The 288,358-nt window shown below is 39.6% G+C and overlaps 8 protein-coding genes and 1 pseudogene across 18 annotated transcripts; 6 read left to right on the forward strand and 3 right to left on the reverse strand.

The window, feature by feature from the left end:
• The first annotated feature begins 23,385 nt into the window (after positions 1 to 23,385).
• Positions 23,386 to 29,400, forward strand: LOC134332585 (myb/SANT-like DNA-binding domain-containing protein 2). Of its 2 annotated transcripts, XM_063014296.1 has the most exons (5): positions 23,386 to 23,844; positions 24,849 to 25,104; positions 25,203 to 25,266; positions 25,950 to 26,665; positions 29,187 to 29,400. In XM_063014296.1, exons 1-5 carry the CDS (start codon positions 23,386 to 23,388, stop codon positions 29,354 to 29,356), a joined length of 1,665 nt encoding a protein of 554 aa, XP_062870366.1. In that variant the 3' UTR covers positions 29,357 to 29,400. The 2 variants fall into 2 exon arrangements, with proteins under 2 accessions (XP_062870366.1, XP_062870367.1); XM_063014297.1 differs by lacking the exon at positions 29,187 to 29,400 and having other exon boundaries at positions 25,950 to 27,404.
• Positions 29,401 to 33,002: 3,602 nt separating this feature from the next.
• Positions 33,003 to 65,817, forward strand: esama (endothelial cell adhesion molecule a). The gene is made up of 7 exons (XM_063014071.1): positions 33,003 to 33,443; positions 61,428 to 61,570; positions 62,223 to 62,418; positions 62,684 to 62,839; positions 63,392 to 63,514; positions 64,475 to 64,604; positions 64,824 to 65,817. Exons 1-7 carry the CDS (start codon positions 33,383 to 33,385, stop codon positions 65,290 to 65,292), a joined length of 1,278 nt encoding a protein of 425 aa, XP_062870141.1. The 5' UTR covers positions 33,003 to 33,382; the 3' UTR covers positions 65,293 to 65,817.
• A 2,860-nt stretch (positions 65,818 to 68,677) lies between these two features.
• Positions 68,678 to 86,332, reverse strand: fez1 (fasciculation and elongation protein zeta 1 (zygin I)). Of its 3 annotated transcripts, XM_063014043.1 has the most exons (11): positions 81,238 to 81,502; positions 80,878 to 80,926; positions 78,894 to 79,258; positions 76,510 to 76,609; positions 75,211 to 75,297; positions 72,585 to 72,750; positions 71,972 to 72,246; positions 70,321 to 70,401; positions 69,873 to 69,948; positions 69,663 to 69,728; positions 68,678 to 69,535 (listed from the first exon to the last, which is right to left on the reverse strand). In XM_063014043.1, the coding sequence occupies exons 3-11, from the start codon at positions 79,208 to 79,210 to the stop codon at positions 69,519 to 69,521; spliced, it is 1,185 nt and encodes a 394-aa protein (XP_062870113.1). In that variant the 5' UTR covers positions 79,211 to 79,258; positions 80,878 to 80,926; positions 81,238 to 81,502; the 3' UTR covers positions 68,678 to 69,518. The 3 variants fall into 3 exon arrangements, with proteins under 3 accessions (XP_062870113.1, XP_062870112.1, XP_062870111.1); XM_063014042.1 differs by lacking the exons at positions 80,878 to 80,926; positions 81,238 to 81,502 and adding an exon at positions 86,264 to 86,332 and having other exon boundaries at positions 78,894 to 79,261; XM_063014041.1 differs by lacking the exon at positions 80,878 to 80,926.
• A 2,249-nt stretch (positions 86,333 to 88,581) lies between these two features.
• vps26bl (vacuolar protein sorting 26 homolog B, like) lies at positions 88,582 to 94,041 on the reverse strand. The gene is made up of 6 exons (XM_063013826.1): positions 93,599 to 94,041; positions 91,536 to 91,692; positions 91,243 to 91,407; positions 90,683 to 90,858; positions 90,451 to 90,593; positions 88,582 to 89,653 (listed from the first exon to the last, which is right to left on the reverse strand). The coding sequence occupies exons 1-6, from the start codon at positions 93,819 to 93,821 to the stop codon at positions 89,519 to 89,521; spliced, it is 999 nt and encodes a 332-aa protein (XP_062869896.1). The 5' UTR covers positions 93,822 to 94,041; the 3' UTR covers positions 88,582 to 89,518.
• A 1,815-nt stretch (positions 94,042 to 95,856) lies between these two features.
• On the forward strand, positions 95,857 to 102,529 carry ccdc83 (coiled-coil domain containing 83). 2 transcript variants are annotated; one of them, XM_063014073.1, is made up of 10 exons: positions 95,857 to 96,158; positions 97,282 to 97,366; positions 97,819 to 97,987; positions 98,761 to 98,913; positions 99,043 to 99,134; positions 99,580 to 99,648; positions 100,041 to 100,162; positions 100,787 to 100,860; positions 101,410 to 101,579; positions 102,293 to 102,529. In XM_063014073.1, the coding sequence occupies exons 1-10, from the start codon at positions 96,100 to 96,102 to the stop codon at positions 102,461 to 102,463; spliced, it is 1,164 nt and encodes a 387-aa protein (XP_062870143.1). In that variant the 5' UTR covers positions 95,857 to 96,099; the 3' UTR covers positions 102,464 to 102,529. The 2 variants fall into 2 exon arrangements, with proteins under 2 accessions (XP_062870143.1, XP_062870144.1); XM_063014074.1 differs by lacking the exon at positions 97,282 to 97,366 and having other exon boundaries at positions 95,861 to 96,158.
• Positions 102,530 to 104,989: 2,460 nt separating this feature from the next.
• On the reverse strand, positions 104,990 to 142,671 carry picalma (phosphatidylinositol binding clathrin assembly protein a). Of its 7 annotated transcripts, none has more exons than XM_063013638.1 (21): positions 142,464 to 142,671; positions 142,004 to 142,273; positions 127,185 to 127,327; positions 126,588 to 126,663; positions 125,181 to 125,283; positions 124,569 to 124,662; positions 124,361 to 124,472; positions 123,470 to 123,576; positions 123,143 to 123,184; positions 121,808 to 121,893; positions 121,422 to 121,545; positions 121,194 to 121,330; positions 118,607 to 118,704; positions 116,916 to 117,023; positions 114,609 to 114,737; positions 114,483 to 114,513; positions 114,300 to 114,399; positions 112,923 to 112,946; positions 110,319 to 110,378; positions 109,342 to 109,446; positions 104,990 to 105,145 (listed from the first exon to the last, which is right to left on the reverse strand). In XM_063013638.1, exons 2-21 carry the CDS (start codon positions 142,131 to 142,133, stop codon positions 105,131 to 105,133), a joined length of 1,824 nt encoding a protein of 607 aa, XP_062869708.1. In that variant the 5' UTR covers positions 142,134 to 142,273; positions 142,464 to 142,671; the 3' UTR covers positions 104,990 to 105,130. The 7 variants fall into 7 exon arrangements, with proteins under 7 accessions (XP_062869708.1, XP_062869705.1, XP_062869704.1 ...); XM_063013635.1 differs by lacking the exon at positions 104,990 to 105,145 and adding an exon at positions 106,731 to 106,823 and having other exon boundaries at positions 114,609 to 114,725; XM_063013634.1 differs by lacking the exon at positions 104,990 to 105,145 and adding an exon at positions 106,731 to 106,823.
• Positions 142,672 to 150,478: 7,807 nt separating this feature from the next.
• Positions 150,479 to 160,164, forward strand: zpld1a (zona pellucida-like domain containing 1a). The gene is made up of 10 exons (XM_063014418.1): positions 150,479 to 150,584; positions 151,801 to 152,021; positions 152,919 to 153,100; positions 153,205 to 153,277; positions 153,542 to 153,639; positions 156,504 to 156,584; positions 157,075 to 157,246; positions 157,356 to 157,458; positions 159,582 to 159,611; positions 159,877 to 160,164. The coding sequence occupies exons 1-10, from the start codon at positions 150,479 to 150,481 to the stop codon at positions 160,050 to 160,052; spliced, it is 1,242 nt and encodes a 413-aa protein (XP_062870488.1). The 3' UTR covers positions 160,053 to 160,164.
• A 4,832-nt stretch (positions 160,165 to 164,996) lies between these two features.
• Positions 164,997 to 171,092, forward strand: si:ch211-103f14.3 (zona pellucida-like domain-containing protein 1). Its single transcript, XM_063013793.1, has 10 exons — positions 164,997 to 165,108; positions 166,244 to 166,461; positions 167,192 to 167,376; positions 168,147 to 168,219; positions 168,337 to 168,434; positions 168,552 to 168,632; positions 169,574 to 169,742; positions 170,570 to 170,690; positions 170,778 to 170,801; positions 170,941 to 171,092. Exons 1-10 carry the CDS (start codon positions 165,003 to 165,005, stop codon positions 171,090 to 171,092), a joined length of 1,227 nt encoding a protein of 408 aa, XP_062869863.1. The 5' UTR covers positions 164,997 to 165,002.
• A 78,199-nt stretch (positions 171,093 to 249,291) lies between these two features.
• Positions 249,292 to 249,418, forward strand: LOC134332987 (U1 spliceosomal RNA; annotated as a pseudogene).
• The last annotated feature ends 38,940 nt before the right edge of the window (positions 249,419 to 288,358 follow it).

The raw sequence follows: 288,358 nt of genomic DNA on the forward strand, positions 1-288,358 counted from the left end.
TCTGTATAAAGAGCTGCTCCGAGGTGAAAGACAATGGCATTTTCATCAATAATCATCTCCACCCCTCCTTGCCAGCCAGCTATGTTAGCCAGGTTTGGCAGACATGTATAGTATCCAGGTATGGCAGACATGTATAGTAGCCAGGTATGGCAGCCAGGTATAGTAGCCAGGTATGGCAGACAGGTATAGTATCCAGATATAGTATGTATGGTAGTATCCAGGTGTAGTAGGCAGCTTTGTCAGACAGGTATAGTATCCAGGTATGGTAGGCAGGTATGGTCTATAGTAGCATGTTAAAATATACTGTGTTATACTGTGTAAATATATCTGTGTTATGTTGAAATGATTATTAGTGGTAATCACCAGTACAGTACAGAAAACACTGGTGAATTCCTTTAAAGTCTTCCACAACTCAATTTATTAAAGGAAAAGATGATGGATGGCAAGACTGGCATGTTAGCGTACGCACAGGAAGCCAACAAAAACATACACACAGCGCATGCCAGTCTGCCCGCGGTACCATATGCGTGAATGTGTTTGCTTGGTTTGGACTGTGGTAATTGGGACTGAGACTGAAAAGACCTGCAGCTGAGAGGGGACAGATCAGTGCCAGCATGCCAAGCTGTGCAAGGGCCCTCTGCCACAGCTGTGCCAGTGACTCGTGGTACTGTGTTGAGATGCTGCTGCTTGGAGTGTCCCTGTGGAGTCTGGAGATGGGACAGAGTGTCTGTGTGTTTATGCGTGTGTTCATGGACAGCAGCCTGAGACAGGACCGGCAGACTGATGGTCTCAGGGTGCCAGAGTGCAGGTGTGTGTGTGTGTGTTTATGCAGGCCGGCTGTGCAGGTGCAAAGTCATGCACCCACAGCTGGATGTGGAGGCTCCAGTAGGGTAAAGCTCTTCCTGTAATTGGGCTTCTTTTTGGCACCGCCACAAACCGAATGTGACCTTTAGCTGCTAAGCATTTGGTTTCCTTTGTTATTAAGCTTCACTGCCCATATGCCAAGTTGCATCATTTGAGCTTTAAGTCTTGATCAGATCCCTGTACAGATGCCACGGGAACATCTCAGAGCAAAACGTCCACTTTTACTTTACTCTTTCAACTTGGCAGCCTCACGGGGGAACTGCGATGTAAACATCATATCTGACATTCACAATTAGACCCTAAATCTGGTCTACCTACTCTCTAATCCCCTCTTTTGTGAACTAAAAGACAAGGAGGCAAGCCGCACTGACAGGGGCAATATGGTGGGGGAACCAGGGGACTATGAATGCTCTGGAGGCCAGGAATACACTTGAGGCCAAGGGCTAGTTTTAGTCAACATCGCTAACTCTCCACAAAGCCAGAGCAAACACAGTGTAATCGCACAACAAAGCCACAATTAGCCATGACCCCATGCATGTTAACTCACAACACATGCCTATCATTCCTAATTTTTCTTCTCCCTGAAGAAATTAGCATTTTCATGCATTTTTCACCATAATTCAGATTTAAACAAATAGCTAATCTGCAAAAATTTGCAAAGCAATATAATCTAAATATGCACAGAACCCTTTTGAATAAAGCAGGGTTGGGGTCAGGGCATTTGTTAGCCGCTTTGTCTAAGTATGCCAAAATACCATCATGCAAAACAACTTTGGATGACATAAGATCGTGTTTGGCTTATCAGAACAAAAGGAGGCATTTAGCACCATCAAACAAGGTGGGTATGGGGGCATGAGGAAAGCATCATTTCTGGGATTAGTTAACTAAAAAGTATAAACAAAAGCAATAAATGAACACTAAGACCACCAAAAACTGTCCCGTTGCTCCAAATGAAAGTATTTTTTAAAGAAGGACAGTGGTGTTAAAACAAGTAAACAATTGGAAATAGGAAAGACATTTCCAATGAATGCAGGGTAACTGGTTTTATATATAAACATGAATATGAATATATAAATAATAAGCTATGTTATAAAGGAACACATAATTCTAGATAAGTCTACACAAAATATATAGACAAGAGTACCACATATTAAGACTAATGAAACCAGAAAACCCAGGCAACAAAGGGTTTATAAATTATTTTATAACTAAACGTGTTCATCTAATCAAGCATCATAGTATAAGGTCTCACTCACAAGCATGTAAATGTCTTCAGTTCTCTTACCCACCAAATGCTTTTGAGGCTGTAAGGAAGAAGTATAAATCAACACTAAGCCTTGTTCTTAAGGGTAGTGTCTCACTCACTTCCCTATCTCACCTCAGAGTGTCTGAACCTGACTACAGCACGGTTCATCTTAATCAACATTACAGAAATACAGGGCACTGAAAGACTGAGCTGCATTGATTGCTAAGGAAAGGTGAATTATTTCTTGGCTCTGCCATTTGAGAAAGTAAGAAGAAGAGTGAAACGATCAGCTTTGCTCAGGCAAACGTGACATTCAGCAACTTTCAGAAACACAGACGTCGTCTGCAGGTCATTTAACCTTGGTAAAAATCAATGCAAGTCTGAGAAAGTCCTTCAAATAAAAATCTCAGTCCATTCTCCAGACTGATCTGACACCCGTCTGGGTTACAGAATAGGGTGACACCACTTAAAAAGCAATTTTCTCTGTATGAAACGTCGCATCGACTGTTTCAATTCCGTAGATCTTTAGACTCTGATCTATTGTTCTTGTCATATTGACAGCCTACAATATAGTGTGGAGATGAACCTCTGACAACTATGAGGTGCTTGAAAATCAAATTACTTTTTCATGAATTTCAGAATTTGTATAAATCAGAAGAGTAAATCTTATTATAACACTCATTTTGTAAGTACAAGTATAGCTATAAACTGTATTAAGTATTGAATAGTAATAAAAAGTAATGAAACTAATGCAAAGCATTATAATTCATAGTTAAGTTACACATACAGTTTATGGCCAAAAACCATAATCTTGGTGTTTATTGCTCTAAAACCTTTTTAATTAAAACAGAGTTGAATACAGTAGAGTAAAATGATGCTGAAACAAAAAAACCTCCCCCATACATGGAGATTTATCAGATTGGTGAGTAGAGTGTACATTTAAACATAGGTGTTTTACCGTAATAAGTACTGTATTTTAAGTTTCCTGTACTTAAATCCCATTCAGAAATCTTGTAGTTCGAGCGCCCAGGTGGCGCAGCGGGATATTCCACTAGCACACCAGCGCCGAGATTCTGAACTCCTCGGTTCGAACTCAGCATTGCCACCGGTCGGCTGGGCGCCATCTAGTGGGCATAATTGGCAGTGCCTGCAGCAGACATGTCTCTGCTAGGGACATCTGTGTTGTCAAACGCTGTGTAAGGACCCTGATTAGCAGATAGAGAGGCGCCTGTGCAGAATGCATGGGTGAAAAAGGGTTCCGCTAAGGGCTGCGTGCAGGTCGGATGAGGCATAAAGCAGCAATATACCCACCTTGACAGCAATCAGGGATCCCCCAGCAGCGGAAGAAAAATTGACTACACTAAATTGAGAGAAAATGCATAAATAAATTAGGAAAAAAAGAAATCTTGTAGTTCATTAACCATGTCAAAACTGGCGCCCAGGTGGCACAGCTTGATATTCCGCTAACTCCTTGGTTTGAAACTCAAAACTTGGTGTTGCCACCGGTCAGCTGGGCGCCATGCAGTGCCTGCAGGGAGGGATGACCGGAATGTGTGGGTGGGGTCTTCAAAGGATGTGTAAGGACCCTGATTGGCAGACAGAGGTGCCTGCAGATTGCATGGGTAGAAAAGGGTTCCGTTAAGGGCTGCGCATGATCCCTCTATCATCTTAAAAATATACCCAGATCCCACTGTTTAATCTCCCAGAAACACCTAGTCAAACTCGTCCATGCATTTATTTACAGTAGGCTAGAATTCTGTTATGTTCTTTCCAAGAACACCATTTAACATTATCATCTGGTGCAAGTGTTTTAACCAAAACAGAGCATATTACCCCAGTTCTAAAATCTCTACCCTGGCTTCCAGTTAGCTACAAAGCAGATTTAAGAATGCTTGAACTTTTGATGTGCTTCAATACTATGAACAGTAAATCTTTAAATCCATGGGTACAGGTCAGCTAGTAGAGCCTAGAATCCAAACCAAACACAGCAAAGCAGGATTCAGCTTTTCTGTGACACACAACTGAGACCAACCGACAGAAGATCTTAATCAAATGTTGGCATTTTTTAATCCAGGTTTAAAACATTAATTCAAGACTATACTATGCCGACTTTCCCTTCATCAGATAAGGCCAACTGTGTCTGTCAACCACCCAGCCAGGCTGGTAAGTCCACCTTAAGAGTTTGAGACTGTGGCACCACCCCAGCACCATAAATACTATTAAAAGCACTAATAAATATATAAATGTCATGATCATGATCATTTATTTTGCATTGTGCCTGTTTAAGTACTTTACACTTGATAGCATTCTTTCTTAATGTCACGAACTTTCCAGATATCCCACCTATTCTGGTATTCTGGCAAACAATGGCATTACAGAGCACAGTATTCTAGTGTGAATACAAAGACATCAAACCGCCCACAGAGTCAGTTAAGACAACAGTGTAGACAAATCGGATACAGGCACCATGCATCACCAGCCAGGCTTGGCCAGGACCATAACATGGCAGCTGAGCCTCTCCTCAGGGCTGATGACTTGGCCAAGCAACAAGTAGCATCCCCAGGTGCTAGAGCCTTATTGGGGGTGGCTAACCCATTGCATTCAGCGCTAGCAAAGCTGCGCTTAATTAGCCAAAAGGGAGCTCCTATTGGTCTGTAATGGGCGAGTTTGTGATGCCGAAATGGGTTAAGCAAGAGAAGGAGGGAGTGAGGAGGGGGATTTCGCTTATCCCTGCTCTGCATTATGGATTTCCCCATCTGGCTGTGTGATGGGCGTCCCGTTGACAGCAGACTTAAACAAAGATGGACGGAGAAGGGGGGCGTTTCCGAGATCACAGGGTGAATTACGGGAGCCGCCAATCAGGCATTGTGTGGCTGATAGGCCAGGCATTCACAGCTGGGGCAACCCAAATTGTTCTTTTATTCTCTTTTATACCTCTTTTATTGAAGCCAGAGGGGCAGGGCGATGATTAACAGACTGCACAATGAGCTGAACTCATTGTCTGCTTCTCCTACTCAATTTAGTTTGTTAATTTTTTTTCCTAGCACCTCCCCAGTGCCAGTGCCGAATAGAGACTCGCTTGGTTAACCACGGAGTTCAGGCGCTGGAAAATTAGAAATCACAGACGATGAAGAGCCCTCCAGTGATTTTAACAAATTATACGTGTTTTAACCCATATGCTTTTCATTCATTGTGGCGAGAAGTTTCATTAAACAACAATAAAGGAAGCTAAACTGATTTTCAAGCATTTCCAAGTGTATCCTTGGATTAACTTTTGTTAAAAACATTGAAACATAAAATAATAAACCAAAGAAAATACATATAAAGTTACACGCCTTAAACACACAAGTTAAAAGTTTTGATTACACACAGCACAATAAAAGTTCAATTTTCAGAGGTGGGATGAAACTGAAAACGACAGGCCATTTTACTGCCACCTCAATGCCTCCTTAGAGAAATAGACAACAGAGTCTGTGTACGAGCTCCCCGCCAACACCCCTGTCATACTCCATAATTCCTCATCCTCAGGGCTAGGTGGCCATTAGGGGCGAGTCCCTGGTCTCTTTTATTAGTTAAATAAATGAAGAGGACAGAAGCATTTTGTTCTCTGGGTCCTGCTGTGCATCCTCGGGGTAGAACACCTTTCTTTTAGATTTTTCCACAGTAAAGCCATTAAGACCCTGAGCTGGAGATGATCTAATGGTGCGCAAAGGATGTGGGAGCATCGCAGAATTACAACAGCTCACACGATTTTAGAAAATGACTGGTTTACTGACACACAAATCACTTCCAAAGCAGGGTCAGAAAAATTATAATACTTGTAGTGCTTGATGTAGTTGTTTTTAATAAAAAGAAAATTCACTTAACTTAAATTTTCGCACAACATTTGTCACAAATTAAGCAATTTTTATTAATAATTGGGTTGATCAATATGATGAGACACATTCAGGCTTGATTACTGCTCTGCTGAATCCAAATATCACTCAACTCCTTTTCAGCAATTTGAATTAGACTAAAAGTCTCTACAAGCAATCACGCACTTGGTATAAAGCAGTCAAACCAATTGACATGACAGAGGCAGATCTTTTACAAAATATAAACAAGAAAATTTAGGGTTACAAAGTCATTTCTAATGGTCTGGGACTCCACTGAATCACAGTGAAAGCCATAAACTTTAAATTGGAAACAATGGTAAGAGTAGTGATTGTTCCCTGAAGTAGCCACCCAAGCAAAAGTATTCCAAGAATACATCAAAAACTTATCTAGAAAATCACAAACGAACATCTAAGATCCTTGATAAACATCTATGAAACCACAGACTGTTATGATTCCATTATTAGACAGAGACTGGACCAAAATGTTACACAAAACGAGTCGAAAAGCAAAAATCACTGCTAACCAGGAGAACATAAAACCTGGTCCTACATTTGCCAAAAAAAAAAAAACATCTTAGTGATCCACAAGCCTTTTGTAATAATGTCCTGTAGTACTGAATTAAAAGTGTATTTTTTGAAAGACACGAGTTCTGTTACATCTGATGTTAACATGCTGCAATAAGATGGTGGTGTTACAGTGATGGTGTGAAGATGCCTTTCTTTTTAGGGCCAGTCCAGAATGGACTGGAGCCTATTCAGGGTGTATCATCCACCTTATGCCCAGTGTTTCCGACACCAGACCTACTGCATCCTTGATTAAATGAAGTAATCCTCCTCTCAAACCATTATATACTATTATTTTTAGTATTTTTTTTATTTATTTTGACTAACTGGTGTCTCACATTTATTAGGACATTTTAATCATTTAAAAAAAGAAACATCTCTATTAGATAAAAGTTGCTGGATAACAGATCTATAAAATAAATAAAAAAATATTAACCATACACATTAGGCACAAGTTTAACAAAGCAGAAATATTAATAAGTCTTAAAACTTATTTAAAACTCAGTAGTTCTTAATAACAACCACAAAAAACAAAACGGTATACACAGAACACAAATCACTGTTAAATAGGCAAATGATGATAGATGGCACAAGATGGTCCTGTAATATCAGGCAAGGCAGCATATTGTCCATTGCAAACACATGCCCTGCTCCCTCGATTACTCTCTCTCTCTGCTGACAAGCTGATTATTGTATAAAGAGATGGTGAGGCTGTGTCCTGCTCCCCTGAGGGCTTCCCTCTTATCCCAAACACAATGCCAACTCACCAGCATTTCCAATCACACAATGGGCAGCACTTGTAATTAGTATCAGATCTTTTCATTAGCGTAATTATCACAATCTCATGATCATTTAATGCTCTGTGGAACTTATGGAATCTAAAGTTGTTTGATAGAATTATTTTCATGAGTACGCCCCCCCCCCCCTATTTTCTTTCTATATTTTAGTCACACTGTTCCTCACTTTGTACGTCCTTTATTTAAATCAATTTGCTTTGACTTGAGGAGGAATCAGATGAATACCAAACAGACGTGCTGCCTTATTCAGTGTTACATCAATTTAGTTTCTAATATGATTTTTGATTAAAGTGCTGCCCTTTATTTGCACTGCATAAAACACATACTGTATTTAATTTTCAACCCTAGTTCAATCCTCAAAAGGACAAATTTAAAACAGCCTCTAAGTAAAGAAGGCATATGCAATATAATAAAAAGGGCATAAGACAACCCTGTCATGCATAGGCATACTGAAAAACTAATTAAAACTGTTTACAAGCAAGAAACATCTTGTTTTCAATGTCACTTAATTCCACAATTACAAGGGTTCTTCAAAAAGTTTCTGTACTTTTTAAACTCAATTTAAAAAACAAATGACATCACTTTCCTACAGTCACCTTCCGATGCATTTTTCCCAGCATCGTACCAACTTTTTAATGCCATTAGCAAAAAATGTTTTTGGTTGGGTGCGTAGCCTTTGATGCAGCGCTGCTTCCACATCATCATCACATGAAAATCTTTTTCCTTTTAAAGCATCTTTGAGCGTCCAAAAAGGTAAAAATCAGATGACGCGAAATTCGGACTATAAGCGTCTCTCAGTCTCTCAAACGCGACCAATTACTACTTCTCCCACCCTCACTGTTTCCAACCAAAATATAAAAAATGCGGAAACTTTTTGAAGATCTCTCGTACAAACCATAAACCTCTGTCATGCAAATGCATTATTACAGAATAATAAAACCCCTGAAAATGCTGAAAGTTCTTACCTAAAACAAGCTTAGGGTAAATTCCCAGACTGACTGGTAGCTGTCACTTACAAAATCCCAGTTTTGAACTCTCTTCACGTGTCCAGGTTACATTAAATATAATTCAGTACCTAGTGACCTGTTTTCCCATTTATAAATGCAGGGAAAGATGGAGAAAAAGTTCCTTTATACTCCAGATCTGGTTAATTAGCCGATTTATATCCATTCACCCAGTTAGCAAACACTGTGTTAAGTCATAATTTGTTATGTTTGTCTGCTACCAACGAACTAAAGGCTAATGCTTAGATTCAGTAGAGCACTAATTTGGCATACTATCTGATACAGTTTTATTACAGTTTCATGTGGTTTGGAACACAGCCATAATACAGTTTCATGTGGAACTGGTGGACCTGGTGGTTTGAAACTGGTGTTTTCTTTATGAAGCAAAGAGGCATTCATTATTATTACTTAGTAGTCATCAGTCTTTATAAATTATACGAATTAATTTAAATGACCAGTTCAGAGATCTATTGTGTTGTATGGTCAGGCTGACTCACCACATGGTCCTTATTGAGTTTAGAATGCAAAATAATATTGCATTTTATTGATTTTATTTAGATGTTTGACAATGTGTTTACATGAATGTATTGTAGGATAATGTGTCACATATGCGTTTATTAATTTAGTAATAATAATGCAGTAATTACATTTAGTTCTGGCATAAAACACAAATTAATGAAATATCGAAAGTGTTTTGTCCTGAGGACACAAATTCTTATTTAGTTTGTCATTCTTCATGATTGTGTCTATTGTGAAATGAGTGATTGTTGTTCATATACAGCATGAGGCCTTTAATTATCCTTTGTTTCCCCTGGGACGTATCACTGAGGAGGAATCTGCGGTCTCTTTATTAGCACATTAATATGACCGGGTTGGGGCGCATGCCACTGACCGTCTTTCCGGAGCCACATTTGTCCTGTTTTAGGGGGCTTGTGGGGTGCTGCCTGGTTGAATATGCATGGGCTGGTGTGGCCTGGTCCCCAAGTGCATCGTGCCATGACAGCGTGATGGACGAGCAGGCCTGGCATTATTTGGGGGAGGTTTTGGGGAACAAAGAGGAACCTCTGCTGGTACTCTGGACTTTAACAGAGCTAATGAAGGGCCTATGATAATGAGGGACATACCAGCAGTGGAAAGGGAGTTCCACCAGCTAAAGATGGAATCCTCTGAGCCTTTTAGAAGAAAGTTTCACAGAAGCTAGGTTAATACTGCATTAACTGTGGTTAACAAGAGTTCAGAGCAAGTTTGAGTCAGTAGGACAAAAGGTCAAGCGCTGCAGGAGTGTAACTTGGCGAGTGCTGTACAGTAACCATCGACTCTTTCCCCCATGTGACACAGTTCCTTGAGTCCCTTGGAACTGACATTGTCTATCAATCACAACAATATATAACATGTAAAATGTGGCATTAACACAATCATAATACTACAAGCAAACTTTTGCATTATAAAAAGTAAATAAACATTGTATACCAGCAAAAATGTCAATTAACCACCAAACTTCTTAATGCAAGACAAGCTGAGGTCTATATAAACTGGCAAAAAAGCCTTTTCCTCTACCAGCCCAAAAAATTCTGTTCTTACAATGGCAGAAATGTAGAAATTTCTGAATTTTGTATTTAAAATTAAATCAATTAAAGTTTTTATACTGTTTGAAATAACATAAACATCAGTCTCACTTTAATCTAGCCATTAAAAACTCAAAGAAGGCATCAAGGTTCTTCTCTGTACTAACACCAATGAACTGTCCTTGTCAGCTTATAGTGGCGTCTATAAGAAGTCTTCAGAAGAAGGTTAAAGACCCACCTCTTCTCTAAGTACTGAAAGGAAATGTTCCATGCACTTACTGATGTCTTTATCTTTTGCTAAATTCTGTTCATGTATATAAATGAGGTTTAAACAAAAGTATTGTTTGAGACTATTTGTTTTGAGATCGTAAATTTGATAGCATCATTTCCATTTAAGTGATGCTATTTCTTTATCCGGGTAGCAGAACAGTGTGAATAAATGCTACATCATTTCATTTTCTTAACACCAACACACACACACATTTAATTTGTCATATTTTTCTGGTCTTAAAGACTTTAAGTCGCTAAACAGTGCACAGTGTTTAGTGATTTATAAAGTAAGTTTAGTCAAGTTCATTCTAAGTATTTAAAACGGGTGTCACAGTGGCTTAGTGGGTAGCACTGTCGCCTCACAGCAAGAAGGTCCTGGGTTTGATCCCCAGGTGGGGCGGTCCAGGTCCTTTCTGTGTGGAGTTTGCATGTTCTCCCCGTGTCTGCGTGGGTTTCCTCCGGGAGCTTTGGTTTCCTCCCACAGTCCAAAGACGTGCAAGTGAGGTGAACTGGAGATACAAAATTGTCCATGAATGTGTTTGACATTAAAACTTGTGAACTGATGAATCTCATGTAATGAGTAACTATCGTTCCTGTCATGAATGTAACCAAAAGTGTAAAACATGACGTTAAAATCCCAATAAACAAACAAACAAACAAGTATTTAAAACAGTACAGTTTACTGCCTTACTTCTTGATTCAGGGACATTGAAGAACATCCCACTGTTATAATAAACCATAAACAAACAGGTTCGAAGAGCACAAAAGATAAACACTCAAAAGATAGACATTTAACGACTATTCCACCATAATAACATATTTCCGCACAATCATTCCAGGATAAAATACACATTATATATACAAATACAGTACATCCTTTTACATTCTTCTTCTATCTTTAACTTTTTCCAATTAACATTACAGCTGTAAGTGCTAATGAAACCAGAATTACACTCAGTCACCAGTCACTCACATATCACCACAAACAACACAATACAACACTGTACCGTACACTGTGTCATTTCGTTAGTAAAGCTGAGACAAAAACACTAGACCGTCAACAAAAGATGTTACATGATTATTCTTTTCAAAATCTGAATAGAAGGATTAGTGTGAATGTATAGTTAGAGTCACACAGGCCTTCTGCTGAATAGGAATGAGTCCTTCAAATCCTGAGAGAGGCTGGTAAGCCACTTTACAGCCTGCTTACATTACAATGGTATTACATGTAATTACAATCTAATTACAGGCTAGATTTTTGTGGCTTTAGCTGTACATGGACAAATTAATATTGGTAAATAACGGCCCTCACACCAACATAAACATTTTTTATAATAACATTAAATCCTATAATCATTTTTTGTTATTGCATTGTCTTAATCCAATCATGTTCCACTCTGTTTTAAGTAGAATTCGCCTCGACCCTAAATACTCAAGGTAATGTCTTATGTTTAATTTCTTAAGTGCATATTTGGTCAGTATTTTGTGTTGTCTTATGTTTTGCAGATATTTTCAAAATCCACCAAAATTGATAGGTAATATAAAGTTCTCTCATGGTTTCGTCCTTACTGCAATTACACTGTTATTGTTAGTGGAGACCTGCCTATGACATACAGCATACATTTTGGGTGCAAAACTTTAAATGGAATTTAAATTCAAAAAGTATCATTTAAAAAGTAAAACAGTTATTCAACACACTACTTTTCAGTTTTAAAGTGTGTAGCCTTTTGCAAAGTTTTGGAAAATTTAAAGACCTTTTTATCAGATCTTGACAAATATTGTGATTTATAAATAAATAACACAAGAGAACACAGGAAAAGGAGATGCTATCATAGTTTATGACGTTCCACATGAACTGAAAACAGAGGAGAACGATAAATCCTGCCGAGTTCCCCAGAAGCCCCTCTGTTCGAAACCCCTTTTAATTAGCTTCACAGCAGGGAAACCTCCTACACACACGTGCCTCCGTGTCTCTTTATCATTTGCCCCTCTCCATCACTTTCTCTACCGGTCCATTACCTATTCATTCACTGTTCACAATCAGTAAGCCTAAATGACTCATAGCTGTTACACCTGACGAGGTCAACCATAACTATAGTAAACGACCTGAGAGTCCAGTGAATGCCTCAGTTTCAATTTTAGCTTAAACTCCTTTAAATTTACTCTCCAGACTTTGCTAACACTTTTGGATTTGGTCCAAAGTGACAAGTTAAAAATATAAAACACCTTTTATAAACAACACAGATAATCTGCAGCTCACTGATTTACTGTTATCAGTCTGTCGCTCTGAATTTAGTGCAATAGCTCATTTCGGACTCCTGGCTCAGAGGAGCTGCTGGCCATCTGCCCGCTTCCTAGCGCACTGACATTTGGCTGGAGACCTTTAACCCTGCAGGAAAAATGTCCTACTACAGAATTTCTGCCCAGGACAAAGATCCCTAAACATCAACACACACCCAGCTCAGAGCTGACATGCTGATCCGCCTGCAACTAAAGATTATTTATTAGTGACAGATTTTAATAAGCCGTTGCTCAGATGCAGGGGTGAAGACACCTTTATTAAAAGATGCACAGTGGAGCATATGGGATTGATAGAATTGTATGAACTCCTAATAATTTCCTAACAGATCTAAGTAATTATCTTGGTTGACTGAAGTTTTTTTTTGCCTTATAAAACTTTATTTTAGGTCAAGGAAGTGATGTGACCATTTTCATTTCCAATTTCCTTTGGGATCAATAACGTATCTATCTATCATGACCATGACAAAAGCTTAATAATTATTTAAATGCTGTTGATGTATAAAATTCTTAACAAAAAATATTTAATTAACAGTACATTGTGCTTTGTTGGGTCCATGATTCTATGTATCCTTTTCAAAATGATTTTTAGCATCTTTGGAGGAAAATCAACATTAAAACTTGCAAGATCCTTAAACAGATCAGTTCTGCATAACCAACTGCAAAGTTAGTGGAGTGTTTCATATTTTAATTGGATGCTATATTTATTTATTTATTTTTTAGGATTTTAACGTCATGTTTTACACACTTTGGTTACATTCATGACAGTACAGGTAGTTATTCGATACACAAGATTCATCATTTCACAAATTCAATATCAAACACAGTCATGGACAATTTTGTATCTCCAATTCACCTCACTTGCACTTTGGTCTGTGGGAGGAAACCGGAGCTCCAGGAGGAAACCCACGCAGACACAGGGAGAACATACAAACTCCACACAGAAAGCACACAGACCACCCCACCTAGGAATGAAACCCAGGACCTTCTTGCTGTGAGGCGACAGTGCTACCCAGTGAGCCACCGTGCCGCCCGATTGGATGCTATAAGCTTTTATCAGTTAGCCATAGACTAATAATGGTCTGCAAACAGGGAAAAGGCCTGACTTTGTGCTACAACCATGATTCTGTGAGAAATCAGCGACTGTAAAATAGTTTTACATCTTTAAAAGATGTCATTTCTTTTCTAAAAGACACATTGCTTTATTTATTAGTACTTATAAAAAGTACAGATTAAACTGATTAGAGTTGTAGTTTATCTAATTTTGCATCATAACACTTAACACCGTGTCACGTTTCAATAAACCTCAGCCCGATATTTTTATCTCTTATTTGGCAGCATCACATATACATCTGTATACACAACAAGACCATCAGCAGGAACCTATAAACCACACAGATACAAGCTCACCATGGAGCAGTTGCAGCTTTTTATTGTGGTTATCAATCAACTGTGTTCGAAGTGAGGAGACAGCTAGTGGGCTAATTTCCACACAGCGATCATGCTTATTACAGGGAAGTTGAAAGGTGTCGAATAAATGACTCACTACATTGAGAAATAGAAAGCTAGCATTTAATAAGGCATTGTGTGAGATGTTTTCTACACTTTCATTACACAACAGGATTTGCTTTGTATTTCTTTCGTTCATATTTACATATTGAAAATGACTATTTATCTGCAATTATATTATTACCAATGTATTAATTCATTAAGACTTTTCAGTCCAGTCTCGATATTGCAAATAAGAATACATCAAAATAAATGTGTATAAGCAAAGAAGCCAGTTAAGATAAAAGTAAGGGTTGTTTATATTCCAAAAAATAATGAACACGTAGAACATGTGAGGTAGGAGGTAGAACGTGCGGTCTGTTGTTTTTATTGAGAGCAATTCAGCAGTCATTTATTTTAAGGGTCACAACGCAGGCAGACATCACAGAATAATCCATAATCGTTAAACAAGAAAATAGAAAGACGATCGATAACCAGGCGAACGGGGTTAGACTTGAATAACAAAACCAGACACACACAAAAGCCCTGCTTTAATAGGAACACAGATGAAGAGTACTTGGTGGGTTGTTGCAGGTAATTATCAAACTATAACTGCACAAATGACACCAAATTACAGCGTTTTCACTATGATATTAAATACACTGATCATCTATAACATTAAAACCACCTCCTTGTTTCTACACTCACTGTCCATTTTATCAGCTCCACTTACTATATAGAAGTACTTTGTAGTTCTACAATTACTGACTGTAGACCATCTGTTTCTCTGCATGCTTTGTTAGCCCCCTTTCATGCTGTTCTTCAATGGTCAGGACCCCCACAGGACCACTACAGAGCAGGTATTATTTAGGTGGTGAATCATTCTCAGCACTGCAGTGACACTGACATGGTGCTGGTGTGTTAGTGTGTGTTGCGCTGGTATGAGTGGATCAGACACAGCAGTGCTGATGGAGTTTTTAAACACCTCACTGTCACTGCTGGATCGGGAATAGTCCACCAACCAAAAATATCCAGCCAACAGCTCCCCGTGGGCAGCGTCCTGTGACCACTGATGAAGGTCTAGAAGATGACCGACTCAAACAGCAGCAATAGATGAGCGATCGTCTCTGACTTTACATCTACAAGGTGGACCAACGAGGTAGGAGTGTCTAATAGAGTGGACAGTGAGTGGACATGGTATTTAAAAACTCCAGCAGCGCTGCTGTGTCTGATCCACTCATACCAGCACAACACACACTAACACACCACCACCATGTCAGTGTCACTGCAGTGCTGAAAATGATCCACCACCCAAATAATACCTACTCTGTAGTGGTCCTGACCATTGAAGAACAGGGTAAAAGGGGGCTAACAAAGCATGCAGAGAAACAGATGGACTACAGTAAACTACTGCTTCTAAGTGCTTCTATATGGTAAGTGGAGCTGATAAAATGGACAGTGAGTGTAGTAACAAGGAGGTGGTTTTAATGTTATGGCTGATTGGTGTATATGTCCTGGAAAATGCATATTTTTGACTGATTCATTGTGTAACGTAAATAATCTATTTTTTTTTACTCTTATTTTGCCCAGTTACAACTGTGAGTGTTGCAGGTGTCAAATTCTACATTTGTTTATATTAATAAAATACAACCAAGTTGGTGATCCAAAACATTAACAGTTAAATAAAACTTCCAGCTGATTAACAAATCACAGATTCTTGTTTTTATTGAAATACATGGGGTTTGTATGTATTAATTCATGGCATTAACTGCTTGCGTCACCATTTTTATTAACTTCTGTTTATGCAGCTGATCCTGCCGTCCTGTAATTGGAAGCTTCACTTTTGTTCCATGAAACCCTGATTTGTAACAGAGTGGGCCCTGGCCCGAGGTTATTTCTAACTGCCAAACACTTTAATTAGGTTCATCAAAAGACACTTCATTATGATGTTAATTACAACAATTCACCCAGCCAGGAGTCGCCTCGTGTGAATGCGATGTAAAGTTTATTATCCTGTAAATATACATATGGCTGATATTGGAATATCAGAAATCTTTATTTCCTCTTGTTTCTTTAAGACTTGGTTCTTTTATACATGTAATCAAGAGCCGTTGTTTTGTGTCTTAAGGCTATTTGTGACAATATGGTATTTAGCATAAATTATAAAAAATTTAATTCCTCTTTAGGAGCACTACAGTGGCCCAAACCACACAGACAACTGGCATAACTTTTAATAAAGAGGAATTAGCCTGGACACTCAAACTGGGCACAACTGGGTTGCAGCTATTATTTGTTTCTTTGTTTGTTTGTTTGTTTATTTATTAGGATTTTAACATCATGTTTTTACACTTTGGTTACATTCATAACAGAAACGGTAGTCACTAGTTACACACTTCACCTCACTTGCACATCTTTGGACTGTGGGAGGAAACCGGAGCTCCCGGAGGAAACCCACGTAGACACGGGGAGAACATGCAAACCCCACACAGAAAGAGGCCACCCCACCTGGGGATCGAACCCAGGACCTTTTTGCTGTAAGGCGACAGTGCTACTCACTGAGCAGCCTGATTTAGTGCTGCTACAACCAAAAAAATGTTTAAACAGTGCTGCAAAACATGCTGCCCCCGATACATCCATACCAGAACAACACACAGTACCAAGATATCATGTTAGTGTTATTTCAGTGCTGAGAATGGTGACCACCCCAACATCATCTGGTCAGTGGGAGTCCTATGGGGTTCCCTCTTTGGGAACAGGAAAGTAACAAATTGTAGGAAGCAATTTTTAAGGTGGTCTGGTAAGGGAATCCAAGTTCAAGACCCCATCAGGACTAGGTTAGTATTTACAGTCAGGAATCATAGTTACATCAGCTCCCAGTACAGCAATTTTCTCGTCCACATCATTCCTGACTGCTGACACTAACCTAGTCCTGATGGGGCCTTGAACTTGGATTCCCTCACTACCCCCCTCCCGTGACCTTCCTTTACATCCTTACAGAGGCATAACATGGCTTTGGCCCTGACCCTGGTACCTATCTGCCCTAAGAGACCAGACGTACCACTTTGTTACAGCCTCTCTCATTAACCGCAGTCGCATCCGTATCACCCTAATGAGAACAGGCTCTAATGTAAATGTGCTGGAGCCTACTGATGAGGGGACGCGTGTGGTTCAGGAGCCTCGGCCGAATTAACCTGACATCCAACGCGATACAGACACCTGGGCCTCGCTGCTGGAGGGGTTAACCGGCGAGAGCCGTGCTCCTCTGAGACCTGGTCTCAGCTGTTCGAAAGCTCCAAGGTAAATTCACTCGGGGATACTGGGTGGCTGTGATGGGCCGCCCCTCTCGAGCTCTGATGAGGAAGAGTGGCCATTGTTTGAAGACATGCAGGAGAATTCAGGAGGACAGGACGGCAGTTAATGAGATAAAGGATGCCGCCCGTATGAATTTGTCTGGCGTGTGGTGCCATTTTAATTTGTCTGCTGAAATTTTAATTTGGCTCTTTTATGCTGAAAACGCTTTAGCAGCTAATGTGATGAATAATGAGAAATAAATATGGTTTATGCTTCAGAGATACAAACAATACAAATTTCAGATAAAAGGGTCAGTTTTTAAGTTATATACTAATAAGATAGAACTAGATTACTGTGTATATTTACTTCGGATTGAACAATTTACATTTTTAGCATTTAGCAGACGCCTTTATCATCCTGGACAGGTAGCCTAGTGGGTAAAGCTTTGGGCTATCAACTAAAGGGTAGAGAGTTCGAATCCCAGCTCTGCCATGCAGCCACTGTTGGGCACTTGAGCAAGGCCCTTAACCCTGTCTGCTCCAGGGGCGCTGTACGATGGCTGACCCTGTGCTCTGACCCCAGCTTCCAAACAATACACGATACACGAAGAAAGAACTTCGTTGTATTGTACATCTGTAAATGTACAGTATATATGACAAGCAATTAACGGCCTTGCTCAAGGGCCCAACAGTGGCAAGCTGGCAGATGTGGGGCTTGTACCAGTGACCTTCTGATTACTAGTCCTGTAACTGCTGAACCACCCGGGTTCTGGACAACAAAATTCAAAGTTGCTTTAAAATGGTAAAATAAACTACATAACACTGCAGCTTGTCAGGCACCAACAATCGTACCACGGTCATATTCACTCAGATCACATGACCTAAACATTACCTAAAGCTCTTGCCCCCTGTCTATATTATTTTAACGCACCGCACTGCTGGCACATGACTGGTTCATTGAATACATCTATGAATGAGCAAGTGAATGTGTTTCCAATCAAGTAATCACTGAGTGTACAGTATATTGAAACTTACATGTCAAAAAACATTCAACCATTCAAAAAGAATCAGTTTTATTCATGATATGCAGGCGCTAAAGCTGTGAACGTCAGACTGCAGGTGCTGCAATCAGCCCCGCCACCGAGTCAGAGCAGCGAATCAACCTGGTGTCATTAGAACCTGATCTGCAATCAGACTCGCCACTGAGTGAGTGTAATGATGATTTACGCTGCCGTGATAATGAGCTGATTTTGAGTCAGTCGAGGATGAAACCAAACCTAAAACCATGTGTAAAAAGAGCCCAACATGGCGACTCATTTAAAAAACAGCACAGCGACACTTACATACTGCCTCATACAGTATGTCTCATATCTCATGGGTCAAATGGGGCGGCACGGTGGCTAAGTGGGTAGCACTGTCGCCTCACAGCAAGAAGGTCCTGGGTTCGACCCCTTCTGGGTCTTTTCTGTGTGGAGTTTGCATGTTCTCCCCGTGCCTGCGTGGGTGTACTACAGGTGCTCCTGTTTCCTCCCACAGTCCAAATACATGCAAGTGAGGTGAACTGGAGACACAAAATTGTCCATGACTGTGTTCGATATAACCTTGAGAAGTGATGAACCTCGTGTAATGAGTAACTACCGTTCCTGTCATGAATGTAACCAAAAGAGTAAAACATGACTTTAAAATCCTAATAAACAAACAAACAAACATGGGTCAAATTACAGATTAAGCTGTTTCCAGTTCAAATTGATAACAATTTTAAAATCTGTTTCACTTCTAAACACACTACGTGAAAATGTGTGAACTCTAGGATTTAGTGGTCAGTCTTTGGTCTTCACTTGCTGCCAACTTTAAATGAGGCAGCACATCTGTGACCCTGTGGAAAGTCAGTCAGTCTGGGTGCTTCAGTTTATGCCTTTATGCTTTCTGGTACACAAAGGATTTAAGTTTTTTTCTTTCTTCAAACACATACAGTATCTTTAATGATTGTGTTTGCTGGTGCATTTACAAGTCTAAAACAAACTTCCATATCTGTGCCCATTATAATGCAGTATAATTCTTATGGGCTCATTTATTTTCACTATTTGTGTTGTCCCAGTCAGGGATGCAAGTAGGTCCAGTGCCACCCAGAAGAACCCAATCCATCACACACTCTCACTCACTTACACCTTTGAACCAACCAACCAAGTTACCTCTTTTTAGAGGTTTCTCAGCAAACTCACACCAACATGGGGAGAATTTATTACAGTGATTAGAGGCAAGGATCAAACCCAGTTCCTTACAGACCCATGCTGCTGTGTGACACTCACTCTACCAGCAGTGCCACCGTGACGCTTGATACCAAAATAAATTTAGACTGCCAACTATCTTTTAGGCACCAATTTACCTTAATGGCTAAGGGCAAAGCAGAAATAAATCCTAGACAGGGCACCAGTCCGTCCATATATAGTCAACTAGTAATATACTAGCAATATACAGTACTGACATGTTTGGGGAGATCAAATTAAATTTAAGTACACAGATACAACTCAAACATGACAAACATGAAAAGAACATGCTAAAGTTTCAAGCGGACAGCTTTACCATGTTCTTTAGGAATGTAAAACTTAAAAATAAACATGACAATGAGTAAATTAAGTATGTACCATGTCTGCATGGACCTCACTTTGTGCACAAGGACACAGTCATGCTGAATCAGGAAAGAACCTTCATTAAACTGAAGGCACAAAGTTTGAAGCATTTTCTTTATATCTATGACTTTCTATAACTGTTAGACATGGGTGTGGCTGAAACACCCAAATTCTAGAATTAGGAGTGTCTAAATACATTTGTTATACGATCTGTGTTACAAATGTGAGTAAACATTAACCTTAACTGTTTAATTGCTTCCCGTATTCACGGTTCTTTGAGTTCTTTAAGAATAAGAACCATGACATGGTCTCACTCTGAAGGGAATTGTTTGATCTTGGCTGTCTATGTGATCAGACTAAGAATAACCGCAGTAAAACAACACCAGAGAAGAGAAAAGAGCTCCAGTGTTGGGATAATACCGCTTTAGTCTTGAGCATGAGCAAGCATCAACCTCAGCTCATTAACGTGCACGTGTGGTGGTGCATATCCGACGAGTAAAATATGCACGAGAGATTCACAGTTTACATTTGCATGTACACATCTTATACCCACTGCTTGATCACAGAGAGAACTTCAAAAGTCTCATTATTGATATTCTGGAAATGAATCACTCAGTTTTCAGTATGCAAACAGAATATGATTGCTAGTCTGATAACTGCTTGTTGTTTTCTACAGGCTTTTAAATGCAGCACAGGCAAGCACGGCTTTAAAATACTAAAGCGATGCAGCTTATGTCCTCTTTGCATAGTTGTTTCAGTTCCTGAATGCACATCAATAAACTGCAAAACGGCATCTGCACTGAAACCCTTAAGACCTACTTTTTGCCTGCTTAGGAAAGATCTTTCATTTTTAAAGGTTACGTTGTCTTTTTAAGCTTCATATCTAACCTTTAGGAGACACAAAACACATGGTGGTTGTCAAAACACACACTTACCATCCTGTTCAGGCAGGTCACACCCTCTGACCTTACGCGAGGTAACTGCTCCATGCCTCTGTGGCAGACAGCTGGCGAGGCCGCTGCTGAATTGAGCCGTAGTCCCTGTAGGATGACAAATGACAGCTCTTCATCACTAAAAATCAACCCAGAAGCAGCGTTTCACTTCTCAATGACCACTTGAGGGAAATGAATGCACTGGCAGATCACTAGAGCACTTCATTATTCTTTAGGATGAAAACAAGGTTATGTACCTTGTACCTTGAAATGACCTAGCTTAATCAATTACTTATTAAAAAATATAATCTAATCTTTATCCAATTCAAAAAAGTCAAAAAACATAATGTGCAATGCTGACAAAAATCAAAACAAACCAAAAGATTAGAAATTAAAAAACGAAAAGCTCAGACCATTTCAGGAAAATGTCATTTGGACACAAAACAGTCACAGTCTTAAATAGTTTTTAAAGAAGGATGCCAAACAGACATTTCAGATAGCATACCTGCGAGACCTTCATGCCTTCCGATGACATTGCATAAGAAACACTAATGTAATAAATATAGCCACATGCTCTCGGGAGCTACGTACTTTGTAAAACCGTTGTTACTTAACACAATCAGATGCTGCTTCAAGTAATGCAGTCTAAAACTCTATTACACAAGGAAACATCATTCATAAATTCTTTGCAGAATCACCGGTGAGTTCTCTGAGCCCAGGCTCAAATCAAATGGACCAAAAGACTGTGGTGGAAACGTGTGCTGTGGTCAGATGAGGCCACATTTGGTTCTCTGTGCCAAATTCAAAAATGACCATCCAGACAGTTATCAGTGATATCTAAAATGTGTGCCAAAAGTATGTAAATGTAAAATGTAATACGGACCAATACATGGGGTGCTAAAGTTAGCAAGTGAGCAACAATTAGCCCAAAAAATCGCACCCCTCGATCCTTAAATTCGCTCCCGCTACTGAATTTTTAAACAATCCGTATTTGGTGGTAAAAAGGCGAATCTGGCAACCCTGACTGCCACGGCTGCAGCTGGCAAATAAGATTGTCGGCACCGCCTAGTGGACAAAAAGTAAAATCACAACCGAGTCAAACAATTCTTTTAAAGATTCGGATCATTTACTTCAGTTTCTTAACTACACGAGAATGATTCGATTCCATAACTCACATGTTTATTCAATTAAGTGTAGGAATCATTTAAAGAGTCGAATCACCAACGTTTATGTGATTTTTTTAAACATGTCTTTATTCACAGAGAAATGTGCTGCGGTAAAGTTGGTTTTATATTCGCATATTCGGATTTCTTTCTTCAATAGCTTTTAAAAGATGCGTCCAAAAAGGCTAATCTGTGTAACTGCTCATTGTTGGCAATCAAGACAATCAACTACATCTCAGTTTACTACTGTAATAGTTGCTTTTCAAAATGTAAACAATACATTGCTTTTAATGTGAGAGCTCAGGGAGCGTCTAAAAACTCACATAACACAGAAATAGCAGCAAACAGCGATCATAGGGGTCCAAGCACCAAAACCATGTTTTTAGTTTTAGGAAATACTTTTAAAAGCTTTTTAACAGCTCATCGCTTTGAATTATGATAGAATAAATAGACAGGCTTTACACAATATTTACACCTCTCAGACTACATGTTATTAGTTTATTGTTGTAAGGTTTTTTAAAATGAAATAGTTTCAGTGGCTTTCGAACAAAGGTTCTAAAAAATAAGTTGTTAATCGAGTGGAACCAACATGACATACATCACCTCTTAAATTGGCAATTTAATATCTGCCTTATTAAGCTGACAAAATTTAATTTAAAAAACCCTTTTAAACAGTTCTTTAAAATGCTCAACAACAAGTTGTACTTCATCAAACGTAAGCCAGAAGACAAACTACACCTGCCCTTTATTACATAGTAAAAACAGATTTTTATTAATAACTTCAATAGCTTTTAAAGTATTCCTCATATTGCTCTAAAACAAGTTGTATTTTATTAAGTGTAACACACATTACATACTACAACTCTTAAACTGACACTGTCACCCTTTATTACATAAAAAAACAGATTTTTATTTAATAACTTCAATAGCTTTTAAAGTATTCGTCATATTCGTTGTATTTTATCAAGTGTAACCCACATTACATACTACAACTCTTATACTGACACTGTCACCTTTTATTACATAATAAAAACAAAATTTTATTAATAACTTCAATAGCTTTTAAAGTATTCATCATATTGCTCTAAAACAAGTTGTGTTTTATCAAGTGTAACCCACATTTATCCAGTTTAAATTGCATTTTAACAAGTCTTCTGCATTCTGCATTGCATTAGACGAAATTATAATAATCTTTAATAAAGCCAATCAGTCTTAATTCCAATCTTACTGCAAATGCTTCAGAATTTAACTATTTGACGTGTCATCACAGCTTTTTACTAAGAGTCGTTTGCAAGAGTTCACCTTAAGGAGCCGACTCAAAGAACCGATTCTTTCGCAAACGTCAAATCACTCCTGTCAACCCCCTCCCCTTAGCAACAGAGCAGCAGCAGCAGCAAACATGGCTGCGTCCAGTAACGCCGATGGCTCTCCTGAGAGGTCGGTACCGCTCAAGACGCTGAAGACCGAGCTCCCTTCTCCCGACTCAGACGAACTGAGCGACGGGATCCAATTCCATTCTGACTTATCCGCGCCCAACAGGTTTTGCCCTCTGAATATTTCCATCTCGACACTGGCGGCCCAGGGCGGTCCGGCCTCCGGTTCCAACACCACCTCCAGCAGCTGCAGCGCCGGATTCACGGTGTGCCGGGGCATGTCCTGGACCCCCGCCGAGACTAACGCACTGATCGCGGTGTGGGGGAATGAGAGACTGGCCGAGGCCCGCTTGCAGCAGCTGGAGGTAGCGGGGACGGTGTTCAGCGGTAAAGCTCCAGGACCGGCCATGTACGAGCGGGTCTCCAGAGCATTAGCAGAGCTCGGTTATGACCGAACACCGTCTCAGTGCCGGGAGAGGATGAAGGTATGAAGAACCAGCAGCAGATGTTACATTTACATATGCGGCATTTAGCAGACGCCTTTATCCAGTTACAGTACCGTGACACTATACTGTCTAAGCAATTAAAGGTTAAGAGTGGTCGGTACCAACAGTGGCAACCTGTCAGTGGTGGGGCTTGAACCAGCAACCTTTTGATTGCTAGTCCAGTACCCTAACCGCTAGGTTACAACTGCCCTAAAGTGACTTACAGTTGTGACAGTATACAGTCTAAGCAATTGAGTGGCAACCTGTCAGTGGTGGGGCTTGAACCAGCAACCTTTTGATTGCCAGTCCAGTACCTTAACCGCTAGGCTACAACTGCCCTAAAGTGACTTACAGTTGTGGCAGTATACAGTCTAAGCAAGTAAGGGTTGAGGGTCTTGCTCAGGGGCCCAATAGTGGCAACCTGTCAGTGGTGGGGCTTGAACCAGCGACCTTTCGATTGCTAGTCCAGTACCCTAACCGCTAGGTTACAACTGCCCTAAAGTGACTTACAGTTGTGACAGTGTACAATCTAAGCAATTGAGTGGCAACCTGGCAGTGGTGGGGCTTGAACCGGCAACCTTCTGATAGCTGGACCACTACCTTAACCCTAGTGGCTTTCTTTATGCTTTTCTTTATGCTTTACCCTGGTTAAGGTCGCTGTCTGGGCTTAAGGCAGAGCTACACCCAGTAAAGCGGGTCAATCCATGACAGAGCAACATGCATTTACTTACACATGTACATCTAGGGACAATAAGCCATTGTGTCCTTCTTTCATTTTGGAAAGAAAACCCAAAATGCACATAGAAAGCTTCTCACAAACAATTAACAGAGACAAGAGTTTGAATCCAGGCTTCACAAGCGGCACGGTGGCTCGGTGGATAGCACTGTTCCCTCACAGCAACAAGGTCCTGGTGGAGCCCCAGGTGGAGCAGTGTGGAGTTTCTGTGTGGAGTTTTCATGTTCTTCCTACACTTATTAAACAGTGTTGTCCTGGTCTCCCACAGACCCTACGGCGATGCTACAGCCGAGTGAAGGAGCACGGCATCGGGAAAAGAAAGAGCAGCTACTCTATAGAGCAGCTGGAGAAAGTGTTCGGTCAGGGTGGCTGGGACTCCCAGACCTGCCAGCCGGTACTGATAAACAGCAGCGGCCTTTATCAGGAGATGGAGTCAGACAGCAGCACGATGGAGGACTACCCTCAGGAGGACTGGTGCAGTCAGGATCTGTCTGCTGCCTTCCAGGAGGGGCAGATAAAAGCTGGTAAGTAAACAAATATTGTTTAAACATCATTCTGGTCTTATGAAAACCATATATGTTTATTTGTGATAGATTTTTGTTAATATGTTTATCTTTTACAGAGGAGATCCAACTTCCAAAGAACCAAGTTCTACAGTTAAGCCCAGAAGACTCTGCACATGCCCAGTAAGTGTTTATGTTCCTACTGCCATACTTCAGATAGTGGTTTCCCAGTGGAGCAGTATGTCTGAGAAGTCAGAGGACCAGAGATATGGCTTTTGTAAACAATGTGTAGCACTGTCGCCTCACAGCAAGAAGGTTCTGGGTTCAATTCCTAGTTGGAGCAGTCCAGGTCCTTTCTATGTGGAGTTTGCGTGACCTTCCCGTGTCTGCGTGGGTTTCCTCTGGGTGCTCCAGTTTCCTACCACAGTCCAAAAGCATGCAAGTGAGGTGAATTGGAGATACGCAATTGTCCGTGACTGTGTTTGACATCAAAAGACTTGAACTGATGAATCTTGTGTAAGCAGTAACTACCTGACCTGTAATGAATATAACCAAAGTGTGTAAATTTTCCGTGACAGTATATTTTGTCTAAGCAATTGGAGGTTAAGGGCCGTGCTCAAGGGCCCAACAGTGGCAACCTGTCAGTGGTCGGGCTTGAACCATTACTAGTCCAGTACCTTATCCACTAGGCTACAACTGCTTAAAACATGATGTTAAAATCCTAATAAATAAATGAATAACAGGGCATGTGTAAGCCATTGTAAATAACGGCAAGAAAAGAACGTCACAGTGGTGTCAAAAGTTACTGAATTTTTCCTACATCGTTCCTAAATTATTCTAATTATTCATTTTGTTTTTGTTAACAGGCGACAAGAAGCTATGCAGAACGTGATGCAGATACTGGAGTCAGTAGACGTCAAATGGGAGCACTTCCAGACATGGACAGATTTCTCACGCCTTCACCTCTCCAACAAGCTGGCCATCTTCGGAATCGGTTACAACACAAGATGGCAAGAGAAAATCCGTTACCACTACGCCGAGATCAGCTCACAGGTGCCTCTGGGAAAGCGCCTGCGGGAGTACTTCAACCCAGAGAAGACCGAGGGCAGGGTGATTTTGACCAAAATTCAGAAGATGAATTGGAAAAATGTGTACTATAAATACCTGGACATCACGATAAGTGAAGCTCGGTGTCTGGAGCTTCACATGCAGGTGGCCTGGATTCCAGTCGAACAAACTAGTGGTTCAGGTTACAGCAACGGCTCGCTCTACCTCCTTCCGGGTGGCATTCCGAAAACGTACGGCCTGTACGCCGTCGGATATGAGGAGAAAACAGGGACTAGTACCTTATGCACTGAAAATAGTGATTTCTCCAACGACATGCTGGAAAGAGAGCATGGTGAAAGTGAAAAGAGTAAAAGGACTTCAGCCAAAGTAACATACTGCTACCTCGGCATAGCAGAAGAACAGACCCTTCAGCAGTGCCTGTTCCAGCACTTTCCGTGTTCAGGGAGGCTCTGCGGTCAGCCTGAATCGTCAGCCATTAGCAGATTTTTGCAGGAAAACTGCTCCAAGGATGGAGGTTTGTCTTCCGGAATGAACATTTATATTAAATTTATTGACGTGGAGCTGGACTTCCTCTCAGCCGGATCCTTGGTGGAATGTTTAGAAACGGCAGTCGGGTATTCATTAAAGTTTAACCAGAAGGACGCCTTCTAACTTCATATTCTAATGACTTAAATGGAAGAATACTTGACAAATATTGGTGTTGCATGACTGCACTGAGGGGATCTAAACACACCTCAGCTCACCAGCTCAACTTATTATTGCAGGAATAAGTTTATGAATCATTTGGAATTATATTTAAGATGTGGTCTGATCTCTATCCAGGGAATAAAAGTGGACAAATACATTCTGCAAAAACTAATTACATACAAACACCTGCTCATTTAACCTCATATGGTGCTTCAGATCAATGTTAACATGCAGTAAGGTGCATTTGTGGGCAGTGGTAGCTTTGAGGTTAAGGTGTACTGGACTAGTGATTGGAATGTTGCTGGTTAAAGTTTCACCACAGACTGTTGGCCGCTGATCAAGGCCCCTAACAATGCTTGTATTGTATTTGGCCACAGATAATAAGTCGCTTTGGATAAAAGCGTCAGCTAGATGCAGTAAATGCAAATTAAGGAATTAGTCATGGTTACATTTTTGGTTGAACATTACTCAAGGATAACTCACAGTACTTATGACTATTATGGTTTCCCATCTATTCCTTATTTTATCCATCCGCTTATCATTTACAATTGAAGGCATACGTTTACACACACCTTCGCCACATTTTAGCTTTATTTCTGTGCTTTTGATGTGATCTTTGCAGGACTCTTACAGCAAATAGAGCCTCATAGATTACATAGAGCCTCTGATTTTTTAAAAACTTTATGTAAAAGTTAACAAACATATTTATTTGAGAGCAGACTCAGATTTTGCTGCCTTTGTGTAAGGCAAGGTCACACTCGACTACTTCAATCTCATATTATTATGTGGAATACTTGACCTTTAAAGAAAGTTACATGCTATTTTCCACCGTGGTCTCTAAATGTTTAAGGTTATAAACAATTCTTATACAGAATGGCGCTTTGTTTTTACTTTGATATAGATCAGACCACATTTTATTAGTAATTAATGCACAAATCCAGGTTCACAAACATGTCCATGCAGCTGTATAAAACTGACACAACATGCCCTCAGAATGTCAGCTGAACAGAATGTAGATCATTTCGGTGTGGTTCGGAGACTTCACCCTCACGGTTGACTTATTTCAGGGAACTCTGGGCCTGTTGAGGTGAACACAGTGGCGTCTAGACTCTAGAGGGTTTAAAACTGCCTTTATTTTTATCTATCAGATCAACACAAGTGTATGTGGAGACAAGACTTATTTCCTATCGAACACAGGGGGGGGGAAATCTAAGATTTATTGTTGTAACAGTCTATAAAATATATATATTTATGAATATTGATGTTGTCAAGCATTTCTAAGAAATTGCATTCATGATGTTTTCAGTGTATTTGTATTCGTTTATATTTGGGTTTTTTGTGAAGTCACTCAATGTCTTTAAGTAAAGCTGTTTCCAGGTCGGAGTATTGTTTACATGGTCGAGAGAAAATAAATGGGACATTATTTATTATTATGTCATTTATTGTTGATGATGAGGAAAAAAAAAATCTATAATTTCTTTGCAAAAATGTGTGTAATACAGTATAATTGTTGTTTCCGACCAAGATTTCCTCTTAGCATTTGGGCAATTTCAGTCAGGGTACAAATACTGGGAGGATGAACATCCCTATATATATTGTACTCGAACCAAAAATATAAAACCAGTGTTTTGATCTGAAAGTGTTTGACTAGAAGAAGATCAACACACACTGAGCATGAAAAAAGAAAATAGCTCTAATATTTAACTTCACACCTACAATAAGTACTAACAGGTTTCCTCCAATAGGAATGCTTTTGCTTTTGGAAGTTTCTTAAGCTGAATTAAAACAGGGTTTTTCCTCCATGCATCAGTATGTTGGCGTATTATAGGCAGGCCTTGATGGCTGTTAAAGTACTGCTCTGTTGTTAACTTAAATGTGCCTGTCCTGAAATGACCTATTTCACTAAAAATATTCCCTCGCCCTAGATGTGCTTGTCGTTGCTGGTGAGTTGATATTATCTGTTTGTTTTGTGCTCTTATTATCATAAGGGCAGCTGCAAATACTGTTTTCCAGGGTTAGAGTATGTGAGAGCCAGAAAAACAACCTTTAGTGACTGAAAACCACTGACCCATCTTAGTTTGATGGAAAAATAGGGTATAGGGTATATGGTATATGGTATGGGTATAGTCCTGGACACCCACTGCCCTGTGTGTTTTAGATACCTGTAGAGTAGAAATCTGCAGATCAGTGCATAGATAGACCTTAAGGGCTGGAGTAGTGAAAGCCTTATGTTCTGTGTACTTATTGTAAATCAACGTCTAACCAGCAGATGGCAGTAGAATCCTAAAAGCCACAAATAGTTTCTTCAAGAAAATCGTTTTACATTTCTTTCGTTTGTTCCCCTTTAGGGGTCGCCACAGTGGATCGTTTGTCTCCATCTTGTCCTGTTCTGAACATCCCCCACCGCCAACCCAACTACCTGCACATCCTCCCTCTTAACATCCATAAACCTCCTCTTTGGCTTCCTCTCCTCCTCCTACCTGGTGGCTTCATCCTCAGCATCCTTTTCCTGATATAACTCTTATCCTTGCACTGCACATGCCCAAACCATCCAAATCTCCACTGTCCTTCTAATAAACTTGATCCTAATCCTGTCCATCATTGTCACTACCTTTCAAAAACATGGCTATAGTTTTATCATCTACTGTGGGTAAGGGGTACCCTAAGATGGTTGGTGACCTCCTTTTCCTTGGCATTTTCAGTAACCATCCTTTTCTGCAAAGATGTGCCACACACTATTGGTGTGATAGGAAACAAATTGTCCTAAAGTTTGTCATTATTTTTACATGCAAGATCTATGTTCTGTAAAATGGTTACCAGTTATATACTTGTGCTATATACACTATACAACCAAAAGTATTGGGACACTCAATGTCAGTCAGGTGGGCTCATTTCCAGTTGCTGTGCATTTCAATTCTTAAGTATATATCCTTAAGAATTGTTGGTTCTATATAAGCCTATAAACTCTACCTACTGGCAATTTCTACCGTCATCACACTTTTTAATCACTGCGTTTGCCCGAGCTGTTCTCTGACCTGAGCCGTGAAGCAACACTATCTCACTTTATAATAGCAAACCAGAAAACATCCTTCTCTAATAACCCAGCACCTCACTGCATCAGCCTCAGCCCTGTTTCTATGGCAACTTGCCAGTCTTGTGGAAAAAAAGTGAAATGATGAGTTTACCTAACACCCAGGTCTGTGTGCTACTGTTCATTAGAAGGACAGGTGAAGTGGGAGGTTGGGACAAGGCTTACTGTCAAGCTGTGAAGAATCTGAGAGTTCAGTCTCAGTGTAGAGATTGTTAAAAAGAACAGAACATGTACAGAAATAGAACGAAATCTGAAATAAACTCCCTCATGAAGCTTTAGGTACTGTCTTGTTACAATGTTGGACACATGTTGGATGAACATGGTGTTCAGGCACTCAGTTTGGACAGAAAGACCTACCTCAGATTCACAATTAAAGTTCTAATACATTCAAAGGTCTTCAGTGGGGTAGAGGAACAAAACAAAGTTGGAATTATATAATTCCATATATATATATATATATATATATATATATATATATATATATATATATATATATAACTGCTATAACTATATAAATAAAGATATACTCTGCATGTAGTCACAGTTGGACCCTTGAGCAAGGCTCTTAACCCTCTTAGCCTCCCAACAAGCTGGGACACGCGGCAAATAATTTTGTTGTAGTATACATCTGTATATGTATATGCTACAAATAAAGACGTTCAATTCTATAATGTAATATTACATAATACATAAATATTATTGCATGCTTTATTTACTGTACTGCATACATATATTAGGAGCAGTGTACACATACTTTTGGCAGTTAAAAAGTTAAAAACGTCTCACACATACATGTGTATGTGTGTATATGTGTGTTGGCTACACACTAATAACATATTAATACAAATTTGGAATATGTATGCAGTAATATAAGGATTGACGCTTCTCACTCTTCATAACTGAGCATCCCCTTATATTAACAGATTATGTGTTATGGATACAGTGGAATAGTACAACGTATGTATGACGTATATATAAAACAAACAGACCGTTGACGCAGGGAACACACTGTACATAAAACAAAATGTCCTTGAAACATGTAATACAGTATTATTGCAGCTATGTTGCCCTAATAAGATATAAATTCATAGAATCTAACTAGAAATGTTAGATTTAGCAAACTTTAACTTAAAAGTAAATGTCATTATTAATTAATGTCAACCATATGTTACTAGGCTAGTACACTAATGTGAATTGACTTACCGCTAACTTAACATTGCAAAATGTTATATAAAGATGCTTATAGTTACATATTTCTTTCAGATAGGTGGTCACCTCTGAATCCCTAAACACTTTCAAATTACATATTATTTATTCATTTTTACTGATCGCTTCTTTTTTATTCGGGGTTATGGCACCATCTGGAATCATTGGCACAAGGTAGAAATTTACCTATTACAGGCCAACAAAAATTTAAATTTTTACTCACTCACACCTTGGAAGCAGCCAAATCACCTTCTGCATGTTTTGGACCTATAGTACTCATTTTGCTGTGTAGCACCCACTGAAAAAGCTGTGCCACTGTGCTGCTCAGCTAAGTTAATTCAGCTTTTAAGAAGAACACTTTGTATGCCTATTTTGAACAGCAGAAAAGGCTGTGTTATGGCAGAGCTTTATAAAAGAAAGATAGTATAATTTCTTGTACCCAGTGACTCTGTGTGTCTGATAAGTAGCTAAATTCTTCTCATTCATGATACAATGTGGTAGCATAAACAAGGAGGTACATGATGTACCACTAAAAATGAGACATGTATTTTTCAGCTTGTTACAGGCACAATGACCTTGATCCAGATTCTATAAATGGTTTTAAGAAAACAATATTATTATTATTATTATTGTCGGCAATTATTTAAACCTGCTGAATCGCAGCATCTTCATCTCTCAGTGCCACCGCCTCCAAGCCGTACAACATACCAGACTTCACTACTGTCTTGTAAACTTTTTCTTTTTTATAAATACATCCCTTAATTAACTAATTCATTCATTCATTTAAAACTATAGTCAAAAAGAGATGCAGGTTCTATCACCACCCAAATAACATTTGGGGCTAAGCTGGAATACTCTGGACAAAGTATAAATCCATCACAAGGCAACACACTCACATAGTCACACAGTCACACAATCATGCATACTTTAGCTATAAGAAAATATATAGATGCTTAATTTTTATAGTTTTATATATATATAGTTCTCATGTTACATCTTTATAGCTTTATAATTCACAACCACAGTTGTTTTTAACCCAAAAATGGGTTTAAACATCAGATCAAAGTAATTATAAAGGACTCCTTACAGACAGTTGTTGTTCTTATAATCACTATTACTGTTTTTTTTCTATTTATTTCTGCATTTTTTTCCATTTTTCTCCTGATTTTAGCGCAGCCAATTAGTCTTTTGCTGCTGGGGAGCCCTGGTTGCATTTGAGGAGTGTATATTGCTGCTCACACCGCCTCCGACCCGTGCGCAGTCCTAGCGGACCCCTTCTTTTCGCCCATGCACTCTGCACAGGTGCCTCTATTTGTTAACCAGGGTCCTTACACAGCACTTGAAGACACCACTGACTTAGTCTGGTCTTTTTCCACACAGCAGACACGATGGCCAATTATTGTCTGCTGCAGGGACTGCCAATTGTGCCCGCTAGATGGCGCCCAGCCGACCGGTGGCAGAGCTGAGATTTGAACCGAGGTGTTCAGAATCTCGGCACTGGTGTGATTACTGTTTAAATAATCGTTGTTATTTTTATTATTATTAGTTTTTGTTTTTAATATTATAGTATATTGTATATTGCATTATAATTGAGGTTGTTATGATTGTTATACTTACTGTTGTTATAGCTGATATTATACTATTATCTTTTTTGTGGTACTAATTTTGTTTTGGTTGTTATTATTGTTATTTCTATTATTAGATATACTGTAGTTTTATTATTGGTATAGTTTTATTATTATTACTAAACTCTCAGTCACCTGTGAGAGAGGCGTGGTGTGTGGTGACGTCACACCAGCAGTGGGCGTGGTCAGTGAAGGCAGGTGCAGCGACTTCAGTGGTTAGCGGAGGAACATCCACTGATTCTCTCAGACTGAACCTGTTCCGTTCTGCTCCGTTATAACCTCTCTTACACTCGCAGCTCTGCAGGGCGAAGTACAAACTACATAAAACTATAAAAACACAGAGCTGGTTTGTTGGCGTCAGCTGGAATAACAATAATCCAGTCCGAGTCGCGTCTTGTGTTCGGTTGAGGTGTTAAACATGACAGGTATCTGGTAGGTATCTGGCGCTCGGTGAGAGTCTGACCTCTAAACGAGCCGAATTCTGTTTTATTCGAAGCTTTAACGATCTCTAAACGTTTCACTTCGCTCCATCCAGTCTGTAATTATCGGAAATATTATAAAGAACTGAAAGAGAGCTAAAGATTAGAAAGAAGCGAGCTGGGAGAGAAAGACGAGAGAAAACATGGAGAGCACAAGTTGGCTGAAACTTGGCAATTTACTGTCCGTGCTGTTGCTGTGCCCAGGTAAGTGCCATTCTGTTCCCTTACACTTTATTATTCATCATTTTATTGTTTTATTGTAATGTATAGATTGTGTTTCACAGAAACAAGCAAGTCTTTAGTTGCATGGTTGTACGAAAATGTACAGAATTCCTTGCACAAATCTATAAATATGGCTACTTCATTATAATTTCATGCATTACATCCTTATAAGGCATGTGTATGTGTTATAAAGCATAATTGTATATCTATAACGTTTTTATACACCTTGAGTGTCTGAAAGTTGGGGTGTTTAAATGTTTAAAGTAACTAACTTTAATTAACACAAGAGGGTTGGCTGCTTATATAATCTATCTATCTATCTATCTATCTATCTATCTATCTATCTATCTATCTATCTATCTATCTATCTATCTATCTATCTATCTATCCATCTTTCTAAATGCATATATATGTGTATATATATATATATATATATATATATATATATATGTGTGTATATATATATATATATATACTCAGCATATAGGGCTGTACAATATGACTATAACATTAAAATAATATTTTGTAACAATAGGCTTTTCTCTATATTTGATATAACAATTTCATTAAAATACCACTATGTTAATAACACTATGTATGTGTTATAAAGCATATAAATATATATCTATAACGTTTTTATACACCTTTAGTGTCTGAAAGTTGTGGTGTTTAAATGTTTAAAGTAACTAACTACTCAAAACAAGAGGGGAGGCTGCTCATATAATTACTCTTTTTATATATACTGTGTGTGTGTATATATATATATATATATATATATATATATATATATATATATATATATATGTTCATACATACAGTATATATAAAGAAAGAGTATATATATATATATACAGTGTATCACAAAAGTGAGTACACCCCTCACATTTCTGCAGATATTTAAGTATATCTTTTCATGGGACAACACTGACAAAATGACACTTTGACACAATGAAAAGTAGTCTGTGTGCAGCTTATATAACAGTGTAAATTTATTCCTCCCTCAAAATAACTCAATATACAGCCATTAATGTCTAAACCACCGGCAACAAAAGTGAGTACACCCCTTAGTGAAAGTTCCTGAAGTGTCAATATTTTGTGTGGCCACCATTATTTCCCAGAACTGCCTTAACTCTCCTGGGCATGGAGTTTACCAGAGCTTCACAGGTTGCCACTGGAATGCTTTTCCACTCCTCCATGACGACATCACGGAGCTGGCGGATATTCAAGACTTTGCGCTCCTCCACCTTCCGCTTGAGGATGCCCCAAAGATGTTCTATTGGGTTTAGGTCTGGAGACATGCTTGGCCAGTCCATCACCTTTACCCTCAGCCTCTTCAATAAAGCAGTGGTCGTCTTAGAGGTGTGTTTGGGGTCATTATCATGCTGGAACACTGCCCTGCGACCCAGTTTCCGGAGGGAGGGGATCATGCTCTGCTTCAGTATTTCACAGTACATATTGGAGTTCATGTGTCCCTCAATGAAATGTAACTCCCCAACACCTGCTGCACTCATGCAGCCCCAGACCATGGCATTCCCACCACCATGCTTGACTGTAGGCATGACACACTTATCTTTGTACTCCTCACCTGATTGCTGCCACACATGCTTGAGACCATCTGAACCAAACAAATTAATCTTGGTCTCATCAGACCATAGGACATGGTTCCAGTAATCCATGTCCTTTGTTGACATGTCTTCAGCAAACTGTTTGCGGGCTTTCTTGTGTAGAGACTTCAGAAGAGGCTTCCTTCTGGGGTGACAGCCATGCAGACCGATTTGATGTAGTGTGCGGCGTATGGTCTGAGCACTGACAGGCTGACCCCCCACCTTTTCAATCTCTGCAGCAATGCTGACAGCACTCCTGCGTCTATCTTTCAAAGACAGCAGTTGGCTGTGACGCTGAGCACGTGCACTCAGCTTCTTTGGACGACCAATGCGAGGTCTGTTCTGAGTGGACCCTGCTCTTTTAAAACGCTGGATGATCTTGGCCACTGTGCTGCAGCTCAGTTTCAGGGTGTTGGCAATCTTCTTGTAGCCTTGGCCATCTTCATGTAGCGCAACAATTCGTCTTTTAAGATCCTCAGAGAGTTCTTTGCCATGAGGTGCCATGTTGGAACTTTCAGTGACCAGTATGAGAGAGTGTGAGAGCTGTACTACTAATTTGAACACACCTGCTCCCTATGCACACCTGAGACCTAGTAACACTAACAAATCACATGACATTTTGGAGGGAAAATGACAAGCAGTGCTCAATTTGGACATTTAGGGGTGTAGTCTCTTAGGGGTGTACTCACTTTTGTTGCCGGTGGTTTAGACATTAATGGCTGTATATTGAGTTATTTTGAGGGAAGAATAAATTTACACTGTTATATAAGCTGCACACAGACTACTTTTCATTGTGTCAAAGTGTCATTTTGTCAGTGTTGTCCCATGAAAAGATATACTTAAATATCTGCAGAAATGTGAGGGGTGTACTCACTTTTGTGATACACTGTATATATATAATTATACATACAGTATATATAAAGAGAGTGCATATAGGAGAACACAGCACAGGTCAGGAAATACAGCATACAGGGCTATATAATATGACTATATTATTAAAATAATATTTTGTAACATACATATAGGCTTTTCTCTATATTTGATATCACAACTGTACTACAATAACACTATGTACACTACTACCCACAGTACAAAAGTACCAGATCACATATTATAATGAAAATGTTATAAAAATGTCTTATAAAGGATAAAACAGATGCACAAATGGTTAAATGGTATGGCGTTAGTTATTTGTACTGAAAAAAAATAAATCAGGATGTGTTATCAAATGAAACTATAGGGATTTGTGCTATAAAGGCTGGGATGTAACTAGTAATAGCAGTGTATATTTTTTCGCATTGCATGAGAGAACTGCCACAGTTACTCTACCTGCTCTCCTGCTTTTGATGGCAGTGAGTGCAGTGTTCACCCTCATGGGAAATCTGTTATCAAAACACATTGCTGTCCACATAACCACATCTCAGCGGTTTCATCAAGATTAGGGATGAAATCAGTCAAGCATTTCTTTCCAAAGCCTGGACAAATAATGCAGTGAGGGATTTATGAGCTGGTTTAATAGTTGCTCCATTCTCTTTCAAACTAAATAAATAAAGTTTTATTTATGCACATTAGTTAAGTCTGACCTTGTCTGTTGGTGTGGACAGTTAAACACATGTACACATATACAAATAAACTAACTTGCAGGTGTGTCCTCTTGTACACTGCTGTTTGTAAAAGCGGAAACAGGAGAGAATGGGATTATGTGAAACAGAGGAAGGAATAACAGCGTCACCATAATGACTGCTGGGATGCAGGAAATTGGATAAAAATGTGGTCGGTTATTTTAAAATGGAAGATGAAGTAAGTGCCATTCAGTAACAAAGAGAGGTGTGGAAATCCATTTACTATATACAGTACTGTGTTAGGTGATCTATCTATCCATCCACACATACAGTGTATCACAAAAGTGAGTACACCCCTCACATTTCTGCAGATATTTAAGTATATCTTTTCATGGGACAACACTGACAAAATGACACTTTGACACAATGAAAAGTAGTCTGTGTGCAGCTTATATAACAGTGTAAATTTATTCTTCCCTCAAAATAACTCAATATACAGCCATTAATGTCTAAACCACCGGCAACAAAAGTGAGTACACCCCTAAGAGACTACACCCCTAAATGTCCAAATTGAGCACTGCTTGTCATTTTCCCTCCAAAATGTCATGTGATTTGTTAGTGTTACTAGGTCTCAGGTGTGCATAGGGAGCAGGTGTGTTCAATTTAGTAGTACAGCTCTCACACTCTCTCATACTGGTCACTGAAAGTTCCAACATGGCACCTCATGGCAAAGAACTCTCTGAGGATCTTAAAAGACGAATTGTTGCGCTACATGAAGATGGCCAAGGCTACAAGAAGATTGCCAACACCCTGAAACTGAGCTGCAGCACAGTTGCCAAGATCATCCAGCATTTTAAAAGAGCAGGGTCCACTCAGAACAGACCTCGCGTTGGTCGTCCAAAGAAGCTGCGTGCACGTGCTCAGCGTCACATCCAACTGCTGTCTTTGAAAGATAGGCGCAGGAGTGCTGTCAGCATTGCTGCAGAGATTGAAAAGGTGGGGGGTCAGCCTGTCAGTGCTCAGACCATACGCCGCACACTACATCAAATTGGTCTGCATGGCTATCACCCCAGAAGGAAGCCTCTTCTGAAGTCTCTACACAAGAAAGCCCGCAAACAGTTTGCTGAAGACATGTCAACAAAGGACATGGATTACTGGAACCATGTCCTATGGTCTGATGAGACCAAGATTAATTTGTTTGGTTCAGATGGTCTCAAGCATGTGTGGCGGCAATCAGGTGAGGAGTACAAAGATAAGTGTGTCATGCCTACAGTCAAGCATGGTGGTGGGAATGCCATGGTCTGGGGCTGCATGAGTGCAGCAGGTGTTGGGGAGTTACATTTCATTGAGGGACACATGAACTCCAATATGTACTGTGAAATACTGAAGCAGAGCATGATCCCCTCCCTCCGGAAACTGGGTCGCAGGGCAGTGTTCCAGCATGATAATGACCCCAAACACACCACTAAGACGACCACTGCTTTATTGAAGAGGCTGAGGGTAAAGGTGATGGACTGGCCAAGCATGTCTCCAGACCTAAACCCAATAGAACATCTTTGGGGCATCCTCAAGCGGAAGGTGGAGGAGCGCAAAGTCTCGAATATCCGCCAGCTCCGTGATGTCGTCATGGAGGAGCGGAAAAGCATTCCAGTGGCAACCTGTGAAGCTCTGGTAAACTCCATGCCCAGGAGAGTTAAGGCAGTTCTGGGAAATAATGGTGGCCACACAAAATATTGACACTTCAGGAACTTTCACTAAGGGGTGTACTCACTTTTGTTGCCGGTGGTTTATACATTAATGGCTGTATATTGAGTTATTTTGAGGAAAGAATAAATTTACACTGTTATATAAGCTGCACACAGACTACTTTTCATTGTGTCAAAGTGTCATTTTGTCAGTGTTGTCCCATGAAAAGATATACTTAAATATCTGCAGAAATGTGAGGGGTGTACTCACTTTTGTGATACACTGTACATACATTAACAAATGAAGAATTATTTAAAACCATGGACTATTTGAACACTATGTTGTTGTGGTGTTGATTTTGTGTTGATATAATTGCCATTTTTTTTTATCAATCAATGACACAAATTGGGCATCCAGGCAAAAATAAGAAGGGAGGAATAAACCCAATAGTTCAAAATCCCTGTGCCAAATGGGAGTTCCTGTTGTACAGTATAAACAGTCATCTCAGCCGAAGCCATAGGCATATGACAACAGAACGCAGAACAGAATGCACTGTAGGCACCACAGATCACCTGGCTAATACTCAATCTCTGTAATGAAACTTGGTGGTGGCGGCATCACACATTATGGATGCTTTTCGGGGACAGTAAGACTTGCAGCCAAGTACATGAACATCCTTTCAGAAAGAGTGTACAAAATCCCAGACTGGGGTGACAATTTACATTTCAACTCAGTGACCTGAAGCATACAACCAAAACAACACTGGAGGGTTTCATTCTCTAAATGTCCTTGAATAGCCTCACTGAAGCCTAGAGTTAAACCACATCAAATCTGTGGAAGGAACTTCAGAGTGAAGATGATAGTTCACAGATGCTTGCTTGAAAGGATCAGATATGAACAATAGGATAAACTGCCCAAATCCATGTGTGGATAGCTTGTGGAGCTTATTCAGCTGTAAACAAGCTTCTTCAAAGCATTACATAAAGGTTTTAAACACGTTTTGGAATTTTGTAAAAGGTTGTTTTCATTTTGTCATATTAAGATTTAAGATCATTTTGTATCATTCCAAAAGGTATGTACAAAAACAAAATACCCTTGTAGTAATACAAAATGCACTTTGAATTAAATATATTTAGAATTAATGTTTTACTAATTAAAGGTTTCATTTAATTATTTTGTCCGAGTTTACAAGTGAATTGTGTTTACACTCTGTGAACATCTGATAAGATAGTGTTGTCTGCTGTGTGTTATCTCATGCGCGGTTTACACTCCTGGCCTGGACACATCAAGCTTTAGACTCACATTATTCTCTGACTGTGAACTGACTGATACAAATAGTCACTCCACAATTTATCTGTCAAGGTCACCACATGTTTCAAACAAAGCATTACTAAAAGTGTTCTTTGTTTTCAACAGGACTGAACAGCCAGTCTTTGTGAACGCAGGTTCCTTTTCTACTGTACTTTAGAATACCATGAACATGCCATTTAAACTCATACAATTAATCTGCAGTTGATTCTGGAAGTATTGAGATCCCCTGAGCTTGACGAATGGGATAAACTGCCCAAATCCAGCTGTGTAAATCTTTAGGATTAACCAAGAAAATCAGCTGTAATTACTGCATCAAGGCTTCCATTTCTTAGTGCTTTTATAGACTTTCATAGGTTACCAATGCTTAACTGTACTGATCCAGATGGCAACATTTATTAGAGGAAGGGCGTGTTCTTTGTTTTGTCAGTTAAATCTTAGAAAAAAATTAAAAAACCTGCTAAGGGAGGGTCTGGTATCCACTCCACCACAATTGTCCTTATCTGTGGTTGGGATATTATTTTTCCCAACGTATGTATATGCCAACAGCCCAAGACCAAAGTCGAATGCCAGGAATCTATGTCATGATTTAAGAAAACGGCTGGTGGTCTCTTTGGGACCTGAACAATTGCTAAACTCATACCAGAATCATTCACTGTTTTGGGTTTGTGGCAGGTAGCTTAGATTCTTCAGAATCTTGATTAAAAAGAGCATTGCTGGTTGTTGCAATCTTCTGTGTTGCTGTAATGGTTTGTACAAGATTTAACATGGCTTTAAGCAAAAGCCCTTATCGACATCCTGCTACCTTTGAATAGAAATGTGTACAGTTCAGTGACAAAAATCTCATTGAATGTATATGAAACATTTACAGTGATCTACACAATGGATTCAGTTAAGTGTATCTTGTTTAAATGTAAATGCATAGCATTTTAGAATCTACTAATCAGTGTCACCAGCCAGAAAATATCACATTACCTACACATTAAGAAATACACTTTGGACACCCCTTCTAATTATTTAGTTCAGGCGTTTCAGCCTCACCTATTGCTGACAGGTGTATAAAATCAGTTAAATTAAATTATATGCTTCCAACTTTGTGGCAGCGGTTTGGGAATAGCCCTGTCTTGTTTCAGCGCTAAGTGAGGTCCATATAGAAATGGTTTGACAACACTGGTACAAAGCCTTCCCAGAATAATAGAGACTGTTATATGTGTGCCAGGGGTTTTGGGACCAGGGGCAGTAATAATGCCAATGGTATTAAAATAAATTGAGCAACAAGCTCATGCTCAGGCGTCCAGATACTTTTGGCTTTGAAGCATCCATGATAATCGTCTGTGTCATGTTAAACGAAAAAGAGCTTCCACAATAATCTAGCGAGAGGATGTTTCATGTACGGATGTGAGAGAAGTCGCTCTGCTCTCTGTCCCCAGAGGACCGTGTTCAGTATGGGACAAGGGTCATGAGAAAACCAACGGGCTACATTCCCAACACTTCTGTTCTAAGGACACACATACACACACAATATAGTTCTTCATTTTTAACAGTAATTGTGAGTGGTGACTGGTGCAAGTTCATGGTGTTTATCTGGCTGATTAAGAGCGGCCAGTGAGAATTTTATAATGAGGTCCTTTTCTGCATCTTACTATCCCTGCTGACGGATTTATTTTAGGAAACTATTAATAGCTAATTTATTGTTTGCTAAACAGTTGTTTCTCAAAGGCAGTCCCTTGACATGGCATTGTGCCCTCTTACTGGCAAAACAATCAAATGCCATAAGGAAACTAAAGGCTTTCTATATTCATGATACATGAGACACCATATACACACAAAACTCTACACTCATCAAAAAGTTATGTTTAAGTTTGTTTCCTATCACTCCCTCATCTAATAATTGTACGGGTGTTTGTGTATGTGTGTGTTGGGCAGCTTTATCAGTTTACTGATTCCCCACAAACGTAGACCTCCATATCTCTTACATTTCAGGACGAATATCAAGTTTTCTTTAACACAACCCACTGCCTGAAACAAGATGAGGCATCGTTTATTACAGATAAAGATGTTTCTTCAGACCAGGCTCTTTAAACTGTGTCTTTATGGATCTTGCCTTGTGCACAAGCTGTTTGCTTAACTGTTGCCACAAAGTCAGAAGCAGAAGATGAATTATTTATATCATACAATTGATTTTATACACCTCATGCCAGTAGGTCATTTGACTTTTTGACATTTTCGACATTTAGCAGACGCTTTTATCCAAATACTTATCCAGTACTGTGACAATATATATTGTCTAAGCAATTGAAGGTTAAGGGCCTTGCTCAAGAGCCAAACAGTGGCAACCTGGCAATGGTGGGGCTTGAACCAGCAACCTTTCGGTTACTAGTCCAGTACCTTAACCACTAGGCTACAACTGCCTAAAAAGAGACAGAACTCACGCCCGAACAGAGACTTGAACCCTGGACCTTCAGATTAAAAGTCTAATGCTCTACCGACTGAGCTATACATGCTTCATAATCCTTAATTATTAATAAGTAGGGGTTGAGACCAGACCTTAACTTGATTGACCACATTTGAGGTAAATTGGAACATTAATTGCACACCAAGCCTTCTCATCCGGTGCCTGATCTCACGAATGGTCTTCAGACTGAATCTTGTGGAAAGCCTTCCCTGAAGATTGGAAGAAGATGGTTTTGGAAGAAGAGTGTCGAATGTCCACATTTCACATAGTGTTTGGCCGCCTAGTGTTGAAAGCATTATGCATAGCAGAGTGTTGTTAAAGCCATTTGTTGGTGAAAAAAGTCTATTCGTTTGTCAGCACGCCACTTTTTCAGTAATTAAGAGGCTCTCTGGGGAAGTGGGCAGCCTCCGGGCTTGGTGGACAGAGGTCAAGCCTACCTGTCAGATTGTGTATGTGTATAAAGAGTGTGGAACAGGGCAGAGAGCTTCAGTCACAACGCTAGTTAGCGACACTATCCACAGCTCATTACTAAAAACACCCGCCCCCAGCAGCAGCAGCCGCGGCAGCCATATGTAATTATATACACAAACTAAGTACCGACTGCAATTTGCACTTTATAACAGTAATTATACGACCATTTTCTTTATACATTGTAATTATTGGATCTCATCTACGACACTAATATCACGCCCTGGTGTTTCGGAGACCTTAGACTCAGTCGCTGATAAAAGTTCACTGTTTCACCCCAGTGATGTTAATCCTGTTTTATGCACAGAATAAAATGATATCACGCTCACGTTGGACTCATCCGTCCCAAATGAATTGCTCAACATTAAATAGAAAAGTAATAACAACATGATCTTGTCCCCCAGATTGCAACTTGGGAAATATTTCAAATTAATATAATCAAGAGTCCTTGTAGGTCAAGTTGTTTCCTAAAAAACATGCAGGCTTGTACTTGTAAATGTACAAATGTGATTTTTACTAACGCTGACCAAACACAAAGTGCTTCTCTTTAGCATGGGGGAGAAGAACGGCAGTAAAAAGCATCGATCTTTTAGTTCGCCTCGGGCACCGAACTCGGCTTTTACTCCCTTCAGTTTGCACTTTTACCCTATATTAGGGTAACCATGTTTTAGCCCAGCTGTTTTAACTTTGTATTTTCTAATGGTTACCACATCTTCAGTGGCTAGTTTTCGTTATACAGAATAGATTTTAGGTCAAAGTGGTTAGCACAATGCAAAGATTCATTTTTAAAATCATTTAACACACTCCTGTTTCAATAGCTGGCATCAGTTGTACCAGGAGTGAGAGATTAAGGGCCAATGCGAGGGATTATAAATGAATTGGTACCCTTGTTTTTTGTTAGCAGTGTCTGTTTATTCATCTAGTCATACATGTTTTCCTTGTTACTGCTAGTCCTGAGTACTTAAAAAAGAGTATTTTTTTTAAATCATTTAACACACTCCAGTATCCAGTATCAGAGTTCTGTAGTGGGAAAGACGGTAGTTGGCATGAGTTGTACCACAAGCGAGAGATTGGGGATCAGTGTGAGTGTGAGTGTTTATAAGTAAACTGGTATGTCTGTTTTTTGTTAGCAATGTGTTTTTATTCCTGGCTGTATTTCTTTGTTAGTTTTTCCCTGTGGTGGGTGTCTAGTAACACAGCGTTATGTCTAGACATTGCTAGTCATGAGAATTACAAAAAAAGGAAAATAAATCAAATTGATAAGCATTTAGGCTCGAAATTATCTCAGCAGGTCACATCTGATAGTCACATTATTACTGGATAGAAAGGTTCTCTCAAACAAATTAGCTAGCTTGATGGGTAGATGCTGGCCTGTTAGCTATATGCCAACATTGGCTACATAATCAGAAATTTATTATTCAATATGAAATATTTTAGCTCCTTTTAAACTATTAAGAAATAAAACTCCTAAAATAATCAAATCCATACACATGATGAAATGTCTACACATGACCAATGACAGTGTGTACCATCAGTTAGAACAAGTTAGAACAATTTTGGAACAGGAATTTTCCTTAAAATTCAAAATCACACATGAAATCACTGGAATACAGAACAGTGTGTGGATGTGGTCCAATGTCCTTCAGGTGCAGTACTTGTAAGAGTATTAGTAATCACACAAGGTCTTTTCAGGGAGTGAGGGCATTCGGAGCAGGATCTGTGAGGATTATATTTGGATTTAAAGCAGTGTAGCTCAGAATTATTTTTGGTTAGGAAAAAATGTAAAATACCCCTAGCTGCTTAACCCCATTTAACTTTAAATAGAATGTTTTGTTTAGCATGTGGTCAAAAATGGTCCTTCTTAAAAATTCCAGCGTCTTATTCATTCTTGGCATATTTGAATATCTGAATTGAGTCACATTCAGATGTTTCAGAGTTTATGATCCACTATCCACACTGTAATTTGTATGTAATGTTGTTTCCTTTAGTAAGTGACACTAAATTACTTATTGTTTCCCCTCTCTAAACCTCATTGACGATTTGAGCATGTGCCGCTTAGTTCATTAGTGACTGATCATTACTGGCATTGATTTTCTCACTTTTGTCACCCAGCCATTAAGGTAATACCTCTGTTGACTGAAATGGGTTCATTATTTCTGGTGGTGTCAGTCCATCAGGGTTTTAGTAAAGCAATCCATGTGTAATATTCATATATAAAGACTGTTCAACAAGCTGTTTTGGTCTCTTTTACAATAGAATCTTTCTTTTCATAATGTTGACCACTGTTCCTAGAGTAAAATAACAGAATTATACATGAAGAACTGGTTCAGCTCTGCTAGAGATTCTAAAATTCTTCTGGATCCTCTATTCTGTTTATGGATTGCTCATCTTTTGACACACTCTGTCAAATATGGTCTTTACCAAGGCTGCAATCACACTTCTTTCCAGTATTCAGATATATTTTAAAAATGCACCCCTTTTGATATAGTGATGTAAAAAAAAAAATCCACTCTATCTACCAGTGTTCCCATCAGTTTGGTCTAAACATACCATTTTTCTTGTGTTTTTTGACAAGTTCAGAGATGCTTGTAAATCAGCAATCTCCAGATTTAGCGTTTCATAAAAGCCCACATTAGAGCGAACCTGAGAACTATGCTGCCCAGAAGATTGGAAGTATTCCCTAGCTGTCAGTACCTGTCACTGGCAGGTTATTTCCACGCCCTGATCCAGAATAATCTGCTGGAAGCGGCGCCACAGAGCTCGTCTACCCGTCTTCCATTTAAAAATAGCCCCAGCTGTAAGGCTCGGGCTGCGCTCTCCCCTGACAGTATTGATAATTCAGACCTTAATTACTGTGTTATACATAATTGAGCACTTGATGAAAAGCTGTGAGATGTTCATTTGAACAGTTTCGCCCTTAACCTGTACGAATCTTGACAGCCAAGGTGAGGCGAGGCATCTTAATGAGAGTTGTACTCCCTTTTCAGATGAAAAAACTCCCACAGGAATATCAGCCATTTACATTTATGGCGTTTAGCAGATGTCCAAAGTGACTTATGATTGCAACTGATAAAATTCGAGCAATTAAGGGTTAAGAGCCTTGCTCAAGGGGCCCAGTCGTGGTACCTTGGTGATGTTAGGTCATGAACCAGAGACCTTTTGATAAATAGTCCACTACCTATTGAGCTACGAATGCATTTAATCTGATAGTGGATTGGGGTATGTTTTTTTGTTTTTATACATACATCTACACTACATGGCTAAAATATGGTTGTTTTAGAGAATTCAAGCATGCAGCTCTGCATCTCAACAAAAAATGACAAGAGCTGGTTGGTTCACGATGAGGAGCTCAGTGACTTTCAGTGCTACACTTTCAAATGCCTGCTTTCAATCAGGTCAGATTATCCCAGCCCTTTTAGAGCAGCCCTGGTCCACTGTTAGTGGTCATTTCGAATTTGAAAGACTGCAGTTAGCCAAGAAAACTGTCTAGTTTGTCTTCTGTGTTGTACCCGGTTCCAGGGTTCTGTCCAAAAACCTTTGGGCTTGTCAGGGACAGTTTAATCATTTTCGGTACACTGAGGGAGACGTTAGCTGGCATGCTAGCGAGTTGTGTCGCATCAGCCCATTTGAATGGCCTGAAACTAACTGTGTTAGTTTAGTATGCGACTGCGGTGACATAATTGCCGTTATCTCTGTAACCTGCTTTATGAGTTCAATGTCTTATTAGAATGCTCTCTACTTAGGCAGCTGCCCAGGTAGGCAGTAGGCAGAAAGGCAGCTCACTAGGTTGTCGAACAGACCCCAGGAGCAACAGCATAAACTTCATCCAATACCTGTAGCATGAATTAATATCATGACTCTGAGACAGATCTTATTGCGCAACATTAGTGTCAAATCATGTTCCAAAGTCTAGTGAAAAAAACCTTTCCAGTGGAGCTGAGTCTGGTATAGCAGCAAAAGTGGATTATCTCTGTAATGATCCAACAACTGGTTTTGGATTGAGATGTTCTACAAGGACATGGATTGTAAAGATTGTTGTGTGTGTCCACAAATGTTGAAGACCCTCCTGTCTACTCTGCATTGGCACAGTTTGGATATACTCAACTCCCATGTGCACTCTGGCAACCCCTGCCGATAGAATAGAACTTGTTTCCTATGTAGAAACACGACAGAGCTGTGATTTGGGCGACAGTGAAGACAAAGCCACACAAGCACATTAAATGCATTATAAAGGAAAAGTAGAGTGTAATAGACAGCCGACTCTATATATTTATCCATACGTAGGTATTTCCCGACAGCGTCCACCCACAAGTGACAGCAGTACAAAAGCAGGCAACAAAGTGCTGATGTTGCTCATCATTCGTCTCATATGCTAATCACAAAGAGTTTACTGCTATTTAACGTGCTGTAGAGCTGAAATGCGCTTTTCTTACTTTTCTACCGTTACGCTTCAGCTTTGGCTTCTCAATCATGCTGGTGAGGATTACTTCAGGGATTATGGCGGCATTCCCGAGCCTCAGTAAATTAGCTCATGGCTTTAATCTAACAAGGTCAGAGCAGCGCGTCTCAAGTAGGCGTAGACTATTAAGTGTGTCCATACTTGGGTGGAAATGTGTTTGAAATGTTGTAATATGAGGGGCTTGACAGACTCGTGATCTTCCCTCCCCCCCTGTTCTTGCTCTATCTTTCACTAGAGCGGGTCACTGGAGCATTTCAAGGAAGCAGGTTTTAATCTCATATCTTTCCATTTCTGTTGGATTTGTCAGCACATGCCGTGTGTTTAAGCAGAATGTAAATACATGCGTACAGAAATCCCACACGAGTGCTCTCTAATACACATTAGCTATTCTGTATGAATTTATTTACCGGCCACCTAATATAAGTAGCTTTGTTTTTATCAACCAGTAAGCAGCAGCGCAACACACCAGATCACACAGTGTGTGATTGAGTGACTTTAGCATAGATGTTATGGCAGAAACTGCTGATTCCCTGGGAATTGTATATACAACTTCTGTTTATACTATGAGACACAGGTCTGTGGGTAGAAACTTGCTGGTCATAGAAGAATGGCCAGACTGGTTAAAGCTGACAGTTGTGATAACTTACAATCACTACTTCTGGAAAATGTTGGCACATTTTGTAAAATGCAGTAAAGATGATGTGATTTGTTAATTATTTGTTATTTATCTTAAATCCTTGTTTAACTAGCAAAATTTTGACTCAACATTTTGGCTGACCAACTTCATTGTACTTTGTAAATGTAAACAAATGTTAAATTTGATGTCTGTACCGCACTTAAAGTTGGCAAGGGGCGAAATATGCCTAAAAAATTATCGGGTATAAAGCAGGATCCACCAAAGTCGTTAATGTTTAAGCTTTAAGAACATTGCTTCTTGGTCTTACCTTTATTCATTTATTTTATTTTTTAGTCTTTTCAGCAGCCACCTTGCATTAGTAAATTTGTGGTGTGGAAAGTTCAGAATCGCTTTTTACATGATCATGTATACAAAATAAACCTTTAAAAAATCTTTTTTTTGATTGATTACCATACATGTTTATTTTTCAGGAGGTCATAAACAAGTGCTCATGTTAATGTGTTGCTTCTAATTAAAAACCCCTCATTGCAGTTGTACTACAATACTAATTGAAAAGAAGAAACGCAATTTCAAACTGCTGTCAATTGTAATTATTGGCTTTCGCCTCCTCATGCTAAATTCTAACGTACTAATATTCATCTAGTGTATTGGGAATCATTTAAAGTAATCACCGTGGATCAATACACTTCCATTATGTAAATGTCTTCACTCGTGGAAGTCAAATCCTTCACCGATATGACCTGTTTATTCTGGCGGTTCATGACATGGCTCCACTGTAAACATGATCTCATGTTATCTGATCTGTGTGACCCAAAAGGCATTACGCTGCAAACACGCCGTCGTTCTACCTTAACCTCGTATAGAGACGTCATGCAAACAATCGGTCAGTGACTAACTTTTGAAACTGAATTATTCCTTTGAGCTTCGTATAGTTCAATTATAATAATTTAATTGTGTATTATCATTACAAGAGGTAAGATTTTTTTAATGAGTTTGGACAGAGACGTGAGTACTTAAGTTCATAGCTACAAGTATTCCCAGTTGTGTTGTTCTCAATATTAAACATGTTATGCAAAACACACACCCACACACACACACCCCAAAAACTAATAAGCGCTGGTTTCTGTTTGTCCATGGATATTAAAGTTACTAAGAGGTTTGTAGTGACTTATCACTTTAATATTTCCTTGAATGATGACTGCCTGTATAAATAAATACAAATCAGGTCAAGTCAGGTACTAAACTGATTCGTATTTTGCAATGTTTTCAGTAGTAAGAATAAAAGACTACTAATCAAAATTAAATGGACAAATGGACTTGTCAGCATTTTATTTATGTCAAGGCTTAAAGTGATAAATGTATTGATACTGAAGCATCATAATTGTGTTAAATCCAACATTCCTAAATATCTAAATATGTTTTTGCACTGCGACAAACACAGTATTTAGTCCTGTAATTTATTCCATATTTACCTTATGTTTTGTATTTACAGAGCAAGTAGAAACAAGTATTCAACCACTTTGTTTTTAGGGACTCAATTTCATAATACTCAATTTTCCCAAAATTTTCAAAGGGGTCCAAGTCTGGACATAAGTTATGCCATTCCAAGTACTCTCCAAATTTAGTTTCTTGGCAAGTGATGCCATTAAATGCCATTTTCAAATTCAAATTTCGAATGAATGGAAATAAATAAGTAAACAATAGCAGTATTTAGGGCTGTGCTTTGTTTAGGCTGATTGCAGGTAGTTGTAGTTTACTGAGTGTTGCTGTATGTGTGACTGTGACTTACAGTACTGTGACAGCATATCTTCTAAGCAATTGAGGGATAAGGGCCTTGCTCATGGGCCCAATAATGGCAACCTTGCAGTGATGGGGCTTGAACCAGCGACCTTTTGATTACTAGTCCAGTACCTTAACCACTAAGCTACAACTGAAAGGAGGTGCAAAGTCCACAAGATCATTTTTAATTTTATTTGTAGCATTTATATACACCTTGCACACACAATGTACCTAGTTTATGCAATCCTATGCATTATAAGCGCATTAATGTAGCACATCGTACATGTAAGTTTAGTCGAATTAAAAGCATTATTTTGTAGCTAAATAGCTTTTATACATTTCTTTGCCTACTCTTTTCTTCCTACTCTGTTTGAAGTCACATCTAACCATGAAACATTATTTAACATGTTTTACTTGTTTGTGCAAGTAAAGTAAGAGTATAGCAGTTTGGAGCTTTAGTTTTGTACAAGCGGGTTTCCGAGCAGGTTTTTATATTGTTGTAGGACCAGAAAGAGAAAGGATTTGATTAAAGGTGTTATTCATAAATCTCATTGGTTTGTGCTGAGGATATAAACGTCCATTTATAGACCAGTGGTGTGTTTACTGTTGACAACATTGTATGGGAGGGACATTTTTGACATAGACGTGTGACATTTTTATTTGAACGTTTGTGTAAAAGCAAAAATCACACAATCACTTTACAGCAGCATTTTTTGAAAACGCTTTCTTTGGAATTTCAAAAGGAAATAAATGAGTAATGAACCTCAGCAGTTCTTCGGGACTGAGTATCTGCAGGAAGTGCGTCCGTCTGGGCCTTTCCTCTTCTCTACACTTCCTCTCCCAGCTGCCTGCCACTCCCTGATAAGCGCCAGGATTTATGCGCCCAGCAATTCCACCGCTTTCAGATTAAGATGATAGCACCACAAAATAAATACTTACATTTTTCAGTCCCTGTCTTGCCGCTCAGTCCTGTAATTATTCTGTCAGGAGAATACGTGCAGGCTAACATCTGAGATAGAGGAAGTGTCCACATTTATATGGATTTTGCTCGAGTAAATCAGGCCCCTGCTGCACAAAAACTATTTTAAAAACAGTCTCATGCCCCCCGCCCTGTGCCTCTTTTCAAAAGAATCTTCATCATGTCAAATCCATCACTGCTAAAAATGTACTTAATTACTTATACAACAATGTTGATGTTTGTTGGAATGTGTAATAAACCTTGTAGGATTTAACCATTTATTTCATTCTTTCAGCCTCTAACAATTTCTGACCTGCCAACACAAAAGTGATACAGATACTACATAACATTAATTCCTAAATAAAAAATATTGTATTATTTCCAAGCCTTTTCCACTATAAAAAGCCACGCCTGACTCTTCCCATGTAAACACTTGCTCTTTACAACAATTTGTAAATTGTTTTGGGATCACAGTTGATGTGTGGCCTAATCTACTTGTTATTGAAAGGAAATGTGACTTTGTTGGCCTGGACTCCACCCATCTTTCCTGTTATTGGATCCCAGAATGGGTAAAAAGGAACTTTGTAGGGTCCAGGAGACAGCCACTATTGTCTGTCGTCTCATGGGACCCAGTGTTACAAAGGAGTCATGCTAGCTGGTGAATGCACCCCTGCTTCTGAAATGTTCCATAAAGCTGAAGACTAAATAATAGAATTTATGCTCAGACTAGATCTAAATGTCAGGATTTTGTTTCTACATCCTGTTAGATATAAATTACTTAAACAATACATACACATTTATCAGACTGCTGGCTCACATTAACAGAAAAATCATATTTAGTTTTCTCGATTAATCAGATTTTTTATACCTTTATTCAGAGGACAAACATGGACATGAGCCCTCTCCAGGGTTGCCAGGAGTTTCATGTGTATTGATTTGAAGGTTGCTATTATTATTTATTACAGGTTATGAATTCTCCTGGACCCTCCTGGACCCTACAAAGTCTAAAAACAATACGTGATAGATACTAATGAAGCAGATCATCTAAGGCAGAAAAAAATATGTAAGAAATAAACTAAACTAATAAACTAATGTACATAAAAAAAATAACTTAACACAAATGCACCCTTCTTTACGTCTTGTAAACAACAGTGGGAACAGATTGCCACCATTTCTATGAATTATATTTTGTTTTGTGTATTGATGCATCGTTTGTGTTGCCTGGGTCATAGTAAAAAAAAAAATCACTTGGTCATTATACACCGATCAGCCATAACATTAAAACCACCTCCTTGTTTCTACATTCACTGTCCATTTTATCAGCTCCACTTACCGTATAGAAGCACTTTGCAGTTCTACAATTACTGACTGTAGTCCATCTGTTTCTCTACATACTTTTTTAGCCCCCTTTCACCCTGTACTTTAATGATTAGGACCCCCACAGAGCAGGTATTATTTAGGTGGTGGATCATTCTCAGCACTGCAGTGACACTGACATGGTGGTGGTGTGTTAGTGTGTGTTGTGCTGGTATGAGTGGATCAGACACAGCAGCTCTGCTGGAGTTTTTAAATACCTCACTGTCACTGCTGAACTGAGAATCGTCCACCAACCAAAAATATCCAGCCAACAGAGCCCCGTGGGCAGCGTCCTGTGACCACTGATAAAGGTCTAGAAGATGACCAACTCAAACAGCAACAATAGATGAGCGATTGTCTCTGACTTCTACAAGGGGGACCAACTAGGTAGGAGTGTCTAATAGAGTGGACAGTGAGTGGACACGGTATTTAAAAACTCCAGCAGTGCTGCTGTGTCTGATCCACTCATACCAGCACAACTGCAGTGCTGAGAATGATTCACCACCTAAATAATACCTGCTCTGTGGTGGTCCTGTGGGGGTCCTGACCATTGAAGAACAGGGTGAAAGCAGGTAAAAAAGCATGCAAAGAAACAGATGGACTACAGTTAAACTATTGTATGTTTTAATTCTTGTTTTAGTTGATGTAAGGTGACATTGAGTGTCATGAAAGGCGCCAACAAATAAAATGTATTATTATTATTATTATTATTATTACAGTTAGTAATTGTAGAACTACAAAGTGCTTCTATATGGTAAGTGGAGCTGATGAAATGGACAGTAAGTGTAGAAACGAGGTGGTTTTAATGTAATGGCTGATCTGTATAGGTGATAAGTGTTGATTAAATGGTAATTTAAAGTCAAATCCACAACAAGGGGTCTGAATACTTTTTCTGAATTGGGTCTGGAGCTGTAGTAATGTAAGCAGTATATCAGACTGATCTTAAACCTAGTACATTAGATGGCATTGGATGGGTTTTGGAGTAATTATGGTTTGCATTTGGTCTTGAGTGATGAGTTAGATTTTAGGGGTGGTGAATGATGACAGTCGAAAAAAGGGCAACAATTGGATATTTTAAAGTGTAATTTTACTCTGCAGTTACAGGGTAATAAAACGATAATGGTGACACAGAGGCTACAACTGACGTCTCTAGTGTACAAATGACCCTTGTACAGGAATAGACTAAAAACACATATCCTCTCTCTCTCATATTCACACACACACACACACACACACACACACACACACACACACACACACACACACACACACACACACACCTGGATCCCAGTGATAGTGGGTTAGCATCATTTACTTCTAGACAACCAGTCACCTTCATGATCTTAATCAAAAAAATTCTCATAAATATGTTTTATTCATCAAGCCAGCGTTGTTTGTCTGTTACCCTTTATGCCCAGTATACAAGTACGACAAATCTGGAACCGTGTGAAAGACAATGTCGTGTTCCTCATGATCACATCTCATGGGAACACACTGTTTGTCTGGTCTGATAACATCAGGGTGTGTGTTTCAAACCCACATTTAAAACTTTTCCCTTGTGTGTCTCGCACTATCTTAATAAATTAAAATCTCACATCCTAGCTTACTCAAGAAAATGGCACTTTGTGTCAACTAGGGAGCCATGATGTGACATTTCTAGCGATTAATCCTAGATGTCATCAAAAGAACGCGTATTGGAGAGCTGGATGGTCCACTTCTTTGCGTCATGATTTTTGCTGCAGCTACAAATACAGACACTTTGGATTCTTCCAGCCAAACACAATATCACACAGTTCCTCTCATAGTGGACAAAGTTTTCTTTCCTTCCTTTTACCCTAATTAAGTGTCCACTGTAGATCATTTTTGTAAACATTAGTGGACATCATTTCTTAACCAGATCCTTGTGTGGGACAGGTTTAACGGTGGATAATACTTCGGAATCTGGGCCTGATTTAGGCTAAAGCGTCTCCAAATGGATTTGACAGAGTGGGAAACAAGATCTGGGATTATAAACGCAAACATAATCCGTCTTCTTAATGCCAGGACCCGTTTTTCTAATTTTGTTAGGTATTGAGCCATGTTGGGTTATTTTTGGCCTCAAGTGACATTGGAAGCTGGAAACTGGTCAAATATGGCATTCTTTTTATAGAGTTAGAATCAAGAATTAGGATTATGATTTAAATACCAAGAAGCAGTTAGTCAGGCCTTCACAGATGATTGCATTGTGCAGATCGTTTGATACATGCCATAATCCTGCAGAACTCATCATGTTAATCCAGGATGTCTTGAGTGGATTGCGTTACCTGCCGTCCTCCAGCACCGGCCAGATTATGTCTGTAGTTCTCAGGATATTAAACAGTGGTGCTCATGGACTCAAACATGGATATTTTGGAATATTAACCCTCCAATGGTCTTACTTTCAATCTAAACACAATAAGTCCCAAGAAAATAAGAAATGCATAGAAATAATTTTTAACATTATTTTCTTGGTGAGACCATTAAAGTGTGCAAAAGTACTCAGACACCCCTCCTGATTATTGAGTGTAGGTGTTTCAGTCATGCCCATTATTTAGAGGTGTATACAATTAAGAATATGAACTATATCACATACATATTTCACTACATCTGCACAGATTCCTACAGACCTACTCTTGTGGAAAGCCTTCCCAGGAAAGTAGAAGCTGTTAAAGCTGACAGGGGGGGGTTAATTATATTAATGTCCATAATGTCCCCTGTTTTGGGATGGGATGTCCTCATGATAGGTTTGTTTAGGTATTCCTTAAGTAATGTGTATAGTACAAGTTTGTGTGCATGCTTGTGTGTTACATGCTGATTTCTGAATGCTATTATCTTGAAGTGCAGACCTTTCCTGCCGTGCTTGCATAAATTGTCAAGGAAGCATGGGGAGGGGGGTTCAAAGGCAGGAACGTTGACATACGATCCCATCGCGGCTGCTGTTTACTCCCAGGTGTACGTGTAATCGACAAAACTGTGGTGTCACATCTTTTCTGTCAAGCGACACTTCTCTTAATTTGCCAGTGAAAAGATCACAATACGGTGAAATACGCTGTGCTAATACAAAATTAGATTTGCCTTATTTGAGTCTTCAACAAACAAGTTTATTGTCTGATTTACCTTTAAGAGAAGACGGAAATGTGTCCACATCATAGCTTTTTAACTTGTTCATTAGGGAAGCCCTGTAAAATACACCAAAATGTATATATGTAGACACCCCTGATAATTATGAAGTTCAAGTGTTTGACACCCACAGGAGCCAAGTGTATTCAATCAATTATGCCAAATAAATTACCTGCTTTCATTTTAGGCAAAAGTTTGGGGCAGGATCTTGTCCAGCATGACCGTGCCCCATGAACAATGTGAGGTTCATTGAACCATAGTTTAAACCAGGACAACTAATCTGATTGTTGGTTTTTTACATTGATATTGACATCAGGGGTATACAGAATGACAGAATGTATTACATTAGACTTTCCACAAGAGTTTGGAGTGTGATTTTGGACATATTTGTGCTCATTCAGTCTAAAATAGCATTTGTAAGGTCAGGCACAGTGTTCCTGTGCAGGCCACTGGAGTTTAAACCATGGGTCAATGAACCTCACTTTGTGCACAGGGGCAGAGTCATGCTGGAGAAGATCCTGCCCCAAACTACTGCCAAAATTTACATTTACGACATTTAGCAGATGCTTTTATCCAAAGCGACTTACAGTACTGTGACAGTATACTTTTTCAATAATTGAGGGTTAAGGGCCTTGCTTAAGGGCCCAACAGTGACAACCTGGCAGTGGTGGGGCTTAAACCAGCAACCTTTTAATTACTAGTCCAGTACAACTGCCCTATTAACCCTTTGATGCACAAGCTAAGCAAACCCCTTCTAATGCACAACATGGGTGGAAAATGACCCATATTCATCCATTCAAGAATATTTTCATATGCACATTATTCAGTTATTCATGTATTTACTGTCTTAGCTAATAAAAGCTATCTATACTAAAATATGTAAACAGCTTGCAAGCAAATAGTATTGGACATATTCAAGATTCAAGAGCCTAATCTTTGGTTGTCTTTCAAAAGATCAGTAAATATGTTTTTGACTACAAACACTTACAAATGTCAGTAGTTCCTGTCAAATTCCATAGTAAATACATAAGGGTCATTTTTGACCCATGTTGTGCATTAGAAGGGTAGTGATACAAAAATGATTTTTATTAAAAAAGTAAAAAATATAAAACTGAAATAAGGATTTGTGATGATCAAAAACAAGTTGATAAAAGCATATCATTTATTTAACGTGACGGGTTTAACACACGTTGGCAACTGTAGGTGTGGCTGAAACACTTAGAAGGGGTGTCTAGATATTTTTGGTGTATTATACAGGGCTTCCCTAATTAACGAGTTAAAAAGCTATGATGTGGACACATTTCCGTATTTCCTTAAAGGTAAATGAGACAATAAACTTGTTTGTTAAAGACTCAAATGAAGCTAATCTAATTTTGTATTAGCACAGCCTAATGGACTAACACAAGGCTAAATGGTACTTGGTGCACACTAACGACTATAATTAACCACTAACTACTCGACTCCTCTGAATCTGAGTACTGAGAGACTGAGAGATAATAAATCCGTTCATTACCTCCTCACACCTAGACCTGTGAGCATTCCTCTCCTGAAGTCTCATGCTGCAGTTAAACTAATGCCACATAGACGTATCTCAGATAAACGCTCTCACTGTGATGGTTTAAGTCTGATGTCTGTAATTACAGTCTGTGTGGGTATGTGTGTGGCAAACGGCCCTTTTCTGCTTATCTGATAATTAACATCCTCGCGTTCCGTTCTTTGAGGGGATTCGCCCAAATGAGGCTGCAAAACACTCGCCTGCCTCGACTTGTCAGGGGTAATGGTACAAAAATGTGTTTGCAACACCACCTATTAAGAGAAAATGTACGAGTAAATAAAGCGTTTAAGTAACAATCAACCTAAAATACCAACAGTGCATGTTTATTTTATTCCATTTGAGGGATGAGAAGTTTAAGATTTTACTTTTCCCGGCATTTAGCAGATGTTTTAGTCTAAAGCGACTTACAGTACTGTGACAGTATACATTCTAAGCAATTGAGGGTTAAGGGCCTTGCTCAAGGGTCCAACAGTGGCAACCTAGCAGTGGTAGGGCTTGAACCAGTGACCTTTCAATTACTAGTCCTGTACCTTAACCTCTAGGCTACAACTGCCCTAGTAAAAACTGACTACCAGCTCTTTACTCCAAATACCCCTGACACGGTCATTTCTTGGAATGTGAGAATATTTAGGAAATATTGTTGATTCTGTAAGATGTGCAATCTCTGAGCATTAAGTGAGTGTCGACTAGCAGCTGCTGTTCCTCTTTGTCAGCCATTTATACATTTTAAAAACAAAACTTGCTTTTATACACTGATAGATGAGTTTGGCCATGTTGCCCATTCTTGCTCCCAACACACTTCAGTTCCCTTCACATACTTATTTAAATAATTATCTTGGTTGTAAAAGTGGATGTTAAACTTTGGGAGGTTAACAGGCAGTGTTGGATGTATGATTTCTCCCGGACTGGAGCGACTGTGAGGTTAACACGCCACATGTTTTTAAATTCCATCCTGAATCTCATTCATTCGTGTCAATCCCGGTATCTGTAATACAGATTTGATCCACCTGCTGCTGCGAGTCCAGTAATAATTACATTTCAGCAGCTCTCTGACTCTTGCTCTACCTTATCCTCTCGCTTCTATAGTGTAGCTGGGGGCGAGTCCTCCATTATACAAGAGATTACTGCAAAATGTCCTTCTTTCCACATTAATTACCAGACTCTCATATCTCTCTTACTGTCATCCTCACTCGCTGTACATGTTCATTTATCTTTTAACGTCATCTTAATCTTTCTCTGTCTCCAGCTTCTTCTGGAGCTTCCACTACTCCACACTGTTCCATGTTAATGCTTTAATGTATGCATACACAAAGTTAAAGATCTATATGCAATGCTGCATATCTTAGTTTTAGAATAGACGGGTTAATTTCTGTTACTATAATTGATAAAAGTCACAAACACCGAAAACACAGCCATGCAAATCTATAGACAAACAAAGGCAATAAAATAGATTTTTCCAAAAAGCTAACATCTCTGCCTTCCTAAAGCAGCCCAGGTCATCAGTGTGTTATTTTAATTTCTAGATCTAACACAGTAAAAGAACAACAGGCCACACAAGCTCCAGAGTGCTAAAGTACATAATGATTATGGTAAAAATAGTCTTTCCTTGGTTGCTTGCAACACTTAATTCTTCCAATTAATTCTTCCAATTCTGCCATTGCTTCCAAAGGTGGATGGGTGCTCCATAAAGTGGGATATACTTTATTGTTAAGCAGCTGCATTTAGTACTATGGTCAGTATGATTAATGCCAGGTGGAATAAAGTAGTATGAAGCACATCAGTATTAGACTCTGGAGCAGAGTATGCATTCATTAAGATTTTACTGAAATACATTTGTGTTTGACAGGTGACAAACGTATGCTATCTACCTTTATACTAGGCATTTAATTTTGGTTAAAAAACACACTATTAAATGTATTGTAAGTATCCTGAGTAACCTCCCTGAGTTCAGATGGTTTTGCCACAATCATTGCTAACAAGTGTAGAAGTCAAGTACATAAATTATATGCTTTTAACTTTGTGGCAACAGTTTGGGGTAGGCCTGTTCCCCTTTTCAGCCTGATTGTGCCCCTTTGCACAAAACGAGGCTCATATAGATGTGCTTATAAAGACTTTTTCGTCCCTGCTTAACACCTTTTAGGATAAATTGGAATTTTAAAAAGTGGGAGGATGTTCTTTTTAAAAAAAAGTTTGCATGTTCTCCCCATGTCTACATGGGTTTCCTCCGGGAGCTCCGGCTTCCTCACACAGTCCAAAAACATGCAAGTGAAGTGAATTAGAGATACATGCAAACTCCATATTTATGCCAACAGTCTCAGAATAGGATGTCCAACAAGCTCAGCTGTGCTAAGTTCAATCATCTGGGGCTGTTTTTGATGGTTTGTGCCAGGCCAAATTATTCCGTTGAAGAAAACTTCTATTTGTGCATCATCTAGTTACATTCTAAAAACGTTTAATGATGCATGATTTTAACATCTTGTGTCTAAAATCTTGCCTTGGTAGTCTTCCCACAGAAAAGGAGCCTGTTATAGCAGATAACAACTGAAAAAATTAAACTGTATTAATGCTCATCAGTTTAGATGATGGGGTTTAAAGGTATATTTTTGCACTCTACAGTTCATTTGAAGAGACAATCCACTATTTCTCATCATCCTAATATTGGGATATTTGTAAATGTTGTTTTTGTGCAAGTTGGATTGGTTTTGCGTGTTTGTGCACAAAAATCATCCCTTATGTAAATTGTATTATGAGTGAGAACGAAGCAAACATACGAAAAATCATTTTGTGGATCATTAGAGGAGCTAATGTGATGAAATGGAGTGAATTCGATTAGCACTTCGACTGATGGCAGCTTTCATCTGAGGGCTGAGATAATGGCTGGTCGTTAGTAGCTTTGGGACTTGCTGGCTGCTTTTGGTTTTTCTTCATACAGTCAACATTACAGCGGGTTATGGTTGTTAGATTCTACTGCCACTGATGTAAGTCACTCATCTATAGATCAGAATGGGAAAAACATCTCGAAAAAGTGTTTATCCAGGATTAGTTTGTCATTTTGTTTTACATTTATGATAAGCAGGTCAAACCAAATATTCCTGAGTACCTGGCTGTGTTTGTGTTGTGGCGTTGCGAAACATAATTTTACTGCTTATGTGTTATTTAATATTGTTTACATGACTCGTGGAGGCCAACAATAGTGCTATAGCACAGTTTTCTCCAAAGGTGATGGATGACAAATGGATTTTTTACCTGTTTGTGACCCCATATCATCCTGGTTACAAGCAGTATATAATATTCTTCTTCTATTGTTCTTCTTCTTTATTTTATTGTTATTGTTAAATTGTCTATGCAATATCTATCTATCTATTTCCTCAGCTGCTCCTGTTAGGGGTCGCTGGCAGCTCGCGATCCGCATTATTGATTTGGCACAGTTTTTACGCTGGATCCCCTTCCTGACACAACCCTCCCCACTACAATGCACTGGTTTTTGCATCGTAGCGGCCAGGTATAGGACAATTCAGTGTCTCCAATTAGCCTGGCTGCATGTTTTTGGACTGTGGGAGGAAACCGGAGCACCCGGAGGGAATCCACACAGACACGAGGAGAACATGCAAACTCCACACAGAAAGGACCCGGACCGCCCCACCTGGGGAGCGAAACCAGGGCCTTCTTGCTGTGAGGCGACAGTGCCACCCACTTAGCCACCGTGCCGCCCTGTCTATGCAATAAATAATAATATATAAACATATAAAATATATAGAAACATGCAGAAGGTGGATTGGATGCTCTGAATTGGCCTTGGTCTGTGTGAAGAGGCAACATTCAACGATATCTGGTGAAAAGCACTGTGCAGTGTAAGGTCCTGCAAGCATTTTTTGCCAACAGTGGAGAAAAGTTGGTCTCACAAGCTGCACAATAATGTGTAGTATTACATTTACATTTGCAGCGTTTAGCAGACGCTTTTATCCAAAGCGACTTACAGTTATGACTGAACATGATTTTGAGCAGTTGAGGGTTAAGCAACCTTTTGATTAACTGTCCAGTACCTTAACCACTGAGCTATCACTGCCCTGCCTAATAACACCTCCCAGAGTGTACTGATGCCCCTGGTGTTGACACAAATATAGCAGTACTGTCTAACGCTCTCAGAAAGCTTTGACAACCATCAGGAAATATCGACTATTTGCTGCCCTCGTTAGGTAACTAAAGTGCACTACAACTGCTTCCTGACCAGTGCAGGGTGTAATTATAGCTGCCAACTCTGTTGTCTAAGCATTTTGTTGTAACCTTGTTTTACTAAAATCTAACGGAAGCTGTAGACCAAAGCAAAAACAGAATGTAAGAGGATTATAGAAAGCATTTCCATACATGAATTTATTTGTTAGGATCTTAACGTCATGTTTTACACACTGGTGACATTCATGACTGGGCAGGTTATTACTGCATATACATAATTCATTAGTTCAAGTTTTAACGTCAAACACAGTCACGTACAATTCTGTACCTCCAGTTCACCTCACTTTCACGTTTTTGCACTGTGGGAGGAAACCGAAGCTCCCGGAGGAAACCCACACAGACACGGAGAGAACATTCAAACTCCACCTGGGAATCAAACCCAGGACCTTCTTGCTGTGAGGCGACAGTGCTACCCACCGAGCCACCGTGCCGCCCCATTTGATAGTAATGTGAAATGAAGAGCTTAAGCCAGCGGTATGCGTGTAATTAAACAGCTCTTTTTAAATATAATCTATGTAATTGTGTATATTTTATATTTTGCGTATTTCGATTTTGTTGTTGTTGATATTTTATGTACACCTGGGGTGGTATGATTGTAAAACTCACCTGTAATGAGAACTAAAGCTGTGGATCTGCGCCTCCACGCCTTGTCTTGTATTCTGTTTTCAGTCTGTTCTTTCCTTTCCAAGCAGTCCAGCATCTTGCAGCCTGACAAGGACGCTGTCAACATGTTTTTGAAGCTCCTTGTTCTCTTTTTTATGTCTTTAGGTCTGCTCGCCCAGCTCGAACTGCCCCAGACAAATGTGGAGGTGATCCAGGGGCAGAAAGTGATGCTCCAGGCCTACTTCACAGGCGTTGGTGACATCAGTAAGGCAACAGTCATATGGAACCTGGTTAGCCCAGCAGAAATGGTGGGTGTTGTTTTTTTTAATTTATTTTTTATAAGAGCCTGTAATGAATTGGAGCAATAAATAAATAAATGTAATGAAAATATGGCATTATTTTTAATTGTAACACAAGCATGTTGTAATTTATTGCTCTAGGCTTCTAATTTAAAGCACTACCTGTATTAGGTTTTTTTTTTTTTACTGCATATGTATTATTTAATGTCGTTTACCTGTTGCTCATGGATTCTCCCAAGGTGATGGATGACAAATGGATTTTACCTGTTTGTGACCTCATATTTATACCCCAGGGAAACAGGAAATGATCCAAGGTTCCTGGTTACAAGCAGGTTTTTTAGGGATTTGTTTGTACTTATTTAATAATAAATTTACGGTTGTATGATTGGCTCTATGTTTGGTTTATAAAGGTGAATAAATAAATGAATCTTTCGGTTTCTACAGCTGTATTACATTAAACTATAATTTATTTTACAATTTTACAATTAAAGGTCGAGACTTTTTACACACTCGTAAGAGATGTAAATCATGGCAGTCGTGAGATTTTAATGATTTCTGCTAATTTGGTATTTTGCAGAATGAAAAAAAAGATAATATAAAGTAAAAAAAAAAACATTTTACTCCACTTACACCGTTTCCCTCCAATCTTTCTTGTCTGTAGGTCATTTCCTATGTAAACGGTGGTGTCAGTTATGGCAGTAATTTTAAAAATCGGGTGAGTTTTCTCTCGATGCCCAGCAACGATCTGTCTATTTATATCAATAACACGGTAGAGTCGGATTCGGGGCAGTACACCTGCCAGGTCGTGTCTTCTGAACTTTCCGGAGCCCCCAAGGAGCTGACGCTTACTGTGAAGGGTAAGTACAAACCGATGAAGAGAACTGACCTGTGTTGTGCTCTTTGTATTAAAAGAACTGACCCTTATTCTGCTGATGAATATCATTGACCAGATTGTTAGCCATGTCTGTAAATGCATTGAGAAAATTTATAAAGCCAGAAATTTCACCTGGGGTGTTTTTGCACTCCAGTATTAATAATGTTGTTACCATCACCTTCTGAGTAAATTTGTACTCTGATTATTAGCAAAATAGACTCATCATTTATTTTTTCTTTCCGTTGCAGTCCCTCCTTCTCTTCCAGTGTGTAAACTGCAAGGGAATCCGGTCCTCAAAGGCAACGTCACACTAACCTGCCACTCCAGCGCTGGCAAACCTGTACCCAAATACAAGTGGTACAAAACCAGTCCATCCACAGCATTTTTCTACTCCCCTACTCTCAGTAAATACCCCATGCACATCACACTGGCCTGATTGTTATTATTTGATTATCATAGCATAGCTGTAAGTACATTCTATGGCCAAAAATATGTGGACACTTGACAATATGCTTGTTAGAAAACCATAAGCTCTATTATGAAGTCAGTTTCTTGTCTGTGACAATAACAGCCAACACTTTTTGCACCGTGTGTCTGTGGGAGTGTCTATTCAGCCAGTCAGCATATGCAAGGTCAGATTCCAATTTATCCCAGTGGTGTTCAGCAGGGTTTAGGTCAGGGCTCTGTGCACCGACTGTTATTCCTTCACACTAAACTTATGGCCATGACACAGTCATGGTGGAACAGGAAGGGGCCTTTCCCCAAAGTGTAAAGCATTGAATTCATTTTGAATAATTTATTTTATAATTCTGTTAAGAATGGGTGTGGCTGAAACACCTGAACTCACTAACTACGACAGGTGTCTACATACTTTTGGCCATATTGTGAAAATCTGTGTAATATAAAATATGTATAAAAGATGAAAAACGTAAAAATGCTTGTGTGTTACTTCTCAGATGAGACTGCAGGAACTCTGAAGCTGAATAATCTAAGCAGTAACATGTCAGGGAAGTACGAGTGCACGGCCACGAACTCTGCGGGAGAGGGAAAGTGCTACATCAACTTAGAGGTCGTTACCGGTACGTCCGTTTATCTGTCTACCTTTTATTATCTGCAAAAAACACTTAAATATCAAAGTTACACCTACAAATAGTTGCATAAAACATATTAAAGAAAGAAACAAGTTCAGCTTTTCAAAGTGTGGCACTGTAGATCATCACTGGAACAACTGGGTCCCATTAACTGAAACAATAGGTCAAGCGCCACACAGTAACACCAGGTTCAGGGCAGGAATAGTTCACATACAGGGGGTCAATTCATCAAGATTGGCTACATCAGAGTTGGGGGAAGCCCTACGATGGATTGAGGCTTTGTGCCTAGTGTCTCCAGTGGAACTGGACCTGCCGTGACCCTGACCAGTTAATTAAATAATTTATTTATTTATTAGAATTTTAACGTCATGTTTGATTACATTCATGACAGAAATGGTAGTTATTCGTTACACATGATTCATCAGTTTATGTATCAAACACAGTCATGCACGTCTTTGGACTGTGGGAGGAAACTGGAGCTCCCGGAGGAAACCCACACAGACACACGGACTGCTCCACCTAGGAATCGAACGCAGGACCTTCTCGCTGTGAGGCGACAGTGCTACCCACCGAGCCACTGTGCCGCCCCCCGACTAGTTAAATAAAATGATATAAGGTTATAAACTCCTAGAGGAAACGTTTATGTAAAGGTGGAACTACATTTTACTAAATATTAGGTTTTCTTCTATTTTTACCACCTGGTTTCTGTATATTGGGTCATGTTTTGGATTAAATTACTTTTTTTGCTTGTTTTTTGAGGTTACACGTTTAAAGAAGTTGGTGAGGACTGCATCGGGGGGGGGGGGGGGGGGGGGCTTCGTCTTGTTCCTGAAATTTAACAAATATGTAGATTTTTTACTTATTTTATTTATTTAGCTATATTATCAGTGAAGTCTCTAGCTCAAAGCATTCCTGACTGACTGTCTGACTGTGTTGTCTGCTGCTTAGCGTCTAATGCTGGAGTGATAGCTGGTGCCACAGTGGGCGCGTTGGTGGGTCTCGTTCTTATCATCCTGTTCGTCCTTTTCTTTTGGAAAAGAAGGAAGGACAGCGAGGAAGACCTGGCTAATGACATTAAGTAAGAAAACTGCTTTTTAATGTGACGTGTTATATAATGAAGGATGCTCATTCTTTTGTAGAATATAAAACTGCAGCATCTTTACCCAAAATTGTGTAGTTGTTCAGTCATAATGCAATTTTTATATCGTTCAGCCCCTCAAGCTATTCAGTCTCAGTCTGGAGTCTGTACGGATGTGTTGCAACTCGAATGCTTTATGTAACTTCGTGTCTTTTGCAGGGAGGACGCTCAGGCCCCTAAACGCGTCTCGTGGGCGAAGAGCGGCACAGGCTCTGATGTTGTCTCTAAAAACGGCACGCTGTCGTCTGTCCGCTCCAGCCCTCAACCTCATGACACATCAACTTTCAACCATTACCACCATTATCCAGTCAAGCAGCACACCTCTGACACCGCCTCCATCGTCACCACCACGGGCAGCACGGTCTATCGGCCTCGAGCTGCGGGTCCCTCCAGCCCTCCAGAACATCCTGTCCCGAGCTATAACGCTGATGTCATGGTGCCACGCCCGACTCCAGTTCCTCCAGCCTCCAGCTCCAATGGTGGATCCTTACCCAGAACTGATGCGATCAAGCCCCCGGTTCAACATTATATCCCTTCGTCGAGCGGAGTAAGTGCTGCCAACCTCTCCCGAATGGGAGCCGTGCCCATTATGGTGCCTGCACAGAATCAGGCTGGTTCTCTTGTCTAGGTCTGATGTGTACCCGTTTACAGCGCCCCCTGCTGGAACTCATGCTGGAAAGAACTGATTCATGTTAAGTTTTAGCAGAACAATACAAGATCTCTATCTGTTTTTTTAAAGATTGTCCTGTATAAAGAAAACGTGCTGTATGATGTAACTTTCTTTAATGTCATGATTTTTTAATGATGTTTTGTTATACATATATAAATATGTTGTTTTTATTACATGAAGTGTAATATTTAATACATTTACTATTAAATGTTGATGTTTTATACTTTTACTTATTGCAGAAAAGTTCAAAGAAAATCTGCCTTATCTGTAAACCTGCTGAAATATGAGTTTAAATCAACACTGGTTCATCGTTAGTTGGAAATTATTAGTATTCTTTATTTATACATTAAATATGTACTTTGATAAATAAATAAATAAACTATTAAGCCTAGCAAACATAATTTAAAAACAAGACACATTTTTATATTATCTTTACCTGTCATTTGTACATAAGCAAAAGCGAAGGTAAAAATAAAAGAATTGAACTGGAAAATGCTTTTTTTTCTTGTGAATGCATACATGTGGATTTGTTTATGGCCAAAAACATTTAAGAATTTGTTCAATTTTGTTAACTGGAAATGTTTGTACAATTATTGTACGCATGCAGTTTTTTTTGCTAACAAAAACTATTAACATCCAAAATACTTCCATTTACAGCATTTTATCCAAAGTGACTTACAGTTGTGATGAATACAGTCTAAGCAATTAGACTTAAGGTTAAGAGCTTTGGGGCCTCAGGGGTATCAACAGTGGCAACTTGGCTGACTTGGACCAGTAATATTCCCAAAACTAGTCCAGTATCTTGACCACTGAGCTACCACAACCTCATTACTTTACTATTTCACATCAGCTCACCTGATCTGAAGACCACGGCATAAAAACTAAACAGGAAATTATAAACTATTAAAAAGTATGATGGGACTAACCATGTGCTCTTTCATGAAGAACTTTTAGATCCTAAAGGAGTATATTTAAAATAACCTTGGCACATGTTGTGGAGTCCTGGTTGTTAAGTGATCAGCTCATGGTTGCCATATTAGTTTCAGCCTTCATCAGGTCATCACACAGGGTTTTCTTGGTGTCCTGATGAGATTACTAAAGCCTCAGGTTAAAATGTTGCTTTGTTTCATTGCATAAGTTTGGAACCTCTGGGCAAAACTCCCAATGGTGGAATTTTTAAGGTCTTAGAAATATTTTTACAACCATTGCTTTTGTTGTAATGAAATAATCACCTCACATCACAGCTGAAGAATATTAAGGATCATTACCTAGTTTTGTTTTAACCTAATTATAGGTCATGCAGACTCGCAGAAGTTTTAGGATCAGCGGTGTTATGTAGGGGTCAAATGGTTTCCTGATAATCTAAACCACTACATTATTCATTTTCTTTGTTATTTTGCTGTATCAGTTTTTAATTTTTGACACACTGCAATCATTCAGTCACATAAAAAGAACACTAGCAGAAATCTTTGAAATCTCAAGACTATCATGGCATGTACAGTGTATCACAAAAGTGAGTACACCCCTCACATTTCTGCAAATATTTCATTATATCTTTTCATGGGACAACACTATAGACATGAAACTTGGATATAAGTTAGAGTAGTCAGTGTACAACTTGTATAGCAGTGTAGATTTACTGTCTTCTGAAAATAACTCAACACACAGCCATTAATGTCTAAATGGCTGGCAACATAAGTGAGTACACCCCACAGTGAACATGTCCAAATTGTGCCCAAAGTGTCAATATTTTGTGTGACCACCATTATTATCCAGCACTGCCTTAACCCTCCTGGGCATGGAATTCACCAGAGCTGCACAGGTTGCTACTGGAATCCTCTTCCACTCCTCCATGATGACATCACGGAGCTGGTGGATGTTAGACACCTTGAACTCCTCCACCTTCCACTTGAGGATGCGCCACAGGTGCTCAATTGGGTTTAGTCCATCACCTTTACCTTCAGCTTCCTCAGCAAGGCAGTTGTCATCTTGGAGGTTGTGTTTGGGGTCGTTATCCTGTTGGAAAACTGCCATGAGGCCCAGTTTTCGAAGGGAGGGGATCATGCTCTGTTTCAGAATGTCACAGTACATGTTGGAATTCATGTTTCCCTCAATGAACTGCAGCTCCCCAGTGCCAGCAACACTCATGCAGCCCAAGACCATGATGCTACCACCACCATGCTTGACTGTAGGCAAGATACAGTTGTCTTGGTACTTCTCACCAGGGCGCCGCCACACATGCTGGACACCATCTGAGCCAAACAGTTTATCTTGGTCTCGTCAGACCACAGGGCATTCCAGTAATCCATGTTCTTGGACTGCTTGTCTTCAGCAAACTGTTTGCGGGCTTTCTTGTGCGTCAGCTTCCTTCTGGGATGACGACCATGCAGACCGAGTTGATGCAGTGTACGGCGTATGGTCTGAGCACTGACAGGCTGACCTCCCACGTCTTCAACCTCTGCAGCAATGCTGGCAGCACTCATGTGTCTATTTTTTAAAGCCAACCTCTGGATATGACGCCGAACACGTGGACTCAACTTCTTCGGTCGACCCTGGCGAAGCCTGTTCCGAGTGGAACCTGTCCTGGAAAACCGCTGTATGACCTTGGCCACCATGCTGTAGCTCAGTTTCAGGGTGTTAGCAATCTTCTTATAGCCCAGGCCATCTTTGTGGAGATCAACAATTCTATTTCTCACATCCTCAGAGAGTTCTTTGCCATGAGGTACCATGTTGAATATCCAGTGGCCAGTATGAGAGAATTGAACCCAAAACACCAAATTTAACAGCCCTGCTCCCCATTTACACCTGGGACCTTGACACATGACACCAGGGAGGGACAACGACACATTTGGGCACAATTTGGACATGTTCACTGTGGGGTGTACTCACTTATGTTGCCAGCTATTTAGACATTAATGGCTGTGTGTTGAGTTATTTTCAGAAGACAGTAAATCTACACTGCTATACAAGCTGTACACTGACTACTCTAAGTTATATCCAAGTTTCATGTCTATAGTGTTGTCCCATGAAAAGATATAATGAAATATTTGCAGAAATGTGAGGGGTGTACTCACTTTTGTGATACACTGTATGTTGTTTAAAGTGTTTGTATACACTGACTTCAATTGTTCAACACACCACAAATATTAAACAGAGATAATAATCATTTCATGTTCAGTAACCTGCACTTGTTTTATTGACCACATTATTCATGAATTTGCAAAACAGCTCGGCTAAGAGCTGCTGGACAATTTTGAGTATGCTCCCCTAATTTCCACTCTATTTGTATCAGACCGAGTGCACTTTTAAAGTAGCAAAGTTCAACAGAAACAAGATAAACATCTTTTTTTCCACAGGGTTTGACATTTATTTGAACTTTGACTCAGCCATTTACTTTCGTCCATGCCCCGAAAACAAGAAATATATACATTACAGATATGAGCATAGCATGGCATAAATGACTCTAAATTACTCTAACCCAGTGCAGAAACTACGCCCTGGTAAGAAATGGCATGATAAATCAATGATATATTTATAACAAAAATGTTTAAGGTGAAGGAAATAACAGAATTAAACATCGGCTTCGGATTATCATTGTTCTTTTGTTTTCTCCATAAATAAGCATTTATGTGGACAGTAAGACATGCTATCTGTGAAGATGAAGCCACGATACGGAAAGAGCAAAAAGCAGAAAGTTCTAGAAGGACAAATGAGTCAAAATGTGCTCTAACAATGTGTCTAGACTGAAACATGTCTCAGAATAAAGTCCCTCAATGAACCTGCAGTCAGAACAGACACGAACAAACGAACCGCCCTCGTACGGGCTTATTTTAAAAAAGAGAATAATAGAGAATACCTGATCAGTGATTAAAACGGATTCCTGTTTGTCTGTTGCCCCCCTAACATACTCCATATGGCTTTTGGCCTGTTGTAAAGTATACAGTAGAAAACACATGGAAAGCACCAGGCTGTGCTGTACTGGCCTCGTGGATATGTGTGAGCGCGGGAAGATGTGTCGGATCAGACTAAGTGAAAGGGAAGGTGGTTAGATGTTGAGGGTCCCTTAATAATGAGGGGGTCAGGGAGCTCATGCAGCTAGGAAGCTGGGACTGAAGTACAGAGAAAGAGACAGGGAGACTACCGGCCTTCCTTACAGTCCCGAACACAGGAGAGGACACAGGCGCTTACGTGGGACACAGAACTGTAAAAAAAAAAAAAAAAAACACAGATCAGACCCGGTTAATCAAGAATTACATCAAAGAATAAAGAAGTAAGTCATTATTTTGGTTCTAGGATGCTAGATTGGAAGGTTCTGAATGACTTGATACCTTTTAGTATGTAGTCCGTTAGCAGGGTCGGGACTTTATCACTGTCCTCTTTCATAGCATACAGGACTAGCAGAATGAAAAACGAAAATTAGATACGACAATGAATGACAGACCATGTTACATAGCAAATAACTTTCTGTAAACAATAGACATAAAAAAACAAAAACCCTGTATTAATAAACGTTAACACAATACAAAACTGCCACTTACTTTTTGTGAGCATCTGAAGTTCTTCCACGGACAGAGAAGCTCCCTTTTTCTCATATGGAATCACTGTGTTTAGGTACTGCAAAATAGAAGAAAAAAAAAATACATCTGATCTTTATGCTGGATGCCCTATCTTGTACAAGCCTCCTATTTGTATCTTGGGCTTGGAGCCAGCATTGAGAGCGCACTGACAAAAGCGCCTTCCAGTGGCTAGACTTTTTCAGCCATCCCCCTTTTCCCTGGACATTAGCCATTAGTTATGTCTTTGCAGACACCCGACCGACCGATAGCACTGCTTATCCCTAGATCTCAGCAGTAGTAGGCTAGCATACATATATGATAAATGATCAGCACAGTAACCAAAGTCAAACAGTCTAATAAACTCGAACCCCTTAACTGGAATCTTGGTAAATTCGTTTAGTCTTTTGTTTCATCTGTGATGCTTTCTCACCTGTTTGTCCATCCCTGAGTTGCCGAAAGTCTGTCTGATTCCTGTCTGCAGGATGTTGGACAGGCCTTCCATACTGAAACGCTAAAGAGATTTAAACATAAACAATTTTTAAATAATTAATCATTTGAAAATTCAAATTATTGAACATATCTACTTAGTCATCCCCTCAATTACAATTATCATTAAGTCCACAAAGTAGGAAGTATGTTTTAAACAGTTTAAACATTTAGGGCTAACACTCACCTAAAGGACCAGCCAAAACATTAGAACCATTCATGGCAGTGGCTAATTTGTAAAGGTTGTGCATGTTTTGGTCAGGGATATATTAAATGCTAGGCTGATGGAAGTTCCTCACTCAAAACTCTATCATATCCATTGTGACAGAAATTACAGTGTCAGAAACTGAAAGCTGATAACGTCCTGGCACTACATACCACAAGACTCCTTCAGATGCCTCGTCAGGTTTGAGATGTTATGTCAATCTGAATTGAATGTCATGCCTCTAATGCCTGCTTCAATGCTTTCTCTTTTACATTGGACTCAGGAGGCAATTATTTTCAGAGCACTATAATTTTGAACCCTGTAATAATAAACATCTGTATTCAGAGCAGCTGCAGTCATGGAGCAGATGTGCTGTTGATTTGTGGACATGCAGCCCAGAGTAGAACTATATACTAAAGCTACTGAAAAGAAAACACCAACAGTCTGATGTAAGTGTGGTTCCTTGAATCAATGACAGTGTCTCTGCATTACAACAACACTGCAGACCTCATGAGCCAGACTTGCCCACGATGAAAAGGAATTCTTGACTCGAACGCTTCCTCTGCTCTTCCTGTAAGCGCTAAGTGCAGCTTAAGATAATGGACGTAAGCATGTCCATTAACCAGAGACGTACAATGCTCTCTGTCTGCAGAAAGCACCTCAGATTCTTCCTCTCACTTCTTTTCACTGTTATACTCATGGTGATTTATTCACTCTTTATCCTCTCGTAGCTTTCAGATTCGTTTAATGGGCTTTGTGTGTTTATATTATTTGCAATGATGCTAAGATTATTACAAGGTGGTAACAAAACTGCATGCATCTGCTGAATGGCACCCTAGATCTATGCGGATTTGAAAAAGAAGAAACACAGTCAGTCAAAATATTAGAACCTGCCCCCAAAATGTGCATGGATATGGTCAGGGATATATTAAATATTGGGGTGATGGAAGTTATTTACCCTTGCAAACTCCTGTCCACCCTTAAAAGCATCTAAAAAGGACATGCAGGCACTAGAACTGGACATAGGAGCAATGTAAGAAAGTATTTGACAAATCCTATCGTCTCCAAGAACATGTGAACGTCCGGGCACATGTGCATCCTTTTCCATTAATGCAATATTTATTATAAAATATTAAAGATAAATGAGTAAGAGTGAAATAGTCTATTGATTGTAACTGGTAACTCCACAAGAGCTACAATCAATTGTACACAAATGTTTTGTTTTGGATGCTACTCAGATTTTTGTCTTCAAAGATGTTTTTAATACTTAAAAAAATATGATTTTCTTCAAAGCTCTGGCATTGTAAAATATCTCCCGCTGTTTTATTAGCCAAAAATAACCACTTCCTCTCACACATACACACAGACAACATTTCTCACACGTACACACCTTGACTGGCATGCCACCGTTTTTCTCGGAGCGTCCGGACCCCTGCAGGCTCATGGCCTTGTCCTTGCGACGGCGCTTGCTGAGCTCTCGCTGCTCCTTCTGCCGGTTCTGCACCTCCATTAGGGCTGTGATGAAAGTGTTCTTCACCTCCTTTTCGAACTCCAGCTCGTCCCTTCGTGCTAGCTGTGCCACCAGCTCCTCCGAGTACTCCCTCACCGCCATCTCCACACGACCCAGCAGCTCAGTCAGGGTCGAGCTCGACATCAGACTGAGACCTGACGAGATGTAGGCATGCTTTTCATTACTGATAATTCCAGTGCGAAGTTAATTCTCTAATTCTTTAAACTTTGTGCTAACACTCAATAATCATGGGCTTTTTTCAGCAGACTAACTGAGGATCTGAAGATTATTGTTATTAATGCCAACAAATTCAACAAATAATGCTGATTTGGCAGCCAAGTGTTATAGATTTAACACAGATATATAGAAATAAGCTACTCCACTTGAAATACAAGAAGACATGATGGACCATATATGTTAGGAATGAAGTTCTAACGCATGGAGAAAAGTAAACAGAGAGAATAATAGACCAGAACAGGGGACCCAGTCGTACCTTCATAAGAGCAGTTGTTGTTGGTGGCCTGAGATAGCATGCGGATCTCCTCCAGTAAAGAGGGGTTTGTTTTAGGGGAGGTGATTCCACTTTCTTCGTCCTCCTCTTCTTCAGTCTCACCAGGGTCAGGAGAGTTCTCCATCATCTCCACTATCTCCTCAATCACCTAATGAACGAGCGTCGGACAGAGTAGATTTAAATATTTAAACAGTATTGGTACTACTGTAAATAGACTGACTTTACAGCAGTTTTAACAGTTACACTTTATTGGGAAAATCAGATGGAGAAATCTATGCCACAAAGACTTAGGCAATGCATAGACAGATTTATTTTGAAGTACAAATAAAAATACAATACAGATGCATGAGGATAAAAAAGGGTAAAATGTAATAAACATATCAGCTATTGTGTCGTGGTCTGGTTAACTTCCCTGAACCGGGATAATTATTTGCTGTATTTAAGTCAGTGCGTTTAGGTGGCGCAGGGGTAAAGTAAACTTGTCAGTGCGCCCTCAATGCAGGTCCCAAGCCCAGTTAGATATGTATATGTATGTATTAGGTATGTGGACCAGATCTGCTGTGACGACCCATATAAAGGATATAGGACAGTGGTAGCCTAGTGGGTAGAGATTTGGACTATCAATTGAAAGGTTGAGAGTTCCAATCCCAGCTCTATATATACAGTGTATCACAAAAGTGAGTACACCCCTCACATTTCTGCAAATATTTTATTATATCTTTTCATGGGACAACACTATAGAAATAAAACTTGGATATAACTTAGAGTAGTCAGTGTACAACTTGTATAGCAGTGTAGATTTACTGTCTTCTGAAAATAACTCAACACACAGCCATTAATGTCTAAATGGCTGGCAACATAAGTGAGTACACCCCACAGTGAACATGTCCAAATTGTGCCCAAAGTGTCAATATTTTGTGTGACCACCATTATTATCCAGCACTGCCTTAACCCTCCTGGGCATGGAATTCACCAGAGCTGCACAGGTTGCTACTGGAATCCTCTTCCACTCCTCCATGATGACATCACGGAGCTGGTGGATGTTAGACACCTTGAACTCCTCCACCTTCCACTTGAGGATGCGCCACAGGTGCTCAATTGGGTTTAGTCCATCACCTTTACCTTCAGCTTCCTCAGCAAGGCAGTTGTCATCTTGGAGAATGTGTTTGGGGTCGTTATCCTGTTGGAAAACTGCCATGAGGCCCAGTTTTCAAAGGGAGGGGATCATGCTCTGTTTCAGAATGTCACAGTACATGTTGGAATTCATGTTTCCCTCAATGAACTGCAGCTCCCCAGTGCCAGCAACACTCATGCAGCCCAAGACCATGATGCTACCACCACCATGCTTGACTGTAGGCAAGATACAGTTGTCTTGGTACTTCTCACCAGGGCGCCGCCACACATGCTGGACACCATCTGAGCCAAACAAGTTTATCTTGGTCTCGTCAGACCACAGGGCATTCCAGTAATCCATGTTCTTGGATTGCTTGTCTTCAGCAAACTGTTTGCGGGCTTTCTTGTGCGTCAGCTTCCTTCTGGGATGACGACCATGCAGACCGAGTTGATGCAGTGTGCGGCGTATGGTCTGAGCACTGACAGGCTGACCTCCCACGTCTTCAACCTCTGCAGCAATGCTGGCAGCACTCATGTGTCTATTTTTTAAAGCCAACCACTGGATATGACGCTGAACACGTGGACTCAACTTCTTTGGTCGACCCTGGCGAAGCCTGTTCCGAGTGGAACCTGTCCTGGAAAACCGCTGTATGACCTTGGCCACCATGCTGTAGCTCAGTTTCAGGGTGTTAGCAATCTTCTTATAGCCCAGGCCATCTTTGTGGAGAGCAACAATTCTATTTCTCACATCCTCAGAGAGTTCTTTGCCATGAGGTGCCATGTTGAATATCCAGTGGCCAGTATGAGAGAATTGTACCCAAAACACCAAATTTAACAGCCCTGCTCCCCATTTACACCTGGGACCTTGACACATGACACCAGGAAGGGACAACGACACATTTGGGCACAATTTGGACATGTTCACTGTGGGGTGTACTCACTTATGTTGCCAGCTATTTAGACATTAATGGCTGTGTGTTGAGTTATTTTCAGAAGACAGTAAATCTACACTGCTATACAAGCTGTACACTGACTACTCTAAGTTATATCCAAGTTTCATGTCTATAGTGTTGTCCCATGAAAAGATATAATGAAATATTTGCAGAAATGTGAGGGGTGTACTCACTTTTGTGATACACTGTATATATAGTATATATATAGAGAGTTCCAATCCCAGCTCTATATATATATATATATATATATATATATATATATATGACACATAAAGGTGTCAGCCAAAACAACATATGAGTTTAAAAATCATTCTAGGGCCATCCTACATACTTATTTTCTTTATATCCAGCTAATTAGATAAGTCATGGTGTATACCAGAGCTGAGAACACGGGTGAGATTAAAATGTTTATAAATCCTACATCTATCTATTAGCAATAACATTACAAAAGCACAACCTATTAGAAAATAAATTTATGGTTATTAACTGCTATTATTAAAATAAATATGTGATCAGAAAGTGAGGCTCTTGGAGCGTCTTACCTGGTCAGCGTTTATGAGAGGTTCCTCACTCAGACAGTTGGCGTTTTCATTTTTTTCGTTCATCTCCTCCTCCTCTTTTTCGTGGATCTATAAAAAGTAGGATGTGAACATAGTTGTTATGACAACAGAGCAAATCTGTTAGGATTAACGTCACACTAACACATGACAGATAGCAGAGCGAAGATGTAGATGACTCGACTTTACACCATTATTCTTCTCCATTATGTCATTATTCTGTGAGCTAATGTGTACAGCGCTGTCAGACACAAGGCTTCCTGCCACAGTGTAGAGTGTTTGTATGATGCATAGTTCCTGTTAGCCCATTTAGGACAGCTGTGCTATATAAAAAGTCTTCATGAGTGTCACAAAATGACCTATACGCCATATCATTTATTTATATAGTGACATCTAATCAACTGACCAATACTAATAACTGACCAACATAAAGTGTCTGTCTGTTGCGCTTTAGTGACCCTTGGCATAGACTGTACCGTCTTTCGTCTCACATATTATCTCATTAAATTTTTTGGCGTTGTTCAACTGGATCGAGATCCATTGACTGCAAAGGATGCAGTTAATATAGTTTTCATACCAATTAAAGCATTCACTGACCCTTCATGCCCTGTCAATTATCATCAATGTCATCCTGAAAGAAACTCCTACAGACAGAACATCATTAGTCCATCATAAAGTATTATCTCATTTAGTGTTTTGACGTTGTTCAACTGGGTCAAGATCCGTTGACTGCAAAGGATACGATTAATATACTTTTCATACCAATTGAACCATTCACTGACCCCTCATGCCCAGTTAATTATCAGCAATGTCATCCTAAAAGAAACTCCTGTAGACAGAACATCTTTTGTCCAAAAGATATGATCTCATTTAGTGTTTTGATGTTGATTACCCTGGGTTGAGATCCGTTGACTGCAAAGGATACGATTATTATAAAACCATTCACTGACCCCTCATGCCCTGTCAGTTATCAGCAATGTCATCCTGAAAGAAACTCTTATCAGAATAAAATTTTTTCCTTTATTTTGATGAACTGTATTGATTTGCTGTGACCTTTTACTGTTTTCTGGGTTTTCTGGGAAGTGGGTCAGTGGAACAATGCCACCTGATCCCCTCACTGTAGGAGTTCAGACCTGTACCTCAGACCTTTCTCAATGTAAGTCATCTTGGCTCAAGGGTTTACAAACCTAATTCATAAGTATGTAAATAATATCCAATTAAAGTTATTATAAATGGTAATCCTTTCTTAGAAGAGATGCCTACGTAGGGCAACAGCCAAATTACCTCATCTTCTGTAATGTTGCCATTAAGAATCTCTGAATTGTGGCCATCCCAGCTGGACACAGAGGACGCCATGTAGTTATCGGTCAGAGCATCCCATACACTAGAAACACAAAGCCAAACAGACAGTTTTTACACAATATAGCAACAATACATTCATATATTAAATTGCTGATTTTATTTATTTAACATGTAATCATTTAATGCTAAACTGTCTCACTCTCTGTCCTGTTGATATGACTATCTACACCTCCCAATGCCACTGGTCCGTCAATCAGAAAACAAGCCCTTATTCACAAATGCTCCATAACAAAAGACTTGCAGGCCACCACAACAGGAACAAACTGGTACTGATTGGAAGAGGACTGTAGCTCCCCACCAACCAAGGTAGAACAAACACAAGGTGCAATAGTGAAAAAAGGAAATGGCCAAAATAACAGAACCAAAGTAATAAAAGAAAAAAACAAAACATCCACAACCTGAACTGGTAAAAGTGGATAGAAAAGGGAAAGAGTGAGAAAGGAAACTAGATGTCAGAATAATGTTCAGCCCACAAGCCTGCAGCAACCAAGTACTCAGAAATAAAAAGTAAAAAGTGGGATAAAACAAGCAGGACAGCCGCTCCACAGGCTGGAGTTGATTCATTATACTCATGCAACTTCATTCAACAGAATTTATTGTACATAAATAAGCTCTATGTATAGCCACATTATACGATATATTTACTTTCCTGTTATCTTCATCTTACCTTAAAGCTTTATCGTTTGTTGGTGTAAACATGTAGCTTTAATACAGTGCCTTTAACTGCTGGAGCAGCTTACTTGTTTACCTCTATCTTTTTTTTTATTGTGAAATTTCCCTGCATCTTATTGATTTAGTAACTAGACTAACACATTTTGAAAAGCTAAGATCCTCAGTTATTACTGGAATTTATTGTTCATTAATTATTTAGAATCCTAAAAGTCAGCTGACGTTTTAAAAATAATATTTTTACAATAATATGAAAATTTTAAAGAAATATCATGTTTATAAAATTTCAGTTTTCTAGTAACTCTGTGGATATAAAGAGTGAATAAACTGAACAAAAGATATTATGAATTATTACAATAAAAATACTGACATGATCAGAATTGTCCATCACAACTTTAATGTTTTGCATAATTTGCTTGCAGTCAGACTGGGTAACATAAGGATGTATTGGTATGAGCTGAACAAAGATTAGTATATAAATAAAATAGATAAGGACAGCCCTATTTCTGGTAAGGATCACTGAATAATAGCAAACATCTAATCATGGTTTGTAATTACCCCTATAAATGTAAAATTTATATCTGTGCATATTAAAATTTATGAGCTTACATTACCAGTCAGAGAAAACATTTATCTAATCACAATGGATTGGTCTGAACTCTATAGCAGACAGATTTGTGTGTTAATAATTTATGTAAACTGAAGCCACAGGAAAGAACAACAGATCCCAGCTTGATTCTTCGAATTAAACTGCATCATGCTGACCAAAAACTGACTTAGAGCTCAATAAACCTTCAGACATCCTTCTGTTCTGCTCGTGAACTGCAATTCCGAGTGAAAGGAACATATGCTCGGAGCTCTGAGAAGCCTGAAAACTAGCAGAACTGACTGTGAGATTACTGGGAGCTAAAATTCACTCTAGTGATAAACTAGACATTAATCATTGGGTTAAGTAGATTGCTGTGTGCTGAGCATCAGTGCTGATACGGTGCTTTGAAAGCAGGTTGTACTTCGAAGACATGAAGAGAATCTATCATTCGATTGATTTTTCTTTTCTGTTTTCGCTGACGGGGCATAATAGAGAGAAGTCTTCTCAGCTGTTGCTGATGTTGTTATAATGTGTTTTATTGGTACATGTTTGACCCAAAAGCACCGATGTGCTATATTTATATTGATCCAAAATCCTGAGAGCTGAACTAAGACCACATGACTTGCAACACAGTGACAGTTAATTAACAGAGACAGGGGCAGTGGGTAGTGCCTCACAGCAAGAATGTTCTGGGTGGATTCCCAGGTGAAGCAGTCTAGGTCCTTTCTGTGTGAAGTTTTCGTGTCTGTGTGGGTTTCCTCCAGGAGCTTCGGTTTCCTCCCACAGTCCAAAGACATGCAGTCAAGTTAACTGGAGATCCGAAATTGTCCATGACTGTGTTTGACATGAATCTTGTCTAACCAGTAACTACCTGTCCTGTCATGAATGCAACCAGTGTAAACCATGACGCTAAAAATAAATAAATTAGCAGAGACAGAGAATTACCACATGAAATCCCTACATTTTCCAAACACACCTTTCATGAAAAAAATCTAGCTTTATATGTATACAAAAGAACACTTTATAAAACTTTTAAAAAATCACTCACTCTTCATCCTGAAGCCGCTCCTCATCCTCCTCTGCATGTGACTGATCACGCACTGGAGCCAGGCCCTCTGTCTTGGTGTTGTAGTTGTGAAAGCACACGTTCAGCTTCTCATCAAACTCATTTACCAGATCTTCCATGGACTTGAAACTCATCATCTCTGAGAAGTTCTCCAGCTCCGAAAAGTCCTCCCGGCACAGCGGAGCAAGAGGGATAGTAGAGTAAACTCGACGCGGAGATGAGTCCACTTCCAGCTCATCTATCTTACACGGCCTAAGGTCCTCAAATTCCTCATCGAGACAGACGAGCGGCGCCTCCATCCTGCTGCACTTACTTACGCTGCCACTTAAATCAGCTTGATCTCAACCCTGCTTAACACAGAGAACACACAATTATACCGTCAATGAATATGTTTTCAATGTAATGTTCAATTGTTAAGACAATCAAAGTTCCCAAGGCAGTAAAAATACATGACTGAAAGAAACAAAAAATTTAAAGTTGCATTCTAGATGGGTTCAAGTGAGCTTCAGGGTAAATGTCCAGTGCTTTTCAAATGGTTTTGTTTCCTTCCTCACAGCTGAATTAAGTTGATTAAAATGAATAATAATAATAATAATAATGATAATACGTCTGCACATACACACAGTTATATAAAAAAACAATGAAGTACAACCAGAGGCGAGGACATAAATGTGCCCTTTCCTTCACCATGCATTACTCAGCAAACTGCCAGGACATCCTGTTTTACTGTACATTTTTATATATAAGCCAGATCTTTAACCTTCATTTATACCATGTTACCATGCCTAAAGCGATAATCAGCCAAAAATAACAACAAACTATGTAACACTAAAACCTAAGTCAATAATCAGGAGTCCAAACAGAGGTCATTCACTGTTGGGGTCTGGTGATGAGTAACTGTCCTGATTTCCTCTCTCATAGATGAGCAAAGCAGCATTGTGAATAACTGTAAATCGAAAGTCAATGACACATCATAGACAGAGAAAAATGAGAAACAAATGTACTAACCCTAAAGCATAATAAGCTTAAAAGATCCAATTCCATGCTTAACCAGTTGACAAGGTGTTATTTTTTTATTTACAAACCAAATAATGTAATGTTTACTTCTTTGGTCCACAGCACTTGTGTTCATAAATGTACTGGTTTCTCTAGATGTTGTTTCACATACTTTTGATGCTAACGTTTTAATAAGGTTTCCATGTTGATCATGTTTGAGCAAATCAGTGCTGCACAGTAAAACTGTTCCTGCAGGTTCTTTGTTGACATACAAGAGCTTTGCTTTACCCTTCAGGCCAGCATGGGAGCATTTCTTCATCTATCAGAGTATGCCTTGGCTTCTAGAGCTCCTCTGTACTATGACAGTAAAACAATGCATGAATGCGCCAGTAAGCTTTATTTCTAGATCATTCGTCAGCTGCTTAGTGGAGATGGTAGTTTTTAAATCATTTATAATGCTCTGAAAGTAAAGTCAAGTAAAACCTATTAAGTAAATTAAGTTCTGGATATCAAAACATGCACATTTTATGGTAAGTATTGCTAATCATTTAAATTGCTTCTCTATCTAATCTAATCTAATATTTACAGTGCTACAGTAAACAATCTTGAAAACTGTATTTTTATATTTGCTGTAGGATCAATGATATTCTGTATTCTTTACAGTAATAGTTAAAGTAAAAACAAAAAACACATCATTTTAGACTACAGCACACTGTAAAATCAGTGTCAGTGCTTACCTGCTTTAGGCAGTCGGTTAATATTTAATGTAAACTGGCAATATGAACCAAATCTGTTAAATGTATTTATGAACATGCTTCTATTTTATCATTTATGTATCAATTCTTTATAAATTCAAATAAGTACCTAAAACAGATATGAAGGTGCATTTACTTTATGAAAAAACATGTTACTTCATGTATATGACTATGTTATTACATGGTGTAATGAGATTCTGGGTTCTTCTATATACCTGAGTGATGCCGCACTAGCAGGACAGAAAACAGGTCAGGAGAACCGAGCTGGAAAAATGGCGGTATAAGACAAATGAAGAAAACATGACTGTGTGGGATCAAACCACCATTTATCAATCATTCCACCACCAGCATTAAAGAGCCTCATCCTACACTGAACTACAATGTGCGTACATCATAATTACAACATCATAAGTACATTATAATGACAGCAGGATGCTCGACAAAATCTGAGTGTAGAAAAAATAAAAAACCAATAAATGTAGATTAAGGATGAATGTAGATCAAGGTTACAAATTCTCTAGAGAGCGAGAGAGATTAGAAAACAATAGAGAATGGAAAAAAGAGAGAGTATGTACCTTCAGGAAAATCTTTTTTTGTGTCTGTAGAAGGCAAGAGAAAGCCCCTCCTAGTCCAAGCAGGTCACAAACACACAAGCATCAGCAAATCCCATACATAATGAACAGTGGTGTACACGTTCATTTCTCTCTGAGAGAGAGAGGGGGGGAAGCTCTCACAATGGCCGTCCTGTCTCTTTCTCCCTCCACTCGCCGTGTGCCCTGTACAGCTCGCAGAAACACAGGCGCTCGTCTCCTGATCAGTAAGCAGCAGCAGAAGCCTCCGTCTCCTTACAGAGCCTGCACATTGCTACGGCAACTGCCATCCCATCATACCCCCCTCCTCCTTCCCATCGTTCCACTCGCTCTCCTCATCTACATCATTCGCTCCCTTTACTCCCCCCTCCCTCCTTCCCGTCCCTCTCTTGCTTTCTCCCATCCTCCCTCCTGGCTGTAAGGCCTCCATGTTTGTGATGAAGCCATGTGTGAAGGGAGGGAGGGAGGGAGGGATGGTAGCAGGTTTCATTCACACCTTGCTTGCTTTTGTCACTGACAATGGTGATGCCAGTGTGACGACAGAAGCAATAATTCTGTTCTCAGCACCATTCACTGGCATAGATTTACAGTACGGGAATGTAAATCTGTCCCAATGACTGGTCCCATAACCTAGGGTGACCATATTTTGTTTTTAAAAAAAGAGGACACTTGGGGGGTGGGGAATGGGGGAGGTAGTTGGATTGGCAAAGTAATTTCATGTAATTGGTGGCACCATGGCAATGTGTATAAAGTAGGGCTGTAAATGTTTGATAAATACATTAATAGCCATGCCACTATGCTATTAAATTTTAATAAATAAACAGCTACATTTTAACAAGACAAATAACAAATGCATTTATGGTCAGATGGTCAGATTAATTGCATAGTACTTTCATTTCAGCGTTCAGCCCTAAACAATAATAACAACAAATAAAATAGTTCATCAGCAGAGGTATTTCGCCAGAATGTGGCTCTATCACAGAGTTACAATAACCTCTATCTTATCATGGTCATGTTTATCATTATAATAATTCATGTTTTTCTCCTTTTCCCACCCAACCAATTATTGTCCAATTTCTTGACTATAATTCCTCCGTGGCATGCACCACCCCTACTCTTACAAAGGAGAGCCACAGACAGTCACGCACTCCATCTGACAGGTGTCGCTTTTTTTTACCTTCCAAAGACACACACAAAGCAGTATTGCGTAGGGATGCTTGACCACTATACAGTAATGAGATCTTTATCTGGTTTTAAAATTGAACGTTCAACCAGCTCATGGTCAGGTGTCCACATACCTCTGACCATATACTGCATATAGACCATAGACTGCAGACAGACAGACAGACAGACAGACAGAAAGAAAGACAGACAGATCAGCAGACAGACTGACAGATAGATACACAGATGCTCTGTTTATCCTAAGGGAAATTTGAGAAGGTTTTATTTATCCCAAATCAACTTTAAGGTTTAGGGGACAAAATATGCTTTCTTATTCAATATTCATTCTACCAAAGAAACATCCATGATCCAGCATCTGTAGAACTGAATGCTTCCAATTATCAGACAACGGGATAAGGATGCAAGTCAATGCCCACTGCACATTACATAAAATCATGTTTTAGTTAATGTGGTGTGTGGTTTTTACTTAAAACCCCGGTATCTAGATTGTTTAGCTTAATCTAAAACAATTTAGTTTGCCAAAGTGCAAGAGAGTGAGAAGAAATATAGAGAGAACTACTAGTGAGTGTGGAGGAGCATCCTGCCAAGTTCAAACCTAAAACCACATCATCTTGTCCCACCCAATGATATGATGAATCAGTGGGCGAGGAATACATTATTGAAGTAAAATCAATAAAACACCCAATTGACATAATGCAGGCAATCCTAATCTGATCTGCTTAATAGGAAAAGCATGAACCTTAATGAAACACAATTTCTCCAAAACACAAAATGTGTAAAGCAGTTCCCTTAGATTCTCGTTACTATGTGGGTTTAAATGACAGACTGACAGGCTTCATTCCGTGAACAAATGAGCAGAATACAGCAAAGTATACTCAAGGACAAACTGTGACGACCTGATTTTTCCTCAGTACGAACACCCCCACCAGCATCCTTCAACACACACACACGAACACAGACCCCCTCCACTACACCGTCAGAATGAGTCCAAATGACAAAGAGGTCTCGGTTGCTATAGAAACCTGAAAGCACAGCCGAGGATTGCACTTGAAGCCATTTCTTTGATTGGTGTAGAAAGGCGGCGGCTTAGTCCCTTCCCTTCCCGTCCCTAATAACTTTGTATAATTAGTAACTGACTGTGTGTTTATAAGATTTGGCTGATCCTTGGACTTATACTTCTGAGTAACACACATTAGACAGGGAGTCTAATGTCTTAAAAAGCAGCACAAAGAAGACATTTTATACTTAAACATTTCTGTAAATACATGCAAATTCTTAAATTCCTACCTTATATGCACGTATTCTCATTTGCACACTTATACATATGCCTGTCTATACATAAAAATGAAGCATTGCACCTTGCATACTTTTCTACTGGACTAATACTGCTTTATCCACTGGACTAATTGTATATACTGCTTTATCCACTGGACTAATTGTATATATGCTTATCCTACTTCCTAACTACTTTGTATATGTATATATATTGTATTTCCTAAGTAGAGAACACTGAATCTCGTTGTACCTGTACAATGACAATAAAGGTATTCGTATTCATATTCGTAAATTGTTGCCTGCAACAGCTAAGCACTTTACATAATGAATGGGTATAAAGCATTGAGCATTAACAAAATACATTATGAGTAGAGATGAGTGGAGGTTTACCACTGTGGGAAAACAGTTTAAGAACGTCCCTCAATACATTATTGCAAGTAATGGAAAGGATTTTTAACAAGTGCAAAGTAAAAAAAAAATATAGAGAAATGTATATGCTTAAAGGGCAAGTTTAAAACAATGTTAAATGCCTGTTACAATATGACCGTATTCATTATGAACAGCTTCTGTAATGAATATTATCATATGGACTTGGGAATACTTTGGTAAACCAGTACATATTATTGCTGCATCTACAACTGCAAGCTAGGTCATTTCTAGGTAAAGCAGAAGTCTTATATCAACAACATCCAGAAATGTACTGACGTCTTTTGGCTCAAGCTCTTCTCAAAAAGCAGAAATGTGTGCTGAGGTGTGTTAAGCTCACCCTTTACATTGTTTTTGGAAATAATGGAATGCCAGACTATTAAACAGCTTTTGAGTAATACATCAATCGAACTGGAATGGAAAGAAGCACCTTCTAATAAATTTGACAGAGTGGCTGAAATAGGAGAATCGACTAGTGAGATTTGTGGTCTACATACTGGTTGAAGATTTAAAGATATTTTATTATTCATTGTAATTATAATAAACTGACCTAAAAAAATATGGGAAACATCATCTGTCAGTCTTTTCTGGCGGAAAAACAACTTTAGACAGCATTAATGCACAATCAGCTCAGGCTTCCATTCAGCAACCTCCGACTTTGCTGTGGCCGTGATCAATACTAAAAGCAGCAGCTCTTCTTGCTACCTCGGCCTTCGGTCTGAACACCACAGCAGTCAGCAGCACACTCACGATATGATCGATACTGTTCTACTACTTTAATGCAGACATCAAACATACTTTTAATACTGGATATATTTCTTCATATTTAGTTAAAGCTATGCAGGCATGTTGTCTAATAATCGTATGATTAGCTGACAATATAATTAGTATTAATTAAACCTATTTTGTATTATCAGTTATTAGTGTAATTTACTTACATTTAATTTTACCGTTGGATGTTTTCTTCCAAAAATGCTTAAAATAATTTGTCAATATATTTTTTTTAACTTACAAATACAACAGTGTTAAATAAGGAGAAATACAATAAAATAATCCTAGAATACTTTTAAAAGTAATCCATACTTACAGGTAAGTGTCTTCATTTGGCACTGGACTTACTTTACACCTACATTGGGCTGGTATTGTCTTATTGTTAGTAACTGATGTTTATCTAATACGTTGCATTAAAGGATTAAACCTAAGTAAACACTAAACCCTTTTCTCTAGTTGTACAGTTATACTAGTAGTTCTGCCCTCTAGTGCCTTTCAGAAACACTTACAGTATCATAAACAATGTTTTACAGGATGTCTGCCCACAAGGACGGCTTGCATTTTTGTAATTTAGGTATTATTACAAGCATAGTTGAGACTATACAATAACTTTGCAATATGATGCAAGCTATCAGTCTCAAATAGTCTAATTTTAATTATTTAAACATTTCATAATTACAACAATTTTCAAAAATATCCTGTAGTCATGCTTTTTGGAAACAGAACAGCTAACGTGTGTATTAGGGTTGAGGTCAAGGCTCTGTTTAGACCAACACAAAAATGGTCAAACCCAGTTATCATGGACCTCACTTTGTGCACAGTTGGGTGGCACTGCTGCCTCACAGCAAGAAGAGCCTGGGTTCGATCCCTGGGTGGGGCGGTCCGAGTCCTTTCTGTGTGGAGTTTGCATGTTCTTCCCATGTCTGCGTGGGTTTCCCCCAGGAGCTCCAGTTTCCTCCCACAGTCCAAAGACGTACAAGTGAGGTGAATTGGAGATACAAAATTGTCCATGACTGTGTTTGATATTTGAACTGATGAATCTTGTGTAATAAGTAACTAGTTTCTGTCATGAATGTAACCAAAGTGTAAAACATGACGTTAAAATCCTAATAAATAAATTGTGCAGTTATACTGAAACTTGAGGGAGCCTTCCCCAAATTGTTGGCACAGTTGGAGTTGAAACCCAATCGATTTTTAAACAATGCATTTTATACACCTGTTAGCAATTGGTGTGGCTAAAATACTTGTAGTTAATAATAAACAAGGAAGGGTGTCAAAATACTTGCTTGTAGTTAACACTATAGTGATCTACAGCAGATACTACAGAAAATATTACAACAATAAATATAAAACTTACTTCTGACAGTGCGAGCTGCCATGTGGATATGATGCCATAAGCTAAACTCAGGTTTCGGACTTTCCTAGCAGGAATTTTAGGTTTTGTTTTTGTCAGGAATTAAGTTACAGTTTATATACAGCATCAGCACATGGTTGGCTATTGTTTTTAGCATTAGCAGCTAGTGCATAAGCAGGTAGTTGCTAACCACATTTGCAGTAAGTATTGTTTCAGTGTTTTATTGGAGCAGTTTTGCATTTAGATTGAAAGACAACAGTGGAAATGTCAGAGGGCATGTTTAATCAGGAAAATCCAAGTAAAAACCTTTTCATTTATAGAACATTTAATCATTTATAGAACATGTAAGCAGGAAGAGCAGTGTGTGTGTGTGTGTGTGTGTGTGTGTGTGTGTACTGCACAGTTCATGGCAGATTTTTAAAATGTACTTAATCTAATCAAAGCACCTTGTGAGTACCTTAAAGCTCATTAGCAATTTCTAAAGAGTAATTTCAGAAAACATAAATACTTTGACGTTTGTAAATGAAGTTTATACATTTATAAGTTTAATATATAATTGTAATGCTGCTCACAGCACTATTGTTTTACAGTGATAAACGATTAGGAAGTTAAAAAGGAACTGAAATCTACTGTTAGAAAATAAAGATCCTCCCGCATAATCTTTCAAACAGGTATGTAAAAATGATAACCACAAAGACTAACACAGCAAACAACTGCATCCACAAATGTTATAAACAATTCTATTTTGGTAATGTTATATGACATGTTAGGCCAAATTAGCTCTCCAGGACATTTAACAAAGTACATGAAAAGACAAAAAGACTTTCCTTAAGGCGAGAGCACCTACATTTAAACATAAACACATATCACCAGTTCATCTTGCTGTCTGCATCATTATTAATCATTATTAGTACACACAACCATGGATCTTCTGTCTAACAGGTAAGTGTGCATAAAAAAACTGAATCATTATATACAAAACTATATTTATAAAAGTAAAAAGGGCCTATGAATTTCACTTAATATTTACCAGGTTAGTACGCTTTGAATTAGGTAATTTGGTTACTGCTAGGTAAGTTTACAAATGACCCAAGTGTCCTTTTTCCTACTTTGTAAATAAATCTGAAAATATTAACATGTCAGGGTTCAAAACTAGTGGAAAGCTCATGCTACATTATTTGAAAATGTGACAAGTTATTTTTTTACCCTTTGAATTTAACGGCAGAAAAATTCTCAAGCTGGTGCAGCCTGTTACATTCCAAATTCTTCACAACATCAAAAGACAGTGGCTAACTATACTAACATCAGGTTGGTGGGCAAAATTAAAGGTTTACCTGGTTGTTAGCTAAAGCAACCAACAAACAAATAGTAAAGTGTATACCTAAGGAGAATTTGATTATAATCAGATGCAATTACATGCCAATTTGCTCCTGATCATATAATGAAAAGCATCATAACAAGAAGCAATTCAGTTTCTACATGCCTATTATATTATAAATGGTATTCAACCCAACTTTTAAAACAATTACTCATAATACTAGGGAAGAAAAACCTTGCAGTGTCAATTTAGGGGTTAAAGATTAACACAGTACGTCTACGTATGGATCCCCAGCAGCCTAAGAAATATTCATCAATGAGAGGAAACCATAAAGTTGTTTATTAAACCTTTTTTTTTTCCTCTTGATGTAAAGGGTCATTTAACTGGAGGCTGCTATTGAACCTAATCAATATGCACCAGTATTCAAATACTTTACCTTTCAGAAGTGCCTTTGAATTTTGGTTACTTAACAGATTTTTATACAAATTGTATTAAAGTTTGTGCCTTCAACCCTAGAAATCCATGATGACCATACTTCTAAAATGATGAAAATACTTTCCATATTACTTAATTAAAATGAATATACTGTATATATTAATAAATAAACTGTGGACCTTAAAGTAACAACATTATTATTACTACTGAATTAACATAAACATTTGGGGCAATAAACGGAATTTAGATGATTGGCTATGTCGGGTTTGCCACCCTGTCCAGAAAATTCCTGCCTATCGCCCAGTATTTTCATGTGGAACCGGACGTGCTGGTTGCTACTGAATAATAATTTCAAAGACTGAGGGTTGTCAAGCCTATAATCAGTAGATATGGGAGGGAATATACTGGCACATACTGTTCCAAATCCACACTGATTTTACCACCACACTCTGATTTATGACTAGAAACAATACAAATACAGATTTTATGGATGACTATAGTACTCTATATATACTTTTATACATAGAATCTTTACTGTTGAACAAGGCAAGATAAGAGCAATGATCATGAAAAAGCAATTAAAGGGTAATAATGAAATACAACTTGCTTTGTGGAAATGCTAGCATTGAGTAAAGTGTTATATATAAGCATTATATATTTTTAAACATGTTAATGTTTGTAAGAGTAAGATAATGGTTAGGGCTTCGTTAGAAAAACAGATCTCATTTTCACTACAGCAGAAGGTAAAATTCAGCAATAAAAATTAGGCACAGAAAATAAAGAAGATTACATTAAAGTGTCACAAATTCTAGCATCATATGTACAAAATAATAATAAAAAAAAACTGAATAATGAAACATGTCTCCAAAATCGGCTTTTAGAATATGGCATTAAAAAAAACACCCTTTTATTTTTTATATCATGAGACTGATGTGTTTCAATACTGAACTGCAGCCTCCTGAGAAATGAAAAAAATCCTCACAACTAAATCAAGTTTGGTCCCGCTCACTGCTACATTAAACTTTTAAGCAGCACATCGCTAGTGCTAGACCGTCCATTCAGGATTCATTTCTAAACTAAAAGTGCTTTGACAAGATGCAGAAATAAAAAAAGTAAAAAGACGTACTTGATTGCATATCATTAGTCAATGACAATCACACACATCGAATGCAGTAGAATGTAATTCGAGGACAGTAGCTTAAAATAGAATTAAAAAGTAAAAGAAAAACAAAAAAATACAAAACAATGGAACAGATCGAAATGTGTTATTAAATTTGTCAATTTGGCAAATAAGTCATGTTTGCTGTGAATAGAAAATAAACAAAAGAACCGTTCCCCAGGTACATCCCTTCTTATATAAAAAAAAGAATAAAACGATTAGGAATGGCCATCACGTCACTGTTAAACCTCCATATCCATAAATTCAGAACATGGACTCACTCTCTTACATACACACACTCACAGATACACAGATCTCTGTGTTTTATGGCCTTAAGATGATGCGATTACTCGTTTTCCTCCCTGGCCTGAGCGAGGACCTTCTCCAAAGCGGCAGAGCCTTCGAAGCGCTGGGAGGCAATGGCAGCTTGATGCGACATGCTCTTCCTCACAATATCGCCCTTTCTCCATAAGGTGATCTCCTGCACAACCGACACATATTCATTAAAACATCAATATTAAAACACTGTCAGGGTTCAATAAACCATACTCCACATGCACATGTAAGTGGACACCTGAGCTTTTTAGACATTCTGTTCCAAAATCTGTGGTCGAAAGAGTTTAGATAAAGTCAGGAACTGATGATGTCGCAATTGATATTCTATTTCATCCCATTGGTGTTTAGAGAGGTTGAGGTTAGAGCTTTGTGCAAGGCACTAGCATTGTTCAAGACCAAACTTAAAACTATATATGTATAGTCTTTAGCTAACCCCGTTATATAATCCCAGTAAATGCTTTCCAAACAGTCCTTTGAAATACACTAATTGGCCATTTTATTATGAAGAAGATACAAAATAGGACCCCCCCCAAACTTCCTTTCCCTAAGAGCAACTTCTGGGAAACTGGGAAATAGGAACAGAATGATTAGAGTTCAGTTAATTTGGCTGTTTTTCTTTGTTGTTTTCTGTGTGTAACTGTTGTTTCTGCTGCTTTCAGGTCATCTTGCAGCTTTTTTCCTCTGTTAATCACTACTATAAGAGCACTTGAGTGAAATCTTGTCTGGCGCAACTGTCCAGGGACAATTTTCACATGTGAATTATTATAACTATACTAACAGGAATTGTTTTTTGGCTCTGTGGCTGCTTAATAATAATCCCGAAGTACTTTCAATCTATTCTTTTATCAAAATCAACATGCTCAAGTGAACACACAAGCCCTAAAAATCTTGTTTTAAAACAATACTGGGCTAAAATTATTGAAGATAATACTGGGTACGTACCTGTTGTTTGAAGTATCGTCTCTCCTCTTCATCGATGAGCACCAGATTGAGGTAATAGCGAACAGAAAACTTCTTATTGATGTCTCTCATTGTAGGAGTCATTTCATAACCAGCCAGAAAGAGCCGGATGGGAATGGATTCACCTGCATGCAAATACACACACACCATATTTTAAAACCAATTATAATATTGTTATTATTATTGTTATTTAGCTCTGGTCACTGTTCTCTACCTCTGACTGGTGCTCCATCCATGATTTCATACTTAGCAATGGTGTCGTTTTCATGGTAAACATTTGGTCCGGTTCCCGTCGTCTCTCTCTTAATGATGTCTATCTCCATGTGCTTGATTTTAATACGGACTAGCAGGAAATAGATTTTACCCACTATCACATCCTTCAGATGGTACCTATAAAGAAATACATACAAACAAAATTAACTGAATGTTCTTTATCTGATTTATATAAGTACATACATATGGCTAAAAGTATGTGCACACCACTCCTAATTATTGGACTTAGATGTGACAGCCTTGACAAAATGACAGACATGCATTGCTGACGTACATAAAATCAATGATATGCTTCCGAAATTGAGGCAACAGTCTGAGAAGGAGGTCTTTACTTTTTAGCATGACTTTACCACTCTGCACAAAGTGACATGGCTCGAATTTAAATCTAAAATAAGAACTGGGGGAATAGGAGGATGATGAATGACACTATATGGACAAAAGTATAAAATAAATGCACACAATATTTACTGGAATGTGCAAACACAGCAAGATAAAACTCACTTGGATTTGTTGTACTCAAACTCAATGTGAAGGCAGTCTTCAATTCCAACTTCCATCTTAATGGAGGAGTTCAGCTCGGGGTATGTGCTGAGCGTGTGCACAACAATGTCCATCTCTTTACTGACGTCATTTAGCCTTCTGCTTACTGTTGCTCGTAGAAAATAGCTTGTGCAAAAACAAAGATAAAAAGCTCACATGTAGTATCATGACTGTGGCAGTTGGATACGTATAATAATACCCAAATACATAACTACTACAGCACACTAAATCACTGCATAGTGCCTCATGAATACCGGAGCTTGACGTTCTGGCCCGTGTACGACTCGTACGGTTTCTCCACATGCGTGAACTCAAAGTCAAATGTCTGAGACTGGGTCATCTCTCCCGGCCGAGCCAGGTCCTTCACCAGAGACACAAACTCATGGTGGTTCCCTCGGTCATAATACAGCTCTGAAAATGCAGAACAGAAAGCAAGAGTGCATCACTGAGTGGGTGACCAGTTATTTATAAAACATGATGTGTAGTTCTCTGTTTAAAAGGATATAACAAGATTTTGCCAGTCTATGATGAATGTTATGATGAATGTATATTAAAGCACAAGGATTCATTTGATTCCTGTTTCTTTTTTAATGTGATTTAAATCACCTGTTTAGTAGCTTTCATTGTACAATAACAATCCCAGGACAAAAATTTGAACAATTATCTTTTTCAGTACGACCTAATCAATTCCAAGTGCCTGTACAGCTGTCTGTTTAGTTATATGCACAGTTTAGAGGCAAATGCTGCTAAAAAAATCTGAATCTTTCATGTCACAAAGCACTAGTTAACTCATAAAACCCCTGTACCACGCAAGCTTTGAGCCACAAGTCTCTTGATCAACTTGATCCTCCACCCAGAACACTAGGAAAACAGGTATCAATGCTATTTTCTATACTAGCACCCAAGGGGTGGAATGAACTGCCATCTACCATCTGTCAAAATATGTTCTCCACGGGTCTGCGTGGGTTTCCTCCGGGTGCTCCGGATTCCTCCCACAATCCGAAGACATGCAAGTGAGGTGAATAACACTAAATTGTCCATGACTGTGTTCGATATAACCATGTGAACTGATGAGTCATGTGTAATGAGTAACTACCATTCCTGTCATGAATGCATGAATATATACACCTTTGTTCTAACATTGTTTTATTAGATTTAGTAGATTTGTAAACAGGGCAGGTGTAGCCTAGCAGGTAAGGTAGTGGACTTGCAATCAAAAGGTCGCTGGTTCAAGCATCAAAACTGCCAGGCTGTCACTGTTGGGCCCTCAATTGCTTAGACTGTATACAGTCACAGTACTGTAAGTCACTTTGAATAAAAAGTGTTGGCCAAATGCCGAAAATGTAACTGTAAATGTATCCTTGGACTGCTGTCTGGTTAAACTATGGTTTACTTTAACTCTACTGTAACTAAAGCAGGTTCTACAAACTTGACAATGAGTTCAGGGTGCTTCAATAGTGTCCACAGTCAACAGATATGAATCCAGTACATCTACTTTGGATTGAGCTGTCAACATGGACTAAAATATCAAAGTAACATCTCAAAACAACTTAAGAATCCACGCCTCAAAGATTTAAGGCTGTTTTGAGAGTTTATATTGTGAGTTATATGTTAAGTGGATGATGTTTAAATCAACTAGGGCGTATGACGGCACATTCGTTATACCGTCTTTGATTGCCCATACAGTATGGATTTTTCATATACCACCATACCGTAACATAGTTCACTTTGTTCTAATAGTTTTAGTAGATTTGTATCCTTGGACTGTTGTCTACTTAAACTACACTATAACTAAAGCAGGTTCTACAAACTTGACAATGAGTTCAATGTGCTTCAATAGTGTCTCCAGTCAACAGATACGAATCCAGTACATCTACCTTGGATTGAGCTGTCAACATGGACTAAAATATCAAAGTAACGTCTCATAACAACTTAAGAATCCATGCCTCATAGATGTAAGGCTGCTTGAGAGTAAATGTTGTGACTTTACAGTGTTTAAATCAACACGTTAATCGGAACGTCGCTGTTCAGATGTGGAAGTCAAACATCACGTGATAACCTGCTGCAAGCCAAAGGCCAAGTGATCACATGATACGGGACATCATCACTACCATGGATCTTATATTCACCTAAATAAAAACAATACACTTCTACAATAATTAAAGATGAATTGTACTATAAAGAAAGCAGACGCGATATATTAGAGCTGCCAAGTAATTGCGCAATAAGCGCATTCACCATCAGCATGGTGTCTGAATTCTGGACTGCTGGTTGTTATTAACGCTTATTAATGTTTATTAATGAACATGTTCCTCACCGATCTGTCCAATAAACTCGATCTTTATTCCCTGATGTTCCAGCCTCTTCCCCGGGTTCTTCAGTGTGATGTTCACTTTTCCAGAAACAGTCTCTCCGTCGTAGAATAAAAAATACTTCTCCTTCTTCCCGTCTTCAGTCTTGTGTTCTGCCTTTTTCCTCGTCTCAGCATCGTTCAGGACTATGTCGATTTCAGAAGTCTGACCAAAACCGAAGAAGCTCATCCCTGCAGAATGTAGATGAAACTGCTTTAAGATTCAGCAGCTGATGAGCTCAGCATGTAAACAGATCCGTGCTGCTGCTCCGGCCTCCTAACAGCATCAAGATCTGACATGAACCGATACAAAATATACAAGAATTCACTAAATCCACAAATCCTGCTGGATCAACAACTGGACATTCAATTTTCTGCTTTAAACACTGAGATCCAAACGACTACGTTAGACCACAAACTACACCGGAACTGTTTAAGTCCAAAATAAAAGTCCTTACCTTTCATTTCATTTCATACTCACATATAGTAAAGAGAGAAGTATTGGTGCACCTGAACATGAGCTTGTTGGACACCCCTATTCCAAAACCATGGGACATTTGAACTGACATAAATTGCTTCATCTTTACTTTGCAGCTTTAATATCATTCACCATTCAGTCAATAGAATCTGTAAGGTCAGGCACCGACGTTGGAAGAGAAGAGAAAGCCTGGCTTTCGATCCAAGTTTAATTCACCTCTGTTTAGGCAACTGAGTAGGCTTTGCACACAACTAGTCAAGTCATGTCTTTATACACCTTTCTTTGTGCTTAGAGAAAAGGAAAAGAGAAAGGGGAATTCCCCAAACTGTTGCTACAATGTTAAAAGTCTATCATTTACCTTTTTATATACATCTTAACAAAGGATGTGGCAGGAACTACTAAATTCAGTCATGAAGAGAGGTGTCCAGATACGTTTGCCCATTTATTTATTTATTAGGATTTTAACGTCATGTTTTACACTTTGGTTACATTCATACCAGGAACGGTAGTTACTCATTACACACGATTCATCAGTTCACAAGTTTATATCGAACACAGTGTTGGACAATTTAGTGTCTCCAGTTCACCTCACTTGCATGTCTTTGGATTGTGGTAGGAAACCGGAGCACCCGGAGGACACCCACGCAGACATGGGGAGAACATGCAAACTCCACACAGAAAGGACATGGACCGCCCCACCTGGGGATCGAACCCAGGACCTTCTTGCTGTGAGGCGACAGTGCTACGCACTTAGCCACCGTGCCGCCCTTGTGCCTATTCAGCCGAGAAAGCCTGGCTTGCAATCCAAGTTTAATTCCTTACAAAAGTATTTAGTTGGGTTAAGACCAGGGCTCTATGTAGGCAACTGAGTTGGCTTTGCACACAACTGGTCAAATCAGGTATTTATACACCTTTCTTTGTGCTTAAAGAAAGGGGAAACAAAAAGAGGAATTCCCCAAACTGTTGCTACAATGTTAAAAGCATATAATTTACCTTATATCATTTTTATACACTTGTTAACAAAAGATGTGGCAGGAACGTCTAAATTCATTCATTAGGAGGGGTGTCCACTTTGCACATATTGTGCATGTATGTATTTATTGATTTTAGACACCTTAACTGGCTCTGTTTCAGGTCGCTGCCTTTTACACACACACACCTTAACTGGCTCTGTTTCAGGTCGCTGCCTTTTACACACACACACCTTAACTGGCTCTGTTTCAGGTCGCTGCCTTTTACACACACACACACACACACACACACACACACACACACACACGCACGTCTGTATAAATCCCTGTATACAAAAAGTAATATTAATAATAACATTAGAATAGAATGTCTTTATTTGTCATATATACATATACAGTACAGCTATACAGTACAACAACATTCGTTTGGAAGCTGGGGTCAGAGCTTAGGGTCAGCCATTGTACGGCACCCCTGGAGCTGAGAGGGTTAAGGGCCTTGCTCAAGGGCCCAACAGTGCCCAAAGCCCCACACACTAGTCTACCAATGTCCACATTAACAATGATTTATCCTTTTATTCTTGTACTGATGATTCCCAATAGTATAGATTACCAATAAAGTATATTCCTTTTCTTTTTAACATAATAATAATACTAATACTACTACTACTAATAATAATAATAGATAAAAATGTAGACTGCATGTCGCCCCCTGCAGGCTGGCATTGGAAATTACTCTGCAGTTGTTGCCATGACAGCAAGTCCACGCCATCAGCTGCTACCAACAACACCGAGCAGCGGTCAACAAATCAACAAATTCATTTAAAACACAGTTTACGACCATTATAATCTATATTTTATTATTACTTGCACTGAAGTGTGACATTATAAGCTAAACAACTGGTTGTTTTAGACAGCTAACTTAGAAATAGCTGAGAAAAGTGTACAGTATAGTTATCACTAGTTAAGACTGAGTTGACATGTAGCATTAGCATTAGCCATTCACACCTTATTTAGTTAAAATGGGAAGGAAAAGCTGTGGACAGAAAGCTTCACTGGCTGAGAACTTCATGCAATTCCAGTAAGTTCACTTTAAAATGCAATTTATTCATTTTTCTGGCTGAGAATAAACCACATTCAGCAAAGTAATATAGATGTTATGCACTTCTATTCAAGCATGACTGTATCTGGGCACACAGTAAGGTCCATACAGACATGTTTTGATATATTTGATGAGAAACTCCAGTAGCCTGCACAAAGCCCTGACCTCAATCCCAGTAAACACATTTGGAAAGAACTGAAAAGTGGATTGTGAGCCAGATCTAGAATATCATCAGTGCTTGACCTTACAAATGTTCTTTTGACTGAATGGGCACAAATTCCCACAGACACACTTTTTTTGCATTTTCCCCAATTTTTCTCCCAATCTAGTCATAGCCAATTACTCGATTGCATCACGCATGCTGATCTCCACTCCTGATTGAGGAGAGCGAGACTGACACACGCCTCCTCCGACACGTGTGCAGTAGCCGACTGCATCTTTTCACCTGCACGAGGCGAGTTCATATGTGGATCAGCTTTGTGTACGGAGAGCCACACCCTGATCAACGTATTATTCCTCGACTCTGTGCAGGCCAAGTCAAGTCAAATGTATTTATATAGCGCTTTTTACAGTGGACATTGTCTCAAAGCAACTTTACAGAATTTACAGGCACCATCAAAGAGCCAGCAGAGGTCGTAATTGCATCAGATATGAGGTCCCGGCTCCGGCTCCCACCCTGTAGGAACAACAGCCAATCGTTGTTAATGTAGGCGCCCAGCCCAGATGGATGGCAGAGCTGAGTTTCAAACCGATGAGTTCAAAATGTCAGCTCTGGTGTGCTAGCGTGTTTTACCGCTGTCCCACCTGAGCGACCTAGACACATTTTAAAATATAGTGAAAAAGCCTTCCTAGAAGAGTGAAGGCTGTTACAGCCTGTTATTATTAGCCTGCACATACATTTGGTCATATAGTGTATGTATATAGATTGTAGTTGTATGTGGTGTTTACACAAGTAGTTCCCAGGATGGAGCTGTGCAGCACCAACACTACTCACCGTGCCACTGTGTCAGATTTTATTTATATATATTTTTTAGATAAAACATAAGACATCTCTTTCTGCTTCTACATGATTGGTTTGAAATGTTCTCTGTGTTTCATGCAGAATTCAAGTAAAAAGAAAAGAAATTGAAGAATTAACGGATGAAATAGAACAGCTGGAGACCAAGAACCAAAAACTCATTGACATGGTAAACATCCAGTGGTGATTTTTTTAGAAATCGTCAATGTAATTATTAAGACATGATTAAGATGTTGATCTTCGGCTTTTAATTATCATGTTTGCTTACCAATTACTGGAATACAAAAAAGTGGTTTGTCACTCCATAGAACTCTTTAGGCCTATCCAAATTCTTTTTGACATATTCCAGTCGACCCTTACTGTGCTTCTTGGTCAAGAGTGGAGTGTGTTATGGAGTCTGGCCATAAAATCCTTCATCGGGTCAGCCTGTAAGACTTTTGGTCTTGTTTGGTGTTGTTTTGTTGTCCTGATGAGACTGTCAAAGTCTGGATAAAATATTGGGCTTGGAAATCATCTTATACCCATTGTCCTTGTAGTTTACATTTACAATATTTGTTATAAGACAAATGCTGTTACTCTGACAGTTCTGTTAGTGATGTGGATAGTGCTGATATGTTCCAGAGAGATCAGCTAAGAGAGAAGCGGTTTGGTCACATCCATATGATGCACAGGCAAGTGAAAGATGAGGCGAAGAAGCTGGAGCAGAAAGCGGTTGCGAACAAAGAGCAAGTGAAAGAAGCTCTGCAGCAAAATCTAGACCTTGCACAAACCCAGGAGAAAGAGGTAGCAGGTACACATACACACATCGATCCAGTGTACAACTTACATACCTCGAGAAAATGTATGCAGATGAAATGTACAATGTGCATGCAACACACCCGTAGCACCAGTATCTTTTTGATGTCGTGGTCTATTCTGTGTTCAAGAAAAAGAATCCACTGTTGCACATAGATTCTTTATTGAAATGTAATAATTTATGAAATGATAACAATCATTATTTAAATGTTAAATACAGTTGGCAAATATGGATATTTGTTTTATTGTTGATGTTTTTACATTAGCAGTGGATTAAAGAAGGCACCACCACCGAGATCTCGAGCTCTTAAATTTAAATCTTAGACGTGCTATGGACCTTGCCGGGACCCATACTGACACAATTGCGTGTGTATGAGAGAAAAAATGGTCAAGCGGGTTCCTCATTGCTGATGCGGTTGCGGCCTCTGTTGGCTGGTCGAGGCGCCTGCATAAGAGACTTGGGTTTGACTTTCTGTATAAAATACTGCTCTCTGTGAGACCCCATTATTGGCAGGTGGAGGCCTATCAGACGTGTTGTGACAATCTGTGGCACTTTAGTAGTAGTGTAGTCACTTCTAAATTAAATGAAATTTGAATAAAGAAAACAAAAAAGAAGATTTGTGAGGTCAAAAATGTTGAACAGAGCAGTTCTCGCAGTGCAGAAATTTAAAACATGTACTTGCTGGAATGTTTATCTATGGAGATTATTATTAGTAAAAAAACAATCCTTGTTTTTTTATTTCTAATACTCTTATGTCTGTGGGTCAGAGTTGCGCAGGCAGCTGACTGATGTGCAGATGCAGGTTGCGCAGCTGCAGGCGCAAAGGGAAGCATGCACAGATAATAATGCGCATGAACAGCAGATCCAGAATCTGCAGTCAGAACTTGCCGCTATGGAGAAGGACTTTCAGGATATGACAGGTAAGATGTAGTTATTTTTAGTGAATCATTTCTCATGGGAAATGTACATATAAAATAATAAATATATAAAAGTGCAAGTGATTAAAGAAATCAATTGTGTTTAAGAACCGAACATGTCTTATATTACAGAGCTTTTTAAGCATTCTATGGATGCAGCCTTGAATAAAATCGAGGACAAAACATCCCAGCTGATTGATGAGGAGAAGCAACTTGCTATAGAGGTTTAAACAAAACTCAAGATCAGCTACGCTGTCAAAAGTATATGGACAGCCTTTCTAATTTCAGAGTTCAGCTATTATAGCCACACCTTAAATTCTTAAGTGCTCTTAATATAAAGGAAAAGGTTTACAGAAGGATTTTGACACCTCAACCTCATTCAACAACTTTTGGGATGAGTGCTTAGTCTCACTAATTGACATTGTTAACTTGAAGTAAATACAGGCAGTCATGTTCCAAAATCTAGTGTAAAGCCTTCTAAAAAAATTGGAGGCTGTTATAGCAGCCAAAAGAGAAAACAATCCTATTTTAATATTTTTACAAGCATATTCAGAAATTACTTTTAGGTGTCCATATACTTTTGGATTGATTTGAATATTGGCAATCATGTTATATTCTAGACTAGAGTATAAATCGGCTCGTAACTAATTAGAATCTCGTTCTGTTTAGAGGGTGATTAATCTGATTGACAAACCCACTCACCAGGCGCTCACAGAGAACGAATGGCTTAAGAGAAAGGTAATGACATCTACAGGCATCTCAAGTATGAGGACACCCTTCCTAATTATTGACACCGAGCCCTGATCTTACCCTCACTGAATACCTTAATGATGAGTTGAAATATTGACTGTAAGCCAGACGTTTTTTTGGGCACAGATTCCCACAGACTAACTCAAATTTTGTGGAAAGCCTTGCCAGAAAAGTGGAGGCTGTTAAAGCCAAAAGAGCAGCCCACTCAATGTAAATGCCCAGTTTTGGAATTGAACGTTCTACAAGCTCATGGTTGTGTCCACATACTTTTAGCCAGCATTCTAATAGCGGTTATTTTACTATAAATGTACATAAAAGACCTTGTGTTGTTTGTAAAACAAAAAAAAAGATTGTTTTTGATTCCTTAAATGCTACACCAGCTTTCACTTTATCGGGAGGAGGTTTCAGCACTGGATGCAGCCATAAGTAGTTTAGAGGAGGAAAACCTGGAGCACCTGAGAAAACTGTTCGAGAATCATCTCAATGATCTGCAGATCTCAAGGTATTGCTAACTGTGACCTAACTAAGCATTTAGTGTAACAGGGTGCCGGGAGTAGCCTTGCACCTGAAAGAATTTAAGAATGAACCAAGGTAGAACAATCATGTGGCTAAAGAGCATCAATGAAAAAGGGAATTGAGGAAAGTAGCAGTGGCCAAAATAACGGAAATTGACAAAGGCACCAAAAGCAACACAAACACACCCGCAGATGGTGGACAGAAAAGGGAATCAGAATGAAAGCTAGTTGTCAGTCGGGCCAGCTACTCGGTCCACAGGCGTTTTCAGAAAAAGTATAGAATTAGAAGTAGTGTCTTATTTCTTTTGACATAACTACTAGTACATTACAATGAAATTATTCTTCTGCACATCCCATTTTGTTTGGATGCTACAGAGAGAACCCAGTTAACCCAGCAGGGCAGCCTCTCCACTGGTGTCCACTGGTGCAGCCTTGATATCTTGGACTCAGTGTTATTTGACAGTATACTTGACAGTGTGTGAAGCACTCCAGAAGATGCCTGAGAAACTTCATGCAGCCTATAAAGGCTAAAATTCTGGTGTTAATAGGAAATGCACAAAAATGTTTAGAGTTAAATTGTAATCAAATTGAATTGTACGTATCTATTCCAGGAATGTGTTCCTCACTCAGCCTGCAGGTCTGGTGCAGCAGCCTGTGCAGAATCTCAGCATCACAGATACAGCAGGTGGATGCTTCATATTAACTCTTAACTCCTTAGCAAAGCAATACCAGCAATGTCCTTCACAGACCACACGAGGGTGCACAGAGACCTAAAGCTGAACGTACCTCTAAATTTCAAAGTAAAAGTCATTAACTACTAGAGCTATTTTAGATCTCAAATTTATTTCCAGCTGTAAAAAAGAGGAAAAAGCTGAATTTATACTCTGCATTAGTTTATAAAGATTCCACAACAGTGGTTTGTACTTTTAAGCGGAGAGAAACCCCATTAGAGTGTATAATTATGCTAAAAATCAGCTGCCAAAATAAATTCAGGTTTTTAATATAGTTGTTCTTAAGTGAATTCCCTTTAAGCATTAAAAAAAATTACTACAATTTTTTTTATTTAGCCCTCAGATCAATGATCCTCACATCTTCTCCCTAAAAACCAGCTGCAATGAATGCTGACCTTATTAGGCATAAAGTGGCATTACCCTCACCCTCAGATAAGCATCAATCTTGGCATCAGCTTCCCCTCTCGCCTTCTTTAGCAGTGATCTGTGTGTTTTTTAACTAGATTTTGGGGTCGAGTCGACAGCGGAAGCTGGGAGGGCCCCACAGCAGAAGCAGCAGTCTGGAGTGTTGGAGCAAGATGAAACGGATGCCAGCTGCAGGCCCTCTTCCTTTTCATCTCACGATCTCAGCATGCTCCTATATACCAGCCCAAGTGAAATCAGGGCGAGTTGGGTGAGTTTTTAAGCTTTTTTTAAAAAGCTGTTTGAATTTGTGTTGAGAAGCAGATGTTACTGCAGTTTTTTACTAGGTCCTATTACATAAACCACATTTTACTTAACTCCAGAGATTAAGGGCCAGTGTCATTTATGAGAACATTCTTACAGATTAAACAGATGATAATAGTTTTCTGAGGTCTGCTCAGCATCTGTTCAGTAAAAGGGCGTCGCTCTTCATCTATCAGAACAGAGACTAAGATGTACAGCTATACTGACTAGACCTGAGCCAAACTTAACTGAAGCTATATGTTGCATTAACGTAGTAAACGTCCCTCAGGTGGTATGCAAAATCACATTTACCTGTAGAACTACAGTCCCAATAAACTACATCACTTGTAACCAAGGGAGCTGCAATCTCAGACATCCTAACAGACACCTTTGTGTCACGTAGAACTGAGCAGTTGTCAAATTGGACAGCTTTCATTCAGAATTTTTCTTCCTGGGGTGCTGAAAATGTGCAGTGTGTTTATAGAGCAAATATAAAGCATATGTGACCCACATTATCTCAGGGAAGTGAATATTATCAGCCACCTATTAAACTAAATTCTGTTTATTTGGTTCAACACATTAAACCCGAGTGGTGTAAACACAAAAGTTCCTCCTGCTCGGCATCTCCTCCTTACTGTCGACAGAAAATCAGCTCTTTTGTGTTTGTGTCTGTGTGGGTAGGAACCGCTGCAAACAGGGCCGCTGGCACAGAAGTTGATGATTGTTGTTGGCCAGGCCATGACCTTGTACCCATTGCCCACCGACTCAAAGGATTTGGGTATGCCACTACATCGTGGATTCTTCCAGACACAAAACCAGCCTACGGCAACAGACATCAACAGGTTTCACTAAACACAGAACTAACTTATAGACATTCTAAGTGATTACAATGTTAAAAATAAAAACTTTAAATTTTTATTGGCTAGCATACAAGAAAATTCAGTTACTGAAACTAGTTTATTAGCATAATTAAAGTGTGGAAAACTGTGGCATCATTCGTACAGTTGGAGACAATTTAAGAATAAATCACCTTCCTATATCGACCTAAACGAAGTATTTAGAACAGTAATAATACATTCCAAAATCAAGTAAGGTCATTCTGACAACTGTTCTAAACGGGCACAAATCCCTACAGACACACTTCAAATTTTAGTGATTGTTTGTTTGTTTATTAGGATTTTAACGTCATGTTTTACACTTTTGGGTTCATTCATGACAGAAACGGTAGTTACTCATTACACAGTTTACAGGTTTATCGAACACAGTCATGGACAATTTTGTATCTTCAATTCACCTCACTTGCACATCTTTGGACTGTGGGAGGAAACCGAAGCACCCGGAGTAAACCCACGCACGCACGGGGAGAACATGCAAACTCCACACAGAAAGGACCCGGACCGCCCCACCTGGGGATCGAACCCAGGACCTTCTTGCTGTGAGGCGACAGTGCCACCAATTTAGTCACCATGCCGCCCCCAAATGTTAGTAAAAGTTGATAAAGCTTCAAAAGTGGGGTTCCTATGGAGGTCCCTATAAACAGATAAAAAGTGTACAAAGGAGGAAAGTGTACTCCCTACTGGTCTATTGTATTTTAATTTACTTTTTAGCATAGACAGAGTACAATATTTTAAAAACATTTTTAGACACTTTAAATTATATTTCATAAATTTTTAGTGATAAAATCTGTACATAGAAAAAAAACTTTATTTTCAGTGCACAATGATATTGAGGTTTCTGATGAATATTTAATTTAATTAGGACAGTGGGAGCCCAGTTGGTAGAGCTTTGGGCTATTTATAATGAGCTCAAATCCAGCTCTGCCTTGCAGCCACTGTTGGGCCCTTGAGCCTCCAAACAAGCTGGGATATGCAAAGAAAGAATTTCATTGTACTGTACACCTGTGTGTATATATATGAAAAATTAAGAAATTACATTATTATCATATAATTTGTTTACTATAATGTATGTTATCTAATTTGTATTTAAAAAAGAAAATATACAAAACATTGACTATAACTAATGTGCCCATTTTATAACCCAGCCTGAGAAGTTACTACATAAACGCACCCATATTTCTGTGCACGACTGTGGTGTGTTGTGAAAACAAACGCGTCTTTGTGGAAGTTGCTCTTTTATTTGAAAATCAACCGATTTCTGCTCACATACATTTATAAAGCTATAAACAAAATAGAATCTGCAGGGACAATGCAGCACATATGCTAAATCAATGAAAAGTATTACCTTCATGCTGGAACCATCTTTCACACGCCCTGCTGTCGGACAGGGTTCAGGTTTTTTTTTATTTATTCGTTCTCCCCCAATCCTCAAAGCACCGATCAACAGCGCTTTTCTATCACCCTTCCTGTGCTGCTGAACCTACAATGTACTAAACTCATTTACAAACACAATAACAACCCCACCCTAAGCAGGCAACCTGTGACATACAAACCTGTTACACCCCAGTGCACCTTATTCAGTATAGTGTCTGCAACAAAGATGGCTCGACCATGAAGGTAATTCCACACATTCAAGTTGGAAAGGCAGCTGTATAATAGTCAATGTAAAATAATGACAATGCCAAGCGTAAAGCAACACAGCTCCTCTTCATTGCAACGCTGCAGAATCACAAATGTAGTGATACAAGTCTGATAAATGTTCCCTCGAAGGAAAAAAAAAACAACCCTAGGCACAGAATCAACTTTGTGGCTTGATGAATCAAATCGTGCACTTTCCTTTTACTTCCCCTGCAAAATGCAAGGGCGAGTTTCCAACGACAAGGAACTGCACGAGAGAAGAAACGGGGTTCGACAGATACTTAATGCTTCATGATTCACTTTACACATTGTTTTCATTATATTATATTTTCTCTTCTTAACAGTCACTCTCAAAATCCAATTCTGCAGTCACACCAATGGAAGCATGTTCATACACACCTCAAAGACAGAGTTTTTTTATACAGTCAGTAATTTTTCCTGTCATGTATTCAGTGAGTAAATCATAAATAAATACAAATACACAAGGAATGTCTACTGCAAATGGAAACGAAAAACAAATAAGGTCAGCATTTGTAATTCACGATGGTTAAATCAGGAAAGTCATGATTGCTGATCAGTTAAAGAAAAAAAAAAAAAAACTCCACTCAAAGGCCTGGGCTCTTATCCCAGTTAGAACTGTGTTCCCATTATGGACGTATTTCCTCCTTTTCATACCCAAAAATTACCCCTGTTTGGTATTACAGATGCTAATCTGTCAGGAACAATCCACTGGAGGGAGAAACGCCTGCAGCTTGATTACTGTTAGACAAATTACAAAACACTTGCCAGACAGCCCGGTGTCACCATCCACACCCACCCCCTCACCCACCCCCTTTACCCACCCTCCCTGTGTCCTGTCCGAGTAAGAGTCAGTACTGGGGCTGTGCTCGCAGCTCAAGAGTTGAACAGTGAACTGGGGACAGATTAAAGGTTTTGAGATCGACAGCTGTTTTCTTCGTCCTCAAGAAGCAGACGCTTTCCGGATTCACATGAACTGCATCTGAAACAGGACAGACTTGGGTTACTCACATATTTCAAATCTTTCTAGTGCACCATGGGTAGTAAGTAAATAAACACTGAGAATTCCACCCTTATTAGACACACACAGTCCGAATTGATCTTATAATGAGATGTATTTCTAATGTCAAATGTCTGGTCATGAATAAAGACAAATATTTTTATGTCTTTATGATTAAAGCACTGGTATGTATTCCTTTGCTACGCATAGAGCACTAAAACCTCATTAACGGTCAAGTTAAGTTTCAAAAGCATAATATATGGTAAGCTAGTAGACAGTATGTAAAATCATCGCACCTAATACTATTATTACTATTGTAGTGAACCTATTTAGTAAGTAATATGTGGTCTGGGATATAGCACAAAGTTTTATTTATTCAAAGGATGTATACACCAATCAACCATAACATTAAAACCACCTCCTTGTTTCTACACTCACTGTCCATTTTATCAGCTCCACTTACCATATAGAAGCACTTTGTAGTTCTACAATTACTGACTGTAGTCCATCTGTTTCTCTGCATGCTTTGTTAGCCCCTTTCATGCTGTCATTCAATGGTCAGGACTCTCACAGGACCACCACAGAGCAGGTATTATTTAGGTGGTGGATCATTGGTGGTGTGTTAGTGTGTGTTGTGCTGGTATGAGTGGATCAGACACAGCAGCGCTGCTGGAGTTTATAAATACCGTGTCCACTCTATTAAACACTCCTACCTAGTTGGTCCACCTTGTAGATGTAAAGTCAGAGACGATCGCTCATCTATTGCTGCTGTTTGAGCCGGTCATCTTCTAGACCTTCATCAGTGGTCACATGACGCTGCCCACGGGGTGCTGTTGGCTGGATGTTTTTGGTTGGTGGACTATTCTCAATCCAGCAGTGACAGTGAGGTGTTTAAAAACTCCAGCAGCGCTGCTGTATCTGATCCACTCATACCAGCACAACGCACGCTAGCACACCACCACCATGTCAGTGTCACTGCAGTGCTGAGAATGATCCACCACCCAAATAATACCTGCTCTGTGGTGGTCCTGACCATTGAGGGTGAAAGCAGGCTAAAAAGTTATGTAGAGAAACAGATGGACTACAGTCAGTAATCGTAGAACTACAAAGTGCTTCTATATGGTAAGTGGAGCTGATAAAATGGACAGTGAGTGTAGAAACAAGGAGGTGGTTTTATTGTTATGTCTGATATGCAAAGTCTGTATAGTGGCATGAGGTTTTCTTGCAAACCTGGCAGCTATTTATGGTGTACGCATTTGCCTATCCAGGAAGTATAATTCCAGCCTGCAAAGGGTGCATCACTAAAACCAGTCAAAAACAAGCTGATGGATATGATATGTAGGGTCATTATCATCATCATGTTTGCATTAAATGAGACAAGCAGGTATGAAGAAATGAAAACGTTTGACTTAATTACGAGGTTGTAAATTAAGTGACACAATTATAATGCAAGTGTTGTAAATGAGTTAAAAGTACTGAGAAATGAAGTAAGCAGGTGGCAGACCCAGGGTTATAAACATGCAGCACGATTACATACATGGCGCAGACATGCTGTACCTAAGAGTCTCTAAAGGAAATCCTTGAGAGAAAGCTTTGCGAGGGAGTCCTGTCCTGAAGGCCCGAGAGGACACTGACCGGAAGGACTAGAGGTACTCGAGGGCTAGTTCAGAGAGAACGAGAGAGTCTGAAGGAGGCCACAGAACATACATAAAAACAAAAAGGAGGAACAGCAACACAGGCAGAAAAAGCAAGCCTTTTACAAACAGAGCTGCTCCTTTTTGTATGCATACTAGCAAGTGGTTGAAGCAGGATATTCATTTTTATACAGATTGTAAAGGGACGATATTTCAGTGCTTTCATGCGAGCCTTGTTCAGAAAAGCGGAACATGGAGGAATGGATGAGACGGTTCAAGGGCTTTCTGAACAGACTTTGAAAGTGGTGGTATTTATACCTGATTTTAAATGTACAGCACTTTGGTTGACACACGTTGTCTTTAAATATAAAGGTGACTTGACTTTAAAAGATGCACCAGAAGTCTGATGGTGTCCTGCAGCACTACATAATGACATTCTTTAGGAAAGTATAAGCTGATCAACCTGGATTCATTGGCATGGAAAAGTATGCTTATATACTGTATATACTGCATATATATATATACAGTGTATCACAAAAGTGAGTACACCCCTCACATTTCTGCAAATATTTTATTATATCTTTTCATGGGACAACACTATAGACATGAAACTTGGATATAACTTAGAGTAGTCAGTGTACAACTTGTATAGCAGTGTAGATTTACTGTCTTCTGAAAATAACTCAACACACAGCCATTAATGTCTAAATAGCTGGCAACATAAGTGAGTACACCCCACAGTGAACATGTCCAAATTGTGCCCAAATGTGTCGTTGTCCCTCTCTGCTGTCATGTGTCAAGGTCCCAGGTGTAAATGGGGAGCAGGGCTGTTAAATTTGGTGTTTTGGGTACAATTCTCTCATACTGGCCACTGGATATTCAACATGGCACCTCATGGTAAAGAACTCTCTGAGGATGTGAGAAATAGAATTGTTGCTCTCCACAAAGATGGCCTGGGCTATAAGAAGATTGCTAACACCCTGAAACTGAGCTACAGCATGGTGGCCAAGGTCATACAGCGGTTTTCCAGGACAGGTTCCACTCGGAACAGGCTTCGCCAGGGTCGACCAAAGAAGTTGAGTCCACGTGTTCGGCGTCATATCCAGAGGTTGGCTTTAAAAAATAGACACATGAGTGCTGCCAGCATTGCTGCAGAGGTTGAAGACGTGGGAGGTCAGCCTGTCAGTGCTCAGACCATACGCCGCACACTGCATCAACTCGGTCTGCATGGTCGTCATCCCAGAAGGAAGCTGACGCACAAGAAAGCCCGCAAACAGTTTGCTGAAGACAAGCAGTCCAAGAACATGGATTACTGGAATGCCCTGTGGTCTGACGAGACCAAGATAAACTTGTTTGGCTCAGATGGTGTCCAGCATGTGTGGCGGCGCCCTGGTGAGAAGTACCAAGACAACTGTATCTTGCCTACAGTCAAGCATGGTGGTGGTAGCATCATGGTCTTGGGCTGCATGAGTGTTGCTGGCACTGGGGAGCTGCAGTTCATTGAGGGAAACATGAATTCCAACATGTACTGTGACATTCTGAAACAGAGCATGATCCCCTCCCTTCGAAAACTGGGCCTCATGGCAGTTTTCCAACAGGATAACGACCCCAAACACAACCTCCAAGATGACAACTGCCTTGCTGAGGAAGCTGAAGGTAAAGGTGATGGACTAAACCCAATTGAGCACCTGTGGCGCATCCTCAAGTGGAAGGTGGAGGAGTTCAAGGTGTCTAACATCCACCAGCTCCGTGATGTCATCATGGAGGAGTGGAAGAGGATTCCAGTAGCAACCTGTGCAGCTCTGGTGAATTCCATGCCCAGGAGGGTTAAGGCAGTGCTGGATAATAATGGTGGTCACACAAAATATTGACACTTTGGGCACAATTTGGACATGTTCACTGTGGGGTGTACTCACTTATGTTGCCAGCCATTTAGACATTAATGGCTGTGTGTTGAGTTATTTTCAGAAAACAGTAAATCTACACTGCTATACAAGCTGTACACTGACTACTCTAAGTTATATCCAAGTTTCATGTCTATAGTGTTGTCCCATGAAAAGATATAATGAAATATTTGCAGAAATGTGAGGGGTGTACTCACTTTTGTGATACACTGTATATATATATCATGGCTGAATCATAAGTGCAGACCACTAGATCTGAGGAAAACTAAGTATGCAGATCCTTGTTTTTTGACTTGCTGTGGTTCGCTGGAGTCCCAGACCTTTTCATTCTCTTCTCTGGAATTTCTTTCACAGTACTAACATGTTTCTATTTAAATAAACGTTTAGATTTAACCTGTAATCAAGTCTGTGGTTTCACATGAATGATTTAGGTGATGTGTAATCAATTTCCTTTAATATACAAATACATTTAAAACTATGTTCTGAGCTTCGTCATGTTCTCTTTTTGCTTATAAATCAATGCCTTGTATCGTCAGTGTCAATATTAAGAAACAAATGTCAGAAACCAAACCCAGTTTAGTTAACTACTTTCAATTAAGTGTATGTGATTTGAGGTTGATGTATGAGATTATTCGTATACCTGTGCTCCTGAGAGTGGGCCAAAGGGGTTCGCCGGCCTCATCACAGGCTGTGTGTACATCATGGTGGGTTGTGTCATCATGGTCATTGGAGTCATCTGGGTTGGCTGCACCAATAAACAAGACCACCATTAAAACAGATACAGCGAACACCACTGAATAAAAGGTCTGAAATGCAGTTACGTTTGAGCTTTTTGGTTACATTCATGACAGGAACGGTAGTTACTCATTACACAAAATGCATCAGTTCACATGGTTACATCGAACACAGTCTTGGACAATTTAGTGTCTCCAATTCACCTCACTTGCATGTCTTTGGACTGTGGGAGGAAAACCGGAGCACCCGGAGGAAACCCACGCAGACACTGGGAGAACATGCAAACTTCACACTGAAAGGACACAGACCGCCCCACCTGGGGATCGAACCCAGGACCTTCTTGCTGTGAGGTGACAGTGCTACCCACTTAGCCACCGTGCCGCCCTCTGGAATAGGGTAAAGGACCAAGTACTGAGGGTGAGGGTTAAACAATAGTGCACGTGGACGTTTGTCAGGAGAACTTGATGTTTTTCTAATTAAACATTAAGTTATATAACTTGCGCTAACCGCCTTGGTTAATTGCTTGTATGCATCAATAAATATTAGGGATCAAAGAATCAACCAAAAACAGCTCCAGTTCCTTCCTTCATCTGCCCAAGATGCGACAGAACGTGCGCCTCACGCACCGGCCTCTTCAGTCACCAAAGGGCTTGTAAAAGCTGAAATCATCTTCGTTCTTCCCATGATCCTCGCACGCGAGAAACCAGCCATCATCAATAAATATTCTTCGTCTAAGACTTCTTGGCCTAGATTGTTGCACAAAGCTTAACACAGTGTGCTTGTGCTTGCAACCTTTTTTCCCTTGGTTAGTGTGAACTTTGCATGGACTTTCCAGTACTATAAATCCAAAAGCATTAAAATCATGAGACTGCTGCTACTCACCATTGTGTATCCCATCATGCCTGTGGGTGTTGTGGCAGGAAAAGCCATGACGGACGGCGCCTGGCAGAGACACAGTCGGAGTTAGAAAGGCCAGCAGTACAGAACACGGCAGTGAGAAATCTGACAGAGCGCCATTCAGCCGAACACCTCCGGCGTCCCAACTTGCACTCGAAAGAGCGCGTCCAGACCACAACAAATATTTACTGCCCACCAAAAGTGGACAAACAGGACAGAGCTTTCTTCAAATCAAGTGATAACGATTTGCCATCCAGTGCATTTAAATAGCAATATTTATATAAACAAATGGAAAAGATTCAAATGTACACAACAGGTAAATGTATCATTAAGAGAAAGAGAGACAGATGGATAAAGTCAGCAGGTGTGTGAGCACGTGCTTAAGGAAATGTGTCCGCGGTGCTAGCAGGTGCAAAGCTTGATTGAAAGAGAAGTTCTTTGTGAAGGAGCCATGAGAGGCCGAGCTCATGACAGAAACCCTTTTGTTTCCATTTACGGAGCATTCAAACACGTGAATGGACCTTCTCAGCTCGTCGGTGATAAGGCTATTCATTACACCAAGAGGATGGGATCTGGACGGAAAATGTATAGACAACAAACACATTTTAGATAAACGCTTGTTCCCACTAGGCCGTCATGGTCTAAAATCTAAAGATAAACTATAAGCTAGACTCATTAAATCTACAAGTTGGATTTAGTTCAGTGCACAAGAAATTGTAGTTCATTATTTTGGCTTATTTTTTGCAGAATTTAGCTCTAGGATACAGAAACGTACTGTGAATGTCTTATAAAATTATTTAAATAATTAAACTATAACAAGATTCCTTAAATGTTAAGGATGTTGAGCTCATTCTTTCTGCAGGCTAACAACTCCAACTATTTGTATATATTGTTAATAAGAATATAGAGACTACTACAAAGTATCGGACACACAATTGCACATCTTTTGCATTTTCTTGTATTTTGTATATTGTATACATTCACATTGTACATCTGTATTAAATAAATAAAGTATATATCTGTCTTTCTATTTATCTGTCTATCTGTCTGTCTGTCTGTCTGTCTGTCTGTCTGTCTGTCTGTCTGTCTGTCTATCTATCTATCTATCTATCTATATGTCTGTCTATCTATCTATGTCTGTCTGTCTATCTATCTACCTATGGATATATCTATCTACCTGTCTGTCTGTCTATCTATCTATGGATATGTCTATCTATGTCTGTCTGTCTGTCTGTCTATCTATAGATATATCTATCTACCTGTCTGTCTGTCTATCTACCTGCCTGCCTGTCTGTCTGTCTGTCTGTCTGTCTGTCTGTCTGTCTATCTATCTATCTATCTATCTATCTATCTATCTATCTATCTATCTATCTATCTATCTATCTATCTATCTATCTATCTATCTATCTATCTATCTATCTATCCATCCATCCATCCATCCATCCATCCATCCATCCATCCATCCATCCACCCACCCACCCACCCACCCACCAGTTCAGTGTTAGCTTAGTGGTTAAGGTACTGGACTGGTAACGAGAAGGTTTCTGGTTCAAGCCCCACATCTACCAAGCTGCCACTGTTAGGGACCTAGGCAAGGCCCTGAAACCATAATTCCATTTATAGTATTTGTCACAATTGCAGGTTACTTGGGATAAACTTGTCTGCTGTAAATGACCTTAAAGCACAATCATAAATATATCAATTTTAGCCTACTGTTCTGATTCTAAAAATGATTCTGAAACCCCCACTTGTTTCTCATGGTGGCTGGTCGCTGCGCAGCCAGTCTGCCAACTTGGCAAGTAATGGACAATGGTTACCATTTTGGCGGCATCACATATTGCACACAGTGTTGCACAGTGTGTCAAAACAGCGGGCAAACAAATCAATAGCTCAGACGCTTGAGACAAACATTTCTTCTATGCAGGCGATCAATTTCCTCTCTGTAAATGCCTAGCTGACAGCTTACTTAATGGTCTGCTGATATGACAATTAATGGGGTTTTGTGTCCTTTTGAAAGTAAGATACGAAGGAGAGAAAATGTCAACAGGACAGGGAAGGACCCATGATGGATTGGTGTCCTGTCTGGGGTGTGTTACTGCATTCTTTCAGTGTTTCTGAACACATGCAAATGAAATTAGATCTATACATACAGTTCAAACGACCAGTTCAGATGTACTTTAAAACATTTAACAATTGAATGATTAAACAAAGTAATTACAAGGTAAAACTCAACACCCCCACATTCTCCTCAGCTTCTGAATCAACCTAAAGCATAAGGGACTGAACCTCAGCGTAAGCGCTCAGTCAGATCAGCTGAAGTCATTTAACAGTAGCAGACAGAAGATAACAGTGGTGGCAGTCATGCTGCGGCAGCTCTCGGTTAGATCAGCTGGTCACAATGAGAACAGAGGCTTCAGTGTGACTCTGGTCACTGCACATCGCTATGCAAACACCCACTCGTATAAAGTACACCAGACATGCACTCGCGTGCACTCGCTCCCACGCGCGATGCGCCGTGACCACGGATGAAGCCGTGAGGTTAATAATACACTCATGCGTCTCAGAAAACGGTTCGATTATTTCACTTACGTATTGTAGGAAATGCATGCCATTCTGTTTATTCCCCCAGATGAACAATTTCACAGGGCAACAGATAGTTAAGAGACACACAAATACAAATGACACTGCTCAAATTACGACATTAACAACACACACACACACACACATAAAATGGGAATGAGGGAGGGGGGTTCCTGTACATATCTAAGCTGCTTGGGGGATATTTTAAATGGAAACATGCTTTTTTAAAGCCTCTCTCCATCATCAGGGTAGACACACCACATCCAAACACACACGTATTATGATGGCTGACTTTAGTTACTCATAGTACATGTAGAATGAAGCAGAATTAAATCGTAAATGACATTGATATGGACCAAATCACTGGGGGCTAAAATATCTCTGAAACAGCAAGCTGTTGGGATGTTGGGCGACCAAGCCTCATTGATGCCAGAGGACATGAAGGTTATGGCGTAAGATACAGACCAACGTAAGGGCTACTGTATATTTAAAACCATGAAACGATGAGTCCTGCCGTGGTTTACTGTATGAATGCTCATCGTTTTATAAACACCCCAAATACTAAGAAAGATTGCATTATCTAAAAGGTCAACATATCTATATATTATATAAATTATATTATATTATATATATTATATATCTATATGCATTATAAAAAGAAACTGCTCAAAACTTTTCATACATTTTCTTTGATCATCTCACAAATAAATCTTAGCAGAAAAAATCTGTGTTTATTTGTTATGACCATTTTATACCTCATCTGCAATAATGTCAATTTGTTCTGCATTACCGAAAACAAAGATCCCTAAAAAAATCATATATATTTATTTGTTTTTATAATGCCAAGTTAATGTGATATTCACGGCAGAAATCTGTGTTTTATTGGTCTTGGCGAGGATTAGGGCATATGTAGTCTTTGTCTTTCTCAGTTGTACTTTTGGCATTCGTTCAGGATGTGTTTTATGGTGATTGGTGTCTGACAAAGTGTGCAAAGTGACCGCAAAGTGTGGGCTCTTCTCCTAGTATTAAGTGTTGGTGTGTAAATCTGGAATTGCCTCTAGTGTAGATATCTTGGTCTGTACATTTTCCATTATGTATTTTTGGTTCATCTGTATTTAAATGCTTACGCTTTCAAAATAAATTTAATTATTGACTTGAAAAATAAACTTACTGACTTGATTACTAAGTATTTCGACTGCTTGTTTAGAAACGTAAAATAACAATGTAGGACAGGACAGCGGTTACAACCTATTAAAGCTGAATGGCAATAGTAAGTATTAAATTGATAGTTATAGTTATTAGTAAGAATCTAATCTAAAAAACAGGTTTAAGAAATGCCATCATAATGATTCTATGCAGAATATAGAAATATATGATCCTTCTTACCATTGTAGCAGGATTCCAAGTTGTAGTCGGAGCGTTCTTTGGTTGCCAGTTGTTTCCACCAGTTAGCTTCTTTTCACCTGGTTGACTCCAATGGATGTCGCTTCATTAAAAAAAACACAACATTAACATTAATCTACAAAAAAAAAACTAATAAAGATGTATGTACTTTATATATGGACTTACTTTTTCATTGTGCCATTTCCAATACCCAGATCTGCAATTTAACAGAATATAACGATAAAATTAAAACCCTCTGAAGACCTAAATTACAAAGTATACAAATTTGCTACACAGACTGTGAATACATACTGCCCACAAGGTTGGCCAGAGAGGAGTCAAGGTCATCAGACACCAGTTTATTAGGCTGTTGGATGCTGGGTGGCAGACCTTGGTTAGGTGACGTGACTGTGGGTTTCAGAATACCGCCTAAAACATCACCTAAGAGTAAAGAAAACAAGGTAAAGAACACAAAGACTAGAGAGCACATAGACAGAAGATACAGGATGGTCCATATGTAATGTAGTAACTTAAAAAAAAAAAAAAAAACTGTGCTAATTCAGTTATGTGGACCAGAATATTCTGCTGTGGAGACCCCTAATATGGGTATGGAAGCAGCCGAAAGGGAAAAATATCATTGGCTGAAGCTATTAAAACATCTGTCAATAAAAAAATTCTAATTCTGCCAGATTAGTTGGGGGAAGCAATGGTGAGGTCTCACTACAGACGGCTGCTCTGACTACAACTTCAGTTTCTTTGGGTCATTGTCATTTTAAAAGACAAACTTCCCTCTAAGTTTGATCCTTTTGGCAAATGGAGGCAGGTTTCTTTTCCTGACCTGACTGCCTGTCCCTGCTACTGAGAGGGTCAAGCTCAAAACAGACAGCGTGGCTATAATTAAATACATTTTTTTTTCAGTAAAATGTTAAAAAGTTTTGGCATTTCTGTAGTTATAGGAAGTATAGAAACATATTCTTAACAAATCAGAGGTCTAAATGGATTTAAAGCAATTAAAAAAGAAATATAAATAAATAAAACAATATTGTACTGAACAGTTGCGTCGACTCACCAGACATGCATGCCATGCAAAGCCAAGGCGCAGAATTTACCACACAGCACACACAGAGACAAAAAAAAGAAACATCATCAGTACAGCACAGCAACAAACTCCACAAGATTAAAGTTTGTCTTAGTACGTGTTGTCTATGTGCAAAGAGAAGCTGTGCAACGTTAAAACGTGTTCAACTTTCATACTAAGTGCATTCACATGCACATAATAATCAGATTACTGCAGGACAATAAACAGATTACTGTGTTTACATGCACTTTAGTCCTGTGATTATGGTAAACCTTAATTTCCGTGTGCCGACCTGTAGTGAAGCTGCTTACTAAATTAAAAAAGCAGAAGATCTGCCTTACAAGAAAATATTAATAACTGAGAACTTTAATGTTTTACTGATCAAGAAGTGCTGAGATGGACTGAATTTAAAATATGCAAATATATTTTATATTTAAATAATGTATATTATTGCTCCTGTTGTATATACTTATGCCTATAACCGATATACTGTATTATATATTGTACATTGCATATATTTATCCCCATATCCTTATCTTTTCTTCCTATATTTATACTTATATATCTGTATATATTGTTTAAAATAATAGATACACTATTGCTTCTATTATTATTATGCCAGATGCACAATTTCCACATACGTTTTTGCATACCGTATTTTGTATATATGCACGTTGTACATTTACTTTATTTGTATTAGCTCTTCTTCTCTTTCATGTTCATCCATTCATCCATCCATCAACTTGGTTTTTACGCAGCCATCTTTCAAATGTGTCTGTATGTAGTGGTGTATTGATTGATTTATTTCACTTTTTACATTAAATTAATATGACATAATTAAACTGTTTTAATAACAATAATGAAACCACATCGCTCCATTTTGCCAATAAGAATTATACATATTTTCTATAATCAATCATGTTCAGCTGAAAGCACACTCAGGTTTTTGGAAGGTTGGAAAGGAGCTCCAAAATTTCCCTGCTGTGCAAATGTTTATTTTTTCATCTAAACGCCTGGCAGCATCCTTAATAACAGTAGTACACTGCTGTATATGTACTTTTTGCAGACTTTCTAGTGCCCTACCAAGAACTTCAAAGAACCTGTAAGGAAGCAGCATGATTTCTTTACACACGCAGCTGCAGAAAATTGATAGTAGAAAAATCTGAAGAATCTGTGTAACCTGATTACTAGGCAGGAATCCAGGTATCAGATTGCCTGTAATCCCAATATAACCTTAATCAAGGTAAGCTGTTTACATAATAGTTTAAGAAATCCAATGACTTCCAGAATTGAAGCTTTATCATATTTTTAGTGTGACACACTAATAGTGTGCACAAATTGACGCACATATTCAGCTGAAAGTTTTATCATTTATGATTAGGATCTCTATGTGCATCTGGTAAAACTCAGTGTAAACTCAGAGTATTGAAGCCTAAAACCAGCCTGGAACACATTACCTCCCAGCAAACCTCACTGAGCATGAGGGTGCGGGGGGGCGAGCAGATCATCAGGCAGTAAAAAGAAAGTGATAACGTCCTTACCGGCAGCATCTGTACCGTTAGTGTTGGATTTATTGCCGAACACCGAGTCGAAGTCGACGTTGAGGCCAGAAGAGCTGGCTGGCTGGGGAATAGGCGCTGCTGAAAAACCTGAAGAGGAAATAGGAGAAGGTGAACCGGTTAGCCGTTAAAGCTAGGGGGCAAATCTGCCATCTAATCATGAACTGTATTGTGTACATGGGTGGTTTGTTCTCTTAACATGAACGCATCAATTCACTTCCATTGCTCGCAATTCCTGAGAAAGCCAGATGTTAAATCCAGTGGAGCTGGGGGTATTTTAGCTTCCAGGAACCGCTCGCTGCTACCCAGTAAAGCAACAGTGGACCATTCAAAGTAATTGATAACACTCGCTGTCATTGCTTAAAAATAACTAGTTCAGTGACCAATTCTAAGAATGGTTCAAACTAGACTTCTTGCCCTGAATCCACACAGCTTTGTTTTACCATTTCAAAAGAAATAAATGTGCAAAATAATTTTATTTTACGACTGTATAAATGTTTAAAAAAGCAGCATAAAGACAAGAGTGACTTAAATTATAGCCTAATCTTTATGGTTAAACAACAAGATATAAAAAAAAAAAGCAGACAAAGACCCAAGTTTTGGGAAAGAGGCAGGCAGAAAGCAGCACCTACCTCCAAACAGTCCAGCAACAGTGGAAGGTTCTGAGTGGAAGATTGGGGTGTTAGAGTAAGGGGACGGAGAGCAGAACGAATCTGCCGAAGCCAGAGAAGCATAAGGAAGCAATATTAGCAGTGACGGTCACAGAAAGCAAAAAGTACCAGCTTGCAAAGGATAAAGAGCGGAAATAGGATGAAAATTTTCATAAGACATTTATCACCACAAAGCATCTATTAGAAAAGACATTGATGTGTGTTGCTTGCGACTTCGTTTCTGTGATTATTTAGCATTAAAATTGTCTCAGTCAACACTCAACATTACATACAAATCAATATTAAAGCCACAGAGCCTTAGAAATGGGTAACCCGTTCTCTAATATATTTTAATAGCTATTTTTCTTGATCTTTTATTATTTCTATCACAGCATAGTGTGCTGCTTAACCCTTTAATGATCTGCTGAACCATTCAAAGCTTACTTTGAGTCTAAATACTTGGGTAAAAAGCTGTATTTAAATAATCGTGTTTGGATTGTATCTACTGCTTGGTTGACGTGTGTTAAACTCAAAAATATTAGTAGATGACACTGTGAGTTTAAGAAAACAGCCTTTCTAACCTAGTATGCCAACTGAAAGCTGCAGCTGAAATATCATCCATGAAAGTTACATCATTTTTGTGATCATCTCAACTGTTTGGTAAAGGCTCATTAACAAAACCACCCATAAAAACAATATTAATTGTTTGTTGTTGGTAGGGTCATGAGACCATTAAAGGTTTGCAAAGACTTTTTAGCTGCTTTGCATAGTAAACATTAAACAGGACGTGCACTGATAAACACCGGATGTGTCCAGTCTACTTGTACCCACTTGTCAATTGATTGGTTCATTAAGTACGCTTTTTTTTTTACTTAGAAGTAACAATGACATTCATAATTTTGCCCAAAACATACTAATTAAAAGGCTTAAATCTTATTTATGGACCTTATAACCTCATAACCTACATAAATATATAACCAACTCAATGCACTGAGTGTGAGAATTGCTCATGGCTGTGCTCACCTCCCCATGTGTTGGTTACAGGCAGAGCAGTGGGCAGCTGCAGCGATGGCTGGAATGCTGGCTGCAGGTCCAGCAAATCATTTGGCACCTTTGAAACACTGGAGAAAAAAAAACACACAAACTCCATGAATTTACTTTGACGGTCAAGATGTTTCACACACACACAAAGACAGATTTGACATGTTGACTCAAGATGCTTCGACTACACACCAAAAACTGACAGACAGCCACAAGCACAACCTGTTACTGATATTATTTTCTACTCAGGACCACACCCAATAGAGCACAAAGTGGAAAAACAGTCCTCTCTTAGAACCCTATTGATGCAGTATGAATGGTTTATTTATTTTTTATTTTTTCCCCCTGTCGACTGCTCCCTTGTAACTGGTTTTAAATGAAAAAAAAAAGGGTTTACTGGCCAGTTTTGCTGGAAAAAAAATCTGAATCTGCCATAAAAAGATCAGTGCATGTCTACAGTGTATCACAAAAGTGAGTACACCCCTCACATTTCTGCAAATATTTCATTATATCTTTTCATGGGACAACACTATAGACATGAAACTTGGATATAACTTAGAGTAGTCAGTGTACAGCTTGTATAGCAGTGTAGATTTACTGTCTTCTGAAAATAACTCAACACACAGCCATTAATGTCTAAATAGCTGGCAACATAAGTGAGTACACCCCACAGTGAACATGTCCAAATTGTGCCCAAATGTGTCGTTGTCCCTCCCTGGTGTCATGTGTCAAGGTCCCAGGTGTAAATGGGGAGCAGGGCTGTTAAATTTGGTGTTTTGGGTACAATTCTCTCATACTGGCCACTGGATATTCAACATGGCACCTCATGGCAAAGAACTCTCTGAGGATGTGAGAAATAGAATTGTTGCTCTCCACAAAGATGGCCTGGGCTATAAGAAGATTGCTAACACCCTGAAACTGAGCTACAGCATGGTGGCCAAGGTCATACAGCGGTTTTCCAGGACAGGTTCCACTCGGAACAGGCTTCGCCAGGGTCGACCAAAGAAGTTGAGTCCACGTGTTCGGCGTCATATCCAGAGGTTGGCTTTAAAAAATAGACACATGAGTGCTGCCAGCATTGCTGCAGAGGTTGAAGACGTGGGAGGTCAGCCTGTCAGTGCTCAGACCATACGCCGCACACTGCATCAACTCGGTCTGCATGGTCGTCATCCCAGAAGGAAGCTGACGCACAAGAAAGCCCGCAAACAGTTTGCTGAAGACAAGCAGTCCAAGAACATGGATTACTGGAATGCCCTGTGGTCTGACGAGACCAAGATAAACTTGTTTGGCTCAGATGGTGTCCAGCATGTGTGGCGGCGCCCTGGTGAGAAGTACCAAGACAACTGTATCTTGCCTACAGTCAAGCATGGTGGTGGTAGCATCATGGTCTTGGGCTGCATGAGTGTTGCTGGCACTGGGGAGCTGCAGTTCATTGAGGGAAACATGAATTCCAACATGTACTGTGACATTCTGAAACAGAGCATGATCCCCTCCCTTCGAAAACTGGGCCTCATGGCAGTTTTCAAACAGGATAATGACCCCAAACACAACCTCCAAGATGACAACTGCCTTGCTGAGGAAGCTGAAGGTAAAGGTGATGGACTAAACCCAATTGAGCACCTGTGGCGCATCCTCAAGTGGAAGGTGGAGGAGTTCAAGGTGTCTAACATCCACCAGCTCCGTGATGTCATCATGGAGGAGTGGAAGAGGATTCCAGTAGCAACCTGTGCAGCTCTGGTGAATTCCATGCCCAGGAGGGTTAAGGCAGTGCTGGATAATAATGGTGGTCACACAAAATATTGACACTTTGGGCACAATTTGGACATGTTCACTGTGGGGTGTACTCACTTATGTTGCCAGCCATTTAGACATTAATGGCTGTGTGTTGAGTTATTTTCAGAAGACAGTAAATCTACACTGCTATACAAGCTGTACACTGACTACTCTAAGTTATATCCAAGTTTCATGTCTATAGTGTTGTCCCATGAAAAGATATAATGAAATATTTGCAGAAATGTGAGGGGTGTACTCACTTTTGTGATACACTGTATTAATCTAATCGTGTGGTACTTCTAGACGCCCATGTGCAGGATTTATTTTATTTTACTATTCAGTTTAACAACGCTAGTATTATTTATCAAATAATCAGTAGTAATCAGTAATCAATTACACACTTTGGTTACATTCGTGACAGAAACAGGAGTTACTCATTACACAAGATTCATCAGTTCACAGTCATGGACAATTTTGTATCTACGATTAACCTGACTGCACGTCTTTGGACTGTGGGAGGAAACCGGAGCTCCCGGAGGAAACACATGCAGACACGGGGAGAACATGCAACCTTCACACAGAAAGGACCCGGAACGCCCCACCTGGGGATCGAACCCAGGACCTTCTTGCTGTGAGGCGACAGTGCTACCCACCGAGCCACCCTAGTATGTAATGCATTTATATGATTTGCACCCTTGATTTGATTTTCTTTTATTTAACGCTGACCGTATATTACACACAAGATGAAATTTAACAGCATCTAAAAAAATGATAGATGTGCCAAGTGCAGCCCTACCTGTTGTTGGAGCTCGATGTGGAGAAAAGGTCAATGGCGGGGGCGGTGCTGATGCTGCCAGACGCCGTGGATACTGGAGAGGCGGCCGTGGTCGAGGAAGTGGAAGGCTTTTTAGAGAGCTCCTTGACGCGTTGCTCCTGCAGGGAGAGTAACACACAGAAGCTGAGTGTGAATGAACCGAAAAGAGAAAAGAGAGGAAAAAAGTATCTAGCGTGCTATATAACTCACCTTAAGTGCTTTCAAACGAGACTGTTCCTCCTCCAAGGCTGCCTGCTTTTCCCTTTCGTCCACTTTGGTGAAAGATATGCCCGTGTTCGCCAGGGAGGACACGGCTTTGGACAGCGTACTTGCTCTAGAACAGAGGGAAAGGTCCAAAAATTGGTGTGAAAAGCTATCCTGGAAAAGATGTCATTTTCCTGTTTGCTTTATGCAATCATCCTAGATCAGGCTGATTCAAACTGCTGAGTGTGTGTGTATGTAAAACACAGAATGCCAGACCTAGCTACCCACACATACCACTCCAGACACACACACACTCGCTCTAAATTTGAAACCCGGACACACGTGCTTGGCTGAAAACTCGAAAGCAAAGTTACTTATTTGGGTCATTGTACCTGCTGGCTGCAGTTGAGTCCTTCACCTTTTTCCCCTCTAGTGAAGCCAAGTGCTGCTCCAATGCATCCAGGAGACTGCTCGGGGCCTGGGAGAAAAAAAAAAGGTTTATCATTTAAATGACGCGCACACACACACACACACACACACACACACACACACATATGCAGATCACAGACAAACAACACACCCAGGTAGCATGCATAATACACCAAAAGACAACACCAGACTCAGTAGTAATACAGAAGTATGCTATCGGACAGGGAACTGTTTGGGCCTGTTACGTCATCATTATTTAGCATTATTTAGTCCAAGACTAATGGAGAACACAGGTCAGTGGTGTTGCCTTTTACCTTCACCAACAATCTTCCATCAAATAAAGAAGAGAGAGAGGGGAGTGCAGATACTTACACATACTGTAAACTGAAAACAGGAAGTCAGGAAGATAGGGAAAGAATATAAAGGTGGAGGTTTAAGAGAAGTGGTAAGAATATTTAAGCAAAGAAGAAAGAACTGACAGAATAAAAAAGGTTGAATGATAGTGAGTAGAACATTAATAGAACTGTGCAAAGCTCAAATAATCTCCTGACTGCTCAGTATTTTTCCCTCTTCTATTATAACATGCACACTTCATGATGAATACTTATTAATCATTATGAACAGTAAATAAATATATAAACCCTAATACTTTTGGTTCAGCGGTTTGCCTGAGGATTAACAGACTCTGGGCTTAGACTTCTCTAATGATCTTGGTCATTTTTTACAATCATTTTTCCAAAGCTAGTAAAAACAATGCATTCTGTAATAGCAACCAACTTTATATTAACATTATTGGTTTCAGATGTTTGTCTATTAGGATTTTTTAAGGTCATGTTTTACACTCATTACTCAAGGTTTATCAGTTCACAAGTTTATATTAAACACAGTCTTGGACAATTTTGTATCTCCAAGTCACCTCACTTGCATGTCTTTGGTCTGTGGGAGGAAACCGGAGCTCCCGGCGGACACGGGGAGAACATACAAACTCCACACAGAAAGGACCAGGATCGCCCCACCTGAGCATCGAACCCAGGACCTTCTTGCTGTGAGGCGACACTGCTGCAGATAAGGTGCAAACCAGGATGTCCCAAATGTATGACCGACACTCCCATTGGATACTCGGAGATGTAACCGTAATTTGACTGTACTGTGTTACAGTAGTTGTGTGTAGGCGGGTTAAAGTCTAACTATCAGGTGTGAATGAGCAGAGCAGGACCGTGTGTGGTTTAGACTGTGGGTTAGTGTTCACACAGCAGTCAGGCATTAGTAAGACAGGTATTTAAGAGGGACAATCTTACCTGAGACAGGTCTGGAATGTCTCCTCGGTCGATGCCCACTTGCTGCATTAAGACAAACACAGTAAAGCATGAATAAATAAATACTAATACAAAAACATTCTTCACGTGATGAACACAGAGCCCAATCATGATCTCCTGCTAGCAGATCTAACAAATGTGCCACTTGTGATAGAAAACATACTTACCAGTATGCGGATGTCATACATGTTGGTAGCCATTTCATTTTAATATTTAGCATGTACGTATCACGTTCTTCTATTTAAAACCATCCAGCATTCAGCTGTACATGTAGAGCTCAGAATAAACCACATGGGGAGACGGTCTTACCTCAGCGACCTTGAGGAACTCGGAGATTCTCGTCATGCGGGTGAGGAATTTCTTATAGATGTCGAGCCCCTCTTTACACTGGACCTTCTTCATATCGAAGTACTTCTCTGTTTTACAGACGAGAGGGATTTAATCTTACGTTAATGATGCCATGCTGTACCTTATTGTCTTATATTTACAGATTTTGTTTCTTATCTTGTTTGTTTAATGCCTTGTTTATTTTAATGAGTTACTTTAAAGGCAGGAAAGGTACAGATATGGGATCTCAGACTTTAAATGATTTGAGAGATTCTGCTGTCACTGACCCTTCCAACTTTTAAAAGTCAAGCAACAGTTCAGTGTTTCGTAAACCAGTAAGAATCAGTTTCTCTCCGCCACGTCCGTGCTTCGCTTCAGACTACGTTACATAAATGATTTGTCTCATTGGCAGCTATTTTAAAGTGCAGGGGCAAGCGGTAAACGCCTGGAGGCAAAGCGGCAAATGTGTACAGCACATGGACCACTAATTAATGGCAAACATTGAGCAATTTACTGTTACCTGTGTACAGAACCAACATAAATATTCTCTCATATCTCTGCCAAGCACCAACTGTTGACACTACTGAATTCTTAACATACTTCCTCCTCAAAGAGCTTCCTTGAACTTCTCACATCCTAAACCTGTAGCTGCTTCTCTCAAAATGACTACCTGAACCGGAATTCCCTAAAGCAGCAATGCAGTAAATGCATTCAGATGACTTAAATATCCCAGGGTTATAACTGTTACTATGTGAATGACAGTAGCAGGCTGAACCGTATCGGATCTGCACTGTTTGTCTGTCCTGTTGTCTCTTGTGAAGAAACCTTTGAGCTCAGTCAACAAACGAGCTCCTTAAGGTGAAAGCAGCTCACCGAGCAAGTTGATGATGCCTTCGTTGTAAGCCGCGAACAGCCGGATAGCGTCTTTGAACAAGAGCATGAAGGCGGCATTGATGACTCCATTTGTGAGTTCGTTTGCATTGACCTGTTAGACACATTTTGCAGGATTAAATTAAAGCTCTATTAAAACGATGAAAACAGAAGAATAAAAGAAAAGTTGTATGTGTCGTCCCAAACTTACATTGAAGTCGAGAAGAGAGTCCATCTGATTTTGTACAATTGGAAGAGTCTTCAGGAGCTTCTCTGTGTTCATTACCCTCATCACACCGTCTGCCCTGAGAGGGAATCAATAAAAAACATTTCGTCTCACAACCGTATCCGACTAATGTCTAAAAAATCAGGACACGCTGGGTACAATATTTATATATTAGGATTTGAACGTCATGTTTTACACACTTTGGTTACATTCATGACAGAAATGGTAGTTACTCGATAAACAAGATTCATCAGTTCACAAGTTTAATATCAAACACAGTCATGAACAATTTTGTATCTCCAGTTCACCTCACTTGCATGTCTTTGGACTGTGGGAGGAAACCCACACAAACACGGGGAGAACATGCAAACTCCACACAGAAAGGACCCGGACCGCTCCACCTAGGGATCAAACCCAGGGCCTTCTTGCTCTGAGGCGACAGTGCTACCCACCGAGCCACCGTGCCGCCCCGAGCTTTAACATACGTATGTTGAATCTTTAGGGCTCTTGCCATCTTTAAAAGCAGGTTTTCAATATGTTTATCTCAAGGTTTCTAGATTTGTACTTCAGAGAAGCAGCCTCACAAAGCTTACTTACCCTCTCTTTACTTTGGTGAAGTCGAACGCCACCTGTCTGTAGGATACAGCCTTCTCATTGAGATAGCGGCTGTACCTCCGGATAAAAGTGGACATATCATAGCCTGGAAAATAAAGCATATGACTTAAATATGTACGTCATAAATACACTGATCAGCCATAACATTAAAACCACCTTGTTTCTACACTCACTGTCCATTTTATCAGCTCCACTTACAATATAGAAGCACTTTGTAGTTCTACAATTACTGACTGTAGTCCATCTGTTTCTCTGCATGCTTTGTTAGCCCCCTTTCATGCTGTTCTTCAATGGTCAGGATGCCCACAGGAAAATAATAATAATTATTTTTATGCCAGTGTTAATAATACTCCACTTTTGATATATACAGTATATCAAAAGTGGAGTATTATTAACACTGGCATAATAATAATAATAATAATAATAATAATAAGTTATACTTTTATAGCGCCTTTATCCATGCTCAAGGACGCTTTACAACACTTTACAATACAATCAATAAAAAAAAAACATGCAACCCTCTGCATCTCTCTGAAATGCTTCTGATACTAAAATTCGTGGCTTGTACTTCATGAGCAATTTCTAAAACACACATACACAAGAAGAAGCCAGAAGATCTTAAATGCCAGACATCTTGTTAACATGGGAAATTTCCTAAGAAAATAAATCCACAAGCACTTTATTTAAGCCGAAATTCAGCCGTGGTGCTCAACGTGCCCCTTAAAGGAGTGAGAAAACACAGAGAATAACAGAGAACCAGAGAGCGAGCCAAAGCAGGAAAAATGAACTCCAAAGAGAAATCAAACCAGACCGCAGCACAGGGCGTTATTTTAAGCCAAGGAATGCAGTAGGTCTGCCAAACATGGAAAATAAAACTCACAATTTCACTATTTTTAAATATTTGCCTTGTTATAATAACTGTATTAGTGGGAGTGTTCCATCCAGCTATTTCAAGTCTTTTCTGAATTAATCTATTTACTAAATACTTACACTAGTATTTCAAAAACATGTCTATTAGGACATTTATATCAAACACTCCAGAGTACAAGAGCTCTAATATCAGAAGCAAATCGTACATATAAAAAAACATAAATAGATAAATAATCATCAATGACCAGGACGTGGCAAATACAAACCGTAAATCTTTAAAGATTTATTATACATTTTTGTTGATCAGAATTAAACTGATAGCAGTAAGAAGGTCATTTTTGTAAATACAAAGCAGATTATACAATACAAATGACTACTTTATTTGCATTTTAAATACTGCACTAACTTTTTTTTCACAAGAAGCTACTCATTCCAAAAGTCTTATAAGCCAATAAAATGAAAAATAAACCCATTTAATAAACTGAAACTAAATAATAATAAAATTAAAAAAACACTCACCTTGTAAGCCACTTTTGTCCAAAAAATTACTGAGGTTGAATAATGTGTTTCTGGAAGCCATGTATTGAATAGATCGCTGTGAAGATAAAGACAGGAGGTCACTTGTGTTGTCAACCAGTAATCTAGGGACGTCTAGATTAACCGGTTAACCAATAATTGATGATTCTGTCATTAAAAAGTTATGTCAATACATTTCCATTAGCTGACGCTCTCAATTGAGTGTCATTTAGTCTGTACTGAGTAAAAATGCCAATTTAAAAACACACCCCTGCTCACCTTGAGCGTGAACACACCAGCTCTGCTAATAGAAGCATTTACAGTTTCTAATCTACACTTACATCATTTGAATAGTAAAAAAAATACAACTTTTAGGCAGTAAAGCTGTTTTGTGTCAAGAAACTCTACATCTGTGTGGATCTGTGTGTATTTTTTTTTTCCATTTACAAAAATAAAAATATATTTTACCTTTATACTGAGGCATGGTGCTTAACATCCTTTATAATAACCATACCATACATACGTGGTTCTCTGTATGCATAACATTTTCTGTTACATCTGACCCCCGGGGTTTATTAACGATGCGTGTGTTTGGCTCACCTCATTGCCGTACACCATAAGATGATGGGTAGTGATGAGGGATTTGAACACTACAACCCAGCTGGTGTTGGCGGTGCGTTCGAACAGCGTGTCCGCCAGCTGAGGGATGTTCACATTCATCTCGTTCGTACATTGGATCAGATCTAAAGAGACGGACGCAGACAAGGTGTTAGTAAGAGCATATTTACCGGTCAACAATATTTAACTGGCGGCTCATTGTCATTGTGCGATTAATGCTGTTGGTTAAATATGTCTTTCAAATTTATTTCACAGCTGACGCTTGATTCCAATTTGGCTACAATCTGTAGAAAGTAAAAACACTGATTTAAAACACACGCTCACCCACCCTCAGTTCGCATGCACCATGCCACGCGGTTAGATAAGGAAGCCAATGTGGATTGAAAATAAATACGTCATATTATTCGATCAATACATTTTAATATTATTTTATTATCAGGGTCGCATCGGGACCTGTTCCAGCAAGAAACACTGGACGCAAGGAATTGCCCAATCCATCCCAAGGCTTCGACGATCCCCATCCAAACAGCATTGTTAATATTAGAACCCTGATCTCAGCTGTGGTAAGCTAATGTTATAAACCGCTGTGCCACCGGAGCGCCTTGTGAACAATAAATGACCAACCATGATCGATTTTTGTTATTCATCTAACAAACATTCAATCATGGGGTCAGTAAAAATTCCCTATATCAGACCCATGGTTCAATAACCTGTCCTTTTACAGCGTGTGTGTGTCAGCGAGAGAACGTGAAGCTGTGCTTTTAAAAGCTTTTGGCTTAAGTCCACAGCCATCTGGGCATAGAAAGACTAAGCGAGAGCATGAATGAACAAGTGGAAGCGATAGGAAAAGTAAAGGAGTGTCGGAACTAGAACGACATGAAATGCATTGTATCTTATTAATATATCACTTCTAAGTAGACCGGCGATAGGCTGGCATCCTGTCCACACCGAATGTTTCCAGGCGGTACCGGACCCACCGTGCCCCTCACCGGGTTGAAGCTGTTACACAGTTCTCACAGGGTGTATAAAACTGATTTAGCATCATGCGGCACGTCCCACAGCCATAACTACCCATTTGTACGTGTAATTAAATAAAATAATAACATATTTTATAGGCATGATATGGATTTGCTGACAAGGATTTTTTCTTTGCCAGAGCATGTGAGCTTGCTCGTATTCAGAGTGCACTTAACATCCTTCCTGTCACAAGAGGTCCACTCTGCACTCGGGATTAATCTCTTATTCCTCGTACTAGGGCTGAGCTATGTGTTATTAATTTATTAGGATTTTTACATCATGTCTTTGTACTGATTTTGTTAAAACGTATGTCAATTCATTTACAAATCACTGCTTCACAAATCAAGTTTCTCTGGAACTAAAGTTTGTGATTCCTGGAAGTCCTAACTAATGTCGAGGCTGTTCAGTGGGGTTGTTTTATCTGAGCGGCATTTTATGAACATCAGGGTTCGTTTAGTCTCCCTCCGTCATGCCCAAACAGGAGCAAAATTATAAAAGACAGAAAAAAAAAATCTGACTCACTCAGCACACAGACCTTCACACTTATACAGCTCATGACAGGAAACTGAATCAACACAAATGTATAAAAACAGAGAAAAAAAAAATGACAGAAATATTTTTGTGTTATTCCTGCAGAGACAATAGAAGGATAATAGCACTGAGCCCCCTGTTACTCCTGTCCACCAATGTTACAAAATAGGACCCAAGTCAGACATCACTGCAGAACTCAAAGAGCTGGACAGTCAGAGGACATTGTACCCGAGATTAGCACAGATTTCTAAATTTGGCTTGGCTTGTTATTGAGAGCGAGTACCAAAAAAAAAATAATAAAAAAAAACATTAGAAGCAGAACACATACATGCCTGAGAAGGAACGACTGCTTTAACAAGCCTGAAGTGGTCGACAGCACCATATAAAATCCCTTTCATGCTAAAAACCTGCAGTTATTTATTTATTTATTAACGTCGTGTTTTACACTTTGGTTACATTCATGACAGGAACGGTAGTTACTCATTACACAAGATTCATCAGTCCAAGTTTTTAATATCAAACACAGTAAGGAACAATTTAGTGTCTCCAATTCACCTCACTTGCATGTCTTTGGACTGTGGGAGGAAACCGGAGAGACACGGGGAGAACATGCAAACTTCACACAGAATGGACCCAGACCGCTCCACCTGGGAATTGAACCCAGGACCTTCTTGCTGTGAGGCAACAGTGCTACCCACCGAGCCACTGTGTCGCCCTTTAAAAACCTGTATAAATTCAGGATTACCTTTACCAGTAATGACACCGGTCATTCACACACGTTGGCTTCACACAGCGATGTACTGCAAAGCACCAGTTCACATAAATGAGCAGGTACAGACAATATGACATAAAAAATGATTCAACTTTGATCCCTCCTGCTTAGTATGATAGATTTATTTATTTGTCTATTTATTTGGGTTTTAACGCCATGTTTAACACATATGTATCATTTAATAACAAGACAAGTATTATGTTTATTTTATCTTGTTTTTATATTTTGGGGCCAATTTATATTTTGAGGAAGGGCAGTTGTAGCCTAGAGATTAAGGTACCATACTAGTAATCGAAAGGTTGCTGGTTCAAGTGCCACTGCTGCCAGGTTGCCACTGTTGGGCCCTTGAGCAAGACCCTTAAGCTTTAATTGCTTAGACAGTATAAACTATCGTCTGCTAAATGCAGTAAATGTAAATGTATGGCTCTGACCGAGGGTGAGCAGGTACGACTGCTTTACCAGGCACTGCGACAGGCTGCCACTGTTGGGCCCTTGAGCAAGGCCCTTAACCTTTAATTGCTTAGACAGTATAAACTATTACAGTACTGTAAGTCACTTTGGATAAAAGCATCTGCTAAATGCCAAAAATGTAAATGTAAAAGTTAGTATGGTAGTTAATCTGTGATGATTTGGGTATTTCTTTCTTGAAACCCTGAAAACCTTCAGACACATGACATCAATCACGCTCCCTGAGATCCAAAAGCTAAAACTAAACCATGGTTTAACCTTAAGTAAGAGAACGGAGCCGGAATCAAGCATTTGCCAGGGCAAATGGCCCGTCTTGTGCCCTACTGTCTTTGCAGATTGGCATGTTCTTCCATATTTCAGGTTCGTGTGATTTTCTTTGAGTGCTCAATTTTCCTCCAGCTCCCAAAACATGACAATGGTTGAATGAGCTTCTGTGAATTCCTCAAAACTGTTCGTCAGTGCAAAGAAATGTTTGGGATTAAGTTTTGGAAAGCAAAATGTAAATCAGAAAACTAGCTCAAACTGTACTGTTCCACTTTCCCTGTAAAAAAAATCTGAATGATGTCTGTAAACATTTTGTTTGGGTCTCCTCTGATGTAGAACTCATGTCTGGACAGGTATGAATTAACAGATCAGCTTCTAAGCAAGTGCTACAGGGCCGCACGCTACACACGGTAAACATGTCCGTTCACTAAAAACAATCATCATCTCCCTGGAGGGTTAATATAATAATAATAATAATAATAATAATAATAATAACAGAAGTATTAGGACTAAAGTACAGTACAACCAGTGATTATTAAATTCCTCACTAATATTTTTATCTTGGTGAAGCAGTGTTCCTGTTATCACTTAAAATAATTTGTACAGTAAAATCCGATATGCCACAACAGTAAGAAAAATAATACAGACTCCACGCTTGTGTCTAAAAATAATTAGTACATTTACACATATAGATTATACGCCTCCCAATTTAATAATATTTTTTTATTCTTTATATTTTCTAGCGCGTCCAATTGCCCGATTGCGTCATGCCTCCTCTCCACCAACGCCGATCCTCGCTCTGACTGAGGAGAACGAAGCTAACCCACGCCCCCTCCGACACGTGGGCAGCAGCCGTATGCATCTCGTCACCTACACTTCGACGAGTGCAATGTGGATCAGCACTGTGTACGGAGAGACACACCCTGACAGCACTCTTTTCCCGTCTCTGCGCAGGCGGCATCAATCGGCCAGCAGAGGTCGTAATTGCTATAGTTATGAGAGAGAGACCCCATCCGGCTTAATCCCACCCCTATCTGAACAACAGGCCGAAACGCTGTTCATGTGGCCACGATACGATGTATTCAAGATCCCAGCTCTGGGCGGCCCCCCCAATTTAACAATAATTAACTAAATTTAAACTCTGCCATTTCGTTTACTTCCCATATTGTGTCTTAAATATAAAGAATTAAATAAACAAATAAATGAAAAACCGACAGCTTCCCTCTCTCCTGATTACGACTGGTCATGACGGCACGTCATCCTTCCTCTAAACACGACATCCCTGCAATTAGCTCCTGACATTTTTTCTGATTGAAGTAATAACTTCCTGTTGGTTGTTTAGATTTAGAACAGCTAATAACCTAAAGGAATGCAGGAAGCAGCGCTTTTCTTCCCAGGCCACCGGGTTCACGTCAGACTCCAGACTTGAAGCTGAGTGACTTCAGGAGCTGCCGCTCTTCGTATAATAGGGTCAGACGCTTAGCGTGCACTAAACTTCAGGTCTGCTTTTGTTCACGGTATGAGCTGAATTTCCACTCTTAAGCTATATGTACACACACGGTTTTTGATGTGGTGTAACTTTTGAGACCAGCATAAAGCCCTGAACTTAACCCCACTGATTAACCCCAGTCATTCTTCCAGCCGGCAGAACGTCTACACAGACGGGATAGCTATGTCCATCAAGGAGACGCTCAAATCCGTGTTGAGGGTACTCCTGCTTTCCCAGTAGAACACTGGGTGCCGTGACCCTGACCAGCGGTTGTTAAAAATAAAATGAATGACATAAAAAGGATCAATTTGTGCACATTTGTGCAAGTATTATCAAGTTAAACCTGATGTGGTGTGATTAATATTTACAGAAATATGAAATGAGCCTTTCTCGCGTGTAATATCAAATTCAAAATGTAATGTTTGTGTTTAGCGATTGAACGTTTTTAATTGCCGGAGGAAACCCAGGCAGACACGGGGAGAACATGCAAACTCCACACGGAAAGGACCCGGACCACTTCACCTGGGAATCGGACCCGGGAGCTCCTTGTTGTGAGGCGACAGTGCTACCCACCGAGCCACCGTGCCGCCCCGTAGTTTTAATAAACCATTCATGAATCAATCAACAAGTGCTTAATGTTAGTTAGTGGACATTTTAACGCCAAAGAGGACATATGGGCCACTTTTCTGGCAGGCACAGTTCTGATTGATACAGGCATGGGGGTCAGATATGTGCTTATTATTGTAGTTTTATTATGGATAAAAATTTGAGCGTAAAAAACCTGTACAGCTGGTGCTGTGTGGCGTCTTTCAAGTCTTCTAGTACGCGTTTCAAGTGCCCAACATAATTTCTTCTCAATACAATTCAAGAATTAAAAGCTTAACTGCCTTTTTTTAAATGCATTTTCCTCCCAATTTTGTTTTCCGCTGCTGAGGGATACCAGATTGCATCCGAGGAGATCACGTCGCTGTACACGCCTCTTCCGACACGTGTACAGCCCCCCTCTTCTCGTCCCTGCATTCCGCCAATCGGGGTCCTCACACAGCGTATGAAGATCCCACCCACACATAGTCCGGCCCCCACGGTGACCAATTAGTATCTGCTGCAGGCACTGCCAATTATGCCCGCCAGATGGCGCCCAGCCGACCGGTGTCGACACTGAGTTTCGAACCGAGGAGTTCAAAAGCTTAACTGTCTTAATCCAACATATCTGCTGTGTGTGGCCAAACGTATAAGGGTACCCATCCTAATAAACCAGTCAGCCACACCCAAATGCTAAAATAAATATACTGTGTCATTCAGTTGATAGTTTACGTTTTCGCCACAAGGCAGTGCCCTGTTACATGCCCCAAAAACAAAACCACTTGCTGGTGTTAACCTAAAGTGATGCCGAGCACACGAGGTAAAAAGAATCAGCCACAACCACAGGAAAAGAAGCTGATGTGAGATGATACTGAGCTAGAAGTGGTTAAATTTACCGGTAATGTGTATTTATACTGTACAACATCTCCTCCTGAACTACTTGTATCTGATTATCAGTCCGTAAGCACGGCCTCTGCAAAGCCATAACTAACAGTGCAGCACTTTAAATACCAAAACATGCTGTGAAATGGCTGGTTGGATCATTAATTGTTGAACAGGGCATGCTCTTGCCTGCTTTTAATACCGAGATCCCTCTCCAGCACAGCCGAAAACTTAAACACTCAGGCTCTCACGCGGCGAAGGACATAATCCAAAAATATTATAGCAGAACAAACCGAGAACACAAAACACAAATCATAGGCTTTATAGGATTGATGGAATAAGGACCAGACACAGAGCTGATCCACTCCGCAGGTTCTTTCCCAGGTTTTTTCCCCCAAAAAATATACGTTACGAATCCAGTGCATGCGTGTTTCAACGTGTCCTGGGATCACACGCGATTCATCAGCTCAAGTTCAATGTCAAACACAGCCATGGGCAATTTTGTATCTCCAATTCACCTCACACACATTTACAATTTCAGTACTCAGAAGACGTTTTTATCCAAAGTGACTTACAGTACTGTGACAGTATATTGTCTAAGCAATGGAGGGTTAAGAGCCTTGCTCAAGGGCCCAACAGTGGCAAGCTGGCATTAGTGGGGCATAAACCAGTGACCTTTTGATTACTAGTCCAGTACTTTGACTGATAGGCTACAGCTGCCCACTTAAACGTCTTTGGACTGTAAGAGGAAACGGAAGCTCACGGAAAAAACCTACGCTGACAGGGGGAGAACATGCAAACTCAACACAGAAAGGAGCTTCCGCGAGCTTCCGGACAGCTCCACCTAGGAATCGAACCCAGGAGCTTTCCACTGTAAGGTGACTGTGCTACCCACCGAGCCACCATGCCGCCCCGTGTCAAAGTAAACAAAAACAAGTTGAAGTACATAAGAACGATAAGATGAGAGCGAGAAGAAGGTCTGTTGAAATTAAAGATGGAATTACATGATGCATTGCCATGATGCATTTTTGGCGTTTAGCAGACACTTTTATCCAAGGCGACTTACAGTACTCTGACAGTATACTACCTAAGCAATTGAGAGTTAAGAGCCTTGCTCAAGGGCCCAACAGTGGCAAGCTGGCAGTAGTGGGGGCTTGAATCAGCGATCTTTCGATTACTAGTCCAGTACCTTAACTGCTAGGCTACAACTGCCCACTTAAACGTCACTTAAAAGTCTTTGGACTGTGAAAGGAAGAGGAAGCACCGGGAGGAAACAGATGCTGACAGACTGTGACAGTATACAGTCTAAGCAATTGAGGGTTAAGGGCCTTGCTCAAGGGCCCAAAAGTGGCAAGCTGGCAGAAATGGGGCTTGAACCAGCTAGAACCAGTCTGATTACTAGTCCAGTACCTTAACCACTATGCTACACCTGCCTTTTGAGTCCATTTACAGCACAAACACATTCTGAATTGGCTGGAGTTCCCGAATACTACGACGGGCCAGAGGGTAAGTTATTATTTTCCAGATGTCCGGAGGCGGTTGCTGCATAATTTGCATGCATAAAAAATAGGCATCAAAACCATCGTTTGTGAACAGCATCAGAACATGAAGCAGATATCCTGAGCTGGAATTTTACTAGCACAACCTCAAATTCACCCTAAAGATAAAAAAGTTTCTTTGAGTGAATCAGCTGATCCGAGTCAAAGTCTTCAGGTGAGTCAGCTGACTCAATTAGCTCAATGTCTAAAGATGGACGGAGGGCGTAACGAGTTCATTACAGAGTAATCACCGAGACAAAACTACTATCTGCAGAACCGCGTTGATGGAATCATGCATCACGATACGAGCAGTAACGAACGCTGTTTAGTCAAAATCAAAACTATCGAAAGGCATTTTTAGCAGCCTGGTCGTTTAAGGTATAAGTGCAACCCGAGAGGAATGTTCACTCAACCCCGGAAACCCAACCCAAATCAAAGAGTCAGGGGAGGCAGACTATGCACAATCTAATGTACAGATCGAGCAAACAGGGGGCGAGACGCACTGCTATTTCTGTCCCGGAGGAAGTTCCAGCACTGAGTTATACAGCCTGAAATACCAACAGACCTTTGTAACCTTCACTCAACACCTCCCAGTCATACAAACGAAGAGCAGGTTCTGGTGACTGCCAGGCCTGACTTAAGGATATACTTAATCTTTTAGATAAAACCCCAGGTCCTGCTGGTACAACCACACACACACGCCGTTAACAACTCATTATGGTATAAAGGCTTAAAATAATCACTCTTCAGGAAATCGATGCGACCAGAACCAGAACCCTCTAAAGCAAAAGCCTTGATTAAAAAAATAATCAATGCCTGGCACAGAGGTCTTGATGTGGTTAGGATGTGGTGCCCATCTCAAGGTTTGGGGGTTTACTTGCTTAAGGAACCTGCTAACCTCTTAGGGTCATGATGGTTTCCTGTTCTGAATAATCATGCCACAAAACTTTCCGCACTTAAATGATCACTTTTCTACATCGTCACCTACCGATGCATTTATTCCAATGTCGTACCAACTTTTTAATGCCGTCAGCAAAAAATGTTTTTGATTGAGCCACTGGTGCAGCGCTGCTTTCACATCATCATCACATGAAAATCTTCTTCCCCTTAAAGCTTCTTTGAGGCCCAAAAAGGTGGAAATCAGATGGAGCTACATCCATTCTATAAGCATCTCTCAGTCTCTCAGACACGACCGATTACTCCTCCTCCCACCCTCACCGCTTCCAACCAAACTTTTTGAGGGCTTGAAATTAAGGCAATTCTTTCCTCCAAGACTTAAAACCATCGATCCAGGTGGTGAACAATAAAAACGTGGATTTATAAGTGTGTATTGTGTAGACAAGCTCAAAACAGACAGATCCCCGTCTTTTTTTTTAATGCACCTTCTCCCCATTTTCCTCCCGATTTAGCGCACTCAATTTTGTCCTCCGCTGCTGAGAGATACCAGATTGCATCCAGGGAGAGCACGTCACCGTACCCGCCTCTTCTCACCCCTGCATTCTTCCGTCAATCAGGGTCCTTGAACAGCGTATGAAGGCCCACACACCCACACATAGTCCGGCCCCCCACCCTGCAGATACGGTGGCCAGTTAGTATCTGCTGCAGGCACGGCCAATTATGCCCGCTAGATGGCACCCAGCCGACCGGTGGCAACACCGTGTTTCGAACAGAGGAGTTCAGAAAACCGGTGCTGGTGTGCTAGCTGGGCGCCCGTGAGTTTAGTCTTCTGATCTGGAACAGCAAACTGGTATTGAACTTGATTAAATATACTATCTGGATTTATGCTGCAAAAGTGTGTGGCCTAATCGCTCTTTCACCAACAGAGTCATCCTAACCAGGGTCTCAACCTCATTCCTTCTCTCCTACGAAGGATGTGAAATAGCCAATACACAATGTGCATATTTCTGAAGCTTGGAAGAAACCAGACTACTCGGAGGAAATCCAAGCACACACAGGGAGAACATACCTACACACACACACTGCTTATGGACAGTGACCAGGGCGGGGATTAAACCCAGGCCCTTAGGAATGCTGTTGCTGTGCAGCACTCAAGTGTGAACATGGAACATAAGGTCTGCAATGTTTTATATTCATACTAACACGCAAAAATAGCTCCAGTTAACACGACTGTCCGGCTTTCATGGGAATTTTAGTAGCTAAACGTCTTACGTCTCACTGCTCAATTCAAAACGTCACCTAACTACGTAATAGGATGGCGTACTGTGTTGAGAAAAGCTCATTCAGCTGCTTGTTGCTGTTACTGTCAGGTGCTGGAATATAAAATGAACGGTCACCTGATGATTTGTGCCCGCTGGTGTGAATGCAAGGTATCTTGGCAACAGATGCATGAATCAATCTGGCGAGGTCGTCAGTATCAGGTAAGTATTGGCTGGTATTCTGCTTTCTAAGGTAATAAATAGAAACTGTAAAGGTGAGTAGTGAGCAATTCGATTATGGACGCCCTTATCTCATGTGTTCAATGTTTAATCCTCATGCAATCAGATGTTTAAAGAACCATACACCGATCAGCCATAACATTATAACCACCTCCTTGTTTCTACACTCACTGTCCATTAAATCAGCTCCACTTACCATATAGTTCTACAATTACTGACTGTAGTCCATCTGTTTCTCTGCATGCTTTGTTACCCCCTTTTCATCCTGTTCTTCAATGGTCAGGACCCCCACAGGACCACCACAGAGCAGGTATTATTTAGGTGGTGGATCATTCTCAGCACTGCAGTGACACTGACATGGTGGTGGTGTGTTAGTGTGTGTTGTGCTGGCATGAGTGGATCAGACACAGCAGCGCTGCTGGAGTTTTTAAACACCGTGTCCACTCACTGTCCACTCTATTAGACACTCCTACCTAGTTGGTCCACCTTGTAGATGTAAAGTCAGAGACGATCGCTCATCTATTGCTGCTGTTCGAGTCGGTCATCTTCTAGACCTTCATCAGCGGTCACAGGACGCTGCCCACGGGGCGCTGTTGGATGGATGTTTTTGGTTGTTTAAAAACTCCAGCAGCGCTGCTGTGTCTGATCCATTCATACCAGCACAACACACACTAACACACCACCACCACGTCAGTGTAACTGCAGTGCTGAGAATGATCCACCACCTAAATAATACCTGCTCTGTGGTGGTCCTGACCATTGAAGAACAGGGTGAAAGGGGGCTAAAAAAAGTATGTAGAGAAACAGATGGGCTACAGTCAGTAATTGTAGAACTGCAAAGTGCTTCTATATGGTAAGTGGAGCTGATAACATGGACAGTGAGTGTAGAAACAAGGAGTACAAGTAATACTGATCCAACACAAACATCCTGATAGTAACAAAGCCAAGCTACCCCTGGTCAGATCACTTACTATCCTTACTATACTTACTGTTATACATAAAATTCTGCAAAGAATTATGCAAAGCTACTTTATATTACAATTAATATATTATGTCAGGCCTTAATTGACTCTTTAGGTATAGTTAACAAATGACAATTCCAGATTTGCACTACCAATGAACTATAGGCTTCTCCAGAAGAATCTAAATAAGGTTAACCAATGCCTGCAAAGCTAAAAACGGCTATAAAAAGATGCCAAGCGCTTCCAGCTTGCAAATTCCAAATGTTTAAAATGTCATTAAGAAATGGCACTTAAGGTAAACTGCAAGTTATGCAAGTCTATGCGTTACTAAAGGCCAAGAAAACCTTAATAGAACCTTCATATAGGCAAAGCAAAATTCCTATACGAACAATAATAACCGTGCAGGAAGCATTAAACTGGAAACAGTGGTGATGCACTATTTTAGTGTGCAGCATTTTGCACGTGCAAACTTGATCCGTCACCAGAAGGAAACCTTAACTGCAACCACATCAAAAAAACCCAAAGTCTGAAGTATGCAAAACAACATGTAGGTAAGCCATAGGCGTTTTAGATGAACTGCTAGAGACCGTTAAAGGAAAAACTGAACGCTTTGGACACAGATACAAAACGTACATTTTGCAAGGGGGTGAAAATTTCTACAACGCAAATAGAAACACTCCAAACTTAACCTAATATTTGGCAAAGGTACCAGCCTAGTAGGACATCCAAACTTTTGCACAAGGCACACGTTTTAACTTAATCTAATGTGAAGTAACTGTATTATTTTTTTGCGTTTTTTTTATTAGGATTTTAACGTCATGTTTTACACTTTGGTCACATTCATGACAGGAACGGTAGTTACTCATTACACAAGATTCATCACTTCTCAAGGTTTATATCGAATACAGTCATGGACAATGGAGGAAACCGAACACCCTGAGGAAACACACGCAGAAACTGGGAGAACATGCAAACTCCACACAGAAAGGCCTCTTGCTGTGAGGCGACAGTGCTACCCACCGAGCCACCGTGCTGCCCTGCATTTGCTTTTAACTTCTTGTTTTAATGTGAATTACCTGTAACCAGTCAACACTGATCTAGATTTTAGGCCGGTATCAGACTATTATCAGTATCACACACTCAACACTGAACCGAAACATCCCCTATTCGAATAGATTCCTCCTTAATGTGGTTAGATGACAGAGACGGTCAGGGTACTACAGCGAGTTGAAACTCAAATCAAATCCGTTCCCATGTTCTGAACCTTGGTACATCTGGGTTACACGTCTATTTTAAATCGGTTGACGAACAAACTGATCTTTGAGTCTTTTGTGTGCTTATTAAAGAGCACGTGGACTTCCTTTTAAACGTGGTTAATTATTTGTAGAGATGTTGAATCAGATATGGGTGAAAGGCTGGTGTTCATGTGTTATCAGCAATGCCGAACCCTCTGTTATCTTGGAGTTAACTGTGTTCATTTCAAAAAGCTGTTTTCTATTTGTAAGAACTATTTTCTGGTTTAAAAATGCTTTTCTCTACATGCAGCCCTGTAGAGTCTAAATAAGCAGGGCTGCTTTGTGAAAGTTTACAAAACACATCTACTGGCTAATCTATATTGATATATAAACGGTACAATACCGGTATACACGGTTATATCGTCCAGCACTGCTAAATACGGCATTCAATACGGATTAGCATGGATGTGAAGTAGTGCTGGCGGTATGACGGTACATTTGCTATACCGTCTTTGATGCCTTGTACAGTATGCATTTTTCATATACCGCCATATCGTAACATAGTTAATCATATAATCTTGTTCGCCGCTAAAAGCGCTATGGAGAGCCATGCAGATTAAGTAGGTAGCCATGTAGCGTTAGCATGACAGAGTTAACAGATGAAAGAGGCTTCCTAAATATGGTGGAAAAAATAAACAAAAACAGATGGAGGATGATGAGAGGAAGACCAAATGCGAACCGAAAGAAATGAGGCGTGTCGGCAGTTTAGAACAGACTAAACACTCTATACTGCACGGTCTGTCGAGCCACGGCTGTTAAAACATTTACATTTTCAGCATTTAGCAGGGTTAAGGGCCTTGCTCAGGGGCCCAACAGTAGCAACTTGGCAGTGGTGGGGCTTGAACCGGCACCCTTCTGATTACTAGTCCAGTACCTTAACCACTGAGCTATCACTGCCAACAACATTACATAAAGAACAACATTACAAGCGCAGTAACAATCCACATACGGAAGGACACGATTCCTCTACAGACAGTCGAGAGAGAAGCTTTCAGAGAGATAATTAAAACACTGGATTCCAGGTTTGTCTAACGCGGCGAAAATACTTTAGGTCAGTTGAGATGAGCAGAGATATTTAAAGTCGACCACTTTTCTACAACAGACCTGTGGTCAAGCTGTACAGTGGAGTTTGCAGACGTGGTTTTATTTGTTAAAGGGAGAGATAAGGGCAATTTTACAATACTTGTATTTACTGTAACTGTGTCACGTGTACTGATTCCATCATATATTGGGTCATTTTGTGGGGCCAAGCAAAGCTTATAGTCCTCAAAACCTACTCTGGTGAACTTCTTATATTCTAAGTACTAATGAGAGTAGAATCAGCCACAGGCATATAGAAAGTCCCAGTCTTACAAATAAAACATACCGTGATATACTGTGAAAAATACCGTGATACAAATCTTCGGTCATACCGACAAGCCCTAGCTATAACTGTGTCCATACAGCCAGTGCATACTGGTCTTTATTTTACATTGGACTGGTCAAAAGTGATCCAATCACTGGTTACTATGGTTTAGTGGGGCCAAGCAAAGCGACATTATATACCTGGTGAAATTAAAGCTTTTTATATCCTGTGCACTTATGACAGTAGAATAAGCCACAGACATATAAAAAGCCCCAGTCATACAAAATAACATACCGTAACACCATCAGAATCTTAGAAAATATCGTGATACAAATCTTCGGTCATACCGACAAGCCCTAGCTATGACTATGTCCATACAGCCAGTGCATACTGGTCTTTATTTTACATTTCACTGGTCAGCAGCGATCCAGTCACTGGTTATCATGGTTTAGTGGGGCCAGGCAAAGCTTATAGTACTCAAAACCCTTATTATATACATGGTGAACTTAAAACTTGTTATATTCTGTGCACTTATGATAGTACGTAGAATAAGCCACAGACATATAAATAATTTAAATAAAAAATACCGTGATACAAATTTTCGGTCATACCGACAAGCCCTAGCTATAACTATGTCCATACAGCCAGTGCATACTGGTCTTTATTTTACATTGGACTGGTCAGCAGTGATCCAGTCACTGGTTACCACGGTTTAGTGGGGCCAAGCAAAGCTTATAGTCCTCAAAACCTTCATTATATACGTGTATGAATTCAAGCTTTTTATATTCTATGCACTTATGACAGTAGAATAAGCCACAGACATTAAAAAAGTCCCAGTCTTGCAAAATAAAACATACCGCCCAGCCCTAACTAAAACTATGCCCACACAGCCAGTGCATACTGGTCTTTATTTTACATTTGACTGGTCAGCAGTGATCCAGTCACTGGTTACCACGGTTCAGTGGGGCCAGGCAAAGTCTCATTATATACATGGTGAACTTAAAACTTGTTATATTCTGTGCCCTTATGACAGTAGGATAAGCCACAGACATATAAATGATATGTGAAGAATGTTAGAAAATACCGTGATACAAATTTTCGGTGATACCGACCAGCCCTAACGTGAAGTCGGACAGGCTGAAGTGCCAGCTAGCTCCACACGAGCTGTATCAGGGCCTCTTTACGGACTGTTTAACACTTTCTCCCCCCCACACATCAGCACTCTGTTGGACCTTCAACTCTCCTGCCATTATTACTTACAGTCCAAGTGTTTCTTTTTCGGTCCCATGACTTCATGCGTGGTGGCTTTGCAGACGATTTTGGACACCGCCGAGCCGGTGACACTGTGCTGAGCTGCGGTTATCCTGTCCGTTATGCTCTGGCCAGACATCTTCGCACTTGTGTCAGTTGTGTGTGTGGATTTGTGGGAAATAAAGCAAAAAAAAAAAAAGCAGGCTTGTCTGAGGTAAATCCAGGGGTGGTGATGATGGTGGTGATGTCCCTTGTGCTGCTCTCTGGTCCCTCAAGTTTCTGATAAAGAAACAAGTAAACAGAAATGAGGGGATTTGTAGCTTGCTAACTAGAGTTAGCGTTGTAGTTAGCTAACTAGAGCTAGCTACAGCTTCAAGTAGATGCACACAGTCACTTCAGCTCTGTGGATGAACTCATGTGTGCAATTCTACACAAGCAAAACAAGCAAACAGACACTGAAGCTACATACCAAAGGTTTCCTCTTCTGTTACAAAAGCGTCCTCTTCTATTACACCAGCCCCGTTCATGCACTCTCCTCTCTCTCTCTCTAGCTAGCTCTCTCTCTCTCTCTCCCTCACTCCCTCTCTCACTCACTGTTTTACTTCCCCGTTTCCTTTCCGACCGTCTCCTCTCCCCCTCACAAGCTTTTTTAAAAGGACCGACCAAAACCTCGCAGGAAAATGGCGTCCCTGTTTCCTCTTTACATTCACAGGATCCTCCCAAGGCTTGTGAGAACGCTTGTGTGGTCGAAGCAACCCGCCGCCATCTTGGCTCAAACCTCTTCGAGAGGGGGGAAAAAAATCAACCCTAAGCATAGGCGAGTCGAGCCAACATGGCGCGCGCACTGCTACAGTTTCTGTACGTACATTGGGCGAATACCAATCCGTTACATACCCCCATACATGTACTCTACCTAGTAGTGAAAATTATTCCATCTAAACCTTGTGTGGTGTACTATATTTCTAAAAAAAGTGGTTATTTAGGATTAAGAGAATATTTCAGCCCATGTGACTAATGCAGTTTCTTATAATCTCCACATGCAGGAAAATTTGAACATGATGCATGCAGTTTCATCCTTTTTAAAGTAATCATGGTTCATGATTAACCCATTCTTCTTTTATTCTATCTATCTATCTATCTATCTATCTATCTATCTATCTATCTATCTATCTATCTATCTATCTATCTATCTATCTATCTATCTATCTATCTATCTATCTATCTATCTATCTATCTATCTATCTATCTATCTATTCACTCACTAAGCAGAAAAGTTTCTCCATTACCTGTCACTCTGGTGCCTTTACATTAATATCATTAATGACACTGTTTTTTTTTTTTTTACTTTGCATCAAAACAAGATTCACAACATTTATACATACCAACATCCAAGGACCTTAAAACTGTATACACACACTGTAAAAGGGAACATGTGTAAATTCGCCCTGTTTATCCCAATTGTTCCCCAGGCTGCTCCGGACACACCGCTTTACCGATCAGGTTTAAATGGTAAATTAAAAAAATGAATGGATGAATTTATTATTAATGAATTAACGTAGGAATGACTAACTGCACAAATGGTTGAAAGTCAATTGCTGACATCTTCTGGCTAAGACGTGTAATTACACCATCTTTACAGAAACGCTTCCAGTGGTCCTGTTCAATAAAAATAGTAATAAAATGATGATAATGCCATGTATTGAATTAATGACATATCTGGCGTATATTCCTTGCTTGTGCTGGATGAAGTGGTTAGTCAAAATAACTTCAATGAAAAAAGACTTTTTTTATGCATGTGATCTTGGCATATTCGAATAATCTCATATTGGTAGCAAATGTCTTTCATTTTTATTTTTCTAAAAATAACTCCTCCATAAACACAAATTAACTAGCAAAATATACAGTTGTTTGTAACAATGGTGACTTTTTACAGTGCTATAAAACTATAGCATAAGCAAAAAACACACACATTTGAGCTCTTCCAGGACTGAATGTTAAAATCATAGGGTGTAATACCTAGTGTAATAGTGTGGAAATTCTTTGGTGCATAAGGCCTGGCTAAGTTGCCATAATTGACAGAACCAATAATTCTGCTATCTACCAAAAAATCAATGATTCAAACACATTCTGAGAAAAGGTACGTAAAAATACAGAAAGTAATCATAAGTGAATAATAAGTGAATAATCTTTATTCACAGAAAAAGCAAGACAGTTTAGGTGACAGTACATGATACAATGAAAACAAAACAAAACAAAACATAAATCCATTAGCGTCAGTTGATTTGTTAAATAATTGTTAGGAACCACTGCTGCACACAGCCCAGAAGAGGCTGGCTTACCTGCATACTGACCAGTAATGGTTTTGTTAACGTTTCACAACATCCTGTCAGCAGTGTTGAAACTCAGTGCTTTTGAGGGGGTAAGAACACTGCCTTTGGTCTGTTGAGTAATGTTGCTTGGTGAATGTCTTGCAGTAAATATTACACATTCATAGTGCTATAGGCAAACATGGCAAAATATCCAAACATATTTGTTGTTAAAATTATGTACATAATGTATCTAACTATTGATTTCAATTTTAATGGACTAGTGGTGTTTGTAAAGGGTACTTGTTATTACTGCATTGATTGTAAAGCACTGAGAAAAAAATAATAATAAAAAAATAATATTTTATATTTGCTCAAAACCATTATTATTTCAAACCATTATGCAAGCTCGGCTTGGGGGTAAACATCCACTGGAGACAAACAAGTGAGTTTGCAAGCCATTGCATTAATTAGTTTACATATATACATTACACATGTAGTCTGTGGAACATCTTACTGTCTGCAAGGAACACTACATAACCAGTGATGACTACATGTTCAAAAGCTCTGTTGTATAACGGCTTCCAAAACCTTACTCTCACATATTATTAAGCTAACTAGAATAATGGGAGTGATGTACCAAATCTGAAAAAGAAAAAACAGCCATGGTTAAACAACAACAAAAAAGCATTATGCATCATTATGATAATGATGCTCACAGGAAATGAGATATGCTGTTGAACCACAATGCCAACAATACATACTGATTGCTTTCAGTAACGGGGTAAGCCTGCATTTAGGTGAAATGGTCTGTAAGCATGTCTGTAGGCTGGTGGCTTCTCCACTTGGGGGCAATGTGCTGCCACCACATCTATCATTTCACAGCTCATGGTCGTCTGAGTGCTCGCTTCATTACCAACATATGCAGCCATTATGGAACAGCATAAAAATCACCCACTACTATATTTATGAGCTAAACCTCATGCAAACTGTACAGCTAAGATACTAACAATATAGTAACATGAATGACTGTGTGAAGCAGGTTCAAGTCCCCTTCATTAGGTCCAGTTTTACCTCTACGGTTATTCATTACGATCAATGTTCCTGCATTCTGAGCCAATTATGTTTAAACAAACTTTTACACTTATTAATCAAGAACCTCCTGATAGAATTAGACATTTGCAGAGTGTACATCAGGATTTTGCCACATTAATATAATAAATGTGCTTATGTCTTCTGTTTTTCTTGCCTTCTTTTATACAAGATGCCATTTGGTATTTCAATTTAGAATCAACAGGCTAAATGAAGAAGGGGGGAGGCACTGTCGCCTCACAGCAAGAAGGTCCTGGGTTTGATCCCCATCGGGGCGGTCCGGGTCCCGGTTTGCATGTTCTCCCAGTGTCTGCGTGGGTTTCCTCCGGGAGCTCCGGTTTCCTCCCACAGTCCAAAAACATGCAGTCAGGTTATTTGGAAACTCTGAATTGCTCTATAGGTGAATGGGTGTGTGTATGTGTGTGTGTGTGTCTGCCCTGCGATGGACTGGGGTCCCGTCCAGGGTGTTACTTTGTGCCTTGCACCCATTGAAACAAACAACCCTAATTGGATAAGCGGTTAAGAAAGTGAGTGAGTGAATGAAGAAGTAAGCTAAACAAGAATTGAAATAAATAAGATTTTATTACAAGCTTGTTTTAATATCTTCATCAGAAAAGAACATTTGAAAATACCACATCGGTCAGTGCTGTACTGACTGTCCTAAAAAATAAGTCTGCATTTTATTTTCATTCTACACCCACATGGATCATGGATCTAAAATTGAACCATGCTGTACCCAGACAGTGCCAGAGCAATAACAGTTCCTAAAGTCAGTCAGTTACATTGATTAAACTGTGCTGTTTGTTTAGCAAAAAAGTAAACAAGGGTAAATTACTAATAATCATTTTTGTATTTATATATCATATTTATATTTAATAAATCCAAATGTTCCACCAAGACTTTTGTTACACTAAAGGTCCAAATGTCTGTGAACACCCCTTGAATGATATTGTATGCAAAGCTTTTAATGTTTTACAGGGATTAGTGGATTTTACTTGTGCATTCATGACACCTCTCTCTCTCTCTCTCTCTCTCTCTCTCTCTGTGTGTGTGTGTGTGTGTGTGTGTGTGGGTGTGTGTGTGTGTTACAGATATGGGCAGCCCATAAGAATGTGTGTTCCCGTGCTCTGAATACATGTGGCTTGTGTTTCATATATGAACAATAAGACATCCTCTTGATTTGTGCCACCTGGGAGTCGAGAGCAGCTTCACTGTCGGCTCAGTCTATGAACTCTCTCTCTCACACAGACAACAGTGTTTTCCTCATTTTATTCTGTGCTTTCAGCGTACCCTGACACACATTCACAACCACTGACCTCTCCACGGTAAACATGAAAAATAAAATCATTAAACATCCAAACACTGATCATAAATTCAGCTTGTGATCGGGAATCTGTCAGTCATTTTCAGCGGTGAAGTTAAAACCAGGATCGGACCAAGACTTTTAATGTCTTTTAATGACAAGACTACAATTACAAACCACTTACAATTTATGTTAAATGTTAAAGAATTAGCAAACTAAACCAAACACTCTATTAGTTTGTGCATTTAAATAATTCTCTAAATAAAAACAAATCATGTTTCTGATTAACATAAACTTACAAGTGTCCCAAATATGATGCTCTCATAGTGAAGACTTTGTTGTTTTGGTTTAAAGTAGTATTAAGTGCATGATGTGTGGTTTGGGATGCATTGTTTACTCAAAAAAATGAATAAATAAAAAATAAAATAAAGGGCATAATTATCTGTTATAATCTTTACCTTTAATTTGATATTGTTGATGCCTTGATAAACACAAACCTCATTCCCAGAAAAGTTGGGACATTGTAAAATACAATAAAAACATGAATCTGTGATTTGTTGATTCTCCCAAACCTTTATTTAACTAACAAAATTACAAGCTGGGATTACAAGTTGACTTGGGACAGGGACAAAATACAGCGGTACCTTGAAACTCAACGTCAATTGGTTCTGGGAGTGGCGTTGAGTTTCAAGGTATTTTTTCCCATAAGGATGTTTGGGAAACCTGTTAATGTGTTCCATGGCCCCGTGGAACTGCATATATTTTAGGCTAATTTAAAATAATGGGGTTGTTTTTGACACTTATACACTGAAAATAACACAAATATAATATAAAAACACTGAAAAAATTCTTACAATTTGTTAGAACCTCGAGCAATGTTTTGAGGAAAATCCAGATAAACACAGATACATGTGCAGCTTTCAGACTGGATCTGATGGTTATTCCACACAAATGCAGATTCGTCTCATATTCACACTTTGATGATGTTTTACTGCACCGTTCAAGCCGAGCGCTGAACAAAGTGACAGTTCATTGTTAAATTAAAATGAAATACATTTTAAAAAGCAAATTGAACATGTTGAGTTTAAGGGAAATGTTGAGTTTAAGGGTACAAATTTCTGTAAAATATTCATTACATGTTTTTGAAATATTTCACAGATGAATTGGTAACAAGTGAGGGTGCGATGTACGATTGGGTAAAAAATGATTGAATATAAAAGATCCACCAAACAAATATGTGCCAAACTTCATTAGAAAATTGCCAATTAATTGAAAAAGAACGTTTCTTACAGCAAAACTGCAATTAATTCTGTTCTTTTATTATCTACCGTACATAACACTTAAAATCACTGTAGTCCAATGCCGAATCCACTCTTGGGTGTGCGTGACCTTCAAGCCCTTTAATGGCATTGCATAAGAATCCGTCATGCTACTGTGATAAATATAGCCATGCGTGCATGTGAGCCGTCATTTAACACAGTACGCCACTGCCTCAAGTAAGCAACCTGAAACTCTAGTATACAAAGGGAAATCCATACATCAGTTCTATGCAAAAAAAACATGGCGTTCTCAGGACCTGAGCTCATCCCACATTGTCGTCAGATGAATCTTGTTTTAGCTTGTTTTTGAGAAAAATTTTATGTTATCAAACTGTTATCAGTGGAAGGTGCAAAAGCCCACAACTGTCATGGCATGGGGGCGTATTTGAGAGACATATGCTGCTATGAAGGCAATGTATTTTCCTTAGAAGTACATGGTTATTTCAGCAAAACAATGCCAGGCCTTCTTCTACACACGATAAAACAATGTGTCTTTGCAGAATGCATGTACTTTAACGACTTGCCTGCAGTACAGATCTGTGTTCTATTGAAAATACAGTATATGGCGCATCATGAAGAGAAGAATCAGACAAAGGTGAACACAGACTGTGGAGCTGAACATACTGTTCTTGCATAACATTACAAACTGTGATAAGAGCATTTCTAATCTGCTCAGACAGCTTTCTTATATTTGCCATGGTGAACGAGGAACATAGATTAAAACGGGCCCTTTAAAAGCATTGTAATGTTTATGTAATAATTATTAGTCATGTGAACACTAACAAAATGGGGACAGGTGAGTCTATTTTCTAATTAGTCACAGGTTAGTCTGATTTGATCCTTTCTTTCAAACTAAACCAAGGGTGCAATTAATCATGTTTTGGCATTCTTTTCAATTGAATCCTTTTTCCTGCCAAGTTTGAATTTTATTTTTGTGCATTGTGCTTTTCTGTATCAAACATTTAAGTTTACATTTATCCAGTCACTTAATGTTTTATGTCAGGAGATATTTTACAGGGTGTATTTAATATTTAGTGGTGCCTAAAATGTTGACAACAACTGGACATATGTTTGTATTGCAACTGATGATAAAGTGGATGAGAAATGTAAAAAGCATGTTTAGAATACACCAAAATCCCTGTGCCATTCAGCCTATGTAGCCACACACTATTTAGCCACCTCCATAAACTGTGGCCAAAAGTAAGATTTATATACTTTTGTACACCTTCTAACATTAAGTGCTGATGAAACATCTTAACTCAATAAAATGGGTAGGTGGCCATATAGTGTATTTGTAGACAAACGCAATAATATGCTGTAATATTAGAGGAAGGAAACATGGCAGGAATACAAGCAAACCTTTTTATATCAGGGTCACGCAGTTCATACGAGGGTTAAACGAGGGCTGAATGTAGCTTTTATCTGGTCAGTTTTTCACGGGGTTCCAATATACAGTAACTACATATGTCTGCTGGGCATTTATTCTTCCCCTGCTGGCAGAACTGGGAGCAGGTGAGTAAAGAGAGTGGGTGGGCGTAGGCAGACAGGTGGGATAACGTTTTCGGAAACCATCATGCGAGGCGTCTGACCGAGGCAGAAGTGCTGACTGAGGCAGCCTGAAACAAAGCCACCAAAGTGGGCAGACAATCCCGGGCCAGGGTTGGCTCACGCTGGCACACAGAATGGCCATCTCAGTCAGCGGTCCAGTCAACTGATGAAAAGATAATTCCCCCTGCGCAGACCTCATGCGACGCGGGGGCCCGCTTGCAAGCCCCAACAGATAGAGATCAAGCAGAAAGGATATGAGTGGGAAACTTTAAAACCCGCTCATGTTTCGGAGGCCTTGAAAGGATTTGTATAACACATTCAGTTTTTGATGGACTTTCCCATGTTTTTTTGGACGGCCTTTTTCTGCATCTCTTATGCTTTAATTATAGTTTTTTTTTTTTGAGAAAGCAAAAGCCATGCCCGAGCTTGTTTGGCTAAGGATGCTGGACAAGGTGAGGTCAGTCAGTCTCATGCTGCAGGTGAGAGCACATGGAGTACCGCTGACTCCTCAGCTGCCAGGGAACCGGGTGAGTCCAAGACTCTTAGACGGGGGCGAGGGCAATTACTCATGGATGAGGTCCTGAACTAACATTTTTGACTAGGTAGTGCATATATTCGAATTGGAAATGGAGAAAAATGGCATTTATATGTTACCTTTCAAGATTTATGTTTTTAATTACTGTATTGAGTGTGAAATCTGTGTAGGACACGTTTTACATTTTACAATTTTTTAATGAAAAATTAAACTTTTAACCCATCAATAACTTTCAGAAAACGTATTAAATACAGAAACTGAAGTAAAATAATGACTGTGTGGCATTTTTGTACACCTTCACCTGTAAGATTTTTCTTCTCTTGTACTTTGTTTTCAGGTGAATCAAAAGGAATCACTGACAGGTCTTTCTCAGGTGCTGACATGGAACGTACGTGTTTGATTCTTGGACTGTTATGTAAAGTGTTGTTAGTCAGAGGGCAGTTCAATGGATTTAACTGTGATGCTAACTTTCATAGCCGATTCCCTGGTGAGTATGACAAAGAACATAACACAAGCTAATCAGTAGGTTATAGGTTCACAATTGTGTAGTGTGTAAACTCTTTGTTACTTTTTGTGTCTATAATTAGTTGCAGAGTATAAATATTTTCTCCCTGTACTTGGGGATTTCCTTTAATTATTATTATTATTTTTATTTCTACTTACAATTTTTTATAGCTTTCACCAAGACACATGATCAAGCATCAAATTCGGTTCGGTTCACAAGTTTAGGTTAATAGGTTAATAGTAGAGTAATCATCATCTGAGTTATAAATACAATTATTAATTATTATAAATGAATTGAATTAAAGCTTCAGGTGACTGACTACTTTTCTAACTTCTCTAATTTATTGTTTGCTTACTTTTGCTGACTGCAAGCTGTTCAGGTCTTGTGGCAGCAAATCAGCCCAGCTATCTTATGCTTCCTTCACCATGCTTTACAGTTGGACTAAGATATTCTGCCGCTGGTTAGGTGTTTGGTTGTGGTGCTTGTACAAGTAATAAAGTAACACACAGAGCAAAGCGTGTTGCTCTTTGTTGAGAAACTTTGTCTGTGGTCCTCCTCGGTCTGTGTGGTGCAAACAGCAGAAGAATTGAAAATGACTGAATTTCAGGGAAAGGGAAAGAAAGGATGCAAAAGAACCACATTGTTGCATGATAAGTAGCAATGGCAATTAAAATAATTGGCATTTTTGTTTATTAAGTGCTTTGCATAAAGTGGACATGCAAGTAGAATTAGCAAGTTGTAGAGATTTCTGCTTTTGTCTTTTGCTGTTTCCATTACATACTTTTTCACCGCTCACCTCTCAGAGTTGCCTGTTGTGCTCTTGTGCACCTCAGCTAGGTATCTACATCTAGGGAGAGAAGATACAAAACTATGTACTATGTATTTTACTTTTTTTTTTTTACAATTATTAAAAAAAAAGTACTTTATTGGTGGACAATTTGTCTTTTGGATAGATTAAGAGAAGAGTAGACTTAGACTTTGTATGTCTGGCATATTTGTCCTAGTTTGCACTGTGGATGACCCGACCTATACAAATGCTTGTATGTAATTCTTTTACGCAGAATGTTTGACTATCAGTATGACTTTTTTATGTTCACAAATTTATTCTTGGGGTAGCATTTAAATGTATTAAAATCTCTCACTCACTTCACTCACTTTTATATTACTGCACTGAACCGAACGTCTCTATTTTCTGCAGCTGAGCGGGACATCAGCGTGTACTGTGGAGTACAGACCATCACCCTGAAGATAAACTTCTGTCCAGTGCTTTTCTCTGGCTACACCGACACTGACCTGGCCCTGAATGGGCGACATGGCGATGCCCACTGTCGAGGCTTTATTAACAACAACACCTTCCCTACGGTGGTGCTGTTCAGCATCAGCCTCAGCACGCTGGAGGCTTGCGGCAATTCGCTAGTGGTAGGTTACGGGTCTCCTACTAGCCTGTGGGCACCGAAGCCAGGAGTGTTGTATTGGGGGATTGTACTTATATTCGATTTATATTGTACTATATTGTACTGACACAATTAGATATGCAAACTGCGCCTAAGACAGCCCCTCTTGATTATTAAAAAAAAAAGTTTAAAAAAAGCGCGTAAATGAAAGGTGTAAATAGTGAAGTAATTGTGAAGTAATTATTACACTGCATTATATCTGAAAGGATTTTTAACAAAAGGAGGACAACAGAGTATAGATTTCTTTATGCCACTTTACAATATGTTGCTGTTTAAACTTATTATCATACACAGTACGACATCTAGCCAATGTACCATTGCCGGTTCAAGCCCCACCACTGCCAAATTGCCACTGTTGGCCCTTTAAGCAAGGCTCTTGACACTCAACTGCTCGAATTGCATTTGGTCACAATCGTATAATAATAATTGGATAAAACGTCCACTAAATGCCATAAATGTAAATGTCTTCAGTCTGAGCAAATACTGAACAGATTAGTACCTGCCCTGTCGTATTTATCAGGACACCTGATCACTATTACTGAAACGACTCCATTGCAAATCTGCAAAATTAAAATATGCAATCTTTTATGAATGTTTTGTGCAGGTGTTACCAACATGCAAAAAAACCTCCTGAAATTTAAAGACGCACACTTGTAGTGTCATTATTATACAAATGTTTTGAGCTTAAAGAAGAATTGCTTTGCTTTTGTGTGAAACACTTATTCTTGTGAAAAGATCTAATGAGTGCAGATGTGGTTCATTATCTCCTGTGAATCGGGAGGTGATGTTCTTATGGAGACTGACAGCTGCAAGCATGTACAGCTGTTCATCCGCGTGTGTGTGTGTGTGTGTGTGCGTAAAGGTATCCACGGCCCAGGGGCCTAATGCATATGGAAACCTCTCACTGGTGCAGATTGGGAATATATCGGGGTACATCGACACACCTGATCCCCCCACTGTCATCAGCTACCTGCCTGGTCTGCTTTATAAATTCAGCTGCAGTTATCCACTGGAGTATCTGGTGAACAACACACAGCTCGCATCGTAAGTGCTGCACTTCGGCTCCTACAATATTATTAATATAGAAATGGAGACGTTAATGTTTATTCAATGTTTATTATAAACCTGGTGATGATTTTTTCTTGAAGGTCTGCCGCAGCAATTTCAGTGAAGGAGAGTAACGGTACTTTTGTGAGCACTCTAAACTTAATGCTCTACAATGTAAGTAACTCACACCTTATTTGAGCTTGTTTGAGCTATTTGTGCAAATAACAGCACTGAGAAAAACAGAGATTTACTTAATTGTAATAAAAATTAAGTTTTTGACAGAGTTGTTGATTTTTACTGGAAGTGAGTACCAACGTATGATGTGTACCTGTGTATACACAAGTACAGCAATAACAGTTTTTAAAAACAATAAAATAGCCATGAATGTTTGCAATGGCATTCTTTTAAAGATTTATAAAAGATTTTCTGGCTCTGTAGGACTCCACATACGTCCAGCATCTGGCTATTCCCATGGCAGGCCTTACTCTGAAGACCCGTGTGTATGCTGCTGTAAGGGCTGCAAACCTGGATAGAAGGTGACAAACTAAAACTACCCAGACAGAATTTATTTTATTTTCTCTGTTATTGCCCAACATACAGCCTTAATTTTATTATAGTGGGGTGCAGCAGAAGAAAGGAGTCACAGACTGATTTTAACGTGTTAGGAGGCTTTATTTGGCCGATCAGAGAAACTAACAAACACACAAACACACACACACACACACACACACACACACACCTAATTAAACCGAATGTGAAACAGAAAAACCTGCACTATTCACTATTTACATCAACATGCATCCATAAAATGTCCATCTAAAGACACACCCTTGTGTTGATGTCACAGTGTATGGCTTTAGTTTGCATAGTAGCAGACAATGGCCTGACAATGGTCGATCAGGATTTGATTTTCTAAAGAAGCTTGTCGTTTTAATATACAGTGGTCACAGGCGTTAACCTTTGCTTAATCATTAAAATTCCAATCACTATAAAGTCTGTTCAGACTTGTAACTTTACATTTAATTGTAGTGCAGCAGGTGTAATGCATGGGTTCCCCTAAACCTTTATGTTAGCACAGTTTATAGTAAATCCAATTAGTAACGGTCGACTTGTAAATTATTTCAAACAGACATGACATGATGTTCCAGACTAAATTATCTTGTTTTTCAAAGCTTATAAGCAGGCTTAATAAAAGTTGCATACTATATGCTATATGTACTACTACATTTACATTTTCAGCATTTAGCAGACGCTTTTATCCAAAGCGACTTACACAATGAGCTGAACACAATGAGCAATTGAGGGTTAAGGGCCTTGCTCAGGGACCCAACAGTGGCAACTTGGTGGTGGCGGGGCTTGAACCGGCAACCTTCTGTTTACTAGTCCAGTACCTTAACCACTGAGCTATCACTGGCCCTACTACTAGACAGTATGTTCCAATTTCACATATGATTTACTAAAAATCTAAAATAAACAGTATTTTTTATTGTATTTAGACATACAGGGTGAGTCAAAATGATGTTAACACTTAAATGGCGGAAACCATTTATTCACAAAACATACTTCATATGTGTAAGATGATTTACAGGACAGTCTCTACCTGTTTTCCATCATGTTCAACACACAAAAACCAGTGAGCAACAGTGCCATTTAAAGCCCTGACACACATTTACACACACACAGATTATATAGGCATCCATCAGTCTCAGGAGACTATGGAGTTGTGCACTGTTCAATTTTTGCAACATCGGTTGTGGCTTGTCAGGCCTATACGGGAATGACAGTCTCTTCCACATTTTGCGCAGATGAAGCTTGGTGCTGGTCTCTCAGCTGCACTTAGCGTTTTCCTCTTCTGGCGTTTTACCTCTGTCTGTTGAGCTATTTTCTCTTCAAACTTGGAGAGACCCTTCTGCACTGTATGCTTCCAGGATGATTGCTCGGTGGCCAGGGCTTTCCACGTGTTAATGGTTAATGTCCAAGGCTTTCATGTCTCTTTTACAGACATCCTTAAAGCGTATACACACACACACACACATTAGTGTTAAAATAATGATTCTGTATTTTCCTGTACGGAAACATGAGCAACATCTGAATTATTTTACCCCAGTATCAGTAAACAGTTTACAAACTGCACAGAATATTAAGTGATTTTTTTTCACCCAGTGGAATTACCTGAACTTATTGCACTCTGTACATTATTAAACTGTGTAAACAGAATACATTTATAATTATTTTTGCTGAAATCATCCTGGGCATTTGGGAACTCGATGTGGTTTGAAACTCATCACTAAAGACACCTCAGATCTGCAAACATTGGTGCAAAAAAAGTACACAGACATTTATTTTTATTGATTTAACAGAGCATTTTGTAAATACACTACCTGGCAAGTCACATTAGAAATGTATTTGTGACATTTCAGAAAGTAAGACCGCAGCTCCCTGTGGTTTGGAGTTCTTAATTGTTTTTCTTTCCTTCAATAAATTCATAGTAATGGGACTTGGCAGCTTTCTGCAGATATTAAGGTCATTGTTTTAGCAGTAAATACAGCAGCCAATGCATTGCACACTTATGGTCCAGGAGAGCTGGGACAGTAAAGCGCTCACTAAAGCTCCATCACATCATAATTGGTCCTGCTCTGTGGGTGGGATGAATGTCATTGCTCCCATGTTGATATTATTTAATCATAGAAGCAGGAGTATCAGCCCAAAGAGGGGCAGTGGCTGGACTTACACATGTTGGGGGAAGCATTTTCTGTCCATAACCCTTCTAAATTAATAGCTTTTGTGAGAGGGGGGTATCAGGTAGTAAGTATATATTGCCCATGACTATTAAAACCAGAATAGAAATATAAGAATCAAATGTAATTGTGGCTTTTTATGGTAAAAGTCCAATTTTTCTGCAGAATATAGTTTTTTAAAACAATAACACATCAAACATTAAATGTTTCAAAGCTTTTGCACACACCACATCTTCCTCCACTATAATAAATCCAGCAAATAAACAGTAACTGTGCATTAACATGTGCAGAGGTTTTTCTCTCTCTTGTTTTTGTAGATAATGTGTTAAATGTATCTTCAGTCGGTTATTGTATATAGACAAAGTTTATTTGATATGTTTATGGATGTAGCGTAGAAAATGACTAGATTTTTTATTTGGTGTATATCGTGCTTCATAATGTGCAACACTTTCAATGAAAGACAGGGCTGGACTGCAGACAGGGCAGGTAAGCACCCACACTCTTTTACTACAAAGCCACATTATGTTAAAAGGGGCAGAATGTGGCTTGGCATTGTCTTGCATGAAATAGTGAATCATACTTTTAATTGTTTTATTTATTTATTTTTACAAAACAATGTTTGTGTGGTAATAAAGCTAACACATACTTACTGCCCTCTACAGGTGGAACGTGCTGATGGATTACTGTTACACCACTCCCTCTGGGAATCCTAATGACCAGCTCAGATATGATCTTTTCGTTGGGTATTTGTCTTTTGTTATGTAGTCTAATGAACAGTAGGATATAGGAATTTGAACAAGGTGTGTCATGCCTTGTTGTAAAGGCACTAGATAGAGCCCTACATAGTGCATAATGTTGAGGGGTGAGCACAATATGCAAAATACTTAACCATGACAAGAATACTGTGGCTAAAAAGCCAAAAAAGTAAAAACGTAAGTGACCATGTACAGTATGTATATGTACATTTATTCATTTATTACTGTGGGAGGAAACCAGAGCTCCCGGAGGAAACCCACGCAGACACGGGGAGAACATGCAAACTCCCCACAGAAAGGACCCAGACCTCTCCACCTGGGAATCAAACCCAGGACCTTCTTGGTGTGAGGTCACCGTGCCACCCTATATTTATACATACATATATATCTGTGTGTGTTTCTGTGTGTGTTTGTGTGTGTGCTTGTTTAACTATTTAAGCTTACTCTCACTTGTCCATCTCCTCGTCCCCTGGAGCAGTTGTGACAAGGACCCGCAGACAACAGTGTTTGAGAACGGAAAGAGTCAAATGGGTCGTTTTTCATTTGAAGTGTTCCGCTTCGTCAAGCACAAGAACCAGAAAATGTCCACTGTCTTTTTGCACTGTGTGACCAAGCTGTGCCGTGCTGACGACTGCCCCATGCTCGTCCCGGTAAAGTTAAACGTCTGGAACCTCTGTTTGGACTGATATAAAATATTATATATTACGTCAGATGGGTAAAAACATTCACTGAAACCAAATGAATGTTTTTTTTAAACAGATTTGTGGATTCCGTAAAAAACGGGATGTTTCAGAGAACACAAATTCTAACACAGTATCTGGAAACGCGGTCATAACTGCAGGACCGATCATCACCCGGAGTGGTAAATAATTCTCCTTACTAGTTCTAGTTCACTAATCTGTCATTCAGTTTCAAATTAAATAATTATGCTATTCACATGATTAGGTTTCAAAAAATCTGATTTGTTTTGTTCTATACACAAAAGATGCATTGTTAAACTGGTACATTCAGCTGGTAACCAGCATCAGGCTGGGCAGGCAAATCTTTAATGGTTTAAGATTGGTTCAGGTTGGTCAGGCTGGTTCTAGCTGGTTAGGGTGGTGGCTCAAGACTAGCTTTTCCAGGCTGTGAGACCAGCTAAACCAGGTTCGTAAACATGGTAGTAAAGGACAGGGACATTCGTAGCTTAATGGCTAAGGTAGTGGACTAGTAATCAGAGGGTTAACAGTTCAATTTCAAGTATTGCTAAGTTGCCACCCTCAGTGGCTTAAATAATTAGATTCCTTAAGATTCATTAATTTATTGTGGTGGTTCCGGGGTCACTTAAGAACTGGGAGTAAGATGGGATACAGGGCATTACAAACATTTAGGGTGTTTCACACCTGCACCTTTTTAGTCCGGTTAAATTGGCCTCAGTTATGTTTTCTCCCTTGGTGCAATTTGTTTGAATTGGTGTGAACATAGTAATCACAGTTGGGTGAGGAACAAAACAACCCTCAATATTCTCAATAGTCTCAATATTACTCTCTCTCTCTTTCTCTCTCTCTCTCTCTCTCTCTCTCTCTCTCTCTCTCTCTCTCTCTCTATATATATATATATATATATATATATATATATACACCGATCAGGCATAACATTATGACCACCTTCCTAATAATGTGTTGGTCCCCCCAGCATTAACTTCTTCAGCAATTTGAGCTACAGTAGCTCGTCTGTTGGATTGTACCACACGGACCAGCCTTCGCTTCGATTTACCACTGTTCCTACTTTGGACCACTTTTGATAGATACTGACCACTGCAGACCGGGACACACCCCACAAGAGCTGCAGTTTTGGAGATGCTCTGACCCAGTTGTCTAGCCATCACAATTTGGCCCTCGTCAAACTCACTTTAGTTCTCACGCTTGATCATTTTTCCTGCTTCTAACATCAACTTTGAGGATAAAATGTTCACTTGCTGCCTAATATACACCCCCCCCACTAACAGGTGCCGTGATGAAGAGATAATCAGTGTTATTCACCTCACCTGTCAGTGCTCATAATGTTATGCCTGGTCAGCTTATATATTAATACGTTCTGCTCAGTTGTCTTAAGTCTGAAGCAGTACAGCATTTTCAAGACGTGCCCTCAAAGTGAATCTGACATTCCGCTGACATCGTTTAGCCTGCTATATAACCCAGATAATTACTTCAGCTATAAAGAGATGCAATCTTTGAAACTGCTCCATGTTTAATTGCATAGAAATAGGCACGAGTCCAGAACGCAGAAGCTTTTCCCTGTTTTACATTCTTGCTTCCGCCTCACACATCTGACCATTAAGTGGAGTGAACCGTCTCGTGTGGTTTGTCGTGATGCATTTTGGTGCGCTTGGATTTTTGTCTGTGTGAAAAGAAATCGAACCGAAGGAAAAATGCTTCGAGCTAACAAAGAGGACCAAAGAAAACGACTATAGGTGTGAAAACGCCCTTAGTGACTCCCTTCTTGGTATAATTCAGACAAGATAACACACATACTGCATGTTTAGTGGGGTGAGGATGTTAAAGAAGGAGAAAAACATGAATTATAAGGCTAAAAGTATGCAGACGTCCAACTATAAGCTTTTTGGACATCCAAAACCATGGGTGGGTTTTCTAATCAAGCACAATATGTTGCTGGCAGTGCCATAATATTATGATGGCTGAGCCAAAGACCAGACTTACAGTAAATGATATCAAACATTGGAGAGAAGACCTAAATAAGGCAGTTCACAGATGCTCATTCTATCCTAATGCAGTTTAATCTAACCATAACCGAGTGTGCAAAGCTTGTAGAGATGTATACAAAAAGTATTCAGACCCCTTGACTAATGCAATAAGTCTTTCTGAGTCCACTGTATATCTTAAAGAGCTGAAATATTGGCTGTATTTAATTATCTAGAATATCTGACCAGTTAGATCTGAACTGCTTGAAAAAGTTTCATACAATCATTTCTTTTCTCTCTGACAGATGAAACCCCGACTAATAATTCTCAGCTGGGTAAGTACCTTACTTTACTGTATTACTGCACAATCTCTCAGCTTCACTTCACAGTTCCTAGTTTAGGTTGAGACGAGCTTTGCTTTCTCTCTGTATAATGAGGACTTTTTTTTAGAGAATCTATGAGAAATGTGAAGAGCCTTTAGCGAGAGCAGAATAAAAGGTTAATAGAGGCCACAGCGTGAATGTACATGAAAGGAAGAGTAAAATTGTTCAAGTGAATGTGATTGAATGTATCCGTAATTCAGCCACTTGTGTGTCTCAGCTCTGCTAAACAGGGCTCCGTTCAAGATGAACTCAGTCACAAGCGCTCTGGTGTCGGGCATCATCATCCTCGCCGTGATGAGCATGTGCTTCTTCATCTTCTCTCTGACGCTCCTGAAGGGGAAACGATCTTCACCTACGGTGCTGTCCGGAGTCCGCAACCCCGATTTCAACTGAACTCGGACAAACACGCAGCGCAAGCTTTTATAAACGGCGTACTGGTGCATTATGTAGGATCTGTGTGTTGAAATTTCATACCATTAATGAGTGAAATTAGTTCATGTTATTAAACGAGTCCTAATCTGTGTGTGGTTATAGTTCTTACTGTATGCTAAAAAATCACCGAAGATAGCAGAGTGTGTGTGGGGGGTAGAGCTACACGACGTGGCCAAAAGTATGTGGACACATAAACATAACAGCGTGTCCCTAAATATATGGGACATACATGAAGTTTACTGCTCATTTACTGTTAAAAACATCTACTTTTCATGAAGGCTTTTACTAGATTGTGTGTGTGTGTTTTGTGATGGACTGGCAACCTGTTCTGGGTGTTTCCTGCCTTTTGTTCAATGAATCAGACCCACTGTGACCCTGACCAGGATAAAGTGGTGGTAAAACAGGTAGTGAATGGATAAATTAATGTTTTATAGTGGGTTACTTACATTTACATAGGATTTAACTTCATCCTTTTTAGCTAATTACAGCATTAATTAACTCACCCAAAAGCTTTTAACACTATAGAAACAACAACAATTAAATTAAACATTAAAAGCATTAAAGAAAGAGCATCAAACTCAAATTACACACAGTTATTGTCATTGGAAGTCTTGGGATGTCAATAATTCTAGAAATGTAAGTTTTTATAAATATTTACTTTCTTGTTTTGCTTACATAATACTGCTAGTTTATTGTGCCTATTAAAAAGTGTAAAATCAAAGACAATCATAAAATAATGCTTTAATAATTGGGATTTTTAACAACTAAAATTATTATTCGACTGGTACCATCGTCAAAATATCTGAGCACAAAACTCACTTTACTCAAACTATAAGATCTATTTCAAACCATCAAAAACATCCTCAGACCATTATTCCCCATTCACCAAGCACTACCGTAGCCGACCTCAGTGTTTTACTGTCACCTCCAACCCTTTATTTATCTGACTGAAACAGTAAAAATGCTTTTTAACAAGACTTCAGATTTGACAGTCATAGACTAACCTGGTGTGCTTTACTCTACTCAAGACATCAAAACTCAAAACTAGGTCATAAATTCTCAAGCTTTTTATTAACTGCTGTGTGGTGTATTTGGAAGGTTTGGAACTTAGTAGTAAGTATTGCAGATTGAGCCCACTAATTAAAAATGATGTCTTCATACTTTTGGCCATATTGTGTATAAGAAAAATAATAAAACAAAAGAAACTAAAACTTACATATAAAAAGGTGACTGATTCGGATCTCAAAACCAAAAACTTATTTGTAATTGTGTTGTGAGTTTGCATATCAAGATTAGGTTTAAATAATCAGATTTATTTTGCTTTATACCCTTTAAAGGATGCATTGTTAAAAGCAACACACATAAAAAAAAGAACTGGTTTCAGCTGGTAACCAGCATCAGGCTGGGCAGGCAAATCTTTGATGGTTTAAGATTGGATCAAGTTGCTCAGGCTGGTTCTAGCTGGTTAGGGTGGTGGCTCAAGACCAGCTTTTCCAGACCAGTTTAAGACGAGCTTTTCCAGGCTGTGAGACCAGCTAAACCAGGTTCGTAAACATAAAGTAGTGGATTAATAATCAGAAGGTGGGTGGTTTAAGCTCCACTACTGCCATTAGCCACTTTTGGGCCCCTGAGACCCTTAACATTTAATTACTTGAATTGTTGTCAAATTCCTTAACACAGTCACTGTGTTCAAATGTGTTCCAATCACACAGTTATGAGTTCTTATGTCCCATATAATTCTATAAATGAGTAATCAATATGTTCTATTACATTATAATATATCAAGCATCAGGAATTATGTATATAAAGTTAAATAAATTATTTTTAGCTTACTGGCTTGCCTTTAACCAGCCTTAACCAGGCTCATTCAGTAATAAGGAGAACAAATGAGCTCTATGTTAACCACAGTTGTCTGTAATAAGCAAAATATTTAACTCAATTCAAAACAAAATGTGTTTAAATAACGTTAACACAGCAAACCAGTGCATCATATTTAATCCAGTGCATCATATTTGAAATTTTATTATGTTCGTTATATTTAGTGTTTAGTGTAGGATTAACCTGTAAGTAATCTACATCGTTTTCTACATGTATTTAGGGAGCAGTGAACACGTAGCGGTGAGTGTAAATATTAACATCAATACCTCAGTCTCTCAGCTTTAAACTGCAGGGTGTAGAATCCTACATCTGTATTCCTGTGAACAACACACTCCTGTCTGATAAATATCTTCTGCCACTTTAAATAGGCTGGAAATGGTCAAGTAAGAACGAGAGATAAAAAGGTGGAGGACAAAGAGACGTGATATTTCAGTTTAAAGATGATGAGGTGACCATGTAATAACAAAGCTATGACATGAATTATATACAATTCTAATAAGTTGTACTTTATTTATTAGTCATGTTATGCCTTTTATAATGATCTTAACTCCAGTTCAGATTTCTAGTACATAGATCTAGAGCATTTTGTTATTTGTTATTATTTTATTGTGGAATATTTATATTAGCATCATCTATTCAGCATGAATAAATATGTTCATTAATATGTATTGTTAATATGTACAACATAACAATAAACTGAAATATTGGTTTAAATGTATTTTTTAGGGGTTACTTTATTAACTTAAATGTCATGTGCACCTCTGAATAAACACTTTAAGTATATTAAATGGGGGATAATAATAATCATTAATAATAATAAAAATTATTAGTGCATCTAAATTGCACCATGTTTAGCGTGCATTCCTTTCTTGTGCCCAGTGTTTCTGGTCAGTGCATGACCCAAAATAAATTGAATCGCAATGAAACAGTTAATAAAGATATTAATAATGCTCCATGGACATTTCTGCATTTTTTCCCTAAAATATTAGGATCTCTGAGGTGCCGATAATCAGAAGGTCTCGGGTCAGGCCACACCAGTGGCAGGATGGCATTGCTGAGCTCCTTAGCAAGGCCCATAACCCTTAATTGCCTGAAATGTATCTGGGGGAGGAGGGTCAGTGTGTGTAATATAGACACGGTCGAGCACATCCTCAGTTCTACTTTTCCTTCTCAGCATTGCAAACTGTTGTTTCAGAACCCTGGAGAGCAGCAAACGCTCCTGGAGTTACTGGTGCCCCCTTACCATCAGATTCAAACCATCCAAATCCAGAAGTATCTATTGTTCATGTCCAGTGGTAACTGTAGGACGAGTAAAAGGAGTTTGTTGAAGGTGAGGCTGTGACACGTCTCATATGTGTTTTGTAAAGAAAAAAAGACACACCCATAGGCTTCCCTCTAAAATTACCCAAAACTCAGTCCTCCGACGTCAGTCCCTGCGCACAACGCTTCTAAATAAGAGAAGGAATTCCCTGGAGAGAAGCACCAGTGTTGGTTGAAGATTCTGTGAAATCAGACACACACACACACACACACACAAACATACACACATACACAGTTAGAAGATTTTGTATCTCCAATTAACCTGACTGCATGTCTTTGGACTGTGGGAGGAAACCAGAGTTCCTGAAGGAAACCCACACAGACACGGGGAGAACATGCAAACTCCACAAGAAAGAACTCAGATCGCTCCACCTGGGAATCAAACCCAGGACCTTCTTGCTGTGATGCGACAGTGCTACCAACCAAGCCACCGTGCCGCCCAGTTATACATTGGAGTATATTGGAGTTGGATACATGAGAGTTTTTAAAAAATATATTTTTATCTAAGTGCCCTTAACTGCTGGAGCAGCTTGTTTGTTTACAGTCACCTCTTCTTTTGAATATAGAATCTCTCTGACCCATTATGAATCATGACCAGAATAATGCAGTTAGATAAATGACATCTACTTATTATACTTACACACTTGGGTACACTAGCCCACTACTGATGAGGTCTGTGGACCCAGGGTTTAAATCTCAGTGGTGCTATCGGCCGGTCGGGCATCTGCATGGACATGATTGGCTAACGTCCAGGAGGGATGGCCAGAACAGTCTAGCCACTGGGTGGCACACTTTCAGTGCCATTCCAAGCCCGTATTAAAACACGAGGGCTGCAGTCAGGAAGGTCATCAGGGGTAAAAACTGTGCCAGGTCTGGTATGTGTACCTAAAATACTTGAGCAGCTAAAAGAATAAAAAACGTTTCTCATTGTGAATTGAGAATATTGTACCGATACACGGTGTACTGCTCAGTTGAGGGTCACTTTAAGTGTCTTTTAATAGGTTTGTTTTAACCCATGGGAGCACAAGTGACGCACCTACAGAGTAAAAGAAAAGATGTCACGTTTATCCTTGCCTACAAACTTCAATTAAAATCTTAAAGATAATGTTACTTCTTACTGTGTCTTTTTCTTCCTAAGTGTTCTTTGTAGAAGATCCAGGGATAACTCTGTGTCAACAAAAAAGCCTGTTGTGTTTATTATTTGATGTTACTCTATCCTGAAAAGGTCCAACAGAGCATTGTCTTTCCATACCTGGGGGCTCATCACATACTTCATGAAGTTTCACATTGTTGTTTTCAAGAACTTCGGATTAAGGAGGTAAACAAAGGACAGCGAGCACCGATTGTGGTGTAACTTTGATATGCTCTGGGTGTGTCATTACACTCTCAGGTAAAGGACCAAGGTAAAGGGTTCACATGAAGGGCTGTTCCCATATGCAGGACACAAGGGACACATCAAATTGCAGTGACCTTGTTTTGGGCCAGTTTAAGTGGAGCATCTGCTCTATAAAAGTGCTGCATTGAGCCTCATAAGGAGCCAGAAGACATTCGAACACGGACGAAGAGGAATTCAGATACAAGGTCTTTCTTCAGACTGGTGTATTAATATTGTAGATGTTGTAATGTCACTGATGTTAATTTGGTTTGGTGTTCGATGTTTATTGATTTGGCTGTTGTACGTGTTTTTTATTCACAGGTCTGAGTACAACTAAGATGTTGAAGATGTTTCTCCAGCTTTTGCTCATCTGCATCTTCATGAATCAAGTTAGAAGTCAGTCAACGGCGGCTAACTGTAGCAAAACCGCCATTAGAATACCAGGTTAGTCCCTCTACTGCTTTTTAATCAACTTAAGGCAAACTATAGTAAGTGGAGTAGGAGAAAAATTACTTAAATAAAAGAACAATTATTATTATGATGTAAATAAGTTAAAAAATAGGCTAAAAAGTAAGTACTGCATTATTTAATACACAGGATAAGGATGATAAAAAGTGTTGATAAAAGGAGACAAAAATGATTTAACACTAAACACCTGGTTTTGTCTACAAAAGCAAACACTATGTACCCAAAACCTTTTTAAAAGTGCAACTTTGTCTAAAATGACAATTAAATATGACAAAATTCTGTTAATAATCCTTTTCTGTTTGTGTTCATCTATTTAAAAAAAAAAAGCTGAAAATCAGTCATTGGCATTAAGCATTAGGAGTATACCACAGGGAATTAAATACATGCCTTGTAAAAAATAATTGAGATGCAGAAATGCAAAATGTATATTTAACAAAAATGATAACAGACAGGAGTGCAGGAATTAAGGCACAATGGGACTGGCATAGTGCCATCAACCAATATTCAAATTAGTTTTATACCCCTCAGTTCACAATAGCTTTATGCCGTCCAGTGTCCGCATCTGTAAAACACCCCTGGCTTAAATTTGGCTCAGTAAAAATGACTTTTAGAATCATTTATTGAGGCAGAATTCTGTTGAGACTTTTAGATTATTTAACACATTAGTAATAATCACCACAGCAGTCCAGTGATCCACATTTGGGCTTGTTATTTTTGTTTTTGTGAGAAAACTGAATGTTATTACTGAACTAAATAGACTCTTAAGGCACTAAACACAAGGTTTATTACAGCGTGAGCATTAAAATGACTACTGATTACCAGAGCTGATGACCAGCTGTAAATAAAGGCTTATTAAGATTCTCATCCATTCAAGAAATCAGTGAGATTGTGGTTTATGTGTACTGCATGAATGTTTTAATAATTTTGCAGTGTGCATGAAGTGTGTGTCTGGTCTACAAATAGTTTAGGGTTTTTTATTAACACACCAAATCTTAAAACTCATATAACCATATTAGAATTCACTACTATAAAGAACTTTATCAGATCATTGGAGCAAAATAGCACAATGTAGTTTACTTCCTCACTAAAATTGTTCTTCTTTCTCTTTAAGACTACAACGACATTGCTGTAGAGTGCGGGACAAATTCCATGAGTCTCGCAGTCCAGATCTGCCCAGCAGTCTTTGCCGGCTTCAACGAGTCTCTGCTCTTCGTCAATGGTTTAGTCAATGACCCGAACTGCAAAGGCACCGTGGACAATAGTGTCAACCCACCAGTGCTCCGCTTTACTGTTTCCCTCGGTGCAAACAATTGTGGCAGCACCTTTCTGGTAAGATGTGACTCTCATGCATTACTATACTATTAAATACAAGGGTTGAATAAGATAAAGTACATTTTTATTACTGTTATTTTTAATACTCAAATGTCACAAATGATGACCTGTGTGACACAGATAAGGTTGTTTTAAGACACTTTCTTGGCTTTTTATAGGCCACACGCACATTTGAGTATTTTTAGGATTTCGTATTTTGTACCGTTAATTTAAATGTAACATTATTATTTATAGCTCAAATAACCTAAAAATAAAACCAATCAATGACTCTTTTGCATCTTCACCTAGGGCTGCTTTTATAGCATTTTTGAAGCAGCACCACTCAGTGGCACCAAATAAAAACATGTTTTTAAGCCCCCACTACTTCTGTATCTAAACAATCCAACAATGACACTTTTAAACTAAATCATAGGTGTTAAACATAGTCAAACATCTTGACATAAGGTATATGTGAGCACATATATAATATCAAACATACTACATACAAATTACATGCCGTATGTCAACACAGTTTATTAAAACTACACAAAATAATGTGTTACATTTACATAATTCAGTTGTGTTGACGGAAAATGTTGTTCACAAGTGTCCATAATCAAGAAATCTACATTTCTTTTTAGTAAATTTATGATTAAAAATATATGTGGTTTATATTTTGTATTACAATGCACCGCAATGCATATAACAGCATTATTTATTTACTAATTAAAGCTGCTTTGATTTTCAGACAACAAGCGCTCAAGGGACAGGAGTGTTTTCAGACTTTTCCAGCATTCAGACGCTAAACATCAGCGGCGTGGTGCGATCGTACGACCCCTCAGTGAGCGTAGTGACCTACAACACTGACCTGAAGTACTTCTATTCCTGTGCCTATCCTCTGCAGTACCTGCTCAACAACACACAGCTCGATGTGTAGGTGTTTCCTCATTTTAACAGACATAGTCAGTACATGCTGGCATTGTTTTATCTTTTCATAAACATTTCACACTGATAAATATATTTCATTAAGTTAAATACACTACTGCTGCAGCACCTTCATGGTAGAACATGGCTTACAGTTTCCACTACAGCACTATGTACATGTATAATCAAGTGAATTTAGGTTTTGATGCATAAATAACTTTAATAATTGACCTAAGGATCATAAAAATGACCTACTCATTACATTATTAAGCACTTATAATCACCTAATTGCAGCTTATAGACACCTACATTACTAAAGAACCTGCAAAACCTCTGCCAGCTTTTTACATCTAGCTATAGCACATTATTATAGGACATTAAGAACCCAATTTTAAACAAGATCTAGAAATCCTACACCATCACAATAGTCCATCAGTGCTAAACTGCTTATTGGTAGTGTTTTTCTTCCCTTTAAACCCACACAAAATTATCCAGTGACCTGTTTTGGGCTGTGAATCACTAATAACAAAAAGCAGTTCCACAAATGACTCAAACCCCTTGTGCTACACACTGCAGTGGTGTTCGCTGAGCCCCTTCCTCTCCCCTTATTCAATCTAGTTCATCTCACATCTTATTAATATTATATACTAAGCTGTATGAAATGATTAGTGCACAATTAGGGCTGGAACGAGCGCCATGTTGGCATTAATCTAAAGTGCTCATAAATAATCAATGCCCAGGCTCACACTGCTAATCAAATACTAAACCTCTCTACACAGGTCGACGTCCGCCATCGCCGTGAGGGACAGAAACGGCAGCTTCGTCAGCACTCTGAGCCTCAAGCTCTTCAGTGTAAGGCTTTACCGAAACATCATATCTTAACAATGACTACCATATTTACTGCTAAATATATAGCATATTTTAAATATACTTATAACTAAATACTCACTGTTGTTCTTTTTTGTTTAGGACGCCAACTATACCACACCACTTTCAATTCCAACTCAGGGCATTGAAGTCAAGTCAAATGTGTTTGTTCAGGTCCAGGCCATCAACCTCACATCTCAGTAAGATGTCCAATAATCTGTTTATCTGTCACGTAAATTCATTATTATTAAAATTAAATGTATATATTAATTAACCATGAGGAGCTAATTATTAACGATGGTTTCATTACACTACAGGTACTATGTGCTGCTGGATAGATGCTATGCTTCTGTGTCCCGATACCCAAACAATTCCACCTTCTATAATCTGTTTGTGGGGTAGGTTTTGTTTTGTTTATTTGTTTAGCCACTACAGTGAGTACAAAAGGACTCCTAAATCTAAAGAAGACCTAGTTTATATATTTATAATGTATAAAATACTACTAATGGTCCTACTACCACTACTTGTACTACTACTAATAATAATAATAATTATCACTTACTCACTCACTTTCTTAACCGCTTATCCAGTTAGGGTCGTGGGGGGTGCTGGAGCCTATCCCAGCTTTTCAATGGGCGCAAGGCACAAAGTAACACCCTGGATGGGGTGCCAGTCCATCACAGGGCAGACACACATACACACACCCACACATACACACACCCATTCACCTATAGGGCAATTCAGTGTCTCCAATTAACCTGACTGCATGTTCTTGGACTGTGGGAGGAAACTGGAGCTCCCGGAGGAAACCCACACAGACACGGGGAGAACGTGCAAACTCCACACAGAAAGGACCCAGACCACCCCGCCTGGGGATCGAACACAGGACCTTCTTGCTGTGAGGCAACAGTGCTACCCACCGAGCCACCGTGCTGCACAATAATAATTATAATAATTATTATTATTATTATATAAAATAATTATATTATTGAGCAAAACGTATAATAATTATTGTTATATACTGTTATATAATGCAAAATTGTTCTCAGTAACCAGAGTAATATCAGATCTAAACAAAAGCAGAGCACAACTATCCATTCAAATATATAAAAATAATAGAAAATACAATTTTTATATTTAAATACGTTATTTAAATACCATGTCATATCTATTAGCACATGCAATGTCTGTTTAATGTGTTTGAATAAAAAATATAAAATAAATAATAAATATTGGATATGTAAAAGTGTATTCAAGCCTTAACTCAACACAAAAAAGCTAAAATTAAATCCAACTTACACTGTGTAAAGTATTAAACCCTGGTTTTGACATTAAACAGGTGTAGCAAGGATCAACAGACCAACATCACTGATAACGGAGTGAGCCAGAGCGCTCGCTTCGTCTTCCCGGCCTTCCGGTTTACGGAGCAGAGAAACATGACGAGCTCCAGATATTACCTGCACTGCATCACCCGCCTGTGTGAGAGCTCGGCCTGTAGTCTGTTCAGGGTGAGCACGACTCTCACACGCCCTACAACCAACACACATACACACAAACACAGGACTTATGAGGTAAACACACTACACAGTGGGTCATGGATGTACATATTTGTAACTGTGAAGGAACTGATAACCATGAGTACGTAAATGAGTGAGTAGGTCACAAGACATTTTACATTTACATTTTTGGCATTTAGCTTTTATCCAAAGTGACTTACAGTTTTGACAGTACACAATCTAGGCAATTAAGGGTTAAGGGCTTTGTTCAAGGGCCCAACTGTGACAACCTGGTAGTGGTGGGGCTTCAACCAACAACCTTCTAATTACTGGACCAGTACCTTAACCACTAGGCTAAAGTTGCTTTGCAAATAGATAGATATCAAATGTCTAGTATTGGCTTGAGAAATATAACATAGGTTAGGATAATAAATATACGCTATTTGGTCAAAAGCAAGTTGGCACCTGACTATTAAAATAGCATGAAATTAATATTAAGTGGAGTTCCCCATTCTTCTTGTAGCTTCAACAGTCTCCACTCTTCTGGAAAAGCATTTTATTTAAATTAAAATGTTGTTTGTTTATTAAAATTTGTCAATGAGCATTACTGGCTGTAATCCACATTCCAATTCATTTCAAATCTGTTTGTTGGCTTTAAGATAAAGACTCAGTGCTACTGGAAATCCACCACACCTTGTTTTTTTAATAGATCTTGCTTTGTGCCCTGGTGAACAATCAGGATAGGGAACCTTCTCCACCGCCATCCTGACCAGAATAGAGCTGAAATGAAATGAATTGAAGTAGACATAACACATTTTTTCTGTTTCTGCATTTATTAGACTTGCCCTGCCAGACGAAAGAGAGATGTGGGGTCCACCAGTGATGCTCAGGATGGTGTCACAGAGACCACGACTCTTACCTCTCCTCTGATCATCACCAAATCCGAGAACAGCATGAGCAGTACGAAATAATAACAACTAGCACACAAATATCATTCATACCCAACAGCCATTATTGTTTACTAAGGTCATTTTTGTCTTGTTTCAGGTCCTGGTTCAACAAAAGAGCAAGGTAAACTCCATATATATAAAATACAGATTTGGGATAAAGGTTTACTACTCTTACAAAGGTGGCGTGGTGGCCTGTTCATTACTTTGACTTAAGTGGCTACATTCATGTCAATCACAAACCTGCCGTGTCTCTCTTTCAGCTTTACCGAGCAAAGCTGCTTCAGACCCCTCCGTCGGGCTGGGGGTGGCGGTGGGAGTTCTGGTGTTCGCCTGTGTCGGAATGATTGCCATTTGTGCCGCATTCTACAAGAAGGTCATCGTACCAGGGCCAACTAAAATGCTTCCCAAATAAATCGACCCAAGTGCCTGATGGCTCACAATAGCTTATGGGTATAATGTAAGAATTGCATGGACATCATCATGTTTGGGTTCTACAGAATGACGTGTAACAAGTAGCAATATACATTAGTGAATGGAGAAGGTCAATCACTGTTGAATGTGTAGTATAGCAGAAAAAAATGTTTTAAATCAGGGCTTTTAGAACATTGTTATCTTATATAGAGAGAAAAGTTGTTGTGTTATTGTTTTTTCCCCTTGAATTTAAAAGCAGTAAGTAAGTAATTTATTTTAATAATCATGCAACAAAAATCAACCAATTACTTGAACATTTAATTGTTTGGTTTCTTAAATATAATTTTATTTTTAATGCATTTCAGTTGGAGCTGGTTTTTTGGACATGTATTAAGTCTGACCTTGGATTGAATTGAAAAAATAAATGGTAATTTATTACTAAAAAGTGTACTATTAGTCTGGAAATCCTACTTCTAATTCAGTGCCTTGAATAATAACCACACAGATATGTAAATAACAGATTTTTGCCATAATAGAACATCAATATATCTCGGTTAGATGTTTATATGTCTTGATTATCGCATGCCTGATTTTTTATGTACTTTTGTGATTGATTTATTAATGCATGCTTGTAATAATTAAAGGTAATCTAAAGCAGATCTTTCCTGTGCTGTATTTTGTATGCACTCCATAAAATTGAGTTTCTATCCTTTACTATGCTGTAAAAATATACCTGCTCTTATTTAGGGTCATTAAACAACGCGTAATATTATTACACAAGGAGAACTTATGAAATCTAAAGACACACATGGCTTTGTTTTCTGGAATAAACTGCCGCAGGGTTCAAATTCAGGCCTTTGACTGGACCACTTTTTATTATTATTATTTTACTGCATTCAGAGACTCTAATGTTTCATAAGCTTTAATTTTATTGATACCGGAATCTCTATTTTGTTTGCAAAAAAAAGATACCCACCAAAAAATCTGATCTGAGCCTCAATGAACCTCTAACCACACATAGAGCTCAATTCAACCATTAAACATAAGATTAATCTACAATATACAACACAGATACACGGGGTGTTTAATGAGCCATACAGTTATAAGAAAGTGTGTGTAAACACTTTGGGTTAACTAGGATTTCTGTAGAAATTGACCCTATGCTGCAGGTCTGTAATATACCATTTGTAATGATGTTTATTTCATGAAATATATATATTTCAAAAATATTATTTTAATGTCCTTTTTAAATTCAGTGTTTACAGTTAGAATTACTTTATTTGTCATTTCGCATATCCTAGCTTGTTTGGAATTTGGGGTCATTATACAGCCCCCCTGGAGACGAGAGGGTTACGGGCCTTGCTCAAGGGCCCAACAGTGGCAGCATTTTTGATTGATAGCCCAAAGCTCTACCCTCTAGGCTACCGGTGTTCCTATATTTATCGAATGAATAAGTTTTACTTACTATTACTATGCAAATGTGCTGCCTTGTACTTCAAATAGCATGAATAGGTGGAAATCTTTGTGCTAGTAAACAAATTTAAAGTAACTGATATTGTTCACCATAATTAATCTGAACGACCACTGGTCTAATGTGCAAATGATTACAGGACTGGTCACCACATAAATATTAACATATTAACATAACTGTCCTACAGAAATGTCCTGTACTGCATGAACACAGGAGTCATTCCAGGTAAAGGTTTTATTTTATATTTTCAGTAGCGCCTTCACAAATTAAACACAATCAAATGATTCTTTTACCACAGCTCACTCAGCTGGAGTGCCATGCTATCCAATTCACCTTACGCTTAATTACGTCTCCGCTGTTTTTCTCAGAAAGTGGACCAACTCTGGCCCCAGGCACCTTCTATTCTAACAGCTTACAAATTGCTTTGTAATGTGTCTGGTAAATGCTACCACTGGTGTAGCGTTTATTTCAACTTTGAAATGAGAGATGCTCATATTAAACTGGCTCTTCAAATTGCCTTGTGGCATGAGTAAGTGAGTGAAGGTTTAAGTGTTCGTTGCCAGGTTGTTCCACGCAGACATGAGGAGAACATGCAAACTCCACACAGAAAGGACCCGGACCAGCCCGCCTGGGGGTTGAACCCAGGACCTTCTTGCTGTGAGGTGACAGTGCTACCCACCAAGGTACCGTGCCGCCCACTTGTGATGTTAAACACAAGTACTTTTGACAATAATAATCAAATGTAATAGATTGCATTTTATACTACTGAGGAATACTCAGCTTCGCCCCAGGCAGGGCCAGATTTGGGCAAATGAGAAGAATAGGGCTCCACCCTGAATCACAGTTTACCCTGGTTTTACCACTACAGCATTAGCGCTAGCTGCTGTAGTTCATTACTTGGTTGCCTTGCTTTAGCAGGTCTGCAAGTCAAAATCTGCAGACTTGGTAGTGTATGAAGTTCTATAATGTCATTAAGGTTTTGTTCAGTCATTAAATAAAACAGAGACCACATTGACTTAGCAGACATGCGTTGAGCTACATATTTATTCATACCTAGTACTATTTGGGCCATTTTGTACTGTACATTTGTTTATATGAAGCATATTTAGATTTACAGACCTTCTGTAGTTATTCTTAATTCAACTAGAGGTTATAAATAACACACTTAAACATAAAGAATAATGTTATAAAGCATTATAATATAATAACTATACTGTATTGGAGTCTTTGGGATACTGTATGTGCCTGGGAACTCCACTAGTCAGTAACTTTAGCCCGGCCGCAGTTCATATTTACAGTTCAAAGCCACGTTATGTCGTCTCCATCACTGCACCTTTGTTCCAGCCAGCCATGACAATAGGATGATATTTCCTAGTGTGAGTATCATCAAAAGTTCTTTTATCATTCAGTGGGCCAATAGATCTTAAAGGTACACAAAACATATGAGAGAGAGAGAGAGAGAGAGAGAGAGAGAGAGAGAGAGGGGAATAAAAAAGGTAAAAATAAATGCCTGCTTTATGGATTTGAGAAACCCTATTTCTTGCTTTTACTGGGATGCAGGAACAACCTATGAACACACTGATGTTCACAGGAAACTAGAGCGACATAAATGATATAATAACATATGTAATAACTCAGGGTAACGAGCTTAACATGCAACCACCTTGATAATAAATAATTGACCAGTTGTAAGATGTTCCAGTTTAAAGTGCACTGGAACTTAGAAGGTCGACTGTATTTATCTATGTAGTGTATATACTTATGTATATACGAAGCCTGATTGGTGACATCCTGTACAAATAAAAATAACACATGGCCATGACATAGTAAGGTGTAGGGATGAGATCATTAAGTCGTGCCACAATTAGTAAAGTAGGGCATGGCAACATGATCCTTTTATTTTGGCCACAGCTAACATAACACAACATTATATAACATCAGGCCTGGCTTTACAAATGTGTGTTTTTGCCGGCACAGTGGCTAAGTGGGTAGCACTGTCACCTCACAGCAAGAAGATCCTGGGTTTGATCCCCAGGTGGGGTAATTCGGGTCCTTTCTGTGTGGAGTTGCATGTTCTCCCCGTGTCTGCGTGGGTTTCCTCCGGGTGCTCTGGTTTCCTTCCACAGTCCAAAGACATGCAAGTGAGATGAGTTGGAGATGCAAAATTTTCCATGACGTGTTTGATATAACCTTTAGAAGTGATGAACCTTGTGTACTGAGTAATTACCGTTTCCTGTCATGAATGTAACCAAAGTGTAAAACATGACGTTGATGAGCTGAAACTCCAAGTTTTAAACCCAAACCCTGATATTTCATTTTTAAATATTTGTTTCCACACTTTATTAAGTCATGGTCAGACATTAGGGTCTTGTTTTCACTCATTAATATGGCGTGACCATGCATTATTTTTATTTACACATTATGTCCCCAGCTGGGATCTGTACTTAATTATCATGGAGCAGAAATATTTTTTCATTTAACACATAGACCTACAGAGCAATTCCTACAAAAATAGAAAAGTGTAAAACATCCTCCCGAGGGTGAGGAATTAAATGATTTATCTCTACTAGAATGAAACAATAACCTTCAAAACATGTTAGGTTTGCACACATTCTGTTGGTTCCTAATTTATATTTTAGCTTTACTGTATTGCCAAAAGTATGTGAACAACACTAAAAATGTTTGAGTTCACGTGTTTCAGCCACATCTATTGCTAACAGATGTATAAAATATTTTATACTAGTAATAGTTATAATGTAATAGTTTTCAACTGGGGCAACACGGTGGCTAAGTGGGTAGCACTGTCGCCTCACAGCAAGAAGGTCCTGGGTTTGATCCCCAGGTGGGGCGGTCCGGGTCCTTTCTGTGTGGAGTTTGCATGCTCTCCCCGTGTCTGCGTGGGTTTCCTCTGGGAGCTCTGGTTTCCTCCCACAGTCCAAAAGCACGCAGTCAGGTTTATTGGAAACACTGAATCACCCTATAGGTGAATGGGTGTATGTACGTGTGTGTGTGTATATGTGTGTCTACCCTGTGATGGGTTGGTGCCCCATCCAGGGTGTTACTGTGTGCCTTGCCCCCCAAGGTGATAGTTTGGTGCTTTGGCCATACAATGTATATTCAAAGTAAGAATGTACATTATATACAGAATATACATTAAGAACATAGTTTGAGCAATCAAGGGTTGCTCAGGGTCCCAACAGTGGCAACTTGTGCATACTTTCACTTCAGAAATAAATAAAGTGATTAATTTTTGAGTTTTTCCTGACTGCAAAAGCCCATTAAAAGAAACACCCACGAGGCAACTCCAAGAGCTGTGAACTGCATCATCAAAACGGATGCAAATTCAGTGAATATGAATAAAACCTTCTCAGTGTGTCTGTTAGCATAATTTTTTCCACTTCTTAATATAAGCCCAATTACGGCCCATGTTACAAAGTGCATGAGCAGAGATAAACAGTGAAAGAGAGTATAAAGCATGGTAAAAGCATGAGGGCTAGTTGACCTAAAGTGTCGGAGGATTTTTGCTCAAACCACATCTGTAATAACCCAGCACGACTCTCTCAACCTTTTATTAGAAAAGCTCCACCAGACACCTGCAGTTTACACAGAACCTGGTCATATTATCTGATCTTCAGGGCAGATGTTCACATCAGCCAGATTTTACTGAATCCTCATCTGGATTAAATACTGAATTATATTTTCAGGCTGCAGGCCGTGCTGATTTGGATGTTTAATGCTTTTTGTTGAAAGATAAAAAAGAAAGGCGGGCGGATTTCACACCAGGTGAGATTTCTTCTCTGAAAAGCCTTAACAGTGTGTTCAGTCTATTGTAAAATCAAGAGCTTCATCAATTTGGATCTGAGGAGATTGAAAAAGTGAAATAGGGACAGACAGAGCGAGATCGTACGTGAGAGGAGTTGAGTTTACAGAAAGGTTAAAAGTCAGGGGTATGATAGAAATGATAGAAATTGCTTTGTGATTAGGTGGTTTTTGATTAAGAGAGAGAGAGAGAGATCTATATTATTATTATTAATATTAATATTATTATTAATCTATATTAATATTATTATTAGAATGGTTCTTGTTGTGGTTATTACTATTATTATTATTGTTATTATTATTTATTTATTTATTAGGATTTTAATGTCATGTTTTACACACCTTGGACACATTCATGACAGAAATGGTAGTTACACAAGATTCATCAGTTCACAAGTTTAATTTCGAACACAGTCATGGACAATTTTGTATCTCCACTTCACCTTACTTGCAAGTCTTTGGACTGTGGGAGGAAACAGACATGGGGAGAACAAGCAAACAAGCAAAACACACAGAAAGGACCCGGACTGCTCCATCTAGGAATCGAACCCAGGGTCTTCTTGCTGTGAGGCGTCTATTATTATTAGTGTATCTCTAGTGTATATAAGTGTGGCTGTAGTAGTATATTTTATTACTGTTGTTATTATTATTATCATCATCATCAATCATGATTATTATTATAACTTTGTTATACTGTTATTATTATTGGTGTTATTATTATTGTTATTTATGATGACAGATAATAGGAGTGTTGCTGTTGTAGTGTATTTTATTATTGTTTTAATCATTATTATCATCAGTTATTATTATTACTATTATAACATTGTTGTACTGTTGTTATTATTGCTAATTATAATGACAGATAATAGGATTGTTGCTGTAGTATATATTATTATTGTTATTATTATTGTTATTTATAATGACAGATAATAGGATTGTTGCTGTAGTATATATTATTATTGTTATTATTATTGTTATTTATAATGACAGATAATAGGATTGTTGCTGTAGTATATATTATTATTGTTGTTATTACTGTCATTGTAGCAGAGTTATTATTGTTATTTTGATTTTATTATGGGCAGTGTAGCCCATAGGTACTGGACTAGTAATCAGAAGATCGTTGGTTCAAACCCCACAACTGCTGGGTTGCACTGTTGGGCCCTTAAGCAAGGCCCTTAACCCTCAATTGCTTAGACTGTATACTGTAAGTCGCTTTGAATAAAAGCGTCGGCTAAATGCTTAAAATGTAATTGTACTGTATTTTACCTTCTGTTCAGCATGGTAATTCTCTTTTTTTTATCAAAGCAAAGCAATACAGGGTAAATATTTGTCATGCCAATGAAGCACCACTAAACTGAATTAAATTTAGAGAGAGAGAGAGAGAGAGAGAGAGAGAGAGAGAAAGAGAGAGAGAGATTCCCCTGCATCGTCAGAATGTAAATATTTCATTTCTACCAAAAGTACCACTCTAGTGATGTTCGGTATGTGATGTAATATTGTTAGGAATGCTACTGAATGTTACATGAAGTCCTAAAACTTAATCATGAATAGTTTTTATTTCATTTCATTTTCATGTTTTAGCACCGCTTTATCCTGGTCAGGGTCACAGTGGAATCACTTCCTATCCCCTAGGACAGGATGCCAATCCACTGCGGGGCCTCGACTGCCCCCAGCACAATCCCCCTCCTCTATATATATATATATACACACACACACAAGCACAAAGCCAATTGTGTGTGTATTTAGATGCCCGTCCCGTCGACACCACTGAAGAATCAAACCATGTACACAGCAGTAGTGGGCATCACATCACAATATCACACTGTTTTCATTAGTGTTGTGTTTTCACAATTAAGATGTTGCAACATTATATAGAAGTGACGTGATGTTCTGTAGCATGATGTAAACTTGAGTAAAACCATTAAAATGTTCTTTTATTTAATAAGTCCTACACCCATATAAAACTTTAAAAAGCAAGTGCTTATTCAACAAATTAACTACATTTATTTGTAAAGCCAGTATAGCTGATTTAACACCCGACTTCCTGAACTTTACCATTAAGTAACTTTATTCCAGACTCAAGATCTATATAACTGATTTCTTTAATGTGTTTAAAATGTAACATAATTAAGTTTTGCTTCACGTTATTCTAAGAATACAGATCAAACAGCCTTTCGGGTTAGGCATCAATTGCAATTATGGATTTTTTTTGTTTCTACAGCTAAAAAAATACAAATAAAAATGGTATCAACATTGATAGTGAGTATAACAGATCAATATTTTAGCGTCTGCAAGTTTCAATAACCAAATTGTTCTTTTTTTAAGCATTTTTTCCCTTTTTCTCACGGTTTTTAGCACGTCCAATTTTTACCCAATTGCGTTATGCTTCCTCTCCACTGGAGCTGACCCCCGCCCTGATTGAGGAGAGCGAGACTGTCACATGCCCCCTTCGACACGTGTGCAGTATCTGACTGCATCTTTTCACCCACACGAGGCGAGTTCATATGCGGATCAGCCTAATTCAGCATAATTCCTCAACTCTGTGTAGACGCCATCAAACAGCCAGCAGATGTCGTAATTTATGCTCAGTTATGAGGAATCCTTATCCGGATTATCCTACCCTATGAACGACATGTCAAACCTTGTTCATGTAGCCGCACAGCCCAGCCGGATGGCAGAGCTGAGATTCGATATGACGTATTCGAAATCCCAGCTTTGGTGTGCTAGCATGTTTTACCGCTGCACACTCCGAATTGTTTTAAAATGTGCTGCTAAAATGTTATTTAGGTATTTACATCAGTATAATAAACTGATATCCTCCCCTCTGAAATCTGACACACCGACCTGTTTTATATCTAATCTGCTACTGCAGTGATACAGATTTCCTCATGATGTGTGAAAAACGAGGGATGTTTTATATAAAAAAAATCACACTGTGTGTAAATCTCTCACAACCTGTTGTAAAAAGCATCTGGCTTAACTGTTAGACTAAAATACAAAACAGGCAGTTAGCTCCTGTGACGTGTGAAGCCACTGACCACATCTTTACACTAGCATTATGAATTATGTATGAAGGACCATGAAGCCTATTTACCCTTTTTGCCCTTTCCTCCCTCAAGCACAGTCAATGGTGACCACCAGGATTCTTTCATGTTAGGTGTTGGAGGTTTTTAATTAAAAATACATTGATGCATCACTGAGTTTAATCAAAACCTGAACTTAATCAGAGTCCTGAAAGCCAATTATAAGGTATCATTAATCATTAGTGCTTTCTTTTAGCTAGGCCACACCTTACTTGCAAAATTTACTGACAGAACCTATTTATTATTATTTCTTTATCCTGATTTTCTGAGCGATTGATTAGGCTAAGTGCAAGATTCGACTGAAAGACTGATTACTAATAACATTTCATACATTTCTCCTTAATAAAGTGTTTCCACTTTCAAATCAACTAATTAAAAACAAGAAAAGAACACAATTGTACTTTCAATGCTTTAATTAAAGTCACTGATCAAACATAAGCAGTACAGACTCGAGAACACTTGTAAAGCTCTTAGCTAATTGCTTCTCCCAAAGTCAGTTAATGAGGTAAGATTGGGGTTATGGATTGTAATGATGCTCTGCCCCATGAAATGGCACAAAACTTGCTCCTCTTCTCATTTGTTGATGTAAAACATGTCTACATGAACAGAATAATTACATATAAAGCTAAAGAGAGCTAGAAAAGCATTTCCAAACAACTGTTTTTTTCAGTTTATTTATGCATTTTCTTCCGATTCAGCGTAGCCAATTAGTCTTTCACTTCTGGGGATCCCAACTGCGTTCAAGGAGGGTGTATTTGCCTGCTCCTCGCCCCCTTCGACGCTTGCACAGTCCCTCAACCCCTTCTTTTTCACCCTTGCTTTGGTGGATTCGCACATGAGGCTCATCCACTTCTGCACCTCGTTCAGGTTCCTTTCAGGGTCCTTTCACACACCCACGCAGGCACAGTCTATTGTGCTCGCTAGATGGCGAGATTCGAACCGGGGTGCTCAGAATCTCAGTGCTGGTGTACTAGCGGAATATGAGTGCTACAACTGGGTTTTTTTTATTGATCCTTTATAAGACAGTTGTCTGTGAGTTTAGGAAATTGGGCCTGCTAAAAGGCCTGCTTGAATGTCCACACTGAACATGAAGGGTGTGTCAAAACTGTTGTACATAAACACTGTAACTTCATATTAATGAATTTGATATGAAATATTAAGGAATATGATTCCAACAAACTTGTGGTCAGGTATAAACATACATTTGGCCATAAAGTGTATTTGTATTTATGTCAGTAATGGGTGGCACGATGGTGCGGTGGGTAGCGCTGTCGCCTCACAGCAAGAGGATCCTGGGTTTGATCCCCCGGCTGGGCAGCCAGGGTCCATTTTGTGGGGAGTTTGCACTTTCAGCATTTAGCAGACGCTTTTATCCAAAGCGACTTACAATTATGACTGAACATGATTTTGAGCAGTTGAGGGTTAAGGGCCCAACAGTGGCAACTTGGCAGTGGTGGGGCTTGAACCGGCAACCTTCTGATTACTAGTCCAGTAACTTAACCACTAAGCTATCACTGCCCACTGCATTTTCTCCCCCTGTCTGTGTGGGTTTCCTCTTGGTGCTTCGGTTTCCTCCCACAAGTCCAAAGACATGCAGTCAGGCCAATTAGAGCTCCCAAAATTGCCCTCTGTGTGTGTGTGTGTGTGTGTGTGTGTGTGTGTGTGTGAGTCTGCCCTGTGATGGACATGTCCAGGATGAAGCGCTGGTCAACCACAAAATGAATGAATTAATGAACGATTGAAAAACAACAGACTTAACTATTTGTTAGTTTCATTCTGCTGTGTCAGCACCAGGGGGCAGTACATAACCACAGCAGTCCTCATGGAGGAAGCCTTTTGTGGATCTAATGAGGGTTCAGGGGAAGAGAGAGAGGGAGGAAGAGAGAAATAAATGAATCAGAGGTTAATTAGTACCACTGCAGGTAAAATCTTTGCTCACTATAGAAGCTTAATACTCAATCTAATGAGAAGTCATCTCCATCAGGTTTTATGGCATGGAAATATTGAACACTTCCCTCCCTCCCTCCTTCAGAGTACAGCTGAGAGTACAAACAGTCCAGCACTGATTTAGAATCACAAATTCATACAAATTTAACCAGTCATTGCTTTAAATCTGTGTGTATCGTGTATATTAACATTTGACCACACTTCTTATATCTGCTTTACTTCCCGACCTTGGCAAGAGACCACTTTTCCATGTATTTTTTTTTGGTGCAATTAAACTAACCCTATTAAACAAATGAAAACACTTAAATCCATGAAGAGAGAATACACTGAAGTACCTAGTGGCTAAGGTACTGTACTAGTAGGCGGTACGGTGGTTAAGTGGGTAGCACTGTCGCCTCCAGCAAGAAGGTCTTGGGTTCGATCCCCAGGTGGGGCGGTCCGGGTCCTTTCTGTGTGGAGTTCGCATGTTCTCCCTGCGTCCGCGTGGGTTTCCTCCGGGTGCTCCGGTTTCCTCCCACAGTCCAAAGACGTGCAAGTGAGGTGAATTGGAGACACTAAATTGTCCATGACTGTGTTCGATATAACCTTGTGAACTGATAAATCTTGTGTAATGAGTAATTATCGTTCCTGTCATGAATGTAACTAAGAGTGTAAACCATGACGTTAAAATCCTAATAAACAAACAAACAAACTGTACTAGTAATCAAAAGGTCACTGGTTCAAGCCCCACCACTGCCAGGTTGCCACTGTTTGGGCCCTTGAGCAAGGCCCTTAACCCTGAATTGCTTAGACAATATACTGCCACAGTACTGTAAGTCACTTTGGATTACATTTACATTTTCTGCATTTAGCAGACGCTTTCATCCAAAGCGACTTACAGTCTAAGCAATTGACTAACCACTAGGCTACAACTGCCCTGGATAAAAGCGTCTGTTAAGTGCCAAAAAAACTGGTACAACAGGGTACTGCAGCGGCTGGTGGCTCCATAATGGTTCAGGGTTTGTGAACATCTCTGACAGGTGAGTTACATCCGTTCATGTCCTGCATTCATTCTGATGGGTTTGAGCTCCTCCAACAAGACAATGTGCCGCCACACACGTCTAGAGACGCCGAATTATGGTTAGAGGGACACTCATCTGAGTTTGGGGCTTTGTCATTCCCACCTAAGTCACCAGATCTCAACAGAATACGACAGAATTGTGGACCGTTCTGCAGGAAGTACAGTGTTTGTTGCCTACAGAATATTTCCACAAGGTCGTGGAGACCATGCTATGTATTTCTGCAGTCCTGTGCTACTGTGAGAGAACTATCAAGTATTAGGGCAGTTGTAGCTCAGCGGTTAAGATACTGGACTAGTAATCGAAAGGTCACTGGTTTAAGCCCCATCACTGCCACGTTACTTTGGATAAAAGCATCTGCTAAATTCCAAAAACATAAATAGACTTCAGTGTATACTCTGTGCCCTTACAGTAGGGGTGTACGATGTATGTTTGCATGTATGATGTCCAGATTTGTAATTCCCTGCATATCCCAGTGGTAGTCTCATACCTAAGCACAAACTACTTTGGTTGGTGGTTGCTCAGTGGCTCAAGGTACTACACTAATCAAAAGGTGACTGGTTCAAGCCCTGAACACTGCCAGTTTCCACTGTTGGGCCCTTGAGCAAAGGCTTTAATCCTCATTTGCTTGGATTGCATTCAGTTGCTCGCTTTGGATAAAAGTGTCTCGTAAAATGGCCAAAATGTAAAAGAGTGAGTATGTGAACGAGAGCCACATTACAGTGAACCGACACCCTGTCCAGTCTGTATTTCCGCCCTGAGACAGACCCTGACCAGGATGAATGGTCAATGGTTGTCAATGGTTGTTTCATACCTAAGCACAAATTACTTCAGTCGGTGGTTGCTCAGTGGTTAAAGTACCACACTAATCAGAAGGTGACTGGTTCAAGCCCTGAGCACTGCCAGTTTCCACTGTTGGGCCCTTGAGCAAAGGCTTTAATCCTCATTTGCTTGGATTGCATTCAGTTGCTCGCTTTGGATAAAAGCTTCTTATAAATTGACCAGTGAACCGACACCCTGTCCAGTCTGTATTTCGACACCCTGTCCAGTTTGTATTTCTGCCCTGAGACAGACCCTGACCAGAATGAAGTCGTTAGTAAAATAGAATGAATACATAAATTAACAAATACATTTTACTTCTACTTTGTATTCCTCCAGTCTCTCTTTATAGCGCACATTAAATTAAATCTTTTAATAAAACAGCCCTGAAAAGCGAATGAAATCAGAGTCAAGGTTCAATTCTGAATAAATGATAGTACATCTCATTCACATTCTGTCTCAGACTAATTTTCTGAATCTGGTGAGTGGATGTGAGTGAGGTGAACTCTATCACCTGTTCGAAGTTAAAAGTGTACCTGGCTGTGAATAATTTTAGCTTTAATAAACACAGTCGAGGCAGGATGCGAGTCCTTTTGTCTCAGCGTTCTATCTGTTGTCATATCCAAGGCCCCGGGCCCTGTTATTCACGCCATTAATCTCTGTCATCGGGCCACATAAAGGCACTTACCTATGACAGACTTTTCTGTTTACTACAAGCAGTCTGTGATAATGGTTTTATCTGGTAATTTGCTTGAGCACCCAGGCGTGGCACTGTGGAGGAATCTTACTGCTGAGAGGATTAGTACAGTAAACACAGATTTCGACTGAGGGTGTTGAAAGTGCTCATATGCCATTGTCTTGTAAACAATATCGGCTATTTGATGAGCAAATGCAATATGTTTCCTAAAGAGTCTGCACTGAACATTTACTCATTCGTTCTGTGTAAAAATGTGGTCTGGGAACAGTGGGTTAAAGGAAGTAATTCAGAAGTACATCTAAACAGGGCAGGGGTTCAAAGAAAAGCTTCACACTTTTATTCATTCATTCACATCTGTGCTATTCACATCGAAATTCACACAGTAAGTGGCGTCCTGGAGCTATGCGACAGATTTAAATTTACAGCATTTAGCAGATCATTTACCAGATCTTGAGTGTATGTACACCAGAGCCAATTCTACTTCCTGAGGATGTTGAGATCCTTAGATGTAAGAGGCAATCTGCTGAGAACTTTCTATGAGTCTGTGGTGTCGAGTGCCATCTTTTACGCCCTTGTGTGCTGGGGCTGCAGCATTACAGCCAAGGACACAAACTCAACAAGACCATTAGAAAGGCCTGCTCATTACTGGGGTGAAATTGGACACAGTGGGAATAGTGGTGGACCCATAAACTCCATTAACACTACACGAATACAAGGACAGAGGACTGCTCCTGCTTCCGCTGGACATTTCTTCCTGCCATCAGACTGTACAAGTCTGGAGTCTGATTTATCTAATCAGCGATGCATAATCATCAGCACTGGGCACTTTTTCTGTAATTCTGTAATCATTATACAATCACGTCCTTTCTGCACTTTAAAAACAGCTACAGACTATTTTATTACTGACTTCCTTTACTACTTATTTCTATGTGCACTTGTGTTGTGACTGTAAGCTGCTGGAACGCTGTAATAAAGTGTATATACATACACCGATCAGCCATAACATTAAAACCACCTCCTTGTTTCTACACTTGCTGTCCATTTTATCAGCTCCACTTACCATATAAAAGCACTTTGTAGTTCTACAATTACTGACTGTAGTCCATCTGTTTCTCTACACGCTTTGTTAGCCCCCTTTCATGCTGTTCTTCAATGGTCAGGACCCCCACAGGACCACCACAGAGCAGGTATTATTTGGGTGGTGGATCATTCTCAGCACTGCAGTGACACTGACATGGTGGTGGTGTGTTAGTGTGTGTTGTGCTGGTATGAGTGGATCAGACACAGCAATGCTGCTGGAGTTTTTAAACACCTAATTATCACTGCTGGACTGAGAATAGTCCACCAACCAAAATATCCAGCCAACAGCGCCCCGTGGGCAGCGTCCTGTGACCACTGATGAAGGTCTAGAAGATGACAGCAGCAATAGATGAGTGATCGCCTCTGGACCAACCAGGTAGGAGTGTCTAATAGAGTGGACAGTGAGTGGACACGGTATTTAAAAACTCCAGCAGCGCTGCTGTGTCTGATCCACTCATACCAGCACAACACACACTAACACACCACCACCATGTCAGTGTCACTGCAGTGCTGAGAATGATCCACCACCTAAACAATACCTGCTCTGTGGTGGTCCTGTTGGGGTCCTGACCAATGAAGTACAGCATGAAAGCAGGCTAACAAAGCATGCAGAAAAACAGATGGAGTACAGTCAGTAATTGTAGAACTACAAAGTGCTTTTATATGGTAGGTGGAGCTGATAAAATGGACAGTGAGTGTAGAAACAAGGAGGTGGTTATAATGTTATGGCTGAACCTTGGTACATCAATCTGTAAGGCAGCAGCACTACCCTTTCATTGTACTAAATATTCATTTATATTTGATGACCAAGAATGAATCAGTTCTAAATAATGGAAATGATTTATTAATTTATTAAAGATCCCCAGTCTGTTAAAGCTGCTCACTCTGGGTAGAAGATGCCCTTTTATTCTAATATGTTTCATCACCAAAATTTAATTGCACTGACATTTAAAGAACAACAAGTTTTCATTTCTGCCACCTCTTGTGTTGCGAGCGCATATTTATTTAGCTTAACACAAAATAGGAGAGGTCAGTCTGTGTTGGCTTAGATTACGGGGGAAGAAGCACAAATCAAATAAGTAAAAATCTGAGCAAATAAAAGTCATTTAAATATGAAAACTGAAAACAATGTGCAATTTCTGAATGGACTTGTCGTAATTAGAAAAACACGTTTGTTAATTTGAGTTTTTCCTTTGTGCTTTTTCTTGCTCATGGCCAAGATTAATCAGAATAATTCTAGAGAGAAAACACGCGCAATGTAAAAACCCACTGGTACAATTATTTTGGGTAAGGCTTTGATTCTTTGTTCAAATGAACTACTAAACAGGTATTTGTACAAGTATGGTTCCACCCTGCAGGCTGTCTGGATGAATTCAGAATTCTCCCAGTAATCACTAAACAATTTTAAGGACCAGTGGTATCAACTTCTATCAAATGAATTAGAAAGGTCAAATCAAATGTCATTAGAAAGGTTGTGGGTTTGAATCATGAGCAAGGCCTTTAACTCTCTCAGATCTATCTATCTATCTATCTATCTATCTATCTATCTATCTATCTATCTATCTATCTATCTATCTATCTATCTATCTATCTATCTATCTATCTATCTATCTATCTATCTATCTATCTATCTATAACCTTACTAAGATAATTTGTTGTACACCAGTGTGTATTGGGTTTGCCATAAATCCCTATTATTTGCATACAGATATGTTAGAATGCAATAAATAAATAGTAAGAACTTATATATTGAAATGTAATATTTGTTTACTATTCCACACGCTCAGTAATACATAAACATGGATCCTAAACTCATAAAACAAACACTCCTAAAAACTAAAGTGTTTAGTTCAGCTCAAGTGGAGGTAAAATCCTGTAAAATCAGATCAGACTGAGCACACGGCGCATGCCGATGTGTTCTTGGTGGGCCGTGTGGGTTGATTTTGCACATGAATCATTAGACTGTTCTTCAGAAAAATAACAGCTGAAGCTTTTTTCTGTGCCATTCACAAGGTCAGTCCTCTTTAAATAAAAACACTTTTACCCTCTCAGTCTGAGAATGTCACTTCTCACACACATTTTCTCCGCCTTCAAATGTTTTTTTTTGTGCTGCCCTTGTCCAATTTGCCTTGTGAATAATGCTTGAACTGATACAAACACTCTGTCAGCCAGCAATCTGATCCTGAGTGCGCTTGTTGTCTGAAGAGCCGATGACATTGAGAGGTGATCTCTCCCAAACTCGCTCGGTGGAGCGGTGGCAGGGCCCCGAGTTGCCACCTCCGCCACGGCTCATTTAAAATGCAGGAGTGAATTATTAATGCTGACGCAATTAGTCAAGCCTCAGGTCTGTCCGGCCAGGATATTAGATCACACGTTCAACAAAAGAAGTAGGCTCACGTCCACACCCTTACCCTTCTTCTCTTGGGTAGGTATTATCTAAAAGTACCCTTGAATAAATCAGGGTTGTTTGGTGTCGAGTGCGTCCCCTGGTAAGTGAATTACATTCCATAAATCAGCTGTTTTATGCTGCTCTGAAGTTGTTAATTAGATTAAAAACAAAAAGAACGTAGACAAAATTTATTGACCATAAACATTTTAAGTGTTGGACACACAGTGATGCACACAGTACCATACACTCTCTCTACCTTTCTCTCTCTCTCTCTCTCTCTCTGATTCCCTATAGGCTATGTTTTTTTATCCAGCCCACATCTTAAACGCTCGCTCTCAGCCTTGGCAGCATGCAGAAAGCCACTCAAATGGTCAGTGAGTGGTCCTGAGTAAATCGTAAATCCAATTTCAAGTCATAATGGCATTCCTGTCTGGAGCTGCCCCAAATCAATTCCTGTCCTTGGAGTGCTGTCTTTGAATATGAATAAGAAAATTAAAATAAATATTAGCAAGCTGTGCCATAAAAGTGCAGTAAAATAATAAAAGAAAAAACCCTGTACGACCTATACCCTTATACGACCAAAGAATTAAGGATAAGCAAGTGGGCCACCACACTATAATGTTTCAATAATGTAAAATACTTTTCATATAGAATTATTTATGCTTTTTATATACAATTAATTCATGTATTTACTTCAAAACGCTAGACACAAGGCAAGAATACAATCTGGACAACCTGGATTGTATTGCACAGCAACACATTTGCTCTTTGAACTTAAGGACACATAGTATTACATTTCAGTACAATACAGGCCGACAAATCCCATTTCCAGAATAAAGTACTTTAATACTTGTGTACTCTAATACTTTTTGCTTTAATGTATCTTGAGCTGCTGTAATAAATCTGAGGACATTTACATTTTTGGCATTTAGCAGATGCTTTTATCCAAAGCGACTTACAGTTATGACTAGTGGTGTGCGATACTGCAAAATTTGGTATCGATCCGATACCAAGCAGATACAGGGCCAGTTTCGCCGATATCGATACCAATATTGATACTTTTTAATAATTAAGGTAGATGCATCATCAAATTGCTAGATCTGAATGAATTTTCATGACCTTTATGTGTATTATTGTAATACATAAATTTTTGTAAGTAGCTGCTCTCAGTAGGGTTGTAAATAAATTCAGATGTTTAAAGCGGTCCGATTTTTTGTTTCTGGTGCTTTACTTTTTTACAACGTTACCATCATGGCTTATCACCACCAAGCGGCTAACTCATAACACGTAGTTGTGTTTGCTGGGTGAATACATTTGTAAATTTTTAATAGTGACCGAATACACGTGTCCTTGTTAATTTAAAATAAAAATAAAAAATCGATGCTATTCTGTTTACATTTATAAGCACAAAGTCAAAAGAAAAGAGCTCTCATTCACCAAAACATGGAATAAGAGCCTCACTGCACATGCACCGATTCATTTGCGTAGGGTGCGCAATGTGTGTAGAGTGCGTCCGTACTTTATGTACGTATAGTTTACACTATTATTTCCATAAAATCGCCCCTATTTCTGTATCTGCAAAGCAAAGTATTCAAAAACGTACAATCTTCCAATGCCTACCAATGTACTGATGTCTGTTAGGATTTTAACAACATAACAACGTGACGGTACCACAACAAAACACAGGAGAAAAAGTAAAACTAAAGTATCGATCCCATCACACTAGTATCGATCTGATACCAATACCAACGTTGGTATCGATAATATCGATATTTGGATCAATCCGCCCAACACTAGTTATGACTGAACATGATTATGAGCAGTTGAGGGTTAAGGGTCTTGCTCAGGGGTCCAACCGGCAACCCTCTGATTACTAGTCCAGTACCTTCACCACTGGCACTTAAACGCTCGCTCTCAGCCTTGGCAGCATGCAGAAAGCCACTCAAATGGTCAGTGAGTGGTCCTGAGTAAATCCCGTAAGTAAATCCAATTTCAAGTCATAATGGCATTCCTGTCTGGAGCTGCCCCAAATCAATTCCTGTCCTTGGAGTGCTGTCTTTGAATATGAATAAGAAAATTAAAATAAATATTAGCAAGCTGTGCCATAAAAGTGCAGTAAAATAATAAAAGAAAAAACCCTGTACGACCTATACCCTTATACGACCAAAGAATTAAGGATAAGCAAGTGGGCCACCACACTATAATGTTTCAATAATGTAAAATACTTTTCATATAGAATTATTTATGCTTTTTATATACAATTAATTCATGTATTTACTTCAAAACGCTAGACACAAGGCAAGAATACAATCTGGACAACCTGGATTGTATTGAACAGCAACACATTTGCTCTTTGAACTTAAGGACACATAGTATTACATTTCAGTACAATACAGGCCGACAAATCCCATTTCCAGAATAAAGTACTTTAATACTTGTGTACTCTAATACTTTTTGCTTTAATGTATCTTGAGCTGCTGTAATAAATCTGAGGACATTTACATTTTTGGCATTTAGCAGATGCTTTTATCCAAAGCGACTTACAGTTATGACTAGTGGTGTGCGATACTGCAAAATTTGGTATCGATCCGATACCAAGCAGATACAGGGCCAGTTTCGCCGATATCGATACCAATATTGATACTTTTTAATAATTAAGGTAGATGCATCATCAAATTGCTAGATCTGAATGAATTTTCATGACCTTTATGTGTATTATTGTAATACATAAATTTTTGTAAGTAGCTGCTCTCAGTAGGGTTGTAAATAAATTCAGATGTTTAAAGCGGTCCGATTTTTTGTTTCTGGTGCTTTACTTTTTTACAACGTTACCATCATGGCTTATCACCACCAAGCGGCTAACTCATAACACGTAGTTGTGTTTGCTGGGTGAATACATTTGTAAATTTTTAATAGTGACCGAATACACGTGTCCTTGTTAATTTAAAATAAAAATAAAAAATCGATGCTATTCTGTTTACATTTATAAGCACAAAGTCAAAAGAAAAGAGCTCTCATTCACCAAAACATGGAATAAGAGCCTCACTGCACATGCACCGATTCATTTGCGTAGGGTGCGCAATGTGTGTAGAGTGCGTCCGTACTTTATGTACGTATAGTTTACACTATTATTTCCATAAAATCGCCCCTATTTCTGTATCTGCAAAGCAAAGTATTCAAAAACGTACAATCTTCCAATGCCTACCAATGTACTGATGTCTGTTAGGATTTTAACAACATAACAACGTGACGGTACCACAACAAAACACAGGAGAAAAAGTAAAACTAAAGTATCGATCCCATCACACTAGTATCGATCTGATACCAATACCAACGTTGGTATCGATAATATCGATATTTGGATCAATCCGCCCAACACTAGTTATGACTGAACATGATTATGAGCAGTTGAGGGTTAAGGGTCTTGCTCAGGGGTCCAACCGGCAACCCTCTGATTACTAGTCCAGTACCTTCACCACTGGCACTGCCCTAGAGGAAGAACATCCAGCGTAAAAACTGGCAAATCAGGCAGTGGTGACCCCTACATACAGGAACAACCGAAAAAATAGAAATTAACATTATATGTATTTATTTAATTAAACTCATAGGAATAGAAACATTCACACACACGATGCAAAAACACAAACAAACAAAGCAAGGAAATGGATTCTGTGCATATGCAGGTTGTTGAAGGAAGCTATTCATCAGCCAGTCTTATATTCGGATATATTCTATGCTCCCGAATGCTTCAGAATTGGCCTTTCAAAAGATATTACAGAGATGCGGCTTTACGGAAAATAAAAACTAATAGGGAGGATGTGCAGTCACACACATAAGCATATACACACACAGAAATGTACAAGGAACAGTGTATTACGCTGTCGCACATCTGCCAGATCGGAGATGATTTATGAAATTTAATAAAAACATAGCTCAGAAAAAGCAAATATCATTTATGCTTTACTCGGAACCGAATTTTCTTAGCATGCACCTGATGCGGTGGTTCTTCTATAGCGAGTTTTATTAAATTTCATTTTACAGTGGTGTAAAAAAGTAAATGCTTTCTTTCTTATTGCTTCTGTTATTGCATATTTGTAATAATACGTTTAAATTAATAAAAAAATCGCATTGCAATGCATTTTGTATCGGTGGTATCTGGCACCAAGATGTCAGCAGCAGATCCTTTAACTCCTGTAAGTTGTGGGGTGGGGCCTCCATGGATTGGAATGGTTTTGTCCAGCATGTCCCACAGATGCTCGATTGGATTGAGATCTGGGTAATTTGGAGGCCAAGTCAACACCTCAAACTGGTTGTTGTGCTCCTCAAACCGTTCCTGAAGCATTTTTGCTTTGTGGCAGGGCCACAGCCATCAGGGAATATCGTTTCCATGAAAGGGTGTACATGGTCTGCAACTAGGGCTGGGCGATATGGATCAAAAATAATATCTCGATATATTTTAGCTGAATGGCGATATACGATATATATCTCGATATTTTTTCATCCCATAAGGTAATAACAAAAAGACACTTCTGCGACGAAGCTACATGTTCCAAATTTTTTACAGGCACTTTTATTAATGTTCATGCTGGGAAAGCTTCACACAATAACTATTTTTCCTTAAGAAAAAAAAAAACTATTGTAAGAAAAAGTTTGTAGTTTTCTAACGTCTCACCTGTCGTGTAATGTGAATTACAAATATATTGTCTGGCCCTTTAAGAATGTTAAGTGTACTATAGGGGGCAGGGAGCGAGTGTGTAGGGAAGATAACAGAAATTGACCGTTTCCGGCTGTGCTTGTGTGAGCTTGCGTGTTTTGCACTGAGCTTGTGTGACATTAAATATAGCTTGTGAGGGGGGGGTTCTCGTTAAACCCCCCCTCACATGTTTGGACTTTATACATTGTTTTACATCAGTCGCCACAACATTAACATTTACATTAATATATTTTTTTACCGTATAGAACTCAGTTCTGTAATACAGGCAGAACTAATCGTACATGTTACTGTGTAAATATTACAATATATAATGCATTTTAATCAGCGTTCTGCTTCATGCACTTTATCATTATTTAACAGATTTATTTGTTGTTTAATTGCTGTTTGCTCCTTGTTTACTGCAGAGTTAGTTCATGCAATTTTATAATTTTTTGGATGTTTATTGGCCGAGAACAAGAAATACTATAATAGAAGATAAATAAATAAGTCTCGGACATCGGGATATCCTCCAGTATAAACTAACGTGCATGTCAGCCCGTGCATGCGCTTGTATGTTTATATTGGTTTTTGAAACGAATAACGACTCGTTTTCTTGTTTTTCAACTTGGGTATTTGAAGTGAAAAACGAATGAAGGTACACGGAGCTGGAACCTTTTGTCTGGACTTGTTTTCGGCGTTCTCTACAGAATACATTATTCTGCTGCTCATCTGACACTTTGAATCCGAACCATCTCCAAATAATTGAGCCATTATTTTTCATTTTAGTAAGCAGCTCCTCCTCGATAGCTTCTGTCATGTCTTTATCCGTCTCCATGCTATCGCTGCCTGCAGGAATTACTGGTGAAGCGGTGGGGGCGGGGCGAGTTGTGTTCAGTGAGGGAGAGGGGCGGGGCAGGTGAACATGTGCAGAGACTAACTGGGAGAAGAGAAAGACGAACTGTCTGATCTAATTGGAACGCAACATCTATATCGATATATGCGATATTGTCTTATCTTATATCGCGTATGAAAATATATCGATATATCGCCCAGCCCTATCTGCAACAATGCTTAGGTAGGTGGTACGTGTCAAAGTAACATCCACATAGATGGCAAGACCCAAGGTTTCTCAGCAGAACATTGCCCAAAGCATCACGCCGCCTCTGCCGGCTTGTGTTCTTCCCATAGTGCATCCACGTGATGTACAAGAAAACATGATTCATCCGACCAGGCCACCTTCTTCCATTGCTCCGTGGTCCAGTTCCGATGCTCACGTGCCCATTGTTGGCACTTTCGGCAGTGGACAGGGGTCAGTATGGGCACCCTGACTGGTCTGCGGCTATTTATGTATATATATATTTCTAAGGAAAATATAAATCGACACCCGTATCACCCTGACAAAAAAGTAATTCTCTAGGCTACTTCAAACAGACGAGCAATTAAGCTAATTTGGATAAGGAAATGCAGCCGTGCTTAATTCCAGTCAGCACTATAAAAAATAAATGTCACTCATCTTAAACATAACCATTAAAGTCAGCCAGTCATGTTGAAGTCTTTACCAGAACACTGTTCCACGATTTAAGGAAATTGCAGTACATGCCTTAGAAATACCACAATGAGAGACATTAATTTCTAGAACTCTACCAGCATATTCGAGATGTATTAATAAATCCTAAAGTATTTCCTGATTTATAAACAAGCAGCACTATTTAAAAGTCCATTCTGTAGCTAAATGGTAGGCATACTAAGAATCCCGGCGCTGGAGTGATGTGTTTACTTCTCTTCGCCCTCGTTAATATTCAGGCAGCGGTGTTCTAAATGAGCTGTAGCTGTCTGATTGACTTTTTGGAAGATAACTGAGGAGGTCATTACAATAATGTAGTCTGCTGGTGATGAATGTGTGCTCACATTTTCATATCTTGTGTAGATATAAACCTTCTAAATTTAACTGTGTTTGCGGTTTGGTAGAAAGCTGCATTAATATCATTACAAAACTTTGCTCTGAATCTATTATTTTATTTAGATTTTGACTTGATTTGCGGTGAACATTAAGAGTACTCTTAAGAGTAAAATATAATATATGATCATATTTGTTCTTGTCAAAACACAACAAAGCCAAAACAGTTGTAATCATCTGCATATCACCGGGTTCAGTGTTTGTTTATTAGGATTTTAACGTTGTTTTACACTTTGGTTACATTCATGACAGGAACGATAATTACTCATTACACAAGATTCATCAGTTCACAAGTTTATATCGAACACAGTCATGGACAATTTAGTGTCTCCAATTCATCTTACTTGCACGTCTTTGGTCTGTGTAAGGATACCGGAGCATCCGGAGGAAACCCACGCGGACACGGGGAGAACATGCAAACTCCACACAGAAAGGACCCGGACTTCCCCACCTGAGGATCGAACCCAGGACCTTTTTACTGTGAGGCGATAGTGCTACCCACTTAGCCACTGTGCCACCCTGGGCTCAATGCATTCACTCAGCAAGTCTGTTGGCCTGTGATGGATTAATGGTGGTTTAATAAGAACACTGTCGGTTTGGGTGTGGTCCGTATAGCTATGATGATCAATTAGGTTGTCCTGCAGAATTCAGCCTAATAAAGCATAGAAAGGTTGTCCAGGATCAATATTAAAGAGTACTATGATCAATCCTGGAAAGGAAAAACCTCACTTAGAGAGTCGGCTCATTCTAGCTGCCAATAGATACAAAGCAAACCACAAAAAACTCTATTTATTTAGTTTATTTAGAATGTTATTTTATCCACAGTGTCAGAGAAAGTGTTAAGGATGAAACAAATGAAAACAGGCATTTGAGTTTTTCATTAGCATTGCCTATAAGCATTGCCTATAAAAAGAGGTTGGGTTAAATGGTTTAAAATTGTTTATTATAAAGATTTCTAGATTGTATTTTAGTAGATGCCTAATCAATGCAGTTTTCGCTGATTTCGGTATGACAGAGAGTACTAAGCTATTTTTATTTGCATTATACGACCAAAAACTCTAGAATAAGCGAATGGTAAAGTACGCCAACGCACCAGAGTTGGGGTTTCGAATACATCGTATCGAATCTCAGCTCTGCCTTCCGACTGGGTTGGGCGACTGCATAAACAACGATCGGCTGTTGTTCAGGGTTAGGGGTAAAAAAAAAAAAGTCGGATCATAGGTCCTCATAACTGGTGCAACTGCGGCCCCTGCTGGCTGACTGATGGCACCTGCACAAGGTTGAGGAATAATGCTGATGGGGGTGTGGCCCTCCGTACACAGTGCCCGTCGGTGTATGAACTCGACTCGTGCAGGTGAAAAATGCAGTCTGTACTGACTGTACGTGCCGGAGGAAGCATATGTCAGTTGAGAGGCGTCCTCAGTCAGCGGTGAAGGGTCGAATCAGTATAGAGGACGCATTCAGGGTAATTGGACATGACTAGATTAGGGGGGAAAAATTGGGGAAAAAAAGTGGGAAAATTTTTTAATTAAAATTAAAAATAATATAAAATGCTTTTCATGTGGAATTGCATGATTTTATTTTAGTAGATGCTTAATCCAGTTTTCAGTGATTTTGGAATGACAGAGTACCAATCTATCCATCTATAGGGATTTTGCAGACAGTAGCATTAAAACGAAACATGACTAATCATGTCCAGGTTTGTAAATGTCTGGCACTGTCTCTCGTTGCCCTGCACCCTGCAATTAACACCGAACAACAGAATTACACCCCGATCATATTAAAGAACATTTTAAAGCAATTCATTATTTAATGTGAGGAAGTGACTGGCTTAGGAACCGCACAGCTAGGAAGCATATTTAATGTATTCTAAGTGATGCATACTTTTTTTTTTAATGCAATGCTTTTAAAACATTTGGAAGTATTTTTTAGTGAGAATATGTGATCAAACGTTTATTAAAATTCCCACATTAATAAACAATTAACTGCTCACTGAGGTTCTAGGAATCCATATTAAAATCACTTGTGTTGGGGTTTGATGAGTGACTGAAGCCGCTCGATTAAGCTCCAGTAAAATTACACAGTCTCTCACCTCATCAATGCAGTGCTAACTGCACCAATTGGCATTTTATTGCTGCTCAGTTAAGTAAGGATACGTTTCTCACAAATGGTAGCTGACAGGTTTACAATTCAACACTTGTATGCTAATAAACAAACAAAGTGCAAAGTATAAAACATTTAAAAATGTAAGAATTGTAGGCACACCTGCAAACTGACTCACTAGCGATTGTGCTAAATACACAGAGCAGTGATCAAAAACTTGTACCTAAAAATGGACCCAACAATCCAACAACTGTTCTTTACATCTAGCTTTGTAATTATCAGCTCCTAATCTGTCTGCATGTGACCCAGAAATCAAAGTTGACTAGGAGGCTTCTAGATTAAGGACACTTAATAGGCATAACTTGTAGGCAGTTGTAGCTTAGTTAAGGTACTGGACTAGTAATCGAAGGGTCGCTGGTTCAAGCCCCACTTCTGCCAGGTTGCCACTGTTGGGCCCCTGAGCAAGGCCCTTAACCCTCAATTGCTTAGACAATATACTGTCACAGTACTGTAAGTCGCTTTGGATAAAATCGTCTGCTAAATGCTGAAAATGTAAATGACACTTTGGTGCATCGTAGGACATAATGTAGCCTATAGCGTATTCAATTATTCACCCCAAATCTCATATCTGGAGCAATTTGCAAGCAATTATGGGACTTAATTAAATGCTTAATTTTAGATCTATTAACATTTTTATGTAACTTTAATCAATCAGCCAGCAGAGGTCGTAATTGCATCAATTATGAGAGAGTCCATATCCGTTTTTTTTAATATCCCACCCCTATATGAACAACAGGCCAATTGTTGTACATGTGGCTGCTCAGCCCAGCCAGATACGATGTATTTGAGATCCCAGCTCTGGTTCCAGCGTGTGTTATTACCGCTGCGCCTCCTGAGCTGCCCTATATAACTTTTATTTTAAGCATGAAGTTTCATTTCCTGTTTTACAACTGCTTTATCCTGGTCAGGGTCACAGCAAGTACAATTTCACTGGTGTCGCTGGGCACATTGCAGTAACACAACCCGGAAAAGACTCCAATCTTGTCTGCACGCCTCGTGCTATATTGACTGGTCGGTAGCTCTGCTGGGGATCCGAAACCTGGATCCCAGAAGTAGTTGGCTAGTGTAATTTACAGATGTGCCACTGAGTTAAAGTTAATAGCTGTAATTTAATGGCAACGACATTCAACACATCTTTTAAAGTGTTGTCACTGTAAGCAGGGATATTTATTTTACAAACACATTTAGTCTTGATTTCTGTGTCATAGTTTATTATTCTTGCTTTCTTTCCTTTGCTAATTGCATTGAGAACTAAAATGCAGCGGTGAACGTTGTGATCTGTGCTTTGTAAACTTAACATTAAAGGTGTTTGAGTATTTTGTCACACTTACTGGAACATGCTGCATAATACATCGAGGACAGTGAAATCAGTATCATTCTGTATAATTCAAACATTTGATGAGATGAAATATTATAAAGATTAAAAAATGCTAATTCAGATCTATAAGCATGGTGGTTCTTTTAGATTGAGTTTAATGCGAGTTGATAAATGTAAAACAAAGGACAGAAAGAACAAAAGTAGGAGAAATTGTGGCACAGGAGGTTTGAAAATAAAGATAAATATGCATCTGGTGAATTGTGTATTTTCAGGCTCGGAGGGAAATTGAAATCATCAGTTTGACAAACACTGTAGTTTACACAGCATTTATTTCCTGTGTAAAGATGTGCAGTGACATTTAAATGCCTGACTTTCCCAGACTGGGCTAAAGGTTGAGGAGAAACACCAGGGATCAATGTCAATTGTTCAGCTAATGAATAGAATTTTTTATTGGACCCAAGTGCAATCAATAAATCAAAACCCATTCTGATTTCATGCAGAGCTTCTGGATGTAAACTCGAAGGCTAATGTTGTAGATATTCTCATTTAGCATGATGAAAACTTGGCATCCAAATTGCACAGATGGGAGGTAATGCTGTTAAAGAAATATGAAATGTTATGAAAACCATCAGCCGGAGCCCACATGGAAAATGCTTACTTTATTGAAAATGCCACTGTGGTGATGAGGATTTTGTGTAATTGGCTTTTAGTCGTATTAACGATTCGTGTTGCTTTGAAGCAAAACGATGTCTTGGTTTAAAAAATGGTTCATTATAAAAGTTTGTAAATATTGTCCCAACCTCTAATGTGTACCAAGACACCAAAGTTTTGAACACAACCTGCTGTATGTATATACACCGATCAGCCATAACATTAAAACCACCTTCTTGTTTCTACACTCACTTCAATGGTCAGGACCCCCACAGGACCACCACAGAGCAGGTATTATTTAGGTGGTGGATCATTTTCAGCACTGCAGTGACTCTGACATGGTGGTGGTGTGTTAGTGTGTGTTGTGCTGGTATGAGTGGATCAGACACAGCAGCGCTGATGGAGTTTTTAAACACCTCAATGTCACTGCTGGACTGAGAATAGTCCACCAACCAAAAATATCGAGCCAACAGCGCCCCGTGGGCAGCGTCCAGTGACCACTGATGAAGGTCTAGTAGATGACCGACTCAAACAGCAGCAATAGATGAGCGATCGTCTCTGACTTTACATCTACAAGGTGGACCAACTAGGTATAAACTCCATCAGCGCTGCTGTTTCTGATCCACTGAGAATAATCCACCACCTAAATAATACCTGCTCTGTGGTGGTCCTGTGGGGGTCCTGACCATTGAAGAACAGGGTGAAAGGGGGCTAACAAAGCATGCAGAGAAACAGATGGACTACAGTCAGTAATTGTAGAACTACAAAGTGCTTCTATATGGTAAGTGGAGCTGATAAAATGGACAGTGAGTGTAGAAACAAGGAGGTGGTTTTAATGTTATTTATAAAGAATGCTTACACACACACACACACACACACACACACACACAGAAAGAGAGAGCCAAGCCCTGCCCTTTACACCGTTAGATAGTTAATTCATTTAATTAGTATTCTGTTTACTGCCCTTTATTTATGACCTGTTTTGCCTGAAACTCTGCCACTCGGATTTGCCCTTTTTCTGTCCTTTTTTCTGTGTTTGACCCTGCTCTTCGCCCCTGACCCTGCTTCTAAACTGTCGATTATTTTGGTATCTTAACCTCGCTTGTGTACTTTGACTCCAATTTTGAACAATCTGTGTTTTTAAAATAAATACCTCTCACAAATGGAAACATATGGTTCCCTGCCATCTTGTATAGAGGGCCAAGTCTTTAGACCCTAATAAGCTGCAAAATGGGGCCCCGGAGCTGCAGAACCCCTAAGGACCTCATCCAGAGTGTATCTCACTTGCTCTCTCTCTCTCACACACACACACACACACACACACTGATCCGGCAACAGTCCAAACAAAAACTACACCAAACTGGAGTTGGAACATTTTGTAAAATGAAATAAAAACGATGTATTCACTGACCTACTTGATTGTATTTTGTAAATATAAACAAATGTAGAATTTGATGGCTGAAGGACAGAATGTTTACAGCAAGTGGAAAATGGACTCAAGTTGTGTATAAACTCATCATCGACTTGATGTCTTGTTCAAGATGAAGCAAATTTTCTTCTCACCGTCCGACAGCCAGATACACAATATAATAGGAAGCTCATTCGCTAAGTGTTTATCTCATAAATTGACAGCTACTACATTTTTTAAATGTATCATCCCCCCAGATTCTTTCTTCCCTTGACCGAGTGATAATGGAGGACGGCTCCGGGGATCGAGGCTGTCACTGATCCGACAGTTAAGTGGTTTCCTGATGCCTCTGAACAGGAGCTGCAGGAAATAAACGCTGCCACCTGCATACATGAATTTTACCTCTCCATCTGCGCCTGACAAAGCCAGCCGCTCGAGAACTGGCATACAGTGTAGACGCACACATATATTATATTACACAAATATATATATATTTGTATTGTATTGTATTTATATTTGTATTAAAAACAAACAAATAACCTAGAAGTACAGTAGCAATTAGTGTTACTGCTGCTTAGCTCCAGTGACCCAGGATTGATCCTGAGCCTTGGTTACTGTCTGGGTGGATTTTTATCACTATTCTTCTGTGTCAGCTTTCTCCTAAATCCCAAAAACATATCAGCGAGTGCAGAGTACATGCGCGTAACCATCAATATCACCGATCAGGCATAACATTATGACCACCTCCTTGTTTCTACACTCACTGTCTATTTTATCAGCTCCACTTACCATTTGTAGTTCTACAATTACTGACTGTAGTCCATCTGTTTCTCTACATAATTTTAGCCTGCTTCCACCCTGTTCTTCAATGCAGGTATTATTTAGGTGGTGGATCATTCTCAGCACTGCAGTGACACTGACATGGTGGTGGTGTGTTAGTGTGTGTTGTGCTGGCATGAGTGGATCAGACACAGCAGCGCTGCTGGAGTTTTTTAACACCTCACTGTCACTGCTGGACTGAGAATAGTCCACCAACCAAAAACATCCAGCCAACATCGCCACCTGGGCAGCGTCCTGTGACCACTGATGAAGGTCTAGAAGATGACCAGCTCAAACAGCAGCAATAGATGAGTGATCATATCTGACTTTACATCTACAAGGTGGACCAGCTAGGTAGGAGTGTCTAATAGAGTGGACAGTGAGTGGACGCGGTATTTAAAAACTCCGGCAGCGCTGCTGTGTCTGATCCACTTATACCAGCACAACACACACTAACCATGTAACACTGTCAGTGCTGAGAATCATTCACCACCTAAATAATACCTGCTCTGTGGTGGTCCTGTGACGGTCCTGACCATTGAAGAACAGAGTGAAAGCAGGCTAAAAAAGTTATGTAGAGAAACAGATGGACTACAGTCAGTAATTGTAGAACTACAAAGTGCTTATATATGGTAAGTGGAGCTGATAAAATGAACAGTGAGTGTAGAAACAAGGAGGTGGTCATAATGTTATGGCTGATCAGTGTATACTAAATATGTGAGAATAGAATATAAGGGATGAAATCCTGGTGCTTTGGGACTTGTAACTATATCCTCACACTTTGCTAAATTGAACTGAAGAAGTATCTGTGTCACTTTATCATTTCGATCATATCAGCCAAGTGAGGATCTCTGGGTAGATCGTGGAACTTCGCTTTATATCTAAAGAGATCAAATGAGGAACACGCCAAATGAGATAAGACGCACCAGAAGCACCAAGTGAGTCCGACAGAAGTATCAGATCTAGAAGTGAGAGGCTGTGCGGTGTACATAACTGATAAAAGTCTCTGATTTCAACCCAGCCACTTTCAGATCATTAGCAGAGCAATCACTACAGTTCTGACCTTTCCACCCGTACAAAGTGACCAAGATGTCAGTGTATTATGTAGCCGTGAAATGGCGCCCGCTGTGTCTTTAATGAACAGCAGTATACAGTACTTTAAGCGTGTGGACGAGGCGAGCAGGCGGAATCTCTCCGATGGATTTTCTTCCTCACGTTCTGACTCAGGGCAGCGTTATTGATTTTTTTCCCTTTCTGGAATAAAAGATACTGGCATTATGTTTCCTGTCATATCTTAAGCTGGGTCATTTGTAGCTGTCAATTATGCCTGCCCCATGGCCATTACCTGAGGAATGATGGAAACTAATAACAGCAAAGAGGTAGGACATGAATCCACAAAATCCACGCAATGCACAAATATAGCCTAATCAATAAAATAACGTTGTTTACGCTGCGTCATCCAATCCGCACAGAAGACCAATTAAAATGTCCGATGGAATAAATTTTATTCTGTTGCCTGTCTCGTTTTGCCTCAGTGAGGCTGCGCTCATTATCGGCATGATTTAATTAAGTAGCCAATTAATTGAGAAAAAAATGGCATCATTCAGTTTAATCTCCTCTCTTTGAGCTGTCGGTGGACAGATGTGAGATCGGTTACAGGCAACGTTCATTACTCGTGTAGGAAACAACATCAATAACCTCTTGTGTACATCTGTTGTCTGAGCTCTCTCAGTCTAATGAGGGTGTCTGCTTGGTTGACAGACCCAGCCAAGCTTTTCCGAATTTAACTGACAGTCAAAAGTCAAAAGTTTACATGCACTTGTAAGGGTAATAATTAGAACAAATACCTCATTACTTCAAGTTTATTGTGTCAAAAAAACATAGATTAACTTTTAATTGACTATAGCTGGTGACTTGTTTGTGTCCATTTAAACAAGGCTAGTTTAACTCAGAATGCAGATCACTTAAAGCCATTTTAATCAACTTATCATTCCAAGATCACCTCAGTAAGCAACTGATTGTGAGGAGAACGTACACAAAATTCTGGTCAGGTTAAGGTCAGGAAGAAAGCTCAATAAGGGCGGCACAGTGGCTAGGTGGGTAGCACTGTCGCCTCACAGGTTCCATCCCCAGGCAGGGCGGTCTGGGTCCTTTCTGTGCGGAGTTTGCATGTTCTCCCCGTGTCTGCGTGGGTTTCCTCCCACAGTCCAAAAACATGCAGTCAGGTTAATTGGAGACACTGAACTGCCCTATAGGTGAATGTGTGTGTGTATGTGTGTCTGCCCTGCGATGGACTGGCGCCCCGTCCAGGGTGTCACTGTGTGCCTTGCACCCATTGAAAAGCTGGGATAGGCTCCATCACCACCCCCAGTCTCCAACTGTTGTTTCTTATCTGCTTACAACAGTTTACAACAGCTTAAAGACAGACATGTTGCTCATCTCTGTACTTTAGCCTTCCAGCCACATCTCAAGCACAATATAACTGAGGATTTAATGCACAAAACAGCAGTGAGAACATGCAGACTCCACACAGAAAGGACCCAGACCACTCCACCTGGGAATCAAACCAAAATTTAGTGAAAAGGACCTTCTCGCTGTGAGGCGACAGTGCTACCCACCACTCGCCTGGACGAATTTGGTCTCAGCAAAATGTGACCGGGGTTTTCTTCAACAATATAAGACTGATAAAGAAATCACTGGTACATGGGTGTTAGATAATCATAAAGCATCACTCACTCACTCACTCACTCACTCATTCACACTCACTCAGGTGTAGAATCAATTTCGAACACCTATTCATCCATCTAGCATCTTTCTGGAAGGTGAAAGCAAACTGTAACACCCAAGAAACCTACACAGACAGTAATATGGATCAAATCCAGCATTCTAAAGCATTGTGGCACCACCCCTACCTGCTGTACCAACACAGGACTTCATTTATCCTTAGTAACTACATTATTTTTATTAGGGTTGTGGTAAATCTGTAGTCTGTTCCAGGAACAACGAGCAGCAGCACTCTAGGCAGGTTGCCAGTCCAATCATATACAAGCTCTACATACGATTTTTAATCTCGCAGTGACAACCTGGGGTAATTTAGAGAAGTCAGTCCATCCATTTTCCAGCATGTTTTAGGGAGATGGGAAATCAAAGTACCCGGAAAAATCCGTGTCGATACAGGGAGAACAATATAAACTCCACTCATACACGACTCATGAGCTGTGCAGGATTAATACCACAGATACACACTGTGTGACTATGCTGCCAAGTCAATTAATCTTGTTATGAAAAATTGAGTTAATTGAGGTGTTTCTTAAATGAAACAACAACCTGACTCTAATGTATGGACTGTTTTAAACATTTTCCTGTTGTGGTTGTGTCAGTCATGTTCCAAAATCTAGTGAAAAGCCTGTCTACAAGAGAGAATGTTAGTAGAGCAGAAAATGGGATTTTCTCCATATGAACTCCTAGAAGTTTGGACTTTTTGCTTTTCATTTAATTTCCATCAATCAATTTAGCAGGAAACACAGGGCACAGGACAGAAATACCCCAAACAGGGTGCCAATTGGTTGCAGGGTTTCAGTCACCGCAACTCTCTTAGACTTGGCCAGTCTGTGTACAGTAGATGGCCGGGTGGCTGATAACGCTACTAAGATTCGAGGGTGGCACGATGGCACTGTCGCCTCACAGCAAGAAGGTCCTGGGTTCGATCCCCAGGTGGGGCGGTCCGGGTCCTTTCTGTGTGGAGTTACTCCGGGAGCTCCGGTTTCCTCCCACAGTCCAATGACGTGCAAGTGAGGTGAATTGGAGACACTAAATTATCCATGACTGTGTTTGATATAACCTTGTGAAGTGATGAATCTTGTGTAATGAGTAACTACCGTTCCTGTCATGAATGTAACCAAAGTGTAAAACATGACGTTAAAATCCTAATAAATAAACAAACAAACAAACTAAGATTCGAACTCTGAAGTTCTGATGTCCACATAATAATAATACGTTAGATTTATACAGCGCTTTTTTTGTACTCAAGGTTACTTTACAACAAAACTTTTACAATCAACTTTTTACAGGAGGGAATTGATGAAAACAGGAATGTGTTAAGTTGAGTTTTAAACAATGAAAGTGAGGAGCAGAAACGAAGAAATTGTGGTAAAGAGTTCCATAGTTTAGGGGACACGACACTGAAAAATCTGCTCCGTGCCGAGACCAGTCTGAAATTAGGGGTAAATACTTTTGGTCATGTAGTGTGTATTAAAAAGTGACATGAAAGAAAAATCTAAAGTGGGAATTCTTAAATCATATAATTCATGAATAGATTTTGTTTTGTATAACAGAGTTTCAGATTGATTTTCCTGATGTTTGTATATACTGAAAATGTTTATTACATACATGTGATGTCTGCAACAATGGTTGGGAGAATAAATGAAACAGGGGCATGTTTACCACCGTGTTACATCACCTATTCTTCAAAAAACATCCTGTCATTGCTAGGAAACTGAAGACATTAACTGTTGTAATTGTAAGAGTAATTTTTTTTTACCCATTATTGCTTGATATACAGTAACTGCTTAACAGTTTATGGTTTTGACATTTGAATGTTGCACTGTGTAGAGATCTACAGAAAGGTCAAGCACTTGTAATCTCTTACCACAAATAATTAATGTTGCTGTTGTAACGCATGCAGAATGCGGCTTGGCATTGTCTTACTAAAGAGGTCAGGGACATCCCCCCAAAAAAAGATGCCATCTAGACCAGGGTTTTTACAACCGGGTCGTGAGCCAAAAAAAACCTGATCTATATGGCAAGTCTTGACCCTGGCACTTCATTGACACTCTTCCAAAAAAGATGCCATCTAGATCAGGGTTTTTAAAATCGGGTCACGAGCACCTGGGTCTCAAAAAAAAATAATAAGAATTAAATAAACGAATTTTGACAGGCACATAAACACAACAAACTTGTACACGAACGTCCCCTTGTGGTTAAGTAGGTAGCACGGTCACCTCACAGCAAGAAGGTCCTGGGTTCGATCCCCAGTTGGGGCGGTCCGGGTCCTTTCTGTGTGGAGTTTGCATATTCTCCCCGGGTCTGCGTGGGTTTACTCCGGGTGCTCCGATTTCCTCTCACAGTCCAAAGACGTGCAAGTGAGGTAAATTGTCCATGACTGTGTTTGATATAAACTTGTGAAGTGATGAACCTTGTGTAATGAGTAACTACCGTTCCTGTCATAAATGTAACCAAAAGTGTAGAACATGACATTAAATTCCTAATAAACAAACAAACAAACAAACAAACATCCCCTTGTGGAGCCTTTACATTACATCTTGTAAACCACAGTGGGACCAGATTGCCACCATTTTTATTAATTAAGTAGATTTTGTTTTGATGCTTAAAAAAACCCCTGATCTAGATGGCAGCAAAAGTTGCTTCAAAATGTGCACGTACCCCTATGCACTACTAGTGCTCTCACAGACAAGCAAGGTACCCAAGCCATTGCTTTGCCATACACCCATACCATGACAAATGCTGTCTTTCGAACTATGCATTGGTAATAATAGGGACAGTCCTTTTCCTTACAATGTCCATAATTATCAAAAACAATTTGAAAGGTGGATTTTTTAAATGCCAAACATTTATACATTAAAAATAAAAGAGCAAAAAACAATTCAGTATTTATTTAAAACACAACTGTAACAGCATCATTTGGTCGCGAGCTCGAGTAGTGCCATGATTATGTGAGTTCAGAACGAGTCTTGACCCTGGCACTTCATTTGCAACACTGCTGGAAAAACATGTACCTGCCACTCCAATTTTATACCACAAGCTCTCGATGTGAGCACTCGAGGGAAATAATTTGATTAGTTTTGAACTGTGTTAAAGCTAAAGTTAAAAAAGGAAAGTCTGCAGTGTTGCCGCATGGTCGACAAGAAGCTTCGAACAAGCGGGTGTGAGGCGACTCTAAAGCACCATATGACTTTTATACATCTGTTAGCAATTAGTGTGGCTGGATCACTTAATAATTAGGAAGTGTGTCAACATCATTTTAGCTGACAGGCCGCTGCTGGTGGTGTCGTCTGCTAATCACCAACATCAGCGGCACTTAGGAACTAAAAGTGTTTAATGAGAAATCTTATAGCGCTGTTGCCCTACAGCTAGTGGATCTGAGTTCAACCGTTACCTGTGGTTTTGTCTTTTTGGGTTACTATCTACAGGTATACCATTCTTCCTACATTCCAAAAAGGTGCCTGAAGGTGGATTGACCACTCTAAAGTCCCCCAGGCGTGAATACGTTTGTGAGTGTTGATGCTGTATGGGTCCAGAATGTATTTAAAGCCCTCACTTAGGATGAATGAATAAATAAAGAGAACTAAAAATGCACTCACTCACTCTCTTTCTTAACCGCTTATCCAATCAGGGTCGCTTGGGGCGGTGCTGGAACCTATCCCAGCTTTTCAATGGGTGCAAGGCACACAGTAACACCCTGGACGGGGCGTCAGTCCATCGCAGGGCAGACACACATACACACACACCCATTTACCTATAGGGAAATTCAGTGTCTCCAGTTAATCTGACTGTATGTTTTTGGACTGTGGGAGAAAACCGGAGCTTCCGGAGGAAACCCACGCAGACAACATGCAAACTCCGCACAGAAAGGACCCGGACCGCCCCGCCTGGGGATCGAACCCAGGACCTTCTTGCTGTGAGGCGACAGTGCTACTCACCGAGCCCCCGTGCCACCCTGACTAAAAATGCAAACCATAAAAATTATTGTTTTTAATCATTTTAAATGAGTTTAAATCAAGGCAATACAAGAATATACACTGACCAGGCACAACATTATGACCACTGACAGGTGAAGTGAATAACACTGATTATCTCTTCATCACGGCACCTGTTAGTGGGGGGGATATATTAGGCAGCAAGTGAACATTTTATCCTCAAAGTTGATGTTAGAAGCAGGAAAAATGCGTGAGGATTTGAGCAAGTATGACGAGGGCCAAATTGTCATGGCTAGACGACTGGGTCAGAGCATCTCCAAAACTGCAGCTCTTGTGGGGTGTTCCCGGTCTGCAGTGGTCAGTATCTATCAAAAATGATCCAAGGAAGGAACAGTGGTAAACCGGCGACAGGGTCACGAGCAGCCATGGCTCTTTGATGCACGTGTGGTCTGATCCAACAGACAAGCTACTGTAGCTCAAATTGCTGAAGAAGTTAATGCTGGTTCTGATAGAGAATACACAGAGCATCACAGTTGCAGGGATGTTTTGGCAGCAAAAAAGGGGAACAACACAATATTAGGAAGGTGGTCATAATGTTATGCCTGATCAGTGTATAATGTGGCCGGTGCATATCATTTTCCATTTCATTGGTACCACTGTTTACTCCAAATACATCATCTGTGTTGATATGTTTAACATAGATGTGAAATTTGAAATTGTTATTGTTTTTTTAAATGTCACGTCTATTGATTTAAATAAAGAATCCATATCCAGCTGGTTCTAAAAGGTTGAAAAACTAAAAGCATGTGTTTATTTAACTTTAACCTCTAATTTCAAGACAAAATAGTTTTTCATAACATATCAGAACACAAGACAGAAATGTGAAAAGATCCATTTCCTTGCATTTCCGTGCTGTAATCACAAAGACAGCATGAGTGAATGAACTAGTGTATCATTAGTGAGTTGCACAGCCTTTATATTCGGCCCTTTTGCTATCAAAGCACATTATTACCTTTTAAATAGCAACTTGCTTTCAAAGCTCTATTTAATTTACTTTGAAGTAAGCACTGTAAGTAGAGTATAGTGAACATTCAGCAGATGCTGGTATTTATGGAGCACAAATTTAATAAAAAAGAGGGCAAATATAGAAGCTTTATTTTGTGTGCGTCATTAACTCGTGGACTTCATAAAGAGAAAATTAAACTTCACGACAGAGGGATTCGCCGTATAGTGGCTTTAAAGTGCAGCTACAGTTTATTTCTTTATTTTTTTACTGCCCTTGGGGACAATGAAGACAATTCTTGTGACTTAATGTCTGGATTGCGAGTTTTTAAATACCGTGTCCACTCACTGTCCACTCTATTAGACACTCCTACCTGGTTGGTCCACCTTGTAGATGTAAAGTCAGAGACGATCGCTCATCTATTGCTGCTGTTTGAGTCGTCCTGTGACCACCTTCATCAGTGGTCACAGGATGCTGCTCGCGGGGCGCTGTTGGCTGGATATTTTTGGTTGGTGGACTATTCTCAGTCCAGCAGTGACAGTGAGGTGTTTAGAAACTCCATCAGCACTGATGTGTCTGATCCACTCATACCAGCACAACACACACTAACACACCACCACCATGTCAGTGTCACTGCAGTGCTGAGAATGATCCACCACCTAAATAATACCTGCTCTGTGGTGGTCCTGTGGGGGTCCTGACCATTGAAGAACAGCATGAAAGAAGGCTAACAAAGCATGCAGAGAAACAAATGGACTACAGTCAGTAATTGTAGAACTACAAAGTGCTTGTATATGGTAAGTGAAGCTAATAAAATGGACAGTGAGTGTAGAAACAAGGAGGTGGTTTGAATGTTATGGTGTATCGGTGTAGCTTTTAGTCGGATTAATAATGAATGCAGGAATTACCCCAGTTATGTTGCCAACTTACATTCACTTAAGTTGGGGCAATTTATCAAAACAGTCTATTTAGCAACAGACGACGCATCTGAGGACTCATGTTGATGTGCAGCATCCACTCTAGCTGCGCCATTCCATGCTGGATATAAAAACACACACAGCTCACAGCACCATGTTTAAATGAGCATTTCTTTCACACACACATGTCTAGAAAATCTTCATCCATCACTTTCATGCTCTGATCTCACTTCTTGATAATTGGCACAGATCTGTTTCACAAGTCTACCTTCCATACTCAACAGGTGTAGGAGGCTCATTAATAAGGAGCTGATGAGACTGACATACCTGAGCCAGAAAAAGAAAGAGGAATAGTGTTGACATGCGGGTGAAATTCACACCTCGGTCTCTGCTGTGGGTTCGTCTTACACTACAAACTGCCACAGCGTGTCCTATAAATGGAAGCAAGCCATCACAGCATGGCTGGTCTGATGAGACGACTCGGGGCTGGCTGCCAACAGGAGTCAGGGATGTACGTGATCTGTCCGCGGTGCGTTTCATACCAGATTTGCTTATAAAACTGGCTGTCTTGCCTTGCCTCTCACGTACTGTTGGCTGTTTTGTCAGGCTGTCTGTTGAGATGTGTTGTTTTCTCTCTGTGCAGCAGCAGCACTGTCATCTTTGTTTTGTCAGTTTGCATATTGAATTTGAGCTTTTAAAGTAATTTTATGCCTGATAAATTAGGTTGAACAGGTTTGGAATTTATTGGATGCCGGCATATTTATCTAGGTCTTAATAAGAGCATAAAACGCTCAAGGTTGTCTTTGTTTTACATTATTTACAATATTTTGTTTTATTAAAGGATTTAAACTCATTTAGTGTGGCACACACAACACAGAAGCAGTTTAAAAGAGGGGCAGTGTCTTTTTTACATCCCTGTACACAAACCTTTGGTTTGAACTTGCTCTATAGTCTTAGATGAACAGACCACATTTACTGAGCAAAATTGTTTGTTAGTTTGTTTATTAGGATTTTAACATCATGTTTTACACTTTGGTTACATTCATGACAGAAACGGTAGTTACGTAAGATTCATCTGTTCACAAGTTTAATGTCAAACACTCATGGACAATTTTGTATCTCCAATTCACCTCACTTGCATGTATTTGGACTGTGGGAGGAAACCCACGTGTACACAGGGAGAACATGCAAACTCCATACAGAAAGGATCTGGACCACCCCACCTGGGGATCGAACCCAGGACCTTCTTGCTGTGAGGTGACAGTGCTACCCCTACTGAGCAAAAAAAATACATGTACTTTGTGAAATTGTGTGACACAGGCTACATCTTCCTTGTACAATGTATGTTGTTGTTTTTGTCAAACAAAACAGCAAGAAGTGATGTTCATATGGGCAACATCTTTTAAACCGGTTGACAGAATGCCACCTCCTGAGGGAACTTGTATTCTGTTCCACATAGACATCTGATCTGCTGACAGACTGTCACACTGTCCTGCTCCAGAGATCCAAATGACTGAGAAAAACAAAGCTTTTTTTGCCACTGTGTGTGTGACTGTCTTGTTGAATTGTCTCCGCTACGCTAAAGTGAATGTGACCATAAACAGCTCAGCAAGTAGGGTGACAATAAAAAGCCCCAGTACAGTGCTAAATCATTAATCTGATGTCTGCACTTTTATAGAGAGGTGGAAGCTGCACTACTGTTACACTGTGGCACATCGAGTGTCTGTAAATTACATCCAAGTAATGTGGGGGTTTAAAAAAACTTTAACCACAACATATTTGTTAGCAGAGTATATGCATACGGCACAGACAAGACTTGATGTAATTGATAAACCACCAAAAAACAGGTCTGCCATTAATTAGAAGCTTCTAAAACATAAAAGATGCTGTTTACAGTCGAGCGAGTTTTATATCAGCATGGATTTAGAGGCTGCAAGAAAAAAGGCCCTGTTCCAAAATCAGGAAAAAAGAGGCATGAGGGCAGACATCCAGTTTGCACGTCTACCTGTAAAATACATAAATACGAGGGATCTTCAAAAAGTCCGCACATGCCGCTCAGGTGGCGCAGCGGTAAAGTACGCTAGCGCACCAGAGTTGGGGTTTGGAATACATCGTATCAAATCTCAGCTCTGCCTTCCGATTGGGCTAGGTGGCTGCATGAACAACGATTGGCTGTTGTTCATAGGGTTAGGGGTCAAAAGTCGGATCATTGGTCCTCATAACTGGTGCGACTGCGGCTCCTGCTGGCTGAATGATGGCGCCTGCACAGGGTTGAGGAATAATGCTGATGGGGGTGTGGCGCTCCATACACAGTGCCCATCGGTGCATGAACTCGACTCGTGCAGGTGAAGAACGCAGTCTGTGGGGGCGTATGTCAGTTGAGAGGCGTCCTCAGTCAGCGGTGAAGGGCCGAATCAGTAGAGAGGACGTAATCAAGGTAATTGGACACGACTAGATTAGGGGAGAAAAGCGGGGGAAAAAAAGTTTCTGCACTTTTATACTTTGGTTATAAGTGGTGAGGGTGTAGTAGGAGGAGGAGTAATCGGTCGTGTCTGAGAGACGCTTATAGTCCGGATTTAGCTAAATCTGATTTCCACCTTTTTGGACGCTCAAAGAAGCTTTAAGGAGAAGAAGGTTTTCATGTGATGATGATGTGAAAGCAGCGCTGCATCAGTTGCTATGAGCTCAACCAAAAACATTTTTTGCTGATGACATTAAAAAGCTGGTACTTTAATAATCAGGTATACAGGTAATTCTAATAAAGCAGTTAATAAAACTAAATTAAATATTTGAGGGACAGTGATTATATTTAATGTAGCAAGCATGTATATTTGTGTACAGCGCAATAGAAATTAACTTCTCACAAGATGAATGAATGATTGCTGTTCACTGTTTTAAAGCATGCTTCTTATGCTTTAACACATATGCTTGAGATGCTTGTGAGACACTTATTTTGTTTGAGTCCAGCATCATTCAGATGATTTAAGGATTTAGATTTTAATGTGTATATGCAGAGCAGTATCTTAGCTGGAAACCAGAGCAACTGATGGAACCGGTATGGATGTTTTTGTTTCCAAACGGCACCGGTTGCACCATGACTCTGGCCAGGACGAGGCTGTGTGTAATAATGAATAAATGAGCAAATAACAAGTAATAATTCAGTAAGTGTGAATGTGTCAAAGTGTATTTTTTTATTGTTGTTTGATATAATATTTTTTTATTAGATAAGCAGGCTCTAATAAAGTTGATGAGTTAAAATCAACCAATCACAATATTTACACAACATGGATTAGTCAGTGGTTTTTACACCAAAGATACACTTACATTTCATAAGCAGAGAGTGAAACTAAATTGGTGTGGAGAATTCAGTGGCAACAAGAATATAATTTTATCCTCCTATTAAACCCAGGATGATACTGAACATTTGTTTTCTTTATATTTTTCATGGATAACACATTATCATACATTTACATGCATGTAGGTTAGCAGCTTAAAGGCAATAACACCTTTATTCTCACAGTCAAGAAACAAATTAAAGAGCACAGCATTGTTAATGCAGTAAACAAAGAAAAAGGTGATGTCCTCGGGTGGCATTTCAACCTGAATTTTCATTCATCTTCACTAATATGAGAGAAAACAACATCAGTGTTTGTATGATACTTAAACCTGTTTGTGCTCTAGGTGTCGGAGCTGTTTGCTGTAATGTAGTAAGTGTGGGAGTTTGTTTCAGACATGAGATCTGCAGCTGTTATATTAAAATATGAACTTTTATTAATATATGTCAAAATAGCTTATTACAGCCTCCTTGGACTCAAAATAGAGTTACACTGAAATGTAAGTTGATCTTTGGTGATTATATGTATTTCTCTATCTTGTTGTTATTATTATTATTATTATTATTATTAGGCACCCTGTGTGTTTCCTGCCTTTAGATGATTTGTTATATTAAAAGCAAGACAACTGAGGAGAGAAAATCATTGTAACTATGATAACATTTTTTTAATGCATTTTAAATGTATTTTTCCTAGAAACAATGTAGAAATTATGTGTATGACTGACAACACAGAACAGAAAACTGAACAGACTCAAGATTATTGAAAAATGATGTAATAAAATGAGCTGTAAACAAAATTTGCACATTTGAAAGTATTATGAAATGTGTAACACTATGTACACTATTTAACCCCTTAAACACTTTGCCTGATTTAAAAGATTGTATTAACAGATTTTAATGCTTTCTAATCTATTGTAGCAGCACTTTTATACTGTTTTATTAAACCTCTCAAATACAAGTGAAACATTTTTTTCAGTTGTAGCCTAGCAGTTAAGGTATAGTGGACTAGTAATCAAAAGGTTGCTGGTTTCAGCCCCACCATTGCCAGATTGCTGCTGTTGGGCCCTCGAGCAAGGTCCTTAACCCTCAATTGCTCAGACTGTATACCATCACACTATTATATAATAAACAATGCTTGACAATGATAAAAAACTAGGTGCACGAGTTGAATTGCTTTTTACACTGGACACTTGTCTTACATATGGACTAATTTTGCTGTTACACAGTTTAAATATCTATTCCAAATACACATATATTTATAAGTAAACAAAATCAAGTGTCCTGTATGGCCTAGCCTGCATGATAACTGCAAACGGGCTATCATGAAACATAAAATCGTGGAGAAATGCCCTGTAGTTTGAAAAGAACTACAAAGACCAGTCACCACTGTACGGAAGTCCAGAAGGGACATGCGTTTTACCACCGCGCTCGTTAGTCAAATGCACAACACCTGAACTCGGTACTATATAAACGTGTTCTTAGAGTTTTTAATCGTTTAAAGACTGAGCCGGTATGGTAACGAGCACTTTATGTGGAAAATAGCGTTGAAAAAAAAAAAAAAAGAAAAGAAGATATCTTATTAAAAAGAAAAGAAGATATTTAGAAAGCTTAAGGCTAGTGTGAACCTGAGCAGTGTTGTCATTAGGAACCGAGTGCTGCTCACGATTCATTTCATAACAGAAAAAAAAGAGAAAAAAAGCGAAATTATTGAAGTGTTGAACATGAGCAGAGTTGTTGGAGGGGACTGAGAGCTGCCCACGTTTGCTTTCAATAATAAAACCTGTCAAACAATCCCCATCACAAAAACCACACGAATCGATCATTGTAATGAATCGATTCCTGCCAAACAACTCTCCCATTAAGCCACGTGTAATAAGTCCCTGTTTTATTTTGATTTAGCTTTTCTGATTTCTTTATCTTAACAAGGAGTTTCAGCTACAGGAGTTACCTGTTTGTGCACATACATCACTCATGTAAACATCTGAAATGCCACAAATGTAAATAATACACATGGGCATCTTGCTAAACTGAACTGGACAACAATAATACATTGACTCTAACCAAATAATCAATATAATGCTTAAACACAACAAGCAAAATGAGTGTTTTAAATGCCCAAGTCAGAATAGAGACCTTTTAAACCTTTATTTTTAAATGATATTTAATATGTAGTCGATGCAACACCTTCAGCCTTTAGGTTAAATTATATGATTATTTCAAATGACAGTTGTAGCCTAGCAGGTAAGGTACTGGACTAGTAATCAAAAGGTTGCTGGGTTAAGCCCCACCCATGCCAGGTTGCCTCTGTTGGGCCCTTGAGCAAGTCCCTTAACCCTCAATTGCTTAGACAATATACTGTTCCAGTACTGTAAGTCGCTTTGGATAAAAGCGTCTGCTAAATGCCAAAAATGTAAATCCTAAGATGGTCTCCAGCTAATGGCAACCACAAAACGCTAAATATTATAACTCTTTAATAACCTCATTAAATAAATTCAAGTTCTCTTGTCAAGTTTCTGACAGCTATTCTTCTTTTATGATGTTCTTTTTATGCTGCTGCCTCACCACAACAAAGCTTGTTGGCTAGAAACACTGAGGCTAAAATCTTGAGCTGTCAAATGCTAGATGACGTGACTTGATTGAGCTTGTTTACACTCTTGACTGACTCTTGAAAAGCTTTTACACCCACTGAATGCTGTAATATATATTTTGCACATTTTCATGTATTTTCAAAGATTTTAGAAGTGTTTCCTTATGGCTAAAATATATTGTAGTTATTTTACAAAGCAGTGCAGAAAGAAAGGGAACGATGTTTATAAGAAACATGCCAAAATATAGCTTTGCTTAATACCAACATCCACTCAAGGAATTTAGGGAGTCAGCTTTTAAAGAGCGTATCTGATGGGTGTCCATTATGCAGATCATAATGTCAGTTTGAAACAGGACCAAAAAACAAAGTTCATCTAATACACAGCATCGCTGGTCTTGTTAAAATCCATTCAGTTCCTCTGTTGCTAAGATACTGTGATGGTGATGGAGTCGAAGATGTAAAATGTTTAGAAATTTGGCTGGTTGAATCTGGGGCTTAATAAGCTTCAGCAATCTAATGCTCTAGTGCACACAAGTTCTCACAAAATTACAGGCCTACAGTCGAACCAGATACGCTGAAATGGTCTAGATATATTTTTAATGTTTCACCATGAATTCATTCAACCAAATATTTTCACTGCTACTTTTTACTAAAGCTGGATAAATATTGTCGTCTTGTCTATGGCTGTTAGTGTGTGTTGTGCTGGTATGATTGGATCAGACACAGCAACCCTTTTTAATACCGTGTCCACTCACTGTCCACTCTATTGGACACTCCTACCTAGTTGGTCCACCTTGTAGATGTAAAGTCCGAGACGATCACTTATCTATTGCTGATGTTTGAGTTGGTCATCTTTTAGACCTTCATCAGTGGTCACAGGACGCTCTCCACGGGGCACTGTTAGCTGGATATATTTTTGATTGGTGGACTAATCTCTGTCCAGCAGTGACCGACAACAGCATGTTTTTCAGTGAAGTCATGTCCAATTCTTTAATTGCAATGAGCAATTTAGAGTAGCAAATCCATGTATGTACATGTTCTTGAAAGATAATTAGAGTAGGTATTAATAATAATAAAAAGGGTCAAGAGGTTTCAAGATGCGCTACTACTGCAACTGCAAGAGGTTTCAAGATGCGCTACCTACTGCAACTCTGACCAGGAGAATTTTGTGTTCTCTTTGTGTCCACATGGGTTTTCTCAAGGTATTATGCTTCCTGTTAGCTGAAGATGGTTTGGCTACATTTAGAGTGATATGTGAGTGTTTAATGGCCTGTGATAAACTGGCTAACTGTACAGAACGAATTAAAAACCATAATGTTCCGTTTATTCATTCTTTCATTGTCATTTCTTCTCCTGGTCAGGGTTACAGTGGGTCTAATTCATTGGGTGAAAAGCAGGGAACACCTAAGACAGGTTGCCAGTCCATATTAAATAAAAGCCTGTATCTGAGTTCATATCAATACGCTTACTGTATAAAGTGTATATATTTAAAAACACACAATTATATAGTCTGACTTCATGCCAATTATTAAAGTGCAGTATCTATAAAAAGGTAAATGAATAATTAAATATCCTTGACAGGCTTTGAGGTGTGAGTGCAAATTAGAAATGGTAATAACTGTGATAAAGACCAAAATAAATCCTTCATATCTTACACATTCACACACATACTTTATCTCTGCATCATAAAGTACAAAAAATTTACTACATTCTACATTTTAAGCTCATAAAATACAACGTCTGTGCCAACAAAGTTGGCACAATAGAACAAATATAAACTAAAATAGAATTTGCTAAAAATTGCTGTCTTTTTTTTTTTTTTATCTGTTTCAGTCATAACGATCAAATGACAAGACATTTAATGTTTAAATGCACCATCTTTATTGTTTTTTATTGTATTTTTATAGTAATTGAACCATTTTAGTAATTTATAGCATTCCTGGACTTAAGGTGCCAGTGCCTCATTTTTGAATAATCCTAATTGGATAAGTGGTTAAGAAAGTGAGTGAGTGGCAAATATCAGTAAAATCGATCAGTGAAGGTAAAACTTTACATCTCTGTTTTTGTCTTTAATCAAATACCTGTTTAAACAGTTTACAAATCAATGATTTAATGATTTTGGTGTTTATTTCTTTTATTTTTTAAGTATTTATCATCAAAGTATTTTACCTCTAGTTCACTTAAAAGCATCCTAAAGCTCACTTTGAATTAAAGCTCAAAGAATGAGAACCCAAAAATACTGGACGACTCTCTGAGCCTCTCCTTTGTGTTATTCCCATTTCTCATCATGCACCGGCCCCAGTTCTGACCTGTGCAGTGGAAATAACGGGCAGAATGTTATTTGGGGATAGACGAGGGTTAGGAAAGATTGTATTGGCGAGATAAGGTTTAATGACTGGCTGTGACCGAGCACTGAGGGGGAACCTCTAGACCTCCGGTCGACTTTTTTTGATGCCTTACAGCTGAACTCTGAACCAACAACTGGCTATTTGTGTGAAACCCATCATCAGTGCTTTAAAGTATCAGACTGTCTAGAATTCAGAGGATTTATTTATACTAGAATTCCAGTCAACACTCATTCATATACTAGTTTACCACTGCTTTATCCTGGTCAGGGTCGCTGTGGGTCCGATTCATTGGGCGAAATGCTTGTCCACAGGTTTACAAAAATACGTGCAAAATTTAGAAACATTTTTACCCTGATTACGTGAATTTACAGTTTGCAAAGCTGGTAAACAACTTGCCTATCATTACACAGCCCATTTACATCTACAGGGGGTATAGAGTAGCCAGTCCACTTACTAGCATGCTTTTAAAACTAGGTTAACACAACCAGATGAGGATCAATTCCAGGTCCCTAGGACTTTAGAGCTTTGTGGAACCAGCATTACCTGCCGTACCAGGTGTATATATAGAAGTATAAAGTGTCACATTCTTCAAATGAGCTCTGTTTATGTATTCTCAATAACTGCTTTATCCTGGTCAGGGCTGCAGAGTGCTCAGCACTTCCCAAAAACACTAGGTATAATCCGTCTTATTACAAATTTAACACGCACAACGTAAATCCCAATTTAAAGCACACTGCTATATTTTTGGAGATAAGAGGGAACGGTAATACCTCAAACCTGTGAGGACGTGAATGTAGGACACACTCCTCATATACAGTAACTGGAGGCCACAGTTGAACTTGTACCAAGAACAAAAAACAAATACAAAAAACTCTAAACTTTATTCCTCTATATGTCGACATAATGTATGATAGATGACGCATGGACATCTCCGGAATAGACGTCACCTTAATGGCAGCATACGTCTCTCTATAATCCCAATATGTACCTCTGTGTCCACGGTAACTTCACACACATGGCAGATATTAGCTTTGGCAGATGTTGCTGATAACAGTCTGGATGGTGCTTTTCGTCTTTGACATGGAGAATTCTTCTTCACTGTCATTCGGTCCATCTGAGATAAGCTTGGGCTCAGATAACTTGGCATTGTTTCTGCACAGAACTGATGTATGGCTTGTTCTTTGTGTTACAGGGTTTCAGGTTGCATTTCTTGATGCAGCATTGTTAAATCACAAACGTTTTCAAGAGTATTCCAGAGTCCATGCGGCTATATTTATTACAGTAGCAAGACGGTGTCTCATGTGGGCTCAAAAGTCACGCACACTCAACAGTGGTTTATGGTCTTGCCCTAGATAGACTGAGATTTACTTCTGAGAGTTGTGGCACTAATATATTTGTCAAAAAGGTTTTAAAAAAGCAAAATAATAATAAATAAAATTAATAATAAAATAAAAAATAAAAAATCAGAAAACTATTTAAAACAGCATATAATAATAATAATAATAATAATAATAATAATAATAACAATAATAATGATAACAAATAATAATAATAATAAATAACTATAATAATAACAACAATAATAATAACAACAATAATAATAACAATAATTAATAATAATAATAATAACAATGAAAACAATAATAATTAACAATAATAACAATACTAATAATACCAATAATAATAATAATAATAATAACAATAATAATAATAATAATAATAATAATAATACTGACAATAATAATACTAACAATAATAATTAATAATAATAATGATAATAATAATCATTGGTTTAGTCATTTACCAATTTTTTTCATTACAGCAAGTCAGAAATTAATAAAGAAATCTTTTATTTTTTATTTTTAAATGTGTTCATTTTTGTAAGGATTAGTCCTCACAACCAGTGTATAAGACTTGAAATGTTGGTATTATTAGACCGTACATGCTAATTAGTGCTGTTTATATGCTTAACTGGTTACGAACTGCCATCAACATCATTTAAACAGCACACAACCAAAATGCAATCTGCCCTTATTAGTCACGGCTGATTGGCGAAGCCCCCTTAACAACAGTAACAAGACTTTGTCACTGCACTTCATCCTGGTTTCATCAAACAGGAGACTACCGAGCCTGAAAGGAATTTCAGTATTTCTGTTTACAAACTGCTGTGCAAAATTGGCTCATCTACCAAAGCATTTCAAGCAGCTGTTGAGCTCAGGTTGGCAGTGCCAGCGACAGCTTGGAGTTTCTGCTTGGCAGGCTGGACATCTGGGCTGCGTTGTTCTGCATCCAGCATATGTGATGATGGCTTCTGAAGTTGAGTTTGGCTGCACTGGAAAAAAATTATTTAATTTGTTTCCTTCAAATATGGCACTGATGCGTGATGTGCTTTGAATATGAATGATGCACTGAAGGACATGCACACATCTGCCCAAGGTTAAAGGCCTGGTGGGTTAGGGGTAGCCTAGTGGGTGGCGCTTTGGATTATCAATTAAAAGGTTGAGAGTTTGAATCCCAGCTCTGTCATGCAGCCAGTGTTGGGCCCTTGAGCAAGGGCTTTAAAACTCTCTGCTCCAGGGGTGCCATACAATATCTGACCCTGGCCTCTGACCCCTATCTTCCAAACAAGCTGGGATATGTGAAGAAAGAATTTCATTGTACTGTGCATCTGTATATGTATATATGACAAATAAAGTCATTCTATTCTATTTGGTAACATCATGAGGTTTGGACTGGGTTGGTAAAAATGTATGTAATAATGTGACCATGTGTCCAGTTTGATTGTGGCTATTTGGTGTTTAAACACATTAAAATGGTTATAATGGTTTTGAAGGTCCTTTCTGTGTGGAGTTTGCATGTTCTCCCCGTGTCTGCGTGGGTTTCCACCGGGAGCTCCGGTTTCCTCCCACAGTCCAAAGACGTGCAAGTGAGGTGAATTGGAGATACAAAATTGTGCATGACTGTGACATAATGATGAATCTTGTGTATGCAGTAACTACCTGTCCTGTCATGAATGTAACCAAAGTGTAAAACATGACATTAAAATTCTGTGATGGATTGGCAAACTGTTCGGGGTGTTTCCTACCTTTCGCCTCAATTAATTGTACCCACAGTAACCCTGAATAGGATACAGCGGTGGTAAAACAATTAATGAATGTAGTATTTGATTTAAAACAGTGTTACAGTGACTTGCGGAAACGAACTGTTCCTAAAAACACACCAGTCATGATAAAGTAGTGATTTTTGATGGTCACTTCATGTATTAGAGGCCGAGGACACTCGTGTACGCGTGCTCACCTGTGCACACAGGAAAACAGGATCGTGATCAAATCTCAGCAGCCGGGAGCTTCATTTACTGACTGATGTTTTCAGCTGGTGAATATTCCTTCTCCTGCTGCTTCCATTCCGATTATTAAGCGCCTCTAACGGAGATTGAAAGAGTCAAAATGAACCCTAGTTCTGCCACAGAGGTCCTTAAATGCAAAATGGAACCCGTTTTCTTCCAAAATAAATGATTTTGTGTAAGTTCTGGAGACACTCAGGCTTCAAGGTTCGTTTCACCGTGTATAAGATGAACCGTTCTTTTCTGATGTCTCATTTGCCTCATTCAGTCTTTTATTATAGTTATTTTTTTCTTTAATTCAGCTACTCATTTAGTCTTGATTTAGATGAGCCAGTGGCACCACTGTTTTTTCTGCAATGTTTGCAGGCTGCAGAAATTACATTGTCAGGTCTTTAATAAGAAATAGAGGAAGTGTTACCGTCTCCGGCGGCGGTGTGATTCATTTCAGACACACAGACGGCAATAATCTATGCTGCACCGTACAGTACAGACATTATTATTAATCTTAGATTCAGGATTCAATTAGAACCCGGTGCCACACAAACACACCCCCACTGAGGAAGACATAAATGAACCAATACAGTAATGAAAAATGATGATTTCTGTAATGATAAATTCCCATTCCTCTTCTCCTCTTGCTCCTATTGTTGTGGTTTCATCAATTATTCCAGACGAGCCTCTGAAGATGCAGCTCTGTATTCTTACTGTGTTCCGGTCATATTAGATCGGAGTGAGGAGTTCATTAAGACTTCCATTAGAGGCTCAAAGCTTTACATGTTTTCTTAGCGGGGAAATGTTTACTTTGCCGTGTGTGTTGGTTTTAAAGTGTTTACTGTTTGCACTGACTAGCTGATTGTGTGCTGACTGTCAGTTTAAAAACAAAACCCTCCCGCATTAGCAAGTAAATCAAGTGGAACTGGTTTAGATAAAGATAGACATTGAGGAAAAGAGAAAAGGGGTTAGATAGACTGAGAAACAGAAAAAGAGAAACAAAATTAGGAACTAAGAAATAAGGGACTTAGGAAACACTAGAGCCGAAAGTATCTGCACACCTAATTACTGAGTCTAGGTGATTTTATTCACACCGGCTGCTAACAAGCACATAAAATCAGTAACATAAACTGAAAAGAATGCAACAGTTTGTAATTTAGTGAACAGTTTCCACCATTAGTGGACTCCTGTGGACAAAACAAAGTCCATAAAGATGTGGCTTGACATGTTTGGTGTGGAAAACCGAACCTCATCCCAACTCAAAACCTGTGAGCCAGCATCGGTGCCTGCCAGTGTCTGCCCCTTTAATTAAGTTGTAAATGATTGTCTAAACCCCTAAACATGCAACGGCTTTGCTTCATGAGTTAAAACAATGTTGAAATGATGAACGTGTGGTCCAAAAAATAATTTCTTGCCGCTCAGGTGGTGTAACGGTAAAATACGCTAGCACACCAGAGCTGGGATCTCGAATACATCGTATTGAATCTCGGCTCTGCCATCCGGCTGGGCTGGGTGCCCACATGAACAACGATTGGCTGGATGAGCTGGACCAGGGTTCCTCATAACTGGTGCAATTATGACCTCTGCTGGCCTATTGATGGCACCTGTGCAGAGTTGAAGAATAATGCGTTGATCAGGGTGTGGCGCTACACAAAGCTGATCCGCATATGAACTCGCCTCATGCAGGTGAAAAGATGCAGTCGGTACTGCTCACGTGTCGGAGGGGGCGTGTGTCAGTTGCGCAGCTCCTGAGTCAGCAGTGGCGGGTTGTATCGGTAGAGGTGAAGTGTAACACAACTAGGGTAACTGGATACGATGAGATTAGGGGAGAAAATTGTGTCTGGGGGGAGAAATCGGAGCAACTTTTCATGGTTGATTTTTCAGCTGCAACTTCAAGTTGACATACAGGTTAGAAAGACATCTACCGATATTTTTGAGTTTAACACGTCAACCAAGGAGTAGATACGGCCCAAACAAGATGATACAACTTATTTTTACCCAACTATTTACCAAATGGTTAAGCAGACCATTAAAGGGTTTCTTTTAGACCACAGGTTCGACATTTCAGCAGTAGAGTTTGTATGACCAGTGATATTTGAAGGAAGTTTGGTGTTCCTAGGTTGTAGTTTTACTACAATAAGCCATGATAAAGCTTTTTTTCCCACGTTAAGCGTTGTTCATACAACCTGAGTCGCTTTTACCACATCATATCAAACAGTTTGTCTCATTAGAGGTGCTTTGAAAAGGTCAGCAAACAGCAAACTGAGTCAAAGTTTAATCAGGTGAACTTAGAGTGCCACGCCAAGCATTAAAATCACCAGCCCAGTGGGGCAAAAGTGGCTCAGAGAAGTGGCATAACCACAATCCATAGAAAACAATGGCACAGCCTCATCTAAACGTGCCCTTATGTGATGTCCTTATGTGCCCTCTGTGATAGACTGGTTCTACCTCCCGCCCAGTGTCTCACATCCTGACCAGCTTAAATCTGCAGTCTTAGCTCATCACATCTCCTCTCATAATGTCCTGATAACCTGCTGATTTTGCATTTCAGTTTAATTTGTGATCAATATCCCAATATTATTGTTCATAATTGCATCAATTATGGCCTCCGTGAAGCCTGTAATTTATGCCATCTCGCCCCGCGTGCTCGCGCCGTTGTTAGTGTGTTCTGCATTCTTTTATAGTGGTTCTGTTTCTGCCCTCGAAGGAACTCTGCAGACGCCTTCCTGCTGTGAGAGATATTGAATGTGCTAGTGATAATGATTGATAAATACACTGCAGAACTAAATTAGAGATGGTAGCAGTGCACAGAAGTACATGCAAAATGCCACACGCACACACGCACACACGCACACACGCACACACACACTTAGATTTGTCTTGTTTATTTACTGGCTATAAATTAGCGGTTGCCAGATTTCTAATTTTGTCTATTAGTAGGGTTTGGGATAAAATTCAATTTAAGGCATTAGCTAGGGTGGCCTAACAGCAGGATGAATCTGAGTTTGATTTCCCAGCCGGCCGGCCAGGATCCTTTCTGTGTGGAGTTTGCATGTTCTCCTTCTGTCTGCATTTTTTTTAGGATGCTTTGGTCCCACAAGTCCAACAGCCGTTCAAGCCAAGTGTGTGTTGGTTGACAGGGGCTCGGCGGACAGCATTGTCCCTTCACAGCAAGAAGGTCCTGGGTTTGATTTTCCAGCCAGGCGGCCAGGGTCATTTCTGTGTGGAGTTTGCATGTTCTCCTTGTGTATGCGTGGTTTTCCTCTGACAAGTCCAAAGACGTGCAGTCAGGTCAATCTGAGGTACTAAAATTGCCCAAGTGTGTGTGTGTGTTTGCTCTGTGACGGACTGGTGACCTGTCCGGGGTGTTTCCTGACTTACGCCTAATGAATCTGACCCACTGCAACCCTGACCAGGATAAATTTTAACAAATTTTCCTCCACATGCTGTAACTAAAGCACATTGTACAAAGCATCAAAAATCTAAAAACTACCCTTTAGCTGGTAAATGGTTAAGAGTTATAACCAACTTAGTCTGTTACCCGCCAGTATAACCCTGTTTTAGCCCAGCTGACCAGTGTAACTACAGTAGATTAAACCAAGTTGCTTGACGAGCATAAGCATCCTGACCGAGATTTTTACAGCCATGTGAGCTGTCATACATAATTACAGCAGCACAAATTTTCTCATGACTTCTAATTTCTAGCGAGATAAAGTCTGACCAGCTAAAACCAGCTGCCAGCGCGTGTTTGCCTAAGCTGACATTTTAAAGGCGTCTGCTGAGAGAAAAGCGAATCGCGGTCTTGAAGGGCGGGAAATAACACAGCCGAAAGGGAGGCTGGAGACGATATCGCACAAATAGGAGCAAAATAGATTAAAACTGCTTTGTACTGGTGTGTTTTTGAAAATTTAAGGTGATAAAACGGACGTTTCTAGGGCAAGTCGTGAAAGTAGAGGTCTGGAAATTGATTGTGTTTAAAGAATGAAGAGTGTTCAGGGGTGGCACGGTGGCTAGCACTGTCACCTCACAGCAAGAAAGTCCTGGGTTCGATCGCCAGGTGGGGCGGTAGAGGTCTTTCTGTGCAGAGTTTGCATGTTCTCCCCATGTCTGCATGGGTTTCCTCCAGGTGCTCCGGTTTCCTCCCACAATCCAAAAACATGCAGTCAGGTTAATTGGAGACACTGAATTGCCCTATAGGTGAATGGGTGTGTGTGTGTGTGTGTCAGTGAGTCTGACCAACGCTATAATCAGTGCTACTAGATATGTGCAGGTCAAACGGGCGTGGTGCTTTTAGTAAAACATCAAAGCGGTCAAATAGCCAGCGGTCAGTGCTTCTAGTGTTAAACAGGAACTGACCTATAACTGCCATACAGGCAGGTTGTGTGTGTGAATGCGCCCATGCTTTGCCTGGCTTTTGTAGAGATGGCACCACTTCCCTAGAAAACACTCACACACACACACACTCACTTAAAAGGCAAATTAGATGGAGCCATGTGTCAATGGGACCAGCTGTGTACTTGTTAGTTCTACCTATACAACACACCCCACACACACATACCACGATGGACTGTCCCAAACCCTGACTCCATCATTCCGCAACGCCGCTGCCCTGTCAGTGATTAATGCGTCTGCGCCGATATGATGGATTAATGCTTCATTGTAGGTGTATGTGCATGCATACATGTGACCGAGAGACCCAGAACCAAGGAGAGAGAGTCAGGAGGAAAGTGCTCATTTAATTTAAATCCTATTAATAATGCATGCAGCTCTGCGGGACCCAAATCTGCCTTTGCCCGTGTCCACACAGCAGCAAACATGGTGTTTCAAACCAGGTACTTGCTGTTGGAAAGGTCCTGCATTCAGATACGCTGAGCCCTGCCAAGCTACCACTCCTGGACGTTTGAATAAATCCTTAACAGTTACATTTTAAATTGCTTTTGATAAACATGTCTCTTAATGTTAATGTTTTATTTAAGGTGTGGGGTACACGTTTGACTCCTGTGGTTACATGGTGGCCTACGTAAGGTCTTTTGGCTGCTCCTATACAACAGATCTGATCCGCATACCAGACTTGGCACAGTTCTTGTGCCAGATGCCCTTCCTGACCCAACCCTCTTATATCTAATCTGGGCTTGGGACTGGCATTAAAGGAGCACTAACAAGTGCACCTCCCAATGGCTAGGCTGTTTCAGTCATCCCCCAGGACATTAGGGATGTTGTAGCCTAGTGGTTAAGGTACTGGACTAGTAATCAAAAAGTTGCTGGTTCAAGCCACACCACTTCCAGGCCTTGACCCTCAATTGCTTAGACAACAGACTGTCACGGTACTGTAAGTCGCTTTGGATAAAGGCGTCTGCTAAATGCCGTAAAGGTGAATGTAAATTAGCCAATCATGTGCCTTCTGCAGTGAGATTCAAACCCTGGATCCAGAATGATCCAGAGTGGTTATGCACCATGTATGTACAATATCTATAACACATGGGTGACCATTGCAGTCTGGTTGCCTCCTAATTCCCGAAAACATGCAAAAGGTGGAGTGGCTACTCTAAATTATGACTAGGTGTAAATAAGTGACTGAAACAAACACTGTGTGGTGTCCTGGGATAAACTGGTTCCCAGTTATATGCAGTATTTATTTCCTTTCTGTAGCATTTCATACAGACTTATCTTTATTGAATTATAGACTGCAAATTATATTATGACCAGTGAGAGTAAGTGCATGTTTAGTGTAGTAAAAAAAATAGTGTGTGTGTGTGTGATGCAAAATATATTCCAGAATATGTGTGTGGTGGTTGGAGGGATGTACATTTGAACATAAGGCTCTGTAAGCGTATCCCATTGGGAAAGAACACTATTCTATCTCGCCCTGCTCATTAGACACTCATATTGTAATGCAAATCTCTCTCCCACCCAAACACACACACACACACAGACACACACACACAGACACACACAAGCTTTTAGTCCAGTCCATCCACATATACACCCTCCCTCCCCTCCTTGTTTAACTACCCTCTCTGAGGGTGCCTACCTTCCCCTCATTATTATTCCTTATCGTTACTTTCAAAATGTCAAACCGAAGCCTGTAGCATCGAGAGCGCCTTCAGACTTCAAATGTGTTTACAGTATAGAACCCATCATCTCCGCTAATGAGGCTGCGAGTTCACACACAGCATATTTAGACTCGTTAGGAAAAAAGAACTGCCAATGTGAACGCCGAATAATTAGGAAATGAACTGTTCGTTCACTTTATTTAGAGGACAAGATTGTATAATATACTTCTCGATTTCATTAAATTAGCAGATACATTTTACTCTGTTTTATACGATTGTTTACTAAAAGCACAACGTTCTTTACGGTCACATTTAGGGCGCATTCACATTTTTGCGCCGGCTGTGCCGTTGTTTCCTATGGGGTGGGGCCATGTTGCACTCGCGATTTCACCTGATTGAACCAGTTTGCTGTTTGCTGACCTTTTCAAAGTGCCACCAATAAGACGAACTGTTTCATATGATGCGGCAAAAGTGACTCGGGCGAAATTAATAACGCTTAATGTGACTTAAACAACAACCGAGGAATTTCATTAGTGGAGAGAACTTATGAGCAGCAATAATGAAGAGAAGTTTAGTGCTCCTGTGTTGTTCTTTTAACACATTAAACCATGTTACCCTTTTTTTTAACGATAAGCGTTTTAGACTCTCCGGAAAAGCTGATTCTGATTCTCACAATTTCTCAGCAGTCTGAGCTGTAACACAAGTTTAAAAGTGAAACGGGGAGGAAAATCCAGATAAACACAGATACATGTGGCGCTTTCAGACTGTATCTGATGGTTATTCCACACAAATGTAGATTCGTCTCATATTCACACTTTGCTGACGTTTTACAGCAGTGCTGAGCAAAGCGGCGATTCGCCGAAGGCAGTCCCAGCATTCAGTGCGGCACAACTTTGGGCTTGTCAGGGACAGTTTAACCATTTTTGGTACACTGAGGGAGATGTTAGCTGACGTGCTAGCTGGTTGTGCCGGCTTAGCCCATTGGTTTGAATAGCTTGAGGCTAACTGTGTTAGCTTAGTAAGCTAAAACTGCAGCTATTTAAGTAGTGCGTCTGAATAATCTGCCTCATGAGTTCAATGTCTTATTAGAATCCTCTCTACTGAGGCAGCTGCCCAGGTAGGCAGTAGGCAGCAAGGCTGCTCACTAGGTTTTCAGACAGACCCAATAAGTGATTGAATGAATGAATATTCTGTGCCTTTTTTCTAGTTCATGGCATACTTGGCTTACTATTTGGAAGGGTATTGTGATTTAGGACACGTGTAGATGCTCCAAATGTGTTTCAAATAATCACTGAGGAGGTGGGTGTCGAGTGAATGGTCGTTTCAGAGTGACGACCACTGCCACACCATCATCGCCATCTTTCTGTTTAATATTGCTGTACATTTCCCTATAGCTGGTTTGGAGTTGTTTCTAGTGAATTAAAAGTCTTCCACTTTTTAAAGCTTTAACAGTTTAGATAAATGCAATGTGAAAAATAATTTATGATTATTTACATTAATAAGCTTTGCCTGCTGCTTCCACTGTGCCTGAGATCTGGCAGACCTCACAATTAAAACGTTGGAAGATGAAACATCTCATTTTAATACCATGTTCTACTTTGCCTTGACCTCATCCAGTCAAGCGCCATCTGAAATCTTCAGAAAACTGTTTTGATGGAAGCGCAGACCAGGTTTTAATGAAACTGAAACAAAACAGTACGTCTCCTCATTGGCATCAAAAACTAAGCGCCCGCGTTGGACCTGTTACAGACACAGTTCATTAGCATTCTCCTCCGAGCGTGTTGAAACATCTGACAATGCTGCACGAACGCTACGTTCAAAAGATGTGCTGGAAGCCTCCAGGCTTCTCGCCAGCGCATGAAGTGTGAAGTGTTCGCTTCCCATATTGGCAATGCTTTTAAGCTTCTGACTTCACTGAAAAAAAAAACTACATTTAAATTTAAAATGTTAAACGGAGCGAACGGTAAAGCTCGTCCATGTAAACATCTGATAAGCTCGGGTATAGAAAGATCTCTGAAGTGAGGTTTGACACAGATGGAGAAGGAATGAGGTAGCGTAGAAGGCTTTAGACAGGTTAATGGATGAATCAGTTAAAAAATGACAGTTTTTTACTGACATAAATGCACTTAGAATGGCAAAATGCACCAGGAGTAACATAAGAATGCAGCGCAACACATACTCATAAGTACAGCAACACCTAATGCAGGACGTGCCATTAGCAGTGAGTGCATGTCATGCTCTAATACTGTACCTGTCTATTCTCTTTATGACAGCAGTTATAAATATAATTTTTCACTTTTGGTGTGTTATAATAAGAAAAGCACTTCATTTCTTTCTTTCTTATAATAAACGACAATAAAAATGTCATCAAATCAGAATGTATATTTATACATGACATGCTGTTAGACGTGTTGAGGGTTTGAAGTGAAGGTCAAGGCTAATCAATGCTTTCATTTACAACATGGGGTGTGTTCGAAAACCTAGTGAGCTCTCTACATAGATACATTTTACGTCATCCTATGCACGCTCCCGAGAAGGAGGCTGTTTAAAATCCTAGATGCCTTAATATGCTCACTAGTAAGGTATCTTAAAATTTCAACGCTATTTTGACTCAAGAACGAGGAAGCATCCGATGCTGCCTTGGCGGTGAAGGCAATCCCAGCATTCAGTGCGGCACAACTTTTCTCACAGAAAAATAACAAATATGGCGGACGGTTCGGAGAAACAAGTTATTTTCAAACGTAAATAAATTATTATTGTTTTTTTATTTGTATAAACGTGAACAAGTGTTTTCATTTGCAAATTCGGGTTTGTCAGCGAATTTAACCGTTTTCGGTACACGGAGGGAGACGTTAGTTGACATGCTAGCATGTTGTACCACCCCACCCCATTGGTTTGAATGGCATGAGGCTAACTGTGGAATCGCTGTCTGAGTAGCTCGTTCAAATGACCTGCCTTATAAGTCAATGACTTATAAAAATCCTCTCTACTGAGGCAGCTGTCTGTGTAGGCAGTAAGACAGCAAGGCAGCTCACTAGGTTTTCGAACACACCCATAAAGGCTAATGATGCTAGATTGTTCTGAAATGCATCAACTACACAGCAATCTCACACAGATACCAAGGTTAAAGGATCTGACCCACTGGTTCACATACGTAAAAAAAAATGCGTTTTAAGTGAAAAGTAAATACACAACACACCACCCACTCGGTGGGTAGCACTGTCGCCTCACAGCAAGGAGGTCCTGCGTTCGATCCCCGGGCAGGGAAGTCCATGTTCTCCCCGTGTCCGTGTGGGTCTCCCCCGGGTGCTCCGGTTTCCTCCAACAGTCCAAAGACGTGCAAGTGAGGTGAATTGGAGACACTTAATTGTCCAGGTGTAACGAGTAACTACCGTTTGTGTCATGAATGTAACCAAAGTGTAAAACATGACGTTAAAATCCTAATATAAACAAACAAACACTGGAGTCACACCACAGATCTATAGATTGGAAGAAGTTTACTTTCACTAATTAAAGCCCAGAATCGATACTGGATACAGATTCAAGTATTCTCCTGCTTTCTTTGTGTAATTTTGGTCTCATGTGAGATAGCTTCATTAGTATGAGTCCTGTGCTGCACTGGAAATACAACATTTGCCTTGAAAGTATTGACAACTATAATAATACCACTATAATAAAGGCAGCAACAATAATCACAGAGCTAGAAATAATAACAGGTTAGTCTGCATGCAGGGACGTCGGGAGATAGCGGCAAGGGGAGGTTGTTTGCTCTAATATGTAAATATATGTGTGTGTGTGTGTGTGTGTGTTACTTTAAAAAGCTGTTGTATCAACATTAAATAATTATAGTTTTACCAAACCATTTCATGTGGTGCATAGCAAACATGACTAAGCTAATTAACACAACTAAGTCCGGAGCCGCGTCCCAAACTACATACTAGGAAATGGAACACATTTATTTGTCATATATACATACTGTATATACACCGATCACCGACATTATGACCACTGACAGGTGAAGTAAATAACACTGATTATCTCTTCATCACGACACCTGTTAGTGGGGGGGGAGATATATTAAGCAGCAAGTGAACATTTTATCCTCAAAGTTGATGTTAGAAGCAGGAAAAATGGGCGAGTGTGAGGATCTGAGCGAGTTTGACGAGGGCCAAATTGTGACGGCTAGACAACTGGGTCAGAGCATCTCCAAAACTGCAGCTCTTGTGGGGTATTCCTGGTCTGCAGTGGTCAGTATCTATCAAAAGTGGTCCAAGGAAGGAACAGTGGTAAACCGGCGACAGGGTCATGGGCGGCCAAGGCTCATTGATGGCCCATGAGGTCTGATCCAACAGACGAGCTACTGTGGTTCAAATAGCTTAAGAAGTTAACACTGGTTCTGATAGAAAGGTGTCAGAAAACACAGAGCATCTCAGTTTGTTGCGTACGGGGCTGCAAAAGGGGGACCAAAACAATATTAGGAAGGTGGTCATAATGTTATGCCTGATTGGTGTATATGCAAGTACAGTACAAATGAAAATCTTTCTTCGCATATCCCAACTTGTTTGGAAGCTGTGGGTCAGAGCGCAGGGTCAGCCATTGTATGGCCCCCTGGAGCACACAGGGTTAAGGGCCTTGCTCAAGGGTCCAACAGTGGCGGCTTGTCAGAATTGGGATTTGAACTCTCAACCTTCCGATTGATAGCCCAAAGCTCTATACCCACTAGGCTGCTGCTGTATATATGATTTACTCTGGTTTACCAATTTGACATGCTATTTAGTACGGCAGTATTTAGAACACAGTCATACAGAGTTTACCTGTTGTTTTAAAGCAACAGGTAAAGGTAACACAATGTAAATTATTATAAATGAGTTTAATTAACAAATAAATATAATAAATTATTAGATTATAGTAGCTGATGATACATTTTGTCTGTGCTGGAGTTTGATCATGTCAGACATCAAATGATGCAAATGTGTTTTCATGTATTGATGGTTAGTAAGTACGAATATGAAACCTGTCGATACAGGATTGGTCCAGGATCAAACAATCACAGACACACACACACACACACACACACATTTTCAGCATTTAGCAGACGCTTTTTTATCCAAAGCGACTTACAGTACCTTGACAGTATATTGTCTAAGCAATTGAGGGTTAGGGGCCTTGCTCAAGGGTCCGACAGTGGCACCCTGTTAGTGGTGGGACTTGAACCGGCAACCGTTCGATTACTAGTCCAGTACCTTATTGGTAGGCTACAACTGGCCAACCAAAGCTGTGATGTATTCACCAACAGCTAATTAATCTGTACTACATCTACATCTGCTTCCCTACTATCCTTTATGAACTCACCTCACTGCAATTAGACCTTTATTTATTTATCTATGTCCAAATTACAGCCAACAATATCCAGCTTTTACAGATTCTCCATTGTTATTTTAACCTAAGATCTCTAATGGTTTGATTACTGGTTCACAAAACCAACTAACTGGAAAATCCAGAAGCAGATGTGGATTTTAGATTAACGTACAGTATAAGTACAACACAGTGGCTCGCTGGGTAGTACTGTCAGCTCCCCAGCTGGACGGCCAGGGTCCTTTTTGAGTGGAGTTTGCATGTTCTCCTTGTGTCTGTGTGGGTCTTTACACACATCCAAAGTCCAGAGACATGCAGTCATGTGAGTGAATAACTAGTGACCTGTCTGGGGTGTTTTCTGCCTTTTTGCCCAGCGAATCAGACCCACCACGACCCTGACCAGGATAAATCGATGGTAAAACAGACAATGAATGAATGAACCTACTGTTATACAACTGTTATATAATTTGCTTACACCACTCACACAACTGTTCTTATGAGTTGGATATCTTTCTACATTAATATACAGTCCTGGTTTCACTTAAAGACACTCGACTCAACTTTTAGATCTTTAGTTCTACTTAGTCTGCTGGTAGTCCACATCTCTCTCTTAACCTCTGAACCTTTCGTTTCTTTGATTGTGTCCTGAGACTCAAGTTCCTGAACTATCCTACCTTTTATAAAGTCTACACCAGCTACAGCAAAAAACAAACCTCTCACGACTTCTAGATCTCTCTTTTCTGTTCTGTTTTAATGCATGCCGTCTTACATTAGAGACAATGTTCTGAACTTTCTACCATTCTAACCACCTTTCTATTTTTTATATAGCGCCCTGGCTCGCCCTCAGATGCCCTCAGACACCCTTAGACATCCTCAGACACTTTTCTTTCAACTTCTAAAATTTATTTACAAAGAATCCTGGCTATACCTTGACTGCTCATCTTACTTCTAGAGCCAGAGTAAAATGTCAGCACCACCTACAGAAATAGTTTTATTCTGGTCGGGTTTGGAGCTGGACCAGATCCACTGGTAAACACAGGGTGCACAGCAGGAATATCCTGGACGAGGCATTGGCCTGTGATGTTGATGATATTGATGAGTTACATGCAATGTTCCGCCTCCATCCAGACACAGCTAATCACTCACTCACTCACTCACTCACTTTCTTAACCGTTTATCCAATTAGGGTTGCTGCTGGAGCCTATCCCAGCTTTTCAATGGGCGCACGGCACACAGTAACACCGTGGACGGGGCGCCAGTCCATCGCAGGGCACACACACACACCCATTCACCTATAGGGCAATTCAGAGTCTCCAATTCACCTCGCTTGCATGTTTTTGGACTGTGGGAGGAAACCGGAGCTCCCGGGGGAAACCCACGCAGACATGGGGAGAACGTGCAAACTCCACACAGAAAGGACCCGGACTACCCCACCTGGGAATCTAACCCAGGATCTTCTCACTGCCACTAGTACCTGAGACCACACCTGGGTTGAAAAACCACTTTCACTGTCAGATGTTTTGCTATTTTAGCAAACACCGTCCATCACTGTGTTCTTAACCACGCTGTAGATCTTCTTTCCAGCCTTTCCATTTATCTTCAGCTTTCCCTCATTAAACAGACAGACTGAAAATGAGAGAGAGAGAGAGAGAGAGAGAGAAAGAGAAAGATGCACCGAATGTGAAAGTGTGTGTGTGTGTGTGTGTGTGTGTGTGTGTGTGTGTGTGTGTTTAAATGCATGATGCAACGAGGTGAGATTTGGTTAATTAAGACAATGCATGACAAGCCGATCACCGCCTGCTGAAAATGTGTCTCCAATTATACCAGCTGACCTACCAGCTGGAGAGCGACTGCAGCTAAATGACCCAAAGCACACACACACGCACACACGCACACGCGCATGCGCACACGCACACACACACACACACACACACCTATTCTCAGATCAGTCTCAGATCTCAAATCATATCCTAAAATTCATTTACTCCATTTTTGTCCTTCTGACTGAATTCATTTGCCTCTTACACCTCATGACTGCTACCCTGCGTCAGCTATTAGTGCTGTTTAAGAACATGTCTAGTAGCAACAACAGCTCAGCCACAATGTCAGTTCATTTACATTAGAAGCATTTAGCTGATACCTTTAGCCAAAGCAACTTACATTTATGACTTAAATAAGATTTGAGCAATTTAGGGTTAAGGGCCTTGCTCAGGCGTCCAACAGTGGCAACTTGGTGCTGTCTGGACTTGAACTGGCAACCATATAATTGCTAAATGCCACAAATGTTAATGTTTTGCCCACCACATTGTGGCTGACCTGTTTTTGCTGTAACGTACTGGGCTAGCAGACGCTTTTATTCAAAGCGAGCAATGTAGGGTTAAGGGTCTTGCTCAGGGGTCCAACAGTAGCATCTTGGCACTCATGGGACTTGAACCGGCAACCTTATGATTGCTAGTCCACTATTTTCCAGCAACAAAAGCTCAGCCACAATGTGGTGGGTCAAACACATTTACATTAGTGGCATACATTAGAAGTCGCTTTTATTCAAAGCGAGCAATTTAGGGTCTTGCTCAGGGGCCCAACAGTGGCAACTTGGTGCTGAAGGGCATTGAACCTGCAACCTTATGATTGCTAGTCCAGTACCTTTCAGCAACACCAGCTCAGCCACAATGTGGTGGGCCAAACACATTTACATTCGCAACATTTAGCAGATGCTTTTATCCAAATCGACTTACACTGATGAACTGAATACAGTGAGAGCAACTGAGGGTTAAGGGCCTTTCTCAGGGGTCCAACAGTGTCAACTTGGTGCTCATGGGACTTGAACTCTGCAACCTTATGATTGCTAGTCCAGTACTTTCCAACAACAGCTCAGTCACAATGTGGTGGATCAAACACATTTACATTAGCATTTAGCGGATGCTTTTATCCAAAGCGACTTACATGTATGAACTGAATACAGTTCAAGCAACTGAGGGTTAAGGGCCTTGCTCAGGGGTCCAACAGTGGCATCATGGTGCCGATGGGGCTTGAACTTCCCTTAAACTACCTTAACTGCTGAACTACCACTATTACACAGTAAATGTGACAGTTCATTTTTGTAGCCAGAGAGATTTCAAACTGTCAGTGGAAGCACGTCAGCTCTGTTTATGACCATCATGTGTAACGTCAAGCATCAGCTGCAGCAGTCAGGATCCGTCTGATGGATAAATAGAGGCTTTTGTCAAAACAACACTAACACAAACCTGGTTTTCCCAGTAAAGAAAAGCTTATAATGCCACAATTGTCGGTCCTGGATTTTATAAAGTTGCTTTAGGTACTAGTCCAGTTCTCTAACCACTGACCTACCACTGCCCTACTTTCTTTTGTTGTCTTGGCAGAGCTCTGACTGAACCAAGCTCTGTATCTGTGCATTATACTGCATTCAGTTTTATGGTTTTACTTTCTGCCATGAAAAGGATTGTGACTTACATGCCTGTGCCTACGGTTTTTTGAGCGATCCACATTTTGTCCATGATTTTTAATGCGACCCAGGCAACACAAACAATGCATCTTACTCTCACTGTACAATCTGGTCCCAGTGATTTACAAGATATAATATAAAGCCTCCACAAGGTGGAGTTCGCATACACGTTTATTTATTTATGTTTTTTTTTTTTCTATTTATTTACGCATTTTCTCCACATCTTTCTCCCAGTTTACTGTAGTCAATTTGTCTTCCACTGCTGGGGATCTCTGATCGCATTTGAGGAGGGTATTGTTCCTGCTCACGCCTCCTCCAACACGTGCGCAGTCCTTAGGGAAACCCTGTGCACAGGCACCTCTATCTGCTTATCAGGGTCCTTTCACAGCGTTTGAAGACCCCACCCACATAATCCGTTCATCCCATCCTAGCAGACCCAGTGGCCAATAAGTGTCTGCTGCAGGCATTGCCAATTATGCCCACTAGATGGCGCCCAGCCGACCGGTGGCAACGCCGAGATTCAAACCGAGGAGTTCAGAATCTCAGCACTGGTGTGCTAGTGGAATATCCCGCTGTGCCGCCTGGGCACAAGTTTCTATAAAAAATTTTTTTTTCTTCAACACATTTTTTGGCTCGTGACCCACCTAGGGGTCGTGACCCAGGGTTTGAAAAACCCAGCCTGTGCCAATATGAGCACTGTTTTATTTTTAAAGATGTATTCTTTTCTAAGTCATTCAGTGAATCTGAGATTACCAGTAAGTAGTAACGATGATTGATTCAAGTGGTTCCTTCAAATTTGGCTGAGCGCTGACAGACCCAACCTCAGATTCTTCTTATCTCGGTTCCCCTGTTTTTCTCTGTATCTGCCAGTAATGATTCAAGCACTGCATCTTTTGTGTGTGTGTGTGTGTGTGTGTGTGTGTGTGTGTGTGGTCTCTGATTTAAAGTGGACCTGGACCATTTGTGCAATTTCTGCCAATCAGCTAAAAAAAAGGACAGAAGTACCAGAGCAAACCTCATTCCTGTTGATGAGCAGCAGCGGAGCATGAAGAGGTTTATGACTGTACTTGCTTAGCACTACTAAGCTACATGCAGCCTTGATTATGGGCTTTACGTCAGTTATGCTTGGTGGCATTATGAGCATGAGAACTGTAATGGCTTTCAAAAAGCTCTGCGACCTTCATGACAAAGCCGATCCAGCTCGAGCTTTAAAATACATTGATTGACCTTCTGTTTCTTTTGTTTATGTTTTTTTGCGTTCATTTGAGCAGTTTTCTTTTGAATCATTTAGAACATGACCGTGAGTATGAGAAGGGCACTGAATGAGAGAAACGTCTGTAAAATACCCGACATCGAGATTGTTGGACATTCAATTCTAAAACAATAAACACCAATATGGGGTCTGTTTGAAAACCTAAACCTAGTGATCTATCTACACAGATGCATTTATATCCTCCCCCGAGAGGAAGGCATGTCTAAATTCTTAGATGCCTTAAAACGCTGCCTACTAAGGTGCCTTAATTCTGAGCGATAAACTGACTATAATAATAATAAGGGAGCGTCACGACTTTTCTCTCAAAAAAAGACAAATCTGCCTTATTAGAATCCTTTCTACTTAGGCAGCTGCCCAGGTAGGCAGGAGGCAGCATGGCAGCTCACTAGATTGCCCGACCACTTTATGGCTTTGTGTAATTGGAATGATCTGAACATGATTTTGGAGTGTTACTGTAGGAATGTGGCTTGAGTACGCTCTGTACTGGCCACTGGAGTTCCTTCCCACCAAACCCATCAAACCTGGTCTTCATGGACCTCACAGAGTCACACAGTCATGCTGGAACAGAGAAAGAGCCTGTTGCCACTTTTTCTATTTATTTTTGCATTTTTCTCCCATTTTTCTCCCGATTTAGAGTAGTCAATTTGTCTTCTGCTGCTGGGGATCCCTGATTGCATTCGAGGAGGGTAAATTTCCTGCTCACACCTCCTCCGACCTGTGTGCAGTCCTTAGCGGAACCCTTTCTTGATCACCCATGCTTCTGCACAGGTGCCTCTATCTGCTAATCAGGGTCCTTGCACAGTGTTAGAAGACCCCAACCACATATAGTCCGGTCATCCCGCCCTAGCAGACATGGTAGCCGATTAGAGTCTGCTGCAGAATAAAAAAACTATGCTGTAATTTGTACTATGTAATCTGTGTAAGCTGTCTGTCTATTGTGTTGCACATTGTGTTATGTAATGCATTTCTGGCAACCCTGATCATACAGGCATCCACAGGCTTTACAACATGAAGAAAAGGATGGAAGGTTTAGTATCATTTCTAAATGTGTCAGTTGCTTCGAGTCTGTGACTAAGATTGAACCATCACAGAGCAAGACATCAAGGTGAACTGGGTGCTCAGAATTGTCCCTAGATTTGAGTAAGTAAAAGGAGTGAATATGTAAGAAAATTAAACGTGCTTTTATTGTTTTTTTAACATTAAAAACCTTTATGTGTTAAAGTATACTTAGTATTTCCTGATTTATGTTTCGTCCCTGACTCTTACATCTGTGCTTTAGTGCTTTAACGCGTTTGCACTGGCATAAGAAGATATGTTATAAGCAGACAGCAAAGTACTTCTTAAAGTCACTTTGTGTGAGACAATCTGCCAAACAACATAAAAGCCGTGAATGCAAATGAAGGCACATGTACAAGACACACACACACACACACACACACACACACACACACACACACTTCCAAGGAACTGGTAAGAAGCTCATAACTAGTAAGAAATGCTTATTAATGAGCACAATTTTTATTCAATCTTTTAGGAAACAGACATTTGGCCCTGGCTGTAAAAAGATTATTGAGACCACTCGTAACCTCCTGCTCCTATTTTGCATTTTTCCTGAATTTAATGCAGCGTTTTATTACAAATCCATTCAATTTAAGAGATAAGTGGAATATTTAAAAAAAAATTTGCATGAATTTTAGAATTGGTATAATATTAATTAGACATTAGTGCATTTCTATTTTACTACCACAGTTATTACCATTATAATGTTAATATAAAGTTACAGCCATTATTATTATGAGCAAATTAACTTTTTTTTTTTCATTTACATTTTCCACCATTTACACCTTATACACCGACCAGGCATAACATTATGAGCACTGACAGGTGGCGTGAATAACACTGATTATCTTCATCACGGCACCTGTTAGTGGGGGGGATATATTACACAGCAAGTGAACATTTTATCCTCAAAGTTGATGTTAGGAGCAGGAAAAACGACGAGCGTGAGGATTTGAGCGAGTTTGACGAGGGCCAAATTGTGATGGCTAGACAACTGGACCAGAGCATCTCCAAAACTGCAGCTCTTGTGGGGTGTTCCCGGGCTGCAGTGATCAGTATCTATCAAAAGTGGTCCAAGGAAGGAACAGTGGAGTCATGGGTGGCCAAGGCTCATTGATGCATGTGGGGAGTGAAGGCTGGCCTGTGTGGTCCGATCCAACAGTACTTGTGTTTTGGACTTAAGGAGCATCAGTAATGACCCGACAGTGGGCTTTACATCTAATGACTGAGTAATGTTGTCAGAATTGCAGTTTGGTCAGGGCTTTTATGCCTGTATTTGTGAATATTGCTTTGAATTGAGTACATAACTCTATTGTCCTGTAGTCACATGTTCATGAGGAATAATAAAATCTTGTCCTGACTGACTTACGAGCTCAAATCAGGAGATTTATCGATGCCACTGTGTGGTCCTGCACAAACAATTGCAATAATGCAAAGTGTTTAATTCAGGCCGCATCCACCACATGCTGCAGGCTAGGACCTCTCTAGCACCATGTAATGACATATGTGCACCCTAAGCCACATGGTCTTAACCAGATACGCTTATTAATATTCTAACAAGCGCATTTTATATTCCACAGCTGACTCCTGTCGTCTGCAGAAACGCAAGGCAAGCGAGAATCTGTCACTGAAGCGTCCGCCCGGTCTAAACAATAGGTGAGATTTATGATGTAGTTAATGAAACGGGAATAAAACATGAAAATAGATTGGGTGTTTGGTTTTGTTATGAAATGTAGCCGGTATAAAAAGGAACACTTAAAGAAAAGAACATTCACTACACTGAAATGCATATAAAGTGTTTAAATTGAAATGAGATTTACTACATCAGTCAATTTGTGTCAACCCCATGGTGCACCCCTTACTGTAATAGTACAGTAATACTGTACAGTATGTACGAGGGTTCTTCAAAGAGTATCCACAACATTTTAAACTCTATTTATTAAGAATATCAAATCACTTTCCTACATCTTCACCTTCTGATCAGCAAAAAATGTCTTTGGTTGAGCGTGTAGCCACTTATGCGCCGCTGCTTTCACATCATCATCACATGAAAATCTTCTTCCCCTTAAAGCTTCTTTGAGCGTCCAAAAAGGTGGAAATCAGATGGAGCAAAATCTGGTCTATAAGCATCTCTCAGTCTCTCAGACACGACCGATTACTCCTCCTCCCACTCTCACCGTTTCTAACCAAAATATACCGATCAGACATAACATTATGACCACCTTCTTAATATTGTGTTGGTCCCCTTTTTGCTGCCCCATACACAACAAACTATTTTAGTTTTAGAGTCGTCTAGCCATCACAATTTGGCCCTCGTCAAACATTTTTTCTGCTTCTAAATGTTCACTTGTGGCCTAATATACACCCCCCCACACACACACACACTAACAGGTGCCGTGATGAAGAGATAATCAGTGTTATTTACTTTACCTGTCAGCGCTCATAACGTTATGCCTGGTCAGTGTATAAAAGTGCAGAAACTTTTTGAAGATCCCTTGTATTCAGGGATGGGCAGAATAACTTTATTATTTTCCATTATTTTGGCCTCCTTCTTTATTTGCAATTGTCCCTTTGTGTTTTTTTTTTGTGGCTTTTTAATTACAGTAGTTCTACCTTGGTTAAAACATCTTGCACATGTGTTCTATTCATAGCTGCTGGTGCTGGGCTTCACCTCGGGATCTATTAGTGATGCTTGACCTGCTTTCAAGCATGAATTTCTCTTCTCTAGGTCCTTCTGAATGAGTAACATAAAATCAAAAAGCATTAATACACATCGATATTACACACCAGCTCCTGTAGGTCTTCTGGTGATGTGACGTATAATACAATAATCTGTTTCACATAAATTTAAGCCTCGTGCTTATTATTTATTTCTGGAATATTTTGGCTGGAAGAGTCTAACCGAATCTAATCTAATCTAATCTAATCTTTCATGCGTCTCATTTTTAGCACCAGTCACACTAATGCACTAAATGTCTGTCATTTAGCAAATAGCTTTTATTGTACCAGCCAGTCTTGCTTTTTAACTGAAGTTGTGAATATTTAAATACTCAATTAAGACTCACTGACGCTTTTTGGGATGCTGTTGACATCGCTGATGACTTGGACTGTTTATGTTTTCGATTGCTTTTCACACTCTTTCCCGAGAGCTTGTTTTTCATTGTTATTCAAGGTACTGGTTTGCATTGCTTACATTTGTGCTGATAAGTTTGCTTTATTGATGTTTAGGGAGTAATTAGGATGTCCGACCAAACTGCACATAAATTAGCTTTTAACAAAAGTAATAATATTAAACTCACTCGGCTCAGTCATTCCGGTAATGGTCTTATTGAATTACTTTTAGACTCTCTTATTATGTACAAGAATATTACTCTGCTGACTGCCTGTCTTTAAAATAACTGATTACTTTCAACATCGTGTTCTTTTGATGGTCTCAGAAACCCTATTTTCCATTTTTTTTTATTCTGAATAGAGCGTGATGTGTTGTATAATGGTGCTCATAACAATCATTCAGGTTTTACATTACAGTCATAAAGTGAATACTGTAATTCCAGAATTCATTTTCTCTGTGCATCTTGGAGGAAATCTTTCCAAATAACAAAACTAGTTGGTCCTGGGTAGAGTGAGGGTCTGTGCAGACCAGTCACGTCCTTTCACATCAAACTCTGCAAACCATTTGAAGTTGTGCAAACCAATGAAGTTCTGAGATCTAAGAGCAACAGAAAAGCATTACTCACAAAACTGGAGCACTAAAATCTAATGCATTTAGCATCTGAAAAAACTCTCAGTCTTTGGGTGCAACATTTACTACAGAGTCCCACATTTATTTGCAAAGCAATATTAGCTTATAAAGTATTAAAGTATTTGTTTGGAGCTTCGCTCAGATTTTTTTTTTCAGACTTCTTGGTTGACGTACCAGTGCACTCTTGAAGGACCTTTGGTAGACCAGCACTTCTAGGAAGACTTACCATTATTCCAAGTTTTCTCAATTTTTAATGACTGTGGGCTGATTGAGTCCTTTGCTGCGTTCGAAATCGCATACCTACTACTAATACTACTAGTACTAGTACAGTACGTACTAAATTGGAGGCAGTGCACACTGCTCGGCTGATACAGCCTTAGATGTACTACGTATGCCATCTTGCCAATGTCACGTTTGTTTGTTTATTGGGATTTTAACTCATGTTTTACACTTTGGTTACATTCATGACAGGAACGGTAGTTACTCATTACACAAGGTTCATCAGTTCACAAGGTTATATCGAACACAGTCATGGACAATTTAGCATCTCCAATTTACCTCACTTGCACGTCTTTGGACTGTGGGAGGAAACCGTAGCACCCAAAGGAAACCCACGCAGACACGGGGAGAACATGCAAACTCCACATAGAAAGGACCCGGACCGCCCCACTTGGGGATCGAACCGAGGACCTTCTTGCTGTGAGGTGACAGTGCTACCCACTTAGCCACCGTGCACCAACGTCACGCCGTTCTCTGGTGTTCTCCACAAAGCTACTCATAACGTTATTCAGGGTTGTACGCAATTATAATATGTATGACTCTCCACTTTCCGCCATCTGTCAGCTCCAGTTAAGTAATGGGATAGATTATCGGTCTCGTAGTGTGCAGTGTTTGCATACTTGCACACCATTCAGTAGGGCAGGGTTCTTCAAACATTTTTCCCACATTTTGTCCATAATATTTACCATGACCCAGGCAACACAGACCATGCATCAATACAAAACACATAACGAAATATGCTTACTTAATGAAATTGGTGGCAACCTGGTCCCACTATGGGTTACAAGAAGTAACGTAAAGCCTCCACAAAGAGGTTCATTTTATGTGTATGTGCCTGTTGAAATTTGTCTATTTAATAATTATTATTTTTCTCTGCGACCCATTTTTTTGGCTTGAAAAACCCTGCAGTAGGGCATCCGGGTACTGTTCGCAAACTGTTTAAGTATGTGATTTCAGATGCAGCTTTAAAGTCTTAGAAATGGCTTTGTAACTCTTCCCAAATTAATATATAAAAATTATGTTTTTGTCTAAATTGGTTTTGACTGCAGCACAGTGTGCATTCAGAGACCTTTTAGCTTTATTAACATTAATGGAAATGTTTAGATTAAACAGGGCTGGAAGTAAACAAGTCTAGACATCTTATTAAATCCAGTTATTGACACACTTTGGTTAGAATGAGCAACTAAAGGGGGAAATGACTTTTTTAAAATTTGTAAGAATATCATTTAACACCATGTTTGTGTTTGAATTTCTTGATTGAATGATTCAAAATTGGAAAGGTTGCATCACCACATTGCTACACCGAGCTACATCGATGAGCTCTTTAGTGTAACCATTGTGTGTCTATTAAGATTGCTTAATTTGCTTAATTTAACACTTCTTTAAGCCTCGGATGCTGCTGACACAGCTTAGCTAATTAACTGGGAAGGTTATCCATAGTGCACACAATGTTTATTGAATCTTAAATAAATACTTTGCATTCCGTTGGCGTCTGTAGTCGGTCAAACATCACAATATCTTACGTACCATTACTGATTCTTTTCTTTGAATATCAGGCCATCAATTCCAGTTTCTGCATGTCATCTGGCTTTTGTCTTCATTTCCTTTTTCATGTAATTGAAATCCAGCTCAGTGAGGTTTAGGTCAAGAGTATTTCACTTTTTCTTTTAACTCCATAGAATCTGTATAGTTTCCCAAGCTATAAATTTAGCTTCAAGTGCTGATGCTTCGGGATTTTACCAGAAGCAATATTCGTTTTGTGGTACACGGGTAAAATTCTGATGCCTCAGTATGCTTTAGGAATTTATCCTCCCGCTGCTGACGGCAGTCGCAACATCAATAAAGACAAGTGAGCCAGTTCCTCTCGCAGCCACATATCCACATGCCACCATCTTTCACAGATGATGTGGTCGGATTTGGCTCATGAGCAGTTCCTTTATTACCTCATTCCTCAAAACATCACTCTGCTGAAGATAAATCACCGCCGCATCCATCCTTAAGACTTCATTGTCCAGTGGGTATGTTTAAATGTTTGATTTATTACCTATATAAAACACACACAAAGAGAAAAATGAAGTATTTTTAAACCTTTTTAAGGCATAGACGGTCATATAGAACAACTAGTGTAAATTTATTCATTAATTTAAATTAAATACACCAGTAACTTTGGCACATTAGTTGTAATAGATGGTTCTGTTCCATCTTCATGCCAAACAGAAATGTACAGTTAATAAAAAGCATTTTCTATCCTATGAAAAATAACATACATCGACCAGGCATAACATTATGACCACTGACAGGTGAAGTGAATATCACGGCACCTGTTAGTGGGTAGGATATATTAGGCAGCAAGTGAACATTTTATCCTCAAAGTTGATGTTAGAAGCAGGAAAAATGGGTGAGCATGAGGATTTGAGCGAGTTTGATGAAGGCCAAATTGTGATGGCTAGACGACTGGGTCAGATCATCTCCCTGATGACCACACCTGAGCTAGTTCTAGTTTTTTTTATCCATGGGTGCACATTAGCCTTTTAATCTCATCTTTACAGGATACTATTAATCCCAGGGTAGCAACAGTACTAAATTTCTTTAAAATATAATCATTTATGTTATTACAGCTTAATAAACACCCATGTTCTACCCTGTGCCAGCTTTTAAGATTGTTCTTTAAGGTGTACTGGCAACTGTAGCAAAGCAAACTCTTTCTTATAAAACCTCTACAATACAAACACTCCAATCATATCTGAAAATGTAATAAACACCAGGCAGAAATTCTTATGGGAAATGTAGAGGATGTGGAGGTACAGCTGCCACCCATCAACATGGTTTTGGAGAATTGGTTTTTTTTTGTGGTCCTGCAATTACTGACTGTAGTCCATCTGTTTCTCTGCATGCTTTGTTAGCCCCCTTTCATGCTGTTCTTTAATGGTCAGGACCCCAACAGGACCACCACAGAATAGAGTGGTGGTGTGTTAGTGTCGTTGTGCTGGTATGAGTGGATCAGACACAGGAGCGCTGATGGAGTTTTTAAACACCTCACTGTCACTGCTGGACTGAGAATAGTCCACCAACCAAAAACATCCAGCCAACAGCGCCCGTGGGCAGCGTCCTGTTACCACTTATGAAGGTCTAGAAGATGACCGACTCAAACAGCAGCAATAGATGAGCGATCGTCTCTGACTTTACATCTACAAGGTGGACCAACTAGGTAGGAGTGTCTAATAGAGTGGACAGTGAGTGGACACGGTATTTAAAAACTCCAGCAGTGCTGCTGTGTCTGATCCACTCATACCAGCACAACACACACTAACACACCACCACCATGTCAGTCACTGCAGTGCTGAGAATGATCCACCACCTAAATAATACCTGCTCTGTGGTGGTCCTGTGGGGGTCCTGACCATTAAAGAACAGCATGAAAGGGAGCTAACAAAGCATGCAGAGAAGTATATGGACTACAGTCAGTAATTGTAGAACTACAAAGTGCTTCTATATGGTAAGTGGAGCTGATAACATGGACAGTGAGTGTAGAAACAAGGAGGTGGTTTTAATGTTATGGCTGATCAGTGTATATTATATATATATATATCAGTGCTGCCTCTCTCAATTTCTGCCCAGCACTTTGAAGGAAGCAAAAAAAAAGTTAATAGCTATATACAGTATGTACTTTTTGATAACTTTTAATATTAGTTTAACAAATCAGTTCTGCCTCCCTCAAAGTGCTGAGCAGAAATTGCCTCACAGGTATGTACTTGTTGGCGGTGGCAGCTGCTGGCAGATATGCTACGATCCAGATGCCAGCACAGCATGGCGGTACTTTATTTATGGGCAGGAAGAAGAAGCAGTGCGGACCTGTCCGCCCAAATTCAGGCCCACACTGAGTCACTGAAATGATAAAGTAGTTTCTTATTTATGGTTCTGCCAGGTTCAGCGGGGACCCGAGGGGGCGAACGCTCACTCTTTACTCACTGTACTTTTCAGTTCTGGCTGATTAATGACCTGATAAATATTTAAGCACATCTGTCACACGCCAGGAAGGGTGCTTGCATTAGGGTGAAAAAAAGATTGGTGGAAAATTAACGTCAGTATTTATCAATCAACATTTTTACATATTACACCAATCAGGGTCGGTAGATTAGCCCAGAACAAATGAACATAAATTAATCTGGTCTGCGAGGGTAGACACACACGGACACACATTTCTTCTATCCTGTCTAGCTCCTATTCACACGACGGTTGAATTAATCAGTGTTAGCAGTTCATACGCAGGAATATTAAGGCTAGTCAGCGGCGTGTTAAAGCAGTTTGGCCGAAGCGGTGGATTTGTGTAGCTCTGGTAGCTGGCACAATCATCATCTCTAATTGGATTTAATATGAAATGATTATGCTGATATTCCTGGCAACTTGACTGCCTGACTTGGCTAATCCAGATGTCCTTGGCATTAAAATAGAGAGACCACAGATGTACCCACAGCAAAGCTACCTGCATTGTGAGGGTAGCTTACACACAAAGTCGCACCTGAAGCATTAAAAATAAAAATACAGACAAATCACGAGGATACAAGCTAATTAGCAGAAATCTAGACAATATTTGTAAAGTAGCTTGTAAACGAACACTAAAGGCGAGCAGAAAATACCTTCCTGCAAAGATTACTTGGGAGCTTGTTGTTCTCATTGTCAAATATGTGGACTCTGTGGATAAAAAGTTAACACACACACTTCTGAGGACTCTAAACAACTAAAAGTATTGAATATCAGTGGATATCAGTGTCTTGAATTCAGTGATTACATTCTAAGTGATTTATTTATTTATTAATAGTTAATTGTAGAATATAATAACTGTGCTAAAAAAGTGCATTATTATTTTGCTAAGCTTCATTCTCTTAGGTTAGATTTTAGACACCAGGGAAAGAATTAATATGTTAATTGATTTGTTGGGGTTTTTGAAGGGGAGCATTGCTTTTTTGACCAGCATCAGTGCCCAGCCATACAAATGCTTTTTCAACTGAATTGGCACAAATGGGACATCCAGTAAGGTCATGGTCAGGTGTCCAAATACTTTAGGTCATATAGTTTATATTATATTAGGCTGCACTTTAACATTTGTTATTTTCAAGTAAAAGGTTCTATCAGGGCAGCTCGGTGGTGTAAGTTTAACATATTCTCGACGTGTCAGCATGATTGGAAGGCTAAATGCTTATAAACATGCATAATTTTTGAGTGCCCAGGCATACAAATGGTAACCGGCGACAGGGTGATGGGCGGCCAAGGCTCATTGATGCACGTGGGGAGCGAAGGCTGGTTCGTGTGGTCCGATCCAACAGACGAGCTATTGTAGCTCAAACTGCTGTAGAAGTTAATGCTGGTTCTGATAGAAAGGGGTCAGAATACACAGAGCATCACAGGTTGTTGTGTATGGGCTGCTAAAGGGGGATCAACACAATATTAGGAAGCTGGTCATAATGTTATGCTTGATCTGTGTATATAACAAATAAAAGCATTCTTTTATTAAAATCGCTTTTCATTGGTTCCGGAACTCACACAGTGTGAGTAATGATGTGACGACGACTGAAATCACACAGCACAAACCTGGCTTCAGTTCTAGCTAGTAAGATTCAGAGTCCCCAAGGATCTCATCATTTTCTTAGAACGATTTAAATATTGGTGTGACTGGGAGAGTGTGGGGGGGCTGAGGTTATATTCTGACATCATGCTAAGGATTAAATTAGATGAAAACTCACCCTGCGTTCGTTCCATGTTGAAAATGCGATTTTAATGTAAAATGTGATTTGTGTTTTGGAGTCTTATTCTAGCCACTAATCCTAAATCTCTAATCCGTATGAAGCTATTTTTAAAAATTAAGAAAAATGTAAAAATTGGTTAAAGAAAGAGGGTTTTTGTTTAGAGAAGTAGCACCTAGCTATAATTCCAGATAATTCTGGTACCATTATTATTACCGGCACGGTGGCTCGGTGGGTAGCATTGTCGCCTCACAGCAAGGAGGTCCTGCGTTCGATCCCCAGGCGGGGCGGTCCGGGTCCTTTCTGTGTAGAGTTTGCATGTTCTCCCCATGTCTGCGTGGGTTTCCTCCCACAGTCCAAAAACATGCAGTTAGATTCATTGGAGACACTGAATTGCCCTATAGGTGAATGGGTGTGTGTGTGTGTGTGTGTGCCCTGCGATGGACTGGCGCCCCGTCCAGGGTGTTACTGTGTGCCTTGCGCCCATTAAAAAGCTGGGATAGGCTCCAGCACCCCCTCGCGACCCTAATTGAATAAGCGTTTAAAAAAGTGAGTAAGGTTCTATCAGGGCAGCAAATTGGTGTAAATTAAACATCTTCTTGATGTGTCAGCATGAGATTGCTCCCGATACTCCAGTTCTAGTCCACCGCTCAAAAACATGCAGAAGGTTGATTGGCTATTTTTAAATTGGCCCAGGTACGACTGAGTAAGCCGACCAGTAAATCTGTCCTACTGCTGTGAGCCCGGCGTTTCCAACCTGCTGTGATCCTGTGAAGTAATTAGACAAAACACAATAAACTAATAAAATATTTTATGTCCGTTAGAACCATCCGAGTGCATAAACGTTCTCTGATGAGGTCAAATGGGCCGTGTAGCATTTAGCACCATGATCCACGGATGGATTTAGCTGTGATAGATTATGCCAATCTGTGTTAAGCATCGTTTTAGTGCTGGGTTAGAAATCATACACACACACACACTCTCTCTCTCTCTCTCTCATACACACACATATAGCAATTTACTTTAACAGTAAGAGTAAGATCGACCCTGAGGGAGAGTCAGGAACGAGATGGAAACATACTAATTAGTTCTGAGTTGTTTGGCTTTCTATCAAAACGGGCTCTGTTATGTTCACGCCACGATTTACATATGCATGTATTTAAGTGTGTGTTTGTGTGTGTGTGTGTGTGTGTGTGTGTTACCACTTCACTTGAAGGATAATGTAAAGATGAAAAGCAGGCCTATTTGCATAAACAAAACAGAAAAACTAGTGGATTGTTTGGCACGCTCATCGTATCACGCCACGTTTGTGTAGAGATAAGAACATCAGCTTTACTGCCAGCTCGACACTCACCAGATCTCCTCACTGATATCAACCGGCTGTGTCACAGATCCATCAGCGCCGCCTCTCTGTGGCCTTGTATCTTCCTCTGACTGTGGGTATTTTGCCAACTCCTGTTCTGTTTCAAAGCGCCTTTACTGGCATCACAAAAAGTACTAGTTGTTTCATTAAAACGTTGGTTAAAAATATACAATCTGGTGATAAATTAATGAACCATGAAGTATCAGGACCTTGGCTTGTATTACTCAAGTTTTTGGAACTGTACCGAAAGATAAACCCATACTTACCTGGCAGGGGTGAGACCATGATCAAGAAGGTGGTTCACCCAGGGGCAAGCTCAGCATTTGCACTCCGGTTGTGCTGACCCCTGTGAATTTCCCAAATGTGGGAATCTCATCCAGCCAGCCAGTCAGCCAGCCATCCATCCATCCAGCCATCCAGCCATCCATCCATTCATTCATCCTGCCATCCATCCTGCCATCCATCCAGCCATCCATCCTGCCCAAATATTTTCCCTCAGCTGGTGGTCTATTATTGGATGGATGGATGGATGGATGGATAGATAGATAGGGATGGACAAACAGACAGATAGGTAGGACAAGCAGATGGACAGACAGACAGACAGACAGACAGACAGACAGACAGGGATGGATGGTTGGATGGATGGATGGATGGATGGATGGATGGATAAATTTGCAATCTGAGAGAGTTACATATTTTTTACAGTTGTTTAGAGGTTTAGGCTGAGTACTTTTTATTCAAGGCTCTGTATTCTGTACTATTTCCAGTCGTTGTAATAGCTGTTCTGTAGGGGCAGTGACCGTTGTGAAAATGCAATAAACAAAAGAAGAAAAAACTTGGTGTAAGTCAGTGTTTTAACGACTCAGCGCCTCAGGGACATCTGAGCCATTAACTCTGTATACAGATCCATTTTGCCTCTCTTCTCCCTGATCCTTCTAGATACGGACGTAATTAGATGAGTCTGTGTGCCGTCCTATAGAGAACAGAAATTAAAAACTTAGGAAAAGCCCAGTGAAAGCGTGAGATGTTTTGCTAGAGATCAAAACATCGTTGTCTTCAGATGACGGCTTTGAAACAGCCATTACTGCAGAGTGTTGGTTTGGAATAATATCACACCTCTGCTGTCTCCAGAGACGCCGGTGCAATTACGGGGTGAGGGAATGAATGCGCTGCAATGAAACGCCGTGTGTATAAGATGATGATAATTATGATCACTATTGTATCTAGTATTTCTGCAGTTCTGTTGATATGGCCCTACAGTGAAGTGCACAGTGTGTGGCATGACTGTGTGCGTGTATGTAGTGTGTGTAGTGTGTGGCACACGGCCTGCTGAGATGGTAAATGGAAGAATGATGGTGATAAGTCATTAATGTCAATGATTTGGGCTGTAATAATGCATCATGATACATTATGAAATAAAATATGTACAAATGCAATGCTGCATCAGAGCTATTAGATCAACTATATGGCCATGCGATTGTTAGGCATCCCATTTCAAAGCTATAACGGTTAATAAAAGTTAATATAGACTTGCAGCTATAGCAGTCTCTACATTTGTAGGATTTCTTAACACAATATTGTGGAGTCTAGGAATTTGTGCCCATTCTGTCAAAAGCACATTTTCAAAGCCAGGCACTGATGTTTCATCAGGTGGCATACTTGGTAGAAGATTTCTTCTGTAACTCTACATCTGTGATTCTTGGAAAGTATTTTTGTCTTTCTTCACATTGCCTTCCTCCAAGAATCTCCAACAAACTTGGGCCTGTAACAAGGGTGGTGGAGTTAATGGAAAAGAGGCTGCATTCTGAATAAGTACCCTAAGCACTAAGAGAATAAACGTTTGTAATACTTGTGCAGCTTAGTAAAGGGTGTAAAGTTTGGAATAGAACACTGATAGTTGTTGAGTGGGGTTTTGAAGCAATCCACTTCACTAATTTACCAATTCTCCAATTCGTATTTTTCCCCAATTTCCCCCCTAATTTAGTCGTATCCAATTACCCGATTGCATTACGATTCGTCTCTTCTGATGTTGACCTCCACTCTGACTGAGGAGAGCCGTGACTTCTTCTTTTCACCTGCACGGGGCGAGTTCATATGTGGATCAGCTTTGCAAATGAAGAGACACACCCTTATCCCGTTATCCCCTCGTCTCTGTGCAGCGCCATCGATCAGCCAGCAGAGGTCGTAATTACATCAGTTATGAGGAATCCTCTCCGGCAGCCTTCCTGCAAACAAGCCAATCGTTGTTTTTGTAGGCGCCCAGCCTGCCGGTAGCAGAAATTCGAACCAATAAGATGTTCCACTTTTATAAATGTAGTGTTTTATATTGAAAATTCATCATAATATTTTAGCCATACAAGAAGGAGAATCGGCCTTAGTGAGCAGGCAAGATTTGTCATTAAAGTCAGGCTGTGTTTGTAGTAGCCTACTACATACTACTCATGTACTGATGGGAACCCAAATCAGTATACACTATACAGTATGATGAATGAATGATACTAGTGGTATTGCTTTAAAATCAAAAGAAAAGATCTTGGTCTATGGGACATCTATATGTAATATACATATGTAATATGTAAGAGTTTTTCATTTTGGTCACAGTGGCACAGTTGGTAGTGTGGGTACCTCACAGCAACATGGATCCTGGGGACCTGGGTTCAATCCTGAACTTTGGTTAATGTCTTTAAGAATGTGACATATTCCACTGTCGTCTGGGTGTGTTTTCCACCAGGTTTATACCCCAACTGCTGGCAAAGGTGGTCGGCTTTTTCAAATTTGGTGAAGTGTGAGTAAGTAAATGCGTGTGCGTTGATCTGTGATGGATCGGCATAGATCCAGGTTGTATTCCTGCCTGGTGTCAAGTTTTTCTGAGTGATTCCAGACCCGTGAAATGCACATATGCATGGTTCAGTGGCGTGAAGTACACAAGAACACCTCTGTGTTTAGGTGAACCGGAGCCTGGTACCCTCCCTCTCTCTCAGACAGGTGCAGACAGACACCTCTGTCCGTACCACTACTTAACACGCGCCACCCCAGCACCACTCCAGCACCACTCCACTTCAGATCAATACGCTTAAGTGGAAAACAGATTAATCACCGCTGATCCATACGCCCAGCGCTCTTCTATACACAGAGGCAGCTGAAACTTCCATTAAAGATAAATGAGTTCCTTCCTTCCAAATGGACGCAGCCCCGAGAGATTTTTTAAGGCGAAATATAGAAAGCTCAGTTTTCAGTGTGTGTCATTTAAAATGCTCAAAACATGCTCTTTCAGCTGGAGGCTAAAAAAGTGAAATAAGCAAAAAAACCTGAAGAGAAAAGAGTAAAACAAATGAATGTGATGAAATGTTGTTTTTTTATTTTGTTAAAGTTACCATAAAAAAATTTGCATTTTCCTAATTTCCTCCCAATCTAGTCGTATCCAATCACCCGATTGCATTACACTTCCTCTCTACTGATGTTGACCTCCACTCAGATTGAGGGGAGCCGTGACTAACACGCCCCTTCAGACAGATGTGCCGTAGCAGACCACTTCTTTTTATCTGAACAATTGCCGAGTGCATATGTGGATCAGGTTTGTGTACAGAGAGTCACACCCTGAGGTCATAATTGCATCAGTTATGAGGAATCACCTCCGGCACCCTCCCTAAACAACAAGCCAATTATTGTTTGTCTAGGCACTCAGCCTTGTTTGTTTTTCTACATGCTATTGTTTTATTAACCTAGACTGTTTCTTTAATCTGGAGCTCAAAATGAAAAATACATAAATAAATACCCCAAGGTGAAACCGGGTTGTGTTCAGTTTTTATAATGAGGTCACTGGCCAAACAAATAACCATTAATAACCATTACCAGTACCAGCTACACTAATGTATCTAATACCACATGTGTGAAAAACACACTTACTGGCTTATTAATTAGGAACGCTTGTTTTAAACCTGGCGGCATGGTGGCTCGGTGGGTAGCACTGTCGCCTCACAGCAAGAAGGTCCTGGGTTCAATCCCCAGACGGGGCGGTCTGGGTCCTTTCAAATTTTGTGCAGAGTTTGCATGTTCTCCCCATGTCTGCCTAGGTTTCCTCCTGGAGCTCCAGTTTCCTCCCACAGTCCAAAGACATGCAGTAAGGTTAATTGGAGACACTGAATTGCCCTATAGGGGAATGTGTGTGTGTGTGTGTGTGTGTGTGTGTGTGTGTGTGTCCTGCAATGGACTGGCGCCCCATCCAGGGTGTTACTGTGTGCCTTGCGCCCAATGAAAAGCTGGGATAGGCTCCAGCACCACCCGTGTGACCATGATTGGATAAGCGTTTAAGAAAGTGAGTGAGAGAAAGTTTAAACCGGCACATTATGAGTTTTTATTCCTCGTCTCTTTTGATCATTCTTTCACAGTTAGTTCCTGCACTTGCGTTCGTGTTCTATCTTTCCACAACGGGCCTCATTCACCCCATTAGAAGCACCTACGCTGTTACACACTGAAGTGATGAATGGAAACTTAAACGCTGCTTCATTGACAAACACGGCAGCGACGTGAAAGCCATAAAGCCACAAAGACTCGGTGTCAGACCGGAGCTATTCCGAGTCTAGCCGCAGGCTGCTGTAGAGAGCGGGGTGAATAGTCTGATTGGTGGATTGTGTTCTGTCAAAGATGGGGAAATTAAGTCCATAGCAGGTGAAGCATGGTGTTTATAAATCTCTGCTCTGAATAATAAAACAGGTTACGACTTCATATCGCTCTCTTTAAAGCTGTTAGCGAACTATTTATTACTATAAATGGCCTTGATGAATCTGTGTTTCCATCAACTACTAGTAAAGAAATCCGACATGATATTGGCCGATGTTTTGCATGTTCTCCACATGTCTGAGTCCCTCTGTGATGGGGTGGTGTACGCCTTGTCTCTAAGGCAAAAGGTGTACTGAACCCACAGGGGCATAATAACAAATTAGCCCACAGCGATCACAAGACCACACAATAAACAAAAATATACTGTAGAAGGAAGAAGAAATACAGAGGAGCTGGAATGCCACTAGTGCCAACTACTCAATCCCCCACTATACAAGAGAAACAACTCAGGAAAGAACACAGGTGAAAAGGGCTTGTGGGAGAAGTCGTACAGGTCCTCAACCCGACCTACAACCCACCATACACAACAAATAATAAGCAAACATACACACAACACATAGCACACAACAAACAAGCAGGTAAGTACATTTGCTGAATCTTAAAAACAAGCCATGTATTATTATATTTAACTTTTGATGTACCTATTTTAATCCTAGGTATTTTTATATATTTTTTTTCATTACTATTTTATATATACTCTCTAATTGAAATCTGCTGTGTTTTTAGCATGAACCAATGCACGTAATTTCATTTTTTCTGTACACTTTGGTGTACAGTGAAATGACAATAAAGTAAATCTTGAATCTTATACTGGATGTTTGCATTGTGTCTAGTGTTTTAGGAGAGGCTCTGGACCCACCACGATCCCTCTCAGGATGAATCAGTTACTAAAGATTGTTAAATACATGAAGCGTCAATTAGTTCATAACAGACACATGTGAATGATGAGCTGCTCACTGGTTAAATCATTTCATACATTATTTTTAGATTTTGTATTTTTTTTTTGGTATGTTGTAATGCCATTTTATTATCATAAAAAATTATTATTACAATATTGTTAATAATGAATAAAAAAACCTATTTGTTTTCTCTCTCTATAGGTAACAATGCTGATTCAATATTATCTAAAGAGAAATATTATTCCTCCACACAGAAACAAGTGCAGCATTATTCCACAAAATCAATTTATATGCAGATGAAACTCTCAGGTACAGACTGTACATCATCATTTGTTTATCGACTTTCTGAGGTTTTGTGTAAATGATTTGACTGGCATCGTGAATAGAGGTCAGTGTGTGTGTGTGTGTGTGTGTGTGTGTTGTGTTGTCTGATTATTTTGTTCATTTTTCATTTTCATAAGCCGTATTATCCTGGTCAAGGTCATGGAGGGTTCACTGTGAAACACTGGGCATGAGACAGAAATACCCTGGACACAGCACCAGTCCATTGCAGGGCTTCGGCCATCAGCCGTTCAGACAGAACTAATCACGTCTGTGTAGACGCCTGGCTGTCCGAATCTCGGCCCGAGCAGTTTCTCTGACTCATTAAGGACTCAATTACATGACCTGATCTTCTCTGACTCATGAAGGACACGTTCACATGACCTGATCTGATCTTCTCTGACTCATGAAGAACTCGTTCACATGACCTGATCTGATCTTCTCTGACTCATGAAGGACTCATTGTGAGGTATTGTGAGTGTTCCATGCACCCAGTGCTTCAAGGGTGGTGCAGGACCTACTGCAAATGTAATCAGTATAAAGTGTTTAGTAAAATAAAATCTACAGTATATTGTAAAGAATCATTAATAAATAAAAGTAAAGTAACATTAAATGTGAGCGTTTTTCACCAATTGTTACACATGATGCTTTTGTCTGTAGCTGAATCCCAACTCTCTTTCTAGTGGACGAGAGCACCGGTGTGTTTTGTTTTAGCGAGAGCACAGGAAACAATCTGCCTTCTCAGATTATGGCTGCATTGCAGGAGATTAAGTGCATATCACATTTTAGAACCACATATAAAAAGTGGCTCAGGATAGAATTGAAAATGTCAGGCGCTCAGGTGGTGCAGAAGTCTAACGTGAGATCCCACCGATGCACAGACCCGAGACTAGTGAGGGAGGACTGGATGAGGAAACGGTGACTCTCAAGATTCAAGATTAACTTTAATGTCATTTCACTGTACATTAAGGTGCATAAAAAAACATAATTACGTGCATTGGGTTCATCCTAAAAACACTGCAGATTTAAAATAGAGAGCATATTAAAATAGTAATATAGGGATGAAATAGCTACATATATTAATATTTACATGCTGAAAAGGTGGCTGAAAGCACATAGTGGTAATTACAGAGTGTTGCACATGCTGAAGATTTCACATAGTGATTATTACACAATGATAATTTCTCTCCTTTATGGTTGAGCTGTTGGCGTAAGTGGTGAAGGAATACAGAGATACTAGCATGGCCATACAGGATGAGGCTGGCCAGCTTCTGATTCTTTGTGGCCGGTTAAGGTATTGTACAACCAACAGAGGATGCTAGAGTGCACAGAGTAATTGAGTATATACAAATAGGTACAAAAATTTTTTTTTCAAATTAAACTTATCAATGTATTGTGATTAAGCTTTGGGCAACATGGGGCAAAGTGGGTAGTGTTGTCGCCTCACAGAATGAAGGATCTGGGTTCAATTCTCCCTGTGTCCATGTGGATTTTCTCCGGTTTCCTCCCACAAGTCCAAAGACACGCAGTCAGGCCAATTGTAGCTACTAAAATTGCCTAAGTGTGACTGTGTGTGTGTGTGGATGTCCTATAATAGACCCTACCTTTAGCCCATTGAAACAGACCCACCATGACTAAGATAAAGCAGTGATGAGGCAAAACAGGGGCATAATCATAGAAATCAAGAAATACAGAGGAGCTGGGTTGATAGTAGTGCCAGCTGCTCGATCCACCACTATACAAGAGACATATTTTAGGGAAGAACACAGGTAAAAAGGGCAGGTGAGAGAAGTCGTTGAACCTTGAACCCAACCTACAACCCGCCATACTCAACAAACAATAAAGTAAGAAAATGACCCCACAAAGAGACTTTATATAAGACTGATAAAGCTTAAAAATAAACCATGTACTTGATGCTTGCATTGTGTCTGGAGTTCTAAGAGAGGCTTTGGACCCACCATGACCCTGACTAGGATAAAGCTGTAACAGGGGCATAATAATTTTTTATTTATATATATAACAAATAAGCCCCTGGTGATCACAAGACCACCCAGAAAACACAAATATAGACAGAGGAGCTGGGTTGCCAGTAGTGCCAGCTACTCGATCCACCACAATACAAAGACACACTTTAGAAAAGAACACAGGTGAAAAGAGCTGGTGGGAGAAGTCGTACGGGTCCTCAAACCCAACCTACACACCACACCCACCAAATAATAAACAAACATATGCGTACAACAAACAGGCAGGAGAGAAAATGACCCCACAAAGAGCTGTGTCAAAATATAAGCCATGTAATTAATGTACTCATTGTGTCTAGTGTTCTAGGAGAGGTTCTGGACCCACTATTACCCTGACGAGGATAAAGCAGTGATGAGGCTATAAACAGGGGCATAATCATTTGCCAATAGTGCCAGCTACTCGATGCACCACTATACAAGAGAAATATCTCAGGAAAGAACACAGGTGAAAAGGGCTGGTGGGAGAAGTCGTACGGGTCCTTGAACCCGACCTACAACCCGCCATACCCAACAAATAATAAACAAACAGGAAGATGAGAAAATGACCCCACAAAGAGCTGAGTTATAAGACAGCTACTCGATCCTCCACTATACAAGAGAAATATCTCAGGAAAAAACACAGGTGAAAAGGGCTGGTGGGAGAAGTCGTACGGGTCCTCGAACCCGACCTACACACCACACCCAACAAATATTAAACAAACATATGTGTACAACAAACAGACAGGTGAGAAAATGACCCTGTGTCAAAAGACTAACAGAAGCTAAATTTGATTAAGATAAAAAACAAGCCATGTAATTAATGTTTGCATTGTGTCTAGTGTTCTAGGAGAGGCTCTGGACCCACTATGACTGACCAAAATAAAGCACTTATGAGGCTATGAATAAGAAAAGAAAAACCCTGGATGTTAGGTACTGGGTTTCTAGTTTTTGAACTGTTTGTAAAACTAAATGAAACGTTTTATTACTAGAGTGAAGAGCAGTAAGAGACAGCGTAGTCATTTTTATCATTACTGTGGCTGTCATAACAACAATTCAGTCACAGAACAGTCCTAAAACATGTCATGTAATAAATGGCGTGAGAGGAAGGGTGTGCAGACCATTAGTCTATACGACCGTGCATCTGTAAGATGAGGACAAACAGCATCGTTCCATCAGACAGAGTGAAAATGAAGCTCTCGATGACTTCCACTCATCTCACTCTTAATTCACCGAGCTGAAATGAAGCATCGTCGCTGTTATCCGCTTCCTCCAGCATCATTCATTCCTCTGCGAGTGTGTGGTGATGCAATGCTCAGAATCGCTGTGTACAAACATATCACACAACAGACGTATGCACATTTCGAGGAAGTAAGCAAAAGAGCTATTGATTTAACTCGCCTGGACTGAGGACAAACCAGCGTGAACGAGCGTGAAGGAGAGGAAAGCAGAAATTAGCACCAACAGACTACACAGATGCAGTTACTGAAAAAATCAAATCAGGGAGAGATTCAGCAGGGTAAAGAGGAGAGTGTTGGAGAAAACAGTGGTATTAGAAATTAGTCATGAACATTGATAAATGACTGTAATTATCCGGCGCTGGAAATGGTCCCACTAAGAGCAAATCCGCCCCGCGCTTTGTCTTTATCTGCTCTCCGTCTCCGCTAAAGTGGAATTTGAGAGGATTTGAAAGCAAAGTGCTGCAGTTACACCATCATCTAACTTCAATTTAGTCTTAATGGTCCTGGCGATGTATTACACATAGATATGTGTGTGTTGTGTGTGTGTGTGTGTGCGCGGCTACAGAATTTACTGCATATATATATATATATATATATATATATATATATACACTTTATTAAAGTGATTTTACATCAGTTCTGTGCCTCTCTATGCAGGTAATGATGAAATGTGCAAAGCAACGTTCTACACCCACTGAATATCATCAACCAAGACTCAGACGCAGAGCTGCCCTCTGCACTATTTATTTATACATTTCTAATAAGTTTTATTGACATTTTGCAGACGCTTTTATCCAAAGCGACTTACAATTATTATTTAATACAATTGTGGCAGCTCGGGGGTGATTGGGCTTGTATCCTTATCATTACTAGTCCTGTACCTTAAACTCTGAGCTTTTTTGCCTAGCCTGTCCTGTCTTCTCTCTGTCTTAAAGCTTTGTTTCTATACATAAGGCCTCGCACCTACTGACTCCTTTATCAGCTTTACATTAGGGTCTCTTGCAAAAGTAGTTATCAGCCAGCAGAATAAAAATGGGCTTGATGGTACAATTAATTTTATCATCATGTCAATAATTTCTGACAAGCTACAAGAAATTCATTCATCCCGAATTTATTAATTGTCTGTTACCACCGGGCGGCACAGTGGCTAAGAGGGTAGCACAGACGCCTCACAGCAAGAAGGTCCTGGGTTTGATCCCCAAGTGGGGCGGTCCGGGTCCTTTCTGTGGAGGGTTTCCTCCGGGAGCTCCGGTTTCCTCCCACAGTCCAAAAACATGCAGTCAGGTTAATTGGAGACACTGCATTGCCCTTTAGATAAATGTGTGTGTGTGTGTGTGCCCTGCGATGGACTGGCACCCCGTACAGGGTGTTACTGTGTGCCTTGCACCTATTGAAAAGCTGGGATAGGCTCTTGCACCCCCGATGACCCTTATTAGATAAGCAGTTAAGAAAGTGAGTGTTTTACCACCGCTTTATCCAATTCAGGGTAGCAGTTGGTACAATTCACTGGGCAAAAAGTAGGAATCACCTTGAACAGGTCACCAGTCTATCACAGGGCAAACACACCCACACACACATATTCACACCTAGGAGCATTTTTAGTAGCCTGATTGAATGTTTTTGTACTGTGGGAGGAAACCCATGCAGACATGGGGAGACAGAACGGACCCAGACCGCTCCACTTGGGAATCGAACCCATGACTTTCTTGCTGTGAGGCAACAGTGCCACCCACCGAGCCTGCTACAAGTAACTGAACATAGTATTTTAAGCTCTGTGAGGTTTATTATAGAAAGATTATTATTATTTACCTATTATTTTTGTTTTTGAAGGTTTGAAATCACATGATACCACTAAACAATCAGCATATGTACCATGATGTCAGTCAGGTGATCACAACTTCTGGTCATTTGTAGCATTTGTAGGGCAGTTGTAGCCTAGCAGTTAAGGACTAGTAATCAAAAGGTTGCAGGTTCAAGCCCTACCACTGCCAGGTTGCTACTGTTGGACCCTTGAGCAAGGCCCTTAACCCTCAATTGCTTGGACAATATACTGTCACAGTACTGTAAGTCACTTTGGATTAAAGCATCTGCTAAATGCCATAAATGTAAATGTAATTTGCTTGAATAATGTGATGGGGCATCCAAACACTAATTAATGTCTGCAATTTCTAGCTTCTACCTTCTTCAGCCCATGGCACAGAAATCAGTCTAGAGAGCCAATGTTTGAGTCTCATTTCTCTAAATGTGGTCAGAGGAATCAAGGAACTGTGAGGAAGAATGTTTCCACTAAAGGGATGCATTGGGATTCTAGCAAAAGTAGTAAGGAAGTGAGAATGAAAAAAGTTAAATTAGATTAAAGAAATATTCGCTATATAACTAGTGGACAAACACCACCTCACTCTTAGCAGTTTTTATAATACCAGAATAAAATCTTCACAGTAAAGACTTTCTGAGTCTGTGGCATTAACACCAGAACTGAGTCAGCGCCTTATTACCGGACAGCCAAGGTTGTCATTCCCATCCGAGCGACACGCTGCGTCTTTAACAAAGGTCACACTAATCCATGTCAGTAATTATAACACAACCGCTCCATATATAAACTCTCTCTGGTAGTGCAAATATAATAAAAGCCTTTTTCTCAACATGCACACTAAAGATAAACGAGACGAGACTCGCCCCTCTCGTCCCCGCTCCTCCCCGACCCCTCGTCAATCAGCATCGAGCTCCCAAGTGGACATGGGAGGATAAACACAATCCCGGCATCTCGGCTCTTATGGTTAAAGGAGTTCTCTCCATTAAAATTACATTCCATGATGCATCCTGCCTGACGAGTAGCCTCCGGGACCCTCGCAGGCTGCCACAGCTGATGTGCTAATCTGAGGCATCTTAATCGTTTAGGAACACACAAAAAAACAAGCAGAAGAAAAACATAAGTGGATTTTATCAGGGGAGTTTTTTAGTGTGTTTGCAGCAAGGGAGGAAAATACAATAAGAAAATAAATACGTATATAATTGTATTAACTCTTGAGTTTTTTTGTGATTTTTTTTTTTGTGACGTCAAGCTCATCATAAAACCCAAAAGCTGTTTGGAAAGGAAGGAGTCACTTCTGTCTGTAATAGAAGGGATTGACCGGTTGCCCGACCTTAACCCAGTCGAGCAGCTCTGACAGGGGTCAGATCAAAAGTGATGACATGTACAACTGGGTCCACAAGCCTCCAGAATGTCCTGGAGACGCCCTGCTACATCCTAATTGACTGCCTATATATTACCTGTATATTTACTTATATATTACCTTTATATTTACTTATATATTACCTGTATATTTACTTATATATTACCTTTTTATTTACTTATATATTACCTGTATATTTACTTATACATTACCTGTATATTTACTTATATATTACCTGTATATTTACCTATATATTACCTGTATATTTACTTATATATTACCTATATATTACTTGTATATTACCTGTATATTTACCTATATACAGTATTACCTGTATATTACCTGTATATTTACTTATATATTAACTGTATATTACCTGTATATTTACCTATATACAGTATTACCTGTATGTTACCTGTATATTTACTTATACTGTATATCATCTGTATATTACATGCATATTATCTGTATATTACATGTATATTACCTAGATATTACCTGTATATTACCTAGATATTACCTGTATATTACCTGTATATTTACCTGTATATTACCTGTATATTACCTGTATATTTACCTTTATATTAACCTATATTTTACCTATATATTATCTGTATATTTTCCTATAATTTACCTGCAGGAAACAAAGAAGAAGTTGTTTATATTTCTCAACATTTTATTGTTAATGCTGGAGGAGATTAGTGCTCAAACTAAAATTATAAAGCCTTCCTCTTATCAGACAGTGTCCACTGATAAAAGTAACTGCACACATACAATAAAATCATAATAAAGAGTTATAAAATAAAATAAAACACATTATATTCCAACAACCCCTTAATGTTATAATATACTGGTATGTTTTTAGCCTTGACTTGACCAAGATTGAAGGGGCTTGGCGATCTGTAGGTGGAAGACTCTTCCACAGTCTCGGAGCATAAACCACAAATTGGACGATCACACAGAGATCCGAAGTTTCCACAGAGCCTCGGAATGGCCAACAAGCTCTTTGTGGATTACTTCAGAGATCGCTATGTGGTCAGAAATTGCCAATATAAGAGGGAGCTAAGCCGTTCAGTGCTTTAAAAACAAATGAAAGCCCTTTTAACTGTATCCTGTATTGAACTAGCCAGTGAATAGAAGCGAGGACGGGTGTAATAAGGTCTCTCTTCTTGGTGCCGGTAGGTAACCTAGCTGATGGACTAACTGTAAACGTTGCAATAGAGAGCGGTTAATCCCAGTGGTTAATCCCAGTAAATAAAGAGTAGAATACAGTAGAAGAAATAGACACTTGAATGACTTTCTTCAGGTCAGAAAAGGAACGAAAAGGCTTAAGCTTTGCAATACATTTAAGCTGAGGGAAATGGCTTCTTACCTTTTTAAAATTTGAAGTCTGAGTCAAACACAGCATCAAGATTTCTCACTGAAGAGCTGACCCATGTAGACAAGTGACCAAGATTATTGAAGATGCTATTAATGAGATGAGAAGCATCAAAAATCTTCGACTTGCTGTCATTCAGTTGAAGAAAACCAACACCCATCCATCTCTTAATGTTCTCAAAAAATGATGGAGTCTTTGTCATTGGGTCTAATATGAATACAAAGTTTCTCATCAGTATGCTTCCTAATAGTTTGCCCCAATGGGAGTATGGACAGTAAAAAGAGGATGGGACCTAGTATTGACCATGTGGAACACCACAAGTCATGTCAGCAATTAATACTATTAATAATGTTTATTAGGATTCCAGTCAATCAGAAGCCTAGTGACTCTAGAACTATTGACAATAGGCTTAAAGCATAAACCTTCCTAAAGAACTGCCAAACATCTCACAATACAGAGCAGCCATCTAACACACCGGTGTGTTTTTGTATCTGGAAAGGAGCTAAAGTATCGGAGTATAACCTACACACTATAGGACACTATACGAGTGGACCATAAATAAAGATGTGTGTCTATCACTATGGAAACCACAATGCTAAAGGGAAAACAAGGACGATACGATGGAAAGAATTCAATCTTGTTATAGATGTGCTGTCTGAAAGGACAGTTTGTCTTATTTTCACTTTGCCCTTCCATCTTTGCACTTTCTCAGTTTCTCTCCTTTTCGATCTACAAATAAACACAAAACAAGCAGGAGAAACGATCACCGTCCCCGAGCCCAGCAGATCTGCTCCGTGTGTCAGTTTGAGGTCAGATTCCTAGGGCGACGTGACTCGCTCTTTTCAATAAGTCTGCTCCCCTTTTTTCATCCCAGTGCTGGGAATTGACATACAACTCTCAATACCTGCCATAATCCTCCTAGATTACCCATCAGCCCCTGCAGGCTGCAGTACTTTTTCCTCTGTACTTTACCGCAGTCGGGACTGAGAGGCTCTGGGTTGAGTTGAGGATAAAGTAAAATCCTCCATTTCAAATTGTTTGTACACATTAAAGAACCTTTGAAAAAAATATGTAAAGAATTTTAAAATGTTAAGATGTTTATGGACAGGTAAACTTAATGGTAAAAATGTAAAGTAAGAGTAAAAATACTTCATTACTGTACTGTACATTTTAGGGATATTTGTACTTTGTATTTTAAAAAGAAAATTAATAAATTTTACAGACACAAAATTAACTAGTCAGAGAATCTGCTTTATTCCAGCTGAGGCCAAACTACAAACCACACACAATTATATTAGTAACAGTAGTAATAGTTAGTTTTCTATAGTAATATATTAGGCAATTATACTGTAGTAGTAATAATTGTGTTAATACCATAGTAATTAACTACAAAGTGGATAGAATTGACCAAATGAGGTCAGACCAACCAGGGTCACTGCACTAAATTCTAAGAATGGTCTTAGTTCCCGTCCCATGTGTTCACCAGTCACCAGATGGATGGATGGATGGATGGATGGATGGATGGATGGGTGGGTGGGTGGATGGATGGATGGATGGACAAACAGACAGACAGACAGACAGACAGACAGACAGACAGACAGACAGACAGACAGACAGACAGACAGACAGATACTTTATTAATCCCAAAGAAGCTTAAAGAAGTCTAATTATAATTCCACCTTGTTACTGAAAAAAGTCTTGCATGAAATACGTTGCTTACAAGATCGTGTACTGCCCCCCTTATTCTTATACCAAAGCTGAATAGGAGAGTAACTGGGTCGAAGGGTAGAACTGGTGGACTTCTGTGTGCACGTCTTGTAGAGGACATGATTTGTGTTTGGAATGTGCCCTGGACCAGCAGGGTTAATCCCTGTTTTGTTTGGGTTTGTGTCTGAGGGCTTAGCAGTAGCATTAAGCTTTTGAGACCGGGTTTCAATAGCTGTTCCTCAAACATAATGTGCACATCATTTGTGTGTTGTCAGCAAACTAAGACTGATTATCCCTGACTGACAAAAGCCACTGTGGAGTTTAGCACGTCCTGATATTGCAGAGTGAGATGTGGCCCTGGGTCAACAGGGGAGGTGCTTAAATTGAAATTGTTCAACCAATCACAAACTAGCTGCTATGACGTCACCACATTTGCCTGGCGGCCTTTCAAACTAGCTGCTATGACATCACTACATTTGCCTGGCGGCCTTTCAAACTAGCTGCTATGACATCACTACATTTGCCGGGCCTTTTTTTTTTTTTTTTTTTTTTTTTTTAACCTCAACCAGAGAAGCTCCGTGCCACGCACTGAATCCCCTGCAGAAGGTAAGATATTTATTTTAGAAGTTCCTTGTTATACATGCTTTTAACATGTAGTAGTACTGGTTTTGCTTACATAATATTTTAGATATTGTAGCCTTGGCTTGGCTAATCTCTCATAGCTTTTGCTATGCTAGCTAGTTAAGCTAGCTGGCTAACCTAATGGTAAATCTAAGAAATCTATTTAATGCTTTCACACTGTTAAAATTTAGCTTGGAACAATGATTTCCAACAGTCTTTCAAATACTGAAAGTAACACAGTTGCTGGATCTTTTAGCTTGCATACCCATTACCTAGCTAGATAGCTAGCAGAGATAGCCGACCTATGCAGTTTTAGGAAAATCATGCCTAAAATTTACTTAAAGACATCATATAGGATCGCTGTGTTAACCCAGAAGCAGTCCATTTTATATTAACTTAGCAGCAAAGTTCTGGAACTGACAGTTTAGCTTTAATGACACAGTAAGCTATATTAGCATATTATGCAGTCCCAGGAACATCATCTATGTGGTCACATCTATGTGGTCCCAGGAACATCATCTATGTGGTCCCAGGAACATCATTTATGTGGTCCCAGGAACATCATCTATGTGGTCACATCTATGTGGTCCCAGGAACATCATCTATGTGGTCCCAGGAACATCATCTATGTGGTCCCAGGAACATCATCTATGTGGTCCCAGGAACATCATCTATGTAGGCCCAGGAACATCATCTATGTGGTCCCAGGAACATCATCTATGTGGTCCCAGGAACATCATCTATGTGGTCTCATCTATGTGGTCCAAGGAACATCATCTATGTGGTCCCAGGAACATCATCTATGTAGTCCCAGGAACATCATCTATGTGGTCCCAGGAACATCATCTATGTGGTCCCAGGAACATCATCTATGTAATCCCAGGAACATCATCTATGTGGTCCCAGGAACATCATCTATGTGGTCCCAGGAACATCACCTATGTGGTCCCAGGAACATCATCTATGTTGTCCCAGGAACATCATCTATGTGGTCCCAGGAACATCATCTATGTGGTCCCAGGAACATCACCTATGTGGTCCCAGGAACATCATCTATGTGGTCCCAGGAACATCATCTATGTGGTCCCAGGAACATCACCTATGTGGTCCCAGGAACATCATCTATGTTGTCCCAGGAACATCATCTATGTGGTCCCAGGAACATCATCTATGTGGTCCCAGGAACATCATCTATGTTGTCCCAGGAACATAATCTATGTGGTCCCAGGAACATCATCTATGTGGTCCCAGGAACATCATCTATGTGGTCCCAGGAACATCATCTATGTGGTCCCAGGAACATCATCTAGTCTTCACCTGGGGACATCATACAGTTGCGTTGACCCAAGGATGTGATTATTTTATGTTAACCCAGGAATTGTACATTTAATAATAACAGTAGCAGCAAAGTTCTGGAACTCATATTTTAGCCTTGATGACACAGTAAGTTAGTTAGCATATTATGTGGTCCCAGCAACTTAAACCAGTCTTTAAAAATATATTTCATCACTTTAAACTATATAACTTTCTGGTGGGGTAAATCAAATATCCTCATGGGCCAACTTTGGGCAGCCCTGTTGTAGACAGTATAGTGCATTCGGTGTTATTTACACTGTTTTAAAACTGACCACCATCTTAAAAACACCTTCCACTTTGTAGTTTGTACCTAACACTAATCTGGTTAAGGCACAGAATTAAGGGACTGTAAGTTCTAGTACTTTATAGCAATTTTTTAAATAATTTTGCTTTCGTCCAAAGGTTCGGAAAGAAGATCTCCCTGAGGAGCTTAGAGAGCAAAGACCAAAAAAAGCCAAGACTAAAATGAGCATCTTCACTGGCCCTCAGTGAAGGGGAGGCTACTGATTTGGCCCTAGGATTGGGAGCTATGCTTGGGCGCCATGTGGACCTGGACTTGAGTGCCGGACAGAGTATTTCCAAAGACGAGGCAGAGGCTACAAAGTAAGTTGTTAGTATGGATTTATCCTGCCTGTAAGTATTAAAAATATTGCTGCTACTGCTGTCTACAAATCTACCCTTAATAAAAATGATATAACTGTTGATTAGTAATGTTCTATCACTTCTTTGTATTAAAAATATGTTTCTCTCTGTTCTTTCTCAGGAATACACTGTGCACAATTCAGCAAACACTGAGGGAAAAACTGGGAGATTAATCACATTTTACTCTTCTCACACATACATTTGGACCACAGGCAGTTGACACTGTCATTTTATTTTTAATCAGCCTTCTTAAGTAATCAGAAAACAATCCAAATACATTTCTGTTCAGAACAATATTTCATGGAAAACAACAGATACAAACACATTAAAATCTTTGCCATACAGAGGACACTTAGAGACTCCACAGAAGGGAATAACAAAAATGGGGTCAAGTGATGCTACACAAAAATTAAAGTTAATCTATGGGACTACATAGATGATGTTCCTGGGACTACATAGATGATGTTCCTGGAACCACATAGACAATGTTTCTGGGACTACATAGATGATGTTCCTGGGACTACATAGATGATGTTCCTGGGACTACATAGATGATGTTCCTGGAACCACATAGACAATGTTTCTGGGACCACATAGATGATGTTCCTGGGACCACATAGATGATGTTCCTGGGACTGCATAATTTTAACAGTGTGAAAGCATTAAATAGATTTCTCAGATTTACCATTAGGTTAGCCAGCTAGCTTAACTTACTAGCATAGCAAAAGCTATGAGAGATTAGCCAAGCCAAGGCTACAATATCTAAAATATTATTCTGTGTAAGCAAAACCAGTACTACTACATGTTAAAAGCATGTATAACAAGGAACTTCTAAAAGAAATATCTTACCTTCTGCAGGGGATTCAGTGTGTGGCACGGAGCTTCTCTGGTTGAGGTTAAAAAAAAAAAAAAAATAGAAAGGCCCGGCAAATGTAGTGATGTCATAGCAGCTAGTTTGAAAGGCCGCCAGGCAAATGTGGTGATGTCATAGCAGCTAGTTTGAAAGGCCGCCAGGCAAATGTGGTGATGTCATAGCAGCTAGTTTGTGATTGGTTGAACAATTTCAATTTAAGCACCTCCCCTGTTGACCCAGGGCCACATCTCACTCTGCAATATCAGGACGTGCGTGGAGTTTACGGTCAAGTCCAATAGAAAGAGTGAAAGTAACAGAGATTTTCTTACTTGTACGATACAAATGTACTTTTTTAGTTTGAGTTTGGAAAACATTTGAGCTTGGTTGAAGCCGTCCTTTGAAATCCTTTACATGTGCAAATGACATGTTGTGTACAATTCTGTAGACCTAGGGAAGAGGGTTGCTTTTTTCTAATAAGACCACAGAACTGGACAACATGGTGACACCCACTTTGAAGGCCGGAGGTGGTTTGGAAAAACCTTGTGACAACCTTGTGTCACAACATCCACATGGAAACCTGGAGGCATAGCACCCTTCTGGAAGGTTCTCAGAAGTTAAAGTCAAGGAAACCCAGACACTGGCATGTCAAAAAACATGACTGCAGGGAGCTGAAGAGCATCCTCTGCATGGGCAGGAAAAAGAAGCAACATTCTCAACAGTGATGGGGTGGGAAGGGTGGCATATGTTCTTGGTGAGCATAGAAACGTACTTAGCGGGCACAAAAACCTCAGTGCCATCAGGAATCGGGGTCCTCTGTACCCACTGGTCACTAAGTATTTTCTAGGCTCTCTTGTAGGACTCTTGGTAGGTCTCTAAGCTCTCTATGCCACCGTCCAAGCCCAACTGACTGGCTGATTGGGGTTCAGAACATTTGTGCCCACCCAGGAATCTGTAATCTTGGTCTTAGTAGGTATTATTTGGGTGGTGGATCATTCTCAGCACTGCAGTGACACTGACATGGTGGTGGTGTGTTAGTGTGTGTTGTGCTGGTATGAGTGGATCAGACACAGCAGCGCTGCTGGAGTTTTTAAATACCGTGTCCACTCACTGTCCACTCTATTAGACACTTCTACCTAGTTGGTCCACCTTGTAGATGTAAAGTCAGAGACGATCGCTCATCTATTGCTGCTGTTTGAGTCGGTCATCTTCTAGACCTTCATCAGTGGTCACGGGACGCTGCCCATGGGGCGCTGTTGGATGGATATTTTTGGTTGGTGGACTATTCAGTCCAGCAGTGACAGTGAGGCGTTTAAAAACTCCAGCAGCGCTGCTGTGTCTGATCCACTCATACCAGCACAACACACACTAACACACCACCACCATGTCAATGTCCCTGCAGTGCTGAGAATCATCCACCACCCAAATAATACCTGCTCTGTGGGGGTCCTGTGGGGGTCCTGACCAATGTAGAACAGGGTGAAAGGGGGCTAACAAAGCATGAAGAGAAACAGATGGACTACAGTCAGTACTTGTAGGACTGATGAAATGGACAGTGAGTGTACAAACAAGGAGGTAGTTTTAATGTTTTGCTGATCAAAGTTCAAACAGTACAGCAGATTTATAATTACTAGAAACTGAATTAAGAATGTTTGCTTTAATAGAAAAGCACAGACGTGATTATATTATCGGTAAATCGTATTTCTGATCATGTAAAATACAGAAGGAATCAGATGAAGCTGCCACAACTTGTGGAAAAATTGCTTCAAGAAGTGCAGCGAGAGCCAGAAGCAATATAAGACCAGTTATTGACTTTTGTCTGAACAAATATTTAACCTTAAGCTTGCTTAAGCTGTTATTACCAGCTCTCTTTAAAGGCTGCGGCTTTCTAGAGAAGGTCATTGATTTCTGTGATTAATCACTCCAACATTTTTTTGCAGGATGAGAAAAGGATCCATGTATACAGTGAGAAAGCTTCATTTGATTAACTTAACATTGCATAATGTCATAAAAGGACAATATTCATACAGCTGAAGTGAGAGTAATGCGACAGAAACACATTAACTTGCAAGATGAAAATCTGATTAACGCCGATCCAATCAGTAAAATTAAAGCTCTGAGCTGTTCTGAGCTGGCACTGATTTTTATTTTACAGTAGCACTTTTTCTTTGGTTTCTGGCAAGGTTAAATTATTACATTAGTATTAGACGAAGGTTCTGCAAAGAGTTTATGAGCAAGGCCGTTAACCCTCAATTGCTCAGACTGTATACTGTAATCGCAATGTAAGTTTCCTTGGATAAAGGCATCTGCTAAATGCCGAAAATGTAAATGTTGATGTGCCACGCCCCTCTCTCCAGGAGCACATGTTGGGGGTTGTCTTGTTTTTTTTTCCAAGGTGACACCCCTTTACACCGATTGGTCAGTGAAGCTAATGATCCACAGCTGCTCCTCGTTGTAGGTAATGCTCTGGGCATTTAATGGAGCAGCCGTGAATCCTTCAGCGAAGAGTAGTTTGGTTTGGTTTGACAGGTTCCAAGGTCATGTTATTTTGGTTTGTCATGCTCATGCATTGTTTGATATCTTGCTCATGTTAGTTTGTTCATGCTCTGTTTCATGCTTAGTGTTAATTTTGTGCACGTCTTGTTCATGTCTTGTTCATGTCTTGTTCATGTCTCGTTCATGTCTCGTTCACGTCTCGTTCACGTCTCGTTCACGTCTCGTTCACGTCTCGTTCATGTCTCGTTCATGTCTTGTTCATGTCTTGTTCATGTCTTGTTTGTCTTGTTCACGTCTCGTTCACGTCTCGTTCACGTCTCGTTCATGTCTTCTTCATGTCTTGTTATTAAACGTTATTAAACATCTCTGCGTGTGTGTCCGCCCTCTCTTGTCTCGTCTAGCCCATTCGTTACAGAGCGGTCCAAAAAGGTGGAAATCAGATGGAGCTAAATCCGAACTGTAAGCGTCTCTCAGTCTCTTAGACACGACCGATTACTACTCCTCCCTCCCACCCTCACAGCTTATAACCACAATATAAAAGTGTGGAAGTGTTCAAGATCCCTCGTACATTTTGCATTTGATCTGATCCAGATAAACAGAGATTATTTCCTATCACAATTTTACCAGTTATTTTTACTATGCAGTACATCCAGCATGAGAAAACGTCAGAAATAATCAAACTAGCGATACAGAACGTATATCAAGCCATGAATCACAGTGACAAATTAACTTTGTGTAAGACCGACGTCCCATTCAAATACGACCCTTCAGATTTGTACATTTTACTATCAATAACAGATTTACCTCACACTAAACACACTAAACACACACAGAGGAAATGTCAACGAGACGAGACGAGTCTGGCATTGTGTCCCTGAAACATGAGATTTAGATGCTTTATCTGATATTCATGAAAAATGTCGCAGCGACTCGGACAGAGACGAGGAGAAAATGGGAACGGGGTCTCCGGCGCCAACCAGAGACGTATGTACTTATAATATGATGGCAGGTATGATTGTTTATTCTAGTCTCCAGAAGTGCAAAGACAAAAAAGTGTGTGTCTTGTGATAGATTGGCGACCTGTCCGAGGTGTTTCCTACCTGTTGCCTGATGAATCGGACCCACCATGACCCTGATCAGGATAAAGCAGTGGTAGAACAGACAATGAATGAATGAATAAATCGACCTGATTAGTCAAACATTTGTCACTTAAATAACGATAATGAACCAATTACAGATTTCACTCACTCACTTTCTTAACCGCTTATCCAATCAGGGTCACAGGGGGGTGCTGGAGCCTATCCCAGCTTTTCAATGGGCTCAAGGCACACAGGAACACCCTGGACGGGGCGCCAGTCCATCGCAGGGCAGACACACACACATACATTCACCTATAGGGCAATTCAGTGTCTCCAATTAACCTGACTGCATGTTTTTGGACTGTGGGAGGAAACCCACACAGACACAGGGAGAACATGCAAACTCCACACAGAAAGGACCCGGACCGCCCCGCCTGGGGATCGAACCCAGGACCTTCTTGCTGTGAGGCGACAGTGCTACCCACCAAGCCAACATGTCGCCCACATATTACATTACATTCTTATATTCTTATTTTTAATATTGTTTTATTTTTTTATATATATTTTGCATTACATTACTTTTATTTTTTTACTGTGTGATGCTTGTGATAATTGTGAATTGCTGCTGTAACACTGCAATTTCCCTTCAGAGATCAATAAAGTAATCAATCAATTAATCAACAGACTGTGTGTGCTAATAATCCATAGTCATCAGCAGTGCTGTTTTCAGAATAACATGTTTAATTATGTCCACCTTGAGCACCTAATCATCATTTACAGTATAAAAAAGAGACTTTTCATATTTTTAAAGCTCTACTTTATCTGTCGGATGCAGCGCAGGATACCTCGCCACATCACTCCTGCTGAAACTGTATTTTTGCTCGCACCTCTGAATTAAAGACCTGGATGAAAGCATGAGTTAGTAGATGAGCTGACCCCATAAAACGGCTCAACCCACTCCAGTAGCCCTCCAAAAAAAGTTTAATACACAGACTTACTCTGATTCTCTCTTATTTATTACTGGCGTTAATTAGAAACTGTTTGTGTGCATCCAAAGCGACTTACAGTAGTGTGACAGTATACAGTCTGAGCAATTAAGGGTTAAGGGCCTTGCTCAAGGGCCCAACAGCAGCAACCTGGCAGTGATGGGGTCCAGTACCTTAACTGCTAGGCTACAACTGCCCTTACTTGCACGTCTTTGGACTGTGGGAGGAAATCGGAAACGGAAACCCAAACAGACATGCGGAGAACATGCAAACAACACAGAAAGGACCCGGACTGCTATACCTGTGAATCGAACCCAGGACCTTCTTGCTACCCAAGTGACCAGTCCACCTACTGCACATTTTTTGAGGTCTGTGGAAGACAGAGAACCCACACACTGAACAGTGAATCCATGCCAAACTTCCCACAGACAGAGGCGCCAGTTAAACAGAGTATTTATTATATTTGTTTGTGGTTTGGTCTGCGGCCAAATCTGGTTTGGAAAAACACATCTGTACATCTGCAAATATCAACACAGTTCAGGACTAAAACTAAAATTACATTAAAGAAAACTCAAACATTGCATTAGCGCATTATTTATATTTACAGCATTTAGTAAAGCGACCTACAGTACTGTGACAGTATACAATCTATACAATCTATGCAATTGTGGTTTAAGGGGCCTTGCTCAAGGACCCAACAGCAACCTGGCAGTGGTGAGGTTTTAACCGGCAACCTTCTGATTACTGGACCAGCACCTTAACCAGTAGGCTACAGCCGCCCTATCCTAGTGCGGTATCCTACCAGTCTGCTATTGTGAAATGCCTGGAAGACTAAATGGCATTTTCAAAGTGCACTAATGAATATTTATAGATTCTGGGATTTCTAATGAGGAGAAAATGTGAAGTATGTAAGAAAGATCTCATGTTGAATTTGTAAGACTCTGGAGCAGTAAGGGCGGTGGCACTGGCATTTATCACATTTTAAATAAAAGGTTCTGTCCTGTTCATGTGTGATTTTATGCTTTCCAGACAGGCAGTGCAAAGGCCAGACTAAAAAAGTGTCAACGTGCTAAATAATGGCAAAATGGTAGTGATTATCCACTTGAAATTGATGTGTGTGGATAAAACGGTCATTTTTTTACAAAGACTTGTTTATAGTGCTGAAAAATATCTAGTGCTATTACAAATACACCGATCAACCATAACATTAAAACCTCCTCCTTGTTTCTACACTCACTGTCCATTTTATCAGCTCCACTTACCATATAGGAGCACTTTGTAGTTCTACAATTACTGACTGTAGTCCATCAATTTCTCTACATACATTTTTAGCCTGCTTTCACCCTGTTCTTCAATGGTCAGGACCACCACAGTACCACCACAGAGCAGGTATTATTTAGGTGGTGGATCATTCTCAGCACTGCAGTGACACTGACATGGTGGTGGTGTGTTAGTGTGTGTTGTGCTGGTATGAGTGGATCACTGTGTCCACTCACTGTCCACTCTATTAGACACTCATACCTAGTTGGTCCATATTGTAGATGTAAAGTCAGAGACGATCGCTCAAGTTGGTCATCTTCTAGACCTTCATCAGTGGTAACAGGACGCTGCCCACGGGGCGCTGTTGGCTGGATATTTTTGGTTGGTGGACTATTCTCAGTCCAGCAGTGACAGTGAGGTGTTTAAAAACTCCATCAGCACTGCTGTGTCTGATCCACTCGTACCAGCACAACACACACTAACACACCACCACCATGTCAGTGTCACTGCAGTACTGAGAATCATCCACCAGTGTATCTCAAGATGATTTAATTAAATCTTACATTTAGCAGACACTTTTATCCAAAGCGACTTACAGCACCATGACAGTATATTGTCTAAGCAATTGAGGGTTAAGGGCCTTGCTCAAGGGCCTAACAGCTTGCAACCTGTAAATGGTTGGGCTTGAACCAGCGACCTTCTGGTTACTAGTCCAGCACCTTAACCGCTAGGCTATAACCTCCCTGTCTTATTTTAATATGTATGAGCAGCACTTTATCATATTTTCTGTGGGTGCCTCACAGCAACTCACAGCAAGAAGGTCCTGGGTTCGAATTTTCATTTGCATGTTCTCCCCGTGTCTGTGTGTGTTTCCTCTGGGTGCTCAGGATTCCTCCCACAAGTCCAAAGTCATGCAGTCAAGCTAACTGGAGTCAGTAAAACTTGCCTTAAGTGTGTGTGTGGGTGAGTGTGTGCCCTGTGTTGGACTGGCATCCTGTCCAGGGTGTATCTTTAGGAATTTGTGCCCATTTAGACAAAGCAGATAATGTGACATTTGAATAAATCCAAAAGATGTGCATTAAGGTTGAGGTCAGGACTCTGTGCAGGTCACACGTGTTTCTCCACAACAGACTCATCAGATCATGACAATAAAATCATGATCATTAAAAACATGCACACACTTATTTAATTCATGAATATTTCCTCAACCTAAATCGATTCCAAATGTTCTAGCTGTGTTCGCCACACACACACACACACACACCTATAATAATATACAATCATGATATAGGTCAAGTTCAAACACATTTTGTTGATTTGCCTGAACCGACCCCGACTGTAATTAGCATTTTATTAGCATGTTAATGGGGGGTGGAGGTGTCAGTTTTCTCACAAACAGTTTCTCTGTAACACCTCAAGCTGTAGCTTTTGTTTTAAATAGAGCTTTTATTTTTCTAAATTTAAATGCTTAAATAAATTCATTATTCTTTCTGCTCCTGCCAGTTTAATTTACACTGGTACAAAAATAGTACATCTGATCTTTAATGGCATTGCTAGCAATGGTGTAAAGATTTTATTTGAAGTTTATTAAATATTGCTTTGATAAACTGACCATTAATTGACCCTCATAAATAAACTTGATATACAGGGGATATTTACTCAGAAAGGATTCAGACCTCTTGACTGTTTGCACATTTCGTGTTGAGGATTTGATTTTAAATAGACAATAATAATTGCCATTTTCTGCATTAATCTACACCCATAATCAATTCACTCATGATGATGAGGTAAAACATGTTTCAAAATATATATTAAATATTAAATGTAATGTATGTAGATGCTTCTGTAGATCTGTACTCCTCTAAGATGAGGAAGAGCGCAGGGCAGGGCGGGGCATGGCTAACCCTTCACACCATGGTCACTTGTTTTTCCAGCGGTTTCCATCTAACCAGAGACCAAGAGTGAGAGCCTTAAAGACTCAGACCAACCGCCACCTCCACAGCTTCTTTCCCAAGGCCATTACCATACTTAACAAGGACTATTCCCACATCCCTGCGCTTTAACAGAATGGACATGGTTTTATCATAAAGTCAATGCACATACACACATATGCACCTCATTTATTTAATAATCTTTAACTCACAATCTTTTACTTACGTTTGTCACTGAACTCGACTGTACATCTCCATTGCACACTGTCTGATGCTGTACTATATAAAAAATATAATAATATAATAATATAAAAATAAGAATATAAGAACATCTAACAAAGAACAAAAAAGGGGTAAGCCTAAATTTGGTTTCTATTGTTATGTATCGTGGTTCCAGGACGACCCCAGGACAGACTTTTAAATAAGTCTATCCCCCTGCCTGATCTCATTTTCATGGCATTGCTTGAGTGTGTCGTGTCTTGTTTTCTTGTTTGATTCCACGCTCCGTCACCACGCCCTGTGTTTGGTTTGCGTGTTCATGATTATCACTCATCAATTTTTAAATACACAAGTGTCTAATTGTTGGTGAGTTTTGCCTTTCTAGACATATACAAAGCATGTATTTATATAATCTGTACTTATATACTCTACTTTATTTATTCTCATTAATTACTCATTCATTTAGCCACTTTTATTCACCTTTCATCACTCTGTAGTTATATACTAGTCTATACTCTGTACAAGCAGCATTACCTGTTTGATATTCTTTAACCTGTGTCTCCTCATTTCACTTATCTGGTCACTTCTGCACTTTAACTGTATTATATGTAAATAATCTCTATCTTGCAGTTATGGTTGGATGCTACTGCATTTCATCGGCTCTATTCTTGTACTCTGGACAATGACAATAAAAGTTCAATCTAATCTAATGTATCAGAATTTTTGTTAGTTTGTTTTTGTGTACCTCATTTGTGTTCTTGTTCCTAGTCCTGTTATCCAGTTCCTTGTTTCCGTGCTGTGTTCCCATTCCTGCTTTTATTGTTTCTGTATGTGTATCTTGCTTTCCTAATATTGAGCTTTGTCTGTGTTTTGCCTTCAGTTACTCTGACCAGGATTCTTGGAAAGGCCCCAATAAAGTAATTGGTGATGATTTCCACACACGTCCTGTTCCGAATCCTCATTTGCATGTTCTCCCCGTTCAGTGTGTGTTTCCTCTGGGTGCTCTGGATTCCTCCCACAAGTTCAAAGACAAAGACGTCCTGTTCCGTCTGTCCACCAACCGCCTTAAAATGTTTAGAAAAACCACGAATAGTTTTTATAGATTTTGTTCTCTTTGTTCTATTAGTAATATGTTTGCCAGACTGACACCAATTCTCAGTGATTTCAGAGAAAACATTCTGTTATATTTAGTCTTTTCCTAGTAATGTGCCAAAAAGTGAATATTTTGAAGAAAATTAACTTCCATTAACCTGAACAATGTAAAATCATCTAATTTGTGAGCCCATTAGTTCTTCTATAACATGTGAAATTGTGAAATTAACCACAAAAGAAAAAGTTAACTTCTGTCGTAGTTAAACGCAGAAGCACTGCCACCACTGTATTATTTATAACTAGAAGTAAGTGTTAATCCATCTTCCAATGAATTTGTGTGATCTAAACACACTAGTACATTATGAAGCGTGTGTGTGTGTGTGTGCGTGTGTGTGTGTTTTCAGTGTGAAACAGCTTTCAATGCACATTAAAATTATGAAAACAAAATCCAGGACAGAATCCTGTTTCACTGGATCTTTACAGGTAGCTCAATGTAAACAGAAGCATCTGTGCAGCACTAACAAACAAGCATGCTAGATAGTTCAACTCTGCTAATGCTTTGTTGTTTAGGTATAGCAATTAGCTTGCTAATGAACTACTACTGTTAACTAAAACTCTAGAAAATACTTGTCAAACTAAATGTTTAGCTTTTTTCATCGTGTGGAGCATTGCTTTTTATATATTTTGTGATTGGTTATAAAGAAGCTCTCGAGAAAGGTGGTGTATAGAGTAATATCCAGAGTAACTGCCGTGTGCATCAAGAACAGCGGCTCGACGGGCTGGGAGCGACTCAATAAGGTCCTGGTAGGTTGTCACAGCTATCTGGAGCCATGCTGACTGCATTGCATCACACAGCTGCTGTAGGGGGCGTGGGGGAGGATCCATAGAGCGTGATCCCACAGATACTCAAATTGGGTTCAATTGTGGGAAATTAGGGGGCCAGGGTAATAGTTGGAAGTCTCGGTCATGCTCTTCCAACCAATGTAGGACATTTCTAGCCATGTGACATGTTGCATTATCTTGCTGGAAGATCCCATCGGCCCTAGGGAAGACAATTTTACTCATGGTACTTTTACCCATGACAGCAACGAGGGATATATGAGCTAATAGCCTATAGCACACCTTATATACCCACCAAGCCAGCTCACCAAGCCATATATAGAGAGAGTTGTACATAATAATCCCCCTTTATCACAGCATTATGTTGCACATTATTATGTTCAGTTCTTGCACGGCTCTTTATTGTCATTTTGCACATTTGTTTCCCTTTTTTTATTATAAATTGCTTCTATTTTTTCTAATTCTAATTTAAATTTCTGTTTTAATCTAGTTCTGTTTAATTACTAATGTGGCCGAGCAGTCACGAAAGCATTTCACTGCTTCACCAGTTGTTCTGTGTATGACTGTGTATGTGACAAATAAACTTTGATTTGATTTAATTTGATTTAAACTTTATTGTCTCTAAGTTGTGGCACAGCTGATAGGTTGGGTTTTTCTTTGTGTCCCTTCTGTGCCGGATTTCTTTCAACCTTTCCAAAACATGCAGTTTGAATGACTTGAAATTGCACCTATAATTGAGTAAATGAGTAACTGTGTGTTGCCTTTGATGGTGAACATGAGTGAAAATAAATAAATGCAACATGATAGCTAAGAAACATGTTTACGCTGCCTTGTTGGGTGTTGAAAGATAAATTCTCAGCTTAAAGAGAAAGCTGTAATGTAGTCAAGCCACTTTTATCCACCTTTTTCTTTATAAATATTCTTTATACAGCATGTCTCACTATTAAAAATATCCAAACATTATTTGTAAATTGAATTACAACACCAAATTACAAATGTTAGCAGGAAATATGTGTATTAAATATCTTTGGAAGTCATTACAAAAGGCCACGCTGTACTACACAGCTCAAAGGACGGAGTGTATTTTCCTTCTTGTTACTGAATGTAATAAGTGCTTTTCATCCAACATACAGCAAATGCAATTACTGCCATTTTCCAAAACAGAGCCATACAATACCTCAGATCTGACACGCCAGCCACACACGCTCCTTCATACATGCATCTGCTGGGTCGAAGAGTAACACACTGACATTAACACCGTGTCTCAGAACAGAATGAATCCTACGAACAGTCGATCAGACAGAATTCTCACTGACACACTGTGTACTTAATTTATATTATTATCCAGTAAAAGAAGCTGTGCAGTGTGTTCAGTGTGGCTGAATGTCTACGCTCAGCAATGAAGTGAGTCTCTGTGGTATAAAGTGCATAATTATGGTTGTTCTCCTAACAAATAACCTGAAGCTGGTGAAAATCAGCCATGACACTTCTCCTCCTTTACCCATTAGAAAGATGAGAGCTAAATATTTATAATCTGTGGCCATTGTCAAGTTGATAATAAGGCTATGTTTATAATCACTGAATGGACCAGAAGAAGATATATACACAGACATGATTGGCTGTGTCTGAGGGTAGGGGTGGCCGATGCACTACGATGAATTGGCACCCTGTCCAGTGTGTTCCTGAATTCCACCCAGTGTTTTCCAGGTGAAACCAGACCTGCCGTGACCCTGACCAGGAAAAAGCAGTTGATGAAAATACAATGAAAATGAACTGAAAAATATATTATTATTATTATTGTTGTTGTTGTTATTATTATTATTTTTTTTTTACTATTATTATTATTATTACTGTTGTTTTATTATTATTATTATTATTATTATTATTATTATTAATATTAATATTATTATTGTTGTTGTTATTACTGTTGTTATTACTGTTGTTGTTTTATTATTATTATTATTAATATTTTTGTTGTTATTGTTATTGTTATTATTATTATTATTATTATTATTGTTATAATTTTTATTATTATTATTATTGTTGTTGTTATTATTAGTAGTATTATTGTTTTGTTGTTGTTATTATTATTATTATTATTTTTGTTGTTTTATTATTATTATTACTACTATATTATTATTGTTATTATTATTGTTGTTTATGTTGTTGTTTTGTTTTATTATTATTATTATTATTATTATTATTAATTGACACAACATTTTTCAATACTAACGAGCCTTATACCCAGTTTGAACTGTTTGTATTCAGACCACTTTTCCAAATTTTTTACTTTTTATTTTTTTGGATTGGAACTTGTATTGAAGTGTATTTATTAGTGCTACTCCACCCACCCTTAAATCTCTCACCCTGGACCCTTGGACCTTCTCCGTATCTCTCTTCCCTTCACACCTGGACACACTCGCCTCGATACGAGCGGAACCAGCACTTCATTTTTAATTAACTCTCTAATGCAGGGGAACCCAAAAGAGATTCGTTTCAGAGAACGCTCGTAATTCCAGCTGAATTACCGCCACTGCGTATATTACAGAACGAGGTGGCGAGCGGGCAGCGAGAGCAGGTGGCCACTTTTAATAGCGGCTAATAATTTTTTTACGCAGAATTATTCGCTAGTAAATGCTTTATCTCAGCTTGATATATGAAATGCATGCTTATGGTAAAAGTCATTACATTCACAAGTTGTGCTTCTGGAAAAATTTATTTTGTGGTAAAGTACCTGACAGATTTAGATACAGGACCTTAAAATGCATCGTGCCATTTTTTCCTCCAATTTTCCCCCCAATTTTCTCCCCTAATGTAGTCGTATCCAATCACCCTGATTGCGCTATGCTTCACCTCTACCAAAACAACCCTCCACTGCTGACTGAGGAGCCTTGCAACTGACACACGCCCCCTCCGACATGTGCTCAGTACCGACTGCACTTTTTCACCTGCACGAGGCGAGTTCATATGCGAATCAGCTTTGTGTACAGAGAGCCACACCCTGATCAGCATTATTCCTCAACTCTGCGCAGTTGCATTAATCATTAATCAGCCAGCTGAGGTTGCAACTGCACCAGTCATGAGGAACCCTGGTCCAGCTTACCCACCCTGTGAACAACAGCCAATTGTTGTTCATGTAGTCACCCAGCCCAGCTGGATTGCAAAGCTGAGATTCAAAACAATGTATTCCAAATCCCAGCTCTGGTGTGCTAGTATGGTAGTATTTTACCGCTGCGCCACCTGAGCGGCCGTGCCATTTTTAATCTCATGAATTCAATTGTTTATTCATTTTTATTGATCTTCAGTAATGGTGGAAGCTGTGGGTTCAACACCACACAGAAACCGTGCTTGTTCTCATATTACAACCTTACCCAGGACGCTGTGCAATAGAATGGAAGAATACTGAGGTAGAAAAGTGTACGGTATTGCTTTTGACATTCCAAATGCCGCTAGGAAGACACCCAAACAAAGTCGCTGTACATCTTTTGATGATAAGAGTCAAACTTGACATCATATTGTAGGATGAATGTGTGGCATGAATCTGTAAGACACGTCAGCCGTGAGTTGTGTCGGCATGATATGGGGATGGACTACGACTGACTATCTTGTCTGACATCTTGGATAAAACCTGGTACCCACTGACAAAACTGTGGAGGAAATTTGTCTTCTAGCAAAGCAGTGGCTCAAAACATGAAAGAAAACTGTCAAAGAAACACTAAAGTGGTTTAATATGTGAAAAAAAGTTGATTTCCTTGAGCGACCCTGTCAAATTCCCGACCCAACCTGGCTGAATGTTGTTAAGACCAAAGCATTAGAATAGAATAGAATAGAATAGAATAGAATAGAATAGAATAGAATAGAATAGAATAGAATAGAATAGAATAGAATAGAATAGAATAGAATTGAACAAAATAGAATAAAATAGAATAGAACAGAATAGAATAAAATAGAATAAAATATGTACCAGGGTGGGCCATTTATATGGATACACCTAAATAAAATGGGAATGGTTGGTGATATTAACTTCCTGTTTGTGGCACATTAGTATATGGGAGGGGGAAAACTTTTCAAGATGGGTGGTGACCATGGCGGCCATTTTGAAGTCGGCCATTTTGGATCCAACTTTAGTTTTTTCAATGGGAAGAGGGTCATGTGACACATCAAACTTATTGAGAATTTCACAAGAAAAACAATGGTGTGCTTGGTTTTAACGTAACTTTATTCTTTCATGAGTTATTTACAAGCTTCTCTTTGTTTACAGCCATTGACATGTCGCAGAGGTTAACACGTGAGGAGCGGATAGAAATTGTGTTGATGTCTGTTGAACGCAGTACCCGGGTCATTGCAGCAGATTTCAATGCAAGACACCCTACGAGACCACCCATCTCCCATGCCACAGTTAGCAAACTGCTTGCCAAGTTTCGTGAAACTGGTTCAGTGTTGGATTTGCCAAAATGTGGACGCATGAAAACTGTCACTAATGAAGAAACATCAGTGGCTGTCCTAGCTTCATTCAGCAAGAGCCCACAGCGTAGCACTCGCCGCATGTCACTGGAGAGTGGCATCAATCGAACATCCCTTCGGCGGATATTAGCTACTCACAAATGGCACCCTTACAAACTCCAGCTGCTGCAGCATCTCAACGAGGATGACCCAGATCGGCGCACTGAATTTGCAGAATGGGCAAAACAAAAATTGGAACAGGACCCTCAGTTTACACAGAACATTTTGTTCAGTGATGAGGCAAACTTTTATGTGAATGGTGAAGTTAACAAACAAAACCACCGCTATTGGTCTGACACTAACCCACATTGGATAGATCCCTCCAAGACTGTTGGAACACAAAAATTGATGGTATGGTGTGGTATATGGGGTACAAAGATAGTGGGGCCATTCTTCATCAATGGAAATCTCAAGGCCACTGGATATTTGAAATTGCTACATGATGATGTGTTTCCCTCTTTATGCACTGAAGCTGGCACGTTCCCTGAGTTTTTCCAGCAAGATGGTGCACCACCACATTATGGGTGTCAGGTCCGAGCATTCCTAGATGAACAGTTTCCTGGAAAGTGGATTGGTCGTCGTGGGCCAGTTGAATGGCCCCCAAGGTCTCCCGATCTGACCCCCTTAGACTTTTATCTTTGGGGTCATCTGAAGGCAATTGTCTATGCTGTGAAGATACGAGATGTGCAGCACCTGAAACTACGGATACTGGAAGCCTGTGCTAGCATTTCTTCTGCGGTGTTGCTATCAGTGTGTGAAGAGTGGGAGAAGAGGGTTGCATTGACAATCCAACACAATGGGCAGCACTTTGAACACATTTTATAAGTGGTCAGAAACTTGTAAATAACTCATGAAAGAATAAAGTTACGTTAAAACCAAGCACACCATTGTTTTTCTTGTGAAATTCTCAATAAGTTTGATGTGTCACATGACCCTCTTCCCATTGAAAAAACTAAAGTTGGATCCAAAATGGCCGACTTCAAAATGGCCGCCATGGTCACCACCCATCTTGAAAAGTTTTCCCCCTCCCATATACTAATGTGCCACAAACAGGAAGTTAATATCACCAACCATTCCCATTTTATTTAGGTGTATCCATATAAATGGCCCACCCTGTAGAATAGAACAGAACAGAACAGAATAGAATAGAATAGAACATAATAGAATAAAATATGTAGAACAGAACAGAATAGAATAGAAAAGAAAAGAACATAATAGAATAAAACAGAACAGAATAAAACAGAACAGAATAGAATAGAATAGAATAGAATAGAATAGAATAGAATAGAATAGAATAGAATAGAATAGAATAGAACAGAATAGAATAGAATGCATTTATTTGTGATATATACAGATACACGTGTACACTACAACAGGATTCTTTTCAGCTTGTTTGGAAGCTGGGGTCAGAGATCACACAGCGCCCCTGGAGCCGACAGGGTCAAGGGCCTTGCTGAAGGGCCCAACAGTTTCTGCATGGCAGAGCTGGGATTCAAACTCTCAACCATAATAGCTCAAGGATGTGCAAAATTAAATTTGACTTTTCAAAAAGAATTTAAAGATGCCAAGAATGACTAAAGCAGGTGATGAAAGGAGAGCTGATAAATTCTTAATTATTTTTCTAAAATATTTATTCTATTTCGATCTTTACTGATAAAGGTAAAAAAGTTAAAGTGTAAAAGTTGTGGGTAGCACTGTCGCCTCACAGCAAGGAGGTCCTGGGTTCGATCCCCAGGTGTGGTGGTCCGGGTCCTTTCTGTATGGAGTTTGCATGTTCTCCCCGTGTCTGCGTGGGTTTCCTCCCACCACAGTCCAAAAACATGCAGTCAGGTTAATTGGAGACACTGAATTGCCCTATAGATGAATGGGTGTGTGTGTGTGTCTGCCCTGCGATGGACTGGCGCCCAATCCAGGGTGTTAATGTGTGCCTTGCACCCATTGAAAAGCTGGGATAGGCTCCAGCACCCAAACCCCCCCCCCCCCCCAAACACACACACACACCACGACCCTGATTGGATAAGCAGTTAAGAAAGTGAGTTTTTTCCAGTACACACACAGGAAGTATTTTGATCAGGCACGTTTATAATTTAGTGAATCTCAGACAGGGCTGTGAAGCTCCCGCTGCTCATTCTCACTCCCCACCACGAGCAGAAAACAAACATTTGTATAAACCCAGCGAGGAAGAAAGCAGGGATGACGGAGACACAACACAGAGACGGAGAGATCATTAGAAACCAAAGCAGGAGAAAGATGAGTTCCTGTCACCCTGACTCCGTCAGACTGCATTAGCATAAATGAGAACGGGACAATGGACGCATCCGGCCGCCGCATCAATCAACATGGCAGCCTTTTGTCGCACCTTATTGTCAGAGAGCTAAACGAGAACAGCCAGTCTGCACACACTTCATTAGCATAGTACCTATCAGCGTTAGCCGCCCGCTCCCCATCATGAATAATTCGGCTCGGGGGCGAGGGGACCTTGACATGTTTTTAGCGTAGACGGATCGCACCGACCTGATTCGTTTTGGAAACGAAAGGGCAAAGTTGACACGGAAGGAAAGGTGATGGAACCTCGCTGACACCGCTGACATGACTTTCAAACGGCGGTTGCTGCTGCGTGTGGAGCAGGAAATGAGGCCGTGTGCAAAACACACAAAGCAGATGCAGCTCAGCGACACACACATTCCTATTATGTCTGTCTGAGCACTGTCACCTCACAGCAAGAAGGTCCTGGGTTCGATTTCCAGGTGGAGCGGTCCAGGTTCTTTCTGAATGGAGTTTGCATGTTCTCCCGAGAGCTCTGGTTTCCTCCTACAGTACAAAGACGTGCAAGTGAGGTGAATTTAAGATGCAAAAATTGTCTGTAACGTGTTTGACACTAAACTTGAACTGATGAATCTTGTGTAACCAGTAACAACCGTTTCTGTCATTAATGTAACCAAAGTGTAAAACATGACGTTAAAATCCTAATAAACAAATAAAAATAAATATATCTGTCGGGCGGCACAGTGGCTTAGTGGGTAGCACTGTCGCCTCACAGCAAAAAGGTCCTGGGTTCCCGGGTCCTTTCTGTGTGGGGTTTGTATGTTCTCCCTGTGTCTGCGTGGGTTTCCTCTGGGAGCTCCGGTTTCCTCCCACAGTCCAAAAACATGCAGTCTGGTTAATTGGAGACACTGAATTGCCCTATAGGTGAATGTGTGGGTGTGTGTGTGTGTGTGTGTGTGTGTGTGTGTGTGTGTGTGGACTGCGATGGACTGGTGTCCCGTCCAGGGTGTTACTGTGTGCCTTGCACCATCCAGCCCCCCCCCCCCCCCCCCCCCCCCAACCCAGATTGGATAAGCAGATAAGAAAATGAATGAATGAATGAATGAAATATCTCTGTCTATTTCACACATTTAATGTTCTGTCTTTCTACCAGTGTCCACTGTCGGGTCACCCTCTCTGGATCAAACACACAGACATTTATATTAATACCCAGTATCCTCTGTGTTACCCAGGATTAGAGATTCTCTTATCAGCCTGGTTCCTTTCAAGTTTTCTGTTTATGCTGGACTTTACGACACATGAATTTATTACCTAGTCCACTCGACAGGTACATCAAATAACTTTATTATGTTCCATGTTTTTGGTGCCCAGAATTCTTTTGGCAGGGTAATAAATCAAAGCACAATGGCAGTACAACCCTGGAGTGGGTTTATTTTGAGAAAGTTGATGTCAGAATAAGAAACCCCACTGAGTCCTTAATGCTATAGGTGGGGAAACCTTAAGAATTGCTGTAAATCACCAAAATGACCCGGCAATATTTTGTATAGAGATATTGGGCTTAAAAACATAGCCTAACTGCTTAAATTAAAAAATAAAACTATAATAATAATAGAAGCGACTAAAAGTGAAAAACTAGAAGGGGGGGGCGGTGCAAAAAATGCAATAAATAATAATAATAATAAATATAAATAAATATTTATATTATATATTTTATATAGTATAATAATATAAAAATATTATAAATAATAATAATAAATATAAATAAATATTTATATATTTTATATATTATAATAAATATAAAAATATAATTATTAATAATAAATAAATAAATAAATGGGGCTACTCAGGTGGAACAGTGGTAAAACATGCTAGCACCAGCACTGGCATTTCAAACTCATCGGTTTGAAACTCAGCTCTGCCATCCGGCTGGGCTGGGCAACTACATGAAAAATTTTTGGTTGTTGTTCACACAGGGTGGGAAGACGGCTAGGGACTTCTTATAACTGAGCGAATAACAAATAACGACGACTACACACATGTCGAAGGGGGTGTGTGACAGTCTCGCTCTCCTCAATCAGCAGTGGATCAGCATCAGAAGAGAGGAAGTGTAATGCAATCGGGTAATTGGATAGGACTACCTATATAGGTATTGACCTAACCATGAGCTTACTGGACATCCTATTCCAAATGTATGGTCATCATGGAGTTGCCCCTCAGACTCACATAAACCTCCTTGTGAATAAATCACCTCTTTTCTTTTGTGTGTATTTAGTACAGACAGCATTTATAAGGTCAGCCAGCTCACACAGAGGTCATGAGAAGGTCTTCAGTGGGGTTCAGAGGTCCCTACTTAACTTGTTAAAGTAGAAGAGGAAAGAACCGATTCCAAAAAGTTACCACAAAACTGTGGTAAATTGTGGTCGTTCAGCCCGTGATTACACCTGGGTAGAAACAAAACTATATATAGCCGGTTCAGTCTGTTTCCACAGGCGTGATGTGTTAAATCACAACCACACGCACACACAAATGTACAGGTACAAAATGAGATTCTGTTCATTTATTAAATGAGGAGGAGAGAGGAAATATTCTACCCAGCCAAAAATAAACCCACTTTATGAAGAAAGCTTTCTAAATCTGCTCAACTCTGTTTCTACTGACCGGTATCGATACAGAGCAAATCCTTCACATGTACAGTATTAACATTTTTTTATATATGCGCTTAGCTATATCTAGAAGACTTTAACTATCACACACACACACACGCACACACAATTTAATTCTGTTCTTTTATTGAAAGATGGCGAGAGATAGAAAATGTGTCCAGTAAAAAATAATAAAAGAAAACTTTAATATAAGTTTGTTGTAGTTAATATACAGTCTCTTCTTCACTGACAAACCAAATTTACCAGCCAGTATCCAGGCCCAGATAAATCTACAGCAGGGTCTCCACCATGCACTCATACTGCATTATTTACATTATTCTGAATGTACTTTATTTAATACAAGCCCTGCATTTCTGCATTTTCCGCATTTAGATAGAAACACAGATATCTGCCAGTTTGAACCTGGGCTTTAAGTTCATCCACACACACACACACACACACACACACGTTGATGTGTGAAATGGGATTCGGTTCACTTAACAACCAAAAAAAAGATGGAAACGTGTTCAGTAAAAAAGAAAACCCACGTAATCAAAACCCCTGTAGTCGTACTGATATGCAGCACAGCAAGTTCACATGCGCTTGTATTAGACATTAACTGTGTGTCATAAGTCTCAAAACTGTAATGATTTATGTAAGAAGTAATTAAAACACCACTGAAATCACATCACAACATTTGTAATGAGCTTATTCGATTTTATTTTTTGCTTTATTTGCTTTTTTGCAAAAGGAACGCATAATTTCTTTTCTTTTATTTTTTTTTTTTGCTTTTTAATTTTTTGTGCTTTTTTGCAAAAGGAACGGATCATTCTTTTTATATTTTATTTTTTTGCTTTTTTATTTTTGTGCTTTTTTGCAAAAGGAATGCATCATTCCTTTATAATTTTTTTTTTGCTTTTTATTTATTAATTTATTTATTGCAAAAGGAACGCATCATTCTTTTGAATTTTTTATTTATTCTTTTTTTTTGCTTTTTATTTTATTTATTTATTTATTAGCCTTTTATTTTTGTGTGTTTTTGCAAAAGGAATGCATCACTCCTTTTAAACCTTCTTTTTGCATTTTTATTTTTTGCAAAAGAAAGGCATCATTCTTTTTTGTGTGTTTTTGCAAAAGGAATGCATCATTCCATTTAAATTTTCTTTCTGTTTTTTATTTATTTGCATTTGTTTTGGTATTTTTTGCA

This window comes from Trichomycterus rosablanca, chromosome 18 (genome assembly GCF_030014385.1).
Source record: "Trichomycterus rosablanca isolate fTriRos1 chromosome 18, fTriRos1.hap1, whole genome shotgun sequence".
Classification (NCBI taxonomy): Eukaryota; Metazoa; Chordata; class Actinopteri; order Siluriformes; family Trichomycteridae; genus Trichomycterus; species Trichomycterus rosablanca.

What these genes read in the sequence shown, in the direction of transcription:
- si:ch211-103f14.3 (XM_063013793.1), top strand. Translation starts at nt 165,003, where the DNA reads ATGTTGAAGATGTTTCTCCAGCTTTTGCTCATCTGCATCTTCATGAAT. An exon ending in AACAACACACAGCTCGATGT is followed by an intron (nt 167,377 to 168,146) that starts GTAGGTGTTTCC and finishes CTCTCTACACAG; the next exon opens with GTCGACGTCCGCCATCGCCG. An exon ending in CGGCCTGTAGTCTGTTCAGG is followed by an intron (nt 169,743 to 170,569) that starts GTGAGCACGACT and finishes TGCATTTATTAG; the next exon opens with ACTTGCCCTGCCAGACGAAA.
- zpld1a (XM_063014418.1), top strand. Translation starts at nt 150,479, where the DNA reads ATGGAACGTACGTGTTTGATTCTTGGACTGTTATGTAAAGTGTTGTTA. An exon ending in CTTGCGGCAATTCGCTAGTG is followed by an intron (nt 152,022 to 152,918) that starts GTAGGTTACGGG and finishes GTGTGCGTAAAG; the next exon opens with GTATCCACGGCCCAGGGGCC. An exon ending in ACTGCCCCATGCTCGTCCCG is followed by an intron (nt 157,247 to 157,355) that starts GTAAAGTTAAAC and finishes TTTTTTAAACAG; the next exon opens with ATTTGTGGATTCCGTAAAAA.
- LOC134332585 (XM_063014296.1), top strand. Translation starts at nt 23,386, where the DNA reads ATGGCTGCGTCCAGTAACGCCGATGGCTCTCCTGAGAGGTCGGTACCG. An exon ending in GGAGGGGCAGATAAAAGCTG is followed by an intron (nt 25,105 to 25,202) that starts GTAAGTAAACAA and finishes TATCTTTTACAG; the next exon opens with AGGAGATCCAACTTCCAAAG. An exon ending in AAACTGCTCCAAGGATGGAG is followed by an intron (nt 26,666 to 29,186) that starts GTTTGTCTTCCG and finishes GTTCCCCTTTAG; the next exon opens with GGGTCGCCACAGTGGATCGT.
- vps26bl (XM_063013826.1), bottom strand. Translation starts at nt 93,821, where the DNA reads ATGAGCTTCTTCGGTTTTGGTCAGACTTCTGAAATCGACATAGTCCTG. An exon ending in GGCCAGAACGTCAAGCTCCG is followed by an intron (nt 91,408 to 91,535) that starts GTATTCATGAGG and finishes TTTTTGCACAAG; the next exon opens with CTATTTTCTACGAGCAACAG. An exon ending in GACGATACTTCAAACAACAG is followed by an intron (nt 89,654 to 90,450) that starts GTACGTACCCAG and finishes TCGGTTGTGCAG; the next exon opens with GAGATCACCTTATGGAGAAA.
- fez1 (XM_063014042.1), bottom strand. Translation starts at nt 79,210, where the DNA reads ATGGAGGCGCCGCTCGTCTGTCTCGATGAGGAATTTGAGGACCTTAGG. An exon ending in CTCTCATAAACGCTGACCAG is followed by an intron (nt 72,751 to 75,210) that starts GTAAGACGCTCC and finishes CTCGTTCATTAG; the next exon opens with GTGATTGAGGAGATAGTGGA. An exon ending in CAACAACTGCTCTTATGAAG is followed by an intron (nt 72,247 to 72,584) that starts GTACGACTGGGT and finishes ACATCTCGTCAG; the next exon opens with GTCTCAGTCTGATGTCGAGC.
- ccdc83 (XM_063014073.1), top strand. Translation starts at nt 96,100, where the DNA reads ATGGGAAGGAAAAGCTGTGGACAGAAAGCTTCACTGGCTGAGAACTTC. An exon ending in GAGAACTTCATGCAATTCCA is followed by an intron (nt 96,159 to 97,281) that starts GTAAGTTCACTT and finishes TGTTTCATGCAG; the next exon opens with AATTCAAGTAAAAAGAAAAG. An exon ending in AATGATCTGCAGATCTCAAG is followed by an intron (nt 100,163 to 100,786) that starts GTATTGCTAACT and finishes TATCTATTCCAG; the next exon opens with GAATGTGTTCCTCACTCAGC.
- esama (XM_063014071.1), top strand. Translation starts at nt 33,383, where the DNA reads ATGGAGAGCACAAGTTGGCTGAAACTTGGCAATTTACTGTCCGTGCTG. An exon ending in CGTGCTGTTGCTGTGCCCAG is followed by an intron (nt 33,444 to 61,427) that starts GTAAGTGCCATT and finishes TTATGTCTTTAG; the next exon opens with GTCTGCTCGCCCAGCTCGAA. An exon ending in GACCTGGCTAATGACATTAA is followed by an intron (nt 64,605 to 64,823) that starts GTAAGAAAACTG and finishes TGTCTTTTGCAG; the next exon opens with GGAGGACGCTCAGGCCCCTA.
- picalma (XM_063013640.1), bottom strand. Translation starts at nt 142,133, where the DNA reads ATGTCTGGCCAGAGCATAACGGACAGGATAACCGCAGCTCAGCACAGT. An exon ending in TTCACCAAAGTAAAGAGAGG is followed by an intron (nt 124,663 to 125,180) that starts GTAAGTAAGCTT and finishes ATTCCCTCTCAG; the next exon opens with GGCAGACGGTGTGATGAGGG. An exon ending in ACATTCCAGACCTGTCTCAG is followed by an intron (nt 121,894 to 123,142) that starts GTAAGATTGTCC and finishes TTTTTCTCCCAG; the next exon opens with GCCCCGAGCAGTCTCCTGGA.